General features: G+C 44.3%; 1 protein-coding gene across 3 annotated transcripts; it reads left to right on the top strand.

Moving 5' to 3' along the window:
* The first annotated feature begins 125,573 nt into the window (after positions 1-125,573).
* Positions 125,574-263,477, top strand: LOC131562501 (calcium-activated potassium channel subunit beta-2). 3 transcript variants are annotated; one of them, XM_058812275.1, is made up of 5 exons: positions 125,574-125,645; positions 245,914-246,024; positions 252,461-252,631; positions 255,148-255,343; positions 261,400-263,477. In XM_058812275.1, exons 1-5 carry the CDS (start codon positions 125,608-125,610, stop codon positions 261,682-261,684), a joined length of 801 nt encoding a protein of 266 aa, XP_058668258.1. In that variant the 5' UTR covers positions 125,574-125,607; the 3' UTR covers positions 261,685-263,477. The 3 variants fall into 3 exon arrangements, with proteins under 3 accessions (XP_058668258.1, XP_058668259.1, XP_058668260.1); XM_058812276.1 differs by lacking the exon at positions 125,574-125,645 and adding an exon at positions 169,708-170,039; XM_058812277.1 differs by lacking the exon at positions 125,574-125,645 and adding an exon at positions 214,340-214,504.
* Positions 263,478-288,358: the final 24,881 nt, after the last annotated feature.

Below are 288,358 nucleotides of genomic sequence, written 5' to 3'. Positions count from 1 at the left end.
TTTTTTCCTTCCTTTTTTTCCCTTCATTAGAGGTATCTCTGCATACAGGATCCCTGGAGCCTCCAGCAAGGACCACAGAACTGTATCCCCCTGTCAGTTTGTTTTTTTAATTTTTTGCAGAACTGACCATACTGTTAGCCCAGAGAAAGAAATTTATGCTGTTGAGCCATATGCTTTCCTGCTATGTTCTGCAGAGAATAAAGTGTGATTAGCTATTGCCACTTCAGTTTTAGCACATTGACACCTCTCAAATGCCAAGATATGCCCAAATAAGCCCACAACAAATGCTTGTGAATGGACAGGCAACTGCATAGCAGTCGTGGTGAAAGTCAAATAACAGCAGTGGGGTGGGGTCTGAGGTCTGTTCTGTCACTTCTCCTGGTGATGTGAATGCCTTTTGTGGGGATCTTTCACATGTAATTTGACTTGTACACCTTCCTTGCAGAGCACCCTGATGGAACAGCGGTCCAAGGGGCACAGGTTGGATCCTCTGTGTTTTATCCATTCAGGACAGCAGTGCAGGGTACAAAACACAGCCAGGAGAGGCATAATCTCCTCCTTCTCCTCCTGTCCCCACCCTATCTAACAGCACAGCAGCAGAAAGGACAGGCTTGTCTCTAAAGGGAATAATGGTATGGTAATGAGAGCCCTGCTCCCTGAAACTGCTGGTTCCTGTGCCTTGGCTCTGGCTGTGCTATTGGAGAACATGAAATTCCATATTTTACTGTGCAGGCTGCACAGATTCCCCTGCTGTGCCAATCCTCATGTGTGAACCACAGTTACCACCATCTCTTGCCTTCCAGGTATTGCATGTTTGTAGGGCTGAAACCAGAGCTGAGGAGCCTGTCCTCCTTTCCAAAGCCTGTGAATTCCATTAATGCCACCAAGGGTTTTGTGTCTGCCAGTACCAGATCCCCCCCAATTTATTCTGCCCTTGTTCCCTGCTTTTGTAACCCAGATATTTGCATAAAGCAGAGCAGCAATGCCAAGTGCTGGTGCCTCCTTTCCTGCTGCACAGGCTCCATATGCTGCCTATCTGTGTCAATTCAGGGAGCTCTGCCATTGCAGGAGGACAATTTTCAGGCTGAGTGTGTGTAAATTAGAGCTGACAGTCTGCAGCTTTAATTCATGGACTGAAGCTGATCTTTGCTCACACCCTACCCATCAGATAACCTTAGCACCATGATCAATACAGCCAGATAATTACAGCTAGCAGAAAAGCTAAGTGCAGGTTTCCAATAGTTTTTTTCATCAAAACAAAGTCCTAGGGATATGTTCCTGCCAAGGCTTCGACAATTCTCCTTTATTACACCAGGAGCTCACACAAGACTAATACTATATAATACTTTTTACGTGAACACCCTCAACTAGAAATTCTCTCTCATCTAAATCTAGCTCCTCTGTCTTGGTATGAGTCTCTAATTCTGCATGTGTAGGGGGAAACTGTCCCTCTGTTTCTCTGTTGATCCAGTGCCAAATCCACTGACGTCAACAGCCAGGAGGAGAATGACTGAGAAAAAGGAAAACCTGATCCATGAAACTTCAGAGATTTCTGAAGAAAAGCCTTTGGGCTGGTTGATATAATTTCCCACTTGCACCTGGCCACCCCAGAACTTGTTTTTCAAACACATGTTGTCCTTTCCCTCTTTATATATTTGCTTTTCCAGCTGTCATGTGAAGCTTGTCCTTTGCAGGCATGGACTCAGAGGAGATCCTGGCAAGCAGAAAGCAATTTCACACTGCCCTGGGAAACAGGAGCCAGCCTGGGATATCCTGATCTTTTGTGTCAGGTGGAGCACCAAGGAAGACACTGCTGCTGGCCACAAGCATTGACTGCCAAGCCTAAGGATGTGTCACTGTTCAATGCATGGTGCCAAGTGAAACCATGGGTGTTTTTCCTGATTTCACTTTACAATACACAGAATCAACAAGGTGCACAAGGCATGGATCAGGGTACCCCAGTCAGGACCCAAGGAACAGCTCAGTGATGGATAAAACCTCACCCCTGTGCACCAGGGCAATGCTGTAGGTGAACCCTCCTCATGGAGAATGCTGATGTCCAGCTCACTCCAAGGGCATCTGGAATTAAAGAGCAGTAGTTAGCCTGCAGCAGCAAGAAAGCAAAATCACTGCAATCATTAATTGCACAGCCATAAATTCTCTGGGATGAGAAACTTCCACACAGTTGTGAAGAAGCCATCATCAGCACGTGCTCTGGTACACATGCACACACACACAGCATATGTACACGCAGAGAGATCAATAGATTGCAAAAAGTACTGAAACTCTCGTTACATTTGGTGGTGGCTTTTCTTTGTGACTAAAAGAGCTTTCGACTTCACCAAAGAAAACAAAGAAAGGAAGAAAAGCCTTTTTTTTTCATGGGCATGTAATGATAGGACAAGGAGGGATGGCTTCAAACTTTAAAAGGGTAGGTTTAGATTGGGTATTTATAAAAAATGCATTACTGAGAGGGTGGTGAGACACTGGAACATGCTGTCCAGAGAAGCTCTGGATGCCCCATCCCTGGAAGGGTTCAAGGCCATGATGGACAGGGCTCTGAGCAGCCAGGTCTAGTGGAAGGTGTCCCTGCCCATGGCAGGGGGGATTGAAACTGGACGATCTTTGAAGCCCCTTCCAACCCAAACCATTCTATGATTCTATAAACAGAAGGAGTTTGGTGGATCGTTTTCCATATTTCCAGTAACTCTTCCCACTTCCAGAAAACAGTCACAAGAAGAAGAGCTACCAGGCTTGGATATATTTCAAAGTGCTGGCTGCAAATGTCACACTGGCCCTGCTCCTGCCAGTCTGCATGCCCTGGAAAATGCCAGCTCCCTCCAGGGCATCTCAGCTCCCTGACAGAGCCTTGCCTGGGAAGGGCTTTCACCTGTGGGGAGGGACCAGCAGAGATGTGTGGTTTGGATGCTGCTGGCTGTGGGTAAAAGCCTGGCAGCAGTGGAGAGCCTGGGGAAAACCCATTAGTTAAGAGCTGAGGCACCCGATGCTGTTATCACTAATGCCTTCAGCACAGGACAGGGTTGCAATCAATTTCATAATAAATCAACCCCATTTTCTAATATGAACCAATTTATCTGCCAGGCTGACTTGCCAAACACTATTAGAGGCTGAGGTCAAACTGAAAAAGACATATCATGTTTTCAGCTTCTCCTCCTAACTCCATATCTCCAAGGCACACTCTGCAGTCACTGGTTCACAGCTCTCCACCTCCCTGGAGACTTCTCCTTCAGGAGACTTTCATTTGGAGACGATGCAGACACAGCAGGAATTATGTATTTAATGCCAGCCACTAACACGATAACTAAGGCTGAAGCTATCACCTGTCTTTTGTCACCCCCATGCAGTATTTATGGAGATAGAATAAAAAGATTATTTGAAAGGCTTGATTTGCAGCAGAACCAAGAAAATCCTGGTTTACTACAACCAAGCCAATGTTATGATTTTTATCTGTATTCATTTAGACTATGGCTCTGGTGGAGACACTCATCTTAAAGAATTAGCTACAGTAAACAAGATAGGAGAGAGATTTGAGAATGTTATTTATAGAAGGAATCACACACAGAGATGGCCATAAAATGAGTAATACATAACAAACATGGATAAGAATACACAAAAGAAACAAAGGAATCTCTGCCTTGAATGGTCATTGCACAGCACAGGCTTGTGGAAAATTCACTTACAGGGGAGCTGGGAGCTGCTGGCAACCAGAAGCCTCGTGCTGCACCAGATGAGAACACAGGGGTGTTTAACTATTTATCTGACACTACAGAGTGGCCCAGCCAGCCACTGCCATTGCCAGAGCAGCATGGATTATCCCATCTGGAAGAGTTAAAGGGCTGCTGAAAGCTGGAGGAGCAATAATTGATCAGCAGTGCCCATCCTGGGCATGTGAGCAGGCACAGAAACAAAGGGGGAGAGGTGCCTTGCAGGGCAGGGCAGCTATGGATGGCAACAATGGGCTTAGTCTAAAGAAAAACTCGGATCAGGAAAACAAAACCAGAACTGAGGGACAAAAACGTTAACTTGCAGCCAGGCAGATTCAAATCAGGTACAAGTCAGGCATGAGGAATGAATTCTCCAATAACACAATTACCATGGCAGCAGCACAAATGCCACCAACACCCAGGCATGCCTGGCAGCAGCTTGGCTTTTTCCATCCTTGTCTCCTCGCAAATCCCTGCTTGCACCACTACTTCCATTAAACTAATGGAAATAAAATCCAGATTGCAGCATGTGTTTAAGGAAGAGCTTCACAATTCATGATGCTAACAAAACAGTCAGAATAACTTTGTTTCAATCAAAAAAGAGGAAAGGATTGCAAGGGCTATTGGGGCTCATACTTGTGAATAAGAAAGCCAAAGCACTTCAAATGCAAATCTGGGTGAAGCATCACTGCTCAGAAAGGGCAGTCAGCAGCAGTTTCAGTGACAAAGGCAGTGACAGGAGATGCCAAGGAAGATGCCTGGTTTGACTCTTCCCAGCAAGGGGAATTCCCTCTGGTGCATTTCTTGAAATCTTTGGATTTTCCACTTACAGCACTTACCTACTGGAAAATAACTCAAAACTCTTTTTTATTGCTGGCTAGACTCTTCTAACACATATCCTTTAATATTTTTCTCCTAATACCAATTTAAAAAAAAAAATACTCCAGGCAGAAAAGAACTGGTCAAATCTGCAGTAAACAAGATTACTTATGATGTGCTTTAAAATATTATGGATACAAAGGAAGGATGTACTCCCTTATTCTTTTCCTTCCAAAGAAGCTGACCCTTTTCTATCCCAGACTGTATTTAGCTGGTGCATATCTTCATATGCAATTATGATTTAATGTGAAGCCTGCTGGACTCACTAGAAGGATTTCTTCTGGCATTCATCAGCACTGAGCCAAGTCCATACTACTAATGAAATTTCTTAGATAGTAATAACAACATTATGAGGGGTGTCACCTTTGTTATAAATCCGGGGACAATAATATTCAATTTGACACGACCTTAGTTTTCCTGAAATTTTGGTCCAGAGGGCTCTCACAGCTCAGCCATGAAGTTGACTACAATGAGTAAAAAGCAGCAGGAAAGTGAACAAAATGGTGAACTTCTATTCCATTTGTTCTGAATGGAAACACAGTGAAAGGAGTAGGTTCCACAGAGCAACCACAAATTACTTCACCACAGCCTCACAGATTGTAAGTGGTTTGTGCTGCTGACTTGGATATCAACAGCCAAGAAAATGCAGTAATATAATTCAGAAATTTCAACCATGTGATTTTTGCAAAATGTTAAAATTGGAAAATTGAAGGGAAAATATTTTAGGTTGTCATGAAGTTGTTCCTTCTCTCCTTCCTTGCCCCCTACAAACCCCTCAAAACAAAACCCCAAAGGTCCAGAAGCAAATATTTGGTTGACTAAAGCCTGTCTCATCCCATCTTCAGCTTAAGCTTCTGAGGGAATTAAAAATAGAAACTTTTAAACTAATTAATTTAAAATACTGCATGAAATACTGCAAGAATGAAATTTTCATGTCTGGGTGCCAAAATGAATCGTTTAAACTTTAGAAGTTCATTTTCATACACAGCTTCTGTTCATTTAAATTGTGTTTTCCGAGGACTTTTTTCCCTTAACCAAACTGTAAGATGGGGAGTGGATTTAGGCACAGCAACACATCTGGGTGAGGGGCTCTGTGTCAGCTGGGCTGGGCAGGAGGCAGGGAAGGTGGCAATGAAGGAGGCTGGGGATGGAGGTTTGGGTGGGATGTCACCTGAGCTGTGTCCCTCAGCACAGGCTGGCTCCACCACTGGGGCAAAGAGAAGCCCTGCTGACCTTCAGGCTGCCCTTGCCCCATCCTGGCCTGGCAGAGGTCACAGTAACCCATTCCCCACCCACTCCCCCACGATGCTCATTTGGGAAATTTCCTCTTACAAATAAGCGCGGCAGGGAACTCTGCAATAACAGTAAAATACCTGCTCTGAAGCAAGTTGCAATTTCTTTCCCCGTATAAACCTATCTGTAGAAAATGATGCCACAGCCACTCATATTAAACTGTCAGTGAGCACATCCCTTAAAAGCTTTTTATTCTGTTTTTAATTTATGGCTCTTGACAAGGAGGAGAATTGAGTGTGCTGGTGCCGATCCCGGCGTGGCTCAGCCCGCTTGCTCTGGCCAAGTGTTGGGCCAAGTGCCCAACAGCCCCAGCTGTATATCCTGGTTTTTCATTAACAGAGATTGTCACTCCACCACCTCTGCACTCTGCTTTTATCTGGCTACTGAGCTCTGGAAACCATTATGTGTCTTCCTCCATTAGGCATTACAAACAGGTACACGTGTTCGAGCAAGAAGCTTTCTCTGGTTGCATGACACTTCCTCTCCTTTTTGCCTAAATGTTCTCATTTATCCCATAGTGTTTTAGACACTTTGGGATGGACAGTGCACCAGGAGTGCTGTGGTCCTGGTTGTGGCACCTGGGAAGGACACAGTCCCAGCAGAGACCACTCTCACACAGAGCAGCTCACAGCTTGTGACTCCTGGGGCTCCATCGACTGCTTTGGGGACATTTGGGAAAGACAGCTAAGAGAGAGATTCTGCTTTCAGCTGGCTTCAATTTACTGCAACTGTAGCTGCAGCTCCTCTGGAAACTGGTGTCTGCAATCAATAAAGCTCAGAATCACCTTTAAGCTTAAGGAGAAAGAGACCAGACCTTGGGATACTCCATAGGTGAGCCTGCAAGCAGCTGCTGACAAATCCTGACTTTTGCAGGGGAAAATAGGTGCACTTTTTAAAGAGCATGGACTCTGCTCCTGCTTGGTACTGTGCCAGTGTCTCCCAGACCTTCACCCCTCTGTGATCACCAGTGCATCAGATGCTTCAATGTCACAGTGTCAGCTCGTTAGTGCAGGGAAAGAGCTCCCCTTGATTAGCAGTGCTGCCTGATCAGGAGGTATTTAAGGAAGCAGACTCTGAGTGTTGCTTCCTGTAGTGTGCATTAGGACAGCCCAAGGTTTCTGCCCCTAGATACATGCCTGTGGTCAGACACAGATGGGTGTGGGAAAGGGAATCTTGCTTGTGACTCCTGAACTTGGCCCAGGAGCAAATTTCAGAAGAAAATACCCAGTCAAGCAATGTGAAAGACAAGCAAGAAAATCCTCCTGCTCTGGACAAACAGGGAATACATAGGAGATCACCTTGGCCTTCCTTCCTGCCCCTACACCCACCCCCATGGTCTGTTTGCTAAGGGAGCATTGTTGGAGATGAAAGCTCCAAACACCTCAGTGAGTGAGGCAGGATGTCAGGGCCTCTCCTTGCCTCTCCTCCCTCAGTGTCAGCAGAGATTCTGTCTGGGCTGGTTTTATTTATAAAACTGCAGTGTGAGTGTTGCAGTCAGTTCCCAGTGCTAAATATGGCCTTGGCAGATACTCTGGAGCTTCACTAAATCCCCTTCCTTGGGGAAGGAGAGCATCTCAGACTGTCTATCACCCTGGCTATGGCTAGCCTGGGCACGTGGCAGCGCCTGTTGTCCCCAGAGGCTTTTGGCAGGGCTTCATCTCAGGCAGCAAGGCTGCTAGGAAGGCAGGGAGAAGGTTAGAGGACTGCAAACAACCATGAGGTTAACCCCTGGTAAAGCCACCTGACTTTTATTCTATTTTTATTTACGCCCTGGGAGGGTCAGGCTGGTCCCTGATCAGTTTTGGGCACCCGAGGCAGCACTTGCTGGATTCCTGGGTTAAAAGCATGGCTTTTTCAGAAGGTGGTGGTCTCCAAAAATCAGATAGAGATGTTGGGAAATGCCAAGAGGAAACCTAAGAGAAGCAATATGGCTGGGCTTAGAGACCTGGAAAACCTGAGGCCTCACAGACAGCAGTGAAACCATTGCTCCTGTGGCACATATTTGAACTTCTGCCAGGGGAAATCTTCTGGGGTTCAACTAACAAATGGAGGCATTTTTCTGCCACAAAGAAGCTCTCTTTTGAGCCTGGGAAACCCAATCCACGTGCAGTGCTGATGGCTCATGGAGATGTTGGCAGAGGGAAGCGGAGCGAGGCGGGGCAGAGCGGCAGGGATGTGTTGGGGTGGAGGTGTCCCATCCAGCAAGTCGTGCCTCCGCCCCTCTGCAGCTCCTTTTGAGAGAGACACAAGTGTCTACCAGGGCAGATGTACCTCCTGGGATGATCACAGGGACTTTTCAGGAGCCTTATGGAATTTGTTTCAGAGTGCCAACACCCAGTGCACAAGAAATGGCATTTTCTACCAACAAGATTTCCTTAAGAGCTGGTACTGTCTCTGTATGACTCAGTTCCCTCTGCAGATCATGGACACATGTCTTATGTCTTGTATGTGTTATAAAAATAAACACATTAAAAATTTCAAGATACCCAGAAGCACTGTAAAAAGCACAGGTAAGATCAAGGGGAGTTTTCCCACCATTCCAATCTTCCCTGCGTACACATTAAATAACAATTTATTAAATTAAATAACAATGAAAATATATTAATTAAATAACAATGAAAATATATTAATTCTGTCATCAGTAGAAAAGAGACACTTGTCCTTCCCAATATTTATTGGCTTCCAAACAGCACTCTGACATTTCTATCTCTTTTACTCTTCTCTCTTGAAATACAGGGTTTTTTAGAACATTTTTCTAATGTAGGCAAAAAGCACTGAACTTCTTACAGACTAAAGTGTGTCCTCCAGGCTAAAGAGTCATCCTCCTTTGTCCTGAGCCTGAAATGAAGCCCAAGATGAAGCAGGATTCTCAGCTGGGACAGTGGGGCCACGGCAGAGCCTCTCTGGTTGCAGCAGCCCCACTGGGAAATGATTGATTAGTTTTGCCTTTGCCATCTGCTAATTAGCTAAAGGAATGGATTTGCAGATCCGGAGCGCTGCCTGAGGGGAGGAAAGCAGCCGGAGACGTTGGTACCCTCAGGTCAGCGCTGACAGCACTGGAAGCTCCCAGCAAGGAGCAGCTCAGGGGTCACGTTCCTCCAGCCAGGAGCTGCCCCTGCCCTGCTGCCCCATGGGGGGAAAGGAAGGAAGGAGGAGACCCTGCTCCAGTGACTTTAAAAGTCACAGTGACTTTAAAATGGGAGTGAATCCATAAACACCTACGTGTTTGCATGGTTATTGTCAGAGCAGAGAACTGCAGGATCACCCTGGGGCTGAAATGCAGCCCCCAGCTGTACTCAGGCCTTGATATCTGGGAGCAGCATGGGCAGGTGAAGGGCAGGGTTTGGTGCCAGGACTGGATATAATTTCATGTGTTATGTCCATTTGATTGCCCACTTAGAAATTATAAAAATGTACGGTATTTTAAAACTGCAGTCATAAGACAGCAGTTTCCATCTGAATGATAATGAAACACACTCCAAGGTTACACTGGGACTTGGCTGGTGCTATTAGAGATCAGCTCAAAGCTACAAAAGAAAAAATATATTGCACTAATAAGTGTTCCTCATGTACACGTTCCCCTACAGGAGTAATTAAATGTGACTTCTTTTTTTTTCTTTTAGATGGCTGATTTGTGGGATGGCTGTCATATTTTTGTCTGAGGCTCCAAAAAGAGAATTTGAAGGCTGAGATATTTTAAAGACAGTGACTACTCAACCTGGGGAGAATTCCCACCTGGCTATGACAGGAGCTGCTGCTTGGGAAATGTGTTGCCAGGTCCATGAGTGAGGCCACAAGGGTGAATTTCAATGTACCACAGAGAAACATTTTATGCATGGGCTTGACCCTGCTCCCTCTTTCCCATGGAAAACAGCTCAGGGTTGATGTCTGTACCTCCCATGGAAATGCTTCCAGAAATGGGAGGCTCAGTCTTTGAGGATCTTGGGAAGTCTCTGAACTGCTGGGAGGCATCACCCCACACTCTTCATGGCCATGCAGGTGAGTCCAGCTGTGCAGCCAAGGGAAGAGGCCAGGAATGGCCCTGGGGGTGCAGTGGGGATACCCAGGGTGCACCCAGGAATGCATCCCTGGCTTTAGACCTGAGCTGAACACACACACACCTTTTGTCAAGCACTGGAACTGGCTGCCCAGGAGAGAGGTGGAGTCACCATCCCTAGAAATGTTCAAAACTCTTGGTAAATGGCTGGATTTGATGAACCTAGAGGTCTTTTCCAACCTTTTTTACCTGGAATCCCACATAAACATTAATCATCACAGGTTTTTTGGAATGTGACAAATTGCAAAAGTACTGCACGAGACTCCCTATAATCACATGTCTGCGGCTCAACAAATCACCCCAGGCTTCTCCCAGTGCCCAGCAGCCATTCCCCAGCCATGAATCTGTGCTAGAGAGGGAAAACCCATCAGCAACCTGGGATTGTCACTGACTGCTCTGCCCAGGTCTGGAGGTGAACAGCTGCTGCTCCAGACACTGGAAACTCACCCAGTGCTGGAAACTGGGTGAGAGCTGGGAGAGCAGCCCAGGATGGCAGGGGGAACCTCTGGGTGTCCTCTGCAGAGGAACAGTGACAGATTTGGCTGCTGGTGGGGATAAGGGAGAGAGGGGGTGGCCAGACAGCCCTGCTGAGCATTTCATGCCACTGAGGCCAAGGGAATTAGCGTGGGGCTGGGAGGGAAAAGCTTGACTCAAGCTTTCACAGACATATCCATACAATTAAGGTCAGGGGCTTATGGCAGTCAGTTCTATTTCTATTTGTTTATTTATTTGTTTTCCTAATGGCTCGGTTTCAGTGCTGGATGGCTGCATTTGAGCCCTGCAAGCTGCTGATTTTGCAATCCTTTCTCTCTGGTGAAAGTGTTTTGTTTACATTACCAGGCATGTGTTATTTCAATTTTTGTTTATATCTCCTGTATCAATCAGTGAAACAGTCTCAAGAAACAAGGCCAGGCCAAGGAAAAACACGCAGGTTTTGTTTGGACTGAGATATAGCATTCCTGAAAATTGGCTGCACCTCAGAAAAACTCTGCAAATAATGGTATTTACTGCTCCCCTCCTTGCAAACAGAGCTGAAACCCAGGCTTTTCCAAGGAGTCACTTGATAGGGAAGGCAGAGCTGATTAACCCCTGGCTTCCCTCACTTTATTAGCTCTTTGGATGGTAACAAAAAACCTTTTCTGAGCAAGCCTCAGGATGGACTTGGCCACCCTGTTAGTCCCACTCATTCTCTGCAGGCAGAGAGGGGAGAGGAAAGGAGTGGGATCACTGCCACTGTGATCCCACAGACCCAAGCTGTATTTTCACTTTGGACTTGAGGTTTTTGCCTATTTGAATTAAAACAAGAGATTCTTCCAAAAAGCAAACATGGGGAGGGAGAAAAGACTGCCAGCCTAATAGGTCAAAGAAATGGGTTTCCTAACAGGAATGTGACAGCTCAAGGATTTACAGATGAAAGCTTGAGGACACGTGCATATATTTGTGCCTGAGATGAATGTAAAAGGACATAAATACCAGTTCAAATGTATTCCAAGAAAAAACCCAACACACTCTCTGTACTCCAATCGTTACAATTCAAACAAAGCAATTGTCAATTCCCTAGCAATTTACATTTAAATGCACAATATAATTCTCCTGCTAAATTGTCTATTTCCAGTGTAGGCCTTGCCCAGAGTGTGTGGGAGGGGGAGAGGAAGGCCATGGAGTTGTGTATGGCCACAGGTCAGGGGAGCTGTGCTGGGCAGCTGAGCTCACTGACCTATTTTTCTGCTTTCCCTCAGACAAACAGGGACACACTCACTTTTCAGCAGAGAAACCCAGCAACATTTTCACCTCCAAAGCAGAGGAGATGGGTAGATCTGGAAAAGCAGGGTCAAGATCAAAATGTTCAGGGGTAGCAGGGCCTTAAAATGACATTTTTAGACACAAGCAGGTCTGTCCTCAGACAGAGAGGTCTTGTCCTATTCCCTGCTCAAAACCAAGCCCTCTCCCAGAATTCTTCTTATTGCAACATATTTCTGCTAACAAGATAAGACTTGCTGTAACATCAGCCTGCCTACACGTCATCCACTGCCTGCTTCCCATCTGTTAGGCTTGATATTTCCTTAATCTCTTTCTCTCACACAGCTCCATGAATAGTTCCCCTCTGTAGCACAGGGAGGGAAATTGGAGAACGCAGAGCTGCTCTCTGGGAAAGGCATATATTGGTTTGAAATTAGAAGCTTAAAGGCCCAGGCAGGTTGGCTGTTCCCTGAGACAGCAGAGAGAAAAGCAATGAGAAAATGGAGGGAGAGCTGAATTTGAAAGTGTCTGTTCTTTAATTATAAATGTTCTTCCTCCAAACAGCTTTCTTAACAGCTGGTCATCAATTACGCAGAGTTACTGAGGTTTTCAGACAGGAGATCAATAAATGGGATTTTTTTTTTCTTGGCCAGGAGAAACCATTACATAATGGCTGTGTTTCTTCCCTCTGCCTGCCAAGCTTTCAGGAACTGGCAGGCATTCAAGACAGTGAGGCTATTCTTAGCTGAGGGGCACAGCATCCAGCTCAGCAGCAGCAGCAGCAGCGTGGTCTCCACTGCCTGCAGCCCAGAAGGGCATCAGGGAGGGTCAATGTGGGACAGGACACATCATCCCCCTCATCCTGGGGATTGCACAGAGCTGGATGTGGGTTTTGGAAGGTGTATTTTAATGAATCAACAGCCCGAGCACAGCAGCATGTCCAAGATGCTTTTAGAAATGGGCCAGATCTAAATAAAAACAGAGCAGAGAGCGACAGGGGAAGATGGACAGGCTTCCAGAGCTGTCTTCTGCTTCACAGAGGAACCTCAGGATGTGAGGCACAATAAATATACCTGTAGAGTGGCAGCTTGAGAAATGCACACCTTTCTTGTCTGGTTTGTATGTGTTATTTGCAGTGAAATCGAGGCTATCTGCACATAAAAAAAAAAAAAAAAAGAAAGAAAGAAAGGAGAGCTGCTTTTTCACAGCCTGCAACCTTTGCTGCGTGTTCCATATAAATCAGGCTGCTGCTGTTTGCTCTAAATGGAGGATCTCATCTGTGTCTTTGCAGATGACCTGTCTCACACAGACATGACACATAAGCATTTCCAGAGACATTTCTGTGACCTGCTATCATGCCATAAACCATCTGGCTACCTCTAGAGTAGCAGCGCTTAAAAACGAGGCCACTCCCTTTGCAATCTGTGGCTTACAAATAAAACAAAATTCTGTGGAGGGGTTGTGCTGCCACAACCTCGGGTTGTCACGTGCCAGCCTGGAGCTGCAGCAGCGTGTTCCACTCACAGCCAGCACTAAATAATGAATTTGTCAGCTCCTCATGGCACAAAGCTGCTCTATGGGGTGGTGCACACCTACCGGCCCTTCCTCAGGTGACAGCAAGCAGGGTAAAGCTCGCTAAGTTAGGCTTGGTAGAAACATAAAGCTAAGGAAAAGGAAATTTTCCCTGCCAGGGGCTGAGCAGGGGAAATGCACCTTTTCCACTCCTGGAGGTTGTCAGTATCAAGCAAGGAGGGCAGGAGCAGGGTGGGCTGAGAACCAGCCTGAAACCACTGGTGTGAGTGTCTCTCGTGTGAGCATCACCAGCGAGATCCCCACCAGGGTGGTCCTTGGAGATGTTCAGCAAAGCAATGCAAAACCAGAAAAAAAAACCCAAACCAAATATTTTCATGGCCCAAAAACTACGTGAGAGCATTCAAGCTGCCAGAAAGGCCTCGTGCTCTGGGGAGAAAGGAAAAGATGCATTTCAAAGCACAGCAATAAAAGCACATTACAGCACCTGAGCCAAAACGTGCTCTCAGTTCACCTTCCAGTGTAAGATCCAGAACAAGGCTTGGCTGACATCCACACTACAAAGGTTTGGTCTCAGAGAGAAGGACTTCCAAGGCTGTTCCCAGTACAACAAGCTGGGGCACAAAGGCATTTGTGGTGTTGGCTTTCCCCAAGCCCCAGGGGTCTCGCTGTGATAGTTCCAGGCGTTACAGAGCTGTAGATTTTCTTGTCTGACCCGTGAGCAAAGCAAGAATAATTCAGTCATCTTGTATCTGACAGCTCTTCTATCTACCTCTACAGATGACTCCCTTAAAATAAAAGTATGGCATCTACTGCCAGGTAGTCAGTGAATGCTGTTTGCAAGCAAGACAACTAACAACAAAACCCCTTGAAGAAAACTAGCCAAATGTTAAAAATAGCCCCTCAAGCAAAGGCTTCACAAAGCAAGTGCACATCACAAGAGCAGCAGTGGCCTCTGTGATATCATTTCCAAGATTAATTCATGCTTAATAAACAGCACAATAAAGCCAGTTGATAGCAATTCTTCTCTCCAGGCCAAGTAATGCTTATTGCCTTTATCCTATCTGATGCATATGCAGAAGGGAACGTGTGCCAGCCTTGCTATGAAAAGGCAAATTACCCTTTATAGGTGACACTGAAGGAACAGATAGAAGTGTTTGCACAGGGAAAAACAGTAACCTGAAGGGGTCCTGAGGGAAGACTTGGTTTTCAGGGGGGTTCAGGAAAATGCATTTTCGTAGAGGGGAAGAGGTAAATCCTGCCAGGTATAGAGGGCGTGGCATCCCTCTGTTACCCACGGGAGAGAATCAGCCTGCAGCAACTAATCCTGACCTGGAGGGGTCCTGGCAGCCCCTCAGACCCCTTTAGCACCAGCTCCCCACAGATCTGCACCCCTTTGTCCCAGCAGCACAAGCACACAACCTGCACTCATCCCACCCTCCCCAGGCTCCCTCCCAGCCGGCGAGCCGCTCGCGTTTTCCAGCCTGCTCTGGGTCACCCACATTTGCTTTTTCCCTGAAGAAGGGGAAAAATGAATTAATGAAACACCACAGCACGCAAGACGGCCTCCCCCTCACCGCCTGGCTTCTCCTGTGAGCACTGCCAGTGCTTCACCTCCCATTTGATGTAAATTCAGCACAAGACAGGGAGGCGCGGCAGTTTCTGTGGGCAGCAGAAATGAAAGGGAATGACAGAGGCAGAAAAAAATGAAAAAAAAGAAAAAAAAAAGGAGAAAGAAAGATCTTACAGCTCTTTGATTGTGCTGGCTCTTTGTTTGAGGTATACAAAAAAGAAAAGACCAACCTGCTGAAGGATTTGTCTCCCTGAGATAATAACCTGCTCAGGAGACCGGTCTCACCTTTCAGTGGAGTTCCTCAGAAGGGATCCCACATCCCAGACAGCCCCTGAACAACAGGGTTATTTTTGGCCAAGGCTGGGACGCTTTTCTGAGCCCTTTGCACCCCAGTTTTGCCCCAGGACCCCTGCTCAGCCATGGGAAGGCCGCCACCCTCCCTGAGCTGTGCGGGGAGGCATCAGCAGGGGCCCCCTTGGAGGGCAGGAGGGGCTGTCCCCACTGCCAAGCCAGGACACCAGCCTGCAGAGGGGACAGCAAGCAGATGGACATGTCACAGGCCAGGCCCTCGTGGGGTGCAGATCAGGGAATTGTCCCCAGATTGTACCCTTTAGAGCAGTGGATGTGTGCTGCCTGCAGGCTGCCAGGAAAGAGTTAAATTCCATGATTCAGCAGGCATCTGCTCAGCTCCCAGGAAAGCTTCTTTGCTCAGATTTATGTCAGTCTTGAAAGAAGGGAACCAGACCAAACTAAAGCAAATCAACGGCATTTTAGGGAAATATCCTTTTTTTCCTGAACTTCTGAGAATTTCCTCATTACATCTGCTGTATTAATTTTTTTTCCTTTTTGTGACACAGTACTGCAAACTTCTAGTTCTGGGAATAACTTCAAAACATTTAAATCATTCTCCATTCCTCAGCATTTGGATGTTAAAGTACTTTACAAGTATCTGTGGGTGTTGGCCAAGATTTTCAAAAGCAACTATTTATTCTATGTGCCTGCATTTTTGGATGCCTCCCTGCACTGTAAATTTCTGTAATGGGGCTTCATTTTCAGGGGTGCTGGCCTACAAGTCAGAGAAATAGAGATACTTATCTTTTTCGAAAACCTGATCTTTAATTTGGCAATACCTTTGTGAGAGAAGAATGGTCAGGAGTTGGGGGATATATCCAAGGTCACACAAGAAGGCTGGGACAAGCCAGGCATGAAACTTTGCTCAAAATCACCTTAATTGCAAGACCATTCTTGTGTTAGATCGAGCAGAAAAGAAGTGCCTTCTTTGAAGGAAAAGGTTATTATTTTCATGACCAAAAGAGCTCTTAAGGAGAAACAAATGCACTCTTGGCAACTAAAACTAAATCTAGTATTTGATTTTTTTTTTTTTGGTTTTGTGTAATTTTAGCTTTTTGGGAACATAACAGAGATACTGAGGCAAAAGATGAAAACAAATGTGAGATCAAGCAACATTTTGCCAGAAGGGCAAGCCCAGAGTCCTGGACAGTTTGCCAAATAAAGACAACTTGGCTGATAAGAGTGGCTCAGCAAATGAAGCATATGAAGAAAAATTGTAGTAATCAAAAGGGACCTCTACTCTCATTTATTTATTTATTTATTTATTAAACCTGTGACAATGACACAAAGGTAGAAAAAAGATATGACATTTAGGCTTTAAAACCATCCCCGCAGCCTTGGCAAGGGGCTGGCTGATGGATTGGGTTAATCACCCATCCATTGCTGGAGTGTCCAGCGCAGCAAACGCGGCCGGTGCCACACAGAGAGCTCTGGAGCAGGGACAGCAGCTCCTGCTCAAACAACTCCTGATGGAGGGCTGTGTTTGAACAGTGATGAGAGGCTTTTATGTGCCTTCAGCGCTGTGAAAGAGCTGGAAAGGTGAACTCCCAGCTCTCTGCTGGCCAGAGGAGATGAATGAAGGTTGTCATTGTTTGGGACGTCGTCGCCATCTGAGGAAATTTCAGACTCCGCCGGGAAGGGGAAGCAGTTTTTCATCTGAGAAGCCTTATCTGGTGTGTAGAGCTGTATTCACCGTACTGGACAGAGACAGTGCAGCTCATTCCTGCCCACTCGTGCTCTGTCTGGCTGCCACAGGTGTGCTCTGCAGGACACCTGAAGGACACGGTGACAATGGTGACAATGTCCCTGTGGCACGGGACCAGAGCCAGCCCTGGTGGTGCTGGCTGTCCCACTGGGCTGTGAGCTGCAGGGTGCTGCAGGGACAGGGCAAAGGCGCAGAGCCTGTGTGTGCAGGGCAATGGCAGCCCTGGGAAGCCTCCTGTGAGCTGCTAGAGCAGCTGCAAACACTGTGCTGACACATATCATGTGTCACTTCGGCCTTTCCATCAGCCAGAAGCTGGAAGGAGCAAAGTTATTATTGTAAAGTTACTGTTGTTGTTCCCTTCCGTGGCTGCAATTTCTGTACTACATTCCTTAGGGAATACAGCGTTTAATGGGATCCAAAGGCAGGATTTAGCTCATGGCAGTGCAGTGGTCAGGAGGAACAGGTTTGGGGGCTAGGAATGGTTCTTTGGTGCTCACCTCTTAGTGAGATGCTGATACAAAAAGAAATGTGATTTGTACACAGTTCTTGGGGGACTTCTGCAGTTCTGACTGCTCAAAAAAACATTATGCTGTTCATTTATGCTCATATTAATCATACCTTATGTCCCAGAGAGTGTGGTGGCCTGACATGGATCTCCATACCTCTGTATAAGCTAACATAGTTGTCCATCTTCCCTGATGAATTAAATTCCATGGGCAAGGGATACCAGCAATCACCAATTCCTCTTCTGAACAAATTGAGTGTAGCAAGACTTGACCACCGCTGCATTTTTAGCAGATTGAGGCCCATGATTTCAAACTGAGATATCTTTGCTTGTACAGTTCAGCTGCAGGCTCACGCTGAGGTATTTTTGTAGCCATTTCTCAGAAAGGGATTCCATATCCCCCTGAAAAAAAAAAACCAAACCCTAAACAGGATTAACACTGTCTATGTACAGAAAAGCAGTGGAATGAATGAAAGGGATTGCTAGGCTCTGAATTTCCCATCTGCTGGCTGCTAGGTTGTGACAGGAGGGTCCGAAAAGTGTTCCAAGAGAGGAGTACATAGCACAGAGCATTTCCAAGAATAAAGCTCTTTTTCCAGGAATTAATTCTAAATTTCAACCATTCAAATTAACCTGCCGTGAGGCCCCCACAGTGTGCACTCACAAACAGGAAGCTCTCCAGTCATGGGGAAAAAACACATTTCTGAATCCTGCATTTTACTTAAAGATGTGAAACCTGTAATTCTTCTGCTAATTTAGGAATGCATGGCAGCAGAGCAGCAGGCCAGCAGAAGCTGAGTAACCTTTTGCTGGCAGCAACAAGCCCAAAATTAACCAAAACAGTGCACACTTCTCAGAAAACCAAGCAATTATTCATGCAATGGAAAGGCGTTTTTTAGCGGATGAGCAAATAATTTTGCATAGCTGATGAACCCAAAAATTGCAAAGGAGAAAGCAAAAGAAACTTGTTTCTGAGGTTATAATTTGCTCAGTGCTGGTGCAAACCCTTGCAAAGTGCCTTGCTTTGGCCCCTCAAACCACAGATGCCCAAGGAGCAGAAGGGAAGGACACGAAGTGAAGTGTGAGATGTTCCTGGGACTGAAAACATTGGAGTTTATTGGTGCCCTCACTGACATAAATAGCCCCAGCAGGGCTCACTGCTCATCCCCACCCTATCCCTTCCTCACCTGGAGCTCTGAGGAGCATTTTCACACCTGTGAGATTTTCCCACCCAGTGCTCCAAGTCAGTCAACAAAACCACAGCAAAGGTGACACGTCAGGAACGGGGTGCAGGTTACACCAGCCCTGCACACAGCACTGTTCCAGGCACATCAGACAGGCCAGGGAGCACAGGAAAGAGGAGCAGCTGCTTTTCCAAGCCCTACTCCATCCCCCATGGTGGTGGAGCACAAATTTGCCTTGGTGGCACCTCAGCCCAATTCCTGTGTCCAGTTCCTGTGTCCAGCTGCACACACACAGCATCTCTGGAGATACACTGGATGAGGCCTCAATGTTTTTACAGAGGAGACTAAAGGTAATTGAACAAAATCTGTTTTCGATTAAAGAGATTATATCTCATAGAGTTTTTTCCTTTTTTTAAATTGCACTTAAATGGCTTTTATGTAGCTTGTTATTTTGCAATAAGATTAACACCAAGGTGGATTGAATTACCTGTTAATTCAACACATAATTTACTGGTACCTCCGTGTGCCATCCAGGATATATTTAAAGACGTCTTGACAACGGATCCATAGAGCACACAATAAGGACACCATTACTTAAGAAGATACATCCCCAAAGAGACACATGACATTAACCCCATCTGTAGATGAGTAATCAGAGCTAAATCAGGAACATTCCCATTTAATCTAAAAGAAATGGTGCCCTATAAATTCCACATACAAAAATCCTAGCAATTTACCACATGATTAAACCATAGTGATTTTTTTTAATGCACAGCAGTTTTGTTGAAATATTTTAACTTGGGATCCTAAAAAAAAAAAAAGATTTATAGCTCTGAATGCAGCACTCCTGCTTGGAATAATCAATACTGATTTTAATATACTTTTTAAAAGATTTATTTCCTTGTTGCGGAAAAGATTTAAATTGCAGGGTGCCAGCAACTGATGAATTATGATTTAGGGCCAAATCTGTTTCACTTGGAAGAATGGCGATTTTAAATTCAATGAAGTTTCTCTGATGAGTAGAACAAGGAAGTTTTGGCCCACATTTTTCTTGAAAACCCACCAATAAAGTAATTATCTTGTCACGCTGACAGCCCTGTGTATTTATGGCTGGGGAGCTTCACGCCCTGTAGACATGTGACAAACAGGCTCTTTCTCTGCAGCTCTCCCCCAGAGCTGCCTCTGCCATGGCACAGAGAGGGTGGGAGAAGCACCAGGAGCGTGGATGTGTGGTCACAACCAGAGCACACACAGCTCCACACCCTGAGGGTGTTTGCTTCACACACATGAGGAACACTCTGCAAGGTTTTGGGTTTAAATGATGTGCAACAGGGAGCGTGGTGGGATTTCCTCACCACTGCACACTGAGATGGGGCGAGAGCCCAGCCAGGGGCCACCAGCCTCTCACTCCAGGGCCCTGCTCTCACCCCAGCCATTAATGTTCCATATTTGCAGCACCAGAGTTGGATAAAAACCTGGTATTTAATCTTGTCCATCCCCAAGCAGTTCATGATTGCTCCCCAGAGTCTATTCATGAGCGCTTTGTTCATTCCAGTTTTAAATGACTCAAGAGCTGATAGGGACTCCACCACCTCCCGTAGGAGATAAATCAGTACACTTAAATAAAAGACAAGATGGTATCTAGCATGCTGTTCCTACAAGATTCACCATTAGTTCCTACCCCAAGGCAAGCATGAAATAAACATTCCCTGCTCCCAGGTTAAGTGCCTGCCTCTCCTTTGGTACAGTGTGGTACGGATTGTGCTATCACCAACGTAGGAAATTAACTTCTCCCCGCCGCTGACAGAGACACATTTAACATACAGAGTTTGGCACCACATCCAGCATTAATTTCCCAGCCCCAGACACGAGGAACGGAAAAGCTTTATTAGATCACTCAGTCCTGCTCACTGTTAGGCAAATGATTTGCTTCTTAGTGACAGCCCCTGGAGTTTTCCCCAGTCCAAATTGTAAAATCCTGCAGCACGAAGATCACCTCCCTGTGGACTGCACATTTGTCTTCGCATTTGTATTTACATCTGTGTTTTCTGCATCTTTCTTAAAATGGCCCTTATTTTTCTACATGCACTTGTAGGACACCCTTTCACTAATTCCTTCCCACTCCTTTTTTGGCCCTGCTGTAGGATTTTTCACAAGTTAACCATTCCATCTCCTCATAATAACTGAGGTTTTCAGATTTTACCTTTACTAGCTCATGTCTTTCTTATGCAGAGCCCTGAAGGATGGAAGTGGCATCTCCAGCAGGTTCCCCATGGCCACTGGGCAGGTGTGCCCCTGTGATAATACCTTTGCCATGTCCTTCCTCCACCAAGGCACATCCCGAAAGTATGCCAAGCTCCCCATTCCCACCAGCACCCTTGCTTCTTTCTGTGATGAGATGCATTATTTCTCTTCACATGGATTAGCTGCAATTTTCCCATTTTTAACATTAATGTTATTTTACTCTAACCACATTTTCCTTTCATATCTAGGCAATTACAAGACAATTCACTGCAAATTTTCATGGGGATAGTTCATTACGTACTAGAAAATGTACAATAATGAAGCGTGAAAAACATGGCAGCTTGCAGTGGCATTTCCTTTTCAGACTGTGAATAAAAGTGGAGAAATAGTGTTCTGTAGAGCCTAGAAAATCTTTGAATTAGGAGACAGTAAGATTTTTTAAAATTAAAAAATAGGGCAGAAACTTCCCAATCAAATGATGGTGTGACTAATAATGTATCGATCCTATTTTTAATTCCTCCTACAGCATTTCAATTGCCTTTTCATTTTCATGATTGTGCAGGTTAAAAAAAAAAAAACCAACAAAAAATTAAACAAAAAGAGATGTAACACATGGCTACATGGTTGGAAATCCACAGCTCCATGATATATGTACTGTAAATATTTGCCTAATGCAAAAAAAAAAAAAAAACCAAAAACAAAAAAACCAAAATTCAGAAAATTCAGTACCTCAAGGGTTAAACCAAACTCCTAAATATGGATTCTGCCATCTGAATAAGCACGTTTTGCCAAAATTGTCCTTCCTCGGAGTGGAAGATCAAACATTGTGGTGACAAATTGGTTTATCTCAGCCCAGGTGCTCAAGTCAAAGGATGCTTTCAAAAAGGACAAATCTCAGGGAGGAGAGAAATGGCTCTGATCACACTGGGCTCTCCTACATGAGCAAGCTCTCCAGCACACACAGACTGAGCAGGCACTGTTACAAGAAATTGTGCAGCAAGCTTGCCTCAAGCATTCCTCTCTCCCACAAGCTGTATAATAAATGCAAGAAATTATTCAAAAGGACCATTCTTGCTTCCCTCAGACATATTTTGCTAAACCATAGCAATAAAGATCAACTCCACCCGTTTCTTTTTCTCCTGCCTCATGTCTTTCTGCATCTCTCAACATTAGACTTCATCGAAAGAGTGGGTTTTGTATTTCACAGCTCCTTACAGTGAGGCAGGCAAGAGATGGATCTTACACCAGGCACAGGCATACTGGGGACTGGGGGGGAATGTGGGAAAAGGGTGTCCCAAAGGTTTTGGGGACTCTTGCACCTCACTGCTAGCACTTGATGCAGGCATGTGTATGCACCAAATGTAGTATTCCATCACATCAGGTCTGCATCTGCTCCTCCCTCCACAGGAAGGAATTCAAAATATTTTCTGGTTGCTGCCCTTTAGCTGTCAAAGCCAGCACTTGGAATAGGAACAAAATATGTAATGGTTTCAGGAAAACTCACTTCTCACAGATCCCTAAAAATGGAAATAGTTTTAGTAGCAGTCCCTGAAGATGGGGAGGACTGGGGATTTTATGGAAGAAGGGGGTGTTTGAGGAGCCTGCAGGCAGCTCACACTGCTCACTTTTAATGCCACAGCTCATCTCCTGAAGCCTGAGGAAAGCAAAGGACAGTTCTGGGAGCCAACATGTTAAATGCATCAGGCTTTCCAGTATGAAAACCAAGAGCTGCAAACAGGCAAAAGTGTTGCAGCAAGGACCTTGCTGCGGTGACGCAAGAGAGGTTCCTATTGCTGGGGCAGGTCTTTGCACATCTCTGGCTTCCCAGGAGGCAGTGACATTATTCCCTAGCAAAAGCTGTCCCCAGGTCTCAGCATTTCCCCTCTACCAGCTGATTCTTTCAGCTCTGCAGGAAATGATCCTGCACACCCCAGCCTCTGCTCTGCCCGTGAACAGAGGTTCCCTGAGGATCTGAGCCTGCAGTGCTGATCCTTGCTTTCCCTGGGAATCCTCTGGGCAGTAAAGCCATGGGAAATGCTGGATTTACCTCTGCACGCCATTGCCAGCTTGGACAGGAAGACAGCTCACTGTTCCAGTGGGCAAAGAGTTGTCAATTATAAAACTGAGAGAAGGGCTCCTATAAAGTGAAATTAAGCAAGAAAATACAGCTACGCATTGTGTTTAACCAGATTCCTTCTGAGCTGTTTCAGAGCCGCAGCTGAAGCAGTGGTTAAGCTCCAATCCAGGGCTGGCTGCTCTGGGGCTTTTCTCCCAGCCAAGGGTGCTCTGTCCCTCTGCTGGATAATCCTTCCAGCTTAAAAAAGGCTCTTGCTGCAAGGCTCTCACAAGCATCACCAAATCACTGATCTCAAGCAGCAGCCCCTGTGTGCATTTCTGTTTAAAGGAACAGCATTTGCTTTCAGTTCCTCATGAAAACCAAACCTGTGCTCTTCACAGGGAATAGATATTTGGCATTTTGGTGACTTCAATAACCTTGTTACCTTCCTCTTCTTCCCAAGCACAGAGTTAATGTTGATTTGGTGTGTCCTATGAAAAAAAGGCCATTTACAAATCATTATATTGAAATGACTGATGAAAACAAGAAGGATGTGGATTACTACAGAGAAAAGAGTTTGGTAAGCACTAGAGGAGAGTCCAACACACATTGTGTGGGTGAGGTGGGTTGAGGGGCTCCAGTAAAAGAAATAAAGAGGGGAGGACATCACACAGTGTGATTATCACAGTGTCCTGCATAGGGCCATGAGTTGGACTTGATGATCCTGATGGGGCCCTTTCAATTTAGCACATTTCTATGATTCTGTGACTGAAACATATGTAAGTTGCTATTTTACAGTATCATTTTAATTTATTCTTCATCAGCTGTATGCAGTGCTTGCATTTGACCCTAATAATTCACCATCCTGTATGCAACATCCTGGTGTTGAACCCTAGACCTTTTTGAGGTGAGACTGGCACAGAATGGGTGCATGGCAGTCATGCAAATGGATCTAAATTCCAAGTCTCCTGACATGACTTTGAAAAGCACAGGGAACTAGAGCTGTGCAGAGCCAAGAAGAGATGGAATGGTGAGGTGAAAGAGGAACTCAGGTGTCTCTAGCTCCATTTCCTCAGCTATCATCAGCAAATTCACTTCTCCTGCTTTCTCATTATCAGTGTTTTTTTTGGTCAGAGTTAGCATCTGATGGTCACTGCCCTGCTCAGGGGCCCTGCACAGCCCTGCCCACCCAGCCCGTGTCCCTGGATCACAGCTCAGCAAAAAGGGCTCCTGGTGTTCTGATTTCTCCTGGAATTGTGTGCCTGGGGGTGCCCAGGGAGTCTCACTTAGCAGAACAATGAAACACAGCCCCATTACTCTGCCTGTCAAGTTACTTACAAGCTTCTCCATCACTGCAGTACCTACTGTCTCTATATTGTCGTGGATGAAAGGAGTTTATCCCCCCAAGGTAAGGAAATGTTAGCCCTAGCCTATGAACCTTGAGCTAGAGGCTAAGACCACACAGGGAAGTTTGTGGGTCATTGGGGAAATTCACTGCTCTCTAAACCAACTTCCAAATCCTGCTTTCCTCATCAGCTCTTCTCCATTTCATTACAGCACATCCCTTGACATCAAATAAGGCTTTTGCATCTATTTTTCTTTCATGTTCCAAAGAGAAACTTCTGGCAGCCTTTCGTGAATTTAATATTTTCTTGAAAAACAATATTTTCACAATGATCTCTAATGAGATTCCACAGCCAACCCCAGAAATAGATCCTGTATTTCCAATTCTTGCATGAAGCAAGGAAGGGGAGTAAGAAACCACATCATTTATTTTTTTTAAGTGACAGAAAAATACAACTGAAACAATCTTCCTGAAACCTTGTGAGAGCACAGCTCCATTTGGTCATGACAAACACTCCTAGGCTGCATATTCTCCTTGAAATTTTAACTCTGTCTCCAAAACCACTGAAATGAATGATTTTCCATTGGGGTCTACAGGTAGGGAAATTCTCATGTACATCAGAGGGGCAAAACCAGGTCTGATGTGGTGCAAATACTCCTCTAACAAGCTTTAATGCCCAAGTGTGTTTATGTGGCAAAGTCCACAGACAGTGAGGAGCTTCCTCCTGTGGGAAAAATTGCTTATTTTCTTGTAATATGGTCCATGCCCAAAGCCAAACATTTCTTCTCAGAGATGTTCCTACTCCCTCCAGATAAATCATCCTGGCAGGAATGACTCAGCAGGGGATAAATTTCATCAGGGGCCAGGATATCACTTCATCCTTCCTTTCAATGTAATCGGAGGTTTTTAATCAGGGACTCCTTCTGATTACTCCCAAGTGCCATAAACAACCAGGATTTGCTATCATGCCTTTGGATTATTACCAAAATCTTAGTGATATAATACACACCATGCAAAAAAAAATTATTACCACTGCAAGTAGAGAAAATGCTGGCAATTAAAAAGCACTAACTTCCATGCTGGCTGCTTTAAACAACTCCTGCTATTATCATCTCTGATAATAATTAATCCTTATTGCTTACACGATCCAGAGGTCCTCTTGTAGATCTGAAGAAGGTGCATTTGGGTTTGTTTGTCTATTTACTTATTTATTTATTTATGTATTTTAAGGAGTGTTGTCATCAAGAAATCTGTGAGACCCAAGGAGTTGATTGATCAGAAGGTCCTATCAAATGTCAAAGCTGGCCCTCGCTGACCTCCCATCTATTCAGAACAGCTTTGATTTAATCTCCAAGCTGGCTGCCTCTCCTGCCTGTGAGTTCTGTCTGTAACCCATGTGTCAGTGTTTTGAGATATGACCTGTTTCACGCTTCATTCATCTCATCTGAAGGACGGAAATTAAACTGGAGGGTCAGCAAGGGGCACAGCTCAAAATACACACACATTAAACTGGAGTCTTTTGTTTGGGCCCATCAGAAGAGTTAGAGCAGCCATCAAAAATAATATTCAAGTGGAATTGATTTTCTTTTTCCCTATTGAAATTTGTAATACTAATAGATGTGGAAGGGTGGCAAGCCTTGTCGCAGGAGAAGGAAAAATAATCATGGTGCCTTCCTAAAATGCTTGTGACACTTTAAATCGTATCAGTTTATGAGTGTGTGAACACCTCCAGGTTCAGTAGTGTGCAAAAGGCAGTATTTCCATTGTACATCAAGCATCTCAAGCCTTTTTATGCTGATCATAATATTACAGCTTGAGCTGAAACACAGTGGAAAGTTCACGGCCTGGATCACAATGCTTTAAACCTCATCTGTCTTCCTTGGGTTTTGTTATAATTTGGAAAATGCTTAGCTCCAGTTCTCGCCCTGTGGAACACAGCCAGCAGCTCAGATGGATAATTCTCAGGGGCAGCCACAGCTTTAGAGAGCGATTTTCATTCTGACTTTTCCTTGGCCAGGGGAGTGAGCATGAAGGATGAAGCCTCCATGGCCATGCGAGCCTCCGTGCACTCCTACAGCTCTGTCATGAGCTGGAGACTCAGAGATACAGCCCTTGCCTGAGGTGCAGGGCAAGCCAAGACTCCTTCAGGCTGGCTGCAGGTGGACAGGGGATCTCAGCCCCACAGGTACCAGGATGCACCCTGAGATGCTCATGGAACAAACCTCATGCACCCCAGACACTCAGAGGGACACTGAGAGAGCAGATGTTTCTCCTTGCAATCCCTTCTTTCCCACAGGTATGTCAAAAATTCCCAGCCTGCAGACACAGTTCATGGAATCACAGAATATCCTGAGCTGGAAGGGACCCACAAAGATCATCACTCCAACCCCTGGCCCTGCACAGGACACCCCTGGAATCGCACCACGTTCCTCAGAGCATTTTCCAAACATTTCTTGAGCTCTGTCAGTGCTGACCACTTCCCTGGGAGCTGTTCAGTCCCCAGCCACCCTCTGGGTGAAGAACCTTTCCCTAATATCCAACCTAAACCTCCCCTGACACAGCTCCATGCCATCCCTTCAGGTCCTGTCACTGTCACCACAGACAAGGGATCAGCGCCTGCCCCTAACGACAAAGTTGATATCATGGTTGATAAAAGTTCATTGCACCAACCTCTTGGGCGTGTAGATTACTACTAAGTGATGGCATTTAAAGCATACTAAAGTAGCACAGTCCCCACTAAAAAAAAAATCAAATAAAGGGGCTCACACACAGCACTCCCTTGAGAACACCAGTGATTGTCACCATTTTTGTAAATCATCTCGTCAGTTCACTAATATAAAAAAGCCCAAATCCTTCTGTTTCATGTCTTTCTTCAACCTAGTATCTGTAAGAAATCAATTCAATTAAAAATCCTGACAATTTAAACTAAAAAGCTCAAGGAGACATTGTTTTGGAGGCTATGCTGCTGCTTGCAAATCTGCCTGCCAATCAACAACAGGAAAAAAAAATATAGCGATTTGTAAAGATGTTTCTTCATTGGAAGAAAAAAACCTGCATGATATTTATCAAAGGCACATTTGCCCTTGAGCCTGAAAAAAGAAAGCATGAAAATGTCTTCGAATTCTTTTTAGTTCTAAGGCATGTCTTTTTGTTCATGCTTAACTGCAGAAGAAAAATTAGGAACAAGTGTGTGCATATCAGTGCATGTGTTAGCATAGGCTTTAATTGGCTAGGAGTAAATTAATGGCTGCTTGCAATATTTCTGGCAATCTGTTATAAGCTATGTAAATTTTTAAAAGAGGTTTCTTGAAAAGGCTGGCTGAAATCCTGTAATTCATATTCTGCTGGGGGAATTGATTTGAGAAATAATAATGAAATGTTTTACCTCAGTGATGAATCTCAGTTTTGTAGCACTGCAATTTTTTAAATATTCTTGTAAATAATGCTATGAATGTTTCTAAGAATAATCTACTTGAAATAAATATATCTGACTCTGAATTAATAGCATTTTTTTCACTGCTCTTTTTTACCTCCTTTGTATGCCAGCATTCCAGGGATTCATTGCAAAGCCAGCATTAGCTTTGATATTATTATAATAAATTAAAATGCAACATTTGTTGCCACGTGACCTGCTCCAACAGATTTTATTATCAGTTTTGCTACTGAATTCAGTGGGAATTTAATCAAATCTTTAAGAGGAAGTTCCAGTTTTATAGAGAGGAGCTGGAAATGGCCCAACACGGCACTGACACTTCGAGGTGAGCCTGCCTGGGTCATTTTGGTGAGAGCCACTAAACACTGATTGGGACAGTGGAAAAACATCCAACTTGGCTGCCCAGGGCACTCATTAAGGCTGCAAGAGGAGAATTAAAGTCTCACGTGAGGCAGATGAAGGGCACAGAGCTGAACCTGCCGCAATCACTCAGGGGAAGGGAAAAGCTCCCGTGGCAAGGAACCAACTATGGAACAACCTCACTGCACTGATTGATCCAGCAGCTGCCCCTGAGCCACACAGACCCTATGGGCTCAGCGACCAGCTCTCATGGCCAAAACAGAGATCTTTCAAAGGTTCACAGTGCAGTACCCAGGGTTTCCCTCTGGTTTCCAGGGAAATCACAGCGATGGTGCTCGAGCTGAGCACACACCATGTGCCCAAGAAAGATTTAATTGCTGTTCACCTCAGGGATGCACAGGCAGGAAGAGGTGACTCCACTTTTCTGGGGAACAACCCCAGCAGCAGGAAATTCAGGCCAAAGAGTCCCACTCCTGAAACAACAAAGAAAATTGGAAAAGTTTTATTGCTTGTCTGAGGCAGGTAGTACTGAATGTCTTTGGAGGAAAGCCCCAAGACAGGAACTGGCTAAAAAGCAAATTACTGGTATAGCTTTTATTATGGCTGTAAGTATAGCTCCTGTAATGTCCCTGACTGCCTTAGCTCCACTTTTCTCTTATCTTGTATATCTGACATTTTCCTTTTTATTGCTTAGCAGCATGTAAGAAAGTATCTTGTACTGTCAATAGTGCTGTTATCCTTTAATAAAAAATTAGAAGCTACCAAAAAAGAAAAAAAAAAAAAAAAAAAAAAAAGAGTGAGGGAGGGAAAGAGAAGGCTATGAAAAAATATGGCTCGATGCCTAGAAAACTTCAATATGCTGTAAAGGGAAAAGACTGCTAATTAGGTCTTGCATAGCCTATTCTGGTCCCCTCTGTGCTGCAAGAAATTTAACCCAGCTCACTTGGCTGATGGCTGGAGAAGTGGGAATAGAGTGTGAGAGCTCTGGAATCAGATTATTGAGATGATCTATGAAGTAATGAGTCAGTGAAATGCAGCTGGATGCAGGGATTTCACCGCTGGGCTCAAAACACAGGGAAAAGGTTCTTAAATTAAACAGAGTGCTGGTCCACCCCACGGCTCATCATTACACTTGGCTGTACTGAAGCCTCCCACCAGACTGGCCCCACATTTGCCTGTGTGCTGAGTGATGCAAAGCAGGGGAAAAAGGCTTTGGAAAAGCTGAGTGCTACTCCAGATGCTCTCAGAGATCAGCCACACTGCTTTGGAAAAGAAGAAAATGGCGCAGGGAATATCCAAGACAGCTCTGCAGACCACAAGAAGACTTTGTAAATGCCCTCCTTGAGCTCCTAGCTTTTAACATCTCCACCCAAGCTCCATATTTCTCTGGGAAAACTAGGATGCAAACCCGTGTAGAGTGGAGAAGGTGACCTGGAGTTTGGGAAGGACAAACGGGATGGAAATGCACCTCTCAGAGCAGTCACCCTCAGAGGTCTCAGCTCTCCTCCTTGCACTTCCCGTGGCCCAGGTGGGCTTTCCAGGAGCCCCCAGCTGGATCTGGCCCCTGCTCATCCCAGGGAAACCAGGCAGGAAGGGGTTCTCATGCAGGACCTCCAGCACAGCTGCTCACATCATTCCTGCTGTTTGTCACTGACCTGCTGGTTTGGGAACAGCTGCTCCCAAGTCATTTTAGGTTTGATAGCATGGGGTTTTCCTGCCTGCACTTACTAACGACCTGCCTGCAGCTTTTGCTGCTGTTGTTATAATGACCAGGGTAAATCTGTCATCTTGCAAAGATTGTGATGACTTCAGCTCGGTAAATGGTGTCCTGATAATGATTTCATTTGAGAAAGATGATATTTTGAAATATAACTACATGAACTTAGCTGGAGATCAGCAGCTCAGTTATAAACATTTACAGGCAAGAAAATTTAGTTTGAAAAATATGAGAACTTTCAGTGTTTATATTATATATATATATAATATATATTCAATCTATCTTTGCCTCATCAGAGGCAGGTGAAATAACATGCACACCTTCCCTGCTACCATGGAGCAATAGAGATGAGCTCATAAACAAGCACAGCAGCTACCTGCTAGCCCAACCTGGCAGCTTGGAAAGATATATGTATACACAAAAAAACACATGGCTTAATTTGCATACTAATTAATCGGTAACACCTTATTTGCATATATATTAATCTGAAGGTGCTATATAAAATACTTACTTTTAGGGAGTGCTAGTGTGCACTTGACAGCCATGGTAATCTTTATTTTAGCTTAAGAAAGGAATTAAGAATGACTTTGGCTAATATTAAAATGCAAGTTCAAAATGACAAATGGAAAACATCAGCAGCCTTGGGTCATTGGGGTAAACTCCATGGTGGCTAAGGAATTTATTCAGCCTTTGCAGTTCAATGAGGTGACTCCAAGAGTCAGAGGGGTTCATCACAGCGCTGTCTCCCCCTGGGCAGGTCCCTTGTGCCATCAGCCACAGAAATATGGTAATTCATCCTGAATTTAATGCTGCCTCCCCTCCCAGAAACTGCAGCAGGCATCACAGCAGACAAGTGCTCAGGGAGATGTCTCAGCTCAGCCAAGGCAGGGAGTGGCACTGGGAAAAGCTGAGGTGGCTCTGCTCAGCTCAAAAGCCTGAGTGGGGCTGAGGTGGGCACTGGATCATTGTCCCAGCCTGGTTGTGTCTATGCACCAAAACAACACAAACCAGATACACTGCTTCATCCAAAATGCAGCATTTTGTGCAGTGATGGCATTTTCTTCAGGAAAACTTTGGGGACAAAAGGCTTCCAGGGCACTTTGGATTACATGTAAACCTGGACAGAAACTCCTGCCTTTCTGATCCATGTGCCTGGGCACATGGTATCATTGCCGGGAAGGGAATTTTCAACTAGATGAGTTAAAAAATGGTTTAGTGGCATTGGTCCACTAACTGTAGACAACTTGTGCTCACATTACTGTAGGGTGCAGGTGGGCTTCTGCAGCTTGCCCCAAGCAGCACACATGGATGAGGATCTCCTGGCTGGAGCAGTCATTGCCCTGCTTTCTGAGAGCCATTCCTGTCACAGGAGAGAGCACTGAATAGGAGCAGGATGATTTTAAGACAACTATTATTTACTGTGCAAGCTGCCATTGTAAACTGTGATTAAAGGTGCTCTTTTTGCTAAGACACAGCTCTTTTTTACTGCAAGCTCTGCCTTTAAATTCTGCTGATATTTTGAAAAGGACAGGCACAGAGGGAGTGCAGCGGGGGCTGGGAAGCATCTCCAGGCAGACCAGGCTGAAATGGCTGTAAGCACAGTGTGCTTTTCTCCCTGAGGTGAAGGAGATGACTGTGCTGACCAAGGGGATTGATGTGGCTGTTGATTTTGGGAAGAAGTAGTGTTTGCTTTCCACAGAAGGAAAAGCTCATGTACTGACTGATACATTCCTAGGGGGTGTTATAGATCCATTTAATCCAAAAAATATTTAACAAATCTATACTGAAATCAGTTCCTGGGTAGGCTCATATGTTACAGTGCCATGGCAAAAAAATCAACACTGTGTGATTCCTGTTTTTCTCAGTGGAGTGACTGAAGGGACTCAGGTTATGAGGGTTAGGCAGCTGGACATCACTTCTGGGCACCTTGGTTTGCACCATGCAGCAAGAGGAGAGAGAGAGGACACAAACATCAGCATGCTAGACACTCCTGCTCAGTGAGATCTTGCCCAGGGGGAAAACCTTGCAAATCCTGCAGCTTGCAGAGCCAAGGCAGCAGCTCAGGTGGAGGCAGCTGCCTTCTCCTCTGCCACGGCCACAGCTGTGCTGGAGGTTCAGCCGGGGCCAGGGGAATCCTCCACGCTCAGGGCTGCTCCCTCTGCTCTCTGCAGCTGGTCCCTCTGGCTGCCATCTGGAAATACCTTTCCTCCTGCTCTGGTGCCAAGGAACAGCTTGCTCACACCTTGCTGCTCCTGCACTGCCCTCCATAGCCCTCCTTCCTGCCAAATTCCTCCTGCAGTCCCCAGTGAACGCTCAACTCCCTCGGGACTGATTTGTTTTCACTGCCTGCCCACGAGCTTTCCAAAGAGTGCTTCAGCCTTAGGAAAACATCCTCACATCCTTCCCCTCAGCAATCTGGATGCTGTTTGCCTGGCAAAAGCCTTCAAGGGATACGGATTCTGGACCGTCACAATTTTAAAGAGGGCCTAGAGAGATCATAGTGCTAATTTTAAACAGATGGCCTTGACGAAGAGATACCTTGATTAAATTAAATCTGTGCTCAGCAAAGCTCTGGCATAGCTACAGTGCTCCTATTTATAGAAGATGCCATTGTGCTGGTATCTGTAACATGGACTCTGCTTGGGTTCAGTTTCTTATTGCCTGAAGGGAACAAACAGCACTGGGAAAACTGGCAAAATCTTCTTTTTTTAAAGTGAGTCAAGCAGCAGGTAAAGCTTTCTCTGCAAGGAAGGAACTACACCCACATAGCAAATGCCATGGGAACAGAGGAGCTCCCAGCACCCATTCCCAGCTGCTGCATGGGGAGGTCCCCAGGGAGGCCCGGCCACAGCGGGCCTGCACTCGGAAAGCGCCAGAGAACCCGGGAGAGCCGAGAGCCAACACGCAAAATATGCATTTAAACATTAAAAATTAATGCTGGCATTTATTTAGAAATGAGAGCTGGCAGCTCTCCAATGGTTCACCAAGTACATTAACTTAGTCAAACGCCCATTACTTCCTCCACTTCCCACTAACAGGAGTGTTTTGAAGAGGCGAGCTCTGCAAGCTCCACAGCACAGCACATACCCCTTCCTTTTTTTTTTTTTAATTTAAGCTGCTAAAAGCAAAGGCTATTTATAGACAGTGGATCAGAGACAGGCTTGGAGAAAATCTAGATGAGCGTGCTCTAAAATTTAGAAGCGAGGAAGGGTTGCCTCAGAGCCAAGATTCAAAGCACAGGAATGTGGGCTCAGAGCTCTCTGTGCATCCCAGCACCCAACAATCCCCCACTGCTCCCCCAGCCCTCCTGCAAGGCTGGGATGCCTTGGCACACTTCTGCACCCTGATCTTCACCAGCAGCTATGAGAATCACATTAACTTTAATAACAATCCAGGCAAGCTCATCCCCAGCTTTGTCCCTGCGTGTTTTCCTGACATGACACTGACCCCAGAATTTCCAGCCAGAGCTGTCCCTCCCTACACCAGCCACAGCTCCCAAACTGTTTTTGTTTTTTTTTTGTGAACAAACACCAAGCCCAAGGCTTTTGCAGCACCATCTGTGATATTTGGGGTGCAGCAGTTCCTTGAATACAAGCGTGCAGTAACGAGCACATTCTGCAGCTGTCTGTTGGACACGGGAGATGTAACTACAGAGCTGCTTGGGGAATTTCCAGTGCATCCACTGTTATGGTATCACAGCATTCAGACATATGAGCTGACAAATTTTGTGGCTGTAAACAGCAGAGGCTTGCTGAGAATCTGGACACTGGTGTACAAAATGGGAATTCTTTCCTAACGTGAAGACAAGTGAAATCTGCATGGTCTTTCCAGGAAGTCTCTCAGCCCGCTGGAAAGCCTGCAATTGCTATATGGGAATAGTGTAATTTCAATATTGCCAGGTCCCATAAGGACTTAGCAGTGAACAGTGCATTAAATACTAGTTTCAGAAGCCAGATTTGTAAGCCTATAGAAATAGGTTTTAGGCTATGCTGCTGGAATGAAATGAGAAAGGAATATCTTTATATAAATCTTTTATGATTACGGGTATGTCATCTATAGACCTCTGATTTTCAGACCTGCCCTAAGTAAAGAAGACAATTATTCTCCAGAAAGAGAATCCAGGGAGACAAAAATCACCACCAATGATGCATTTCCCAGTAGATAATAGGTCAGATTCTGTGCTCTTCTACTACTAAGGAAAGGTGGAATAACTGGAACCCTTGGCTTCAGTCACACACAGTTACCTCAGGGTCAAGCCAAAGCAACAGAGATTAGACTTTGATCCAATTTAAATTTTTAATTATTTTCCCCCTCAGCGTATGTTTTCTTCTGAAAAAGAGGACGTGTTTTTATTTTTGAGGAAGGTGTGCTGAAGTGAGTCAGGAGCTGAGTCCTGCTGTGCTGGGGATGAAGCTGTGGGGAGCCAGGAGGGATGAGGCTCTACATGGACCCAGCTCATCCCTGTTGCAAAGGCTGTGAATGCAAAATCCATCCATAATGTGAATTTCCACATTGTTATTCCATAGGTTATACTGATATTATTAAACAATTTATACCCAAGTGGGGAAAGCCCAACACCTTCCACTCCATACTGGGGACCAGGAGGAAATCTGGGGCTCTCCCATTGAGCAGCCACTCCTTCCCCCTGCACCAAGCTCAGCAGCAGCCTCAGAGCTGGTTTGAGATGAGATTCCTGCTTTGCTGACCCTGTGCACTCCTCCTACTCAGAGAACCCTTGCACTGCTTTGGAGAGAACGGGGTGGATTTTACCCAGATGGCAGAAAAATAACATTGCAGATTGCTGCCATTGAAAGCCTTGTTAGGCTCTTGCTGTGCAATCTCTGCCATATATTTTAGCAAAATACTCGCCCTACACTCCAAAATCTCATTAAAAAATCAAATTTAAAATGGAAACATTCACCTCTTCTATTTTATAAGCCTATTGCATGTGTTACATGTGGGTGGTGAGCATGTTAGGTACAATTTAGAACATAATTTCCAGAGAATTGAAATGTCACCAAGAATATGATTGTAAATAATGAAAGTTTGAAAGGAATCTGAGATCTTCGTAACAGATAATCACATTTTAATTCTGACTTATGGCTCATCCAATTGCCTACAGTTAGAGAAAAACAATTCTTTTTTCTTATTATATGGAAATCAGATGAATCAGATGAAAAGCCATCAACATCACAGCTTGGAAAACATATACCAATGTTCAGTGATGTGAGCAAAGCCCATGAAACTGCTTCAGTTTGTGACCCTTTTTATTGGTTCTCCTCAAATATTTATAAGAGGTCTGTGCTCATAAAAACGTTAGCTGAAAAGTTTTCTAGAGATACAACAGATCACAGAATTGTTGAGGTTGAAAAAGCAAGTTCATGGGAGGACTCCTGCTGAGCTGGGCTGCTAGGAAAAGCTGGAAATCTCTCTTCCTCTCTGTAGGCTTTTCAGAGAGTCAGCCAAGGACCAAAATTAGTATTAGATCACATGGTTTCCCAGTCACAGGGTTGGAAGGATGACTATTGAATGGTAAATAGGCAGAGTGAATAGTTTATCCATAGCCCCAACAGGCAGGAATATGCTGGCATAACGCTTCAGATCTGATTTGAATACAAAAAACAAAATGCAGAGACATCAAACACTCCTTTAGTACAATTAGTAAAAGTAAAATTGGACAAAATGCATCAAATAAATTATTGCAAATGCTTTGCCTAATGACTGTTACCACAAAGACAGGCTGCAGTGTCCAAGAACAACAAGGGCAGAGGATTTCAGTGCCTAGACATGTTCTGGTTTTGGTTTAAGCCTGTTTCTCTCCTGTTGCTCCCCAAAACCTTGAAGATTTGTATTAAGGAATTGCCTCTAACTGGGGCTTTTTGCAGCTGGGAGACCCACTCAATGAGAATTTCTGACATGAACCACCAACAAGCTAAAAAGGCAAGAGAAGCCATAAAGATAAGATTTTATCTTTATCGTTATCTTTATGAAGTCCATCTGCAAAGCAAAGCTGTATCCCAGAGTGTCCATCAGCCCATGGGCAGGGAAGGAGAGAAGACCTCAAGATTCATTTTCTCTCCTTCATAACTTTTTGCCATTTGCCAGAGCCCAGTGAATGTCCCAGTTCCCCTTGCCCAGGGCTGCTGGGTTATGCACACACAGATGCTCCTGCACGTACACACACCACTCAAAGGAGGGCAAAACAGCTGCAGAGCAACTTCCAAATAATCATTTCACTCATTGTGCGAGTATGTATCCATGTATCTTCCTCTTGGTCCTCTGCCATCCTGCTTTTTGCTAAACAAAATCAAGATCAGTCCTTTCTCTTCCTCTTCCTGAAAGAGCCTGTACCAAGCTATGGCAAACACCTTCAGTTATCAACCCAGGAGACTCCACAAACATGGATGGTGCTCCACGATCCCAGAGCAAGCCCTCCCTGCTCCCAAAGGAGCATCCCAGTTTCCACTGGCTTGCACCAGGGTCCCTTGCTCACCCCAGAGCTGTGCAAACCCTGCTGGGTGAGTGTGAGTGTCCTCAGGCAGCCAGGGAACATCCGAGACACACCACAGCCCCGCAAACAACCCTTTTTCCTGTTGAGTGTCTAACCCAAAAGTTAGGGAATAAAAATTTTTAAAAAGTCACTTTGCATTGATGCAAAGCAGCATTTTTCCATGTTTTCTTGGCAAGAGAGAATTATGGTAACAAGCCAAAAAAAAAAAGGGTATCTGTTTAAGATCTGACTAAATAGCCTATTTGCATTTGTTAACCCTTGGCCTGACTGAAGCTGGGCTGCTCTGTACATGAGAATACCATACTGAATACCTAAAAAAGGAGTCAGTTTCTTTCCCCCTTCCTTTGTTCTCCGCCAGACAAACTCCCAAACAGTTCCTAAGCACCCTTTGCATCTTCGTGACTCCCTTCCCACCTACGTTTTCCTTTTTCCAAGCCTTCCTTTCTGCTGAGATCCCCCTCCCTGGGGGGAGACGCTTTGCCATAAAGGCACGATTGTTTGAGATCCCAGTGTTGGCCTAGATCAGCATTTGATGTCATTCCTTCAATTACCAACACTGAATTGCCTTTGTATTAAACGGGACAAAAACAAGGAAATGAATGAAAAATCACATCTATGATGTGATACCAGACCCTGTCAGAAACCATCAGACATTCCATCTTCACTCATATCTCCCAGAAAAAAATAACCTTTCCACAAATTTACACCTCTGATGTCAACTACAGGCTGCCCCAGGTAAGCACAAGGAGACAGAGCAAAAAATGGGTTTGGGGCTTTCCTGGGACGCTTTGTGACAGCAAATGAGACCATTTTACTGCTAAAAAAAATGAGTTTTGTATGGATATAGAACGTTTCCAAACAAGAGACAAGGTGAATTTCTTACACACTGCAAAACTGAATGGTAAATTTTTTTAATAACTACATATGTTTTATTATCTTGGACTTTTTAATGCCTCACATCTCTAATTGTAGTAGTAATTATTAGCTCAGTTAATGAAAGCTTTGGAAACAAGATTGTGTGGGAGTATTTCAAGTAATGAGTTAAGTCTTTTAACTCAGTAATTGCCAAGGATTAATTCATTTTTCTGTTGAAGCACTGAAAAGCTGGAATATTATTTCCTTGAACTGTGTTTGTGCTTGGCAGTTCTGAGTTAATTACAACTCCGTGAATCCCTTTAAATCAAATTCAGAGGTTTCCAGGTGTACATACCATGAGGTCCTGGAAAATCTTTCAACATCTGCTTGGGAAAGGATTACTGAACGTGAGTGATGATGCTGTTCCTCTGAAGGTCTGCCTGTTATGTATCTGCAGCCATTAAAGGCACTACAAGTACAGTGGCAGTAAAAAGCTCAGGCTTGTGGAAGTTCTCACATAAATAATGATTATACTCATGAATGTCTGGTTTGGAAATCATCCCCCTTAACTCTTCTGGATGGAGACAAGGTCTTGGTCAAAGAAAGCCCTGCAAAAACACAAGTCAGTGCATAAATCACCAGTTCACCAGCCATGACTGGTGGGAGAAGCTGCACTTCCATGAGGAGCTGTAACAACCTCAGCTCCTCACTGAGCTAACCTGGCCTGGGATTTGGCCCATTTCTGTCATTTCTACTCCACACTGGGGTGGTTCCCTCACCTGAGCAGGGGGAATGAAAGAGAGCACCAAGAGAGGGAAATGGGGAGAGTGAGGAGGTGCAAGGGACACACTGAGCCTGAGGAGCTCTGTGTCCCTGAACACTTTGTGCCACACAGTCAGGGCTGGGGACAGCCCAGCACTCAGCAGCTCCTCTCCCTCTCCCTCTCCCTCTCCCTCTCCTTCTCCCTCTCCCTCTCCCTCTCCCTCTCCCTCTCCCTCTCCCTCTCCCTCTCCCTCTCCCTCTCCACCATATGGAGTCTCTTCCCTCTCAAACACAGAAGGGCTGAGAGCAGCAAAGAGACCAAAAGGGCATTTTTTTCTCCCCCAGTGGCAATGAATAATTTCTTCAAAGCACCGAGAGCATCTCCTGGGGGTGCTGATCCTCCTGCTGCCCATCACCACAGCTCCTCATCCATCCTTGCTGGTGATTTCCTCTCCCCTGGGGATGCTCCCAGGCACTGGCACAGCCCCAGGCTGCTTCCCGGCCCAGTTACCTTTGCTTTCCTGATTCAGGGCTTGGCACTGCTAACCCGGGGGACAGCAGGGTTTGCCAGCCCAGCACAGCTCTCTGCAGATGCCACGGTGGAGGAGGAGCCACATCACCACAGGGAGAGGAGCAGCGTGTCAGTAAAGGCACTGACATCTGTTCTGGGCCTCCAACAGCACATTTTACAATCCCTGCAATGCACTGAATCCCACTCCTGGGTCCTGATCCTTGCTTCTGGCACAATTTCTGTATTTTCTCCACTGAGACTCAAACATAAAAGACAAAATTTGGTCTAATTTCCTTTATTTATTTTCTTTATGTCAGTTTCTCACAATCCAGGTGGGCAAACCAGGATGCTGATCCAGCTGGAGAGAGGTGTCTGCTTGCAGCCCTGATGCAGATGCCTGCACAGACAATATTCAAAGCACAATCCCATTCTAGGTATATCCTGTGGCTCACTCACTCCAGGCTGGAGATGTTGCCTGGGTTTCCACTCCACGCTGTGCAGGAGAGAAGCCAACCAGCCCTGGGATGCTGATGGCACCCTGGGTCTTACCAAATGGCAGAAAGGGTGGCAGCTACCTTGAAAATGCCCAAATCACTGAGCACATCTGACCTTCCCCCTTGGGCTGAGCCTGGCAAGGAGATGAAAGACTTTCCAGACTGGAAATTGTTGGAGCAACCTGTTCAGAGACAAACCTGCTCAGCTAGAGTCTGGACTGGGGCCAAAACGAGCTCCTCCACTTTCAGCTCTCTCTCTCAAGTAGAACACTGTATTCCCATATTTGTTGTGGTCTATTACTCCTTATTGTTAATTCAAGGTTTATTAAAAATTAACATCTGTTAACCAGAGACACTAATCTCATCCAGACTTTTAAAATTCTTGAGTGCCAATTACCCTGGACTGCTAAACTAAAAAAGTGTAAGTCTACTAAATCTTGCTGGACATTTTCTTTAGTGGCTATTAATCTGAAAATTATTTCCTTTTCCTCATCTAGTGTGAGCACAGCTCTCTGCTGCTGTTTAAAAAGAGGACAGAAAATTTTAATCAAACTTATTTGGTTTTTCTCTGCATCATTACACTAAATTAAATCAATAACTTTCAGGTGGGAGGGAGAAATCCATGATTTTCTTGTTAGCTCTTTGTGCAATTATCTTTCTTCATTAGACATATCTGAGACCCACGCCAGACTATATATTAATATATAGTCCAACCTTTAAACTGCTTTCTTTATTATTCATGTTTTTTTTGAGTGCTGTTGCTTACTGTCACGTCACAGGTCTGGCAGGTTATAAGTGGGATCATTAAAAATAGCTCATTTTAGTAATAACACAGCACTATTCATATTTTATTTGGTATTTAACAGTCCACAGGAGACTCTCATGCTTTCTCATTTGCCAGATTGTCTCTTCTAAATGTCATTGTCAACCACTCACATCCAGTTCATCCTCCTGAGCAAAATGGCTTTCATAAAGCCTACCACAACCTAAGCAGCTAAACAGATGGCAGACTGCCTCCCTGCAATTTCCTCAGGCCTGAGTTCCATCCCTTTAAAATAATAGCTCCCCTTGAAGTAAGGATGTTCCTTTGTATTAAAACATGAAATATAATAATTACAGAGGCTATGGAGCAATTCACTCAGTCACTGAATGAGCCAGATAAATAAATGCAGGAGCAGGTGAGGAGCCTGCTGAGAGTCCTGCACCCACTGCCCCAAGGTGGTCTGGGCTGTATGCTGAGAACTAAACTCAAATTTAAGTTCCTGTGCTTAGACTCAGTGGAGCAATGCTTTTCTGGGGCCAATCAACTCCCTGTGTCAATTCCTGATGACACAGAGGTGAAAAGAGTGGATATTTCAGCATGAGAAATGGAAAGCAGCTGGTGCCAAGGAAAGGATGCGGCTCTGGGACAGCACTGCTGCCCTGGCTGAGGCTGATGCTTGGCCAGACATGTACAACTCACAGCAGGACTGCTGCTCTTCCCAAGGGGCAGCCAAGGGACTGAAAGCACTCTGTGCACCAGCCCCTGCCTGCTGCCTCTGCAGGAGCAGCGTTCTAGTGAGCTCTAACCCAGCTAACGTGCTGCCCCTGTTCTTGGAGCAGCCCCAGCCCTGAAATGCTGCCTGTGAGCATCCTGCAAACCAGCTCACCTGAAGCCTGCATTACAAAGGGGAGTAAAAAATGTTGGTCTGTGCAGCCATAGCTCCTGGTTAGGAATGTCTGGCTCTGTTTTCATCTTCCTGCCCATCTGATTTATTTAGATTATAAACTCTGACCCTCACTACACTGTTATACACTTCCTCGTGTAAGGAGATGCTAACCTCTATGTGGGTAACTGAGAGTAAATCAACATCACAAGAATATATCAGTTCAACTGTTTCATTCAAGGAGATTAAGAGAAGAAGATTATACTATTATTAAACTTTTCAAAGTTCAATAAATGCTGCCTACGTGCCTGTTCCTTTTTCCAGGAATATTATTTTGTTGCAGGTTTATGCAGTGTCCTTGCAATGAGCCTTAAAGCTCTTCCAAAGGATCTCCCTTCTCTGACACAGCCACCTCTGGGGCTGGCCCATAACAGCTGTTCAACATCACACTGGGGCACCAGTAATAATGGTACTCACAGCTCTGACAGAGCATTTTATACTTTCAAAGCACTTAAATTAATTAGTCACAGAGCTAAAGTATGGGTTGGGGCTGTGAAAAAGAGAAGCATATCCAGTGGAAACTACAGGGGGAATTTAGGGAAATGTAATGTAGTTACCCAGTTTGGAACCTGGCCAGAGCAAGGCTGCTCCAAATGCCACGGGACCTCTCTGAGCACACATGGTCAGGACCTCAGCTCCATGTCTGCTCCACAGCATGAGGACAGCCCTGGCAAAATGTGCTCAGTCACCAGCTACAGGAAAGGGATTGATATATGAGGTGTCTAGGTGCTCCCTAGACACCTCACAGGACCCATATCAACTCAGACCTCAGGAACTTCCAGATATTTTCAATTAAACAGTTCCAACTTTTGATAATATTTACAAATGATCCACCTCATAAGTCCATTAACTGGTCTTAATTGGGTTAAAACCCCCAAACAATTACTCAGCCACACACAGTGGTTTTTTACTCTGTCAGATGGCACCACACCAGAGATGCATCTTCTGCGGATGTTTTCATTTTTTGCAGTTTTTGTAGAAGGCTTCAGTGGCTGGATCTAAAGCACTCCTAAGAGCATGGGCACATTTCACATTTCCTTGTAACAGAGGCTTTAAAGTCAGCCTTTATGTTATGCAAATGGAATTAGGGCAGGGTGGTGGTACACTGACTGTATCAGACCCCAAAGTACTTCAGCAGGAGCTGTGCCATGGATAGAGCTCACCCTGGAGTGAGCAGGCTGAGAGAAAAGGCTGAGTGTGCACAGCCTGCCCTTGGGAGAGCCTGGGGCACCACCAGCCATCCCTAGTCCTGCTTCACCCCTTTCCTGGCTGCATATGGCAGCAAATAATCCCAGCATTAAAATATTACAGCTTACTCCCATGACATTCCACATTTCCTAGAGAAATGAGCCAGTTTCTGTGCTCGTCAGAGGTCGGGGGAAGCCAGGGGAAATCCAGAGGAGGTCTGACTTCCCAAAGCAGCAGACAGCAGTAGTGCACCTGGCTTTGTTTCAGTGCTGTTTTGTTGTGTCTCGGGTAACTCCGAAGCTCAGGCACCAAGCAGATTGTCACCGCCTGAGCTGTCACCCCCATTACCCTCAGCAGCACTGGGAATACCCTCAGCAGCACTGGGAATACCCTCAGCAGCACTGGGAACACTCTCAGCATCACTGGGAATACCCTCAGCACTGCATCCCTCTCTCCAGCCCACATCCCACTCCACTCTTCCACACCATTTTATTTCACATCAACCCATTTTACTCTGCTAGATAAGTTATCTTTAAGGGAAAGGAAGGGAATTGTGTTTCATCAACGAGCTTTTCAACAAGTTGTCATCACCTCAGTGATTTAGGGTGGGCAGGACACCTCATATTCCCTGCTGCCCTCGTGGCACTGCAAGCTGCCAGTCAGCGTGGAAGCAGAGCCCACCATAGCATCTGGAAAGGTCAGGGTTGAAATGTTTTCACAGAAAGATAATCAAACCATAAGATAAATGCCTCATCGGGAGGAAATGTCAGCTCCTGAATGAGGACAGTTATTATATAAGACATTTCTTTACCTAAAGGAAGGAGGTTAATATACCTCCAAATTACTATTTATCACACCATATAATGTTCAATTTCCAGTGTAATTTCCACCATGCTTTCCATTGCATGTGTGGAAATCAATTCAGAGATGAGTGAATCCTTTCTCCTGTGTGTTTACAGCAGCAAGTAAACTAATTAAGAAAAGCCACACCAAAGAAAAAGACCTCATAACAAAGAAAAATAATAACGTAAGAGATGGGCTTTTAAAAAAAATGCCAGCTCTATGCAAGTCCTTGTATGTTCAAATTTAGCATATCACTTCAGCACATCGTCTTTGGCAGCTCTAATGGGGAAGACTCAAGAGGGAGTGTGCTTGGGTTCCAGCAGGGAAGGCAGAGGGGCGCAGCGGAGAGGAGCTCAGAGCAAGGAGCTCGCAAGGAGCACAAAAGGCATTTTAAAAAAATGCCTCGAAGGACCCATCAGCAGCCGTGAGGGATAAAAGCCTGAGAGAGCTCACACGGGAGCCCTGGGAGGAGAGTCAGAGGCGGCTCCTTGTGAAGGAGGGCGACAACTGCGTGAGAATTGGAGAGGGCTGGAAAAAAACACAAAAGCCTGCGAGGAGAGAAGGCAGCGCTGCTCAGAAGAGCTGAAAAGTTAAAGCTAAGTGCCTTTAAGAGTGTCACACATTAGGAGAGTGATGGAGTGACAGTGGATTTGAGAGTCTCAGAATGAGGAGTAATTTCCTTTCAGGAAATATGCGACCTTTTAAAAAAATTCCATTGATGAACACTTTCCACTTTCCAGCGGGCTCTTAAAAAAAAAAAAAAAAAAAAAAAAAAAAAAAAAAAAAAAAAAGCAGCAACTCTTTTCAAGCTTTTAAATGACTTGCAAAGCAGCCTAGATTATTTTTACTGCAATGTCCTTCCTTTCCTGGGCTGAGAGTCCTCATGCCAGACCTGCTGCATGCCATTACAGGAGCCTGCTGAGGCCAATGCTTCTGAAAGGTGCCTGGGTACCTGCACAGCCTCTGTGGTACCTGGGAATAAACCCCACCAGCCTGACCACTGCTTCAGAAATTAAAGAAAAAATAAATAATTCTCAGATGTGCTGCTTAGAACCCCACAGGATTAACACTGTACTATTGCCAAGCTCTGGTCTGATTTCACTCTCATTTTTACAGCCCAGCAAGTTTACATTTCCAAAAGGTATTCTGTGAGCAGCTCCCAGGCATCTCACACCCGATCAGGAGATCCAAACCAGAAATATTTCCTCTTCAGCAACTCTCAAGTCATTCAAAAGATATATTTTATTTTTTTTTTTGCCTTGCTGACAAGATCTACTTTGGGCCTATGTTGTTTCTCACCCAGCACCTTGCTCTAATAACAGTAACATTCTACAATTTTCAAAAGCTGTCAACATCATCGATCTTCCAGACTGAATGCACTTGTCTTCTATTATATGTGTTGAATTGCTTGTGCCACAATTAAGTCTTTATTTGGCTTAAGGCGGTTTACCTGCATGGCAGCGTGTCATTTGCTCTCTAGCAGAGTAATAATTGTGTAGGGCTAAAAATACATATGTACATTAAGAGAAAAAAAAAAAAAGACTCCAGCAGGGTCTTGTAAGATGGACACTCTCTCTGCATGGTAAACTATCACTCTGGTGAGATAATTGGTTTGGTTTGATCAAAATTGTGTGCTCTTACAGAACAGAGTGTCTGGCAGTACTCACAGCTCAGCATTAAAAGAGAAGATTGCCTTTGTCAGATCTGTCATGAAAACTGGAAAAGGAGAGACTGGACTGCACTGAGCAAAAATGAAGGGATGTCCTCTAAATCCAAAAGACTGTGTGCCTTATTTATCCTGGTGCTGCACATTTAGTCTCTGCTGTAAGTTCTCTGTGATCTCTTTTGATGTGTTCGATTAAAGGGAAGGAAAGCTGCTAGCAAAGACATCCCACAGAAGGCCTATCCATTTCTTCCTGCCTCTTTAGAAGGGCCACAGTGACCTGAGCACTGCTAACTCATGCAGGCAATGAAAAATGAAATAATGCTGCCTGCTCTGTTAATTGGAAAATGCATATTGTTTTATTGCCACCTAGAAAAATTACTGTACAGGTCTACAGCTGTAGGTTTGCACATAGGAAAGGTGCCGGGAACATGGCAATTAGCTGCCCTGATGGCCTCATCTCCAGCTAGAGCACCTCCAAGCACTGGGTCCTGCTTGGGCTGCAACTCCTCTTCCATAAAAACACCCCACCTTGGTGGCAGTGCTAGGGACACACAGCTGGCACTGCCCAGGCCTGCTTTTCCTGAAGCCACCAGCAGCAAGTTCCTGGTTATTCATCCTATCTCTCAGACTATCTGCACCTGGATCCTTTGTGGTGACACTCTGACACTCCTGGCATTTAATCAGATCCACGTCCCACTTGACAGACACTTGTAAAAGATGCTGTGTTTTGATTTGCAGAACAAAAACAAATTTGGTCTAGAATCCTGCCATCTGGTGACTCCAAATAATTTTTTTGCATATGGTTACAAAGCCTTGTGTCTTTTACTTTGCTTTACCACTTGTCATTTATCTGTCCTTCCACAGCCCTTTACTCTGTGTATTGCAAAACCCTTTGAACAAAAAAGGTCTTTTCAGCTGAGCACAGCACTTTTGTCTTCATTTTACAAGCAAAGGTATGATGACGTATAAGGGCAAGAGTCTTGGCCAAAATCACTGAGCGTGTCAGAAAAAAAGGATGCAGTCCAACTCCCTGAATCCTCTGCTTTCACCTTCAAAAAACACTACCAAGCTCACTAACAGGCTTGTTTTTTTAATAAGGTAAACTCCTCTGCTAAAATAAAACCAGAAAGAGAAAAAAAATCAGATGATGTCTTCATGATATTAGACAGGAGATGCATCATTATCTTGACAATGTTGTTTTCGTGCCGTCGCTCAGTGTAGCAAAATAGAAATGGGCTTAGAAAAGAGCTGGCATCAACCCTGTGCCAGGTGCCCTCTCATTCCAAATTCTGAACTTTCTCTGTGAAGTCCAACAGCAGGAGCCTGCCTGTTGTCCCAGCCCACACAAAACCAGGACACCCCCTGATTCCAGGCCTGGAAAACCCAGCACAGGGGCTGAGTCGGTATCACTGAGGGATGCAAATAATCTTTGATTAAGATTCAGCTCACGTAATCCACGCACACGAGCTCCCCTACAGCAGGCACAGGAGCTCTGCAGCTCCTCCACTGCCCTCAGGGCAAACCAGAGCTTCACCCCAGAGCACACGTGGCAGGATGCTCTGTTTGCACAGCCCAGCCACAGTGATGGCATCAGGGGAGATGTCACACTGTGCCAGGCATTTCCACAAGTGGGGGAAAACACAACCCCAGAGAGTGACAGATGGTTTGGAACAGCCCGAATGGAAATGGAAGGAAGGAAGTGTCGGAAGGAAGTGTCGGAAGGAAGGAAGGAAGGAAGTGTCGGAAGGAAGTGTCGGAAGGAAGGAAGGAAGTGTCGGAAGGAAGTGTCGGAAGGAAGTGTCGGAAGGAAGTGTCGGAAGGAAGTGTCGGAAGGAAGGAAGGAAGGAAGGAAGGAAGGAAGGAAGGAAGGAAGGAAGTGTCGGAAGGAAGGAAGGAAGTGTCGGAAGGAAGTGTCGGAAGGAAGTGTCGGAAGGAAGGAAGGAAGGAAAGAAGGAAGGAAGGAAGGAAGGAAGGAAGGAAGGAAGGAAGGAAGGAAGGAAGGAAGGAAGGAAGGAAGGAAGTGTCGGAAGGAAGGAAGGAAGTGTCGGAAGTGTCGGAAGGAAGTGTCGGAAGGAAGTGTCGGAAGGAAGTGTCGGAAGGAAGTGTCGGAAGGAAGGAAGGAAGGAAGGAAGGAAGGAAGGAAGGAAGGAAGGAAGGAAGGAAGGAAGTGTCGGAAGGAAGTGTCGGAAGGAAGGAAGGAAGGAAGGAAGGAAGGAAGGAAGGAAGGAAGTGTCGGAAGGAAGGAAGTGTCGGAAGGAAGTGTCGGAAGGAAGTGTCGGAAGGAAGGAAGGAAGTGTCGGAAGGAAGGAAGGAAGGAAGGAAGGAAGGAAGGAAGGAAGGAAGGAAGGAAGGAAGGAAGGAAGTGTCGGAAGGAAGTGTCGGAAGGAAGGAAGGAAGTGTCGGAAGGAAGTGTCGGAAGGAAGTGTCGGAAGGAAGTGTCGGAAGGAAGGAAGTGTCGGAAGGAAGGAAGGAAGTGTCGGAAGGAAGGAAGGAAGTGTCGGAAGGAAGTGTCGGAAGGAAGTGTCGGAAGGAAGTGTCGGAAGGAAGGAAGTGTCGGAAGGAAGGAAGTGTCGGAAGGAAGGAAGTGTCGGAAGGAAGGAAGGAAGGAAGGAAGGAAGGAAGGAAGGAAGGAAGGAAGGAAGGAAGGAAGGAAGGAAGGTTGCACCTCGCTAGGACATGTGAAATTGGATGATCTTCTTTCCTTCTCCTCTCTCCCTTCTCAGAAGGGTCCTGAAGTATGACGTCCTCAGAGGTGCAAATATACACTGAGGATATCCAGCTTGATATCCTGCAAGGAAAGAATTGTTCTTAACAAAGAGGTGGTTAAACAACAAAACCATCTCTTGGAAGCCTTCTCTCACACTCAACTCATTTTGCTAATATTTTCATTCCTAGCAAAGGGCTTATGTGAGCAGAGGCTGGTGCTGATGGAAGAGGAGGAAAACTGAGCTAAACTGCACCTTCTGCTGCTGCTAAAGAGTCTAAAACCGAAAGCTGACTACCAAGAACAGACTAGCCTCAATGTACTACCACTGAGATCCTTGGATGGACAAAGAATTGTACTTATCCCCATTATTGCTTTTTCCATGTTTTCCTTAGGGGGCTGAAGCACAGGGCACCTGAATGCCACCAGCTGCCCTGAGGCCAGTGCCCCAAACCCTGAATTTCCAACAGAGCTTCACCCCAGGTCTCTCCCAGACCTTCACTGCCTGGATCCAGAGAAGAATAGGGCAGCACTGTGGGTCTCAGGCAAAGAGCCTGTGTGACCAAACCCTCCCTTCCATGATCAAACCTTCCCTTCAGACCATGTGGAGACAAGGCTGGAGAATGGCTAGGGAAGCCTAGCACCGACAAACACACACTTGACCATCCCAAAGGATGGAAAGTCTGAGGCTTTGTTTGGTCCCAGTCCCATACTGGGTGTAACTGTGAAAGCAAAACAATGTTCCCCAAAGTCAGCGTGATTAGGCTTTCTCCATAAACGTTATTTATAGAGGGCTGGGCCCTGGGAGTGAAAAGCTGGGGAGAATTTTCATTCTGCCTGAAGGACTCACAAAGATTAGCTGACAAAGTTTAGTGACTGGGAATTCTGCCCAGATTCAGCTTCAGGGAAGGAATTAGCAAACTGGTTTAATGGATCAATCTTTTCACTCAATTTCATGATGTGATGGTGGAGATGTGAAGCTTGAAGGAGGATGTGCACGTCCCACAGAGATTTTCCACAGATTCGTGTCTGACTTGCACACCCCCATGTGAAAGTGAGCTCCCCCCCTGCCCACGGCAGCCTGGCAGGATGTCAGAACAGACCAATCCAATTTGGGAAAAATAATTGATCCAGCTGCCTAAATCTCTGCCATTTTTTCACTCCAAGAAATATATTTTTGCAATTATCACACATGTTGAGCAGCAAACACAGATGAAAGTTCAGTTTTTTCTCAGCTCACTGCTTGACAGCTGTAACAATATATATATATTTAAACATATATCTATACATAAAACAGTGCTCCCAAATGATTTCTGCTGAGGAGGAAGGCAGTAGTTGCTGCATACTCTTTGCTTTATATGGATTTTTTCCCACTATTTGCAGAAAACAATAATAAGGAGCAGACAAAATAAAATTAAAAAATAATAAGTGGGAGAAAGCAGTGAGAAATAGCATTTGTTCTGAAGTGGAGAGAAGGAATGAAGGGAATGAAAGCAAATCATTGATCCAAAATGCTCTGCCATTTGATAGGCAAATAACTCAATAACTCCCTTCTGAGTGCTCTGAGGCCTCTCAGCACAGCCCTGACACCCCAGTGCTCTGGGTGATTACCCAAAGCTCATTGAAGCCTGTGGGAAGGAATCTGCCAACCCAACTGACTTTGGTTCATCCTTTAGCCATGCGGATGATAAAATTTGAAAAAAAAAATTCCACACAAAATAAAGGGTGTGCAAGGAATGTTTCCTGCATTAACACTTCTGAAAAAACATTTTCCTGCAGCTCCCACTAAAACCAGAGCAGCAAGAGCTGGTTTAGGGAATCCTCTCTTTGGGGTAGCACTGAAGCATGTTTGTTCACCTGTGACTGAACATGTCCTTAAACATGGCCATTAATTAGGGAGAAAATGCTTAAAGCAGTTTGGATCCTACAGTTGCCTGGGGTGTTGTGTTGAAGGGGAGTGAGAACTTCAGAAAACTCCATGTACAGCTGGGCTCAATCTTACATTGACTTTTTATCATAGAAAAACCTGGGAGAAAAGGTCAATAGGAACTGAGACAATTTGCCTTTGGTGCTCTGAGAGCTACCCACTACAGCCAGCTCTGTACACACCTGTTGGAGCAGCAAAAGGTGGTATCACCTACGTCACTTCAGGAAACCTGGAGACAGATTTGTATAACAAATGAATTTGTAACAACAAACAAAGTAAATTTGTAGTAACAAATTTATTGCCCCTCTGTGACCTCTACTCACGACACCAACTCTGTGGCTGACATTGCATAAATACAGGATACAAAAAGGAAGGCACCAAGATTGTCATTATGGACCTCACTCTACCAGCAGCAAACCCCCTAAGAAATTACTTTAAAAGTCACAAATGTGGCCATTAGATGCTGCCTGATGTCTTTGCTGAACACCTTGGCCATGGTGCTCCATCCTTGGACTCCAGGGATGCTGAAAGCCCCAATGACCTTGGATCCCACAGGTGCTGCTGAGCCTGCCCTGGCTCCCAGGGCACTGAGCATGTCACTGATTTACTTGTTTAAAAACATCAAACAAACAAATAAAAACCCAAACAAACAAACAAAAAGCCCAAAAAATCAGATTTTGAAAGCCCTGTGGTGGTGTACTTAATGCAGGAGTGATATCGAGTACCGACCACCTCGGAAACGCTGCGGAGGTAAAGGGAAACTTTAGCTCTTCCTTGAGGCAACTTTTTCTTGCATTTGGTTACCGTGGGAGTAGGGGAAGCTGAGAGGATGCTCTTGCCCTCCCCACACTCCCCCATCCCCGCTGTGATCCTGTTCCCATGGATACCCGAGGATTCTCTGCTGCAGGCAATGCGAGCAGAGCTGCGGGAGTGGCTGTGCTGATGGCACAAACACGGAGCGGATTCCCCTTCCCAACCCACGGATCCCATCCCTGTGTGTGGATAAGGGGATTTCTCCCCCAAACCGCCCCACCTTTCAGCTGGATGCTTGAGCACCAACAGTGCTCTGCTCACTCCTCCAGCTGCAGCCCCGATTTAAACCGGCGTGCAGGCAGAGAATGGAGAAAATATTTCCCTAAAAGAAACCCCTAAACTGCCCCCTAAAAAGCAGCCAGAGGTGATGCTATGGCTACAGTACATACTGGGGATAGACAATCTGATAATGTGGGGAATACAGGGGCAGGCATTCTGCTGAGCCACAAAGAGAGCTGGTCTATTGTGGAACAGGAGCAGGAATCCAGGGTGAGACTTGAGAAGGATGGTGGTGGTCCAGCTCACCATCAGCAGCAGCTAGAAGGAGGCAGGAATTCCAAGACCCAAGGGAAAGGTGAGGAGCACATAGCACTGCCCACCAGGGAACACCCAGTGAGGGAGCAAAGCAGCCGCTGCCATTCCTTACTGCTAAAGCCAGGATGTGCCCACATGGAATATACTCTGCACATTGAACTACTTAAGGAATTACTATTTCCTAATAAAAGACCCAAGAATAACATGTCTATTTTAAAATAATCTGAAATTTTCTTTTCCTGGCCATCTTTGGCAAGAATAATGGTAATAATCAGATATTGGGCTGGAAAGAAGGAATTACTTAGTACATCATTCTTCTCAAAGCAGACCCAATCCTATGTACATATTTCTTGTCAAACATCCCCACATGTGTTTAAAGGTCTCCAGTAGTGGATACACATGTTGGCCCAAAGAAAATCGACTCCATTCTATTTTTAAATTCAAGTTCATCTCGTTTGAAAGACTTCTTTCATTGGTCACCAGACCACAATTTCACACACGAGTTGTTCTCCTGCTCTGGAACACCAGAACCTTCTCCAATGTCATCTGGTGGCAGGCAGCGTGGGAAGCAGCCCATGCTCTCTGCATACTAAATCTCCTTCCTCAGCTTTGCTATTCCTGACAGGAATGCTCCTAAGAGCCTGCTCTGGGAATGATAATGAGTTTGCTGATTAATCATCAATGCTCAATGATACCGTGTCATTCCTGGTGGTTTTAGGTTTGGAGGGAGCCATGTCTCTGGGCAGGAGAAATTTGGGATGGTGAAACATCAGCCCAGCATCTGGAGAACAGCCCAAAGCAGGGGCAGCTCTGGAGTGAGAGCATCACCCACCCAGTCTGGCTCTCACCAAAACCAGGGCAGAAGCTCCAGCTCTCCCTGCAGACCTCACCTGGCTCTTCCCCCCTCTCCAGCACAGCACTTTTAACATTTCCATGGCAATCCTGGTGCTTTCCGCCCCCTCGCAAAGGCTGCCTTTGTTCGTGCAAGTTGTAAATTTGTTTCATTTTCTCCTGGAGCTCCCACACCATCAAGATCAAATTTAAGGTGTTAATTAAATGGAACGTGTAACACTTTACAGTCCAACAGGCAGCAATTTGGGCTAATGGCAGTGGCTGGAGGTGGGTTACAGCCGTGGGCAGGGCAGGCTCCCATTGCCCCCTGTTGGCTTCCTGATAACCAATATTCCTGTTTTCCTGTATATCCTCCCACTCCTTAGATGTCAATAATTATTTGACTACACCTTACTGACAGCACTTTTCAATTTAAAGGCTTTACTTGTCAGCTTATACGTGCATATCTGCAAAAATAATTGTCCGTGTTTACGGTTTTCAGCTCCTCAGCCTCCCAGGTGTCTTTAAGTTCAACTTTATTTTTTCTTCATCTTAATTCAACAGCTGCAGAGGAGCACACCGCAACTTCCAGGTTAACTGGTTGATGGGTTTTAGCCAAACATTGTAAAGAGTTCATGGTCGACCATAAACTCATTTGAGGCAACAAGCAGCACACCAGGACACAGTCTGTGCATGACAACAAGCTGCCTGCAGCAAAATCCAGCTGCAAACACCTCTCAGAAAAACCCCAGAGTGCCCCAAAAGTGCCCCTGCATTGCCTTGATCTGTGCACCCTGTGTGCCAATAGAAAAGATTGTTTTAAAATAAATTTTTGCTTAGAAACTCTTTTCTAATAGTGGTTAAGAGAGTTTTCCTGATCATCAGATGGCTTCTGTTTTCTGCAAGTTTATATGGAAGGCTGAGCTGATTGCTCAGACAGCGTGAGATCTCTTGTAGGTATGAACTGTCTAAAAACAGCATCAGATTTTCCAAACAGATTTACCATCAGTCTGAATACTTTTTGTGATAGTTGGAGCAGCTGATCAGGAATTTGGTATTTGATACTGGAAATGCAGCCTCTTTCTTGTTCAATTATTTGGACAAGATACACACAGATGGCTGTGTCTTATTTTGGCCACTCTCAGAGAAAAAGTTTGCAGTGTATTTATATGTAAAAGTTCAAAATGTCTTTTTATGCACATTCTTTGCCATCAACCTCTAATTCCCTGCTTATGCCAAAGTCTTTGCAAACAAACTGATCTGTTACAATCTCCTCAGAGCAAAATACAAGATGGGTACAAGCATCAGCAACACCAATCCAGGGTTTCATTTACTTATTCACAGATAACTTGGTGAGGGATTTTCCCTGCTTCAGTTAGCAGCTGCTCTGCTTTTTTTGCAGCAAAATCATCAGCTTCAGTTTGTGTCGTGGTGGAATGGCAAAGCCAGCAGTGAAATGGGGGATAAAGCCAAGTACATGCATTAAAATAGTGCATTAGGTTTGCTGCCTAAAGGTGTACATTTTTCTTGTTTCCTCATTCTTAGCTCAGTTTTTAAGCATAAACAGCTACATAGCTCTACTAAAATGAAATTATAAATGTTAAAAAAAATCATCAGAACCTTTTTATCCTGGAAATGCTTTACAATCTGTCACCACATCACCACACTCATGTGGTGACCAGCATCTCACATGGAACAGAACAGGTTAATTTTTCCAAGGCTGAATCATCACAGAATTCATCTATAATAGGGCATGCAGAATAAAAAGCTAGAGATGCATTTAAATACCCCCAAAGTAATTTAGTTAGTCAATGAACCACAGTATCTTCTCCCCACTCTCTGGTTCATTTGGCATCCATCACTTTTATTTTGTATCAGATACTCATTGTCTGGAGGGATAGCAGATATGTGATCCAAAGAAAGGAGTATCCCATTGAATTGCTGGCACAGAACAGAACACTGTCATTATGCAGCATTGTGGTGCAAGCCAAAATACCCGGGTTTAATGTGTTCCCTGCAAAGAAATTATGGCACCCACATCTCTGCTACATAATCTCACCATGTTATTAAAACCAGATTTGAGTTCATCCTGGGGGAGCTAACATGGGTTGGTCGTAGTTTTAAACTGCTATTTACACAGATAAAGATGATTTGGACACCTCTTCTTTTTTGTCTTTCTTTTTCTCCCCTCTTTTTCTTGCAGAATAACATTTTTTAAGTTGACATCAAGTTTTCAGATTTTCGCAGCACAGAAGCTGTGAGCACAGTGTTGCTCCTGAAAATGTATACTGTGAAGCTGGCAGCTTAGGAAGAGGTGAAAATTAGATAAATGACTAGCAAAGATGGCACGAATGCAACAGAACACCTTTCCACTTGCATCCTGGGCACCAAAAGTAGCCAGAAACTCAAGTTTCCCTTGCTGCCATGGCCTCTTTCCTGCATATCCATCTCAATTCCATTCCCTCCCATCTCCTTCCAACAGCTGCCTCACTTTTCTCCACTCATCCTCACCCCCAGCATCTTCTACAGATAGGGGTTTGGTGTGTTGCACAGCAGGAACACAGCACAGCATAATGGTTAAATATCTACACATATTTCTACCATATTTCTCTTAGCAAAAACTCACAGTCTGGCTGATGCTTCCTCCAAGGTACAGCGACCCTACCCCACCACTGTGCCCCAGCAGAGAGAAATCAGTTTTATTCCACATAAACCCCAGCAGCACAGATGCTCAGAGAGATCTTCAGCAATCTCGTCTCTCAGAAATAGCATCTGGCACCAAAACTTCATTCAGGAATTACCTGGCTCAGGAGAAAGGCTGAAGTCAGAGCTCACAGCCTACTTCACTCTCTCCACCCAGGAAACCCTTTAAATCCAGCATGGGTGTGCCAAGCCCATCACTGAGGGCTTAAATCCTGCTCACAGGTAGCTCCAGGCAGTTACTGCTGCTCTGCAGTCACAGGCCTGCTCCTCATTTTAAATATACATATACAGGATTTCTCCTTTAAATTTCTGTAACGTATTGATCACAGTGAAACCTGTGAAAGGTAAAAACACAGAGAGACCATGGTGGATCCCCAGATAGACCACCTCAGGAAGGGCAGGACCAGAGGCTGCAAGAGAAAATTTGGGGTTTTGGGGATTGGAACACAACAGGGAGGATTTCCAGGAGGAGACCAGTCCTGGTGGTGGAGGTCCTGTGGGGTGCATGGAAAGTGGCCAAATACCTTTGGTTCAGGACCTCTGGCACTTTCAGATGAAAGGGAAAAAATGTGCAATATCACAGCCTAATTCCACACTCTGTGCAGAACATAAGAAAACCAGAGGTGACTTAGCAAAAACTGCTCATGTAAATCATCAGTGGGGCTGCCCTGGGAGGCTGCAGCACCCTGGGCTCTCAGCAGGCACCTGAGTGCTGCAAACCTCTGAGCACAAACCCAGCCAGGGCTCCAGTGCAGCAGGAATCACAGCTGAGGCTCAGGGGTTTGGCTTTTGCTCAGACACCTCCAAACTGCTTTGATTCACTGACTCCGGGCTTACCAAAAAGGTAAAGTTTAAAGGTTAAGTGAAACAGCAACAGAACCAAAGCCAGGAAGGATTCTCACTGACTTTTGAACAGGGTGAGGGAGCACTGATTTGCACCAGCTCTCCAGAAAGGGAATAATTGTAAATAAACATCCTCCACACCTTCCTCCCACACACAGGCAGACACACTCTAAGCTGCTATCTCACTTCATTCAGCTCCAACAGCTCCCAGTTTCAAGACAATTAACCCTTTAATTATTAGTTCCAGTGTATGGCATGCTGGCCTTTTGCTTTTATATCCTGAATCTTCTAGCTCAGGTTAATTACCCTTGTAGGACGAGGAGGAAAGCCTGGAAGGAGATGTCTGAGCACAGAATTGCACTCAGGCAGTCTGTCCATCCATCCATCCATCCATCCATCCATCCATCCATCCATCCATCCATCCATCCATCCATCACACAGGAGCTCAGCTGGGGGAGCAGCACTGTCCCTTCACTGCCCACAGAACCAGCACCAGCACGGGCTGTCCTGCAGCCAAGAGACACTTGTGAGGAGCTGCCATGGACTCAGGCACCATCACATGTACCCCTTCAGAGCACTGAACACTTCTGTGCATGTAAGACCCCTTTGAACCCTAAAATCCCCACTCCTGGCAGCCTTATCTATTTAGGTTCCTTTAGCCCAAAATAAGCCCTGTGGCAATGAGCAGTTCTGGGGAACAAAGGAGGCAAATCTGCTCCCCACCTAAGCTCAGCAGAACCTGTCTGTGCATTTCACTTCTCTCTTCATCAGTTATTGTTCAGAGAGGTAGGGCATGCAGTCAGTGCAGATTTGGGAGATATTTTCCTTCCTACAGAAGACACTGCTGCACAGCCACTCCCTGGCCATCCAGGCTGGTTCTCCTGAGCAAACCTGACCCAGAAACAGCATCAGGGGCTGACAAGCTGCAGATTTCCCTGTGCCACAGAGCTGTCCTGCTGCAGCAAAGAATTTAAGTTTATTTCTCCTGTGGGCTGTTTTTCCCACTTGTACAGCCAGAGCGAGGGTGCTGGGCTTGGCTGCAGAGCTGAGGTGCCTGCGTGAGCACAGCTGGGAGCTGAGATGGGGACCAGAAAATGCTGAGCCAGGGCTTTCCTCCCTCTGTGCCATGTGCTGCTGGGACCCAGCCTCTCCACAGGGCAGGGAAAAGCTCAGCTGCTGTTATGAAACACATCTGAGAATGGGTTTGTTCCACAGCCCAATTATGACAGCCTTGACCTGCTGTGGAGGCATCCCAGCTCCCTGCCAAGCTGGTGAATCAAGGGATGCTGAGCTGCCAAGTCCACCAAACATCAAAGGAAATGAAGCTGTTCCCATGGAGCTCATTTTGCTCTCTGGCCACAGAAACATTTCTCCAGAGCTTCCCTTTGAAGAGGCAGGCAGTGAGGTGGAGCAGGATCCCCAGCAGCTCCTCACCTCCGCCAAGCAGGGCTTTATTCCTCTGCAGTACAAACCAAAATGTCTCAAAATTATTGTGAAAAGTCCTTTGCAAACACAATAGGAATAAATAAAAGGAGAGGCAAAAATGGCTATGAAAAGGAGAAAGGTAGTAAAAGGATTAAGGCCATTTGTGAATGGTTTGAATTTCCAAATAGATTCCTTGCTGGTTGCCAGCTGTCTGGGTCCTGAAACTTGGCATAACTACAACAGACACTGAACTTGATACAGACATTTGGTTCCCCATATTAATCACGCAGAGTAGAAATAGAATGCATCACTTTTGTGTTTGCCTCGTTAGCTAAGGCTTTATCCCCATTAGACTTAATGGAAACCCTCCCTTCCCTTTCCTTGTGGCCAGGATTTCAGGTCCAGAGCACTGCTGGGAGGAACAATCCCAGGCACCTGCATCCTGACAGAGGATTTCCAACAGTTCAGGCTTATCTCCTGCACAGTCAGGGCTAAAGTGGGCTGTGAAATCCCAAAATAACAAAGGAAAAGGACACCAGAATCAATGAGCTGTGTGATGGAGGGAGAGCAAGGAGGTGAAGGGAGAGCTGGGGAGCTGTAGGCTCACCCTGGGCAGTCAGGGAGCATTTTCTGGGCTGGGTTATGTCAAGTGAACCAAAAATGGTCCCACATGACCTTAAAATGTGTTAAAAGGTCAGTGCACATCTCTGTGGCACGGTGAGAAAAACCTTTTGGAGCGCTGCCAGCCTTGCCCATGGTGCAAAGCCAGGAGGGGAACAAGGAGTGACTCATTGCAGCATCTCTCCTTTCTCCTGCAAACACCAAACACGCACACAATTACCCTAAAACCAGAATGTGTCAGGGAGTTAGTATAAAAATACATGTCTCATGCCAGTATTGTTCTAGAAATGTCTTTTTTCTTTCTTTCAGCTACTCCCACAGGGCAGTAAGCACAATGCATGTGCATGCATCTGGTGGGCCACAGACATCACAAAATGAGTCAGGTCCTCAGCTGGTTTTATTCAACTTGGCTGTCCTGATGGTTTTAATTTTTTTTTTTTATTATTTCAATTCCTCCTTCCAAACATTCTCCCCTCTCATATTCTGTATGCAACAATAGGACCATAATATCTAATTTTATCATAAGCATCTCTGCAGTATCTCACAAAAGAAAAATAGATGTGTAGATGTTGCTGACAAAGCAGATGTTTCTGACTGGCATTTTGTTTAACAATTCCTGACACTGGATTCCAAATCCTACCTTCACTTTCCTATATAAAAAGAGTTTCTCCTTCAATTCTGGTTATCTAATACACTAATCCTGAAAGTGTACTGTTGAATACCTTCATGCTGGGAGTGGATTCTCAGGTTTTTCATGGCTGACACATGAGGACAAGTCCCTTCCTCTGTGCTCACAAGTCTGCACATCACATCATTCCCCTGCACCCCTCATCATTTTGTCCCATTAGAGTTACCAGGGTTTATTGTCTTGCTGAACAGAAACTCTTCTGATTTCCAGAATGTGAAGCTTCTCCTGGAAGTATTAATTCCATGTGTGTAAAAGGGGGCTTTTTGCTTAAAGTTTTTGTCATTTCTCTGGGTGGGAAAGCAGTTCTATTTAAAAGTTCCACTGATGACTTTGGTTTTGGTTTCATGTTGCATTCCCATACCTGGTGGAAGTCATCACCTCCTTTTTCTGACCTGGAGAATTGTGTTGCATCTGCCCATGCTGCTACCAAGGCCTCATATGTGTTCTGACTAAAAAAAACACTGGATTCTTGCAAAATGCTACATTTTGCTCCATTGCAGTGCACCCCAATACAACAACGGTCTTACCAACTCAGATGAAAGGTAATTCTAGCCCAAACCCAGTGCCTGCCTTACCGTGGCCTAGGAACAAACAAAATTACAGGAAAAACTTCTTTTCCTCACTAGACAGTGCTCCCTTCCAAACATCTGCCACCCCAGGACTTTCTGGATGTTACCTGTGAAGTCAACCAAAAAAAAGTCCTGAACAAGGAGTGCCACATTCCAACTGCATGGAAAGCATCAATTTCATTTGGTGCTCACCATCTTCATTCTGCTCCAGAGCTTCCCTGCAACCAGACCCTGCAAAGAGAGCCAGAAAGAGGGACTCTCATGGCCACAGGACTTCATGACTCAGTTTTATGGCAGCATCTCATGGCAGAGTTATGGTGACAACGTTCAGTGTGGCCATTTGTCACCCTCTAGAGGTAGCTCCTGCCACCCCTTGCTCCTGAGAAGGCCCTGGCACCTCCCAAGGACAGGAGTTGCTCATTCATAGCCAAAAATTCCAGGTTTGGTCTCCTGGTCCTGCACCCATGTCACTGCGGGGCTTTTTGTACACAAAGATCGGCCTTCCATGCTCCACACAGCAAATACTGAGACCCTTGAAACACACTGTTGAACCTCTTGTGATAGAAATCTGCTCTTATAACTACTCCTTTATTTAAAGGATTATCCAGAAAAAACACCATAGTGCATTTCTACCCTTTACCCCCATAAATGAGCTCCCATGGTAATCACAAAATAATCTGATGGTTTCCTGTTAATCTGGAGTGACAGATTTGATATCTGTATGCAAATACTGGATCTAGGGGAGAAAAAGCCAAATTACAAACTTTTCCCTATGTATCAATCTACCAGAAGTGTGACAAATAGAAAAAGAACTGAAAAACTCTCCATGTGGCTCATCTTACACATGAATGTATAAAAATAGACCAAAATCCGCAGGAGAAGGAAACAAAATCCATTATCATCCTTTTCTTATTTCAGACACCATTGCACTGTGGTTTCTGGAAGCACACTCCAATGTGTTGGGATCTCTGTGAGCACAGAAGGCAAGGACAAGTGTTGGTTTCCCATCACTGAGCTGGAGACTGTGACACCACATCTTGGGGACCAGCAGCAGCCTCCTGCTCCCCATTTGTACAACCCCAACGTGTTTCCCCCATTTATTGCACTTAATTTAAAGGGAGAATCTAACAAAGCCAAAGATTTTCCTCTCTTTGGCATCTCTAAGTCACAGTGCATCAAACCCCTGTGGCTCTGAGGAAATCCCCAGATGAAGGGCACAGACTCAGCATAGTCCCAGAGGATGTGGGGTGACATTCCATGGCCTGGATCTGCAAAGCCTACACTTCCAGCACCCAACTTACCAAGGAGAAAAGCTCCCACAAAAGCTTTTTCCTCTCTCAATACTTGTTGTTCAATGAAGCGTTCTCCATAATAAATCATTTCTTCCACAATAAAGCATTTCTTCCATAATAAAGCATTTCTTCCTCGCCTGTGACCATTCCCAGCCAGCGGGGGAAAGCACCAGAGGCCGGCTGGCAGCAGAGCCATTCTCTCTCTGCCCCACTTGGCTTTGTCCCATGGAAAACCCTCGTGTGTGGGAGGAAAACTGAGGATCAGCTCAGCAATGGGGCACCAGGAGCCACTGCAGGTGTGGCCAGAGCAGCTTGCACAAGGTGACCACTGCATTGTGCAAGCTGAACTGAAATACTGGACAGAGGCACATCTGTCAATCTCCTTGTCTTTCCCAGAGTTTCATCAGAAGCTTTCTGCTGCTGGAGAACCATCCAAAGTGTCAGGGCAGCCTTTGGAGTGCAGCAGAATTGCACAACTCCAGCTATCTCACAGGTGTCTGTGCCTGTTTACACAAGAGGGGAGTCTGGCCTTGTGGTTTCAAAAAAAGCAGCCAGCAACTGATTCTGAAAGATTGTTGTTTTATTCTCAGAATTCTGAGAAGTCAGGTAAAAAACCCCACAAACTCTGGAAATCAGGTGAATAAGTTCTCTGCAAAACCTGCAATTTCTGCAAGAAAAAAAAAATTGTAACACACAGCTCCAGATCTCACTTTCCCTGGACAAGCAAGCGATAGCACCTTCATTAAATTCAGCAGCACATTTCCACCTGGGAAGAACGTGAACCACTATTCCCATTTAAAGGGGCAGTAAAAGAAACATGCCTTTCCAATAAATCTTGCACCTCTATTCCCCTCTACCCCATTAAAAAACATAGAGCAAAAAGAAACTCTTAAAACTTTCACATATGAGATGTGAAGGTAGAATATTAAGAAGACACAAAGCTGGACTTTTTTCCTAATCATCTCCAAATTAGTGAGAGGATAACTCCTGAACACTGACTGTATTCCAGTGCACTTTCACCTAACCCATTTAAATCCTCAACCCTTCTGAAGTGGCAGGATCTGCATGCTCCTTTTAAAGAGTTGTTTTGGAGTGCTGAAGGGTGTTTGTTCCACTACATGAATAAACTTAATATTTCAGTTGCATATATTCCTTCCCCCATGACTTTGTTGTTTGGGATTTGCTTGGGAATCCCAAAACCAAGGAACATTATTTCAGTCAAACTCCTCTGGAAGGGTTTCCCCCATCCAATCTCTCTGTGCAAAGCCCATTTTGGCTTCAGCAGCTCTTTCAAAGGAAGCTCTTACAAAAACTGCATCTCTGCTGGGAGCAGCAGACTGGGCTGTGCCATGGAGCTAAATAGTTCCATCATTATGCTGTCTAATGCCTTAGACCAGGCTTGTCAAATATTTTTGACGTTATGTATTTCTCTCATACTGACAATGCTTTGGATCTCCTGAAGCCAGTCAAACAGCTGAGCTCAGCTTCAAAAGTGAGCTGTGAATGGAGGTGCTTATCCAGAGAGCCCTGCTGCCCTCTCAGGCCAGCTCTCACCTTTCTGCACCTTTCTGTTCCCTCCAGCTTTTCCTGCCATAGGTAACATGGTTGTGTGTTTTATGCACTTGAAAATATAAAAGCCACAATAAGAATCTCAGTTATTAACACGGTGAAAAAGTCAGATCAGAAAGAGAAGATACAGCAGAAATGGCACCTCTCCCAGACAGCTGTAGGACAAACAATCTCTGTTGAGTTGCAGTCCAAGATTTGTTTGGGATGATGAATAATACCTAATGACAGATGATTAGTATCTTAAGAGCAACTCCACTCCTCCTACTTGTTCCATGAGTCTAACAGAGCTGACTTTTTCATAATTCCTGGTAATTTTCACATTACATCCTCAAAACACAGCTAAAATGAGTGTGCTGAAGTGCAGAGTGGGATCAGAAGGGACACACCAAGCAGGGAAAAAGTGTGAGCAGAACGTGACAAATTACTAATCTACACCTTCAGAGACCAAGGTTCAAGTCCAATTGGAGATTTGAGTGATGTGTGTTTGATGGATTCAGCTGAGCTGTGACAGACACAATGGGCTGTAATCCACTTTATAACTGTCACACATTAGTTGATAATGCTTAGGAGAGGACTGGTGGGACAGAATGACAGATAACAGAATTACCTCCATCACCCACCTTGCATGAACTGTATATTGAACTCAGATCAGAACTGTGTTCAGGACTGTTCAGGACCTCATCACATCCTACTTTGTTCAGAAACCTCAGTTGCACAAATAACTTTTTTTTTTTTTTTCCCCCCAACCTGCCTGGCATTCAGAAAAGTTTGAAAATCAAAATTGTTTAGGGGTGAAAAAACATAGGATTCATTTCAAGATTTCTGGTAAAAGGCATGAATTTTAAACCCACAAATGTTCACTTCAAATAAAAAAATTCAAGACTTATAGTTTGACGAATATTGAAATGAAACGTCTCAGTCATTCTGTCTTTTATTTTTGATGAGAGGTTGCTTGGAGATTTTATTTCTTACTGAAGTATTATCTGAGGCTTATACTAATTTCAAAATATGTTGGTTAAAGCAATGTTTCCTTTTTCTTCCAAAATTGTCTTGAAATTACAACTGCATTTCATGGCTTTTTACTCCATAGGCATCCTATATTTCCAGGAGGCACATGGGATTAACAAAGTCGAATGTAGGCATTGATAGGCCAGAGACACAAATAACTTTCTATCAACTCCTGTAGCCCTCAGGTTTATGGGAAGGGTGCTGCAGGTCCTTTCCTCACATACTCAGAGTGCTCCTCACATGGGCAACTTCAGCTTGCAAATGGCATTGCCCATGTCCAACAAGGACAACTTGTCCTGCTTGAAAAGACACAAAGCTGTAGCTAAAATGGCTGTGGCAAGAACAACCAATTGATCAGGTCTGCTTCTTCCAGCTTTAGTTGCTGGGTCTCTTCCTTCCCCTCTGTCTTTGTGAGCATCTCCTCCTTCAGTCTCACTCTCTCCGCTTTCCTTGAGTTACCCTTCACCCATTGCTGGTGGAAATTGGACACAGGAAGAAGGATTGCTGGCAAAACACAAAATATCACAGGGCAGGGGTCTGCAAGAAGCAAAAAAAGGACTTTTCTGTAACTATGTGATGCTCCTCAACCACAGCATTAACCCCAGCCATGCAGCTCATTTCTTCCCCTCTGCTCTCTTGAACTGCTCCCATTTAGAGTGAGGGTTTGTCAAAGGATGGACTCTGTTCCTGATTTGGGAAATGTTAATGCAGAGCGGCCTTAATAAAATAGTGCCAAGGCAGTTCACCTCACATCCTCTGTGCACATCTATGAAGTGCCAAGAACCTTTTTTGGTGTTGTACAAAAATAATAAAGATAGATGTAGTTAATAAATAGGTAAGTTTGTTTTCAGCCCTCTGAGCTCCTCATTTTCTTTCAGCATAAGCCCATTTTTTACAGCTGACTGCTGTGATCTTCCAGGGGATGTGCTGATGTGGCTTGAACCAAGTTAATTTGCTTCCTTTTTCTTTTTTTTTTTTTCCAGGATTTGCAGATGTCATCAAAAATAAACAGTACAAAGAGGGGGGAGAAAGAATAGGCAACGCAGAAACGGATTCAGAAACTAATTAAAATAAAGCATAGTTCTCAAAACCTCTTTAAATTATTCAGATGTCACAATCCAAGGAAAAACTGCTCTTTTCTAAGCATTCTGCTTTTTTACCTTCCTCCTCCCTGCCGAAATAACTAATCTAATTAAATGTTGAAGCTATCTCCAAGTGAATTCAGGTTAACACAGACATGGTTTGGGAGGCATCCAAAGATCTCCAAGTTAGAGCAGTTTTGGAGAGTTAAGTGCATTTTTTTCTTTTTTGCTAAAAGTGATGAAACTCAGGAACTAAGGGGTGGGGGACCTGGTAGAGCTGCCAATAATCCCTGGCTTTGGTCAAAGTTCTAACAGCACTGTACAATGAAGGGAGCAGGTCCAGCACATCTGGAGCCTTGGGTTTACAGCTCAGGGATTTACAGTCCCTTTCTCTCTATTTGCCGTGGGCACAGAGGACAGAGAGGCAATGAACAGCTTCTGCTGCCCCTCTTGGTCCATTTGTGTACTCCAAAGAGGATCAGATAAACCCTCAACTCCCACTGCCATTGTCCTACAATGGAGGCACCAAGCAGAGGGAGGCTTGCTCAGCTCCCAGCCACGGCACTCAAACTGCTCTCCTGCCTCGTTCGCAGCAGGCAACACAAATTCCAAATAGACGAAACTGGAGTGGATTAGTGAGCTCTTCAGGGTGAATTCTTAATCCAAAGGGTGTTCCCACCAAGATGGCAACTTTCCAAAGCCTTCTCTTCATTTCACACCTCCCCAGCAGGGAATGCAGCACCCCTAAGAGCAGCAGGACAGGTCAGCATTTACCCACCATGGCAGGACCCCTTCTCCTGCCAGACCATGGGTACCTCTCAGCTCTGAGCTTTTATACCCTCAAAAGGCCTTCAATTTTGGGTGCTGAGAAGGGAAAAAAATCCTCTGCCTTGACTTTTTATATCTATATGAATATTTTTTAAGGAAACACCAAAGGAAATTGCTCTTTCAGGCTGGTTGTGGGGATATTTGTGCTGGCTGAACCTGCTGGCAATGCATTAAAAGACTGCAGCAGACCATAATTCTCACTTAACCTACTTTATATCTCCAGCAATTATCACTGCTGCTGGTGCACTCCTTCCCTAACTTACAGAAAACACCCAAATTCAGCTACTTTGATGCTGCACCTCCTTTCCAGCCATCCCAAGACACAACCTCCACTTCTCACATCCCTGAGTGCTTTGCTCAGTATTCTTCTCTGTCTTACCAACAAAAGTGTAAATCCTCCACCCATTTTTGCCCCCAAACCCAGCCCCTGCCCCAGAGCAGAGCTGGGAGCAGTGGTGTCTCCTGCAGCTGTGAATCTGTCATTAGTGTGCCGTAAGTCACCCAGATATACTGCAGCCATTACAGAACCTCAACAGAGTGGAAAAAAAAATCATTTGCTTTACTGTCAACATAAAAACTTTTTTATCTTCATTGACAGTTTTATTTAGAAAAATCTCAGCTATATTTTAATTTGGCTCTAATGATGTCTCTCAGAAAGCAGTGTCTGTATGTTAAACTTTACTGCAATGGCAGCTGCTAATTTTCCTTTTTCCAGTTTTTGGTTTTGTTTCACAGATATTTTTTAAGAAAGGGTGCTTCTGGGGTATTTTTGTTCCTGTGAAAAAGCACATATTTCTGACAACCTTGCAAACTGGCTAATTATCAATGGTTGCTAAAGATTCATCCATGTTACCATCAGCCCTGGAATTTAAAGGGACATGTTTAAATCTTTATCTAGGGGAACACCTACAAATTTATACTTCAGAGAGAGAATATTACACATTTTAATGGGATAGCATCCTGCCTTTGCTCTGTGAATATTTATCTCTCAATAACAACAAAACCAATGACTTGAAGTCAAAATGCAGGGGGCTAGGGAAGTACTTTTGTATCTGTAATTTCAGTGAGCAGCCTGGATGCTGAGAAAGGAGGCATCACTAATGGTATGAAATCCTGTTTTCTGAAAATAAGCCAAATAAATGAAGGCATCCATGCTTTTGAGCTCATTCTGTCTTTTCTTGTGGTGGGTTAGCCAGACTTTCCTGGTTCATGACCACAATGAATTCATTCATGCACAGGGAGAGTGCATAAAACAGCAGCCAAGGCTCTCTGTTTAGCCAAAACCTTTCTGCTTTTCCATAAAGCATTTCCTTTGGAAATATCAAAGCTTCTGCAGGGCTCAGCTCTGGGATTTTGTAAATCAAACTTAATAAAAGTCTATAGGCTGGTAGGAATCCTTGCTCATAGAAAATGCCTTGCAACAGGCCAGAGCTCCCTGCAGCCACACCAAACAGCTGCAGCAGCTCCCTGGAAAAGCAGGCTGGAGATGGGGACATGGAGGGAGGCAGCAGTTTTGGAGGCAGTTCCCACCACACCAAGGTCCATGTAAAACCCTAAAGTGCATGCAATTAACCCACTACCTAAAAAAAAGTTATATGTGGCACAGCATTCTTGGTAAAAAAATTGACCAAAAAAAACCCAAAACCAAAAAAACACAGGCTGTCAAGTAAATAGTGTTTGTAAAAGAAGTTCCAGAGGGATTGTGCTGTCTTTGACTAGACACGGACAGCAAGAATGGCAGATGGATTGGACTTCTTCAGAATCTGGTTTTGTTTGTTTTATTTTAAATGGTAACAATATGAAACTGATCTTCCAAAACACTTTCTTTTTTCTTTCTGAAAGATGAAACCCCAGAGCAAGAATATTTGTGCTGGAAAAGAAGTTTCTCAGATGAATAGCTTTGTAGAGATGAGGATAGAATTGCCTGAAATAGCTTTGTTTTGAAACAATACATTGTCTCACAGGAATTTTAGACATTCTTTACGAAGGCAGCACTTGGCATTATATTTCATGCCTTTCAAAGTATCTATTTTCATAGGAAATGAAGGAAGGGAAATATGTTTTTCACCAAACTGACTTCGTGGTTGTAAGGATCTCAAGCAGGAAGATGCTTAAGAATGGACAGAAGAAAAAATATTATATCCTATTCATCCCAAATGGCAATAGGAAAAATAAAGAAACACTCTATCCAGATTATATGCATGAAGAAAGATTTTCTTTGAAGAAACTCTCCTCTTTATTGCTGAAAATATGTTTCAGCTTGACTGATGAATGCTGGAGAACTACACAGGTGAATTCAGGAGACCACAGCTGAAAAATATCACACAAGGATATAACATTCCATCAGCTCAAATATAGTCTCTAGGTTTTCCTAGCAGCCCGTTTTCTGTGTCAGGCATGCTTGTTGAGCCCTTTTTTTTTTTTTTTTTTGAGAAAATATCATAGAGTATTGTTTGGATATGAGCCCTATTTACAATGCTTCCAAAATCTGAAGGGTCTGATCTGGAGGTCTGGTTCATATCCATCTGTCTCTAAGGTCCAAGGCACAAGCTCCAATAGCTTTCCCACTGCCCTGTGGATCCACTATTGTGGTCTGGATTCATCTTAGAATTCCTCCAGGACTCAGATTTCACCTCTTGAGCATCAAGTCAGTCACTCTCCTTGTGGTTCCATCAACTGCTGGAAAGCACCACAGAGAAAATTTGAGAAACCTATCAGGTACACAGAAAATTTCTCTTTCTGAGCTGGAAGCCACACAACTCCATCCTCACACAACACAGTGCTTTTTCACTTTGTGGTTTATTCCTGTTCACTACCATCTTGCCAGAGGGCTGGCTCACACCTCAGCCTCCCAGCTTCATTTTCAGCTGGTAGTTAAATCCACCATTCAAACGATTTTTCATTTGCATATTTCTTCTGAAGAAAGGTCCATTGTGGGCACATTATTACTCACTCTCTATTTCCAGTATAAATTTGAAGTCACCTCTTTGTCCCTTGTGCAGCCCACACACTGACGCAGCATCTTCTCACACTTCTCTCCCACACAGGCAGCTCATGAAATTACACTCCTGAGCCTGGAGGGGATGATGGATGGCTGGCATTTCTCAGCTTTATGCAGGCCTGGCTTACTCAGAGGCTGGGAAGAGAAGTTTTAGCTGGCCCAAGCACCGTGCAAGATGCGCTGGCTGCCTGTCGCAGACAGCCTTTATGGAAAATCCTTTCCTTGGGAATTTTTCCTCCTGAGAAGCTGAGAGGCCACAGGAAAAAAAATGTAAACATTGATTATCTGCTGCTGTGGAATGCAACAGGTGCATCTGTGATTGGCCCATGTTGGATGTTTGTAATTAATGGTCAATCACAGCCCAGCTGGCTCAGACAGAGAGTCCAAGCCACAAACCTTTGTTATCATTCCTTATTATTCTATTCTCAGCTAGCCTTCTGAGGAAATCCTTTCTTCTATTCTTTTAGTATAGTTTTAATGTAATATATATCATAAAATAATAAATCAAGCCTTCTGAGACATGGAGTCAGATCCTCATCTCTTCCCTCAACCTAAGACCCCTGTGAACACCGTCACAGCTTCCTACATACAGATCCTTAATTGCTTAAAGAGTTGACTTCACAAAAAATATTTCCTTGACAGACAGCTCTACAGGCCTTGGGCAAGAAAGAGGTCAAGGAAGAGAGGCAGCTGATTGCCATCTGGAGCTCAACACCAATTCCTCATCTGGGTGCTGGAGCTGCCCCAGAGGAGCATTGCCTGGAGGGGGTATGTGCCAAATGCTCAGTAGAAGGTTTCTAGAGGATACAGCTGCTGGAAGAATTCACAGAGAGGTGGAGGAGAGATTTCACCAGGGAACGGGAAAAGTAGAGCTGAATATGGTATTTGTGCCCTTGTCAGATAACACTAACACACAGGAGTGAAAAAATAGCAGTAGAAATCTGTTTTTCCACTTGTCCCTGCACATCAGTAATTATTTGCAGGAAATCATCCTACTCCAGACACGCTGGTAAAACACAGTCTCAGCCCATCTCACTTTCATGTTGGGTTTTTTCTTTTCCTTGCCAAGGTGTGGAACACGAGGCCAATAAATCTGCCTTGGAAAGGAAAAAAATATATCTCAAAGAAGCTGCTTCATCATCTTCCTTCTGCTTTTCTCTAACAGTCAGTGTGGCAATATCCGCTGAAGTTTAGAAAGCATTATTGTTACAGGATGTGTGGGAACCACAAATACCATCTGAGGCCAAGTTACAGTAAATCCTATTCTTAGTGTCATTAGTGGAAGTGCTTCCTTCTCGTCACAAGAGCAAACCAAAGGAGCTCCATTAATTTTTCACTGGTGGAGCAGTAAGGAGGCACTTTGGAGAGGGGGAGGAAGGACTCCAGTCAGGTCCCCAAGTGATCACAGACCTTGGCACGATGCTGAGCCCAGGGGCTGGACACCAATTCTGTCTGTGAGTGGTCCATACCAGAGTTCTGCTTGTTACTGTAAAATATCTTAAATATAAGCTCAATTTGAATCTGTAATTATGTTTGTGTGAGCATGATAATAATTATTAAGGCCAAGTGCTGCAATAAGGCAAATCATCACTTCTGCTGTTCCTGGCCACTGCCTGTATTACAGAAGAAACACATTTTTCTAATATTTTGGATATAATAAGACATAAGACACTAAATATTTAACTTGGTCTTAACGTTTACAATCCCTGGACTTGATATTCCCCTGATTTATGCCAAAGTGAAGCAGGTTCAAATCCATCAAAATCAATGGAGTTAAGCTAGGGTAAATCAAGCCCTCTATTACAAAAAATCAATTTTCCATTTGTTTTAATACCATTAATTTAAATGGACTCATTTGATATTCTCATACCTCTGATATGTGCACGCAATTTATGCCATTTAAATTTAATCCTGGGCAAACCCTGGTGCTTAGGGCTGCTCAACCCACTCAGATTTGAATGACTGTTTCTAATAAAAGTAGTAACAGGATTTATTTTCTGATCTTTTATACTGAAGCCAAGAGCAGGACATCCAGTTAAAACTTAAAAACAACCTAGCAGACCTCAGCCAATCAAGCATGTTATTGTTCCCCATCTCCTTTATCTTGGGGTATTGCATTTCCATTTTTAATTGCACATTTATTTGTAGCAGGGCTGTGAAGGCTGGAAGAATTGTCATTCAAAAGTCAGGGGCACAGACCCCACTTCTGAGCCTGCCTCCCTGTTTTGGGGGTTAAGCTCTGACTGCTCCCTTGGTCTTCCCTGCCAGCGTTCCTGCCTCAAGAAGTCACCAGAGCATCAGTTAACTGGATCCCATATGAGATTAAAGAGGGAAAAGGGCTAGATTTCATTTTCTAAAGTTCTTGCAAAATCCCACATCCCACTGACAGTGTCTGAGTTTGAAAATACACCTTGCTAATGCCACTGCAGACAGGAGACAAGAAAGCATTACAGGAAGAGACAGGGCTAAATAAAAAGCGGGAAGAACCCTCCAGAGAAAAAGATAATGTTCCAAGGAGAAATTTTTTTTTTTTGGGGGGGTTTTTTGTTTGGTTGTTTTTTTTGCTTTTAAACCAAGAGGTGCATGTGGGCTAAAAGAGTGATCAGCATGGCTTGCTGGGGACAGGGAGAGAAGGGCAGAAGGAAAGGTCATGTTTGCCTCGAGGTCCTGGGCTCAGCTGGGATGTGGGGTTGATTGTCATGAAGCCAAAAGCCCTCAGTCACCCTGCTTTTGACCCCTCTGGAAATGTGGAAATTTAGTCCCTAGGCTCATCTCTGATACCTGCTCCCTTGAGCATCAGACCTGAGGAAAGGATTGTGTGGGGAATGTTTCTCCTCCAGTGGCCCCAGGGAGTTTGTCCAGATGGGCTTGGTCCTGTGGCCACGGGATGTCTCATTCCAGGACATGTGTATGTGAAAAGGGACAAAATCTTACACCTAAATCCATCCACAGTACTCAAATGGGCTTCTTCAAAAAGATCACCCAGTGCTGCATGCAGGGCACTGACAGATACAAGAAGCATTGTCTTTAATAAATAGGAGATCTAGTCCCCAGAAAAGTCCATTTCTTGTTGCTTCACAATATTGTTGTGAAGATTGATAGTCACAATAAAACAAATCTTGGTGTGTCTGCGTTTTCTTACATACATTAGGTAGATTAGCAGGATACTTCCAGCAGAAGTGCCATAAACAGAAATAAATTATGGTTTATGTATCTTGTGAGCTGCTGGTATTAGAAGTTTAGATATTTGATCAGACAGATACATCTTGACATTTTTTCTCCTTGGCTGGAAAGGCAAACAGAGACTAGCCAACAAGAACTGAAATTAAAACAAAGACCCTTTTTGAGAGATAGCTACAGAGAAAGGGTGAGGCTCTGAAAGGCCATGCCAAGACCTGAAAAGTCCCTCTTAATGAACCACTATGAATTAAAATTCACATTGACTTTGTCAGGCACCATAAACAAGGGAACATGTTTTGGGGATGGACCCAGTTCTTTTGGCTGTGAGAGGAAACACCCTGAGCCTGCCTTGAAACGTGTCTTGGCTTTCTGCAGGAAATGTGCCCTGACAAGGTTTTGCGAGTGTTGGGACATGTCAGTGCATCACTGCAAGGACAAAGAACAGCAGAGGCAGCAAGGAGAGGAGAGGCAGGGAAATGAGTTGTGAGAGACGGGGGAAAGGGAACAATAAGGAAAGAAGAGCAAATTAAGGAGGAGGGGAATGAAAGCAAATACAGGAAAGCTGCTGAAAGGGGGCCAAGGAAATCATCCCCACACGACTGTGTGTTCATTTCCATCATTGTTCTGCTCTGAAATCTTGGTTTCCAGATTGTGCATCACTTCTGGCTGCCCAGAAACCCAGCCCCAGGAGAAACAATGCAGCTGCCTGGGCCAGTGGCCAGGATGCTGTCTGCCTAAGAACATTTTTATTGAACTTGAAGTTACAATTCTTTGTTTCTGAAAATGTAGCATTTGATATAAACCCAGCGTGCTGACCTATTCCTTTTGAAAACGTAGAAGTCATTTGAGTTTTAGATCCAGCTTTTGATTAAAAAGCTTTTAAGGGAAAACCTCAAAAAGATTCCCATGAAAATTCCCAGCCAAACCCATTTTCTGGCCTTTAATTTCCAATAACCAGGGAGGAAACAACAATAAAAGAAGGGAACAGAGACACTCTAAGTAACTTCCACAAGATTATTCATTTTCCTTGGTAAAGGTCTTTAACAACGTGACAATTCATGCAATAGATAAGCAGAAACAAATCAAGAAATTCTATAGAAAGAGGAAACAAATGGAAAACTAAAAAGAAAAATAATTTTATAAAGAACTTGGTGAAGGGTGAGGAAATGAACTGGTTCCTCACGTTACACTACTGCCGGGGGTTTTTCTGCCCTTTATGGGCCATTTCTTTTGACTGTGACTTTTTCTAGGACAGAGAAGGTCTTTGGGAGTTGGTGGAGCTCCCTCTTTTCCTCTGGGGATGGAGCTGGTACAATAAGGAGCGCAGACTCTTCCTGTGTCTCCTGCAAAGCCATAACTAGAGACCCCTCCATCACTCATCTGCCTGCTCTCTGTGAAGCAGAGGTCCTGGAAGGAGCTGGCAGAGGGATGCTGTGGGGAATCGGAGTAGGGAACATCTTCTGCTAAAAATATGCTACAGACATGGAAGAGATCGTAGCAAAAAATGTCTGTGTCTGGGGTTGGTTCTGTTGCACTTTTAAATTTGGATTGCAACTCTCCTTTGTGAAAGACCCCCAATATAGAGAAGAATATGTTTGGGGTTTTTTTTTGATTTTGTGGTTCTCCAATCTTGGCAGGTCGGCACAGCAGTAATTCTAGACCTGCAGCAAGGGATGGTGTGATTTGCACTCTTAGATCAAGTGCAAACAAATTGCTGTATTTCTAAATGCTATTTTCCTTGTATTCAACACCATTATTTTAGAATTCTAAAAAATATCAGAGCTAGGTGATGCACTCAAAATTAACAATGACTTAATTGAAGCACCACCTTTCTGCTGTCTTTCAATCTGAGAAAATGCTCCCACTCTTTCTTGCCCATCATTCCAGCAATTGCTGGGGCTTTGTTTTAATGCTGATAATCTGTTGCAGCTCAGACACAGAACTAACATTTTCCCCCAGACACCCAGTCATTTCTTTCCTTGTGTGTGTGCTTTATTTTTTATGGGGCCAGCTGCTTTGTGATCAGTGAAATGTCAGAAAAATCATCTTACCATAACAAAGCTGAAAATAAAATATTCAAGGAAGCAAACTCCCATGGAAATCTTTAAAGACCTAACAAGGGAGAATTCTCATCTCTGTGCACACGGGTGACTCACTGAAGTAAATGGGAATTACGTGTCTACATCAAAGATTTCAGTATGAAGAGCACAGATTTTCTCTCAGCTTTGGCCTTTTGGAATGAACTCACAAACAAGTTTTGATGAAGATTCTAGATAGAGATAGTCTTGCTCAGTGATACCAGCCCTGAACCAGAAGGATTTGAGGGAGGTACAGTATCATCCTGTCAGGATTAAGTGCGTGCTTAACATATTACCTCCTTAAATGCTTTTTATAAATCGAGTGCTCACATCCAACGGTCCAATTTAAAAATGGAATGAATGACACTTAAGGGTCAATACAGGTGTGTCTTTGCAAATATAGAGGTTAATTGGCATGAAGGTTGTTACAACATGGAATACAGAGAAAAAAATCTGTTTCTGTAAATATTGCAATTAAACAGAATGTTGTTTTTCTAATTGTTGGAGAAGAAAGCCCCAAATTACCAGGAGGAAAGAAATTAGAGCAAACAGATCTGCAGGAAAATAACCCTATGAAAAATTTACAAAGATGTACTCATGATGCACCAAATTATCCTCTCGGGTTTCATAATTCCGCGAGCGAGCGCAATTAGTTAACGGTGCTGCTGTTATAGAGCTGCACACTGTGGCTGCCTGGCTTTGAAACTGCTCCAGAAACCAGAGCCTGACGCTGAACAACCATTGTGTGTGGGTATTAGGCAACAGGAAATCTGCCTGATGATAACTGAGCTCTAGCAAGCCCTGCAGCAGCCACTCAGACAGTGTGTCCATTTAATCTGCAGATGGCAAGGCAGATACGCCATTCACAGCTGCATGCATGAGGATATGACATCTTTGTCTATATTAATCTCATGGCTGGCTTCACATGAATCATTCAACCTTTTCTTCTGTTACATGAAAGGGAAGTTAACAAGCAAGACCTCTGGTGATTTTTAAATAGGTCCAGCCCTGCTGTGATCTACATTTCAAGCAAGAGCTCTTCTCCCTGTTCCTCAAGCTCCCACTCCATACAGTTGTGCAACTCCACAAATCCCCTGTTTGTGCCATCAGCTCATTCCCAAAACAACCTCTGTAAAGCACACAGGCTGTGGTGCCAAGAATATGACAAGTGGGTCAAATGTACTAAACCCTGCACTGGGGGGAGACAACCACGGGCAGGCTTTGTTTTCCCAGTTATCAGCAGGGAGATAGAAGATTTCAATATATGAACAACCTTAATTTGAAAAAAAGAAAAATCTGCACTATCTCTGTTCCACAAAGATAAGCTGACAGCTAAGGCAAAACATGGTTATGCCCAGAGGCAGCAGGAGCAGTGTAACAGGCTTCCCTGCTCTCCTCATCCTCTGTGGCAAGATTAGGAAAAACACCATGGGTTTAGCTCCAAGTGGTTCACAGGGGAGCTCTGCTGCTCACAGTAGCTTGATTTTGAGATCTTGTGCTCTGCTTTTCAATCAATATTCAGAAAAATACGTCTTCAAAGTGGAATATCACTGGGGGGAAAATATCAAGCTTTTCATCATCCTTTCCTGCAGAAATGCAAACAACACTCTCAAGGTTTGAGGACATCCACACAATAGAACTATTTTCAGTTAGAGGAGCTCCTTCCAGCCTCAGAGGAGATTTTGTTTTGAAGAGCAAGAGACATTCCCCTCAGGACTCTCTCCTCAGAGAAATATCTCCTAGAATTAGGCAAGATACTGAAAGTGAGGTACAGAAGAGAAGCAGAGAAACTGTCATGGACATTTAAACTCCTCAAGGCAGGGGTTAGCTGAGGATAAAAATGATATAGGGAAAAAACAAAACAAAAAAATCTTTCTTATAGCATTTTCATGAGGAGAAATAAACATTTTCATGCTAAATTCCTATTTTGAAGTTCAGAGACCACATTTTTTCCATAATAACCTCATTCAGCCTTATGCAAATAAAAATAATTAAAACAAGTGAAATATTTTCCCCATAAATGCTCGTCTCATGTGGGCAGAAAGCTCCAGTTGCTTACAGAAAAGCAGAGAATCCAGGGTCCAGCCATAATGACTAAGTTTCCAAGATGTTCTTGTTTGCATCTCTCTGCTCCATTAACAGTGTGCTGCCTGCTGAAAGCTGAGGCAAGTAAACTCAGGGAACAAGTTATCTGTAAAAAATAATTTGTGGAGAGAACATCTGCTCCACAGAAGTGGAACCAGACTCTAATGAAATGTTTTAAACCTCCCAGATTAGTACAAAGAGCTGCAGGCTTCTGTAAAATATATATCATCTCCACTTTTTCTGCATGTAAAAAAACAAATAAATACTCAATAAACTTTAAAGTATTTGAAGATGTCCAGATCCTTTAGGAAGGTTAAATTAAGCTTTTCAGGGGCTTTTGGTGATCAATAGCTGGATCAGCTCTGTGATTGAAGCAGGCTCACTAGCTATGCTTGAGAAGACTTTTAACTTTAAAGATTGATGTGCTTAAGGGATAGTGAAAGAAATTATTTGTTAAAAAAAATAATCTAAGCATGACTAGTAAAACTTTGATGGACACCTGTGTTGATCTGGGAACTGAATGGCAGCAGCCACATTTGAAAGTTATCAGGTGTTTAAAACACAAGGGAGTAACTAACCTCTGGTAGAACCGGGAAACAGGAAACCAGTGGATCTCCTTGGACTTTGCCAAGTGCCTCTAAAGCTGTGCCAGATTTTGGTGGTGAAAAATGCAGAGCTTCCCAGCACAGCCCCCTTGTATGGAACATATATGTGTGTGTATATGTTAATGTTTTTCTATTTTCTTACAAAAGGAGAGCAGAGATGCTGTTGAGTATTCCTAAAAGTCCCCAGTGACAAGAGCCACAGTGCTGTCCCCTGTGCTCACAAACACCTTTACCTGTCCCAACCCCCAGAGCATTGAGTTAAGAGAGCAATTCCCTTTCCTCTAGCAGATCAATGCTTGTGGCACACAGATGAGCAGTGGTGCTTATTCCCTAAGCCAACTGTACTGTTACATTTTTATGTGCATCACATGGAAAATAAGGTGCTGATACCAGATTTGGAAATCATGAAAAGGCAAGGGGCTCAGAGGATGACAACAGAGACCATAGCAAGAAGAAATGACCTGGTTTGTGCTGCTGGTTCCTAGCAGGAAATACCACAATGTGGATACAGAGATGGGCACTCACATCTCTGCTAAGCAATCTGCAGGGGCAAAGGTATTTCAGCCAAACCTAGAATTTAATGTCCAGCATGGGGGTAGCCCTGGATTGAATTCACTGCTTGCAGCTCTGGCTAAAATGATTTGTCATCTTACCAGGAGATAAAACAGCAGAATTCCATGAGATAACCACGTGGTTACTGTTGTTTGCAAGAAGCTGCTGTGTTTTTACCTTCCATCCATTCAAAGTTACTGTGCAGTGTTTCTGAAGATTTACCCCAGTAAATAACGTGTGAAACCTGCAGCAAGCCACTCACCACACAAGTCACCATCCCTGCAGGGATTCCCAGCAAACAGGAGCTGATCCCTCAGCATATCACTGAAATCTTGTAATATTGCACTAAGAAGAGCAGAAATGCATTTGAGATTGCTTTTCATAATTTTACAGTGCTGCTCTTACCTCTTCACTCCACTGGTAGGAAATGGACATTGGCAGCCACTGTCAAACCTGACAGCAGAATTAACAGCTCTGGTAATTAGCAGGAAAAGCCCCTTGCCAGGCACAAAGCTCAGACTGAAAGGTGATCTAAAGAACTTCTTTCCCCCCTAGGGCCAGAGTAAGGGTAAAATCATAAAAATGGTGAATTGCTGAGGATATGAAAAGAGACAGCTGAGCTACAAATTTTAGCTCGGCAGATTGTAGTCAGATGTGCTATAAAGACATGGCTTAACCTGTGCCTCAAAGCTTGTTAAAAACAAAGCAAGCATCTCAGAAACCCAGCAAATTAGATATACTACAGACAGTTAACAGGAATAAAGGAGGTTAAATGGCCACTAGCCACACTTTCAAAACCAGAGGAGAATTTAGTACTCATCTGAGCCGCGTGTTTAAATTGGAAAACATTCCCCTTCAGATGAACAACAATTTTTTGGAATGCAGAAACTGAAAACTTTTCCAGGTGACCTGATAGTGATGATTTCTTTAAATTTTATATTTGCTGCTCTCACTATTAAGAATGCATAAATATCAAAGCAAAACAGGAATATGGAAACAGTATGGGAGTACTATTGAGGAATGATAGATCACCTATTGGCCTAGTCTGCAGCTATAACTGAAAGTTACAGTGAAACCCTCTTTCTGAATAGCTATTTTAAAAAAATTTAAAAATTTGCTTGAAAACCAGAAAGGTCTTGTCCGTTTGCAGGCTTGAGGGCTATACCATATTAGGAGCAGCCTAGAAAAACCCCTTGGAGAATAAGCATGGAAAACACAAGGATTAACACGGCATAGCAAAGCAGCACAGTGATACAAACATTGTGAAGGAAGAAGTCCCCTCATTTGTAACTAATTAGACTTTGGATAATACTGCAAATCAGTATTTGTTCAAATTTTAAACTATTTTTTCTTTGTATTTGAAAGCATTATTTTTCTGTATGTTAATGCTAAGCAAGAGAAGCAATTCTGTGTGTCAGCAGCTACTGTAGAAAATAATCAAGGAGCCGTTGTCCCTTTTGTGCTTCTAATCTAAATATACAGAGAAAGCACTGGGGAAAGGAAATGTTGTTATTCCCACCTTAGAGCTGGAGAATTGAGACAGATAAGAACTGAGCAATTTTCCATCCTTAGAAGGGAAGTCTGTGTCAGAAACTAGGACAGAATGCAAATTTCTACAGCTATTCTCAAAACAGGTTTGTTGGCATAATTGTTTTTCGTCTGCACATGTTGCCAAATTCTGAGAAACGTTTATGGAAAGCAAACCTTAAATATATATATTCAGCAAAGAGCCCTTTTGTGTTAAGGTAGTGGATGGAGAGAGAGATTCTGTGCAGCTGATTTCAGAAAATGATGAATAGTGACAAAAGAAAATGGAAGAGAACACACGATCCAAGCAAAGTGAAGCACAGTTGTGTCAGATCACATAAGCCCAAACTGCTGTGCCTGTGTGGAAGGTGATACCCAAACACAGCTGGGTGGTCTCTGGGCAAAATATCAACTCAAGTCACTGAACTCAGCAATGTTACTGAAAGCATTGTAATACACTGATTAACAAGGTGAGATCTAGATAGAGGGGGGGAAAATTACTTACAAATGTAAGTATTTTGTTGAGAAAGAAATCCTGTAAATTCTCAGTGTCATAAGCTGATAGAAGCCAAATATAACAAAGCCACACATACGTTGTTGGTACCCCACTGAAATAAATGGGTTTCCACCCTCTGGTAGAGATAAAATTTCAAGATTGGGTGTGACTAAATTCAAATGCATTGGGATTTCACCGAGGAAGACAAAATTACAGGGTGATTGTGCTGCAGACCACAGCCACAATACTGATGTGTTTGACCTTTTATTGAAACACTCTCTAGAAAAAAACACACTGTGCTTGATTCCAATGTTCAGATTTGGTACAAATAAAGCTATTTTGTTAGGACCAATTGGGTTAAGTATAGCACTTAAAGATATGTCTCGAAGGATTGCCTACTCACAGTTCTTTTCTGTTTATGGGATAATAATAGTGGGTGGATTTGCAATTAGGGTTGCGTTTTCCTAAGACGTTAAATAAAATACTAATATTAGTGTGCAACTGCTTCACTGCTCTTTAGAATCAGAATGGTTTGGGTTGGGAGGGACCTTAAAGATCAGCCAGTTCCAACTCCTCTGCTGTGGGCAGGGACACCTTCCACTAGACCAGGTTGCTCAGAGCCCCATCCAACCTGGCCTTAGACAATTCCAAGGACACGACAATCACAGCAAATGGGTCCAGTGCCTCACCACCCTTAGAGTAAAGAATTTCTTGTCGTGTATAATCTAATTCCACCATCCTTCAAGTTAAAGCTGTTCCCCCTTGTCCTATCACTTCATGCCCTTATGAAAACCCCCTTTCCAGTGTCCTTGCAAGCCCCCTTCAGGTGCTGGAAGGCTGCTGGAACATCTCCCCAGAGCCTTTTTAGCTGTGCCATTCCCTGAATGCTCATGATTTGTTATCCCATTAAACAAAAGGATGGAGACCGAGTGGAGCATTTGTGTGCCTGTTCCTGGCAGTGCCTGACTCAGATCCGAGGGTGATGGGTGGCTCTGCCCGCCCGCTGTGCCCTATCAGATCTCCCTCGTGATGACTTGGCCTGATAGACTCAGCAGAGTTCCTCCCAGGATTTATCAGCAGAAGCAATGTCAGAATGAGACCCTGTGCACTTCTGCTGCAGCCTGTGGCGAAAACATGATTTCCTATTTGGGAGTTCCTAATCTATCAGACGTTAATTAATGGTATAGACTGTAGATAGAGCACAGTTGAACAAACTCGGCAGAGAGGAATCTGAAGCCACTCCAATATCCTGAGGGCTTTTCATAGCTCTGCCCTCCTTACTCAGAAATGTCATTCTCTAAAGTAGGTCTTACATCTTTAGAAGATGAGCGTGGGGAAGAGCTCTCATCTGGGATACAGAGACAGTTTCAGGCAAAATAGCAGGAGTGGCTGCTCTAGTTTGATGAGGGTTTCCTCATTATATTCAGTGCATTTCAAATGTGAGAGTTTGGTTTTGTAATGATATTTCACATCATCTTTGAGCCTCCGGGGGCTGGATGTATGATTTCAGAAATAAATATATTAGCAGGAACAATTGCATGTTAGGGAAAAAAAAAAAAAAAAAAAAAAAGGAGGTTACAGCTTTCCTGATTGATAACTTCAATGTGCCACCTACAAAGGCTTGTGTGTCTCTGCTCTGGAGTTTCCCAGGCTCTGGGGTACTTCAATTAATTGTCATTTATATAACCAGTGCATCTCTTTCTCAGGGGCAATGAAAGCTCTGACTCAGGAGAAAGTCATGAGATCCCTTTCATCACTTGGGAGCAGGACCTGTGACTAAAAAGCATAATATTTCACTAGGGTTTAGTCTGAAGCACATTGTAACAGGCAGCACACTTTGCTGCCTAGTTTTTGCTTGCTGGCTTCAGGACTGTACTTCAAAAGCTCCCTGTCCTCCTAATAAAAGTACTGTGCCTATCTTTTATCATGTCCTTTGTTGTAAGGTTTAGCCCATATTCCCAACTGGAGGATGAAGAGTAGGAAAACTTATTCAGCAAGACAAAACAGTCATTGTGTTATTAAAAAAGTGTAGTGTGTATATAAGTAAAAATGTTAGAGGGAAAAACTCCTAATAGAGTGAGTATATATCTAGTGAGATATGTTTTTCTTCTAACAGTGCCCCATCCCTAAAACAGAGAAAAGATAAACAGAAGGGGCAGGCGAAAAGGAAAGGCCCATGCACATCCAGCTTTAAGGAATCCTGTTGAGCAGGGTTGGAGGTATGTGACAGGACATGTGCCTCATCTGCTTCTCATAAATCCTCTACCCTCAGCTCTATAAACCTCATGTACCAACAACTTTATTGGGGTCAAAGAAAGATGGCAGCTAAAATAATCTTTAAAGAAAAAAGGTTTTGGACAAAAAATTTTGTAATTGTAAGGTGCTTTATTAAAAATGCTTTTCTTTGGCTGATTCCTGCTCATCCAACTAGTTATTTTGAGGTGCAATAGTGATTTGTAGTTTTATCTTCAGGATACATTTTTGATTGAGTTTGAAAAGGTAAGATTTTAATAGAAAGGCTGTAATCTCAGGATTATTTATGTCTCGCTATGATTAAAAATTTTAGTATTTGTTTGTAACAAGCTCAGTCTAGTCTTAGTGCTCTTCCTGGTGAGAGTTACACAATACTCCTACTTACCTCCTAGCTCTGATTTCCTTAACAGCACTTTGGACTGGATTTGCATCAGCTAATTAGTCATTCCAGAACAGCACAGCAAGTACCTTTCAATCCTAATCTCTTTTTGTGCAATTTATGGTGGCATTTAGGTAGAGCAGAGCACGAATATCTTCCTGTGCTACTCTGAAGAGCTACTCATGCTTCACGTAGTTTTTGTCTCTCGGCTCTCATCTGCAAAGCCCTGGCAGGAGGGCACACAGCACCCCAAATTTCTTGAGAAAGAACAGTTATTGACTCACAGCTGTGTGCCAGATATGGGGAAAAAGATAAAAAATGGATAATTTCAGGAACATCGGTGGCATTGTTTGTCATAGCTCTCTATGAACCTGCTTTATCCTTTTTTCCCTTCCTTCACAGCTGGCAATTTAAACTGGCCTCTAGTCCCAAAAAATCCTCTTATTTCTAATCTGGTTGGCCTTAATCTACTAACTCAAGCTCACGCTGAATGATTTGTAAAATGTACAAAGCAATTTTTAGGCTCCCACAAGGAATCTGAGCCATTTTGTTCTAGTTTGTTAACTTGTCTGTGTCAGGAGCACAGATCTCTGTGGGTCTGAGCAGGTTACAGATCCCTGGCACTCACACCCCTTTGTTAACCTGAAGTGTCTCCAGCTTAAAGAAATTTATCTCTCTCACTTGCTCATTTTACTACTTGACTTCAATCAAAACTATCTTCACTGAAGTCATTCTAGAGATTTCATTTCTCTACTTAAACACACCATCTATCCTCACTTGTACCACCTCCCTCCTCCTACTCATTTAAATGGGCTGTTATAGCAGGGCAGATTAATGTCACCATCATCTCCCCTGATTTAAATGGTGTTTGATTAGATCTGTCAGGGAATACTTCTCTCTAAGTATGTGCTCTTGCCCGATGTGTTAATCTGATGGAGTAAATGGGCCTGGAGACATGGCCTAATCATTGCACAACATTAAATAGTTAAGGCAAGGTTCAGGCCTCCAGGTACAGACTTGCTGCACTGGCAGTGCCTGCAGGCAGAGGAAAAAGTGCCAGGTTTTGATGATATAATGGCCAAAGCACAAAGGAAAAGCAGCATTCTCCAAGCATGAGGTAGTCGGCAAATACCACATTTTCTACATTTTTAAATCCATCTCTTTTTTCTTTTTTCTTTTTTGAGTCAGTCTCAGAAAAAGCTGCTTTGTCTCCAGCAGAATTTTGAAGCTGGTACCTCAGCCATGAAAGCTGCTTTTCCTGGACCTAAGAAGGAAAATTAAATTTTCACCCTAGAAAAATTTAATTCCTGGGTGAGGAGAGACCGTGTCACCTCCTTCAGCAGAGAGGTGCAGGGTGAGGGGACAGAACAAGACCCTGGCCATGGGGAAAGCCCAGGGAAGCAAAGCAAAGTCTCCTGGTTTAGGCCAGACCTGGCTGAGGAGATCTGGGCTCTCCTCCAGAGCAGCAATGGTTTTTGTTGGACACAACATAAATGATGCAGTGCAGACTCCTTAAGGCCTTACCACTCTTCAACCATAGTTAGACACTGCTTTTATACCAACTTCATCAGCAAGGTTGTCCAGTCTAAGAGTACATTTCCTATGGGAGAATCTCTGAAAAGGTGGCAGAACTCCATTATTTCCTGAAAACTCCGTAAACTTGGGAGTTCATTTTAATTCCAAAATAGAAAGCAAAACTTCAATCAGCAGAGGAATAAAACTACAATATTTTTAAACTTTCTACATTAGTTTTTGCTTAAATAATAGTTGAAATAAGCTTTTGAGACAGATGCTTTCAGATGAGAAAACTCATTAATAAAATATTGAAACAGACTAATGACATTATTGAGGGGCTTTTTGACATGTTTATTTTATCTACCTATTTAATTAAAGTTAAACCAAAGGCATTCTAGTCTAGCTAAAAAATAATTTAAGTAGAGAAAGTTTAGAAAATTCACGCAGAAATTTTTCTGGGAACTTGAGTAGGAACTCAATGCCATTAAAAGATGCAAGTTTTAAAGAAAGCCCCAAAATAAAATTACAACCCCCACAGAACTTATTTTGGATTACATCTTTTGGGACAGGAGTAATATATTTTGTATCTCTTTCCCATGATACTCTCAGCCTCAAAGACACATCCCCTATCTCAGCTCTGCTGCACATTTCCATGGCTGTGCTGACCTCCAGGTTACTGCAGTCCTCACCTACACAAGAATTCATGGCATTACCTCATTTTCCACATCTCAGCTCAGGGCCAAATCCAAGGAAAAGCCCCCTACCCAAAACTGCTGCATCCCTGACAGACTGATGCTGTAAATAGGCAAAGAAGGGAATAACATGGAGAATAGGCTTCTTCCTTTAAAGGAATGCATCACATAAGGATGAAAATCTTCTCTGCCAGAAAAAATCTTTCCTCACATTTGTGATAGGTCACAAATGGGGAATCAAAGAAACACTGAGCAGAGATGATGACATGAAGTCTTCCTAACAACAGCAGATGCTCTAATTTTTTCCTTAGCTGCAATTTTATGACTAAGCATAATTTATGAGTGATGGTAGAAAGGAGACATAAAGCTATCAGCCTAATGTATGACTGTGGTCCAAAATGCTAAGAGATAAATGCACAGGGAGACAAGAAAGTGTAGTCTAGGCAGGAATTGCTCTAGAGCTCTCTGGTCAGGGACTTGTTAATCAGTTTTCTCCAGCTGACCCAGTATCAGGTGTACATCCTACAGAAGCAACCACCATAACTTCATGTTTCTCTAGCCCCTCCTTTCTAGCTGGATCATTATTTATATAGACTTGGCTGTGGGCTAGATGTCCCCTACAGGAATTTAGTTTCATTTTATTCATGACATTCTGTTACTGCAGTGAAAAGAGCCATTTATATCTAGAGACAGGCAAGCAGTAAGAGTAGCAAACAATGGGGGAAGCAATGAAAGAAAAAAGCAAAAAAACCCCAAGATCCCAGAGGTTTTATGTACTGAGAAGTTTGGGATGACTTTCTCTAGCTACAAGCTGTAGCCTGTGACCCCCTAACTGAGCCAGACCCTCAGCAGCCCATCTGTGACAAAAGTGCACAGATCCCACAACAAACTGCCTTCTCCACAATCCTTCATGAGATATACAGGGAAAGAGGAAGAAGTGACATTGCAAATATCACAGAGCATTGAAATTCCCAGCCCCTGACCTCTTGTTTTATGTTTCATTACCCACAATAGCAAGGCTTCCCAAAGCCACCTGCAACAGAGCAAGAGTAAAGTGCTTTCTCTGTCTCCTGAAATGAGTTTGTTTGATTTTTCTTTTTTTATAACCAAGGTTTATTGATGGTATAAATGTGAGGGAAAGTGCTACTCCTAATTACACCCTCATAAACAAAGGGAGTTTGGGGAAAGCAGGAAAAACACATGGGATTAGAAGGGCTAGAAAGAAAGCTTGAAAGGATCCTCCTTTCTACAAAGAGAAGCTTAGTGGCAACAGAAAAAAAATTGAGAGCAAAAATCTGTGGCAATAGGAGTATCAGTGATTCACCACTTCCAGAATTAGATCTGGCAGTGTTATGCAAAAGCCCACCCATACATTTACTCTTTTTCATTATCATCATCAGCTCATCCTGGTAAGGGGATAGTGGCATTTGCAAGGCTGATACACAGTGATGATTTCTGTTTAACCAATCAGGCTTAGCATCATTTACATTGCTACTCGTACAAATGCAAAGATATTTTATCATCCTGTATTATTTTGTGTGTGTCTTGTATCTACCCTTTACACCTTAGTCCTTTCACACACTGGCTGCATAACTAACCATGCAGGCCCCTGTGTAGCCAGTAATAATCTTTAATGCACACATGTAGTTGTGAGATGCATAATATTCCCCATGAACATGGCCCTTAGCTGTTTTGACAAAATCCACAAAGAAAAAAAAGATACTGTAGTTGTTACACAGAAGAAAAAAAAATGTTTTTCAACTACAATGAGACTGTGCCTTCAATCACAAGCCAAAATATTTTTTCCTGAACTATGTTCTAATGCTGTTCTTTACACAAACATTGATTGTGTATACAAGATAATAAATGTTGGGAGAAAGTTTTTAGAATTGTTCATCTAGAATGAAAGGTGGATGTTTCCTAATCAAAATAGCTGTGCATAGAGAAAGGAATGAAAGGAAAACAAACCCAGCCATTATCCACACTTGGCCTCACGAACAAAGTGTTGGGCTGAGCCAAGCACTGGTATCAATTTTCTTTGCCTAATGAAAAGGTTTTCCGAGATGTAGTCCTTTCTGCTTCACTGTGGATTGACAATGCATTCTGACCTAATGGAGGCTGATTACTGTTTCCATTATGCAAGGCTGACAGAAGCAATATTTCTTCAAACCACAACCTGTTGTTGAGCACAGAGTTATTGTAGTGTGACTCTGGGCTACAAAGGCCTTTTCATATCACATGTTCCTCATCTTCTTTGAAGCACCACACGTCCTCCCACGTGATGATGGGGAGACCTGTGGGGCTGTCCTGCTGCCACTGCTGGGATATCATTGCTCAGGATTAAAAATAGAACCATGTGGAACTTCTGGTTCAAAATGAAAACCACACGTGACCCACACTTCCATCCTCTAAAGACAAAAAAGCACTAAGCACCACAATTGAGAGATTAACCGGGTGGGAAGTCCTCAGCTCTTCCTGATCTCCCCAAGGCTTCACTGAGCACTACCAGAACTGGCACAAGAAACCACATCCTTCTTGCAAAGCAGCAAAGAAACATTTAAACTGCAGTACTTTGTATGTCTTGTCCCTGTCCAAGAGCTGTTTCTATTTGGAGGATTTGGGAATTTACCAAGCTGGGCTGCTCAAGCCAGGCCTGTGCTCAGAGTCATTACAGAACCCTGCCACTGCCTCCTCTCAAAGCCACTTGTGCCCTTGGTGTTTTGTTTGTATTTATGGATCACATGCATCAATGATCTTTTCACCATTCACATTTCAGAGCCTCACAGCTAAGGCAAATTCTGCCAGGCTCTGATGGCACTGGACACTCATTTTGCTGGGTGCACACCCCAAGGGGAGCTTCACATGTCCCTTCCCTGCACAACAAGTCAGCCTGGCCAAGGAAAACTCACAGCACTGTGTGAAGCACAAAGCCAGCAGGTTGGTGTGCTGGCACCAGCTGTGACACAGCAATGTGTCCTGGGCACCAGGGAAAGTGGGAACTCAGGAAGTGAATAGCCAGTGTTAAAGTGACAAGCTTGGAAAAAGATTTGAAGAAAAATTCAAGGTGGAAAGCTTGGTACCAGAGGCAGAAGAAAATGTATTCAAAAGGGCAAAGAATCCAGCATGCCCCAGGTCTGAGCTGTCACTCAGAGCTGCTCTGAGGCTGCTCAGTGTTTTACATCCCTCTTTCAGCATCAGTGTGCTGGGCAGGCATTTCAGGAGAGACCCTCCACAGTGCTCTGCTCTTGCCCATGTGATCAGTGTCACTGCAGCTTGTGGGAGCCCTCAGTGTCCTCTAAATTAGATGCATCCTTGCTAAACCAGCTGTGAAACACGCTTGTGCCTGCAGAGCCTCAGGAAAAAAGGGAAAAAAAACAACAACAAAAACTGCCATCAACATGAATAGAAGCCTTTTCCAAAGAATATTAAAGGAGAGCTAACATGGTTTTCACATGCTGGGTGGGGAGGCCTGAGTCAGCCTGAGGAAGTGGTTGTGTCTACACCACCTCAAACCACTCGGCCTCTGAGCGAGTCTTCTCTCAGAGAGAACAAAATAATGCTGGAATATATTCCTGGGGTTTTGGTGCATGCATTTGCTCCCTGTTTGGATTATATTCTCCCCAGTTATCTGCTATCAGAAAGACATCACAGCAAGTGTGAGAGCACAGCCAGTGCTGGAGGGCATTGCCTGGACCCTGCTCCTTTGTGCTGGGCACCAGAACCCATCAGGCACAGCTCTCTCCAGCATCTTCTGACCCTGAGAAGAACAAAACATCTGTGGTTGCTTGGAGGATTTCTCCCTGCACTTATGCTGTGGCCCGGGCTTCACCTGCCAAATGGTGTGTGGCTGGGTGCTGGGATTTTGTTAAGCCGCTCCCAGAGCAAAACCATTTGTTGCTTTTGAAATAATAACTAGAAGAGTGGGTGGTGGGGGGAAAAAAAAGCACAAACAAACCAACCAACCAACAAAAAAATCACAAAACAAACCAAAAATACCCCAAAACCTCCAACCAATAAAAAGAACCAAACAAAACAAAAGAAAACACATTGCTGCATGTGGTTATTCTGCAGAAACATAACTGCTGGCATGGTGCCACCAAAGGCACAGCAGCTGAAGGGCAGAGCCACATGAAAAGCCAGACATCAATTACCAGACAAGAGTCACTACTTGTGCACTTGTGGCTTTATTTTTCTGGGGACCAAAGTGGACATAGGGCTCTATAGCTCCATGAACTACAAGGCTGACATTGCAGGTAATGCCTCTCTGTTAATTAAAATACACTGCTGTCCTAAACTTACCCAACACAAGAAATTCCCACTCTTTACGGCTCTGCACAGCAAACAGCCACAGAGAGGACAGCACTTGGCTTGCTTGTCAGTCCAGTCTGATTTTAGGGGTTTCCCTAAACATTGCCATACCCATCCCCTGAGGAGTCTCTTAATGGCACCCATGAGCAGCACCACAATGTCCTGCCTGTGGAGGTTTCCTGCTTAAACTACAAAAAAGTAGCAAAGGAAAGAGATGAAGTGACCTCTTTAAAATCAAGTAGAACCACGAGTAAAAACCACAGCTCTCCCTAGCTCTGTGCCACAGATTTATTCCTGGAGCCACAGACCACAGCATGAAGTTGCTTGACTTCAAAAGCCTGTGTGGGTGAATAAGAACAGCAACTCTTTCTAGTTCCCTTTTGCCATGTAAGATAATCCTGGTATATCTCACACATCCTTGAAGCTTCCTGTCATTTGGCTGGCTTTCCTGTATGGGACACTCCTGCTTATCTGTTTACCACCTTTCCTGGTGCTCAGCAAAGATAGTTTGGGTTGTGAATTATTCAGAGTGCTGTGCACGGTGAATACGAATTTTGTTTGCTGTTCTTGAGCTACTGAGATCCCACATCAATGTGGTGTGGGAATCAGCTGTGGGCACATATGGATAACTGTGCCTTGCCATCACTCTCCTAAAACTGACTGAGTGTGGCCCTCATAATGTTTTTGCCAAGGAGAAATGTGCTCACAAAACAATTCCATAAGACACGCAGCCACACTGGCATTTGCACATTTGTATGCTTCATTTAAAAGGGTCTGCTGTGTGTTGTGGCTTATTTTCCAGGCAAGGCTAAGTCATATTTTCCTAACTCTTCAATTTGTAGCAATTTCACTCTCCTTCAATTCCCTCCAGTTTGAGCACTGCTGCTGCAATACGCTTCCATTTAGAGGAACAAATAAGTGGCACAGCCCCTTGGAAACTGTTAAACTGTTAGCACAGGTATTCAGGAAAGAGCTGGCAAAAGCCCTGCTGCAGCTCACAGCCCCCCTGGGGCAAGCACAAGATTGGCACAGTGCAAAGCCCAGCCAAAAAAAAAAATTCATAAATGCAGATGAAAAGAAAATTCAGCATAATCCTTTTCCAAAGCTGATCCTTTGTGGGGATGACAGGCTGAGCACTCTCCTGGCTTTCTGCTGACATTCTAATGGCTGATAAGGCTTTGGCACACCAGCAGCAGGGAATTAGCTGTGCCTGCAAGAGACCTCCAGTTGCATCTCACATAACCTCAGCAGGAAACTTCACTGAAAGCAGCACTGGAGCACCCTCAGAAACAGCTCTGCTGTACCAGGGCAGACCTTTGGGTCATGGAAACAAAAACACTCTGCAGAAACGTGCTGATGATGGCAACAAGGCAAGTCAGGGAAGGGTATAGCAGAAACACTCAGTGCCCACAACCCCTGCCAGGCTGACTGCCCACCAGCATGGGGGTCCTACCTGCTAAAATCCCATTTTCTTTCATCTCTTTGCAGATTAGGCTGTGGCTCCCTGGTGTTGGACACTGCCTGGTCTCTCTGGTTATGCAGAGGAGTTTCCTCAGCACTTTATAGCACACAGGTTTTTGATTTTTTTTCCTGCATCCTGGTTTCAAACTGGAGTTTCAGCTTCTAGCCAGGTTTATTTCTAACAGCCAGATCCTTGTTTACTATAGATGATTATCTCAACAGAAAATAAGGATAACACCTGATTGAAAGTTGTGCTACAGGGAGCAGTATGATCTGACAACCAACTCAGGTCTAATCAGGCCAAGATTTGGAGATCTTGGGGTAGAAATTATTCATTCACATTTCTGTCAATATGGTGCTTGACTTTTAACCATGGACTCCTGTGAAAATCCAAGCACTCTTAGACTGCATGATCTTTAATCACATATTGTCTTAAATACCTATTACTTGTCATTTCCTCTTTTGGATCTGTGTAGAAACAATTCTAAAGAAGCTGCCTAAAATCAAGTTAGTACAAACCTATGCAAACCTGTTAGCTTCTCACTGGCCACACTGACTTAAATGCAAAGACTCCAGCTGACTTCATGGGAAGCTGAATCAGGTCAGTAATGAAGGCTGTGAATTTAGGGTTGGTTCAGGCACACAGAAGTTCAAAGGCTTGTCTAGATCTGTTGAATAAATGAAATCACCAAGACTTCTGCACTTTGCAAAAGCAAATGCTACCATAAGAGTCTTGAAAATGAGGATACTGCAAGACTAACCCTTCTCACAGCACTGCTGCTACACTGAGAATTGAAACAAGAAAGGCAAGAAAGGAAGCATTTGGTATAGAGGTGAACACAATCTCAAAAAAAAGGATTTTTTTCCCCTTCCTGGATGGGGAAAAAAATCTTTATTTTGCTTCCTTTTTGGCATTGACTCTTTTCATCAGGAGAAACAGTATGCTCCTCTCTACTTTCTCCTGTGCTAGCCTTGCTCCAAATTACAGTCCTAACCACATATATTATTAGTTACATGTCCATGGCAATCAGCTCCTGTCCTCAACAAAAGGCTTCTGCTCCCCTATTAACAATATTTCATCGCTGCATAGATAGATACAGAATGACAAAGGCATATGGAATAATGAACAATTCAATGAAAGCCCCTTGGATTTTCCTATTCTGTCCATAGTACAGGACAAGAATGAGGAGACATTTCATGAAATTAGAAAGGCTGCAAAGGCTGATACAGATTAAAGGGAAGACTTTTCCTCTTTAAACATGGTTTATAACCAGTCTGTGAAATTAACTGCAGCCTACTCAGAGCAGGGGAAGAACAAGATCATATTTTCCATGTCCTTTTTTTTTTTTTTTTAATGTGGAATCTAGTGACATTCATATCATCAAAGCTCGTTTTGAAATAAAGCAGCAAGGAAATATTTTAGTTAAAAGAAAATATGAAACAGGAGGAATTGGTCTGCATAAGGCAGTTGAGGGAACTTTCAGTTTTCTGGCTGGATTAACAATGTCTTAATGTGTTAGTGCTATAAATCCCACTATAAAGTGCTAAACTTTTGATGTACCTCATGCTGCTCCTGACAGCACCTTCTTCCACCACAGGCACAAGCAACTCTCCTGGCTGGTCTCTCGGGACACAGGAACAATACAAACACTATGCTGGACTTCCCCACCAGCTCCTTTTTGTAAGATGGAAATCTCATGGTGTATTGCCCAAAGATTCAAAAGCTCATTGCGGTGGCTTAATATCCACTGGCAAAATTAAAAGTGATAAGGGATGTTAATCTTCATGCTCCAGGGTATAAACTAATTACCATCTGGAGTCACAGGAGGAAGCTTTCCTCTATATACTGATACAGCCTTTTACTGTTGCCTGGGAAAATGATGAGTTTGGAAGAGGTTGTTCCTCTCTCCGATGCATTGACCTTTGTCAAAGAGTGGATTCTCAGCTAGTGGATCAATGGCCTATTTTGGGATGACATTCCTGTGTTGATATATCACCTTCCATTCAAATTCATCCATTTGATTTAACATCCATTAACAAGGTAATGCCCCAGAGCCTTGTATTTGTCAAATTGTTTGTTTACCCTTTTTTTTTCCGGAGATTAGTGCAATCTTACATGCAAAGTGCAAGTGAACACATTCATGGCTCTGTGACTCTGCTCTGAAAGGTTCTCCCGGTGCCTTTTGGAGGCAGCAGCACTGGTGACACTGGTACAGACCTAAGCCTTTTATCAATGAGCACTGTGGCAGGTCTATTTGTTTGAGCCCTTGCTGACACCCACACTCTCTGTAATTCAGTCTGACAGATTGAGGCCATGTTCCAAATCTCACAAAAGAAGCAGAGGCGGGTATTGATTTTTCTGTTATTGTTGGCGATTTGCTGCCTCATTCCTTTAACAAATGTTAAAAAAAAATTAAGAAAAAAAATATATCTGCATGTAGTAAACAGGAAGGTCACAGCTGCTGGTTGCAGAACACACAGTGCTGTTACCCCTGTCCTTCTCCTCTGTGTCTCTGATTCAATGGGCATGTTCCACAGACCTTGAGCAACAACAGTGGATAAATATGAAAAAATGGCCATGGTGCTGCTTACAACCCAGAGGGACTCAGGAGCAGCATCTTTCACGTTGCGACTTTGAGTAACCCCAAATCAGAGTAACCTCTGCTTCTGCAGTTTTTCCTGCACTAACCCTGGTGTGGAGAGAGCCTTCGGGTTCAGATGGAAACCAGCCCCTCAGCACACTGTGTTAAGGCTTAATTCTAACTTACCCCAGGTACCATTTGTGATGCCCAGTGCAGATCCTACACAGATGTGCTGAGCACTGCTGGCCACATCCCCTCCCTGCTCCAGGCACCATGAGGACAGCTCTGACCAGGTGCATGCCCATCCTGGGCAGCTGCTGTGTTTGTTTGCCAAGCTGCACATCTTGTAGCACCTTAGACCTGATGTACAAAGATGCTGAGGTACCAAACTTCCACCAAAACCGACAGAACTCAAACACCTCAAGCCCTTCCCTAACCTGTTCTATTGATTCCTGTGCCTCCGGGAGCTTTCTAATCTCCAAGCTTGCTAGAGTAAACAAAAAGATAAATCTTTGTGGGTCTGTTGCTTCTATTATGCATCATCCTGAAACATTCAGGATTTCCCTTTTCACAGCTAATTTAGGACAGAAGTTGTGCAGATTCAGGTTTGAACTCCTGGACAGAGTGTGCTTCCAGGTGTGGAAATCAGCCATTTGTAGTAATTCTCAGTAATTTATTGTCAGCGTCTCCAGATTTCTCTTAGAAGATGCTGAATGCTGCTTTGTGTTTAAAAACCCAAACAAATAAAACAACAGACAGTTTTAGTTGCTCAAGTTTAAGTGGTTTTGTTTCTTGGGGAAGTGGGATGACGTGGAAAGGCTGGACTGCTCCCACATATCCTCAGTGGAGCAATGGATACCAAACACTGAACACTTTAATGGTATGTTGATGCCTCTAACATAATTACAAAATATATCAGAGATTTTTTTTAGCAGCCTTTCAGACTTTAGGAGAGAGCAGTAATATCTTGGTGCTGTGAGCAGAGCCATTTTCACTATCACAGGGCTTTGACAAGCAGCTTCCTACGCAGTTTGTCACGCTGAATGTCACTAATTCCATCTGAATACTGATACTGCTCACGACTTTTTGTTATGCTGCATGTAAAGATTTTTATGTATGCAATTCAGAAAAGGCATTGATAAATGGATATAAATCTTTGGAGAGGCTACTGAAAAAACCTCATTTAATATCACACTGATGTCTGTGCTGTGTTAGGCTTCAAAAATATTTTCTGCCCTTTTTATGAGCTCAGTGAGATTGCAGTGATTGTTCTTAAAGATGACGGGAAAACACAGCAAACTCCTGGGAACACTGACATAAATCTGGAGTAACTCTGTTGTTTCTGATGGAGCTACCTGTGCATTACTGGGAGTGTTATCCAGCCCAGGGATTGTGTCATGCCTGCACTTACCAGTAAGAAGAAATACAGCTACTTAGCTTATTGCATGTGTTTGCACTTTTCTCTTTGAAATCCTTGGCTTACTTGCCAAAACAAGTATTTTCCCTTCTCCATGGGAAGTGTTGTGCATGCCTTCTTCTGGCAGTGGCTCTCAAGGAGCATTTTCTGCTCTCCCAGAGGATGAGAAAGGAGCCAGCAAAGGGGAACCTGCTCCTTCATGGCTCACTGGCCAGACAGAGGGAAGCTGGACCACCAAAATCACCAGGAATCCTTATTTCTCTTGCTGGCTTGCACTTCTTCAGCCTTTCTCCCATCATCTGGCTCCATGGAGAGCAGGAGGGCAGGTCCCTCAATAGCCATTCTGCAGCATTGGCCTCAGGGCAGCCACAGGCTGGGCAAACATCTGATCCAGCCAGCAAACACTGAGCTACCAGCAGGTTTGCTTTCACCACTTACACCCAGACCTCTTCTACAGCCCTTTTAAAGCTTTGCATTATTATTTTTTACATTTAAAAATAAATGTGATGCTTTCAAGGAGATAAATCTCTGCTCCCAGGCAGGGCAGACTCCTCTTTGAAAGGCATGAGGTTTGCTTGCTACAGAGCCACTGCATTTCTGTTTAGGGCACCCAGGCCTGGAGGGGGTAACAGTGGTCAGGGCACTGCACTTTGCACCTGAGGATGCTGGCACATGGATGAATGCAGGTTATTATCACTCCTGCAGGCCCAGGAAAGGGAGGGTGTGACTCTGCACTGGCTCCATCAGGGCTGTGCCAAGAGGTCACTGCAGGGGCCGGAGGGAGCAGGACCACACCAGGCTGGAGGAACAAGCAGATGGCCCCAGCACCAACGCCTTCAGCAAATATCAAAGCAGAGAGAGATGGGGGTGAAAAGGAAGGCACAGAGAGGTGAAGTGATTGACCCAAGGTCAGAGCAAAGCTGTTTGCCAGAGCTGGAAGCACAGCTCTCTGGAGTCCACCCATGGAGCTCTGCTGGTACCCTGAGCATCTCTGCCATAAGTGAAGGAAATGCCTAATTTGACAGTATTATATTGTGTACAACTGTGATGGTGAACTTGTCATGGCAAATTTCTTGGTCTTATATGGGATATTACTTCTTCACAATGCTCATATTATCCAGTAGAAATGCCTTACAAATGCTATTCATGATACACCTCAGGAGCATGATAAATAAAACATAAATGCAACAAACACCCAGGAACTTTAATGGAGAAGGCTGTGGGACTTCAGCTACCCTAGGAACTTCTCCATTTTTCTCACAGAAATTGTTTCCACAGATATTTTGGTTTAAATTGGGCTGAAAGGGAGGAAGGAAAAAACTTTAATCAGAGGGTTGTCAACAAATTACTCAAGAGTGGTGGGCAGCGTCACTACTCACAGTTTCATACAATATGTGTCTTTCCTACAGATAAATTGTTCCAGGGCTATCTGAAGAAGGGGGAAGGGAGAATAAAAAAGACCACTAACAGGTACAATATTAATTTTTTCACTTTGTTTTGACAAAAAGAAGTTGCTAGGAATTTTTTCTTTGCTGGCATAATAAACCTTAAACTGATACAAACCAGGATCCAATGGAGCATTTACACCTAATTATCACACAATTTTCCTCATTGTTGGGAGCTTATTAGAAAAATGTTAGAAAAAGTTGTGCTAACTGAAAGAAGGAAAACCATGGAAACACTTTCTGCTGTAATAGATACAATTGCTGATAAAATAGACAGAATCACCTATCAATTAAGCAGTTGAAGAGCTGTCAGCTTTGCCTTTCGACTTCTCTATCCAAGATCTCATCTTTCAGCAAGAAGATCCAGCCAGGGATGAAAAAAAAATGAAATAAATTATTGTTCATTGTGGTGCAGTGCAAATTTGTCAACCTACAGAGAGTTTTCCTCTCCAGATTAATTCTTGTGAAGGCACGGGAAGGGGCGCAGGACGTCAGAGAGAGAAAGTTCTTTCTGCACACCTTTGCTTGCTCCCTCCCACACTGCCCTGACAACAGCATAATTTACAAAGGGAGATGAGCCAGGTGATGGCAGGGGCTTGGCAGATTGGTGAAAGGGATTTTAGGGTAAATTTTGGTAAACAAGTGATCTTCAACAGCATTCCTGCACTCAGGGTTGCATTGCTGACAAGCAGATGCCCCCAGGAACATGGAGGAGTTTGGAAGCAGAGGGTGGCAGAAAGATTAATGCCTGAAACAGGCATGGACTTCATTGTACTAAGATATAATGATGACTGCACAGGTTCTCTTAATAAAAAAATAAGGTTTGTTTGCTTTTTTAAATAAAACACCAATTCAAGTTTGATAGTAAATACCTGCAGTACCACAAGTGGCAGAAAAGAAGGAGAAAGCTGGCCCAGAATACAAAAAGCATTGTAACTAGAAGCAAATTAAGAAGTGCTTATAAATTGATAGTGTTAAAGTCTAGGGAACAGTAAATGAGGAACACTCCATTCAGTTATAGAAAGACTTAGATCATTTAGAAGCTAATAGCAAAGACAGTTCAAAGCTGACAAACACAGAATAATGAGGACTTTTAAATATCTAATACTCTCTGTGAATCTTAAAATGCACAGATTAAAAAGGTAGGGAGCTCCAAAGAGACAATCTAAGGGTTGTTTTGGGGTTTTTTTCTGTTCTGGAAATGAAGAACAAAATGCAAGGTCTTTCTTGGGAACAAGTACATTAAGTAAATGCCCTTACACTGGGGAGAAGTTTAGTCAAAACAGTTAAATTGTTTAGTAGGTAGCATAAAATCTAAGGAGAACAGCAAGAATAATTTAGAATAAAATTACTCAAAATCATCAGAAGCAGGCATCCTGGTTAGTTATGTATTCTTTAAAATTGTAATAAACATCTGAATTCCTTTGCGGATATGGCCCTCAAGCAATTAGAAGTCACATTTCATATAGAAGTCAACATATTAAGGAGTTCATTTGCTTAAATCATCCTCTACAGTGAGACCAAGGCTTCTGAGTTGCTTTAGTGTTTGGAAAACACCACTTTGTGCCCCAAACCCAGTCCATAAAAATCACACGCTCCAGTTCGTCCTGCCAGACCACATTTCAAATTTAAACACTCTCCATGTGAATGCTCAGAGAGCAACTTTCAAAGCCTACAAGATCCTATTGCTCATAACAGAAACAAGCAGATCTTGCATTACTTGGCAGGTGTTTAATTAGGTGTTCTAATGCTTTCCTTTTTTCCTAAAATCGTGTTTCTTCCCAAATGAGACAGCTGACACGTAACTCCCAGCAGATCTTGGCTCTTGCGTGGCTTTTCCAAAAACATAAAGATCAGAGTCTCTTTCTCCGCAGTGGAGCTATGTCAAAAAGGTACCATTTTCACAGGGTCTTCTGCTCTGTGAAATCATATTCTGGAGCTGACCCACCCCTCTCCAAGCTGACCAGCCTACCCCTGCATCACAGAGAGGAGTTCAGTGACATCTCTGAACAGCTCCAGTGCTTCACTAAAGCACCAAACTGGTCCCACACTCACAGCCCTCCTGAGCTGCACAAAAAACAGCAGCTCCATGCAAACAAAACAGCGGCTGGTTACCATATATTAAATTAAACTGATGAAAACTTCACTGAGCTCCTGCAGCACAACAAACTTGGCCAACAAACATCATTAAGCTTTGCTTAATAACCTTGTAGCATTTGGCAAATATACTGTTCAATAAGTGCCTTATAAATTTAATAATTTAATTTTAAGCCTTCCTTTGAGATACGCAGTTCTAAGGGCGAGCATGTGTTTTATTATAAGATATGAAAAAACCCAGTCAAACAGAGTAAGTGATTAAAAGACCTCAGAAGTTTTTAATAAAAAGGAGGGGGGGAAAAAAGAAAAAAAGAGAAAAAAAGTCAAGCAGACCTACCAAACATACTGGAAAATGGTGCTGAAATTTGCCTGGATATGGAGTTTTCAGCCATTTTGTAAGCTAGACAGTGTCAGGATGTTGTCTGTAGGTGTTTAAAGCCAGTATGTCTGTGTTGCTATGTAATAGATACAAGAGATGTATCAATATCAATACAATCAATCAATCAATAAGATATAGGGAAATTTTTGAAGGACTTCACACTCCTAGAAATAGTCTTGCAGGTACTGAAAGGACAATAATAAAAAACTGTGCTGAAGTTGTGAAGGGAACTATCTCCCATCAGCTGGTCAGCTTGTTTTCATTATGTAGATGAGAAAACCTGAACTGGAAGAAGGATAATTAAGTAAAGCATCTTGTATTTCAGGACAAATTGATGAAAAATAGATGCAGTAATAGATGTAAAGATTGGCTGACCAAGTCAGCATGGTAGATTAAAAACAAGAGGAAATGAACCTGTAATTATCAGAAGCACAAAATGTAATTCCTACAAAGTTTCAAAATTTACCAAAGGAATGAAATAAAGGCAGAGAGTAACATGTCCTTCCAATTCACAAGTGAGTCATTGGAAAACAGATTAAAAGTTAAAGCTAAGTATTGAAACTGAGAGAAAGAATAAGTAGATTTTTATAGCTGTGTTCAAGAAGGGAGAATTAAACTAAAAATACAAGATTAAATAGGCCAAGTATGTAACTGCTGCTGTAACATCACATTTAGAAACCCCAGTGAATTAAGTAGCTACAGTACAAGAGAGATCCCAGGCTGCAGGTGTGTTGTATCCCGTTCTCACCCTAACACCTCTCATTAATCTCTAATAAGCCATCTCTTCTCACCAAACACAAGGACATGGACAGCTCAGAGCATCCTAAATGCTTTGTCCATCTTTTTGCCATGCAGGCCCCTTCCCAGAAATTATGATGATGCAATGCAAGGATTGTGCTAGGATGGAGGAGCATGCCAGGAAATCAACATATTTTCCATAAGGAAAACTCAAGGATAAAAGTCTCATTCATATTTTTTAAATAAAAAAAGCTGGGTTTTTTTTTTTCTATCAGAAGACTGACGCTATTTTGAATTTTTTCAACATTTAGGTATTATCCAAAATCTTTTAAACCAGTTTTGCTCTAACAGACACAGAAATGAAAATTGAGACAAAGGTAACAACTGATAGCCCAGACTGCCCCAGTCAGCAGACCCCCTAACCCTGGATCTGCACCTCACCATGTAAAAAATATTATTTGTCAAGAAACATCCACACAAAGGGTTTTCACTTGCAATATCTTGTCCAGGTAACCCACCCCTGGCAGCCTTACAATACTTCAATTTATAAGGCTCAGAAAGCTGAAGGAATGCCTTTTGAATATCCCTGAACTGGTGTTGGTCTGTGTGAAATCAATAGGCAGCATTCATTTAGCTGGAGGTTGAATCCACGCCAATTGTGACTGAACTGGGAGGTCAAATAAACACAGATATTTCAAGATTAAGGTTTGGGAAAATTAATTGACCTTTCATACTCTTCTCTAAAATTACATCTTTAGTTCTGGGGCCAAATAAGGGGAGCTGGTGCTGCACGGTGACTAAATCACATTGCTGGCACGTGAAGTTAGTGCCCATAGCTTTAATTTAAAGAATGATGCCATCAGGGACTGAGCACAGACACAGACAGCCTCTGTGGTTTCCCCACAGTCATTCATGCTTTCCAGCCAGTCCAATGGGTTTTGGAGGAGAGAGAGGCAGGTGGCATGTCCTGTGTTGGACAAATAACTAAATAAGTGACTGTCATTGGCAAAGCTCTGGCTGCTGCTGCATTTCCATTTGGCATTGCTACATGCAGATGACAGAGGCAGCCCTTTCCCACAAGGTTTGGCCACCTAAATAACAAGGAATGGTGATGGAAATGGAAAAACATCTTGGCCCTCATGCTTGCCTTGGTCTAACATCCCCATGGAAGCCACACCTGGTCCACTGGTCTCAGATGTGCTCCTCCCTCTTGTCACAGAGAAGAAAAGGATGAGTTCTCTCTTCAAAGAGAAATCAGCCCCAATTACAATAACTCAAAATTCCTCAGTGAAGAGGAGCTTTCTGAAGCTGGGCCAGGCATGAAGGACAAAAGAAAAACTGTACACAGTAACTGTTTCACAACATTTCTTCAAAGTTTCTCCAAATGATCCAATTTTTCCGCTATTTATCTGTGCAAAAAGGAAAATACAGCTCACCTGAGCAGATTATAGTGTTGCTGCAGGATTAAGACTTTAGGCAAGTCTTGTCATCTTTTATTAGGCATAACCTAAGAACACACTGGTAAGGCATAAACTGCATCATTGCTAGGTAACGTGAGATTTTTCAATTATTATTATTCCAGTCATCATCGTGCTAGAACATGTAGAGATTTAAAAGGCAAATACCATAATTATACCCACAGGAGAAGCCTGTGGAGGGGTGTCCTTGCTGGGTTCATAAGCAGGCATTCTTGGCAGGTCTGGTTTCTATATGAAATAGTTTATTTAAAGAAAATATAGCAATATTCAGACTTCCATTACCACTTCCTTCTTGTAAGTATGCAAACAAATACATTAAGTATAGGTGGTCTTACCCTATCTCATTTATTTCAGAAATCCTAGCAAGGCTACAGTTTGATAGTAATCTTACTGACATTCAGGATCTGAGTGGTGAAGGGAGAAACTCACTTGTCCTACTATTAATCAAGTATCTCTTGCTGCAATTCAGTGGCTCTATTTGAATGAAATTCAGGTCAAGAAGCTGTGGGAAATAAATGAAGCTTTGTTTCAATGAATTCCTGAAATTTTGGATAAGGTTGCATTTGTGCAGAGTTTAGCCCAATGCTGCCAAAGGAACGGGTTGTGTCCAAGACACAAAAGCAGGTAAATAATTTCTCCTCATCTTCCATGACCAGCAATTCTGCCCAAAGCTTGGTCCCAACACTTAGATACTTCTAAAAAAGAGAAGTATACTTCTTCCAGTTTGTTGTGATGCCAGTCAAACAAATAGCAGTAGTTCTGGCCAAACCTACTGCTGCCCCTGCTTTTCCCTCCTGTTTGTATATAGTTTCAGTCAATATAACACATTTTCCCCCTTTAATCCATGTCTCTGTTGACCTCTGAGCAACCCCAAATTTAACCATTTAACATTACAAGCAGCACAACTGCCCAGACCAACTTCTACTGAAGAACCAAGTGGAAAGGTTTAAAGCACTCCAGCACTCAACACCTGGGAATATTAAAAAGATCCCTACAGTAGAAATCCTCCTCCTTGTCCGTGAACATTACATATATGACATGTTAATGAGAGCCCTAAAAAAAAAATAAATTAACTTGAATTTTGAAGGCCTTTGAGGTGGCCCTGCAGGCCAGCTCAGCACCCCCAGCACAGTTTGTTATCTGAGAGTGAACAAACAGCAGGAGCTGCACAGCCTAGGATGGTCACAGAGAGTCTGGAGCTGTTCTGCTACAACAGGAGGGGAATCAGGGATAATTACAGGCTGAATGAGTTGCATAATACAGTGTGCATCCTCAGCAGTACATTGTGTCCTGATTACCAGCACAGAAGCTAGAGCTGCACTGATATTATGGTTTTAAATTCAGCTGTCTTTTTTTTTTTCTTTTTTTTTTCTTTTTTTTTTTTTTCTAAGAGGCTGAATGCAAGAGGCAGGAACAACTAATTCCAGAGATGGAACAGAACAAAAACTGGTCAGGGGCTCAGAAAGAATAGTATTGTCTTCTGGCTGGCAGTCTGACAGCCACAGATTTCTGTGTAGTTCTGTGTCTAATAAATAGGTGGAAAGGCCTTTGAACAGGCTGGATGCCTCTCCTAAGCTGTTCATTAAAAGCTCTAAATTTCAGGACACCACACTCCTATAGTTTCCAAGGGGTCAGGAAACCTATTTTCAGTGACTGCTGCCCACGGGATAAATAATGCCAGGTCCTGGCAAAAAGAGAAAGGACGAAAAGAAAGAAACAGCTGCTCAGTCTGATGCTCAGAGGCTGCAAGGGGATGGATTTTAAAATTAATGTATAACCTGCCATGTGCTAAAATGTCTAAATAGGCTTTGGGTTCAGTTCCAGACCTTCAAAAGGAGTGTTTTCAATCATGTCTTCACAGGTGTTTGAAACTTCCTATCAGCCTACTCCCAAAATGGTCTTTCTATTCTCACCTTCTAGAAAGGCTTGTCCCTTGCTGAACATCCTCTCTTCTGGAGCTATCCCCACCATCTGGACGCTTTGTCACAGCCGTTTTCATTTGGTTTTCATGCAGCTTCTCACTGTATTGCACTGCAAATGGATTAAACTAATTTACCTCCTTCTTATGTTAACAAACAATTTTTAGTGAAGTCATGGCTTCTTCCTTCAAAGACAATTTTCTTTTTCATATCTTGCTGTATGTCAGATGCCCAAAGAGCCTCTTCCAGATTTCATTATTTAATCACTTCTGATGGGAAAATCAAAGGCATACAGGACTGATAAAGCTGAATTTTCCTCAGAAGCAAACATCAAAATGTCCCACCATAGGTTTGGCACAGACATGCAGGTATATCTGAGTATTCAGATCCAGGTGTGTGCATATATATAGATATACCCGCACTTGTGATCACCTTGAATTCTTCTGAATCTATGCGTTGTGTATGGTATTCAGGTTGATGTATACAGTGCAGAATTTTAATTTTCATTCTGAATTAATTAAGAATTAATGACTACTTAGAGTGCTAGTCATGTCTTAAAATGCTATTTTTCTCAAAGGAAGGCAGTGGCAGAATAACTCTGAATAGTACAATTAGATGCAGCTTCATGAAAAGCATGAAGAGTTCAGCACATTAAAGAATATTATTTTACTGAGCATGTTATATGCAGCGAATGAACCTTTTGTATGTCTGCAAACCATTTAAAATTAATTTATTTTTCATTCTGTCTTACATATTGTATTAGAACTTCAGCTAACCAAGTACCCTTCATTTCTTCAGCCATTAAAACTAATATATTACCATAGTCTGCAGTAGGGCTGGACCTAGAGTTAAAGCAGCTCCCAGCATTGCACAGCAGAAATGTTCTGAAGGGATGCAGAACCCTGTGGTCATCATTTCTCCAATGTACTACCAAGTGTTACACCATTCCCCCCTCTCCACGGGAGGCTAATCAGCAACGAGGAGGCAGCGAGGAATTTTAAAAGAAGCCTGGTTCAGCAACATTTCTGCTGTATGGGGCTCCCTGTGGGTGTGTTTCTTGGGCTGGCAGTTGGAGAGTGTGAAAAGAAACTTTCAGCTACAAGAGATATTTGCACCTGGGAAGGAGCCCCCGAGGCAATCCATCTTCCTTGGCTGGAGGTGAGGATGAGGATGAACCACAGTGGGATCCCAGGACCACGTTATTCCCCCTGCAATCTCCACTGAGGATTATTCAGCACTGGCAGTGTGCTTGTCACCCAGGGTTAAACGCATCTCACTGAGAGGAATTACACAGGCCCATATGCCACGTTGCCAGAGCCAAGCAAATATTTTTCAGGCAAATATTTTATCCACAAAAAAAAAAAAGGACTTATTTCTCCACCGAAATGATTTGCAAATGCAGATCAAATTCACTGAATTGCCTCAGTGGTTTAGTAAAAGAAGGGAAAACAAGCTTCTAAAAAATAAAAAGTGCATATTTTAGTCGGGTAGTTTAAACAAGTCTCATCTTTCTGTTTTGTACCAACATTATTTCTTTTGTATAAGATATTCCAAGATCTCCATAAGCAGAAGCCTTCCCTCCCTACATTTTGGGTCAAAGCTTAATTTCACACAAAATTATTTTCCAAGGTTTGTGGGTAAAGAAGTCATCTTTATTGAAAAAGGCAGTTGCTGTTATAGTTAGAATACCCCAATGTTTTGGGACCCGATCATAATTTAGGTAAGTGTAAAAAAATATTTGTTCCAGTGAAAACTGCAAGGCTAGGCCAGTTTTTACGAACTGTGAAACCAAGGTGCTAAAACATGAGCTGTGTGTCTTGGGCAGACAAGAACATGAGGAGAGAAGCAGAAAATGAAAGAACATCCACTGAGATCCTGCAAGAAACAATATCACTGCTTTGCAAAAAGCTTCCAAAATCCCCAAGCCAGCAAGGCAATTCCCATCTTAAAAATTAGGAATGTTCTTACCCGTATTGAGGCTTGAATTTGCTAAGGCTAGGGATGGGATTCGGGCTAATTTAATCTAAGACAATGGGAATACAGAAACTGTGCATAGAAAACAAGGGCAGCAAGAGACAATCATAATAACAGAGTTCAAAACCCTCCAGGAGATGAACAGATGATGCCAGTCATCAGTGGAACAAAGGAAAAAAAAGGAGATGAAATTTGAGGGGAAGAAGCATTTTTACAGCTCCAGCTAAATAAAATCTCTAACTCTCCTACAGCGTGTTAATGTTTATTGAGCAACAGAAATACAAAGAAAAATGAGACAGCGAGGTTACAGCCACCCACAGCTGTCCTCGGGTTGTGCTGGTAGGGATAAAAGATGAAGTGGTTTAATACCTTCTAATAAGATTGAGTCATTCCACCTCCTCTCATCTGTGGCCTTTGCATCAGCACAGTGGCAATGTCCTCACCTCAAGGATACCCACGCTGCCACAGCTTTCCATTGTGGGAGCAGAACACTCAGGAGGGGAATTAAATATTCCTGCATCCGACAGGCAGTGAGTCTGTGCTTCTGAAAAGGATTGTGTGGAATGGGAACCTGGAGAGCACAGGACCAAGCCTGGGAGAGGAGAGGAGAGGAGAGGAGAGGAGAGGAGAGGAGAGGAGAGGAGAGGAGAGGAGAGGAGAGGAGAGGAGAGGAGAGGAGAGGAGAGGAGAGGAGAGGAGAGGAGAGGAGAGGAGAGGAGAGGAGAGGAGAGGAGAGGAGAGGAGAGGAGAGGAGAGGAGAGGAGAGGAGAGGAGAGGAGAGGAGAGGAGAGGAGAGGAGAGGAGAGGAGAGGAGAGGAGAGGAGAGGAGAGGAGAGGAGAGGAGAGGAGAGGAGAGGAGAGGAGAGGAGAGGAGAGGAGAGGAGAGGAGAGGAGAGGAGAGGAGAGGAGCCCTCCCCACCTTACAAACCCACTCACACCCAGGACTGGGCCCTGGTTGGAGACACAGTCTGAAACACAGGCTTGGACACGAATGGGGATGCAGCCACTAGCAGGAGATAAAGGAGAATCTGCTACAAAAACAGAATTTATGATGGTCACCTCCTCTATTAAGCAGATCCCGAAAATCCACTAACACCTGTTTTACCACATCACTTCATCCATGTCAGTGCTGGGGCTTGAAGACAGCAAGAAAGGTACCTGCAGGTCCCATTTTACTTCATGCTCAGAAAGTCTAGAAACACCAAAGATATCACGTTTTTTTTCATTTATTTAATGTATGATGTTTTCATTCCATCCTGCTATGCATGGAAACATAAATTTTGTCCCTCTCTGATACATCCCCATTCCTCAAGAACGCCCAGTTATTAAGTTAAAAGGGGGGAAATCATTTGCAGGAAGAGCAATTAGTCAGTGCTTTTCTTAGGTATCCTCACTTGGAAAAACCTCTCAGCCTTTTCCCTCCCACCTCTCCTGAGGCTGAGCTCTGACAATAGCACTGCTTGTTTCCTTGTACTCTTAGCTAGAATATGGGACATCACACAGCACTTGCATGATTCATGAGGAATACAACACACATCTTCACTTTTATGAGCAGCAGTATATTGTTGTCATTTTACAGATGCAAAACTGAGATGCAAGGGGATTAAAAGGGAAAAAAAATTCCCTTTGTTCCTTGCATTTTTAGGATAATTACTTTCCACACACATGAAATTATGACAGGGCCTTAGCAATGGAGCTTTTTGGTGCCTGGTGGCAGGAGGCTCAGCAGCTGGATGGCTCCCATACCTCAGTGGGGCTGTGCCTGCATCAGGGAGAGCAGGCTCAACACCAGAGTCATGAGGGACCAACCTCCATGGGGCTTAGATGCACACAGGAGCACATTCTCTGGAGCATTCTCTGTTTGGACACTGGGAAAGCATCTCCAGGTGTTCCCCATGGCCTACACTCAGCATGAAGGATGGGTGTGAATGAGGGGTTTGGTGTTCCCAAAGCAGCCCCTCCTTCAATGGGGAAGACAGGTCAAGCTGTGGTGTCTTTGCACTCTGTCACTTTATTTGTCAGGAGCTGTTATCAACTACCAAGGCAGCAAACCCATGTTACAGGTGATAGCATTGGAGTGACTGGCTCCTAAATCTTTGCTGTTTGAAATCTTGAGTGAAACTCCTACTTTCAGCCCAAATGATTAAAACCTGGTGTGATTAGAAAGAATTAAAGCCATAAGCAGCTACAGTCAGCATCTCCCATGAAGGAAAGCCAGTAAATTTTTAAAGAGGCATGTTCCAGTTTGGGTCCTAAAACAAAGAACACCACAAGGTTTGTGATTTAAAAGGATCTATGTTTGTCTCTAAGCAGGCACCTTATTCAAATTCTCACTCCTCAGCCCTACTCAAGTGGCATTGGCAACTTCTCTGAAAATGCACCCAGAAAAAGACCTAGAAGCAAAAATATAAGCATGAAGATTTATTACCAGATTTTGACTTGAACTGGACTTGTCATTTTTGTCCATGACAGTCAGGATAATCTTCTGAGAATGGTGGCAGGAAACACAGATCTGAAGTAGGGAGGGATGCTTTGTAATATGTTTGCTTTTCCTTTTTCTCTCCTTCCTCTCCTCCACGATGACATGCACCCAGAGAAGACCACAGCTCTCCAGACCCAAAACCCTGGCATCAGAAGAACTCCTTTGTCTTCAGCACAGAGATTGTTAGCTGAAGTGTCTGAACTGAATGAACGTAAATACAATCTTTTACAGCACGTGAAGAAACAGTTTAGCAATACTAGCAACTGAGCAACTGTCTGATGGAACATCACTAAAAGCATCGGCATTCATCAGCATAAAATACATTTTTAAAAGGAATGAGAGAAGAAAATGAGACCAAATATTTATGAATTTTAAGTGTATCTGCATTCAATTCAATTGGTTTCAGTAACATGATTACCAACAAAAGTTCCAAGTGAAAAAAATCTCAATAAATATGTCCAGAAAAGGGTATAGTCCCTCTAGATTCACTCAACCTGGAAAGTAATACAATTCTTACTGGGACAGATGGCCAAGTGATGTCAGTTTTGGATTACTTTCTTTCCTGAAATAGAACCTTATCTATATATGCAAGTGTGTTTTCCCCCCACTTGGCCACCCTCCCCACTTTACAACAGGTTATACAGGATTAATGATTGAAAATTCTTTTGGAATCATATTACTCTGAGAAAACCTTGGTCTCCATATTTTCAGAAAGTAAATTTTAGTCATAAGGTGGGACACAAAAGCATGAGACCTCTAAGGGACTAAACCAACTGAGTCCAACTTCACTGAGGGCTTTCAATTTACAAAGCCCACAAGCCAACCCTTTGTTTTGTATTTTTCTCCCAGTCTTGATTTCCTGTGCACTGCCTTCATGTTTTCCATCAGGGAAAATAAAATGCATCCCCAGACTTCAGTTTTGATAGCACTCATCTAAAAAACCCAAGGTCAATGTCAATAATACCTCTATGTTTTAAGTGTAGTGGAAACAATTGTGGCAAAACATTCTCCAGCCAGGGCTGTGATCCAAACATGAACTGGGGCAAGGATAACTCCAAACAGATGACAGGAAATAGTGATATGTAAATAACAATAATGTGAACAGTGGTTTACGCTGTCTGTATTGAGAGAAATGTAAGCAAGCTGTCCATTGTACTTTCGGAATTTTCCAAGTTTCAACCTAATGTTTTACTATCAAAGAATATTAATCATCTGTGATGTGAAAATTTTAATCAACTAATGTCCCATTAAAAACTGTGGTTTTGATTATGACGCTTTTTAATAACTTTAGCTGATCAATATACAGATTAACACGACAATCCTTTATTGCTAAATATATTTATATTGATATCGATAGTATGGGACTTTGAGTTTCCCTTTTATATATCTATATTGCTTGATTGTCTAATTCTGTAAAACAACAAACGTGAAGGAAAGCTGTCGTTAATTTGGAAAGTAATCTGGAATCCAATTCTTTCAGACAAATTTATTCCCCAAAATAACTCTCACAGCTTCAAATATTTAAGAACTTCAGTGCTATTTAATTCCCTGAGTTCATTTGAAGTCTTTCTTTTCAAGCAATGTATATTGGCATTGACTGCTCTGAAATTAGTTTAAGTTAGATCAGAAATAGACCTATTGCCTATAAAAGTCTTATCTGCTATAGATCAGTGGTTAGCTCATGATTACTGGAAAATATTTTTCCCTCCCTCTTTAATCCTGCTCTAATTGGTTTTCTTACTCCTTCTTTAGAAAACAAACACAACATAGAAAAGTAAAAACAAGAAACAATTAAACTTCCCCACCCCTATAATTGTGCATCAGTGCAGATTTCAGATACTGTGACCCAATTCCCTCAGGCCTTAGATCCAGGAGTAAGACAATTCTTTCAACACAGGTCAAAGATCTATAAAACAATGTTCTGGAAGGGGCTATAGCAATGGACTGTTCAAAGCCATCCAAGCTCCAGTGAAAAGGAAACATTAGGAGCCAGATTTAGGAGTTTTTCCTGAATTTAAGGTAGATGAGAATCTGGCCCAGAATGAGCAACAAATCATCTGGTAATTTTTTTTCAAATAAGAATTGCAACATCTCATGGGTTAAATCTTTTTGAATATGATTCATTCTACTTTTGCTCAAAAGCTATTTTCCATCATCTTACTCCACATATTTCCAGTTCTGTGTGGGTCTCAGCAGATGATGAAAAATACAAACTGCCTTTTTCTTTCCTTGGACTGAAGCAGCTGAAGATGTCCTTGGCTCAGAGCAGCCAGCCCTAGATTACCTGTTACCAGCATGTGGCTGGGAGTCAAATTTCATCTCTCTGCCTGAGCAGAGATGATGTGGATACGTGCACTACTTTAACTGTCTTCTTAGTCATCTTGGTGATTATTTTTTCAGATACACAATACCTGGAAATATGCTGGGTTTTCCTGATAATACATTAAAATAAATTTGCCTGCAAAAGTAGTGCTGAAGTTTCCATTCCAAGCTGATAGCAATCATCTAGGCCAGAGTTTACATCTGGGGTAGACCAGCCGAGTGCTATTTAAATCTAAAAATGTATGACAATTTATATCAGTTGAGAATCAGACCAGCTGTTTTTAATGGGGTTTCATTTAAAGCAATTAGAAAATGTAAAGTTGGAAATCCTATCATCTCGTTAGTTTTCCAAGGGCTATTATCTAGTCTGCATCGCTTCTAGAGGAGTGGAGCTCTTCTCCAATTACTCATTCCTAATTCATATGCCAGGCTCTCCAAGCTTCTCCCACTTCCCAGGACACAAAGAGAAGCTGCTGCATCACCTAGTGGCTAAAGAAAAGCCTTCAGAGGAGCAGGGACACTCCTGAGAAAGGGTTTCTTCCCCCGGTGCTTCTGCCTCTCTCTCGCTTTTATAATGCACAGAATTAAGTGCATGCAATGTGCAGTTTTTGATTGTTTGGTTTGGGGGGTTTTTTTGGGATGCATTTTTTATTTAGAGTACTAATATTAATGAATACCTACACATATGAAAATAGCTCCTCAGTGGGAACTACATTCTGTTACAAGGCAGAAAGCAGAAGTTACCACACAGAAGAGGAGTCAGGCAGGTCCTTCCCAGTCAAAGGCTTCACCTCCTGACCCCAGGCATGGCTTAAGCCACCAGAGGAGATGACAAATGTCCCTCCTCTCAAGCCCAGCACAAGTGCTACTTGTGTCTCACAGGCTATTCACCTAGCCCACAAAACTGGGGTGATTTCACTGCATGTGAATTGCCCTCAAATAAATCTCAGTCTCTGAAAAAGAGGCTCTACAGAAAGAGTGTTCAGCGCTATTTCAAATACAGCTGAAGGACAGAGTTTTCCCACTATCACAGTGCATTTGAACAGATTGTTACAACACAGGTAGAAGGAGAACTTGCCACACCATAACTCTGAGTGCAACTATTAAAAAAGAAGCTGAATTCCATATTATTATTATTATTATTATTATTATTATTATTATTATTATTATTATTAGATATGACTGAGAGTTTTTTCCTCAAAGTTTGCAACAAGAAAGAAAAGTCAATTAAGCCAACCAAAAAAACCCAAGAAAAATCAGAATTTGCCTTGGGAAGTACTTGCTGGTATCTTCTCCCTGTTTAGTATTTTGTAGAAGCTGTTAGAGGGAGTGGAGCATGCATTAGACCACATTGCAAAAACATCTAATCTTGCACTTGGATAGAGGCAAAAGACACCTGAACTACATTTTCCATAATATTTTCCCATAACATTGCACTGGATCTAAACAAAAGGTTGAGTATTTCTATACTACAGCACTCTTCAGAACTCCCTGTTCATAAATTTCTTCAGTATTTATTTCAGTTCAAGACAGAAACATGGCAGAACATCAGAATTTGCTATGGGTAATGATTTCCAGTGTTGGCATAGCTCAAATAATATTTATATTTTACAGCACAGGTTTTCTCCCAGAATATTTTATGTTTCAGTACTCTCAGAAGGACAGGACAAGCATTAGAAATTAGCAGACAATTATGCTCTTTTGATATCTTAATTTTGATAGCAATCCAGAGCATTGCTACTAAATACAAAGTGAGGAACACTCCACCCATGTAAAAAGTTGCAAATTACCCAATACAGGTGCTTGGCTTGGTTTCTTGTCACTACTTTTCTCCCTCTAAGTGATAGGGAAAAGCAAAAAAAACTAGGAACTGTGCATCCTAGAGGAAAATTAAATGCTTCCATAGACAGGCCACAGCATAAAATCTTTTGAGTACCAAGAACACTGCCAAGGAAAGTTTTATATCCTCACATGCAGGTTTTTAATACCTGTGGTATTTTCAAGCCTGACACCTGGAGCTCCATGACACACATCAGACTCTCACAGCATCCCAGGAAAGCTGCCTGCACAGTGAAGTCTTTGTCAGACACTTCCTCTGATTCATGCTCTCCACGACATGTGCTTATATCACTGTTACTCTGGTTAATAACCTGACCCTGAAAACTGGGAATATACCACAAATCACCTCCATGGAAGAGCTTACATCTCAACTTCCTGACTGGATTCAAAGTTCAAATGATAAACTCATCAGTGGGTGTGCTGCTTTCTGTTACCAGTGGAGAGCCATTAATCTTCCAAAAAGAACTGCAATGACTTACTCCAGATGATAACTTTGTGATGGGGAAAGCAAGAAAAATTGTATGGCAATCACTGCTGACCCCTGCCATTAAAATGCCATTTAGCAACTCTGCAAACCAGGGCTTCAAACCCAGTGGGCAGCTGGCCAACAAGATCAAAGTCAGTGGGAACTCTGCCTGAGTGAGTTAAGTATTAATAAGTGCCCAAAATAAAGCACTTATCCAGAATGCAAATATTTCTTCCTTATTCAGCATGTGGAATTCCCATTGATGTAAATGAAAGTACCATGTGTGCAGACAATGCAAATGAAATCTACAGCGTGGATCAAGGGAAGGAATTTTGCCTGCAGTGTTACGAAATGTTAATCATTCATCCAGCTCAAGAACCCCAGGCTGCAGCAAAAAAAACCAAAAAAAAACAAAAACAAAAAAAAAAAAAAAAAGTTGCACATATTCTGTGTGAGAATCACACATCCACCATCTCCAAACCTTCTGAACTGGAATAGGGCTGTTTTTCAATCGCCAAGCTGAAGAAGTGAAGAAACTTGATAGGTTTTGCACAGTGACAGAGAATGAGGTTTATCAAATAGAATAAGCTATTCCTTATTTGTGAATAAAAGTGTCAAGGTATTTTTAAATGACCTTATCTTAGCTCTCTCCCTCAGAAATGCAGGGTTTCTAATGCTAATGTGCAGGCACACTGATTTTGGCACCACATTTATAACTCTTTGAACAAGAATACAGTACTCGCCTCTGTGGCAGTCCTAGAGGACAAAAATACATAATTTTGGTTCACTTCCCTGATATGGAAATAGAAAACTTGCTCCCCTGTGGCCGAGTTTCAGAATTAGGCTGTATTTACAAGTAAATCAAAGCAGGGTGGACTGAAAGACATATCATTCATAGACAATGATTTTGCTAGCAGACCTAATGGATCTGGACAAATGACAAACTGACTGAAATACATCTGTAACTAAATGGCCGAGATGTGAATCATTATCATTCATGGAGGTCAGCCTACCCAGGCTTCAGCACGGTTCTTCTGACTGTTAATAGTCTTGAAAATGTTTGCAAATGCCCCAAGTTGCATGTTGCTTTCTCGTTGTCATTCAACATTTGCTACTCCCTGTCAAAATGTTTCAGTCATTAAACCAGAGAGCAGAAAATATACCACATGCCCAATCACACATTGTGAATAATAAGAGTAGGCAATTTGTGAACAAACCCAGAATCAGAATAGAATTCATGAAAACAATTTAGCAGACATCTGAAAAACAGATCTCTTCCCAGACAACAGCAGTGATTTGCAGGTTTCTTCTTAATTAAAAAGAGAACAGTTAAATCCATCAAGCTTTGTGTTTTGAAAAGCGCTATTATTATAATCCTAATATTTCATCTATAGTTCTGCTTTCAAAGCGGCTTTCAGGAGACTTCTTCAATTTACCTTTTCCGTTTAGACAAAAATAACATTTATTAGGACTTCAAGTTGAAAATGCTTATCAAGAATATATGACAAAATACATTATAGGGGAATATTTACTATCTCAGAACTAAGAATTCTATATCCAGAAAATGCAAAGAAAAATGTTAAACATTACAAGAAATCCAAGTATGTAAAGATAACAAAGAATTTGATGGGATCAGCTTTAATTCTGCCCATCATAATTTTTAAAACACATCCTGAGAACTGACTGAAAAACTCACTGTTCAATATGCAAACTGGCTTGGAAGCTTGATCTCTCTCAGAGCCTCTTCTCTTCTTTTACTGAACCAGCATGAAACCATTTTGTACCAAAGGCAGATTTGACAGTCCAGTCTGATTGCTCCTGAAGTCACACAACAGAGCTAAAAAGAGCGATTTTTGCAAGCATTCCTTACACCAAGTCTGACTATTTGCAGAAAGCCCACCCAAAAATAAAGTGAATGCCTCTGAAGCACTGGTAGGTGGGATTGCTTTTGGGGTTATCAGCCACACAGCTCCTACACAAATGGAGTAAATCACCACAACTCCTGGGCTCTGCTCATTGCTAAGTTTTCCTGTTTGTTTAAGGATTGATATTCTCATGGCTTCTCTTTGGACTAACATCAGCACATCCTATGGCAAAACACAGCATTAGACCTTGATAATGTGCAAGCTACAGCATAAATCTGCATTGCCCACATCTGTCCTCAGTCCAGACACCCCTTCCCTGGCACAGGATTTTCACAGATGATCAAATTCCCCTTTCTGTGTTCGTGGTGCTCATCCTAGACAGAATTTGCTTCTCCACAGAAGATGAGCACAAGGCTATTTAAGCCACAATTAAGCCCTCAGAAATAGGCCTTAAGTGATGCATAGGCTGCTGTCAGCTCCCTAAGTTCCAGCCTATGTAATTTCTGCCATCACCCACTCGCATTATGTTATTGTCTATGGCTTCAGAAAATTGCTACTAGTGCATGCATAACTCCCATTCAACAAAGAGCCTCAATGATTGTTTTCTTAAACGCCCTCTGAGCTTCCCATATCGCCTCTCGTGCTCTCACAAAGACATTTCCCCAGTATGAAATCTCTCTCCCATCTTGTTTGGGAAGGAGCATGATTCAGAGTTCACCCCGGAACATCTCATCGGGGAGAAGGAATTGGCTATGCATCATTTCCATTCCTAACACTATACTGACCTCTAGAGTAAGAAGCGCTGCACACCTGACAAACCGGCTGGGCAGAGGGAGAGAAGAAGAAGGGAGCAAGATGAGGTCTCTCAGAAGGTGTCTGCCCTCAGAACAGGTCCCGGGACAGCACAGAGGCTGCAGCAGGTCTGGTTCAGCTGGCAAAATGGATTAAGGGTCTGGCCGTGCCTTATCCTTCATGAGCAGGACCAGGAGTCTCACAGCTCCCCATGCAGCATTTTACACTTTGATTCACATCCTGAGGATTAGAAAACTTCAGGCTCATGTAGACTGGCAATGGTTCACACAGCTTCAGCTCTTTACTCTCATTTTCACTTTTGAAACAATGGTATTTTAAGATCTGAGCTATATCTCCTCTAGGGAAAGCAGTAAAAAATATGTTCACAGTTTTCTCTAATGATATCAATTTCCTTTGCCTTCTCTTTTCCTTTTTCTAAGCACTCAACTGAAATATTGATTGCAATATTTTTCAAGTATGAGTGAGCTCTCTTCAGGAAAACTTTTCAAGGCTTCAAAAGCATATTCCAAACAGACTCAGCTTGAAAGTAGGCTTTACTTGTCTTCACCTGGATTTCTGCAGGAAACCCCTATGGATTCTTACTGGTAAAGTATTGAAATGTGAGCAGAAAACAGCTGGTTTACACCATATTGACTGGACTGTCTCTTAGGGATAGTCAAGAAATAGAAATGCCTTAGAGCACATTACTAAGGTTGAGAGAATCCATTAAGAGACACATGGCTCCCATTCAGGCTCTGGGCAGCCCACAGAGCAATGTGGACAACCGCTGCCAGTTTCAAGAGCTGCCCACAGGATTAGCTGGCTGAGTTACTGTCAGCCAAGTTCCTAAAAATTTCATTTTATATCTGAGTACAAAATTCTCTGGACTTTGAAGCTGCCTCACAATCAATTAGAGATATTTTGGTGAGATGGATTTCCACAGTGATCGCCTTCAACACTTTACAGTAGTTTCTCATATCCAGCAACAATTTTTTTTTTTCTTTTCCTTCCAGTGTAAGTCAGTTATTTCTGCTCTCTTGCTCCCTCAGGTGAAGTGAGACCAATCTGTTATAAACATATATAGTCGCAGGTAAGACCTCTGAACTTCAGCTGACTGGAAGGCAGAAAGCCACTTCCTTTGATCTTCTGCACTACTGCAGCAAAGCTCTGAGTAAATTTAAAAACAGCACTAGTAGAAGTTTTTCTATTAAAAAAAAGATTCTCTAAGAATTACCTTGATACTTTAAAAACCCTCCCAAGACATATGTGGCACTACAAAAAGCTTTCTTTATGATTTTTAAAAATAGCAACTTCCAATGAGACATTAAATGAAACGAAAGCCTCGTGCTTAAGATTTTAAAAGGTACACAACTTGTGCTGATTTTCTGCATTAATTCCCTTCAGGATCAAAAGCAGTGTGTACTTTCTCACAAAACCATGAAAAGCTCAATTGTCAGTAAATACAGGTCAGCATTGAAGTATTTCAAGCAGCCAGGAGCTGTGCATGAGCAGCAGGTGAAATGGCAGGGTCACCCTTTATTGCCTAGCTCTGCTCCCTGTGCTTTGGCACTCCTTGGTGTTAAAGCACAGGGAGCAGAGCTAGGCAATAGAGGGTAAAACAGGTTTCTGCAAAAAGGTTAATTTTTGGTTTTTTTCCAGACTATGGCAAGTAGTGGATGAAGCACCTGGCAGCCTCCAGCAGAAGGGGCTCAGTGGCTCATGCTGAGACCATTCTGCTCTGTGGGAACAGGCAAACACAGCACAGAAATGCACCCCAGGGCACAGGCTGCAGTCAGAACAAAGGCAAGCGCAGGTATTCACCCCTCTGCAGCACAGCTGGCACCTCAGCAGTCCCCAGGGGCAGAAGAAGAAGGCAATAAGGGGAATCAGATCCCTCAGGGATAGTCCCACTGACTAACACGTTGTTTTCTGAACGGGACCCATATCTGAAGCAATACACAGAGCTCTGCTCTGAGCCCATTTTTGGTCTAGCTCCCAGCACTGTGAGAGCCTCCAGCAGTCCCAGGGTGTCTCTGTACTCTGGGGCTGACATTTCCCAGTCCCAAGCCTTAGCACACACTAATGGACATTTGGCTGATTATGGCAGGTGGGGAGCAGCAGTCACCCTCAGCACCTGGGATCAAAGAAGACAAAGCAGCTTTGGGGGCTGGAGGTGTGTCCCTGCACCACTCTGGGACACACACACACACACACAAGGATGTGGTGCAAATTACACCTCCAGAGAAAGTTTAGATCGTGCTCAGTGTGGGGACATGGCTTGCACAGGCTGCTGAGCACTGCTGTGATGGGGTATCAGTGATGGAGCAGCTGCAACCTGAACTAGGAGAGAGCCACCAAAGCCTTTTATTTATGTTTTACATGTTACCTCCTAAAATATAAATCAACATGTGTCAGACTAGTGATGTTTAAATGGATAATTCCCTTTCTAGTGAACTGATGCTTCCCTTTGCCTGCTTGATAAACAGTTCTGGGAACACAAAATAGGAGAATACCTTGGAGAGAGGTGGTCAAGGGACTTAAGGTTACAGGAGGAGGAGGCAGAAAACCAAACTCACTGGCAAACCGCTCAAGGTCAAAAACCAATGTGCATTGTCAAAATGTGCTGCTTTGTTTTTAATCCCAGAGTTAAGAGAAATATAAGATCCCACCCATTGTGTGCATCCTCCAGAGCAGCACTGGAGGGGGACAAGTAGATAAGTAACAAACAGTCAGCAATCCAGAAGACAATGAGAAAAGCAAAAGGGAGAGTGAGAGGACAAGAGGGGGAGCCCAGATCTTCCAGCAGTTTCATCAGCAGCTGGAGGAAACACTCTACATGGAGCAAATACACAGGTCAAGGGTGGATCTTCATTCCTGCTGCCATGTGAGATGCAGTTCCCTGTTTCAAGAGCACCTTGGCTGATCAGCAGCCAAGAGGAAGCCTAAAGGCTGTTCAGTAATTGGCACTATGCTGGGCTTTCTTGGTTTTCCCTCTAACCCCCATGCTGTTTTTATCTTTTTTTATTTTGCATCTCTAAATGTGTTTCAGTCTACTGCTGACCCAGAAATGAGAAGAATTAACCCTGTTGCTGTTATTCATTATTGACTCTCTCATTTTTTAAGTGCTTTGCTCTTGAGTGGGGAGCAGAGGGCAGTGACTGGAGTCCTGTGGGCCGGAGTGGGGGAAACTGCCAGAAAGTTTTTATAAATATAGGTAGGAAATATAAATGTAGATGATGATGCATTGGATGCTGTGTTGTGTATTAGTTTGTAAGACCCTCAGAGTGTGCTGGGTTTGTATCTGTGCTCTGCTGTGCTGCTCCTTATTGAATAACTTGCATGTTAAAAAGCAGTGGTGTTCTTCTCCCTGGAGTGGCACACCTTGGCTGCCAACCTGTGTGATTAGATCAGGTTATGAATGTACAAGAAAATGTATCAAGTGACAGCCCTGGGGACACAGGAGTGGGGCAAGACAAAGCCATTTTGTGAACAGGAATATCCCAACTTGTACTGGACAATTTGACTGATTTTTTTTTCCCTGTTGATAAAATTAGGCCAACATTTCTACTGGGGACAGAGAACCAATGGCCAGTGTATTTATATGATACCTCACTCTCCATCCCCCCTGAAAATACACAAATTATGATGCCATGGTGGGGACTGCTGGTGCCACAGAGCTGCCAAGAGCACTCAGAGATCCTTTTACCCCTGCAGGGCAAAGCATCCAAATCTCAGAGAGGTTAAAACATGTTTGACATCCGGGGCAGTCACAAACTTGTTGTTTTGGCTACACAGCAGTTCCTCTTCAGGAATGGGTAACAGCCATTTTACAATGTCACTTCTCAATCAAATGAAATCAGTTTGCAAAGGCTGCCAGAAGAAAAAGTCAAATTCTCTTCCAAAAACTCCCTGTGCTGCCAGCTCCTTTCTGTACCAAAACAAGCATCTGTCTGGCCAAGATTTCCCTTTGTAGTGTCAGCTTTAACCTAGATCCCTTTCTTGGCCTCCTTCGCTGAAAAAGCAAGAAGGGGCTGTGGAGGATGAGGGACAAGAATGGGCAGGCAGCAGCACCAGCTCCAGGAATAGTGACAGCTTTTCATTACTTTATGTGATTGCACAGTTATGGCACAAGTTGCATGATACCATTCTTGGATGAACAGCTAAAACTTCCTAAATAAGGATTACAAGTGATAAATAATTAATGAAATAACAGATAATACATGACAGGCAGTTAATACCTTTTCTGGGAACAAATGTCAAATAATTCAATTCCACAGAAAGGCAGCAATTTGTTAAACATGTATGTGAGCAGGAGAAGCCTGGTGTGAACATCTGAGATGAATCAATAATGATCATGAGTGTGGTCAAGATGCACAGTCATTGAGGCCTGCACTAATGTCATTTGGACATGAGCAATGCTTTTGTGGCATTCAAAGAGTTCTCTGAAGGTTTTATGAAGTTCTAAAGCTTTGTAGTGTCAGGCTCCTTTCCAACTTTTGGGAGCCAAGAACCTTGGAAAGTTCAGGGGAAGAAAGGGGAGGCAAAGAAAGGAAGCAGTGAAGAAGAGAAAACATAAAACATCATGGAAGGGCCACTTCTTTTCAGCTCAAAAGAATCTGTTGGGTTAAAAATGGCAATTTTCTCATTGTACCCTGAGGCCTTGCTGCCAGAGGTGTGAGCTCTGAATCCAAGAGTAATCCTCTTTAAAACCACACAGAGGATAGTGTGTGCTCACAGTGACAGCCATGGGAAGAAATTTCCAGGAATACTTTGAAACATCCCTGTTTACTCCTCACTGTGTGAACAGAGAGCCTGTGAACTGAACTTCCACAGAGACATGCTTTGAAACGGGTTTGAAACTCAAGCTTTTTGTCCTCACCTAACTTCTACTAGAAGCTGAACTTTATTTGTAAGTGAAACTAGTTTGGGCCGGCTTCAAGGCCCACCAGATGAAAATTAATAAAGTCTCTTTCACTATATCAGCTCAGGGCAGATTTTCAAAAGGTTCCAGGGAAAATTTCAAGTGTTCACTATCCCTGGCTGTTACCAGCAATGCTCAACACCTGACCAGGGGACATCTGGACCCAGGCTCACACCAACCCTGGAGGCTGAGTTAGAATTTGGCCACTTACTTGGGTGCTTATATGGAAATGATCTTTTCTGCAAATCTTGCCTAGGGCAAGCAGTGCTCTGTACAGGCTCAGAGAACAGGATTTGCCAGCTTCCAGATTTGTCTGGGTTCCAAAGGCATTACTCATGCAAAATTCAAAGAAATGAAAAATAAACAGAAGGTAAAATAAAGTGAAGACACAACATTATCCCAACTATATTAAAACCTGACTCAAACTTTTAACAGCACCACCATATTTACTGATTGTCAAACAGCATCAAGTCAGTACACAGGCAGAATGGTTTGTGATGGAAATATAAAAGGGTATCCCAGACAACTGTAGCATTCCCTATGGCAACATCCTGTGAACTCTTCAGAAAATGTAAATAAAAACATGAAGTCATGTCACTGTGCACAAAAACCCTGCAGAGTGGATGCCCTACAGATATGAACTCTGTAATAATCTCTCCTCCTGGAAGCCTTGATGATTTTCTTCCCACAGCTTTTTGTGTGTGTGTCTGAAAGGAGTTCCCTTCATTGAAGGGCTCACATTCTGTTCTGGAGCTTGTTAGTGCAAAGGAGACAAGTCTAATTTTGCTAATCCATGCTGTGAAGAGAGTCAAACAGCATTTCCTACACTGCTGCCAGTGTGAAACAACATCACACTTCTATCAGGTTCCTGATACTATCTCACAAGATAAACTTCTGTTGCTAATAATATCTGACACTTCTATGTATGAACACACCAAAAATGCTTCAGAACAAATTGATCTCTGGTGTAACCGTATTGAATTCACTGGAATTAAACTAGAACTAGGCTGGCATGTTAGGGGGTCAAAGCAATCAGTCAGAGAGTCTCTTTTCCCTCAGGCTCACCTGACAGCCAAGGTTAATGGGGCCAAGCAGAGCTCCCAGCACTTCCCTACAGCCACCAGAGGCTTGAATCAGGGTTGCACAACACTGGGAGGGAGCAGTTTTCCTTTTCCTGCCTTCTCTTCCTTCTGCAGAAACCTGCGCAAGGAAGAAGAGCTCAAGTGAGTGTGGTTCTCTGATTCCTCATTCCAGGCTGGGGCATCTGAGTGAGAAAAATATATATTCATGACAGGTGTGCATCCTTTTCCTGCCTTGATAATTAATGCACAAACTCCTCCTGCCTCCAGTGGAGAGGATGAGAGACAGAAAACAGTCAGAAATGCTCCGAGGTTAGGAGGAATGTTCTGCAGATATAAAATTTGCTCATCTGATTACTGACCAAAGACATTTAAAAAAAATTAAATTTTCCCAGGCTTCATCTCCATGTCCTGCAACCTCTCTTGCCTGGCAGTAACAGCTCTTCGTGTGCCAATAAGAACAGAAAGACCACATCAATCTCCTGAGGTGTTCATCTGGCTGAGGCATCACTGGGTATTGGGGAATACTCTTGGTTTGCAATTTATGCATCACATCACATGGGTTCATGCAGCATTTCATCCTAATGGCTCCTCAAAGTAGACAAACCCAGGAACTGCTTCCTTCCTGGCAAGGTGTTTTACAGTGCAATGGGAGTTCAGCAGATTGGAAATTATAATAGCCTATAACCATGTTCAAGGCTGCTCTGACACACAAACAAAGGATGTATTTTATACATCTCCTAAGTGCCAGGACAGCAATTTACAGACAACAATTTACAGAACGTTCCTGCAGCTCCTGCAGACAGCACCATGACTTGAAGAAAATGTATTTACAGCACCTAAGGGAGAGGGACAGCCCCAGGGGTATGGAAATCATTGTTTTGGAACTCATAACACAGCAAAGGTGTGAGACATGTCCAGCAGACCCAGCCGGAGATCCCAAAGGGTTTGGCTACCTGGCAAGCAGCAGCAAGCAGCTGAGCCTGGCCTCCAGTGACCACAGTGTGAAACTGCCCCCTTGGAGGAATCCCAGCCTAAGCAGTGGTTTATGTGATTTTATCCTATAACAAAAATACCAGAGGTACACATTACAAGTAAATATATATTAAAAAGTAGGTGAACCAAGTTTTTTTTCCTGGGGCATTTCCCATGAAAATATTAACAAATTGACATCAGCATAAGAGAATCCCAATTTACTACAGGAATGGGTCATACACACCCCTGAAAGAAGAGAAAGGCACAGAGGAGGCTGCAGATGCTTGGTTGTTTCAGTCTATCTGCACTGATAACCTTCAGTGACTGTAGGTGCTCAGACAGGCACATTTGAGGCAATATTGCTCATTTATTGTTATATTTATTTGGCAATAAATGGCAGGAATATGACCATTATCAATGAATAATAATACTATAAAACAGCTCTCTACTAAAGCAATGACTCTGGAAGCAGATATTGTACTGCGTATAATAATTAGAAAATATCTGTTGTTGAAATAACCTTTTTAGAAGAACATTGCAGGCCCAGGTGTCCTCTTGATGTTAATTGTCACCCCAAAGAGAAAAGTGCAGTGAGAGAATGAGTGTTTGGATGAGTGCCCATGCCTTGGACATACCATATGGTAGCTATGTCTTCTTGATGCTTTGGTTGTATTAAAATGTTTGTGGCATTTGCATGAGCCACATGGAACCTCTCAGTGCCATTTTCAGCCCCACAAAAGGACAATTGGGAAGTTATCCAACATAAACCATGATGGCAGTTTGGGGCTCCATTCCCCAGTGGCCAAGGCTGCAGAAACCTGGGGCAGAACTGGATTAACCTGTCCCACTCCCATTAACTCCATGCCCACCTCTTACATGTGCACTGCTCAGATATTTCAGTCCACAGATGGAGGTTTTACAGGGAAAGCACCTCCTTGGAGCAAACAGGAAAAAACAGCGGAACAAGGCTTAGAGGCAGCAGGTTCACAGGAAATTATACCCAAATCTAAATATCAGAGATGGAAGATGCACTGGGACAGCAAAGTGAAGTTGAAAGCAGAACCAAAAAGCTTTAAACATTTAGAACAGCAATACTGCAAGGGAGAAAAGCACAAAGGCAGTATCAGATTTAAGATGAGGTCAGAAAAAATCAGCTTTAGGATAATAAGAAGATAGGAGACAGCACAGGGAAAAAAGCCAGGAAGAGAATACAAAGAATAATCCACTGCAGAGGATCTGACCAGCCCTTGGTGTGCTACAGGTCTCAGTTCCCAAGAGAGGGAGCCAAGAGAAGGCACATGCAATGGAAGTGCCTTGGTAGGAATGCCAAAGGCTGACAGCAGAGCCCTGCAAAAAAATTAACTCCTGGCAAGGGGCTAAGGACAAGAACATTTCCATGTGAATAAAGGACAGCCACGGAGGTCACGCTGAGCATAGAGGCCCAAGGAGGGAAACACATGGATTTTTCAAGGCATTAATAGGTCTTTTGTTTCCTTTCCAAACTCTTACACTGGCAGGAATCACATACCAAATTGCATCTATGCTAAAAACCTAAAAGAATTGGGCAATAACACACAGTTATCTCAAAGGGATTTTGTTAGGTGTGCTCAGGTTTTTGTATGCTAATAGCAAGAAAATAATCTTAAATTCTGTCCTGTTTCTCTCTAGGAAGGTAAATATCAAGTTTGTTTGTTTGTTCTCATATTGTAGCTGATGTTTCCTCTCATGTTTTCCCATGGTTTACTCATTCACATCACAGACAGCTTGAGTTACAGGATTCAGTTTCCTCCCTATTAAAATGCAGCCCTTGTAGGGTGGAAATTGCAAGGAGAGACCTTGTACAGCAGTGCTGATAAAAGTTTGCAAAACAAGGTGCAAAATTTACCTGGGTAGGCCTCCTGCAAGGTGGTTTTGCATAAAAGAGGTGAGTCTAATCCACCAGGACACTGGGTTTGGGTTTTTACCTGAGCAGCACACACAAACTCACTACCAGAGCTCACATTGCTAAAATTTTGGAAAACAGACACTACCCAGTACTGCTTCCCTCCCACTCTTACACTCACAGTGTTTCCTTCCTCTGTCCCCAAATAAAATCTAAATGCCACAAGCAATGAAAGCACAACAGATATTCCCAGGATTTCCCAAGGAGAGAGTAGTCCTGGCCAGGCTGTGCTGAGAGGCACATCCCAGGTATTGCCCATGGGAAAAGCTGGCAGATTTTGCCTCAGGCTAAGCTGGATATGATGGATAGATAGATAGATAGATAGATAGATAGATAGATAGATAGATAGATAGACAGATAGACAGACAGACAAGGATCAAGACAAGCAAGAATCCTAGTTAAGTTATCTGCTTTTGGGTATAAAATTCCAGGGTGAATTTGTATCACCAAAGGGAATTTTAGTGAAGTACTGAGTGGGTTTGGAAATGTGCCTTCCCCTTCCCAATGTAACCCAACAGTGTGTGAGTGTAAGAGTGTTTTTTATCCAGAGGAGGTGAGGCTACATCTTATGCCCACTAAACATTGCTCAAACCTCTCAGGAAATTTGGCTTCATGAGGAATCATCCAATATCTTAGAATAGCCTCTGGGTCAGGGTTACTTCTTTAATCTCAGCTGTTCTAAATATTTCCATGAAACACATAATTCCTTTTATGCACCTAATCCCTGGAAGTGTTTTCTTGGCTGCTTTTGCTGATCTTACATGAAACAATCTGTATTTTTAAAGTCCTGGTTCTGGGTCCTGCTTTTTATCAGAAATGCTCAGGAAATGTAGAAGAAACATGTTATTTATAAAATATAATGTCCATATGTAATGTTTATATGTAATTTATATATTTATTTATGGTCCCTTTCAAGGTTATGCAAAGGTAGCCTAGCCACTAGAGCCCAGATCCATGATTTTTGTTTTAATTGGTGGTTTTGATGACACATCATGTTCTCAAGCCCATTTCATTATAGGATTTTCAGCTAGGTCACATTTAAACTCCCAAGGATGGATGGCCTAGAAAGCCTCCAGAGAATTGTTCTGATAGCAGATTCTCCTGTTACGATTTTGCAGGTTCTTGCAAATCTCTGTTTGACTATCATCACTATGTATTTACATTCATTTTAGCACATTGAAGGTTTCCTTATTATTACATTTGTATTTTTTCTATAGCGTGTTTAAGACTAATCAAGCATCCCTTAAATTCTTAGAACTGAACAGATGGGGTTACCCTGGAAGTTATCCCTGCAGGTAAGGCTTTCCAAGGTGTTCAGTGTTTTCATGGCTCTTCCCTCCCACTTTTTCAGCATTTGGATTTATTGCCAGGAGGACTTGACACCAAAGGGGCTTGCAAGGGGATACACCCCTATTCTGCAGCATTCCCACCTGGAATTAGGGCATTACATCAGCCCTTTCCACTTCCCACACCCATGCTTTTAATACTGCTGTCTCTGCTAGAATCCCCTGCCGACAAACCACAAAATAGAAACGGAGAAGAGCAAGATCACTTATTAACATGCAGAAGTCATTAGTGAGGATACAGATCAAGTAAAATTTAGTGGAAGGGGAAAGTAAATTAAAACCGACACCAACAGATGTTTATGAACAATGGACAGAAAAGAGACTGTAAAGATTTACTGTGTCTCGCACAACATCAACAAGAGATGCACCAGTGAAATTAAATGGCAGCAACCAGAGGAAGGGATGATAGGGAATCTTTTTTTCCCAGAACACATAATTAATTTGTGATGCATCTGCTATGAATTACTATGAGGTCAAATTAGCAGGACTCAGAAACATTCAGCTGTTTCTATCAATAAGAATATCCAGTTACTTTGAACCATGAATAAAATGTAAGAGGGAATTTCTGTAAGTACTGAAACACAACTTCTATGCTTCTCTGAAAGCACAGATAATCAAGCATCACAAAACTATCATGTGAACGGGATTTTCTCAAAAAAAAAGTGGAGTGGAGGGTGTTTGGGGTCTGTCTTTGAAATAAGGAATAAAATATCCTGAGAACAGAGAGGGGAAGAAAAGCAAATGGTCATACTCAAAACATCAAAAGTCAAAGGCAATCCCCAGAGGCAATACAGTGATGCAAGGGAGGTGTACATACTGAAATGTAATTGTACAATTAATTTTAATTCATTACAAAAGTTAAATATATGTTCCGTTCAAATATTAATAAAATTTACATATAAAATTATACAGAGAGGGGACAGCAGGACGATTTCAGTATTTTAGGTAGTAACCAGCCCCTGGATTGACTATAAACTTAGTCCTTGTTGCACACAGAGCCAGGTTTGGTACCTAAGAATTTACCCATGCTTCTCTCAGTGCTGCTTTAATAATGATGAAGAAAATATTTTGCTTCAAAGGCCCTTTGAAAGCCAGTAGCTTAAATATAATTGTGCTGGAAGTACTCCTTTGATTTTCCTTCATAAGGTGACCAGCTCTGTGAATAGTGAGAAAGCACAAATCCATTGCTGGCAATTATTCCAAACAGCTGTACCAACCAATTTATATGCTGGGAGGCTTGTAAATTATGTTCTATCATTAACCTGGCTCAATTATTCAGAGTTGACATGTCAAGCTTTTAACCAGCTAGAAAGGCAGCAAGACCAGATGCTCTCTCTGAGAGAAAATTACAAAGGAGGGGAAAGTGTGCTGCCATGTCACGCCAGACCTAAAGGAACATTCTTAAAGGAATAATCCAAAAAGACTAAAGAAACAGGGTTCTCTGTTCTTCTAGAAGCCTGGATTTATACACAGGGACTTCAGTGGTTTAAGTCAATTGTCCTGTCCCTCCAAAATCAGTTCTCAGCTCTTGTACAGTGTTTTCAGGGCTCAGCCTTCTACCCTTGGCCAGGTGCTGCTCCTGGATTTGCACAATCACTGCACTGGAGGGGAAGGTGGAGGGTACCCCTGCCCAGGGAGCAGCTCCCAGCTGGGAGACAAGCAAGCCAGGCCTGGGGACACTCCTGTCATTCCAGAGCCTGTGTCCCAGGGCTGGGGACACTTCTGTCCCTCCTGGGTCTGTATGCCAGGGCTGGGGACACTTCTGTCCCTCCTGAGCCTGTCTCTAGGGCTGGGGACACTTCTGTCCCTCCTGGGTCTGTGTGCCAGGCCTGGGGACACTTCTGTCCCTCCTGAGCCTGTGTGCCAGGGCTGGGGACACTTCTGTCCCTCCTGGGTCTGTATGCCAGGGCTGGGGACATTTCTGTCCCTCCTGAGCCTGTGTGCCAGGGCTGGGGACACTTCTGTCCCTCCTGAGCCTGTGTCCCAGGGCTGGAGACACTTCTGTCCTTTGTGGGTCTGTGTCCCAGGGCTGGGGACACTTCTGTCCCTCCTAGGTCTGTATGCCAGGGCTGGTGACACTTCTGTCCCTCCTGAGCCTGTGTGCCAGGGCTGGGGACACTTCTGTCCCTTTCAGGCCTCTGTCTCAGGACCATGCCTTACCTTGGCACTGTGGATGGAAGGATTTCAGGTTTGCTCATGGCTGAGAGAGTCTTATATGGGAAAACTCCCTCAGAAAACAAGACATGGAGGAGATGCTGACTGCAGTTTTCAAGGAGCACCAAGGAAGGGCACAGGCAGACCCACTCCTTTGGGTCTGAGGAGATTTGGGAACCAAGTGGATCCAGATCTCTTAATATTCCAGATGGGAATCAGATGGCTCCTTTCTCCCATGATCTGCCTGATCATCTCATTACATGAGCTGTGTCTCCTCGTGTAACTCATAATTTTTTAAAATCCACCAGCCCATGGAGATGGAAAACAGCAAAGCAAGATGTCACAGGGGCATGGGGATGGGGCTTGATATTACATTTAATAGGAAAACTCCTGCAGCAGCTCCTTCACACCTGCTACTGCATACAGCATTTCCTGGCTCTGTGCTCAAGGCAGACTTCATTTACCCTGCTGAATGGAATCTTAATTTCTCTCAACCTCCCTGAAGTAGTTCCAGGTTTGTTCTGAGGCAAGGGAAGAACCTGATACTGGCTTTTGGAAAACAAATGAATTTGCTGCACCCTGGGAGTTTTCATACACGATACATCCATCAGCTTTCCTTTCTGACTAACATTTGGCAAGATGTACCTCTCGGATTTTTTTAATTCAAACCAAACTGTTTGTTATTTCTTCCAAGCCACACATCAACTGTCAGCACAGAAGTTTCCACACTGCCCCTGTGGGCTCACACACGTAGCTACCCTATGACCTACACCGAGGAGCAGCCCTGGCTCTTGGAGAAGCTCAAATCCACTGAGGCAAGAATGTGAAAACACAGCTGGGCCCAGCAGCTTCTGCTGCTGCAGCAATCCCTCTGCCCCTCCACACATCTCCCTACCCTGAAAGTCTTTAGAGGTGAAATCATGAGTTTTCCTTCTCACTGCAGTTCTGTTTTGGCACTTAAAAATCCTTCTTGAGGCAAGGACAGTTTGGCATATTTTCCTTGTCTGCCCATCAAGCTCTTAAAAAATTAAGTTATTAATCATCTGAACATTCACCTCTGCTGCACTTGCTAGCCAGAAACTCCCATAGGTGATTATTTCAAATATTACTCTGCTTCTGTTGAAGACTTTTGAATTTAAAAAAAAAACCCTGAAGCATGGACAAATGCACCTTGTCATAATTACTGCCCAGCAGTGTATTTTTAAAGCAGTCAGCTGAGCTTCTAGTTTATATTTCAATAATTTGCTTACTCGGTAAAAAAAACAAAAGCCCAAAAAAAACCCCTGACAAACCCCACATTCATCACTTAGTTTATCTGAGGTCTCCTCTATAGCAAAGCCTTGCTTGTAAGGAGGAAGAGAAGTTTGCAGCTAAATTGTTTTGTAACAGATGTATCGATGGAAAAAGTTACTAACTGGGAGTGTTCTCTCCTTGCGAGTCTCGTTGCTATTAGTGCTGCTCTGTAGGGTGTAGCTTTCCTCTTGGGCTTCTGTGTTTGCTTTACGTGTTGCTTTCCTCTTCCTTTTGCTCAGGAGCCTTTTTACGACCTGGCAAAATAACCCAGAGCAGCAGCACGGAATCTGCAGGACAAAAATGAGCCTTTGCCTTAAATATCCCCGAGACAAATGGAGGTGAGTAGACACGACTCTGGGCTGGGGAATTGCTCTTGGTTTGCTGTTTAGAAGTTATTAGCAACTAGTACTTTGGATTTGTCTGGGGGGTTTTCCCCCTGTTTGGCTGCAGTGTTGAGAATTTAAGTCAGGCATGGAAATATAGTGGAGTTGTAATTGCATCCAGGCCTTGGGTAGGGATTACAGAGTTGGTTGGGACAGAAACCCTTTGAGCAGGTTTTCCTGGGCCTTCAAACACATTTTCCCTCCTCCTTTTCCCTGGTCCTGAGAGTATCTGTGTGTTTCTATTTCCCTGTGCAAACTCCACCTGATGAGAGCATTTACCCTGCTCCCATCACCTCCCTGTACCTCATCTATAATGCAGAGGTTGTATTTGCTCAGCTGTATTGAATCCTGCTATAAAAGCAGGGTGCAGAGGGCAGCTTCTGGATGCACAGTGAATCTCTGTAACTAATAAAATATAGCACCTGCCCTGCTTGGAAGTGTCAGTGTGAAACCAGACTTGACAGGGTAAGTGATCTCAGTTCATAATCCCGTAATGCTGGTACAATTTGGTGGTACTGGCATAAATGTGGTACTGAGAGCTAAGCTGGACTTTGAGATAAATTTAAAATGGTGTCTTTAAAGGAAAATTACTCTGTATGGGATTTGATGACATGAGATCTTTTACTCATAGAATGTCATACCTGGCAGTTGAGTGGATGAAAATGATTCTCTGTTGTACAAACAAGACTCCACATGAGTCAAAAATAGGCAATTAAAGACTTAATATTCTTGACACTCCTTCTTTCTGTTTTCTAAGGTATCTTTTAAGAATCTTGAAATTTACTGAGATTTTTTTTATTTTCTGTACTGTTCAATGAGTATTTCTAATATCAAACTTTTCGGTTACGTTAGTTTTGCCTGCACACCTGTGGTATGTTGGTCTCCTGTTGTTTTTTCATGGAGTTTGCTGACTCTACTTCCAAAAAAGAAAACATTGTCATTTCCTGTTTACTGATAATTCAATTTTATATCTATTGAAAAGTTTTCTAGGAAAAAAATGATAGCAAACAACTGTAGGTCAGAGACACAGGACTAGTCTATATATGAAACAGAATGAACCTATTCCTAAAATATTTTATGTAATGTAGAATCAAAAAAACAACTATAATAATGTAAAGTCAACAGATTTTTAGATTATTTTCCTCTCCAGCTCACAGAGAGCAGACACTTCTCCCTCATGTAAAGTACCAGAAAGCAGAGTTGTGTTTTGGTGCATGAAGGAAATGTAACTTCTGGGGGGACCCTAACTCAGCAAGGGTGTTACAGAGGGACAACCTTGAAATGAGGATATAAAAATTATCTTTTGGTCATTCCTCTGCCTTCTCCCTCCTCTCCCACGTAGACCCAAGGTTCCTTCACCCTGCCGGGGTGTGAACTGGTTTTATTCATCCCTTTCCATAGCAAAGAGTTCACTGCAGCTGATGGGAGATTTCACATGTCTGTACCAGAGCTGACAGTATGACTGTTCTCTGGGCTCATGGAAACACTGAGTTTAGCTGCCTTCTTGTTGGCAAACCCAAGCCCAGACAGCTGAGTCACCCCACACAAAGCAGCAGCTTTGAACATTTGCTTTTCCAAAATACAACCTTCCTCTTTCACCAAGGCTTCCAGGACACTTCTTGCTGCAGAACTTTGCTTTTCGTATGCTACACTGGGACAAAAACACAGGCAGTCCCACACTGGTAACAAGGGAAGAGAGAGAAAGTCCTGTGTGTGCAACAAACCCAGAAGGGAGGCCGGGATTGTGTCTAAAACCATGAACCACAGACACAGAGAAAAGAATTAAAAATAACCCGAATAGTTATTTTCACAACCTGATTTTAAATAAGGGAGTATTTCTACTGGCTTTTCAGTTTCTCTTTTTGGACAGCCTGAAATGCTGCCCACAGCCTGTGTAAAATCTGAAGGGGCAGGTTTTGGGCACATGGAAATAACCCATTGCAGTCATCAAAGCCACATGAGGGTGATGTAGGACCAGTCACCCCTTCTCTTCTGAGCTCTCAGCTGGAGTACAGACCTTGGATTTCTGCTGTGAGCAGTTCATGCTCACAAGTCCTTCTGCTATTGAGTCATTCTAGCTGGCTATTATATTAGTTATTTTAGACTATTTTAATTACTATTCTACTAAAAAAAAAAAAAAAGGCAGAATCGTATGAATTGTAGAATCCAGAGACCAAGAAAAATAGCATCTGAGGAAGAGTACACAAAATATCCACCAGTAAAATAAAAACGTGCTGGGGAGTCAGTAGAGAGTGAAGAGAAAGAAACACCAGAGCAGCCAACTAGAAAAAAAAGGCCAGCATAAGGCTTGATAGTCACAGGAAGATCAAAAATAAAATGAAACTATTTTGAAACCTCTCAGCTGGAATACATTTCAGAAGAGCCACCTAGTCTCAAAGAAGGCTGTCAGAATGGCAAATTGAAGTCAGCAGGAAAATTTGAACAGGAGATGTCTTAAAAAACAGGCAAAAACAATTCCTATAAGTAATACCTGACATGTCAGAAAGTAAAATACTTCTATAAGAGAAACATTGGGAATGGGCAAAAACTAAATTTGAAAATCTTCCACCCAGTGTTTTACTACCTGCTGCTGGAGATCTGACAGCCATTTAAATTATTTCTCAAGCTTATTTAAGAAAGAAAAAAAGAAGCTTGCTTTGCCATCCCCTCAATTAGAGAAAAATCATCACATCATTTTATGTTGAGAGTTAGTTGATGAATGTCGTGTCATATATCACTACCTCTGCATCTGACAGGAATCAAAGCAGACACTTTGAAAGGCAAGTGTCTTTGAACTGCTAATTATGCTTAACAAAGAAAGTGTTTCACATGTTGCTTCTTAATGAAAATTCTGCTTTTACCTAAAAGGTTTTTCTCCCATCTTATTTCTGGACAGCATGAAATTATGTTGAAACTAACAGTAATCTATTTATTTCTGATTATACTGGGATGCTTTAAAAAGTGGGGGAAATATTCTGTGTTTCTTGCATAACCAAAAGCTTCTGGAGATTTGTTGAGAAATGGTGGCAAAGATAAGCCCCTGGTAGAAATGTTTTTCTTTTGGATACATGGTATTAAAGGCATCTGTGAATGTTCTGAATGTGAGAATAGTATTTTAGCTCAATTCCTCTACCCCCAGGAATTTCTTCTTCCTCAACTTTCTCTTATTCTCAGAGCAGTGCAAAATACCCCAACAAAAGCTACACCCAAACAAATCTCAAACAAGAGCGATTACCAAACAGGAGGATAATTTGTAGGGGGAAAAAGGTAACAAGGGTTGGGCCAGCAATTTGGCATTGTCTCTTAACTCCACCTCATTTAAGTGCTTTGCATAGGGTTCAAAAAAAGAAAAACAAATACATTTTAAAAAAATCAGCAAAACCCAAACAACAAACACCCAGATTTCAGTGCAACCTCTCAAAGCCTCAAATCTTTTGACTTATATCCTTTTCTAATCTTAAGGCTTCTGAAGTGATGCCAAAAAGTGAAACTCCTGGGCTAGGAAGCAAGGGGTGTGTGTGTGTCTGCTCTGCTTTGATCTGCCAGAGAAGAGATTGTTTTTCTGGTCAACATCAAGCCTTGTCTCTCAAATTAGGAATCTTCAGTCTAGGAAAATGCTGGAATATGAGGCTGTGGAGAAAGTCCCAGTAACATAGAGAGCTGCTGGCAAGTCAGGAATTGATGGTAAAACCTGCAATACCTGATATGCATAAATAAGTCTTGTACTGTTACTCTCCATCACTGGAATAATGGATTTTCCTGCTGTTAGCCAGACCAGAATTATTTTTTAAAGTATAATATTCTCTGTTTTATATTCCATGAAGTGAAGAAGGGAATGCAAGATGTGTGCTAGCTCCTCAAATTGTAAGAGACAATGTAAGCTCAAGAGTGTTGATTCTCATTTTCCTTAAAACTACTTTTGAAAATCTTTACATATACAGGTGGAATAAAAATGACAGTCAGGCCTGTTGACTACTTTAGAATTGCTCCTTTCCATTGCCAATTTGTCCCACACATTCCTGTGAGGTATGCAGTTTTGGGAAAATGCTTAAAACACATAAATAGTACAAATCAGTCAATTGCTGTTCATCAGTAAATAAGAGCATTCAGAGGCACTGGCACACAGCAGAGCCTGGGATTAGCTCTCAATTGCCTCTTCTGTGAAATCTCCCTGCTGTTTCCTCACATCCATTCACAAACATTCTTCCTTTCCACCCACTCACAGTCCCTACAAGAGTGTTTAGGAGCTCAGCTATTTTTCTGGGATTAAGATGTGGATATTAGATATTAAAAGCAACTTTTAAAATCCATAATGTGCTGGTGGTATCCTTAAATGCTTCTGTTGCCCTGGCACTGACTGGTGTGAGCTCTGTGATGGTGCCAGTGTGACAGCCCTGGTGGGATGCTGAGCTGCAGGAAGCAGATTTGGTGCAATTTCCAGGAGGTCCTGGGGAGAAGTCCCTGGATTTGAAGTGTGGAAGAGGCTCCCCATGGAACATGCATCAACCTTCTCCCAGTGATGGTGACACTGAGCCTGGGGGATTCCTTTTGTGGGGCCATGTTTATGCACACCATCAAAATGTGCTCAGGGATGAAAACCAAAAGGAAAAGAAGAGGATGAACCAAACAGAGAGTTAGTCCAATTTTACCTTATGCCCTGGGAAGGCAAAGAAAGAGGAGAGTAACCTCAGTGAGATCACTAATGAGCACTACCTGAGAGCTGCTCAGTAGGGGCCCAATCCCTTTTGTTCCAGTCGAGGTCTTAAAGCCAACTGCATAAATACTTCACACCAAAAACCCCATCCAGCTAAAATTCACCTATGCACATTACCAATAACAACCTCACAGGCAAATGTCAGCCTGTATCTTCCATTTCCCATTCCTGAGATCTGCATGACCCCAAAGGATCAGTGAGATTCCTCAAAGCATTAGGAAACCACACAGTGGATGTTGTACAGCACATTAACTCCCTAGACAGAAGCTGCTGGCTGAACAGCTCTATTTTTCATGAAGCACATATTTTACTTTATACTTAATGAAGTGGTGTGTGATTCAGGAATTCTGGAAATTATTTTGGAAAACAGGTTAGGCAAAACAGAGAAGTGGTGCAGGTAAAGCTGAACCTGCCATGGGGCAGTAGATGGACCAAGTGACCCCCTGAGGGGCCTCCCAGTCTTTCTTTTCCATGATTTCTCTACCTTAATGCTTCTGTCTCACTAACCAGACAGCTGGCCCTGTGTTAGTCCACAAACAAGACAAATGATGGAGGCTGGTTTAGATGAGGCCAGTTTGGACTGGTGTTTGGGCTGTTTTGTTTGCATTTATGAGCAGCCATGAGCTCTGGAGGAGAGCTAACAGGCTCCATGCATGGCCAGTTATTGTCTGTGTTTTCAGACAACTGAAGAGCTGAAATCTCTCCCCACAGCAGAAAGGTTGTGCATGCAAAAATTATCCATTTCACAGCCTCTGTAGAAAATACCCAGTTGCCTACCCTAGTCTGTGGTACTGCTTGTGTGGCACATATTCCTCATTGCATTAGAATTCCTGTCACAATATTAAGTGAGGGAGTGGACTTCATCTGTATGTTTGGAGGCAGAAATTCTAAAAACTACTATAAAAAATGTCAGTTCCTGACCTTATTCTCCAGCTGAGCCCTGAGAACTTTGGTCTCTTTTGAGAGGCTGCTATCAGCGTACTCAAACATGAGCCAGGTTAAGGCAGGTAACCCTGAATTCCTGGGGGTGTCCTGGCCTTGCCTGCCTGCAGGATAATGAGCTCACCGGTTCCAGGTGTTGAGGCTGCTTGGAAATGATGCAGCACTGGTCTGAGTGTTACTGGTAGCACTGGGAAATGGAGCAAAGGGAGAGGAAACCTCACCCATTCCACTCCCACCCACAATGAGTGCAATCCCTGGCAACAGCAGCTCCTGCTGTCTCCAGTGAGAGTTCCCCTGAATCTCAGTGCATTTACTGTGCTCAGGAGTTTTGTTAAGAGATTGAAAGCCCTGGATTTAGAGCAATCACAAAGCAAATAGACTTGAAAATAAGTATATTTGAGCAAGAAGTGCCAAGTCCTCATCTGGTGAGGAAACTTTCATCTCCTCACATCAGTCCTTCTCCAATTTTCAGTCTCAATTGTACACAGGGGAAACTTAAGATTTATCTGAGTCAGAATACACCTGAGTTTTAGTTCTTTCACTGCTGAGAAATATGTACAGTTGTTCCCATTATTTCTATTTCAGAAGGGTTGTTTTGTTGGTAGTTTTTTGACATCACCCCCCTGGTGTCTTTTTAATTTTCTTTTCTTTTGAAAGCTCTTATTTTTGGAGCTTAGGAGTCATAATGAATAAAAACCTGTGAGTGCAATTCTGTCCAGATCCACGTGTTGAGTCATGGGTTGCTCTTCTGTACGTGCAGGAGTCCAATCTTGTCCTTGTAAGGGGATTGGCAGTAGCTTTGGAAAGATCTGTTCTCTTTCCCAGTTTGCAATCATGAGCTGTACTTCCAGCTCACTTTTTATATAAAAGCAAATAAACATTTTATCTGCAGGCATCAGCTATTGTCTAGGTAACCATCCCTATATCTGTGAGCAGCTGCACAGGGTGGGAAAGGAGGCTCTGAATTTGTTATGTGGTCTGAGTGTATCTCACACTGTTCACATTCATGCTACTGTTAGGAGATCCTTTTCTTTCCCTCTCTCTCATCCTTTACTCCACCCAAACAAAGCCAAACAAGTGCTTCCCACATTTCTGCCATCCATCATGTACCTACTCTTTCATCATACCTGTGCAGCATTTTCAGAATCAATGCTTACATTTTGTCAGTTACTATTAAACAGTTTTTCAGTGCTCTAAATCCCTTGATCTGGAGAATGCCCAAGCTAATGAGGTGAACAGAACCAAACCATTTCAGGCACTGCTGGTTCAGTGAGACCCTCAGCTCTATCCCTGAGCTCTCCTCACTTTGAAAAAGAGCTCACTTTGCCTCTTGGAGTTTATTTCTGACCTTTGCCTCCTTTCACCTGTTTGAAATATGTTCTTGGCAACTGCTTGGGCAGTACTCCCTCACAGATCCAGCTAGGGACTTCTTAGTGCTGTCCTGGGGGTAAATGTCACCCTCACAGCCTTATCAGCACACCAGACAGACGCACACCTGCATTTCCACCCCATACTAATGAGTGAACATTATTACACATTTTGTTAAGCCATAAGTACAACAGCAGTCTTAGGCAGTACAACCCCGGCTTGACATTGATCCTACTCTAAAGGCAAAGCTCTGCTCAGGCAGGACAAGCTCTCAGGTTTTGATGGCTGCTTGTGTTTCCAGGTTTTGGTAAGGAAAAGGTGTTGAAAACACGCTTGAAACAATTTATAATCGACTTTTGTGGCTCCAGATAGGTTAGATAAACATGGGAGTGAATTTGTTGAGGAAAACAAGCTGCCATTCTGAACAGCTGGAGGTTCAGCCATCCCCAGAGCAAAGTCCATCAAACCCAGAGCTGTGGCAAACTGCCAGGCTGCTGCATGTGTGTCACTTTGATGGTCACACAGGAATGCCCTCTGGGCAGGAGGGGATTAATGATAACTCTCTGAAGCCCCAAGTGCCTCATTTTTGATCTTCCTGTGGCAGTATATTTCTTCCATTTTCACTTTGTTCTCAAAGCTTCACTCTTCATTTAAACCCTCTAAGGAAACTCCTTGCAAGATGGATGTACATTACCCTTTCAGGAGAAACAGAATCTCCGTCAGAAAAATAAATACTGAAATCTGTTTAGTAATGCCCCTCATGTAGACATCTCTCTCTCATCTTCTTTAAATATTAGTTCAGAAAACAGCTTTCATTGATAGAAATTTAATTGCCATAATCCAGATAGCATGGAATATTTCTATAGTGATGCTCTAATGCTAATTTGCAAGAATGGGAGAACATTTGCCATCCTAACAAATTCCTTTTCTCCTTGGATGAAAGAGACAGCAAAGACAGTGCCCCTGGCTAAGTGGAGACATGAGATACATATCCACAATGCTCTATATGTGAAGTCTAGTGTTGGAGATGTTAATAATTTTCAGTTTCACTCCTATGGAATTAAAACTAAAGCTTTATATTCATTTCCAAGAAGAAACCTGCTTGGAAATAGCCTGACTTGGTGCTTTGAAAGATATCAAAGATTACCTCTTCATAATGACCTTGAAGATCTGGATCCAAATAATGATATCTGGGTATTTATAAAAATGGTTCTTCTCAGAGCTGCCCATTAGAGATAATTTTGCCAAATACACATGAAGTTTATAAAACCAGAAACATCTCTTATTTAATCTGAAGCTGTCCATGAAAGTGGATGGAATGAGCCCTAAATCCCAGTCCAGCAGTCTGATGTAAGAATTAAGAGCCACCATGTGAGGTACAAGATTTGGTGGACACTGTTAGTAACTACAATTAAACTCAGTGTGCAAACCCATATGCTGATGATAATGATAATGATAACACCAACCAGCCTGGACAGTATTTCTATATCACCCTCCTCTTTTTCTAAAGTGGTGGTTTAGGGCTAAAACTGTGGGTGTAAAAAGATTTCATTTCATTCCTCAGGCTAGGTACAGGCACAGGGCACAGTCACCATGATTCACACTCCCTGCTTGTGGTTTATCCCTGCTCAATCCAGCCCTAACTTGTGTCTGTGAATCTGACAAAGACTGTCCCATCTCACACAGCCTGCAAGCACATTCCAGACCCACCAGGAACACACTGCCTTGCCCTAAAGCTAGAAGTGCTTGGGCAGAGCCGTATCACCCCTCCTTACCTGCCAGAAAGTAAAATTAGGAAAAAGACTCCTACAAAACAGTACAGAGCTCAAGAATTTAGTTTGTCTGCAGCCCATGGTGAGACAAGAGAGCCATTCAGCCAGCCTGCTCAGTGGGGACACTGGGGACCAGGGGCAGGAGACAGGACAGCTGCATCACTCTGCTCTGCCCAGGCTTGATGTGCACCTTGGCTTGTCAGGACCAAACAAATTCCCCTCTGCCTGTGAACTCCACAGCCCAGAGAGCAGATCTAGGCCAAAATGAGAAAGCAGAACCTGCCAGCATACTTGCAAGGACTGTTGTGAGTCCTGCACAAATATTATTTGTGGGGAGCAAAAAGAGATTAGCATGTAACCACTGGCTCTCAGTGGAGTCACCTTCAGAGCAGTCAGGCACAGTCCAACTTAATCTGCCTGCATTTCCAGAGCCCTGATCACTATGTATCTTTGCATCATGGCCATCCATCACAGCACCAGATTCTCATCTAAATACTGCCAGCAGCACTGTGAGCAGCAACGTTCCCTCCTTCTCCCTCTGCATCTTATTATTGAAGTTGCTGCTGGCAAAGGAAAGGAAAGTGGCTGTGTCCACAGTGACATTAGCAGAGCTGTCAGCTTAATCAATGCTGATCCTTTCCCCCTCATCCCTGCTTCTCTGCCTGTTCTCCTTTTTGAGGCAGCAGAAAATCCATATAAATTCACCCTTGTGCACAGCCATCCAGAAATCCTGCTGGTGTTCCATGAAACCTTCGGTACCCTGACTGTCTCCAACTCCTCCACATGCCATGTCCCCCTCAGCCACCAAGCCCCCCAAACAGAGCCATTGCCAGGGCTCCCAGGGGCCAGGCTTCTCCTGGACAGCAGGAGCATCCCTGGGAGCAGCCAGAGCAAGGAACCCATCTGCTCTCTGCAGGTTCCTCATCACAGAGGAAACAGGATTCCAGCAGCACCAAAGGCAGAGCAGGGCACACGAGAGGCTGGGTGCTTTGACAGGGACCATACTGCAACCAAATAAACTTGTAGCAAAGTTTCCCAAACCCTTGGAAGCTAGTTTTTAAATAGTCCCTAAGCAATTCCATTTAAACAAAATGTGGTTTTCCAGTTTGGAAAGGAGCAGGTAAACCTCCACTAGTGGTGCAACCCTATTCAGCTCACTCATCCCACTGGGCCATCATGGTGTGTAAAGGGTGTGTAATTTTTGTATTATAAAATTATAAAGTATTTCTGCAGACAACACTTCATAATGTGAACTGCAGAGGATTCATCAGAGGGGACCCTCCTGGGCTCCAGGTACCCCATTAACTCAGGCAGAACAAGCAGGCATGTGTGAGTAGAGAGCAGCTGTATTTGGTCATACAGTTGTAAAAGCATGAGATGCACAGGCATCTTGTTTGTAATTTTTGTTTGTGTAGGGTTTAATTTTTTTTAAAGACAGTTTTCAGAAATGGGGATTTATTTTCTTGCTCCTCAGTTCACCAGGCTGATACACAATCCATGGTGTGCCTTGTTTGATAGGTGTCAGTCAGCTGGAACTGGATTTCATGTAGCAAACCACTAACAATGTACTTGGAGAGGGAGCATCAGAGCAAAGACAGACATTCTTGGACAACTGGCATTTCAAAAGTTTCAGCATCCATAATCCTCCTTCTCTGCCTTATGTCTTGCACATTTAGGGTGTGGGTGTTTGCATACCCCTGTCTCTCCCTGCCAATTGTCAGCTCAGTGCAGTTCTCAGCCTGCTGTCAGTGTCACTCTGCCCTGTTGTCACCTGCCATTCCCTGCAGTCTGCAAAGGGAGTTCAGTCACCTGCCCCATGGTATTCAGCCACAGGGCCTGCAGAGCAAGCACAGCCAGGGGCTTTGCCCCCAGCTCTCTCCTCCATCCAGCCCACCTGAACCACAACCAAGGCACAGCCTGTGCCAGGGACAGGAGGGATCACACTCAGGGGCTCAGCAAACTCAAATATTGTCTTTCCTGCAATTTCTCCCATTGCAGAATAGTTATAGCCTGACGCTACAGATGTGTTCCTTATACTGTTAACAGTTATTCCCTATAAACTTTCTCTTCTCCACTGTGTGTCCATTGCTCCTCTGGCATTATTTTCTTTGCAAAGCAGTCAAGGAAAATGTAAGTAGTATGTTACTGCACCAGGTTTCCCTAAGATTTTGGGGTCAGAGAAGGAAAGGTTTGTTTCTTCCCCCCCATGACAGAAAAAGCCTCTCCAAGCTGCACTGCAGTATGGCAGCTAACTGCATTTCAGGAGCAGTAATTCCACCTGGTCGATATTCCCACCAGCCCAGCTGTGGAGAACTGGTTGTTTCACATCTCTAGATTGCACAGTGATATCAACCTAATCAACTCCTGTCTCAATTTTCAAATCTCATTGAAAACCATACCTTGTCTTCCTCAGCAGTACTGCTTCATTTTCCTCTTCCACTGAGCTGTTATTTAATTCACTGGCAGTAGCTGGAACACAGCTCACAGGGTTGACCTGGGATCACAGCCCGTGGCTGAGCAGTCCTACAAGCTTGGACAAAGCACTGTGACCCTGTTTCCTCATCTTTGACATAAGAGTAATGTTTCTGCTGCCAAGGGAGGCTGGAATAATTATGCTTCAGGAATATTCAATGCTAAACATTTCTAGCAGTCTATTTATCATGTTTATAGAGTAATGGCTTTCAGGAATAAGAGATTAGAGAATAGCCCTGTAGTTACAGAGCTGGGCTGGAGTACAGGAGAGCTGCCTCCTGAGTCTTAGGAAACAGAAGAGACCCTAGGCAAGGTTTGGGCTTAAACCTTTAGGATGGGAAATACAACCTTTTCCTCTATGGAGGCTAAGTAATTCCTATTTGTGAGTTTGGAAACACAACATTACTGTTAGCTTTTAAGTGAGTTGCCACTTGTACAGTTCCAGTATGGATTCAGTTTATAAGTAAAGGACAAGAAGGAATAACTGCAGTTAGGAGAGGATTTGCAGCAATTGGTCAATATATGTTCCATGTATTTAATGAAACCTTGCACACCTGAATTAATTCAATGAGGGAAATGTCTCTCACAGCCAGTGTTGACTTCAGTAGTCATTTATGACAATGAACAAGACAGCTACTACTTGTGTCCCTTTCACTGCAAATAAGGAGCACACCATCAGACCCAATACCTACTGAAAAACCAGCCAAGGCTGCTGACAGTCTGCAAAATCAAGGCACAGGCTCTGAGGGTTTCCCTGTTAGAGTGGGTTCCAGACCAGCCTCTCAGCCACCTTCCAAGAGTTAAACACACGCCACAGCTGATCTCCCACAGAAGTTCTGAAGAAGGAGGAGCCCAGCAGATTGGATTAACGCCAAGAGGTGTGAGCAGACAGAGCCCACCCTGCTGCTGGCTCTGCCCAGCCCAGCTGCTGCCCACCAGCTGCTCCAGCTGCCATGAAACCCCACTGCAAACGCTCCTGCTCCGCTTCTTTCTGTGTTTCTGAGCGAACCCTCGGTTCATCTGCTGCTTTTTAAGCAATTAATGAACCTCTTGAAGCATCTGGTGAGCAGGGGCTCTGCAGGGCCCTTCATTGGCAGCAGCTCCCCCCCTGTGGCACTCGTGTGTTCTGGCCTTATCGGCAGTGCCTGACCAGCAGTGCCAGCCAAGGGCTGTGGAGTGCACTGACACATTCCAGCTGGCCACTTGCCCTTATCAATTCCATAGGTTTGATAAAATACACACATTAATTTATTAGCATCAGGGAAGTTACTGCCAGAGCTGGCCTCTCTGCAGAGCAGTGTCTGGGCCTGCACAGGATATGCTTTGTTGGCAATTATGCAACTTCCTCTGTTGAGTGTATCTTCCTTTAGCCCTTTTCATTCATCTAGACAAATACTTTAGAGGTAGATTACAGAAAGCTTTTCCTTTTTTCCCAAAGGGTTAAGAAAAGCTGCAGCAGCAGAGATGCTCATTTGAGGATACCAGCTAGATGTTGGAAAGGAAAACTTTGGATAGCACGAAATGTGCCTTGTTGGACCAGGAGATGGGATTGAGCCATCTCTCTTCTCCTAGAAAGGAAAACCAAGTTACGGAGCTCAGATTTTTTAGTCTTAAAAGCTAATGACAGAGTGGGAATCAAACTTCTACTGGCTTTATTCCTTTGAAAGTCAGAAACAGAGATAAATCCTTCCCTTCATTATGCTGCTCCCAAAAGCAAGAAAGAGGTCTCTCAATGCTGCTGGTCAAGTAGGAGAGAAAGCAACAGCCTCAGGTACACCTGCACAGTCCTGATCTTTGCAAATCATTCTAGCTGCACAGAGTCTTGTTCATGAGTGTTAAAAATAAATTTGTTTGCTGACATGCTTTATTGACTTTACTAATCCTGCATGGCTCTATCCACCATTTGTTGCTGGAATTTCTGGTTTTGATTAAGAAATGAGGAATTTCCAGAGCTGCACGATGTTGCTGCTCATCACATGAGAGTGAGGTGCATTTCCCCTTCCCCTTCAGTAACCACAGAACTACCTCCACTCTGTCCTAGGGCTCTCAATAGCCCAAAGCAGCCAGGAGTGCTGGTTAGTGACTCAGCAGTGGCTGCAGGAGTGAGAAAGGGCCCCTGGTTATTTCAGGCTGGTGACCAGCACATTAGGAACCAGTAGGTGAAAACACAATGCCCATTACAGTCGCTGACACCTAAAGGCACTGCCTTCCAGTTTTCTGAGATTTAATGCTGCAGTCTCCTCTCAGAGCAGACCAGTTTTATGTGTGCTTTTCCAACCTTAGTGTTGATCTTATTTAAACTGAGATATAATCCTAGCAGAGGCAGAACAGCTCTAAGGTCAGGAATATCCCTTGGGGCAGGGCCTCAGTCCGTGCCACATCCTCCTGGTGCTTTCCTTGTCTGCTGATGGCCAGTGACACATGTAGGAAGGGCAGCTTTTGTTCATTTTCCCTTTGCACTATTTCTAGCATCCCTATTTTCTCCAGAATGCTTAAATACCAAAGCAAGTGCAGATCCACAGCATTGGCAAAAGGCTGCAAAGGATGAGCTGGTTTCTTGGTTTATGGAGCAGCTAATGTCAGAGAAGTGGCTTAATTGGAATACAAAACTAGTTTTGTGAGGAAAAGAAGAAAATATCAGATGTAAAGGACTGTTTTATCTTTTAGAAAAAGCTGGAAGAAACAGCCATGTAGAAGGCAGCTGTATCCCAGTGAGCAGCAAGGTGAACAAGGAACCTCTGGTTCAAGGAGAGAAGGAGGAGTCACTGAGTAAAAATTGGTTGCCCTTTCCCCTTCCCTACCTGCTGGGAAGGTGAGTGATCAGAAGACTCCCACAGAAATAATTTCTGGTGGTCTCTTTGGCCTCATAGATCTGGCAGGTCTGATGTACAAGGTATGAATGGTCCTGAGATCCAGGAAGGTTGGGTCCATTCTGCTTTAACCCAAGTCCTCTGGGACACTGGGGAAACTCTGGGACACTCTTGGCCACAGCCCTGCAGTGGTGTGGCTGCTCCCTGGGCCCGGCAGCGCCTCTCCTCAGCCCCCTGTGCCCCTCCGTGCGGAGCCCCCTGGGCAGGGCTGTCCCTGGCATCCACCTCTAGGTGCTGCTCTACTACCAGCTATGGATTCCCCGGCAGGAAAAACGGGACAGGGATGGCAGCAGCTTCTTCACGATGCAGGAGGAAACTACAGCAGCTCTGGATCACCAAAATGTGCCTTTTTAAAAGTGTGGTGTTAATTCTTGCATAAACAGCACACCGGGCACAGCTACCCCATCACATCTGCCTGAGCATCACCTTCTGCTTCATGTTTTGGCTGAAGGAGAGCCTTGGTTTAGCTTTTCACACAAAGGAAAAAGAGGTTAAACTGAACTAGTGGCATTGTCAGATAGGAGTTAACCCTGCCAGGTCAAGGGCGAGGACACAAGTGATTTTTCACAGACAGCAGTAATGCACCTGGGGCTGACTCTGGAGAGTGAGGGTTAAGGCTTCAGGCACTAGCAAATTAGCATTTTGCCTAATTAGATATTGATCACTATCACAAAGCATGTCATGACCACCCTAAGCTTGCCACAGTGTGATGGAAAATTAGAACATCTACCAGAAAACACATTAATCCCTTCTCCTCCAGGAACTTTACTCAGACATTTAGCCAACATGCAAGTCCTACCCTGCTGTTTCCTAAATGAGTGACAAATATTCCCTTGTTTCCCAAGGGCAGCCTCAGTTTTCCTCTTTACTGCCACACAGTGATTTTCACCTTGCATTCAGGTGAGGTGTTGCTGCTCCTTTCCTGATGCCCCAAGGGACACAAATTTAAGGTGCTCTATACCCAGCTGATCCCATGCCAGCTGTGACAATCGAGGAAGAGGATTTTGTCTCCCCACCATCCATATATTCTGCATTAAATCTTTTCCTGTGTGAATTCCATGCTGGGCAGGACTTAGCATGAGTTCTTTGTGGCCAGAGGAGCCCTCAACACCATCACACAAATATGTGCTGGCATTGTAACAGTGGCTGACAGACCTCCCTGTCCCTGGGTAATGAGAACTACCAAAGTTCACATTGCATCCCTGATAGCACATGTAGACTTACATAAGGGGTTTATTCCCATATGTGCTGCAGAGAGAGAAGCAAGAAGATTGTGCCTTTAATAAGTTTACCCTGGTTCAGCTGCTCTGCAGGATGTTTCTGAAAGTGCCCACAGGACACTGTGTTTCCTTTGAAACATTAATCTCAGCTTAGGGCAGGGATGGTGTGTGATCAGGCACAAACCTTGGAGAACAGCTTTTTAATTTTTCCATCTGAGAACTCTCAACAAGTGCTTTTAATGCCTATATGTGATCTCTGGTGGTCTTTGCACGCTGAAATGTGAGAGTTGTGTGATGCTGCTCACAGGATGGGAAGGTCCCAGGCATGCCATGAGAATTAGTTGGGTGGCAGAGAGCTGTGCTAGGGTGCAGTGAGGGGAGCAACCAGAAGGTGCTCTTGTAGAGCACAGTCCAACACAGGTGATCCTGAGACACAGCAGGCAAAACCTCAGGGGAGGAAAAGCCTTGTTAACCTTGGGATGTTTGGCTCTTGCCACTGCAGCATACAGAAAAGAGAGCCTGGCAGGAACTACAGCTCCATCCAGCTGCAGCAGTGTCCTGGCAATCCAGCAGGAACTGGCCAGATACACACAACAGCTCTGCATGGAGAGAAACCTACTAAAGAATGGCCCCTATCCACTGCTCTGCCATGTCAAACCATGTCCTGAATGAGAAATGGTGCTGGAGAAACAGCAGGGAGCAAGAGGAGCCTTACAGCCCCTTCCACCACAGGCTGTGCCACCTCCCTGACAAAGCTCTGGAGAGCCAAAGTCTCTATTTCTCCTTTCCCTGTAATGAAGGACAACATTTGCTCCGGGTCACTCAGGGGGTTGTGATGGAAGCTGAGCACTGGGTGGGGGTCCCTGAGCTCTCTCCTGGTGCCTCTGTGGATGTTTGGGAGCTGGCACTGCTACTCCCAGCCCCTGCTGGCTCCCACAACTGCCACGGCCGGCTGAGCCTTCAGTGCAGAGCAGCTCCCCCACAAAAGTGCATTTTGCAGCACTTTCCCTGCAGTCCAGAGCCCTGCTGTTACCCTGCCTTTGGCAGCCCCCTCATTGCTGTGCAGTTTCACACAGCCTGCAGGCAAAACTGTCAAAGCCAAGTGCAGCTTCCTGGTGCTAAGCAGGGAAAAGGCACCTGGGAATCCAGACCTGATGCCAAAGGTCTCAATGCCTGCAGAGACATCAATGCCCCCCACGATATTCTGCTGTCCCAAGATGGGCATTGCTGCCCTGACTGCCCCAGCTGTCACCTCTGCCCAGGTATGAAGCCATTCCTGATGAACAGATAGACAGGATTTCCAAATATTATGTTATACAGAATCAATCTTGACTTCTCACCTATCAGCCAAATCCTCACACCTCCCCCTGTGTGAACAGACATACCCCAGCTTCTCTGCATTCAGAACTGGAATGTTATTTCTAATTTTTATGGTATTTGTTGGTACTGCTGCAGGTGTTTGGGGGTTGAGTGAAGAGGAGAGAAAGCAATTTATGCTTTTCAATACTGGAGTAGGATGTGTCTGTGGGCATGTTCTGCATCTAAGCAGTGTTACTGATATCTGGGAGGTCTTTTTCTGGAAAAGAATGGGTACCAAACCCTGTCTTCTTAAGCACTACAGGCATAATCTCTTGCCCTGTCTTGCAGTACCTCCTGTAATTAGCTTTTACATTAGAACTCAGAGTCCATTTTCTGTGTCAGACAATGTCTCAGCAAATTTTGGCTAAAGATTGAGGATTGGTATCTGTGGGAATTGAGCCAGAATTTATAGCAGAAACACAGGTTCTATTTTTCACTGAATTATATCTTAGCAAATGTCAGCGGGTGTGATAATTACTTGCTGGATGAAATATATTTTTTTAATCATGTCATTTGTTCCAAAACACTGTTTCTGGTATTTTCTCCAGGGGTTGTTTATTAATGACACCTCACAAGCTGAGAATCTGGGACTTTTCCCTTCCAGCTTTTGAGAGGAATGAAAGGCTGTGTTTGGGGTTACAAACTGAGACTCACTGCAAGCTTCCCTAAAATACAGATACAATAATCTGCTTTTATTGCAGCAGATGCTCTTACAAGACCTCCTGTGACTCTGTGTTACTTCTGGCCAATGATTGCCATGAGCTACACGGTGCAATCAGAGGAAGGGCTGTTGAACAAGCCCAGGCTGCTGAACAAACCCAGCCTGTCCTCCTGGAGTGTTGGTGGCATCCCACCACCTCACACTGATGACCTGCTGGGGATCCAGCAAGGCAGAACCTGCTCATAGCCAAGTGCAGCTTCCCTGTGGCTGAAAACATTTCCAGTCAGAAGAACAATCACTGCTAAAAATGGATTCAGGTCAGCTTTGTCACTGCTTTCTCTCAAGCAGGACATTCAGTGATTTGTCCTAGGCTGGGAGCACTAGGGTGGACAGGCAGTTTCCTTTATCAGGAGTCCCCTCATGTCACACATGTCACAGCTGTCCTTCTGGCCCCTCTGTGTTCTGCATTCTTGTATCGACTTTACTTTTTATTGAGTTGATCCTTCAAATCCTCCTCAGCATAAAAATCTCACAGTTGCCACCATGACAGGGTGACATCTGTGTCCATCTCAGCCAGGGGCAGCTGAACCCTGCTTTAATTTCCTCCTACCCCATTCTCTCCTCTTTTCCCCTCTCTACCACTGAGTCTAGAGAAACAGAGGTTCAGTTCAGAAGAACTAAGGGAAAAAAAAATCAAATACACATCAGTCATTTCTACTCTAGATGAGGCATATATTCCTATGGCAAATCACTAATTTTCTGAGAACACAGACTATATTCAACATGGGGGGAAACCTTCCCTGTGGGCATGTAGGAGGCTGGGGTATCCAGCACAGATATTTCAGGCTCTCAGAGGCTGTTGGAGTCTGGCATTAACTGTGCTGTTGGCCCAGTCGGCGAACACTGATGTAAAACAGATGCTGTGCCACCTCTCAGTCACAGATATTTCCTGTCAAATGCCTGAGATCCAAACATATGTAATATGGGGTCTGGTTATGCTCCAGCATGTTTTCTAACAAATTATTTCTTAGAAATAAAGCACTAAACAAAGGGGAATTATAATGAAACAAGGCAACAGTGATAATGCCATTGTATGTATCTGGAGTAATGATGGGGCTAGATCAGATAATGAAGGTGTAAAGTGGATAAACATTGGCATCTCTAATACCCATAATAAATTCTAGGACATTGGAAAACTGCATGATATCAACAAATAAACAGTTCATAACACTAACAATAACAACCTCATAGAAAAAATTATGTTTGGAATGCTAGTCATTGAAGGAAAGTGCTCCAAAATGCAGGAACCACTACAGGACCACATAAAATGGCTATTTGCATCATGAAAAATAATCAGAGCAATTCTCTTGCTATTCCTCAGCTTCTTGGCTTACTCTGGTATCTCACAAAGCACCTTTTGCTCTTTTGGTTTCATCCTCACACGTGCACTGGGGGTGACAACTGCTAAAGATAAGAGTGACATTAATTCCCATGGCTTTGGTATTAGCAAACTCTCTGCAGATCCCTCTGCCTGACAGGCAGGAAACTTTGTTATAACAAAATGTGTAATGCCACTTAAAGGTCTGTGTTTATAATGATGGGGGGAAGGAGAGGATCTTCTGTGGGAGCATCACAGGGGAGGATGTGGAGCCCAGGGATGAGGATGGCATTTGTGCTGCTTTGCCCTCTTGGTTCTCTCTCACCCCACAGGTGATGGAAGCAGCAGAGGGGACAGGACAGCAAATGCAGCTTGGGCTGGCAGCCTTGCAGGGCTCTGGGAGCTGCAGCAGCATTCAGATCACACTTCCAGCCCCCTGGCTCACTGAGGAAGGGGATGGATAGATCTTCCTTAACCATCCAATCCTCACCTCAGAGTCTGCTGTTTGGCCAAAATTAAACCAACAAACCTGCTGAGGTCCAACAGCCCCAAATTTAGCAATATATTGTAATAAGCTGTGCCAGCTCTGCAGAGTCCCTCTGGATGTCACCGGGGATAAAGAGCAAAGGAGTGAAACCAGATATCAGTCAGCATTAGCAGACTAATAACAATGTCTCACAGAAGGCAGGGCTGGGACTTATCCCTCTCCTTCAGAGCTCCCTCATCATTTTGCAGCAAGGGAAGCGAGGCACAGCAGTGCTGTTGGTAACAGAGATTCCTCTGAGCATAAGCTCATCCTCCAGGAACAGCTGGCCCTGCGAGAGGGCAGCCCAGCCTAACACCCTGAAACCAGAGCCAGCCCCAGGCAGGATTCATCACCCCACTCCTCCTGAAAAGCAGTCAGAGCACTCCCTGCTGCCACCTTGGGCTCAGCTCCGCAGCAGATGTGCTGCCTTTGCAAGTGATAGCCATGCCTGTCATATCCTGAAATTAATTTCTCAGACAAAAATCTGCTTTATTGGGAATGAAAATGAGCAGCAGACCCATCAACACAAGCACAAGTGTGTGGCCAGCAGGACAGCAACAACATTTGTGATTAAGCAGCCTTTCCCACTGCTCCCTTCCTCCACATATGATAATTTAGTTATGGTGCCATTTTTCCAAGACAACTAAGTCAACATATTTTTCTCTTTTTAGCAGAGTGGCTACACTTGAGAAAATTAGTTTTTATCATTTTAATAATCTAATTTTCATAAACCTTTTAACGCAAAAACAAAAACTACTTAATGCACAGCAAGATAATTAATATTGAAAATAGACTCTGCAGGGGAACTGTAGTACCTGCTGCCTTGCATTAGGCTCCCAGAATAATGAATTAGCCAGGAACTTTAAGTAAGTTTGTAGGAACAACATAAACAGAACGAACACAAACACCACTTCCACCTGATTTAGACAGATCACATCAAGAGGCTGCTTAATATGTTGATAGCCTGACTTTGAGAATAACTTCACCAGTGTCCCTGCTGGAAATGTAGTGACTCTTAAAAAACAAAATCATTCATATTCAAATTCCCACTCTAGAGGTGACAGTAAAGAATGTAATTACTTACATGGCCTGAAGAAAAGAATTTGCCTTTTCCCTTATCCCACCAAGCCATGATGGAGTGAGGGGAGGGTTTGGAGCTGGAACAGAGTGGGACACACTGTCCTAGCTCTGCTCCCCATCCCCAGGACCCAACAATGTCCAGTTTGGACCAGGGACCCAGGATGGGGCTCTCTGCTGCCCTAAGGGAGTGGTAAGGGTGGATATTCCCTTTCCTAGCAAACAGTAAGTTTGTTTGGGTTTGGGTTCTTTTTTTGTTCTGTTTTATTTTCGTAGGGTGTGGGGAGAGATATCAACTAAGCAGTGTCACATAATTCATTAATGCTGAGAGCCAGGCACTGCCAGCAGACACAGAAAGGGCCCTTAAATGCCAAAAATAATGTGTGCACTTATAGAGCACTTAACACCTTCAAAATACTATACAAATATTAACTAATTACTTAAGTAAACAATTATTTAAGTAACTAATTACTGACAGCAAGAGGTTTTTTATGGGGATCGGGTGGATGCCAGGGATCCTTTGAAGGACCCTGATTAATTTTCTGGGACTGCAGCTTGCTCTAGGGGGGTTAATGGCTGATATTTGTCTGGCCCATGGGAGGATGCTCAGCTTATGAGGACCAGTGGCAGTGGTCCCTGTCCTGACCCAGGCCATAATTCACAAGTGGCCATTTCCAGAAATGACCCCTCTAATGTCTCTTGCAGGCAGGATGCACAATCTGCATGATTAATAAATGTGCAGGAAAAGTTTTTTATCTGCCACAGTTACAGTCACTTCACGAGGGACTGCTCAAAGATGTGAGGTTAAAACCCTGCGCTGGAATAGGAAATGGTGGGAGGGGAATCAAACAAGAATACAGATTCATTAAAGCTCATCAGGGAATGATAAGGATAGGAAAAAAAATCAGAGTGAATGAATGCTGTCAAAGGGTTTAAAGGGAATATGAAAGATTCTTATTATACGAGTATCGAGGGAAGACAAGCACAAATCCTGGACAGATGATGTCCATTAATTAGTAAACTGAAAATAATGATGGCTAGAACCTATCTTTAATGAGACAGATAAAAGAAATGTGAACAATTCAGAAATGAGGAAAAGCCAATAAAACACCTTTTCTTGGTAGCATATGAGGAAATACTTCAAGGAAAATGAGTTGATACCTAAATCAGCTGAAACAGATCAGCCTATGTTATTGGGGAAGTGATGAAAATGCCATGCTGCATGTGATTATTCCTCCTAATTAGCCACCAGAAGACTAAGAATCAGACTAATGAAAAGGCTATATAGACACTTAAAATGAGAAATAAATTATCCCAAACACCATTTTCTGAATTTCCACTGAATACCCTTTCTAAACTAATCACCATTACTCTGGAAGATGCTGAGGGTGAGGAATACAAAGGCAGGTGGCACAACTGGGGCATTAAATGCACTTTGCAGGGTGCCAGGAGTGGGAATGGCCAGGAGTGGGAATGGCCACTGCTGCCAGCAGCTCAGCAGGACAGGGAATAGGATAAGGAACAGGACAGGGAGCAGAATAGGGAACAGGACAGGGAAGAGGACAAGGAACAGGACAGGGAGCGGGACAGGGAACAGGACAGGTTGCAGGACAGGGAGCAGAATAGGGAACAGAATAGGGAACAGGACAGGGAATAGGACATGAACAGTACAGGGAGCAGGACAGGGAGCAGGATGCTCTGCAGGTGCTGCTGAGGCAGAAATGCCAGCACACAGCTCTCTCTGGGGTCTCTTGGGTGGCCTCACCACCACAAAAGGGTTTTTGCTTCCAACAGCTGGAAGGACCACAAGCCCTGGCTGCAGCCCTCCAGGAGGGAAGTTGCACCCCAGGTTGCTGTACAGGATCCCAGCATTTTGGGAAATCACAAGTCAGTATTTCCACCTGGGCTTGCATTGGTACAATAATGACAGAACTTCCAGTTAGCTGTGCCCCCAGTGCAGAATGAGCATAACAGTGCCCCCCAAACACCCATTTTTAGAGGGGTTGGCACATCCAGCTGCCTCAGACACAGCTCTGGTCATGGGGGTTTGGCACCTGAGAGCGGGGCCCAGCAGCACAGAGCCTCCAGCAGTGCCACTCTAGCAAGGATAAATCTCAGCAGATAAACCTGATTGCTTTTCTGATAGAAAATTAACGGATGAAGGGAATGCTGGAGCTGTAATATATTTGCATCTGAGCAGTGCATTTGATACTGTGCCTCATGAAATCTTTCTAGAAAAATTAATTTAAATCAGCTTGAAGATCAACACTGTCTTAATTGAAAACAGGCTGGAAAACCACAAAGAGAGGCTGACAGGGAGAGGCAAAGCATGGAGCTGAAGATGAGGAGGTTGTAGAAGAACCACAAAGCTTACTCTTAATTTATATTTAATATCTTCACCGTTCATCTAGAAATGGTGAAGGAAACAAGATTTTAATAAGATATGCAGATGAGATGAAACTAGGAGGAATTAAATCCTCCACAAAAGATGCAAACAGATCCAGAGAGAGAAGCAGCTGGGTCAGGACAGTATAAAAGGCATTCAGGATTAGTTACAGAACAGGAGACTGTGACCAGTTTTCCCATTTACTGGAACAAACAGATCATTAGTTTACATTGGTAGGAGGAAAGGAGGTTTGGGTTCATAAGTTTGTGTGTCTGCTTCTGTGGACGTGAGTCGTGTGAGCCTGAAAGCTTATGAAAACCCATTTCCACCCCAGCATGTTGTACAATTTGTATATTTTCTAAGTTAGTGACATAAGGCTGGATTTGACTTCCTCATGGGTGACATTTTCAGACTGCAGTCTTCAGGACAGATACACATACTCAATAATAGTTGCCAAAAAAAAAAAAAAAAATTAGAATTTGTCTGCTAAACACCTGAAAGAGAACAGGAGGTGAATTCCATCCACTCTCTTCAAACTTGTGGGCGCAAGTTAGAACCAGGCTGGAAATGAGCTATGGCAGCAGAAGGGCAGTGCAGTTTGGGGCAGGACAGGTTCACATCAACTTTGTGCTCTTCTGCTCTTTCTACACCTGGAACATTGTGTTCAGTTCTGGGAAGCTCATTAGCAAGGGGATATTGAAAAATTGTGGTGAGTTCAGAGAAGAGTAACAAAAATTATCTAGGGGATAGAGAGATTAATTTATAAAGGAAGATTAAAGGAACTAAATCAGTACTGGAAGAACTGAATCTGTAATACACCCAAAGAAAAATGGCTACAGAGAGATGTTACAATCCAGTGCTGAAAGGTACAAATACCAAAGACAGGGAAAATTAAGTGGTGGGGGGTAAAAGGAAGCATGATAATTAGAAATGAGAAAGGGAAACAGATTAAATATCCAGAAAGAATTCCTGACAAGGGAGGTCTCATCTGCTGCAACACTGGAAGTTAAAGTGAAGAAAAAGCCAGAAGATGCAATGGAGGGTGATCACCCATTCCCCAGAGAGCCAGGAGATCACGTTGCTGCCCTCCCTGGGATGGGCACAAATCCCCTCTGGGGTGACACCAGAGCAATGAGTGTATGAATATGTATGAGACTATTGTTCACTGTCAGCTGAGGTGACAGTACCATTTCCTTCATATATTTCTAATTTCCTCCAGTGAGCACTCATTCAGAATGGAAAATTTGGATTCTGGTCTCTGGGCAATTTTCCCCTTGATTATCTGAGAGATTTAATGCTTGGTGGTACCGTGGGACCAGACACACCCAGAGGTTTTCTTCTCTGTGTAAAATTTCCAGTTTAATCTCCCATAGCTACAGTCACTTGTCATCTCTCTACAGTAGTGCACCTTTATGCTCTCTGCCAACAGCAGAAATCCTTTATGCCCTGTCCATGCCAGAAGAGACCCTTCTGCAGGATTTCAGACAGGACTGCATGGCTGATGCAGCACAGCAGCTTGGCTTTCTCATCTATTTCGTTTTCCTTCATATGTGGTATTGCTTCCACCTCTCAAATATTGATTGAGTCAAGGCAAAGCCTTGTACTAATCAGTGCAGCACAGTTTGCATTGTTGTACACGTGAGCCCTGTGTAGCTGGCTGTGTAAAGCAGCACGTGAGCTATCTGTTTCCAGAGTGAGACAAGGGCTGCATGTTTTAGCTGAGATCAGCTCTTATGTGCTCTGTATCACCTACACTCTCTTCAGGAGTAATTTTATGCACATTAGAAAACGCAGTTTGGCCCTCCCCCACTCCTAATGATAGTTAATTAAACCAACTCATGTGAAGTAAAGCACCTTCCATGAATGACTGAGCAAAGAGAAGCCTTGGATGGCTGCATCAACCTTGGATATAAGCTGATAGAGCAGAAGAAAAAAAGTGGAAATCAATTAAATTAAGGCATCTTTGGGAGTATTGTTTGCCCCCACCAAAAAAGTAGCAGTCTAAAAGGAGACACTTTTAAAACAGAGAGCTGAATTCTTCTGTCTCTTGCACCAGGTGAAACTCCTAAAATGAGCAAAGCTTGTGGGGAGCTCATCTGGAGAGGAAGCGCAGACCTGCTCCGGGAACAGGGGCAGCCAGTGGGGTGAGCTGTGCCTGCCTGGCTCCCAGCAGCTGTCAAGTGTGAATTCCTGATCTTTGCAAAGAGCCAGAGATGGAGTCAAATGACTTTGTGTTGCTGTCATTTGTATTCTGCCTCTGGATGCTTTCATTCCTCTTGCTTTGAGTAATATTTTTTCAACCTTGTCTTCCCATTAAAATTTCCTCTTCATTAGAGAGCATTTCAATATAATTTCCTCCTGAACCGAGCTCAGGGTACAGCCCAACTAATAAGAATTGCATGATCTGCATTATTATGCACACATAATCCATTATAATTGAATCTTATTCCACTTTATTTGCACGTGTTTACAAACACTGCAACAGATTATGTATTTTAGTTGATTGTGCCATTAATGATTGAAAATTCAATGCTATTTTGTGTTAAACCCATTTTTGGCTTGCATAACTAGTGAAACAATATAAAAGTTCTGAAGAGTCACAAGATACATTTCTAACTTTCTCTGTTTTATTTTTGAGTGTTGAGAAGAGTTCTCCCCAAACTGAAGCCATGCATCTTTAAAATTGCAACGCTTTGTATCATCCAAATGATGCTCAGTCTTCCAGAGTTTGGCAGGATTTTAGTTAAACACTTGCTCTGGGTTGAATTTGGAAGGTAAAAGTACTTCAGTGACACAGACTTTGTTGTTTTCTGTGATTTACAGCAGCCCCTCCACCCACAAGCTGAGTGCTTCTGTATTTCCAGAGGAGAGCTTTGCACGCAGAGCTCACCCATTTCTGAGCAGGCTGAAATTCCTGAGCATTCCTGAGCAGGCCCCCACTGCCTGACTGGGGCTTTTGCTTTTGGGCAGTGAGATAAGGTCAGCAGATGCAGAATTATTTAGGAAATGGACCTCCTGAGACTTCAGATACTGAGGAGAATTGGAAAGTTTGGCAGCACACTGTGCTGTTTTGGTGCAAGGTCAGTTAGATAAGGTCAGTCAGGATGTTAAATCTAGCCACTGCCTAGTTTGTCATCACATTTTGTAACAGCAACAAGGAAGCCTGATAGACCAGAATCCCCAGAAGAAAAAATATGAAAACCAAGTCAATATTTTAACCAAGATTTATAGAAAATGTACTTCTTTTTATGTGCCTTTTCTCAGATACATTTACCCCATGTAGCTTTAACAGAGATACAGAAGTGCTTTGTCTGGGCTCTGTTCAGCTTTTCTCCACATGTTTACCCTGCTGCTCTTTAAGCCTCTGTGCAGGGCATTTCCTCACCCTAAAACCTGTCCTTCAGACATGAGTAACACCTTGCTGGAGATACTGGCAGGAACAACAATTTTAAGCATCTTGCAGAAAGTCCTCAAAACAAACAGTAAATTTATGTCACCAGTGCATCACAAATCCAGTGGCTTTCCCTTGAGCCTCCCCTGATCCAGAAGGTCAGTAATTGGGAACTGGCTTCATGGCCCCAAACATGCATATTGACTTGGTTAAATTACATTATAATGTAATAAAGTATTGCTATGCTAGTGCAGGAGAAAGGATTTGTCTGAGTGGAAGACAGGCTTTGGCAGAAATCAAAATGCAGGTGATGTGCTCGGCCACCTCAGGATGCGATTGTTTTTGTCTTTGACAATAAATAATACATCACAGGCACTGAAAAATGGAGCTTCACAAAAGTCTTGTGAAGTAAATCAGCAGCTGTTATCCAGGACAGAGAGGGAGATGGGGCACAAAAAGGTTAAGGAACTTGGCCAAGAGGAAACAGCAACCTGTGGCCAAGTGCAGCTGCTGGGGTGCCCTGGTCTGTGCTGGGAAGCACAAATCTTTTCCCTCCCAATTCCCCTTTAGCTAACAGCTGCAAAGAACTGGCCACTAATAATGCATTTGGATACGAACTTGTCAGGAGGATGTGAAACCAGGAGATAAATTAATGGTTTTTATGCTCTTTGATGGATTTACAGAGACTCTCAGAGGCTTTAATTTGGTCAGGCTGGGTTCTGCCATGCCTTATTATTTCATCTATTGGATTTTTGATAAATATAAAGCTCTCCAGTGGGACTGGGGATCTGAAGGGTTTTGAGGTGGAATTAAGAAATATGGTATAATTCTGTGTTTATACCAGGAAGGCTTTTGTTTTGTGCATTTAGGGATTTGGGCAGGAACAGTGCCCTTGCCATTAATTGTTGTCCATTAATGACTCAGAAGAAACTTACTGCATTGTTTAAACTATTTTCTAGGCATCACAAAATGTTTAGACATTTTGTCTGTGTTGAAATGTGAGATTCTGTCCACCTCTACACAGCTGTGTAAGATTCTAGATCAGAGGGTGTGCTGATAATCTACAAGAGGTGATCTTGTTTATGTTTACTAATATTTATGGCAGTTGGCTGTGATTTAAAAATACTTTGGGCTGAATCTGGTTAATCCACATAGCCTGGATGCAGTAAAGGCAGGATTTCTCTGCTCTAACTGCCTTGCCCTTTCTTCCTTCCTCCCCTCCATGGATGACATCCTGCTGCCTGCTTCTGTACTCCGCAGCTCAGTGCAAAGTGGCCACAACCACACTGGGCATTTCTGCTGAGGTTTGCACTCAAGCCAAGAAATTTTTTGTGCTTTTAGGGTGGAGGATGCCAGCAGGCCCCTCTGTAGTCAGGACCCAGTGCTGAGGAAATGCTTTAAGTGAAAAGCACCGCTATTTTTGCAGTCCTTTCAAAGGAGCCCCGGTGGGAGCTGACATTTGAAGGATTCCCTGCGTGTGGCGGGGTCTGGTGTCAGCCAGGGAAGCCAGGATCCATGCACAGCCTCACAGGTGCTTTGTGAGGAGCTAAAGCTTTTGTTTGTGGGGAGCAGAGCTCTGGAAGGAGCAGCTCTGAAGAAGAGCTGGTACAAGGTCAGAGCCTCTGGAAAGGGCACAGAGAAAACAAACCATGCATGCACTGCCTGTGTGCGTTTGCATGCATGTGCATATGCAAGTAGGTCCGTGGGTGCAATTAACTCCTGGTTCCTGGGTGCATTTGGAGAACAAAAGTGTCAAGTTGCAGAATACACTCTCCTCCTTGTGTAAGCACAACTACATTAACCTCAGAAGAGCAAAGAGGAGGGATTTAAAGCACTGCAAAAGGCTGTATTGAGGCTGAATCCCTTGCAAAATCCTCGTGCTAAATCAAACCTGCTTCAGTTAAATAAGCTCATCCACTCCTCCATCATACAAACTCTTAGTTCTTCACTCTCAATACTGAAAAAAAAAGCTCAGAGGTATCATCACTGGTTTTAACCTAGCAAAGGTATTTGCTGCTGTCCTGAGGTGTTTCTGCCAAGCTTCAGGACTGATGCAATTTTTATGCCTGAAGCTTGGTACACACAAACCTCTGGGGTAGGGGGTGGAAATAAACGAGTTATCTGACGGGTTGGCAGTCTTAACTAGTGTTGAGCAGCTGGAGAATCTGGAAAGCGCATCAGACTTAGAGTCTGTGGGGAAAAGAGGAAATTCTGCAATTTTCAGAGTCATTCCATAAAAGGAACAAATTAAGGGGAGAGGTGAGCAGGCAGAGCACTTCAAAGATGGGAAGTCTGCAGACAAGAAAGCGTGTTGATAAGATCATTAAAAGCCAGCTAGCAGAGTGATTAATGGAACAGAATTGCCTTTTGGTTCTTGGGATGAACAGACAATTGCATCCCAACGGGATCACCAGAGATCTGAGCACAGAAGCCAAGCCATCACTGAAAATCTGCATTTATTCTCCCTGCCCTCCCAAACAGCCCTCATTCCAGCAAGCACTGATAAGCTGAACTTCCCAGATCCACTGGGACTTTAATGGGCAAGGTTCTTGGAAGATAAAAAAACAGAGAAGTGGGGGAATAGGATTGGTGGCATGCAGAGCTTGAAGAAAATATCTCAGGAGTTCATTGAGCAGAAACCTGGATGTGAGGAGAGCTCAGGTCCCAGCCCCAGGAATTCCCTGAAGTCCTTGGGAATGCCTGCAATGCAAACCCCATGGCCAGGGTGGGAGGTCACATCTCAGCACAAAGGTTTTCTGTCCCTGCTGGGCTGTGGAGCAGCTTTAAGCTCATAGCCAGGAGCAAATGGAGGGGCTTTCAAGCACCAGAAATACCCAACGATTAACTCAGCAGTGACTGAAATAAAAGGAGCGTCATGCATGGAGGGATATTTGGCACGTTTCCAGCTCTTAGCAAATACAAAACCCCATCAGCCTAAAGAAGCATTAGGAGTTTATGATGTGGAAATTACTGGCTGGTGTGTGACGCATTTCCAGCTTATGGTGAGCCATCTATTAGAAGAAAATGTTTTAGACGTTCTGGGGCTGGACTCAACCTCCCTGCTACAGGCCAAATGCCATGGACATGAGGCAAGTGTTTCAGAAACAGAATATCCTGCCATGTGCAGAGAGGGAAGAGATCAGGGAACATTAGGCATAATTGCTTCTCAGCTGTTTAGTGCTCAGATGAGGTGATGGGGAAAAGTCTTCTGTAATAGCTGAGTTGGGGCAGCTCTGTCTGCTGTGGTGATACCTTTGCTGGCTTCCTCTCACTCTGAGGCACCCATTGCATGCACAGAAACCTTTTACAGTTTGACCATTTGACTTGAAGAAAGCTCTCAGAGTAAAAGGGGATCTGCAGAAATGGCAGGAGTGACTGAACTGTTCTCAGTGCATTTATTTTAGCAGTAAGAAAAAATAAAAAAGTGTGGCTTAGTCATGTGCAGCAATCAAGGTCGGCATAACCTTGGGTTTGGGTAGCAGCACTCCATCCTCTCCAGTGGAGTCAGGGAATGCAGAGCATTCCATGGACACCACCTGGTTTTACAAATACCTTCAGAATCAGGAAAAATACTTGCTTTATAAAGGAGCAAACCCAAATACAAGGAAATGCCCCAGAATCCAACAGCACATCCAGCAGTGACAGACCATGGTTGGTTGCCAGTCTGTCTGTGCAGCTGCATTCTCCTTGGGAGTTAGCTGGGAGAAAGTATCAGTATGTCACTGACAAAAGAGGCAATGAATCCTTCATCAGAGTAACTCCAAATGGTATTCACAAGCCCCACAGCAATTTCCTTAATGGGCACTTTCTGAAGTTCCTCTAGAGAAGTTCCTCACTGGAAGAAAATCTCAGGTAGGCAAGTCTCCTCCTTCCATAACCCTGGGGGTTCAGGAGCTACCCAAAATGTCTGCATCCCAGTGAACCTCTGAAATTCTGGCTTTCATATAGAGAATACAGAAAATGGGAGCCAAAATTCAACTCAGTCAAGCTGAAAAATGGGCCTGTATCTATTTTTTTTTCCTTCTTTTAAATACTAATTTTCTGTCCTCTGGGTCTTTTTAATTCTTCTCTCTGCTATTTTTGTCAAAGACAAGATTTGTCTTTTTTTATTTGACACATTCTTTTCAGTTCCTCTGGGAAAAAAAAAAAAAAAAAAAAAAGGAAAAAATGTTAAAAAAAAGGAGAAAAGAAAAGAGAAGCTGTGGATATATCAGCACCAGCCTACAAAGGACTACAGAGAAGATTTCTCTGCTGGAGAAACTCTGTTAGGTGTCACACAGCACCAAAGGAAGGGAGGTTTGGTCCAAACTCTTTACCTTTGGGCAGGCTTATTTTCCCATTTTAACCCTGTGACATTAAGAACCTTCCCAGAAGTAAATGTTCACTCTTCTCTCCTGAAGTACCAGGATTTCTCAAATGCATCCAGGATCTGGATGCTCACACTTGTTTCCATTTCAGACAATACCACCTGGTCACAGTGCACTTACTCTTCATGGCCTTTGTAAAAGAAAATGCCCAGACATTTGCAGGAACAGAGTTCCTTTTGCTTCCTAACTTGAGTATCATAGAAATGTATGGACTTTGCAAGTACCTTCATGCTCAGAAGGCAGAGTCTGGTGCAGGAGGAATTTTAATACCAAATCACAGAATATCTTAAGTTGGAGGGGACCCACAAGGATCATTGAGTCCAACTCCTGGCCCTGCACAGGACACCCCAAGAACCACACCCTGTGCTTGAGAGCCTTGTCCAAATGCCCTTGGAGGTCTGGAAGCCTCGGGGCTGTGAGCACTTTGGAGCCTGTTCAGTGCCTGACCACCCTCTGGGTGAAGAATGCTTTCCTGATGCTCAACCTGAGCCTGTCCTGACACAGCTCCAGCCATTCCCTTGGGTCCTACAGAGAAGGGATCAGTGCCTGCCCCTCCTCTTCCCTCAGGAAGGGGAAACTGAGGACATGTTTGCTCAGACAAGAACAACTCCTTGACTGGCAGCATTGCTGCTTTGCTGCTTCCATCACTCCTCTGAAAATGTGCCAAGAGGTAATTCAGTGGGCAGCATGATGTCTTAGCCATGCTTTACATGAACTAAAGAGACATCTGCTTTGTGCCAGCAGAAGGAGGACATTTCCCCATGAAAATGGTGTCATTCTGCTGAGAAGCATCACCGTGGCACGGAGCTATGGCATTTTCCAGCAGAAATGAGCAAGCCCAGCTAAAATACCAGGGCAGCCTCATGACCCGGCCCTCACATCCCTCCCTGTGCCTGGTTTGATCAGCAGGAGGCCAGGGCTGGGCTAGCACAGCCCGGCAGGGCCAGAGGAGCTGCTGGCTCTGCAGGAGCTGTGCCTGAGCCCTGTGAGCCCTGGGCTGTGAGCAGCGCTGCAGCAGAGCAGCCCTGCCCTGCCCTGCCTGCAGCAATCCCCTCTGCACCTGGGCATGCCAGGGATGTGCTGGGCTCAGTGCTGCTCCCCCAGCAAAGCAGCAAGAGCTGGGGTCACCTCCTGAGGGACTGAGGAGGGAACAGGGAGAGGAGCTGCCCATGCTGAGCTGATGCCTGCCTGCTCCTCCTGCTGCTGCTGCTGTTTCCTGGGAGCTGAGGATCAGAGCAGTTCTATTTTCAGGATTCAGATAAAAGTTTCAGTCACAGGTCATGACTCCCTCAGTTACAAGGGATTCTGACCATTTTTCCTGCGGGGTGGGAACAAGAGAGCAGCTGCTCTGCTGTGCCTGCCAAGCTCTGTCCTGCCTGGCTGGAGTGCCCAGCTCAGGGAAAGCTGCTTCCTTCATCCAGAGGCCATAAAGATGCTGACACCCACAAACCTGCACACCAGGGACATTCCTGCATGGTTTCCCAGAGCTGGCCTTCAGAACATGTTGTCTGTGCTCCTGGCTGGTGCAGAGTCTCCTCCCTGTGCCCTCCTCAGACACTGCCTTGCAAGGCACAGGATTTCACAGAATCACTGCAAAAGTGGAGATCTCCTGACAGGAGCAGAGAAACAGAGGAGGTTCTGCATCACTGAGCCCAATTGCCTGCAGTCACAATCATTCCACAGGATCCCCTTCATCCAGCAGGGAGGCTGTTATCATAAAACTGGTTTTACCCAGTTTACAGTTCGCTTTTTTACTTCCACCTCTTTGTCAAGAGGACTAATTTAATACCTCATTTTTCTGATGGCTGGAAATCTTCCCAAAATTTCCAGCTTTCTACCTATTTGTTCTTGTGTCAATGCTGTTCTCAAGCAGAAATAGCTCTTCCCACCCTCCAGTGTTAGCCCTCCTCCCAGCTGCATCTGTAGACATCTCTCAAAGCCACAGAAAGGAAAGGCTGCATTTGCTGCACTTATCTGCAGCTCTTTCTTGTTTTAATAGACCTTTTCTGAGTTCCTGTGCCAGGACTGACTGCCTGGTGCTCCAGGTAAGATCTCTTCAAGCCCTGGAGCAGGGGTGTTCACCCTGGATGTCTGACGCATCATCATAGACTCACAAAGTCTCTTGGGGCATGCCAGAACATCTCACTTCACTTTTTTCTCTATCATTTCAAAAGGATAAGCCCCATTTCACAGAAATAGTGCATGTCAGGATTCTCTCCATGCCCAGCCTTGCCCTTCAGATGATCACATCCTTCTTCACACTTCCATCTCTCCTGCTGTGGCCTTCAAGTCCATCCCATTTTTTAAACAGTTTTCTGAAATTCCACTCTTGCGCTTATCCACCCTAATTTCATCTCAGCCACAAATTTTGAAGCATGTCCTTTTGTGCCAGGAAAATTAGAATAATTAATGCAATCAATCTCCCCCATCAACCCTAAAGGGACACCAGAGTCACCACTACACCCCAAACTTTCCCAAAATCTACTCTCTGTAGTTCTCCAGACCTTTCCTGCACAATTCCACTAATCCCTGTTTTCTGCAGTTTGACTAATCTTGTCACCATGTCAAATACACTGTAGAAGTCCAGAGAGATTATATCTACTGCACTGCTTTGTTAGGAAAATCAACTATCCTATCAAATAAAATCATCAAATGCATCTGACACAACACTGCTCTGGTAAAGCTTTGCTGCATTTTTTCCTACAAAAAGAAATCCTTTTACCTCCTGAAGCTTTGTGTAACTTTGAGGTCAGACAAACCAGCTTTTAGTCACAGAGATCATATTTTTCCTTTAAAAAATATACTAAGTGAGGACTCCACAAAGGGGTGACAGGAACAGTGACAAAAGGGTGACAGGAACAGTGCCCCATCTGAAGCCAGATTCCACACAAATTGGCTCTGGCAAAGCCACAGCAGAACAGCACCTAACCTCTATTACTGGCCTTTCTACCTTCTTTTAAAAATGTTTGGGCATTTTTACATTCTTTAATTCAAAAGAGGTTTGAAATCATGCTTTTACAGTGTCAAAGTACAGACTGATGGGTTTAGGAGTCAAGCAGACCAAGTTCTAGAAAAATAATGTAAGATCTGGATTTTCACAAGACCTGTGGAAACAAAATGCTGAATCTTTTCCTATGGCAGTGAGAAAAATCTCCTCCCTAAAAGAGGCCAGAGAATTTGAAAGTGCACAGAAGCAGGTGATTAGAAATGAAAATAAAATTGTGAATATTACATGTGTTTTGTTTGGGTTTGATCCAAAGGCTTCTGGATGGTGCAGGTAATGGGCTATTAGGTGTTCACAGCCTTCTGGCTGGAGATCTAATTTTTAAGCATTTCTATATCCTTTGGTCACTCATGAAAAAGGACCTGGGTATGGGGACCTGGTGGACTTCTATGTGCTAAATTTATGTCACCAAGTTATCCATATTTTCTCTCCCTGTTTCCCCTCCTCCCTTCATCCTACCCACTGAGGATCTCCATGTTCTTGCCTCAGCCAGGGCAGCTTTTTCCCTTTTCTCCCTGAAACCTGATTTTTGTGATGTTCCTCCCCCTCAGGATGACCAGATGTGATTGCAGTGCCAGCCTTTCATAGCTCTGCTCTGTGAGAAGCCCTAAAGGGATCATCAGCCCCCAGATGTGCAGTTTGTGTGAAGATGGGTGTCGCAGACATCTTTTATGGAAAATCCTTTCCTTAGGATTTTTCCTCCTGAGAAGCTGAGAGGCCTCAGGAACAAAATTTAAACAATGGTTATCTGCTGCTGTGGAATGCAAGAGGTGCATCTGTGATTGGCCCATGTTGGATGTTTGTAATTAATGGTCAATCACACCCCAGCTGGCTCGGACAGAGAGTCTGAGACACAAACTTCTGTTATCATTCCTTATTATTCTATTCTTAGCTAGCCTTCTGATGAAATCCTTTCTTCTATTCTTTTAGTATAGTTTTGATGTAATATATATCATAAAATAATAAATCGAGCCTGCTGAAACATGGAGTCAGATCCGCATCTCTTCCCTCAGCCTGAGACCGCTGTGACCACCGTCACAGATGGGGGCAGAGGAGGGTTGAAGACATGAGCTGGAGGGGTTTCAGAGCCAGAAATGCCGTGGGTTCTGCAGGTCATATCACATCTTTGTGATCCTTTTTCATGTCCTCATGCCTGAGAAAGTGTCCATCATCCTTTGTTGCTCCTCCACTGCTCCTTTTGTCAGCACAGCCCTCAGCCAGGGCTCTGCATTCCCTCCTCCCCAGTCTCAGCATCCCCTGGGAGCTCTCCAAGCCATGTGCAGCCCTGCAGTAAGGTATTTATACTGTTTGTTCTACACACACACCATAAAGATGGTGACTCAATGAAAATTAAGAAAGATGAGGGCATTTCACTTGAGCTGTTCCAGGACCGTCTTAAACATCCTTGCATGGATAATTTACCTCATAGTGCTATTAGAAAAAAGTAAAATGGCCAGTGACTGGAATCAGAAAAGAAAGTAATGAAATTCAAACACGATTATTATCAAAGGCAGGCTCCAATAGGATACCAGAGCCCAGTTGAAAGTTCAGAAAAATTTGAACTTAATGGCAAAAAAAATCCCCGCTTAATTTTCTGTTTCACAAAACAGATTTATGAACCTAATAAGGAAATTTTAGCAAATCTGATTGTGCAAGGAAAAAACTCTTGTTATAAATAATCAAACTCAGAAATCAGATGCCAGCAAAGAGAAAATTTCCTTCTCATTTATATTCTTGTCAAATGACTGAAATCAGAAGAGCTTCAGGAAAATTTAAGTCTTCCTTTGTAAAGCTATATTGCTTGACAGTAACAGGGCTCACACATTTTGATGGTTCTCCCATCATACTCAAATATTATTGACTGTTATTATTTAATGGACAAAGGATCTCTGGAGAAAAATCCAGTATCAGGATTGAAGTTTTTCAAAACAAAATGCATTTGTATATCTGGAGATAGAAATTAGAGCAGACAGTACTACTTATACAGTAGAGGATATAACATAGATATCATACCAAGTACATAAATGTAGAATCTTGATCCTCTATGTCATTAGAAATAGCTATACTAAATATTAATGGCATGAAATTTCTTCACATCAGATATTCAAAGGAATATGCTAATAACTAAAATATTGAGAGTCACTGAAATGAAGCACATAAATAGCATCAGGCACACAATGTCTTTTGTTCAGTGGCTGTGCTGCTTTGACACAATAGAGCAGTCCCTGAAAAAGAACCCCGAAAGGACTGAGCTGGCCAAAGTAATTAACACGCACAGTTGTTTTCTCTGCAAAGGAGAGGACAGAAAAAGCACATCTGCTTTTTGTGTATGTGAATTCCTCACTATGGTGTGTGGGACAGGCATCACCTGCAATCACTCCAGTGCCACTGGGCTCCTGCTTGGCCCCACTCCAGTGCTCCTTCATGCCATCCTGCATTCAGCCACGCCAAACCCTGCCTGGCACTGGCACAGGTGGGAGCCTCTCCATCCTCTGCCCAGGAGCTGCTCTGTGTTTACACAGCAGGAGCTGAGAGATTAATCATGGCACCATCTCTTTGATAGGTATAATTTGGATTCCTCCTCTCTTGAAATCCTATCTTGACAAACACTGAAGTGTCTCTGACCTCAAATACAAATGCAGCCCCTGTTTTGGTACTGCCTTGAGCTTTCTAACAGGGACAAGAGGGCAGCAGTGATGATGGCACAAGATCCAGCTGGGACTACCAGGAGAGCAAGCAAGAGCCAGTGAGCATCAAAGCAAGAAGGATGGGGGAGCTGTTTTAGTCATCTGTGCAAAAATAATAGTGACTCTGAGGGGGGAAAATGCAGGTAAATAGACTTGGAGTGTGAGATAAAGGAGAGCCTGGGGATGTTTGTTCCTGCACGAGCAGATCCATCATGCCTCCCCCAAAGGGTATTGCATTCCCAGGGACCGGTTTTTTACTCATTTACTGCACTAAGAGGCATTTGAAATCTGAGCAGGGAAACCAAGTGAAGAAAAGCATCCTTCCTGCAGTGGCTGTGGGTGGGAGAGAGGGGATTAGAGGAGTGAGCCAAGGGTTAGAGATGCTGGGTGTGCCTGTGTGTGTGTGTGAGGCACATCAGAGTGCCTTTATCCTCAAACACAGGCAGCAAAAGCATCCCAGAGCCTGATCCTGCAACCTCCTGCTCACAGTGCAGCTGGGGCATTAATTAGAAGTACAAACTTAACTGGGATTGCTTTTCCAGGTCTCTTCTGTCCCCACCATTAAAACCTCTCTGGTTTCTGGGGTGTGAGGCTCCAGCTGGGAGCTGCTGCAACAGGGGTTTGGGTATTGTTGGAGGAATTCTCATGCAGTGAGGATGTGGCCCCTCATCCCAGTAGGGATGAACTCCATAGCTTGCAGTGCATCTCCTGTGCCTCTCTCTGAGGCCACACTTCGAGTCAAGGTTACTTCTAAGACTCCGAAAATAGAGCAAGTACAGACACAAAAACTTAAATAATCTCCTTAAAACTTCTCAGAGCAGAGAAAAGGTCAGATCACAGGTGTATCTGTGGAAAAGTTGTTCCTTTTTTTGTTGTTGTTGTTGTTTTTAAAACTCACAGAAGTGGAGAAATAATGAAACATTACTTCAATATCCATAATGAGCATAAAATCATTTCAAGCAGATGTAAACAAATACCATTAGTTAATTAAAACCAGAGATAACTGACTGGCTAAATTCCTCTGGAGTCCACTTCAGCTTTTGATGATACATTGATATTTTTGCATATGCAGAATTGAAAAATTTGTTGGAGAGGTGATAAAAAGAGATCAGTTTTATCAATGAAAAAATGTGTGTTTATGCCAGAGGAGCATCCCTGTAGCTTGTCTTGAAAGCAAAGATTTATCATTTTGCCTATTTCCTCTTGGAAAGCCTCTGCTTGGTTTCCAAATACCATTTTTCCCCACTAATTTATTCATAAGCACATCCTGTGTCCTCAGCTGCTGTGGTGATGGGGTGGAAGTGGCAGGTTTGTACAGGCACTGTAAGATTTTCTTTATGGGGAAGAAATAACTTTGTACAAAACCTATATATAATGTGAAGATGTATGTTTAGGACCAAATGTTGTCCTCAGTGATATAAATCTCAAACACTTCTGCTTCAGTAAGTGTAATCAAACCCCTCTGGTCACTCTGCAGGAAAACTGAGAAGAGATTTTGAGCTTTGGTGAATATCTGGTGTTCACAACCATAAATCCTGTCCTGGTAGATTTATGTGCCACTCTAGGCACCTGCTGCAGAATATAGATCAGGAAAATTAAAAAGTGGCATCTCGTGTGAGGTTTCTGCTGTCCCTACCAGCAGGCGTTTTCTCCAAACAGGCTGGGCTCTGAATCCAGCCCAGGCAATGTCCCTCCTGCTCCCTGGCTGCTGTGAAGCTGCCACTAAACCCCTCCTTGTCCCTCCTGCATCCCACAGCATCCCCCATGAGAGTCTATGGTGAGGAGAGCCCAAGGACATCAGGCATTGTGCCTTCATGGGTGGCTGTGTGTGATGTGGAGGCTTCTCAGGCAGTTTTAGGCCCTTGCTCTTCTGAGTTTAAAGTTCATCAGCAAGAGAGCAACAATACAAACTTAGCCACACTGAATTTCAGTCATCCTGTCTCAGTTCACAGGCTCACAAAGGAATTTACAAAGGCAGAGGATTATTCTTAGTTTACCAGTGGGGAAACTGAGTCAGAGTGCTACAAAAAGCCTCTCCTCTTCCTGCTCCTGGCCTGGACTTTTACCTGCCTGCCTCTGTTATTGCTTCACTGAAACTCCCTCCCTGGGGCACGGCAAAACCCCCTTCCCTCCCCCTTTGTACACTCTGCCCAACTGGATCCTTCCCACTTGATCTCCCAGTCCTGGAGTGCAGAGCTCAGTACACAGCCCCAGAGCATCAAAGAGACCCAAAGAGGCCTCTCACTGATGCAAAGGACCTTTCAAAAGGGAGAGCACAGAAATAGAAGCATGAGCTTCATCAGACAAGTGACTATTCCACCAAAGCAAGGCAGCTGAGTGAAGAATAAAAGGAGGAGCAGATTAAAGGAGATACTTGAATCCTGAAGAAAGGAGAGTTCTGCATAGCAGATGATTTGCAGGGGGTGGCAAAAAAGGCAAAGGAATTATCTAGCAATATATTGCTAAAACTGCTGGAGAAGTAATGTTAACACAGGAATAGGAAAGTGTGGACAGAAAAAGCAATCAAGAGCTGGAGAAACAGCCAGGCACTGTGTGTAAAATCAGAGAGCATCTAAGTGGCCAATTTGGTGTTTCTGTGGAAGGTGAGTGGCACAATGCTTTATCTGCCACAAAGCAGGGAAATCACAGCAGTGTCGATTGGAGCAGTGCTTCAGGAAATTATTGAACAAGAGAGAAACAAGCTCTGATCATGGCATTCCAGGAGAGGAGTAAATCCACAGAATTGCACTCGGGGCTTAGGCCAAAGTGGCCTGCAAATGTCTGAGCACTCATCCATTGTTTAACAAATGGGAAAGCAGCAGGCAGCGATTGCTGCTCAGCAGAACTGCTCAGAGCAGGGAACCATCCCTGCCCAAGAGTCTCACACAGCATCAGGCTGAGAAAGCTCTGCCACTGAGAACCAGGCTGAGGAGAGCAAAATTGCTGAAGTGTGAAATCCTGTTGGAATTACTCAACAATCACGCTGGAGACTGGCCCCAGCAGCTGGGTGTGCATCCTCAGATACATATTTTACCAGCCTTTAAGCAGGAAACATTCCCTGGGCCCAGCAAGCAGCATTGTGTGAGCACCCTGTTTTGTTGGATTCTGGTTTGTTGGATTCTGGTTTGTTGCTGCTCAAACTTACAGTCAATCTTCAGTGATTTGCTGAAGAGGATTGGGCACACTGGAAATCGTTTAATTTCATCATCTCTACCAAAGGAATTCAATAGTTTACACCACACATTGTTGTGAAATATGATCAGTGAGCCTGGATTTCCCCTGCAGGCAATCACAAAGGATGCCTGACCTGTATCTCTGTGGAAAGCACAACAAAGTCAGTGGTGTGGCCCCTGTTTGCACCAGCAGAAGCAGTCTAAAGAGGAAAAAAGGCTTATTCTGGTGTCTTTGCTGATAAACTGTCTATGTTCCAACTCTGCTGCTCCTCAATACCTCACAACTAGGCACTGCTGCAGCATGTGAAAGCTTTGATGTTTCTGAAAATTAGCTCTGCTTTAGGACATATTTGCTCTAGGTAACATCCCAACTGACGAGTATTAAATAATTGGCACATCTAGAAGTGCAGGAAAACTGTGAGCTCTCAAAGATGGAGTGGAAAATTAGGGAAGGAAGGGTTAACCAGCCTTTATTCTTGCCTCCAACTACAAGTGCTCTGCTCCCCATGTGCCCCCCTGAAGGATGAAATGCAGCAGATGTTTGATCCTGATCTATCAGCCTCCATATAAATGAAGGCTGAATTAGTGAAGAAGGAGGCAGAGAAATGTTTGCCAGAGAAGAGCAAGAAGATTTCCAACACCTGGGCAACTTAATGGTGGCAGATGGCAAAAGCTGAAGGCAAAGAGAGGCAGAGATGTGCACCAGCAGCTGGTGCACAAATGGGGAGTAGAGAGGCCTGCACTGAGACTGCACAGGAAGAATTTAACACCAGCAGTTCTGTAAGAATGATAGTGTGAATATACAAAGAGGAGCCTGTGTTTTAATTCAGACAACTATCGTTGAAAGCAGCCGATGGATTGTCAGCCGAGGAGATTTTCACAGCAAGAAGCCATCTATTTGCATCAAACACTGTCAGTCTGCAAAACAGCAGCTTCTGGGTCATTTAACCACACTCCAGATGTAGTTATTTTCTCTTAGGCAAGCAGCTCAAAAAGAGCTGTGCAGGAAAAAGGCAGAGCTGGATATAAAGGGGGACAATGAAGCAGCGTGTGGAAGTGATTAGGCAGTCATTGTGAGGTAACTCAGTTAAATAAGCACTTGGGTGTCCTGGGGTTCTCAGCACCACACTGCAATACTCTGGTCAAACACGGGGCTGCATTCACACAGGTGCTGCCTGCTCTGCCACAGGGAAAAGAAGGGAAACCAGGCAGAGCTGTAAATCTGGGGAGTGACATCAACAAGGTTTCTTGATATTTTTTCGATTAAACAGCAGAGGTGAGATTAATGCTTGTTGCTGAGATAATTGTTAGGAATTTATCTTCCCCCACATTGGACTCATCCTTTTTTTGTGAATAGCTGCCCTCTGCAAAACTCAGGTCTGAGCTCAGGCTCCACAACACCCAAGAGTATCTAGATGTGCATGGCAGAATTTGGCCCTTTCTGAGGATCCTTTTTCCTGCTAGAGGAATTTCAGTGGCACTGTGATTGCTCATCCTGAGCACAGCCTGGTACCTGTCGTGCACACCACACCTGCAGCCCTGCCAGGCTAATGCTGCTCTGAACACTGACACTCCACAGAGACACCCAGCGTGCAAGAGGCATCAGCAGATCATCCTGCAATTCCTTTAATACACAACTCACACCAAGAATTTATGGATTAGTGAGGCTGCCTGCTGCTGTTTCAAAAAGACTCAGCAAGTGGGTAGAAGGAATGCTGTCTGAGAGGTATGCAACTTCAAAATATACTCATCCTGTTCCTAGAGAATTTGTGAGCACAGGAGGAGAAAAGGCTGTTGTGTGTGCAACCTGAAGCTTTAATTGTATCACGTCCTTTCTTTTGTAAGTAGGAATGTGCATTTGTAACTGATAGTTACACTTTCTAATTACATATCTATAAAATTCCTGTTATAATGGGGATGACTCATAATGAAATGATGCATTAGTTGCTCTGTTCATTATATTATTTGGCATACTTCAACATGCAAACTTCCTGAATTCCTCCTGTCCTTCATCCTCCTTGGCCATTTCCTAAGTCCTGGTCAGAAACTGACCAGGCATTGTAAATTGTTGCACTCCTTGGCAAGCAAAGGGTTTTCTCAAATAGGATCCACTGCTCTACAGCTGAGCAGCAATTTCCTCTCCTACAGAACAGGATTTTCTGATGGAAGGCAGAGTGAAATCACATGTGAGCCCTCTGCTTCCCTGGACAATCCTACTTTACAACATTCATACAGGGCAGGAAGACAGAAAATTGGAATATCTGATCAGATCCCCACTCCACTGCTCCCTGTATCCTCTTTCCAGCAGGGAGCAGATTGGTGTGCCAGAAAAACACAACAGCAGAGGAGCCATGGTAGGGACAGGGAGTACAGCAGTCCCACACTGATGGAGCTGCTGTGGCTGCTCAGGGATCAGAAAAAGCCTGAGGAAAGGGGGAGTGTCATGGAATCTCTCCCTAAGGCTGACCATGTTAACAAATCAGCCCCAGAAGATGTTTCTGGTCATTCCCTGTCTACCCTGCACACCTTGAACAGTTTATTTCCCCCTTCAAATCCCACCCAAGGTAAGAACCTCTCCTCTCCATTCAGTAACACAGCTCTCACAGGCAGTGTCACCCCCTGACCCCCAAGTCTGAGTGGCTTTAACTTACTGGGAAGGACTGAGGCCTTTGGGATCTCCCTGGCAGAGAGGTCCATGAAGGAGGGAGAGCTGGGGGAGCTTTTAATTAATCTTCTCATTTTCAGCATACACAGCTGGGGAACTGTGAACATGGGTGGCAACCACCACCTGCTTTAACCTGGCATTGAACATTCCTGTGTCCAGTTCAGCACTGAAATCTCTCACAAGCTCATCAGCAAGGTCAGGACTCCTAGACTTGGGTATCTCCAACCAGACTCTTATGTCTCTGGAACTGCTGTGTCACCCCACTTACAAATCAATGGCACAGGGAGACCCTTACTGAAACAGAAATATATTTCCTGTGACAATGAGAACTTTTTTTCCCATTTCTTTTTCTGCCTTAAGGTGAATGAAGGGCACATGAAAGATGCAAGATAGGTGACACAAAAAAAATTCTTTGAATTATTCAGAAAGCAGCTATTGTTCAGTCAGCCCTGCTATCAGTCAGCGTGTAGTTGCCCACCTTGAGATTCCTGGCTACAAAATTCAAAGTCCCCTTTGCTGCCACCAGGTCTGGGAGTAGCTTGATGTGCTAATAATACCCCATTGAGGGTAAACTGAGAAACAAATCTGGAGCCTTGAGCCCTCCCCTCCAACCCACTGACTGTGTAAGGAGCAGTGGGGAAAGAGGAAAGGGAGGGTGTCCAAGAGCAGCAGCAAGTGCAGGCATGGGGAAGCACAGAGAGCAAAGGCAGCTCTGCCAGGAGCAGCATTGATTCAGAAGCAAATACCATGCCTGTGGTCCCTCCAGATGTCCCCATCCATGGCTGGCTTGCATCAGAAACAAGCTTGCTGTCACTCATGGTTTCAGGGAAAGCCAATGCACAAGGAGGAGAGACCAGTGGCCCATGCTATGCACAAACACTGATTTGCTGTTTGGTAAAGCAAATCTGCCATTAGTGCTGTCCTAACCCTTTCCTTCCCAGGTTCTGAGGCAGCCATAGCTGGGGTTTCACTGAGATCTGCTTTCCCCTTAATCTCTCCCAACAACATTCATTTCTGAGGTGTCTCCTGAATGGTGTTTCCATACAGAGAAAAGGGCTGTGAACCAGGTGGTACTAGAAAAACAGGCAGGAGGGGAACAAGCAATGAAAGAACTAATTCTCCACTTGCTCTGCCCCAGCCTGCCTTGGCTCCTGGGTGCCTTTCCAATTCTTCAGCCCATGTGTGCCATTGCTGCTGGCAGAGACACTTCTGTGCTGGTGGCTCTTACTTTTGTCCACAAGGGACCATATTGGGATCAGCAACACCAGTGGTAGCAGATGTTAACAAATCTTTCTGCATCTTGACCTGGACTGGTCATTAACTGACCACCAAGAAGAGGCTCCAAGATCTCTGCAGGACACAAATATCTCTGAGCTGGGATTTGGTGATTCGCACAGCTTTACTGAAAACAGTAAAACAGTACAGCAGTGTTCTGTAGCATCTCTCACCACCACTCTCCCAATGTTATGCTTTGGTCTCATTTCTCCTGCCCACCATTATCCCAGGTGCTGCTTACTTAGAAATCTAGACTGTGAATCCCCACCATCTCCAAACATTATTTTGCCTTTTGACAAGCTCAGTGCACGTCTGTGACTCTGCGCACACAAAGCACAGCACGGTCCCTGCACCCCCCTCGCTCTCTTTGTGCCACAGCTGCCTCAGAGAGTTTTCGGAACTTTCAGCCTCCAATCGCTCCTTCCAGCGAGTCCTGCGCCAGCCCAGCCTGCGGCGGGGGCGGATGCTGCCGGCTCCTCTCGCCGCTCGCCACAGCCACGGCACCTTCCGTGCCCGGCAGGGATTCTCTCTTTAGTTCCAAAACAATGTGTGAAAGCCTGCTCCGCAGAAACAGCGGCCTCAGTAAGTTTAAGGATGACTGAAGCCGTTTCCTCTCCCAGGGAGGTTTAGGAACTACGGAGGGATGAATGGAGTTGGAGCTATCGCTGCTGCGTTCCTAGCGGCCATCCTATTACAGCCCTGAACAAAAGCAGCAATGGCATGTCTAGCCTAGGTTCATAAACCCCACCGAGTGCATGCCTAAAAGCACTACGGAACAGCCTTAAGTCAGCCGGAGAAAACTAATTTCAAGCATAGCTGTCTAGTGTGCCTGTCATTCCTATTATCCCTCCAAACTATTTCAGACATTTTGAGCAGCGAGTGCTAAGCGATGAGTTAGCAGGGGTTGTGACATTAATGCTCCAGAAAGGTTCCAGCACCGGGAGGGAGCGATGACAGCGCTTCACGAGCGGTGGCAGTTCGGAGGGTTCCGCTGGATCTCTGTTTGTCAATAATCGGGAGGAAGATGTGACGGCTCTCGGAGGTAGGATTCGCTCGGGGGACAAAGGGAGCTGTTGCTGCTCGGTCGGGGCTCGGCTCCCCGCAGGTGCGGCGGCAGCGCTGGGCGCGGGTCGCTGCCATGGGGGGACAGCCGGGATGGAAATGCTGAGCATAGCCCTGTGTTTTATGGCAGAAATGCCCCGAGGATAAACTGGCTCAAGCCTCGCTGCCTGCTGAGTGTGCATTCCACGTTGCTCTTCCCGCGGAGTAAAATGCATAGAGGTCATGCAAGAAAACACTTTGCTCCTTTTCCTGCCAGCCAGCCCGGCTGGTTCTGAGATGGGGAAGCTGCCCTAAAATGAGAGGGGGAGAGGAAAGCGATGGAGCCTGTAAGAGGAGGGAGACGTGCTATTAACGTGTAAAATGTGTCTGGAGTGCCACCGATGTCATTTGAAAGGGGGAAAGCATTCGCGGGGGAAGGTGGTGGGAGGAATTTTCCGGGTGAGGGACTCCTTGGGTTATAACCTATTGCAAAAGCAGGCGTGATGTGCCCATCCATTTTGCATAATCAAAGCTTTCTCTGCGCCGTTGGCATTGTTTTGCTGGACGAGAAATGTAGTTTCAGGCAGAAAAAGGCACGATTTCCTCCCGTGTCACTGCCAGCCCCCTGACACCCTCCTCCCCCTGAGAAAGCAGCGTGGGGAAGGATGCACACAGCGTTCAGCTGGATGCTGAAAGGGCTGTGAGCAAGGGCTGAGGGGGAGAATCAACACTCACTGGGATAACAGGAAGGCTTGCCCTGGAAAAACCTTGTTTCTTCCCAGCCAGAAGTCCAAGACGTGATAGCAAAGTTAGAAGCCTCATGCACTTTTTTATGTTGTGCCAGTTTAGCATCACTAGACAAGAAAATGTCCAAAAATCAGAGTCAGGTCTGCATAGTCAGACAGGGCAGTGGGATCTGCATGGGGTCCTGGGCATGGCTGAGTTCCTGGTTTTGTGTGTGTGACCCTCACCAGGATGAGCAGCAGGAACATAATGAATGAAAATCATATTTCCATGCATATGCAGAGCCCTTATCATTCAGCATGCCTGATCTGAGTGTGATGTTCCCTGGGTTGATGAATTGTTTCTACTTGTTCATTAAAGTTTCATTCCCAAACAACAGAGGGACTTCAGAGTGAGTGGTATTTAGTAACAATAAAATGTTCTGCTTGTGGAAATGCTTCTCACAGGACCCATTAAAAATGCACGTAAAGAAGCTGAGAGTCATTTCTTGCAGCAAGAGGTATGGAGTCACTTGCTGTGCTAAATTTTCAAATTAAGGTTATGATACCATTTTAAATCTACTTTAATGTGGATGTCACTAAGGATACTTTACAATACTGTTGCCAAAAACTCACAGCTTCAAGAATTCTGTTAGACTGGTTGTTTTCATTAAATTTTCATCAGAAAAATAATTCCTACATAGCAGAGACTTACCAAGTAATTTGAATTTACTCATCCTAACTAATGTTCTCTTTAAGGAGAACTTCAGTATGTTATATTGCATAGTAAATAGGTTGGGATGTAATTCTTTTTAAAACAAAACACCAATGACAATTTAACAACAAAAGTGCTTTCAGTCTAAGTGAATACTGCTTGTGCCAAAAAGAAGCAATATTGGATCAGAAATTGGTAAGAATTCCTTTTAAGAAACATAAATATTCCCCATTTGATCCAAGCAAGAACTTTTCAGTTAACTGCATTACTTTGCATTGCAAATCTGGGGGGAAATAATTTCAACCTATATTATGTACTCTACTGAGTACATAAAGATAACACTGAAAACTTTCTTCCAAAGAAATTGTAGCAGTTTGCAATATGGATCAAAGAGTTATTACACAGAGATATGAGATCTGTGCCAGAAATGAGCAATGCATGTGGAAATCAGGTATATGGCTTTTCTTCTCCATCTCACTTTTGTCCAGAAGCTTAGACAATTTTAGTTATTTTTTTTTACTGCAGTGCCTCTCTGAGAGGAGGGTCTGAAGGGGTAAAACCACAAGGAGATGGGAGACTGTGTTAAACCTGTGCCCAGATTTCTCTGGAAGACTTGGGCAAACCCCTCAGCATCTCTGGGAAATGGGCAGTGCATCGAGGCTAAGGTGGTAATGATGCAATGGAAATACAGACAGGGGTGCTCAGGGAATGGGGCTGAGCACAGGGCTCCAGGCAGGGCAAAATGCAAAGCCAAACTGTGTAGCAGAAGGATGTCAATGTTTCAGGCATTTTCAAGTGTAAAATATGACACAAGGCAAATCCCATGATTCAAAACTAAATCTGCTCTCAAAACTATCCCAGACCAATTGGCCACTTAGAAAAACTTCTGCCAGGACCAAATACCCATTCATCTGAGAGCCTGACAGAAATGACTCCAAATCTCCCATCATTCCATCAATGGACAGCAGATAGTGGAGGAAACTACATCAGATTGATTCACTGTGCTGAGGAAGGATTTCCCTGCTTTCTTCAGAAGCTCAATGAGTTCTTTTTGCCATGAATCTCACTTGTCCTTTCTGTTATGAATTTCCTGTGGAGGTCATGCAATTTTCTAATTTATTTATTTGATATTATTTAGGGCTTTCTTCAGCAAACAACTTCTTGGCTTCCAGATCTTCTGGGAATGGCAAATGTTTGCAAATTCATACTGTGTTGCTTGGTTCAGTCCTGTGGTGTTCCTTGATTAGCTGACTTGTGCAGCTAACTGGCAGGAAAGGAATTGCAAATTTCACAACCAAGCGTTCTGTTTCATACTGGATTTCCATCACACTCAGTCAGGTTTAAAATTCATGTCTTGCAAGTATTCATACCAGCAACACATAAGCACTGAAGTGCTCCCACCAGACAGATGTGAGAGCCAGGTTAAACAGCTTTCAATTTCACATGAATATTCATGAAAAGTGTTTGGATTCCTGCAGCTCTGCTAAAATGAATAGTGGGCATCATTCATCGTGCACTGCATGGGCTGTTTTCTCCCAGCTCTTGCCGTGCCCCCATTGGCTCCCCAACTCTCCAGAGCAAGCCCACAGTGCCAGTGGAAACTGTTTGTGCAGCCAGTTTAGAAGGAAAAAATACCATAATGGAAATTTCTAAATTTTCCACATTATAACCTCTCCTGTTGTGCCTGTCTTGCACATTCTGTGACATGAGAACAGCCAACAGTGAGGCAGTGAGAGCAGGAGAAAACAATGAAAGAGGGAAAAGCAAGGGTGACTGCAGAAGGAGGGATCAGTGGCACATGGAGCAGATACAGAGGAGGTGGAAATGGGAACAGCAGGAACACCTAATATACAAATACAATTTTTAACAGTGAATCTAGTGGTTTTGGGTCATTAACCTCAAGGTCTATGGTCTTACCAGACTCAGCCCAGGGCAAGCCCTGATTTGTTGCTCCCAGTCCTTCCCTGTGCTCACTAAAATTGCCACCAAGCAAGGGGGGACAGAGTTTACTTTCTGTCATGCAGGGGACTGTTAACATGCCATGGAGATATGGAAGAGTTGTGAAAACGGCAGATGAGAAGAAAACTAACACCCGATAAATGGTTTAAAAACAGTCAAAACCACCTGGGTGAAGAATTTCTGTCAAACGTATTTCCTCAAAGACAGAAAAAAAATTCAGCTGTCAAAACACCAAGCTCTTTTACTCAGAAACAAATCAAGGGGAGAATGTTATAAACCATGAATATATTTGCCTTTTGAGATATTTCTGCACTGTTCTTATGTCATATAGGAGGAAACCTCACGTCTCCCACTGAGTGAGCTCTATTGTCCATGTACTTTATATAGAAAGTCTGGTGTGAGCTAAATCAACAGGGTTGCTAAGACTTCATAGAGGCAACCAGCAGTTACACCCCCATCAGATGGCCCCTTTTTACCTTTTCAGTGATTTTAAAGTCCAATGATCCTAGATATCCTTTTTTTATTCTAAAAATAGAAGTGGGCCTAAATTGCAAGTGCTGTGAGTCACACAGTGGAGTCACTACAGGCAACACATGTGTATTCATATTCTGCCAGGGCACACATAACACCAGACTGATATTGCCTGGGGAGAGCAGGAGGATGAGAAGAATTAGAGGAACTAAAATCTGAGCAAATACAGAGAATCTTTGCTAGGACAAAAATTGACTCAATGTAGTCTGGAATTAAATCCCAACTTGAAAATTCCCCCTAGATTCTGTTAAAACTCCTATTATGACTTCAGATGCTTTTTCTTTCTTAATACAAAGCTATCCTGCTACCCATAAATAATTTCCATCTCTGCTTGCGCCAAATGGGATGCCCCAGCCACTCACAGGTACCCAGCAATTGTGCCTGAATTCAGTGTTCCTCCCACTCTGTGCCACTGCCAGAAGGGTTTTGGAGAGCAGAGGAGCCCAAAGAGCATTTGTCCCACTTCCCCACTTCCCTTCCACAGGCTCAGAGCTCAGTTCCTGCTTCAGCCCAATGTGATTCATCTCTCCAAGGCTGCCATCCTGGTGGGATCCCTCCCTGTAGCCTTGTCCCTTTGTGCCTGTTTAGGTGTGATACCAAAGGAGGGACAAGACAATCACCTGCCTTAAAGAAGTGCTGCAGAAAACATCCCATATGCTTGGCTAGGTTTTATTTGTGGGCAAGCTATTTTCCACCTCAGGAGAGTGGTACTCCTCACTGACAGCCATTAGTTATTTGCAAATTTAGTTGGGCATTATAAATGTCAGGCTCCTGGGTGCATAAATAATGTTTCGGAGTAGTAACCTGAAATAAGTCAAACTAGGAAGGGTGAAAAGATCTGGAGTATGGTCCCTTTGGGACCTACTTCCACTTCTAATTAATATCTGGTACTTAAAGCATCACAGCCCATGGTTAAATCAAAGTCAGAGGGAATAAAGGAATATTAAGCCTTCCTGCAGACCTGTGTCCAGGTCCTGCTCAGTGCAGCTGCCAAACACACTGACTCCCTGGCCTCAGTCAGGAGTGTATTGGCTTTTGGGGGGACAGTTCAGGGAGCCCATCAGCCCCAGGGCTGGCATTGCCCCTTGTTCTCTTGTTGCCTTCCCATTCCCATCTAGCCACCCACTCCTGCACCTTCCAGGCTCTCCTGGCCCTCAGAGCTCATGGAACCTACTGAAAATTGTGCTTTGGTCTTGACTCACAAGGGAGTCTACAAAAAACTCCAGAGCTGGTGCAGGAGAAGCAGGAGAAGCAGGAGAAGCAGGAGAAGCAGGAGAAGCAGGAGAAGAGCAGAGTCCTGGCACAGCTGAGCACCCCTGAATTGCTCTGCCTCAAGGACCTGCAGAAAGAGGCTCCAGCCAGGCACAGGCTGACCACAGCAATGTGTGCACAGCCCAGGGCTGCCTGGCTGAAGGGCAGAGAAGGACAGCAGTGTGTCTGCACTCACTGCTCTTTGATCCTCAGGGCCCATCTGGTTATTGATGAGCCATTTGTAAGCTTATATGTGGAATTCCAGAGCTGCTGTTGTGCTGATAGGGAAAGAATTGATTCAGCTGTGAAAACCAGTCTTTGTGGAGATGTTGTTGTGGTTTGGCAAAGTTTAGTGCTCTGGAAAATAAGAGTTTTGGAAGGAAAGTCTGAGTGGAAAGCGTCACATTAACTAGGACATCTTTTTATCCTTTCAACAAAGAATATATAGTTCAAGGCTTAGGGAGCAATAACCCATGGAGGGAATAAAGGAAGTTCATTTGTAACCATAGCCTTTTATTAACTGGAGAATATGCAAATGAAAGGTCCCTTGACTCTTGAAAACCACTCTCAGTGCTGCCTCAGGGTATATAAAAAATTTCAGATAAATTCCCCCTTTTTGTTTGATTCCATATAGCAAGTTGATCTGGGTGTCTCTCTGCTCTTTAAAAGCTTTGCTGCTCTCCTAATTATTAATTGCATGAAACACAGATCCCCCCATCTTGCTAAAAGCATTATGGGACAAATTCTCTGGATATGAAATATCCCAAGAAGTCCAAAGCAAGATCTCATTTGGTTGAGTTTAATTAAGATGATCCAGTATTTTGTGTGCAGGTGATTTAGAAGGATTTTGTCACAGGTAAACAAGCTTGGGGGAAAAAATTGCTTTTATCTCTCCTTGCTTTCTGTTTTAGTCATATTTCAAGTGGATTAGTATAATCTTTCCTCGGCCAAACTCCACAGCCAGTCTATTCCATCATTGTTCTAATTTTATGAAAGGAAATGGCTGAAAGCAATTAATTATAAAACTCTTCAGAGATGCATATGTGGATGTGCTTTTTCACTAAAAACTCAAAAAAACCCTCTGCATTTTAAAACAATTTATCTGGTGCATTAAACATGATCAGGATGTCTTTGTTAGGTGCACCTACCTTTTGATATTTCCCCACATAACAATGCTTGTTGTGTAGAGATATCTGCAGTAACAGCTCAGTCAGAGAGGAGCCCCTGTTCAAGCAGGTTTGAGTTCCAGGTGGGTTTTAATTTTCTTTTTTCCTGTGTGATAAAGTTGATTGATTTCAAGTGAGGAGTCTTTCCCTGCTGGGACCTGAGCTGTCAAAAGTCATCACTGAACCTGCAAAATTCTGTCATAACACCAGAAGCCCAAACTCTGCTCCAGAACCACCAGAGTTCAGGGAAAATCCCCAGTAATTGACAAGTGAGGTGTTTTTAGCAGAGATGTTCTGCCAGAGCGAGCCATTATTTGTGCACACACAGGCACCCACCTGGGGGACAGAGCTAACACAAAGAGTAAACTCCATTGACATGAGTGAATTCATCATCACTGAGATGACACAAGAGGCTTCACACTAAAACCTTGGACTAGGCTATTCACAAACCCTTCAGATCCATCAAAAAGGGAAATTCCCACATTGCAAAGTGTATTTGATTTCTGTGGAATCAAATAAAACCTCTGCATTTCCTTGAATTCAGGGGGAGGGATAAGTCAGAGCCCTTGACCCCAAGGCTGTGCGTGCCCTTAGTGAAACCTCTGAGCAGTGAATGCAGAGGAGTGCTGGCATCCAGAGCCAGGTGCAGAGGTGCTCCTGGCAGGGCAGGGAGAAGTTTCCTCTGCAGAGATGCTCCTGCTCTCTGGTGAGTTCTCATCCACAGAGCCAATGCAGCAGCCCTGCTCATCTGCAGAACACTTCCCAAGCAGTTTAAATATTCCTAGGTAGGCTCCTCCCTGCTTCTTTCATTGTCAAAATTTGAAGAAAAGGTATTTTTCCACTCTTCTTTGCTTTTCAGTTCATTTATCCCCTTTTCAGCCTCCATGAAAAGATGCTGTTTGTCTACCCTTTCCACCCTCCATTTTCTTGTCTCTATTTAAAACCCTCACATACCCAAGCCTGCTGGTCACTAGCCAGGTATCCAGATGGTATTTCTGCACCACATTGATAGGTGCCTTAGAAATAGCAGGGAGAGAGGGGGGGAAAACATCACTGAAGACTTCAGATGCTCTTTTTGATAAATGGCAATTGTAGATCTAATTAGCCAGTCCCATCCTTTTGAGAAGCTGGTGAAGCAACAGCAGCTGCAGTCCCACAGAGCAAACACACCAGGACACGTCTCTCACTGTCAGGTTTCAGCTTTCCCCTCAGAGCAGTGTCAGACAATGTCCATCTGTCCATCCTTCTTCTGTGAGAGACACGAGGTTCTGTCAGGGCTCCCAGGTTTGTCTCAGAGCCCATCACCCTCAGCACCGCTGCACTGTGTCAACTGCTGTTATACAGACAACTGCTTTCCAGAATAAAGAGCAAACACTGCTCACCTTAATTGCATGAGCATCCCTCTGGCAGTAATCAGGCTAATTGCTTCAGTCAGGCCAGCAGGACTTGGCTCTAAATCAACCACCAAAATGATTATAGCATAAGTGCAGGAGTTCCTTTACAACTCCAAGGCCCACTTGTTAAACATTATTTACACCTCAGAAACACTGGTTCACTCTTTCATTTTATCAGGAGAAAGGCAGAAAGGTGCCAGAAGCACCTGTGGGAGTGGGGCTTGAGCCCACCCCAAATGCAATGACAGGGCAGACAGGTTTCCTTCCCCTTTGCTGTAATGCCATGAGAAGTGTGCTCAGGGGAGCTCCCAGTTTCATGTCTGGGAATCCCAACATTCCTCCCAGGAATGGCACAAAACTGCAGAGCAAACTGCCAAGAAGGGAACCATCATTGCCTGAATCTGCTGTAGCTGCATGTCTGACTTACACCTTAAAGCATGAGATAGCACATCCTTGATTTAGCTTGCCCAATAAAATGGATAGATGCTCTCTAGCTAGGAATTTCTAGGGGTTATCTAAAATCCTATTAAGCAATTGGTGTGCATCCTGTGGCAAATATTTTAGCACAACAGAGAAGTTCCAGCAGGTTCATTTTAGCAGTTTGTGCTGGAGGGGACGGGCAGTGAAAACCCCCAGAGCCAGCTGGTACACTGTGCTGGCCATTCCCAAACCAAGGGAGCTGGGAGAGGACCTGACTGGAGAGGCTGAAAATCCCATTTCCACCAAGAGGTACATGGGAGAGAACCAACTTTTGAGGGTGAGATCTTCAGCCTGTTTTAGAGAGTTGTGTCTTTTAAAATGGACATTTTGGCTGTTTCCATGTCTCAGGAAGAGCCCAGGCTGGGCTGTAATTTTTGGCCTGTCCCCAGTGCAGAGTGTGACCCACAGCTGGATCAGGAGCTGCCCTGAGCTCTGAGGCTCTGAATTAAAATCCCCATGGTTTATAGAGCTCAAGGGCCCTGAGGGTTGGGGTGCAGGTGAGCAGGGGGACAGGGGGACCACATTCAGCACTTACAACCTGCCTTGGTCCTGCTGAGCTGCTCAAATCTCCTAGGGCAGCTAAAGCTTTTTTCTAAGCAGTTCCAGGCTGCTGCCTCCCCTCTTACAAAAATCTTTACACGTCTCTAATCATTTTTACTGTCAATCTCTGCACTCTTTTTATAACCATTTAAGACTTTATGAGATAGGATGACCAGAAATGAAAAAAGATTCTGAGGATAGAGCATGCAATTGATTTATGTTAATGGCACTGTAATAATATTTTCAGTGTTTGATTTCTTTTTCATTCTGTACACAGCTAAAATGATGATTACTTTTCTATATATCTTTCATTTATTGAACCACCACTTATGTTGGGCTCCACAAATTTGTTCTCAGGTCTGTTTCCAAAGCATTTAAAATATAATTAATTTAAAATCTGCCAACACATAAGAAGTTGAGGCGATTCTCTGCAATCAATCTTACTCAGATTCATCAATGAATTTCACCAGCTGTCAGGCTTCTTGTGCATTTGTCTTTGTAAAGCTCCTCTGACTTCACCAGCTTTGACACACTTAACAACTGTTAATGCTAAAAAAAACTCCCACTCTGTAATTTCTATTGAACCACACCATCAGCCTTAGAAGTTCCCCAGATGAGCATGAATAAATATCATAGTCACCTGTGACAGCATCCAATGATTTTAACATTTTTTGCAGCGATATCTTTCATCTCTTATGCATAACTCAGAGATACGAAAGTGAAGTGTGCCAAGATATGTTGGAGTTTATAAAGGGAATCAGAGAATAAATGTTGTTGCTTAATTTTGCTTTCATAATAGATTCTGTCTTGAAATATTAGGTGTCAAATCACCTTACCCTAAAAGGATTAGAATATGAAAAGCACCTCTCAGTGACGGGGGAATAAACCCTGACTATTTTTGTGATGGAGTTTGATAACCCAGCAGAAGGGATTACACAGGACAGTGTCAACAATAGCCAGAGAGTGAGCACAAATAGGATTTTAATCTCGTTTGTCAGCTAAAGATGAACAAAAACCAGCCCAATTCCCATCTCAAAGTTGATACAAAATCCAACGCAAGTATTTCATCAGAGGCCTGACAAAGCCACTTGCCTTTCTTCTATTTATTACAAGGTGGTTGTGGCCCTGCCTTATTCTGACTGGTGGGAGACACAAATACAATATCACAAATTTGTGATCTGTTGGAAGCTGGAAACACCAACAATAAAAACATTTTATCTTCAAAAGGCTGTCAAAATTAAGGGCTACATTTTTCAAAGCAGCTTATCATCACGAGTGCCTTCAGACCTCCCTGGGAAACAGCTGAGAGCAGGGCACTGGTCTTTCATCCCCAGCCTACAAAGCAGCTAACAGCCTTCACACCTTCCCTGCAGGCTGAGATGTGGGCAGGGAATTTTATGTTCAGGGATTTCACAGTTGCAAATGGTGTGACACAAACCTGTTCTGTAAGTGTCACCTAATATCCCAAGTCTGTTTTTTGGGATGGAGCACTGGCATCCCTCACTGCTGCAAGCACATCCCCAGGCTGAGTGTGCTCAGCTGGAGAGGCTGTGCAGCAGCCCTGGCTTGCCTTCATGCATGATCCAGAGCACAGAGGAGTTTCTCAAACAGCAAGCACAATTTTAGCTAATTGCCATATTCATTATTAATGTGTGTGACACGGCAGCCAATTAAAGCCTCGTGTTGGGCCAGGTGGGAGACAAACATGGAGCCATAAAGATCAATTAAATGCATTTAGGAGGTTGCACATGAGTGCAACATGCAGCCCGAGGAGGTGCTGGGCCAGGAGCAGTGTGGTGTGTGAGCAGGGGGGCTGCACAGAGCCCAGCACCCCAACATCACACACACACATCATCACATCCTCTCTGCCTGCCTCAGGCTCCTGCAGGCACAATTCTGAGCTCTTTGGTGTGAGCAGCAGAGGGGAATGAAGGATTGGGACAGTAGCAGTGCAAATGAATTGCCCTAACACAGGCCCTGAGTGATGATTTTGCAGCTCTCCGAGGCTGGATGGGTGATAAGTGATGCCCTGGGGTGGAGAGAGGGAGAGCAAAGATGGGCCGGGAAAGTGAAAGGTAAGGGGATAATTAATTAGAGACCAGAACATTTTCTAGCTCCTTCTCTCTGGCAATTTTTTCTGGGTTGTGTGTTTACAGCATCACAGTAACAGGACCATCAGCTTTTCTTTCAAAGAGCTGGTTACCTGCCAGTGAATTGCACTGTATAATAGCACTAATACAGCAGAATGACATTTTCATTCATGAGATTTCATAGTAACTGCAGAAACAAACCTTCCCTCTCTGAAGCAGTGGCTGCCTTTCAGATTCTCAAGCTCTCATTTCCCAGGATAGCACTTTTCCCCTATTTCTGTGTTTTTTCATATGTTATATTTCTGACTTTCACGTGCACATGGTGAGGAAACATTGCTTATCCAAATGGAGTTCCTTTTCCTCTCTAACTCATCTTTTTAATCTATAACTTATTTTATTGCCAGACATGAAGAAACAGCTACAAGCTATATGACAACATCTCCCCAGCTCCTGAGATTTCAGATGTGTCTCATGCTTGTGGTATCTCTTTCACTAAATCTGTGTGAATAAGACAGAATATGTTGTAAAAGAAGCATTTTATCATAAATTAACCCTCATTTCTTCATTCAGATTCTAGAGATACTGTCAAATTACTTCACCTTCTGCTAACTCCTGGTTGTATTTACTCTCTATCCTCACAATTGAAAAATCAAACTAACAGGCTGTTATGTGTGAAAAGTAGTTTTTACTGTAAGAAAATGAAACATAAAAATAAATGCTGAAACCAATAAACTTCAGAAAAAGAAAAGCTACAGCTGTCATCCTTATCATCGAGAGTGGCAGCAGCATCACAGCTAAAACTGAAAATCCTCAAATTCAATGTTCCACGATGCCAGGTGCTGACTGCACCAGCCCACAGGAGGAACTGACCCCTCCTCAGTGAAGGGTGTGTGTTTCAGCTGAAAAGGTGTCAGAAGAGGGATTGTATTTTCTTATTTGAAGGCAGATAACAAAGGCACAAAAAAATTGCCTGTATTGTATCAAAACACAGAGGAAGCCTAAAACAAAGTTAGCAGTCAGTCTCCCAAACCCCAGTACAATGACAAACCCCAGCTGATGTCTCCTATATTCATGGAATTGTGCCCATTTTTGCTTTATTCTCCTGGGTCAGGGCACCTGGTGTAAGAGCTGCCACCCAAGTAAAACAAATGCTCTGCTAGATGCAATTCTGCCTTCTGAGGAAGCTACAGGAAATTCCTTAATTGGTAAACACAGGATAATCTATGCCAACAGTGGTCTTACCCTGACAGAGATTAACTTTAAGCCCTGAAGCATGAATTTCTATGGAGTTCCAAAATTTAATTTGTTAGTGCTAAATATTATTACCCAAAGCTCTCTCAGCTCACAGATGTGTTCATCCCATCTCGCAATTGCCCTCCCATGCTGAACCATTCTGTCACCTCTTTAATTAGCACAATTACCTGTGATGGACATTAGAGATCACGTGAAACCCAGAGGTTTGTTGGTTAATTAGTACCACAGGTTAATGAAGGAGGAGAACAGAGAGGAGCACACAGATTTTTGACTGGTTCCAGTATTCACAAGTGAGATTATAGAGGAAGGTAAATAACACTGAAATGCTGCCAGCCTCATTTCCCTGGATTTCTGAATTGCTTCCCCTTTGCTGTTTCCATGCCAAGCTTTGAATTGCTTTGTGCCCAACTTCATACAAACAAATTTGCAGAAAATTCCTTTCAAAGTCTGACTTGACACTAATACAAGCAACAACCAAATGTGAAAATAGTGTTTGAGCAGTTGGGCTATGGCTGCTCTTTCTGTGATCACTTAAATGTGGAAGAGAAACAATAAAGCCAGCTTTGCTTTTATCTCATCACAACTAATCCCTGGATTTTGCGTAAACAGATACCAAATGCACCTAAACCTCTTAATCAGCTGCCTTTTTTTTTTTTCCAAGCACACAAAACAAAACCTAGCTTTGGGGTAGGAAGAAAAGGAAAACTTTGTTGTGTCCTCACAGGAATATTTGAACTCTCTTTTCAAGGGTCATTTTCCCTATTACAGCTCCCAGAAAATACATAATGCTGCAGTGGAGATGAACTGCATCAGGCAGCTGAAGGAGATCTGTGACAACAAACCCACATGGAAAACCCACTATTTTCATATGCACATTTATAAAGTTTTTATCAAACTGCTGGGAACCAAAACATTTGTTTTCCCTCAAATAACTGAACTTGCAGGGATGCCCAAAGCAATTCAGTGCTGAGCAGGGGAGGTGTGCAGGTGGCCACAGGCAGCGGGAGCAGCTCCTGGAGCATCCCACCACAGCTGCTCCCACTGGGACCATCCCCTCCTGGGGAGAGGTGAGGCTGGCCAGAGTGCTGCAGGCAATTAGAGTAATTAACCCAGCTGGAAGGCCATTCCAGGCTGCTGTTAGTGAGAGAGGAAGGGGAAGGAAGGGGACCATGAGTCCAGAGTCTGTGTTTCTCCATCTTGAGTGACTTGACAGAAATATCAGTGGGAGCATCATTCCCTTTCCTGTGCTAAGGAAAAACCCCCCAGGGTGGAGTCACCCACCCTATTGCCCTTACCTCTGAGTGATGATTATCATTATTAATGAGTGCTCATTACCACTCCCTCTCCAGCTCCTTCAAAAATCCCAGGTGATCCTTTGACCCCTCTGCTGCCTCCCATGGTCTCACCAGGAGCTTTCCTGGCCCCCAAGCCTTGGCTGTGAGGGGTATTCACTGGACAAGAAGAAGGGTATGGCCAAGGCCACGAACATGTTTTCTCTTAGGTGCCTCATTAGTGACATACAGATGTAAAATAAAAGTAAAAATGAGGCAAGGATTGAGGCAGAACTGTGGTGGTTCAGGGATATCCTGTCCAAGGGGAGGCAGGGATGGTTCCCAGACATATTCCACAGATCTCAGAGAGTGCAGCATTTCCCAAACCTTGTTTTGTGCAAAGGGTGTGAAAAGGTAAAAGTTTGAACTTAGACCAAGTGGGTTCATTACAGGAAAGAAAATAATCCTTCAGATAGTCTCACTTGATCCGTGATGAAATAAGGAGCCAGTGAAAAAGGTTTTAACTGCTCCCCAGCCTGAAACAAAGCTGTGTGCCATTTACCCCAATGGCAGCTGCAACTTATTTGGGGACAGCCCAGTTTTTCAGATTTGCAGTTTCACTCATGGACATTTTGCTGTTCTGTAAACAGGTAACAAGTTCAGGTCAGGCCAGGGCAGCTTCCTTCTCTTAGTAAAACTCTCCTTGCTCTTGGTCTCAGCCTTGGCAGAGGAGCTCCAGAGGCAGTAACTCGGTTATCTCTGCCCTACAAGATACACAGAACTCCCCAAAATTTGTGGGTTTTTGTTCAGAAGAACAAATACAGCACAATTTTCTTCCTCTCAGGTAGTAATTGGACTGTGCTATACAGCTTTTAAAAAACAACAAACCATCCAAGCAAATCCCCAGAAGAGCCTTTTCCAGCTTCTCCTTCACTGTTAGATGTGTGAACATCACAACTCTGAGCTGAGCTCTGCCCTGCCCTGACTCTGGCTGGGATGGAGCCCAGCTGGGCAGCCAGGGGTGCCCTGCACTGGTCACTTGTCCCACCCCAGCTTTGCCACAGCCATTGCTCTGCACTCCAGCAGGTAATGGCTGTGGGTAGTGCAATCCATGCCCCAGCCAGCCAAGAGCTCCCAGCTCCTGCTCTGGCACTCTCTTCCAGAGACAAGGGTAAAAGCAGGAGAAACAAGAGTAAAAGCAGATCCCTCGGGTAGAATTACCCCTCTCTTCCTTCCACCCCCTTTTCCCCCCTTGTGTCCTTCCCCTGACCACAGTGAGTGATCTTTAGCAGCACATGCCCCATGGAGGTGGCTGGACATTTATAGTGCCACTCAAGTTAAGTTAATGCCTTTAATCTTTCAGAACAATTTGCCTCACCAGCTGTTCACTATCAGAGTTTGCTCCAGTTAAGATTCTGCAGCATCTAAATGTCTAAAAAATGCAGTGCACTTCAGACCTGATCTTTTGCTCTCATTAATCCCAGCTAGCAGTGGCATATACAACTATTTGCAGTCCCTCCAAAGTTTTAGAGAAGGTGATAAAGCACCTAGGTATAAAGCACCTTACCTACCAGAGGTAAGCCTACAGGGTAAGCCAAGTCTAAGGACCGAAGAATCCCAAAGGCCACTTTTAGGCAGTACCATGTCAATACATAGAACACAGATGCAGAGGATGGGGCTGGGCAGTCAAATATTTCCTGGTTTTTGGGCAGCAGCCTTTCCTGCCCAGCCAGCACCTTGAAGCTGACCAGCAAGGAGCACGAGTCCCTAGTGCTGAGGCTGTCCATACAAGAATAGCTGCAAATACAGAACAGCCAGAAAATGGAGTTGGAGGCATGAAAATGTCAGTTCAGAACTCAGAGGGGAAAAAAGAAAAAGTGTAAATCGCTCATTTTTAAGGACATGACTAGTCACACTAAGAAATACATTTAAAGTTAAATTATCTCGACTACAGCAGAGAAAGGTCAGTTAATCCTTTTACTTGGAGCACATAGCTATTCCCTAGGATGTATTTTTTTCTTGTTCCACGCAAGTTTTTGTGTCAGAGGGGTCCCAGTCTTCAACACAATTAAAAGTTATTGAATTTTCATTTGCACTGCTGCTTTGTTCTCATCTTGCTGGAGTAAATGCAGTTTTCAGCCCCTCTCCCCTACAGCATTAATTTTTCCATTGGCTTTATGGAAGCCATCAATTTACTGCCTGGCTTTTCTCATGATTTAAAAGCATCATCTCAGTAACATTGTTATCTACCAGCCATATTTCACAGATATTGGGAAAGTGGTTTATACTGATATCTTACTTAGCATCTGGCTGACAGGACAATTGCAGGGAAATATTGCCAGAGATATAAGGCCATTCTGTGATAAATAATGAGCTTTAAAGCTTAACAGGTTGTTTTCTTCAGAAGAAATCATAACAGCTCCCCTAAGCACAAAATAGCCACTTAGCATACAAAGGCTGAGATGGAAAGTGCTCCTTAATACATTGAATAAATCCTAGAGGGTGACCAAGGAACAGCTTTGCTCTGACCTGAAGGTTTTCATGGCTTCTTGAATTATCTAATTTGCCTGAAGTGAGTGACTGCTTCTGGGAGTATATGTTGGCTAATAATGCATTCCAGAGTTATTAAGGTTTATCATGTAAATCTTTATTTGAATGCTTTTAAAATGCATATTACTTTCTTGATAAACTATGATGGCTCCTTAGGAGCCATTAATACAAATTAGGGTGCATACCAGATGTAGTAGAAGGCTTTATGAAAAGTACTGATTCCACATGCAGAGTAATCAGCTTTTAAATTATATTAAATACTGCAGCTGTAATGTTTTTTCCCCAGTCTCAGGGATCAGATCACTTCTTAAAAAACATTTTTTAGTAAATTCATTTCCTCTGATAAAAGCTCAGTTTTCAGTTGTGCAGCTACGAGATGAGAAGTTAGAGACTGGCAAATTGTGGGGAGGGGAGGACAAGCTCCTTTCATTTGTACCACTTAGAATTCCCCAGACATTGTTCATAAATAATTTCCATAATCTAAAATATGTTTTGCTTTTGATCAGAAACCTCCAATATACAAGCAGAGCAGAGTTTCTTGGTTATTATTCTCACCTCCAGGTCCTTGTATTTGGACCCTTTTTACAGCACAGCAACCTCAGCCCTGCACAGCGAGTTCACTGTGATAACTTTATTTTCCATAGTCATGGTGGGCTTAGGTTCATTCCCCACACCACAGCACTGTTGCAAACATCATCCCCACATGGAAAACCCTTCCCTGATGCATGTTAAATGAGTGGGATGATAGGAAAAAAAGTTGCATTGACTTCAGCTGGAGCCAGGTCAGATCACAGCATCTCACCTTGGCCTCCTTCGAGCTCCTCCAAGGCAAAATGAGGTTTTGAGCCAGGCTCTGCAAGGCAAAACCAGGGGCTGTGGAAACAAGGGAGCTTCTGGGGGAGTGCTGCAAACACTAGCTCAGCTATAATCACTGATGGCTTGTCTAGGGGAGATGTTTGCCATGAAATAAGAAAGCGAAAAATCTGAGTAAAAGCCCCAGGGTCTTCTCCACGTGGATAAAGTGGCCTTGTAACCATTGTAAATGTCACAAAGGCCCCCATAAATGCTCAGTTTTCAGTTGTGCAGCAAGGAGATGAGAAGTTAGAGACTGACAAATTGTGGGGAGGGGAGGACCATCAGAGACTGGTTGGCACAGGTGGGAGGATGGGTTCATTTGTGTGTTGTGACAGACAGAAAAACTGGATAAAACTTGCCTTCATACAGGAAAAAGACCTGAGGATGGGTCCTGTTTTGCTTTTCTGATGGAAAGCTCCCCAGACCTCTCCATGGAGTGTTTGTGCAGCTCCATTCCTGCATCCTGTGCTCCCATGGCGGGAGGCAAGCATCTCTCCTTCCTGGGCATGGGGCAGTCACTTTGCAAACTTCCCCAAGGGCTTGTGAAATATTGCTGGGATCAAACTAGCCATCAGAAATGGTCAAGAGAGTAACACAAATAGCTTCTATAGGCACCTGGGGAGCCATAGGGTGCTGCAGCCCTCACCCATCCTACATGGCCAGCTAAATCAACCAGGGTACAAAGCCAGGGAGAAATCTCTTTCTGTTTGGCAAACACTGCTTCTGATCACCAGTTACAATTTTTGCAAGCTTCTGTAGTGTCAAAACTTGGTACCAATTATGCATTTGAAGACAACCCACTGGAAAAAAAAAAGCTGTTGGCATTCCCCGACATATTTCTGCTCATTAGGTTGCAACAGGTAGTAGGGGACTGTGGGAAGAGGGTTTGTTTATGTGTTAAATCTGCAGGTATCCATCTACAAAGTCCTTTATTCATCAGTGATACATCATGCTGCTGTTGAGCACATCCTGTACACACAGATATATCTTCTTGACAGACTAAGACAGGCAGGATTTGGAGAGAAATTCTGCATTTTAAAAACAACCTCAAGCAAACTGCTCATATCAGATTCAGATTCCCTTGTTTATGTTTTTGAGCCCCATCTCCATCATTATCACATTCCTACTGAAACCTTGTGGTTTCAGACTTTGGCAAGCTCTGTTGAAAGATAATTGAAGCGCATTAAAACCTTTTTCAGTGGCTCCTTATTTCATCATGGATCAAGTGAGACTATCTGAAGGATTATTTTCTTTCCTGTAATGAACCCACTTGGTCTAAGTTCAAAATTTTACCTTTTCACACCCTTTGCACAAAACAAGTTTGGTTTTACTATGGCAACCACACATCAAAGGTAGGATCTTTTCTCTGTCCCTAGAGAGAGAAGTCTCCAAACTTCTGCTTCTCTCTCCTTTAAGCAAAGACTGAAATATATGTGGCAGCAAGGCTTGTAAGACCCAGCTCCCACAGATGCTGGTGTGAGCTGTTTCTGCGTTTCTGAGGAGCAGAGGAGGCAGATGCAGTGTCAGATGAGCTCTGCTCATCCCCCAGGTGTGGGGTGGGTGGCTCTGGGTGTGCTCCAGGCACAGGGGCACCCAACAAATGCTGTCACAATAATGCTGCACTTTTATTCTGTGAGCAGCAGTGTGAGGCACCAGCTCCCTCTTTGCTCCTTGCACAGTAAGGAGCAGCACTATGAAGGATTATAGCACAACTGGGAAGTGTAGAGAAGGTGATAATTTATATTATAATATCCAGAAATAATATGTGTGCATTTGTTCCCATAAATGCTGAGACACCCTCAGAGTTTGTCACTTTCTGCACAACTGTGGTCACACAGGAAGGCTGTCAGCTGCCAGCACATGTTGACATTTCTGGGTTTTTTCTGTTAAACTGAGCAAGCATTTGATGAGTGCTCCATTAAGCCAGGCCTAGGAGGTGGCTCTGGCATAGGATGCTCCTGTGCTGCCATGTCCAGTGGCTCCAGTCACTGCTTGGTGCCTGTGCTCAGAGCAGGCAGGGGCTGTGTGAGGCAGGCAGGGTAGGCAAACACTGCAGGGCTGTAAAATTAACACCTGAGTGGTGGGGACAGCATGAGAGCTAAAAATACTCACTGCCAAATTTGGAGCTCATTTGGTGTCATTTCTTACCCCAGCTCCAGGCTATCTTAGGCAGATTTGGTGTCATTTCTTACCCCAGCTCCAGGCTATCTCCTCCCAGCACTGAGCCAGCCACACTCAGCCCCTGCCCTGACAGCCCAGGGATGGTCACTGATGCTCCTTATTGTGGTTCCTCAAAGGGAGCTGGCAGATGAGCAGCACCGCTCCAAACATCTTGGGAAGTGCAAGCAAGAGGGTGAGAGGCACTTTCCCACTTTGCTTTCCAGATCTCCCCAGGTAGAGCAGCAGCAGAGTGGGAGCACTCAAGTCCCACTTCCACATAACCCCAAGAGGGTGGGAGCACTGGAGAGAGCAGCAGAGGGAGAATTACCCAGCTACACATCTAAGATAATTGCCATTTAATAGATGCTATTCTGCTGGAGCCACTCAGAACTGTGTGCAATGGGATTTGCTCTCCCAAGAACGCTTTGAAATGGATTTTGTGACTTTGGATTTTCTGCCCTTTTGGGAGGGCAGAGAGGTACTCCCAGTGCATCACACTGGGTCTGCTCTCAACCACAGCAGAGAGCCAAGAAGGGTACAAATTCAAGTGTAAGCAGCAGGCAAAACCAAAGTTTCATACAGAGAAGAGGTGTGTTCGGAGAGCAATGTGTTAGGGAAGCATTTTGTTTCCTTTCTCTGCAGTGCTGCTGTGCCTGTCATTTAAAATTTTTGAGAGGTGGAGTTAAATTTACAAGCAGCAAGGACATGGGAAAAGTTGGTAATAGCCATGGGCTCAGTCTATAGGGGTTGAGCCAGTGATTGAGCTGCTTTCCATTAAAAGGCTGACAGCAATGCTGGGTGTTTGATTTACCCTTCCAATATCAGGATTTTTTACCCAAACCTCCTCTCTCCTCTCCAGGACTGTTAGAATATCTTTCCATTTTCATAGAATTTCTTTCCATACCACATTTTTTTCCTTGATTACTGTAGAAATCCATAACAACATTAGTGTATAGCCACACAATCATCAAGCAGATGCAAAAATTTCCTCAGCATTCAGTCACAGTGACCAGTGTCCTATGGGGACTTCTGATAGGACTATGAAGCCAAATAGGTTTCTTACACAGTTTTAGAGCTCCCAGAAATGATCTTAAGACATTAAAAAAAATTCTACAGACCTGCTAGTCACAGAGTGCCTGGCAGCCTGCATTGATTTTCCTGAGTGGGTGAACTTTATTTCCAGAAGTGCTCACAAAAAGTCAGGTTGCTGCAATGGTCCCTGAGGAGATGGGTCTTACAGGAGGGCAAAACGCTGTCAGTACATACAACACACAGCTCTCCTCAGCTCAGACCTCCCCAGGCTACATTCCCATCCCCAGAAAGTCTGGGCTTATCAACCCATCTGAGATATTTCAACTTCTCTGGCCTGATACCAGTCAATTCACTCATCAAGATGTTTACAGTTCACAAAATCATAGAATATCCTGAGTTGGAAGGGACCCCCAAGGATCACCCAGCTCTTAGATGACTGGCTTCCCCTCAAGCTATAAACCAAGAGTTGATCAACTATAAATTGTTTTAAACAAAACAACTTATGTTAAAGTTTCCCTGGACTTTCTCTGAATCTGTCACTGATCAGAGTCACATTTAGGTATCTCCAAAGCAGCACATCTTCCAGCAGCAGCTCAGCAGGTGCCACCCAGCTGTGCCACAGCCACATGAGCAGTGCTTGGGCTGGGAGAGGATCCCACACCAAGATCTGAGCTCAGAGCACACAGCTACCCCATGGTGTCACAGACATGTTTTATGGAAAATCCTTTCCTTAGGATTTTTCCTCCTGAAAAGCTGAGAGGCCTCAGGAACAAGATGTAAACAATGGTTATCTGCTGCTGTGGAATGCAACAGGTGCATCTGTGATTGGTCTCATGTGGTTGTTTCTAATTAATGGCCAATCACAGTCCAGCTGTCCCAACTGTCTCAGTCAGTCACAAGATTCTTTTATCATTCCATTCTTCTTGCTTGCTAGCCTTCTGATGAAATCCTTTCTTCTATTCTTTTCGTATAGTTTTCATGTAATATATATCATAAAATAATAAATCAAGCCTTCTGGAACATGGAGTCAGATCCTCATCTCTTCCCTCATCCTGGGACCTCTGTGAACCCCACCACCCCTGGTGCCAGGGGCTGCAGTGACTGCAGCACTGAGGGGAGGAAGGCAGCCTGGAATCTCTGACTCCTGTCCACAACACCTCCTGCACCTGGAGGTTTGCTGCATCTCCTCTCTGGCTGCAATCAGAGCAGGGAAATCATGGAAAACAGGGGGACAAGGAATGAGTGGAGCCCATGGAAAACGGGGAGCAGGTATCTCTCTGAGGAAACCAGCGCAGAGATTAGCGGTGGGCAGCTCCAGCCCCAGCAATCTCAGATGATCTATGACGGAAGCCTGGTGTGTGAGGCAGCCAGCCAGGAAGGGGAAATCATTTCAGCTCAGGGTTATTTCTATTTTTAACATTTCTGTGCTTATTTCTGCCTTCCAAACAAAATGCACTGCAGACAACTACCTGTGCACTGAATTGCAGAGGTAACTGGGGTGGTTTCAGATGCAGGTAAAGCTGCAGAAGGAGACACTTCTTAAGTGGGAAAAAACAGTGATAACCAAGGAGATTAAATCACTTTTATCTACCTGGTAAATCCTCCTCCAAACAGTTCTGGGACAAATTAGCAATAGGTTATAAACCCCAGAATTGTATTACGAAGCCTACATTCCATCTGATGATTTTCAGGTCAACTCTTAGAGATTCACATAAGGAAATGTTTTATTGGCCAAGTGTAAATATTTCTCCCTCCAATTTTTTAAAAATGTTACTCCTGACCAAGGAATAATCCCGGCAAATAAAGCAGCTACAAACCCCCTTATCCAGGGGAGAGAGTTCACCCCAGGCTCATTACTGCAGACATTGTAGGGAGTAGTTAGCAGTAATGAATAATTAATGAATAAATAATGTATTTGTGTCTCAATACCCCAAGGTCTTTGGGCACCTTCACAGAAAATAATTAAAACAATAGATTACAAATAAGATGACAAGTCCCCAGGCAAGTGGATGTACATAAAGCCACAGTAATGTAAAAACAGAGAGGACATGGAGGCAGGAGCTTGCAGGTTCTTGTGCTCTGTTCTGCAGAGCTCACAGCTCCTGGTGGTGCACTGTGCCCTGCCACTAGGAGAAACCAAAACCACAAGCAAATACCAGCCCTAGCAAGGAATATTCACAAGCCTTACACTCAAACCCATCCAAAAATGAAAGAATGATAGCCAGGAAGGAAAGCACAGGTTTCCAGGCTTCAGAGGTGCCTCAATCCATGAGTGCGACCAGTGTGAGATGCAGGCAGCTCCTGGCCATGTCTCCTGTGAGGGCCTCTTTTCTCTTTCCAGGAATTCAAATGGCTTGGTGGAGGCAAAGAGCAATTCCTGGGTATTTCCAGCTTTGTGCCTCCTACACAGACCAGTGCATGAATTACAACTGCTGGGCCAGACACCATCATTAGCACAAAGCAGCCCAGCAGCAGGTTATATACACAGGTATTTTTGATCTTTGGGGTAGTCAGAGCCACCCCAAGCACAGTCTGAATTGGGAATTCAAGTGAGCAGCCACTGCTCCCTGCTGTGCACAAACACACAGGCTGTTTTCAAACCCCCTTCACACCCATTTAAATAGCAGGATCTCTTTAGAAAACACAGCAGTCTAAAAGCAACTTTTTCAAAATGACCCAAAGAAAGGTTTCCAGCTACCATTTCACAAGCCACAAGCATAATATTTAAATAATTCACTGATCTGAATGGTTATGAGGAAAACGTGGAATGAGCCTGGCATGGCTAAGTCTTGGGAAGCAGAAGGGGAAAGTGGCTGTTTGCAATCTGGAGCACCTCTGTCCTGTCTGTGCAGATGCTCAAAGAAATCTCTTCCCAGATTTTTATTTCTCTCTTGATGGTGCAGTAGAAAGGTCACTGGAATTTAAAGCCTGGTATTATATACTTTCAGTTATTTGTGAGCATTGTGAACCCAGCATTTCCCCAGTGCAGAGCAAGAGCATATTTGTTGTGTGTGCCCATATATCCAACCTGCAGAATTACCCCTTTGCACATTGCACTCCCAATTGTACAGCAGCTGGGCAAGGCTGCCACTGCACTTCATCTTAGGTGTGAGCAGAAATCCCCCACTGATTTACACTCAGTAATCCACCTGAAAACCCCACAGCTCTAAGAGAGCTCAGCCTGCCCTGTGTGATGGTGTTGGTGAAGAAAGTGGCAAAGCCTGCAGAGCTAGCAGATGATGCAGCTTCCTTCAGCAGTGCCCACAGTTAGTTCAGCTTCAGTTAGTCAGGAAATTTCACCTTGGTTTTCATTGTTTACCTCATTCCATTCCCTATTACATTTGTAATTCTCTCAGTGAAGCTCATCATTACGTTCCTCCATTGTTCCTGAACTCCTCCCCAGGGCTCAATGCAGCGGTGGGGAAAGTGTGAACAGCCTCAGGAATTAACAGAGCTCTTGCCAGCATCAGTGCTCCCCCACCTCCCAGGCAATGACTTTTATACAGGGGACAGAGCTGAAAGCCTTGGGTGAACACATGAAAACCTCTGCAGAAAACCCAGGACCCAGATTCCCCCTGATCCCACAAAACCAGCCAAGTTTGTTCAGAGACATGGGGCTGGTGGGAATTGTATGTCCCAGTCCCTGCCTGGATTTGGGGTTAGAGCTCCCCTGTCCCTGAGCTGAAGGAGCCTCAGTGTGCAGGGGTCACTCCTTCCTCCCAGGGTCAGCTGGTGGCACAGGTGACAGATCCACCTTCAGCAAAGGAAAGTGACTGCTGGAGGTGACACTGCCTCCCTTCCTCCAGCAAAGCTCAAAGTAATGGGAGCAGTGACGTCCCCAGGCACTGCTAACTCCCAAAATTAATTTATTGAACATTTAGTGATGACCTGTGAGACCATCTCCAGCACCAGGAAAGTCATGGCATGGCAGGGAACACTTTGCCATCAGGTGGAGTTTCCAGCCAGCCCCAGCTCACCCACCTGGATGGAGGATGCTGAGTCCTGGCCACATCCCACTAGGTGCAAAGCTCAGTTCCAGAAAGGCTGCCATGTCCTTACACTTGCCAGAACACAAACTTGGGGTGCAATAAAGCACATGCTGATGGGTTTAGAGGTGCTCCTTGTTCATATTTGAATGCTTTAACTATTTTTAAATAACTGGTTTATGTCCATTGCCTGGAGAACTGGGGGTCAGTGCATGCTATAGCTCTGAAAGGCATAAATAATTACTGCTTCAGAGTTGTTTAATCCAGCTGCCTCCAATAAGGTTTTTGGTGAGTTTTTGTTGTTGTTTAATTGTTGTTGTGCTGTGCTTTGGTTGGGTTTTTTCAGTAGATTAAAGGGTTATTTCTGTTGGAAACAGACATCTTGGTAATACTGAAAATGAAATGTCCTAAATCAGAGCCTAGGAATGCATTATTTCACACACTAGCTACTGAATGATGAATTAATAACAGTATCTCAAATACATCTTCCATCAATATGCTTATTCAGATTCCATCAGCATTTAATTAACATAAATTATATGACATTAGGAGGATTCAGGCAGTCATCAAAAAGAACAGTTCCCTTGTAATCTACTGAAATTCTTGTGGTTTCTGCAAGACAGCAGTTTTTATTTTTATTTTCCTCTAGAAATTCATCACAAATCAAATGTTTTCACAGCAAATTTAGAGCTGACATTTTCCTGATTTTCTGAGGATGGGACATTAGATCTCTGGCTTTGTTTCAGGTGTTCTAAGTTTTATGCCAAGGACTAGCACTGGTACAAAGGAAGCATTGGCAGCATCTGACTGCAGCGGGACCTTCAGCAGTCCCTATAACTCTGCAGTGAGGTGGAGCATCAGTAAAACCACACAAGCCACTTTTCATTTAGGCATCTAAAGTCAAGAGGAAATAGTTATGAGTGTCCTAAAAAGACTGGGTTGGTTTTTTTAAATCTCATAACAATACGAAGGTCTTGCTGTTCTGCCTTCAGAGGTGTGCAAGGAAAAGCACAGAGAGCCCAGCAATGGGAAAGTTCAGGTGATGGAAGTGTCAGCCAAGTGACCAGAATGATGAGGAGGGAGAAAACAGCTGTAGTTCCCCATTGGGCTGAACAGCATCCAAATGCTCCTTTGCAAAAAGAAGGGAACCAAGCACAAAAGGCAAGAGTGAAAGCACAAGGACATGCAGGATGACAAAAATGGGGATATCAATTTTTCTGCGTGCCTTTCTGGGGCTAAGAGAAGGAGATGCCTGCTTTAACTTACCACAACGAACTAAAAGCTGGCAGAGTTAAACTAATAAAAAGCTATTTGAGTAAAGTGTCACTATAAAAGCTCATTTTGCTGTTGTTTTTGTGGCTTGTGCTTCTGTTTAATTGTATACTTTTGTCCTTAAATTTTATTCAGCGAAAAAAATTAGTCTGAAGAGACGTGACAAAGCAAAATATTTTATCCTGACAGATGTGGTTGTTCTTTAAACTAGAACAGGGGCTAGCCAAGAAGTGTCCAGCTCCCCAGGTATTACTCCAGGGAGGCAGGGAGTGCAGGGATGCTGCTCTGCAAGCTGGGATGGCAGAGCTGCATGTTCTGCTGGATGCAGAGTTTTCCAAAACTCTAAAAGTTTCCTAGGCATAGTAAAGAGAAGATCCTTGCCCCAGAAATCTTTGGGGAGTTTGTAACAGGGGGCTGACTCTCCTCTGCATCACAGGAAGGAGAAAGAGTGGCAGTATAAATAAATGGATTCAATGCATGCTGCAAGTGGTGGGGAAAGGATGAGCCCTGCATTCCATTACACTGTTCTAGTCCATAAAATCCACTCCAAATGGCTCAATATAAAGCTCAGTATCCAACAGCCCTCTCTGCTATTGTTAGGAGTTGCTGTAGAGTGACAGCACTAAGCACCCTCAGTCCTGCAGCTGCTCCCTCTCCAAGGCATCCACAAGGGACCAGATAGGCAAAGGGAAATAACAACAGCACAAAGTGTTCAGGATTAGGCAGCAAGTCAGTAACTGAAGCAGGAATAAAGCCCATCCCAGGTTCTTCCTGCCCTTGCTGTGTGCAGTGGGCTCCACACCTGCCCTTTGGTTCCACTTGATGCAAGATGCTGTGCTAGGACTCCAGTACCAATAACCACAGCTCCCACAGGCATCATGCAGGTCTGTACAGGCTGGCAAATAAACCAGCAAGCGTGGAATAGAGTCTTGGGCAAGACATTTCGTCCCTGAGATGGCAGAGGATGTGTGTGCCCAAGGAGAGATCAGAGAGGCAGCCCTGTTATGGGGGCCAGTTTTCAAAGGGTGCCACTCTCACTCAAAGCAGCCGTGGGTGTTTGTGAAGCCTCAAAACTCTGCCCACAGAATAAATCATATTTTGGTTTCCCCCACTGAAGAAAATCACTTGACATGTTTGAGCCTCAGAGCATGGAAAGGGGAACTGCAGGACCATCATTTTTATGTTGCCATTCACTTCCATCCCATCCTTTTTCATATCCACAATTTAAGGGCTCAAGAGGAATTCTTCAAAAGCTGTAATAGTGGCCCTTAATCATCCTCCCACCTTAAGATACTATTAAAAACAGGAAAGGTAAAACTGTCATCCTTCCTTCATCCCCGGGGCAACACGTACCAGCTGTGTGTTTGCAGGACCCACACATCTTTGGGTACACCACAAAACACTCCCAGGAGCAGAGGGAACAGCACAGGCAGGGGATTGGGCACCACCAAGGCTCTGGCAGTTTTACAATAATGACTGAGATTTTCAAAGGGGAACTGAACTCTCCAAATCTGATTCTAGCTCAGTGTGAATTGGACTCCCAACCTCCGGGGTCATTTTTTTAAAACATCCAGATCAGAATTAGCAACAAAAGCATTTGCCTTTTTTTTATGCGCCCTTTACTGCTGCATTTTCCATTACACAAGTAGGAAGCAATACTGTACTATAACAAGCAGCCAGAGCTAAGCTGAAACACCTCTCCTGCTATAATCCCTCTCTTTTAGTTGCTCATTTCCTTTTCTCATGGCATTCTCAAGAGGATTATTAATAATAACTGGGGACAGAGATCTTTTCTGTCTCTAACTTTGTAATGGGTAAGTTTTCCCTGGAACATATTACTGAAATTTTTTTTGCCAGACATGCCCCTGCCATGCCCCACTCCTCAGGAGCAGTGGTATTTCCAGAAATTAAGTTAGCTCCACTAACTGCATTATACCTTCAACTCTTGACAAACCACCCTCCATTGCCTTAATGTTCCCATTATGTTTGATACATTGCATCACTGTTCATTTATTATGGCATTTTAACTTAGGTTCAGATTATATATCACTGGTGGAGCACTCTGGGATAAAGGGCAATGAACGTTTTAATTGCCTGATAAATTATTAAGGACACTCCTTTAATTGGGTAACGTGGTGTTTACATCTTTGAAGCAAACACTTATGGAATCTGCATGGGTGCAGATTTGTCTAAACACACAGCCAGCAGCCTCTACCTCCCCTTGAGAATAATAGTTTTATCAGGCTATTAAAATAAACACCACACAGGATAGATTGTACCAGATGCCAGGGGAGATCAGCAGCTGGAACAAAGAGATGAGGCTCCATCAAAGTCAAAGGAGGTGCACTGACTTACATCAGCCAAGGGATCTCACTCAAAGCCAGGCAAAATAGCAAAAACCTACATTTTCCATTGCTTTAGCTAACCTAGTTCATCTGAACTGAAATGGGTCACAGTGTACCCACACAAGGAGTTCAGCAGCAAACCTGACTTCAGAGGGAGCCCAGGGAAAATGCAGCTGGGGAGACAAAGTGCATATTGTGCTAAACAGAGCCTGCCTGGCAAAACCTGAGCTTCTGGCTGCTTCTGCGTGCTGGTCAGAAGTGAAACATCCCCTGGAAGGACACAGCCTAGGCAGCCCCTTCCAGCCCACAGAGAAAAGATGGGACAGCACAGCTGGGAGGAAGCACAATCCTGCCTGAAACCTCTCTGTTCCCAGCTTTTTCTTCTGTCTGTTCATCCCTGTACTTTGAAACTGGGATTTCTTCAAGTTTTGCCACATCTCTTCTTTCCTGAGCTGTGTGAATGTGAAAGTATTTGTTGCGTTCTTTCCAGACAGATGCTATGCTTCTTGCTTATTAAAATAGAGAGAAGGGAGCAGATTGTCTAGGATGAAGCTTTATGCTTCTTAGAAGTGTTGAAGAAATGGGCTTTTTAGGATAAGTTAACATTTCAAAGGTGTCTCATATCTATTTGTTATCAGCTTTTGGTAACACAGAGCGCCTGAGCTCAGTCCCTGCATACAAAATAACCCTGTAATGAATTGTGCTTTATCTCACTCTGACTTGACCCCTGCAAGTCAAGCTCTGCACAGGTTCAAGGTAAAGAGGTTCCAAGCCTGCAGGGGACAAAGCCACTTTTCTTTCTGTGACTTTGCAGTGGCTCCACTTACAGCTGGCTCTGGAGCTGTCTCCCTGTGATTCAGGGCAGTCCATGCTGGGCCAAGTGGCAAACAGTGCACAGATCCCATGGGGAGGGTGAAGACAGAGGAAACAAACCCATAGCATTGCCTGTTTTAGCAGTTTGGGTACAGATATCCACTGCTTTCATTATAGGAGTTTGGCAGTGGCAGGCAGTCACAGCAAAGGGCGGCTGTGCTTGCAGCCATGTGAGATGAGCTGGAAGTCAGGTAGCAGCACCACCCTGCAGGTGTAATGGGGAGCCTCTGCTGGAGTCCTCTGGTGCAGTTTGGGACCTCCTTCTCTCCCCAAAAATGTTTTCACCAGAATTGCAGAGCACTGGGGCACCTGGCTTTCACCTTATCTAAGGCTTCACTCTCACTCCTCTACAGCCAGAGGACAACAAAGCAGTTTCATAAGAAAATACATGAACACAGATATACCTTTTCATGCACAATTTATGTACCTAGACAGAGTAGTTTTCCTAAGAAAATATGACACTTTAGTGTCTCTACCTGCCAAGAGCTCACCATATTTCCTTGGGGCAGGAATCCACCCTTATGCCCTGCCACATGACCCTGTCTCACAGCTGGGTTTGGCCCCCACTTCCCACAGCATTTGAGTAAAAACACAGTTCAGCCTTACAGATAAAACAGCCCTCTGCCCTTTCAAGGACTGCTGAGGAAAACGCAGTCACAAACCTACTGCTTTCTGTTGGTGAATCTCAAAAACAAAGCCACATTAAGTGAAATTCCAGTTGCTGCCTCCTTACAAAAGCTGAGGTTGAAGCAGTGCATCCATCTGATTCAATGCTCAGATCTTAGAAAAATCAATCCCTGTGAACATGCACCCAAACAAAAACAAGTGTAGATGGAGAAATTCCTCAGGTTAATGTTTCCAAACAGATCAATGCACAAATGCCTGTGGATTGATTTCCTGGAGCTTCCATCCCACATTAGCTCTTCAGGACAATCCTAATCAGCCATGGATCTATGAATACAGGACTGGGGCCATTACAATTTCTTCTCTCACCTTCTCCAATTTGTCTTTTCACTTCCTGCCAGACTCTGGCTGCTTGGGCACCTGCTCCAGAAAAACCCAGAACAGCCCTCCTTGCTCCCCCTCCATCCTGGAGGACATCAGGACAGCTCAGGGACCAGCCCTGCAATGTGCACCCAGAAATCTCTCTCTAAACAGCCCCAGACCCTTCAGGGGAGTCATTTGCAGGATCATATTTCAGCAGTAAAAATGAGAACAAGGTGGGGAACAACCTCAGACAGCCACACTGAGACTGCAGCAGCAGAGCACCCAGGCTCTGCTCCCTTGGCATGGAGGAAAAATTTAGTTGCAGTTGATCCAAAAAGGATGTTTTCCATGTAATTAATAATGTAAATATTATTAATTTATACATTTTATTAAATGTTATAAATCTATTAACTATATATATACAATAATTAGATATTATATCTATTATAAATATATACTTATACAACATTATTAGGTTATTATTTTATACATTTTATTAAATTTAATTAATAAAATCCACATTTCATTTCAAGTCTGCTTTAAATATTTTGAAATACAGTTGTTTCTTGTTTTTAACTAAGGGACATTTTAAAATTAGAAAACCATTTCAAAACAGAGTCCAAGAGTTTAATTTAAATTATTGAAACAGTATCTTGTGAGCTTTAAAACAGAGAGAGAAACAGTTTTGGAAGTTCTGAACTAAAAAATTCTGCAACCAAAAACATCACGCTGACCTAGGACATTATTTCAAAAGTCTGAGCAACACTGAAGCAAAAATTCCGCTGAAAAAATTCCACTTGGAGAGAGTTAGTGGCAGCTTCTGCAGCCTGTTGCCCATTCTTTCCCTCTCTGCATGTCTTTACAATGAAAACATATCTAGAAGGGTCAGAAGCAGAAGTGTGTCATCTACACTATCTGCAGGGATTAGAAAACTGGTATGAATTATCCCTTTCATTAATTACTTGATCCTACCTAATCCCCAGTAGATGATGTTGACCTCAATAGACCAAATCTAGGTTTCTTGGCCTACCCAACCCTTTTGCAGTGCTTCCAAGTCCCATTGCAGAGATACTTTCAGCTGTGTTAGCTCCTGGCTGGCTTTCACTCGCTCACAAGTTCCATGGCACATCCACAGTGAGTCCTGCCAGCTGCTCTGGGCAAAGCCCAGCCCTTGTGCAGCCCTCAGAGAGCTGAGTGCATGTGCCACACTGCCCCAAGACATCATAAATCCTCCAGAAAGGACAAGGAAATGTCTTAGATGTGTGCTACTCTGAAAATTCAGGGGGATTTACGTCCTGCTGTGTGTAAAATCCCAGAGAGCCTTGGGCTGTTGGACATCCCAGGCCAAACTGACACCAAAGAAGGGCCTAAAACTGCAGCGTGAAGGAGGCAGCACTGGCACGAAGCCATTTCTGAGGGATACCAGCTCTGTGACGTAGGCAAATTGATTTTTAAGCTTAGTGGCTACTTATCTCCAACAGCAAAATTACATTCAATTAGGCTTGCTAAATAATTCATGGCAATACTTTGCATGTGGCAGGAAGCTCCAGCAGTGAATCACCAGCGTTTCACATCCCTGTGCTGAGAGAAACTTGGATTGTTTCTCACACAAATACATCCTTCATTATTTCCACCATCCACATCCAGATTCTCTGGGGCTGGAAGCCTCACTGGCTCCTGCATTTGAAGGGATAAAAGCATCTGCAATCCTGAGGGGAAGGGCTTGGGGAGTGTGGATTGACAAGGAGCTCCACATGGCCTGGCAATGATTGTCCCCCTGTACTCTGCTCTCCTGACACCCACCTGCAGTGCTGCACCAGCTCTGGGCTCCTCAGCATGACCAGGACATGTTGGAGTGAGCCCAGAGGGATGCTCAGAGCACCTCTGCCATGGACACAGCTGAGAGAGCTGAGGTTGTTCTCCTCCTGGAGAAGATGAGGCTCTGGGGACACCTCAGAGCTCCTTCCAGGGCCTAAAGGGGCCTGCAAGGGAGTGCACAGGGACTCCTGGCAAGGGAATGGAGACATGTAACAGGGAGCAATGGTGTTAAAATGAAACAGAACAGTTTTAGAATGGATACTTGGGAGAAATTCTTGACCCTGAGGAAAGTGAGGCCCTGGCACAGGTTTCCCAGAGAAGCTGTGGCTGCCCCATCCCTGGAAGTGTCCAAGGCCAGGTTGGACAGGGCTTGGAGAAACCTGGGCTAGTGGAAGGGGGTTGGAACAAGATGATCTTTAAGGTTCCTTCCAACCCAAAGCATACTATTATTCTATGAAAAATAATTGTTCCTATTGTGATTTTTAGCTTAAAGCAATTTAACCATACACGGAAGCAGGATTTACTGCTGGATTCTTCTCCAACAAAGAAGCTCTGCAAATTTTTTGTAATGAAGTGGTGCAGAACCACTGTTTAGTCATGCAAATGAAACAACAATTAACTGTAAGGCATTCTGAGGACCATGAACTTTTTGCCAGAATTCATAGCAAAAGATTTTTATTGTCAATCAAAAGGAACAAACACTTCAAAACTGTCCTTTGTGTGTGTGCATTGTTGGGAGAAGGGCAAACAAGACAGAGTAAACATTTTCTGCAGTCTGCAGGATACACAGGGTATCAAATATTGCTGGAAGGATGAAAAGAGTTTTCTGAGAAACCTATGAACAGATACATAGAATTACTACTGCAAGCTGAGAGGGAAGAAAATTTTCCATTCATCACTGAGGCACCCCCACCTTTACCAAATCCATTCTTTTGCTATCTCCTTCACAACACCACGGCAGACTTTCAAAGAAAAATATTTCAGCAAGCAAGCTACAAAAATCCATTCTGTTCTGCTTTGCAGTCTGAATTATGTTTTCCCTTGTTGGTCAAACAAACTGTTTTTCTCCCAGGGCAAACCCACTATCACTCCACTGAAGCTTGGTGAGCAATCCCAGGCTTGGCCCAAGACAGCCAAACCTTAGCTGCCTCCTGGTCTCAGTAAATGTCTGCTCTGGCATTTGAAATCCTTCTCATTAATTGGGTTTTTAAATACTTGTATTAATACACAGGGAACCTAGAAACATGGGCTGGAGCATGTTGGATTAGAAACGAAGAGCCTGCAACTGTGCCTCCTGCTAGCTGGACGGTTTTGTTTATTTGTGCCATCATGTTTTACACCCTCCCCTGCATGGGAGTGTAATTAAAGTCACCTGGAAACATGAGGCACAGCCAAGCCACTGCTTCCAGTCCTGCATGCCAGTGTATTCCTCTGATTTGGGTTTTACATTGCCTCTCAAATGCAGCCTGGCTCCATGTCTGCTCCCAAAGAATGGGCAATTCCATAAATATGTGGTACCCCCTCCTCAGCTACACTTTTAATCTGGAAATCCCAGGTGCTGGGGCCAGCAGTGCCAGCCTGCAGCTCAGAGCACCCACAGCACTGTGGGTGCCAAGTCAGACTTTCATGGCACTCCACACACATTTAAAAGCCCAGCAGAGGCAGGGAGGGAGGGAGATCCACTCCACACTGCACATGCAGCACTCCCCTCTTTGAACTAAAGCATTTTGTAAACAGTTTAGCAGGCTGTATATAAAATTTGAGCTATTACCCTAATCTTAGAGATTACTACAGACTCCCACATTGCTGAGGGATCAAAGATGAAAAACCATTTTAACCTGTGCTTCCACAACGTGAGATATAATGACCAGGTACTCAGCTGTATAAACTGCTGCAACTTTATTTTCTCTGCCAGCAATAGCAGCCAGTTCACATCATCCAAGGACTTCTTGCGAGGTTAGTATTAGACAAAGCTGGTGCAGGTCTCACTAAACTCTCTAGCATTTATTCTTTTTTTTTTTTGGTTTTTGCTGAGATCTCCACTGATGCAAAACAACTCAGTAGGAGAATGTCTATGCTGCAAACACTTGAGTTTGTTGACACAGAAGATCAGCAATAGATACTTTAAAAGAAGAAATTTTAAAATGCTTCCACCACAATTTCCAGAGTGAAGTGGGTGGGACTAAGATCCAGTGGTCCTACACAGCACATGGCAAGGAAGGAGCACAAGCACCCGTCCCAGGCACAGGCTGTTCCCAAATTCCTGCTTGTCCCTGTTTGCAGGGTGTGCATCCTGCATGACACAGCCACAGCTTCAACCCAGCCAGGGAAACAAGGTCATTGTCATCCTGATAGCCAGCAAACACTGAAGCTGTGGACTGACAGCCTCAGACTGTGGCTGTCTCCACAAGACAACCTGTGATGCTCAAGAAATACCCAACTGGTTGGGGGTGGCTCCACAAGCAGCAGCATCCTCTATAATGAATGAACCAGTTGTACTCTGCACAAAAGCCCCACAGAATTTGGTTTATCTCTTGGTCACCAGTTCAGCCTAGAGCTATAACTGTCTGTGAAAGCCAGAGAGGAGGAATCCAGCTCAAAGTTTTGGAAGGGAAAGCTATGAAACAAGCCCCACAGGTGTTCTGAGAACCAAGTGTTACCTGGATCTCTGGAGATGGAGCCAGGTGTCTGCAGTGGGGTTCACACCCTGCAATCAGAGCAGGCAGCACACGTCATAAAACACTGAACATCAGAGGCTAAAAGACACATTGCAGGAGGAACATATGCATTATAAAAGAGTTGGTGAATTAGTCAGAGACTGGGAAAAGACCGGAAAGGCTGGAGAACACTTGAGCATGATGCCAAAAACCACCAGCCACTGAATGGCCCTGCTGGTTTGTGAGCTGATGGCTGCTCACACCATTAGGACCAAGAGTGACAGCACTAAGATTCATCACACGCATCTACTCTGGACTCAATGAAGAACTGCCCCAGTAAAAACCTGCCAGCTCTGCTGATGTATATTATTTTTATTAGAGCAGCCTCTCTGATAACCACATTCATTAGGAATTTTAGCAATTCATCCCTTTGTGAAAACTTCTGCCTGTGAATTCAGCACAGACAGATGTGAATGGGAGCTTTGGAAAGACAGCATTATCATGATTCAGAGCTATATTTGTCAGTGGGTGTAGCAAAGAGAAAGGTTTAAAGTAGTTATTTCTCTGCGAAGCACATTTGTGAGTGAAATGGTAAATTACTGACGAGCCTGTGCTACCACCCGAATTTGTATTTAGCCTCCCACTTAATCCTAAAGTCAGATGCAACATGGGGACACTGAGCCCATTACTTCAGGATGCAGTATCTTGTGCTCTTCACTTTTCTTGACCAAGATCTGCACATATTCCAAATTAGACACAAAACCAAAAGACAGGAACTTTCCTGATGGCAGCTCAGTGAAGCAGGATGGAGCAGGATCCAGCATCCCTCCCTCTGAGCTCTCCCACCAAAGCTGTGGGGTCAGGCGATGTCAGGCAACGAGTGCCATGTCCCTGCCAAGGCTTGGTGAGCAAGGGTGGGGAACTGCAATAATTGTCACCTGCCATTTCCTTTCCAATGTGACAGTGCAGAGGCACAAAAGGAGCAGTTTTCCGCCACTGCCCCGGTGAGACAAAGCAGCCAAACAGCCCCTGATACATCCCCTGTGCATGGAGACCTCAGAGTGCCTCCCCATTCCCATTCCACAGCCTATCCAGGACTTGGCTTTGTGATTCCTGCTTTGGACAAGCACTGGGTGAGCTCCAACTTGCATCAAAGCAGGGTTGGAAAAGAAGCAGCAAAAACCTGACCCTTGCTGGGGTGCAGGACTTCCCAGCTGTCCCAGTCAGCAAAGCTGTTTCTCCAGCTCAGAAACACAGGGTGCACAAAACAAGGTGTCAGAGATGACCATGGGGACAAGGTGACACATTTCTAATGACACCCTCCATACCACAGGCTGCTCCATCCCCAGGCTGCCCTCAGACAAGGGTGTTTCCAACCTGGGCCATGGCAGGAGCTTTTGGAAATGCCCCTCCAAGCATACAGAGTGAAGCAGCAGTTTCCACATCTGCTCATTCAGCAACCTAAAACCAACAAAAATTCAGAGTCCATGCACAATTTCAGTGTTATGCCCTGGTGCCACAAAATGAAGCTTTTAGCTTCAGCAAGGTCACACACAAATTCCCAAGTTTGCCAAGCAACATCATCCCATTCCCACAACAGCCTGACAGGGCTCTCAGAAAAGGAAGCAGCATCTCTTGTTTAACTCTGTGTGCATTTGTGAATTTCTCAGCTCTCTGTAAATGCTAAAGGTTGCATCATACTTTAAAGGGTCAGGAACAGGAAATGCAACAGCCTTTGACTTCTTTTCATCCTCACAGCAAAGACATTCGCTGTGGTGCTGAGGGCATAAAATCTGTCCAGTCCTGCTGCTAAACTAGGGATATCATTAAATATAGAGGGATAACACTCTGTTTGTAAGCCATTGAACCATCAGTCTGACTGCTCCCCAGTCTCTACCAAAAGCCACAGGTCAACACCCAGCCCCTCCTTTCCCCTGGACAGGGCTGAGGAGATGAACATGCATGAAACAGCAGCCAGGTATGCTGAAAAATCAACATTTCAGGCCAGAAAATCCATCCTCTTTAACCTGTGAAGAAATGGGTTTAACCTTGTGATGGTATTAACACAAATCTCACAGTATAGGCAAACAGCAACTTAATTTTAGTGACATATTTTTATCCCCGGATGGCCAGTCTTGCTAAGTGACATGTCTGATCCTCCAGAGGGGCAAAACCTGCAGTATGCTGTTATTGCAACAGACAGGTGAGGAAAATCACCACACAGACCCAGGAGCCCATCCCATGCAAGGGGACTCAAATGATGTCAGAGGTAGCAAATGCCACAGTGAGTTAACCCAAACTCTGCTGGAACAGCAGGAATAAGGGCTGACAGATGTGCTCCCCTAACATAAAGTTCATCATGGCCTCTGTGGAAATGAGGTGTCCTTCCCTGCTCCAGCTGGTAAATGTGCAGAGACAAGGGGAGCAGACAGACCAGAATTCTGATTACACTGTGCTGGGTTGGACAGGGGTGCTACATCCAACTTCACTCTAATACTTCAAAGTCCTTCAGAGGCATTTTAAACAAAAGGCTAAAATGCAAATCTCAGCTCTTGCCAGCTAGAGAAGAATTTTCCACAGCAGCCTCTGAAACACGAGGCACATTATTATTAACGCTGTGCGAGAAGTGGACATTAATTAATGCTGAATTGCAAAGAAATTCCAGTAGTATCACATATTTCACTCCTGCTGCTGCAGCAATGAGCTCATTATGAATAAAGAAATTAAAAACATATATCAGAAGGCACAATTAATGGCCTTCCTCTTATTATTAACTGTGAGCAACTTTGACCACCAGACTAGAATAAACGAGGAGGAACTATCTCAGCTTTTGTTACAGGATAAGATCACAGCCCAAGGCACATCCTTTGCTGAGAACAAAGTGTTTATCAAGTGACTTCAAAGATACTCACTGTGACCTTGAGCCAAACACTTAATATCTGCCAACCAGCAGGTTTTCCATCCACAAAACAGTAACAGCAGCTCTTACCTCCTGCAAATTCAAAGTTCAGGGTGCAAGGTCCTCTTTTCTTCTCTGTCCTTATGCAATGGATTCTATAATGGTTGTGAAGACCCTTGAGACTCTTTCAGCCACAGTAAGGGGGCAGTGAAATTACACCTGAAGGGCACCTGTGTGGTATTTAGGAGCAGCCCTGCTGGAGGAGGGGCTGGGGTAACCAGAAACATCTGGATTGGTGGCTGAGAAGCAGCACAGCAATGGGTGGTTACAGCAAACGAGGGGAAAACTGGGCTCAAAGGGTCAGAGGTGAGCCAAGACCAGCTGAAGTGGGTAAAGCAGATCAAGCAGGATAGGGTCAGTAGATCAAAACTGTGCTGCCAGGAGGAGAGTTGGCACTTTCCTTGTGAAGGTGAAGGATTGCACCATCATCCTCAGAGAAGAGCACCAAAGCCACAGCTCAGAAAGTCACTGATGCTCCAAGGACACCTGAGAGCAGCTCAGCTCCACCAGCAGACCTGGCCCAGGGACTCCAGCTCTGCTCCTCAGCATTTGCCTGTTCCCAGGACATCTGTCACCCTGCACATTAACCCAGGCTGACACTCAGCCAGGCACAGCTGCAGTGAACCTCTCTGCAAGTTCCCATGTCAGACACTTATTTCAGTACCTCTTGCTTTCACATCTCTACTATTTTTACTGTTTCCATCAGTCTTTTTGGCTAGCTTGCCTTCAAATTATTTCCTTCATTGCTGTGCCAATACATGTGTCAGTGACAGCAAAATTCCATGAAGCTTAACTAAATCCATGTTTTCTGGTAAATAATAGCAGTGTGTCCCCCTGTTCAAAGAAAATTATGAGAGATTTATTAATGTAGCATCAAATGAATTTTTGTTTTATGTAATTATGCATTGAATTTAAAAAGAGATGTCATGCAGGCAATCTTTAGAGTCATAATAGACAATCAGTAAGAAAGAACAAAGGAAAATAATGTTAATAAAACATTATGCCCTAAGCAAGAAATAGGCTTCATATATCAAACATGAGTAAAGATAGTTATTTGATGTAAAATGGAGGTGTGACCTTGCTGCAGAAGTGTTCATTACCTAACACTGCAACAAGCAAATTAATGGGTTTTGGAATGGTGCAAATAGCAGTAATAATAATAGTCATTTTGGTTTCTGGCATTTGCTTGCTGACAGCCAGATTTAGCAGCAAGTGGTTTGTGTAATATTTTTTTATGAAAGGGATTGCAAATAGAATCCCACATAACCTTAAAGACATTAGAGAAGCATGTGTTTAGTGCAGGGGTACTGATGAGTAATCAAGGCTTTACAAATGCTTATATGCCAAGCAGTGGAAGCCCAAAAACAAAAGGCTGGCTGCCAGAAGGGGATGTGCCTCACACAAGGACACAGGTACATGGGGTACTCTCAAGTATCCTGACATTCCATGGGAAGGTGATGATTGTAGTTACTATAGAAATTGCAATTTCACATGCATTTTGCACCTGATAAATGGTGATAAACAATTAGTGTGTTGGTGCTGCTTGAGAGAACAGCAGCACTGCTGGGAGGTGTAGAATTGTCAGGTTCAAACATCCTCCTCCCTGCAGAGAGTCCCTTGCTAAGTGATAAGGGTTGTCTGAATTACCTGCTCCAGTGGGTCCCAGCTCAGTTCTGGCCCTCCTGGACTGTCCAGAGCCCTGATAGCCAAAATGGCACCACCTCAAATTACCAGCCAGAAACTTCATCTTCAGCAGCTGCAGGGGAAGGTTTGCCCTTCCCACCCCCTCAGCCTGTCTGCAGAGCACCAGCAGCAGGCCACAAGAATAATGTGCTATTCCAGGTGAAAATTTACTGCAAGAGTGACTGCTGCTCCTGGAGGAGTTGGACAGATAGGGAAAAGCTGATGGCACTGCAGTGATAGAGAGAGCACTGAAGCATGCTGCCCCAGCTGAAGGATGTGCTGCCAAAATTTACCAAAGGGAGCAGAAAACACTGTACAGGGGGTTTTACCTCATTAAACCTCACAAAAACCTAAACTGGGCTTTAGGAGCCACTTGTGACAGAGCAAGTGTTCTGTGTGGACCTGGCAGGATTGCCTTTGTTTTTCAACAAAGATCACAAATAGATTTCTAAAGCACTTTGATGTGTTTAAAACAGTGAAGTTACTAGGCAAGTAGGTACAATAAAAGAAACATCACTGCAAATGGAAAACCCCCGAGCATATATGCCTTTCTAAATGCTATTGAAATTTAAAACTCTGATAATTGCTTTGTAATGTAAGCAATTGCATTATGAGCATGAGCGCCACAGCCCATGCATCACCACTTTCAGCTCTGCCTTCAGTCATTTTCCCAAAACACACTCTGATTGCAGTAGACTTAAATCTAACTCATGGCAAGCACTAAAGTAAGTTCATTCAATGGGCAAACCTTGTTTCTCTGTGGTTATCTGTTCAAGGATGGCACTGTGGGGCAAGGGAGCCTGTCCTGGCATGGCCAAAGAGCTCCAGCAGCATTTCCAGAGAGCACCAAACACTTTTAGGTTTGGTAAAATCACAGCTGTGATTTATTAGAGACCACCAGAACAAGGCAACTTTTCTCACACAGAAAATTTCCCTCCTCAAAGTGAAACAAATTAAAATGGAGAAGGTATAAACAAACCTGGCTGCACCTCTGCAAGCTGTTGTTTCTTTCAGACCTGCTCTGAATTTAGCAGCTTCACAGGCTGCATTTAAATTATATTTAGTCTGCCCTGGGTTCTATGGTTTCCTCCTCTTCCATCACTACCCAGGCTGATGCCCAGCAGCCAGGGCAGACACAAGGGTCTGCCTTCCTCCCCTCCACCTCTTCTGTGGACTAAATACACAGTAAATCACAAAAAACCCCAGCTGCATCCGAGAGAGAATGCACTGAGGAGGGAAATTGCCTGAAGGTGCAGGAAAGGCTGGATTTGGTGCATGGGATCAGCAGCTGCCCAAAGCTGGAGCAGGATCTCCATGGTGCTGGGATACAGGTGACCAACCTGCTGCTGGTGGGTCCTCCCATGAGTTTGCTGCTTATGCTATGTTTTTCATAGAATTCAGGCTGAATTTGTGTGGTGTGTGCCTGCTGCTGGGTTTGTGGAGTGAAAGTTTCACAAAATAGCATCACAGTTTGTGAGCAGTGGTCTGGAGAGGAGATGCTGTGTTTTCGCTGTGTTTTCTCTGTGTTAAGGTCTCTGAAGCATTCAACTGAAAATCTTTAGCAACCTTGTACTTAGGAAGAGTGGGAATTTGACAGTAGATTTTTGGTGTCAAATGTGTGCCTTTTGCTATTTCTGGGGAGGCAAAAAAAGGAAAGAAAAGCAAGCCAAAGTGGCCAAATGGTGATCTATCCTAATCCTCAGTAAAGACCTGCCCCAACTTAGGTGCCAAATTCTGCAGTCAGGCTTGCTCCCAAATGTTCTTATCCCCCAGATCCCAGGAAGGGAAACTTCCTTCCCAAATCCTCGGGTTTGGGGACAAAAGCAAAAACTCCTTTTCCCTTTGCCCTTCCAGAAGAGCCATCCCAAGTGCATCCCAGAGCTTTGAGCTTCCTGCTGGGTGCTCAGGACCGGGAATATCCCACCAGGTTCCAAGGGCTGCACTGTCCTCCCACAGACCCCAGCACAACCAGGGATCATGGATCATCCACACCTGGGACAGGAGTCTGTTTTAAGCACTCCTGTGCCCATGTCCCAGACCTTTTGGCCATGCTGCAGTCATTACCACTTCTGAGAGGGCTGCAATTTTCTGTACTTTCAGTTCCTCAATTACATTGATTATCACATTAAACATTCCTGGTACTACAGGAACAAACTAAAAATAATAAGCTTGTATCTTCCTAATACAAATGAAACCCATTTGTACTACTAAAAGTGTAGCAGGTTCATTGTTTCACACTAATGAAGCTTTCATCTCAAGAGATTCAATTCATAAAAAACTTGCCAAGGCTTTCCATGTTTTCTATTTTTTCAAACTGCCATTAACAGTCCTTTAAGTTCATATCTTATTCAGCATTAGGCCAACAATTGAAATAAAAAAGAGAAGAGACACAGAAAAGCAGAAAAAAAGCACTATCATCTCTGATGGCAGGGACCCCACATCAGGGTCAGTGCCCACCCAGGCTGGAGGCTTTGTGCACCTTGCCCTGCTATGAATAGCTGCAGACACCTTTGTTCCACTTCCCAAAATAGAGACACATTGCAAAGGAGATAGGAAGAGCAGAACACTGCACATGAACTCTGTTTTTATACCTATAAATATCCATTTGTAACCAAACCCAGGCAGGGTGGGCAATAGCCCAGCTGAGGAGATGCTCTGTGAGGGAAGCCAGGTGGGGGTGAGGAACCAGCAGGTTTTGATGCTTTTGCACTTCTCCCCATGACATGGTCCAAGTCACAACACTGTGATTAAACATATCACATAAAAATTGAGATCTGGCCACTCCAGAGGTTCAGCAAAGGTAAAGAGTTAGATCTGCTTCAGGTCTGCTCATTGTCAGCACAGGCTTTGAGGGAGCATCTCCTGCTCCAGAAGAGTTGTGGGGGGTTAGGCATTGCACCAGGCTCTGCTCTGAGGCTCCCCCAGGGGATATGAGCTCCTGCTACCCCTGGGTAAAACAAAAATGGTCCTGCTTTTCCCAGTCTGGTGGCTTCTGGTGACAGAATGGCACTGAGTGGCATTGCTGCTGGAGCTGACCTCTCTCCATCCTTCTCTCCATGAGGGGATCCTGGAGATGAAGCCAGCCAGGACATGCCTGCAGACATCCCTCCCATCAGGGGTTCCATCTGCTTCCTTCCCTCCAACAGGCACAGGCTCACAGATCTGGTAGCAGCAAAGGCTTCCAAGCTTCAGGAAGGGAATTTAAAGGCAGGAGAGAGGTGAAGGAGAGGCTTTCCCTGGTAATTTCCCTTCAAGCCTGAAACAGCAGCACCTGCTCATGCCAAGGTTCAGCACCCACAGTGGGAGCAGGAAAGGGGAGGAGGAGCATCAATCTCCCCTTTTCTTCATGACTGAGGTGGAAGTCAGGCCTTGCTTATCAGAGCTTTGATTATCTAAAAACTCATCCCTTAACCAGAATGAGGTCGTGTTCCTGACATGTTCAATTGCATCAAAAATCAGCTTGAATATATCAGCTCTCATTTATCAGAACCAGCTTATTGTCACTCATATTCCTTGATAAATGTAGGTCTGAGCACTTTTGGCTTTGCTGGGATGGGCAGCACATTTACACTCAAGCGTTTTCCTGCTAAAATTAAAGATCTGAAACCACAGGTCTGAATCTAAGTAGGGCTGGATCAGCCTCCCCAGGCAGAGCACGTGATGCTGGAACTCTCCTGCTCAGATATTAGAGGTGCCACACCACCTAATGGGAGCACAGATTTGGTCCCAAATTGGTGATATCGATGGAGCATGGTCTCCTTACTGTCAGAGCTGCCTGGAAGAGCCACACTCCAGCTGCTGGTGCTTCCCAGGGCTGGGCAAGCTTTCACAATGAGCTCCAAACCCTCCTGCAGGAATGGAAAAACATCTCACGGATTTGGTGCTTTGTTGCTGTTTGTTGTGATGATTCAGAGGAATTAGTGCCATGGAACATAAGGCAAGTGAGGAAATACAGAGGAGGATCTGGGTTGCCAGTGTGAACCTGCCTTGCTCTTCATCCTCTGCTCACTTCTGCCAAGGGCTGCTGGAAGGGCATTGCAAGAGAAGTCTAGGAGTGATATTAATTCCTGATTTATCTGGGAAAAAGAACTGGAAGCAGCTTGGTTCCACTCATTTGTAATTTGATGTCCCCTTCACTACATGGGTGGGCTCAGTATCACAGAAAGCCCCACCAGAGCAGGACAGTCCTGCTGGCACAGACTCAGCATGCACAGGGAGCTGGAGCTTTCTGGCTGCAGGTGCACCAGACATGCACAACACGAACAGTGATCTCCAGCCCAAAACCATTCCCTCATCCCTGAGGAACCCCAGGCAAATCTCACCACAGAGCTTTTTTTGCCTCTGGCATCCTTCACTTACACTGACTCTCTGAGCACAGTTACTCACTGTTTCAAACACACTCTTCTTAGCTTTACCTTGGATCAACTTTTCCAGCAATACTGATTCCTAGAAAAATAAATCTTCAGTGAGCACCTTCCCTGCAGCTTGAGCAAGCACCAGAGCACAGGCAGCACTTTGCTGTGTGTGAGGAGGGGGTCAGGCAGCAGGGGCTCCTTGCCAGAGCCAGAGGGCAAGCAGGCAGCATCAAACACACCAGGCACACCTCCTGCACAAAGTCACCCCATCTCTGAATCCTTGTGCTTGGCAATCAGTCCCACACAAGCAGAAATCTGGCTTATTAAAGCATGAGCTGCTGAGCCCCTCGTTAAATGCCAGCCTCATTTCTCCTGGGGGATTATTTACCCTGCAGATGGGGTGACTGACCCTGGAGCAGCAAAAAGGATTTCTAGCAGAGATGAGGCAATTGGGGCACATTTGCCATCCGTAGGGTAATACCATGCTGTCTCACAGAGAGGCTGCTTCCCACACATATCAGAAAATATCCAGTATAGCTGCGTGCACACAAGGCATATGTTTCTGTATAAGGTATCTGTATAGTGTAGCTCCTCTTCCTGCTTTCACTCTGTTTTATCTTTAAATTGGGAGAGCTTTTTAGTAGCAAATCATCAGAGAGGAACTGCTAGTTACCAAGGAGATTCTCTGATGAATCACAGACTGACTGGTATAAGACCTAGACAGGCTGTAGCTTCTTAATTTGCGAGACCTTACATCTCTAACGGGGGGAAAAAAGATCCTCTCACAACTAACTGTGGACCTGGCCAGCAAGAGCTGCTTTTCCTTCTGCCACAGCAGCAAACAGCAAGAGCTCAGCATGGGAAATCAGTGAGCAGCCGGGGACGAGCGGGAGCGCCTCTCCAGCACACTCTGGGCTCAGGAAAGCAAACAGCACCCAAGGACAAAGTGGTCCGATGGAGGTGACTGAGGAAAGGGCTGGGAAGCCCCTGATTTCCCACCAGCACAGGCAAGGGCACGCAGGGATGAGCGAGCACTGGAGAAGGAGCCGCACAGCTCCTGCACAGCCCTGACGCTCCGGAGGCAGAGGGGGCACGGCCAGCCAGGGCTCAGCACAGCACTGGCACTGCCCCAGCCCTGATCTCCTTTCTCTGCCTGACTCCTGCAGCTTCCTTCCAAGGAAAAATGAGAGAGATGAGCTTTGCCAAATGACAGAGAACGCACCGACTCCACACGGAGCGTCCTGCCCTGGTGGAAATGGCCATCATGCCCCAGAGGAGTCACGGCAGCCCAGGATGTGCAGGCAGAGTGGATTTCAAGAAGAGTTTTTATAAACGTGGGGAGAACAAGGAGCTTCGTGAAATAAAGTTTGGAGAGAGAAAGCTCAGCTTTTTTTGGGTTGACTTTATTCAGAGGGTCTTCACACCCACTTCCTACTGACAGCTTGTTTCTGTGTAGTTGCTGAATTCTGGTGCTTTGCCTCTATTTAAAAACCAAAAGTAATTAAAACTTCCTGGGAACTGTGAAAGCAGCAAGAAATACTTGGACACATTGAGAGACGAGGTACTTGGAAGCCTTCTGCTGGTAGCTAGGCTGTTTTCCCAAAGGTGGCAGCTACAGAAGTTCGTAGATGAGAGGGAAAATCTCCCTGTCGCATCCCATTGAAATCTCCATTTTAGGCACTGCTGCTCCACTGCTGCTCAGGTAAACCTGATCCTTATGGGGGGAAGCTGCTGGATGGGCCAAGCAATTTGGGATGGGGCTGGTGGAAGAACTTAGGGCAGTGCTGGGGAGTGGAGAGTAAGGCATGTATCAGAGCACACGCAGGTTTGACTGCTAGGTGCACACTGGAAAGGATTTCCTAGAGTGATTGCAGCTGGCAAGGGGCTGGCACCAGCCAGGCTTTAACCCAGGAGTCGAGTGAAGGGCATTTTATTAGTCAAACAGTTTCAAGTGCTGCTCTGAGTTATAAATTACACTTGCTCATCTGAGGAATGAATTCGCTGTTGGTAGCATTTGTGGGCTGGAGCTAGAGGCTTACAATGATGTCTAACTGATGCATATTGTAATGTTTCAACTTATTAGTGTACCCTGTGGACGTCATTTGGAAAGCAAAATATTCCAGAATGCTGCAATAGAGACTGAAAACAGCATATGGGGTAGGGAAGGGACACAAGAAACACTCCTTGACAGCAAGCTGCTCTCAGAACCACAAAGAAAAACTGTCAGGAAATTCCAGGCTGTGGCTCCCAGCCAGGGGGGAACTCACTGTCCATCCCCTCCAACTTCACACGCAGGAGTTCATACAGCATTCACTGGCAGTGCTCCCCAGCTGTGTCAGGCAAGCTAAAGGTGTAGGAGTAACAAATTAAAACAGGCTGCCAGCTTTAATGCACTAATTGGGGGTTATGATCTCCCTTTTTTTAGGATGGACTTGAAGTCATGTATATGTTTGAATTTAAAACAGAAAAATACTGAGGAAGCTGTAACTGCACACAAACTTCCCACTGACAGAACACAAACTTCCACACTCTCCCCAGCTTCCCCAGCACTCCGGCCCTGGGTTGATTTGGAATATCCATATTCCTCAGAATGCCTTCAGAATTCTTTTGTCCAAATGTGCACAAGCAGCAGGAGCTGCTGGAACAGGAGCTGTAATACACACAGTGATTTTAATCCAAGAATAGCAAACAGGCAGGTTAGGGATTTACAAACAGAAGAACTAAGGCAGCGAGCATTTAAATAATGTGGATAAAAACGTGAAGATGGATAGAGCAAGTGTCCAGATGGGAACTTAGATCTTCACTTGCACTTTGTAATAACAATCTGGAAAGCCTTGGATGTTGCTTGCTTGTGATTTTTGCTGCACAGTGCAGTTGGTCTGAGCACAGGGACAGTAGCAAAGCCCCTCATGGTGTGATCCCTGGGCTGGAGCAGAACCTGCATTCTGCCTTAGCTCGTGAATTCTGACTGCAGCAAATGAGTAGGAGATGGACAGAGGTCTGAAGAGTAGCTTTGGAATTGGGTTTGTCACCACAAACATTTGCCTGTTTAGGTGAATATATAAGGTCAAGGAAAGAGGTGGGAATTCACAAGGAATATAAACTACCAGGTGAAGGGTGAGTTCCACCAAGCAGTGGGGCTTAGCAACATATTTGGTCCCTCCTACTAACCTGGTGTGGGAATGGGGAGAGATCTTGTTAGATAACACTGAAATACAAAGAGACTGAGAGGCAGAGCTTGCTCCAGCCCTCCACACACCCTTCCATGGTGTTTCTGGGCAATCGCTTATTCTCAGCACACAGAGTGTCTGTTGCTGAGCACGGAGTCCAGGCACTGGGGAAACTTATGAAACAGCCATACAGATTAGCTCTCTGTCATAATCTCCTCAGTCCCACTGGAGGAAATCCTGTCTTTCCCTAGGAGGCCTTCACTGCCCCACTAGAAATCATTCTCCAGCAGCCCCTGGGCAGGCAGGGAGGTTTTGCCTCACAGGGATGCCCTGCACCAGCCTCAGTCACTGGGTCCTCACCACCCAAAAAAAGTGGGTAGATAGATGCCACAAGGTATGCTCCCTGTGTCCCCAGCATGGTGTCCCAGCATTGCCCAACCTCAGGCATCACCCCAGGAGCCCCAAGGCTGCAGTGGGTTGAATCAGGACTCAGCACCAGCCCAGCACCTCCCATGCCCTGGAAGGCAAAGCTGTGTCCTGGCACAGCAGGGAGGTGCAGGATCATTCCTGCCCACCTTCTCTGGATGACCCAGACTGCACCAAGGGGCTCTGCAGCCAGCGCTCCTCCGATGGGAGCGTGGGATTTACAGCATGGGGCTCAGGAGAGACAAGGAGCACAGCATGGTAAAGGAAAGCAAAAGGCCTCAGCATCCTTCCCACCTTCAAAGCTGGTAATTGTTTCTTATTTCCCTTTCTACTTTTGCTTTTAAAGGAGCTGGAGAAGTCACTTCTCTGTGCTGCTTTACATGCCAGGTGCAGACTGCTGGGAGATCCCAACACCAAGCACTGAACCTTGCAGATCCAGTGCCTTTCAGGCTATATCCAAAATGCCAGAGGCAACCCAGCAGACTGGAGCATTGCATGCATCCAGAATGACCAACATCTCTCCCCTTTACACTCCAGGATCAGCTGGTATGTCAGCGTGCCCTGAGCCAGATGCAGGATGTTGTGCCAACAGAGGGCAGGGATAGCAAAGAAGTCTCCTGGCTTTTTGCATGCTTGTTCAGAAGCTGCAAACACAGGAGTACTGATGCTTGCAGCACCCTGCAGGTCAAGGGCAGCAAAACTGAGTCAGTGGAGGGATCTGCATGAGCTTCCTGAAATAATGCTTGGGGGGGACATGCCAGGAGTTCCCAGTCCCACAAGAGTGTCCCTTTGGAGCTCTGCAGTGCCTGCTGGGCTGAACAACCCTTTTGGCTCACGGAATCTAGTTTAAATGCAACAAGCATCCTCCCCACGCAGGTGTGAGCCACAAGCACCATCATTCCAGACACACGAGCCACTCAGAGCCACACTGCCTCTCTCTTAATGGAAAAGAGGCATCACAGCAGCAGCTACACCATGGGCCATTAACTTACTGCCTGGCAGATTGATCCTGGACTTTAACATGCATTTAACTAGAGGTTTAGAGCAGAGGTATTGCAGTGCAGCTGTAGAAATGCACTTTTACAGGAGCAGTTTTAGTGCTGGTTGAACTCGGTGGCAAAGCTGCCTCTGGCTCCTGTGTGAGCAGGGACTCACTTCTGTGTGTCCAGGCAAACTGTACTGGGCTTGAGCTGAAGAGTAGCCCTCCACACTAGAAATACAGAAACTGGAAAAACTGTCCATTTTTTATTCTGCCTCAATTCTTAATTCTGTTGTTGATGTATAAAGGTTGGTGAGGGAAGCACAAGTGAAAAACCTCAGAAATGCTTTAAGCCCGTCCATGTCCCACCCACATGCTTAAGGTTGGGTTTATTCTGCTTGAAACTGAAGTCTGATCCCTGTTAACAGCACAGTTAATTATATCTGAGTAAGGAGCTGTGAGGTTTTGAGGAGCACTGGACCTTTCAGAGGCAGGGGAGCTTTTTGGGAAGCACTGCCAGATGACCTGATGGGTCTCAGCACTGCAGGCTCCCCTCCAGGGACCAGCAGGTCAGCTTTGGGAGGCAAAGGTCATTCCTGGGATTTCCTGTCAGCACAAGCTCTTAGTGAGGAAGGAAAAGAGCTTTCCCCCCTCACCTCATCTCCAGCCCTCTCTCTTCCCACTCAGCATATGTCCATCCTTCTGTGTCCCCCAGCTCTGCCATCCTCATTAGATTTCCCACCCAGGCCTTATTCTACCTGCCCAACTGTCCTCAGGCTAAGGCTCTACATCTGGCACTACAAATTGCCTTATTCTCACTCTCCTCCCATCCCTCTGCTCTCCATCCCATGGCCTCCTGCCCTCCTGCATTGCCCCCACACCACATTCTTATCTATGCCTTCTATGGGGTGCTTCCAGCACCTCAAAAAACCCCTCCAGCCAAATCATTGAAGCCATTTAATACCACATCTGACTTGTACAGGCATTGAACTACTTAAAATAATTGCATTTCTCACCAGTTACAGATAAAACAGACCCTTTTTAATCATGTTTTAATCATTAAGATACAGCCTGATGTGCATTACAAGATTATTAACAGCCCCATAAGTGAAATAACAGATACAAGACCAAAACCTAAATCATAAGTGTTCTCAGATGCCTGTAGATTAATAATTTTATATCTCCATAGGAGCATTCATCAAGGCTTTCCATTCTCACAGAGTCTTAAAGCCACAAGACAGCTCTGCTCCCAGTTGCAGCTCTGCCTTTCCTGCAGGAGCAGAAGAAGGGAAGTGAGGCACTTGTTTGCCTCCAAATAGAAGTTAATGAAAAATATGGAACAGGATATAAAATTTTGATTCCTCATTATTCTGTTTCACTCTGTGAAAAAACAGTGCCCTGCTGTGTCTATCCTCTACAGCAATTATAGAATTAAAACTGCTTTTAAAGTGTTTTTTTCTTCAGTGCCTTCTTGAAAGTACACATCCACTCCTGATCTCATGGGCTCAAACTGTACTGCTGGTATTTTTGAAATTGATTGCAGACTCCTGATCCATTAAAAATAAGCAACACCACGAGCAAAACAAGAGCACAGGTGCTGCTGAAAAGTGCAATCACTGCTCAGAATCTGAGCTTGTGGTTCCAGAGACAGAAACCCACAGCCTCCTTCCTGCAGCACAGGGGCCAATTTCCCTCCATTTGGTTTTAAAGAAATGCCCACACAGCAGTGCCTGAGCTCTTTGTGCCCCTATGGAGTGTTGTAAGTGCTCAAGGAGCAGCACAGCTTGGTTTTAATTGCATAAGCACACAGCTTGTTCAAACTGCACTCAGGCTCACACTCCAGGATCTGAAGAGTTCTTCAGAGCAGTCACGGCGCCGGATGCATCAGTCTCCTTTGCATGCACACAAGGTGCTTGAAGGCCCCCATCCCTGCTCCTGGGGTACAAATCACAGCATTTCCTTTTTGCTGGTGACTCAAAAAGACCAGCAAATTGCTGGTGTCACAGTGGTCAGGGAAAGCAAAACAAAAAGTTTGAGCAGAAAGGCTCTACCAGGATTTGGATGAGTTTAATCCATCTCCTCTTTATCTTTACAATGCAGAAGCATTTCATCAGGGCACCAGGAAGCCACAGCACTGCTCCCAGCTCAGTATTTGCAGGAGGGACTATTGTGTCACACACACAGACACCCATTCCAGACTGGGCATTTTTGTGTTTTTTTGTTTGCACCTGACACGAGCACCCAGCCACACTCAAAAGTCAGTCAAAGCATCTGCAGCTTCCACGGGCAAACCCACCATGTGAGACAAATGGTTCAATTGTTCTCACCATGATTAATGGCCATGAACCTGAAATTTCAGTTCATGCCAAGGAATACAATAATCATCAATAAATTCTGTCCACAAATAACCAGAGAAGTCTTGAGCTGTGCTACGGACCAAGGATGGGAAGAGGACTCGTTTATGCCTCAGTTGTTTGTGATCACTCCAACACTCCCAAAATTGGCTCCTTCAGAATTATATTTAATGAGTTATTGCTGTAGCCTAACCCAGGGCAGCTCAGTGGCATGTCATTAGATGTGCAGTCTGACACTACAGACAGCTGCTCCCACCCAAAATCACTTATTAGAGCTCATGCACTTGTTCAGGCCAAGAACAACCAGGTACCCAGGTCAGGCAATTAGAACCATCAATACCCTCTAGTCAGGCATGCCTAAGCTGTGAGGAAAGGTTGTTTGTTCAGCTGGGAGAAGGGAAAGCAAGTCCCTTGTCCCTCATCAGAAGCATCCCTTTTGTGGAGCTCCCTTTTGTGGGACCAGGGCCAAGCTATTGCTTCTTCAAGGCCCTGGCCAAACTCCAGCCCTTAAAGAGCTTTATCAATGGCATGTTGTTAGGTGTCCTCACGAAGAAGATATTACAGAAATATGGGCTATCATTCATTATTGCTGCCAGTTTTATAGGACAGATGTCAGCAGAGCACAGCCAAGGCCTCGTGTTTGTGGTGCCAGCAGGACCTCACAGCCCTGGAAAAGCAGGTCAGGCACCCCCATACTTGGCACCAGCTGGGGACAATGCCACCAGTGAGGGTGACCACAGACAAGAGCTCAAATGCTCTGCTATGGTTCAAATCTGTGTAATTTTATTTCTGTCCCAAAAGTGCTTTTTCTTCCTCCACCCTTAACTGAAGCCCTGACTGCTGTTCCCAGTGAGGTGACTTGGTGCCCACGTGCATCTCCTGGCTGCACCCTCATGCATTCCCCCAAGCTGCTTCCCCATCAGGGTGTCCACGGGAGCACTCAGGCTCAGCCTCATGCTGCAAACCATCTGGTACAGGCAGCATCAATCAGCTCCCCTCAGGCAAGGTCTGATTATTAACAGTGGAATTTTCCAAATATTGACTCATTTTAGCCTAAATAATCTCATTCTGTTGTTATTGCCTACAAAGCTGGCTCCGCTTCGCCTTCCACAATACTTCAAAAGTGACTGAGCTGCATCAAAGACATCTCCCGTGTAACAGCACCAGAACCAGGTCAGGTTTAGCACAGTCCATCAGCTAAATTGAAACTCCCAGACCCCCATCTGCTCCTATCAGGCAGTGACAGGCATAAATCAATACACTCATTCCTGCACTCTTTTTCCATGGCTGCATGCCTACAACAGGGAGGGAAGCACACACTTTGAGCCTTATTGAGCTTTAACATAGATTACTGTGAACACAAAAAGTGGCATCTTGTTCCAATATAATATACACATTTCACCCCAGAGGGGTGCAGTACAGGGACTAAAGATATTTTAAGAAACAATGTACATACATATAGGAAATACATCAGACTACAGTACACAGTACCTGGAAACACAAAGAACAATTTTCCACTTGCTTGCAGCTTTCCATTCTTTGGTCCAAAACCTCTTAAAAAAAACAAAAAACAACAAAAAACCCACAAAAAACACCTCAAAATTTCTTCAAAACATATCACAAAGAAACACCACAGAACAAAGCCCCAAGCCTCCCTCTCTCCTGGGTGAGCTATTCCCCTGCTCTTCATCAGCTTTGATCATGGGCACCTGGAACCCACAAGCACCGAGCTCATGCTGGGCTGATTGCTCTGAATTGCCATGGTTTCATTAACTTCAACAGATCCCTGATGATAATCAGTGTCAGCTGAGGATGCAGGAACTGTTTCTGCTATTTGTTTATGAGCCCAGGCAGTGTTTGGAGAGAGTAGATAAAATAAAACATTATTTTTCTTAAGCCTGAATTCGGGAGGGTGGTAGCTCCAGTTAACTTGCTTGCAAGCAGAGGGATTTGCTTTGTGATACATTGATTCTGACTCTGAAATTCAGAGGTTTAGCATCCATTTACTTAGAAGAACTTCAAGAAACAGCAAACAGGAGGTGGAAGAGGTTTTGGATATTTTCCTGTTGCTAAGGAAACTTCCTCTGTGGTGGCTCTGTGCTCGCCCCAGCTGGGTCACTTGGGCTTTGCTTCTCTGAGTAAGGGGTGAGTCATGGCTGGAGAGCAAATGCACAAACTTCCTGAGGGATGCCTTTATTGTGTGCTTCCACTCACAAGTGAAAATAACCATTGTTAGCAGTGGCTCATAATAAAAAGCTCTAGCAAATCTATATTAATACATTCAATAGTAGTCACATGCTGTATATTACCAATTGTATCTAACCCTTCAAACACACAGGGAAAATAAAACTATTTTTTCCACACATTTTTATGGGTCCTGTCAGTGTTCGAGTACATCATGCCAAAAATGTCTTGATGTCACAATACTTTGAATAACACTGTTTTCTAGTTCCCCTCACATGATACAACCAAAATCTGAGTTACTCAACACCAACATTCATTTCTGAAACTACCAGTAAGAGATTTTTGCATGTGAGGCCGTAATGGGAGGTTTGTTTGGTTTTACAGTAAAATAATTGCTGTGGCAATTTATCAGCCCCACAAACATAACATTGTTATGGCTTGGATAGCAAAGCTCACTGTAAACCTTTCCTAGGTGAGCTGTAGTACCCCCTCTTAGGGTTGGGGTGTTTGGCCTTAGGATTCCAAATTATGCTCCAAATTTTCAGACATTCCAAAGCTTGGAAGGTGAGATGAGTTAATGCCCAAACCTTCCTCTACTCTCGAGGCAGCACCTCCAAGTGAGACCTGATTCCATCTTGGCTTGGAGAAATGATAAATTTATCTGCTGCTGCCAGCTGTGAAACTGCAGAGAACTTGAGATGAGTATCCACAGCATTCAGCCCCACAGGCCAGGGTGTTGTTCTTTTTTTCTGGCGCTAGATAAAAGTCCATCAGCCTTCTGGGGAAGAAGAGGGTACAAGGGTTAATGACTCAACAGTGCCACAAGCTGTTCTGCCTGCCATGATGGGGCTCTTCTGGGAGCACTGCTTTTGTTTTTGTTATTTTGATATTTTTGTGATTTTCTTCAGTTTATCTGCAAGAAAAGGTCTAATCTCATGCGTTATCAGCCACACAGTCTCAGATGAGACCATGTGGAAATGGTTTATGCTACACCCATGCAACACCCAGAACACTTTGGGTGTGAAGATTCAATGACAATTCGAAGATTCAATGACAATTCCTCAAAGGCCCTTCCAAAGTGTAACCTAAAGCCCTCAAGTGAACATTTTACTTCCTATCCACTGATCCTATTTCTAATTATTTATGAAAAACAATGACTGATTTCTGAACCAAGACTTTCTGAAGATTTAACAGCTTGGCATTTGAGCATCAGTGACTTTGTTTCACTCAATTTTCCCATCCACTCCCTCAACTATTTGTCCCCTCCCAGCAGAGAGCTCCAGGGCCAGCCCTGTGTCATGAAGAGCCAACAGGCAGCATATGGTGACACTGGAAAAAGGCAGTAAATTTTCACATGTTGTTTGACCACTGACTGCAGTTGTACATGGCTCAGAGAGGAAATCTCAAAGCAAGCTCCTCTGCCTTCCTATCAATGCCTGAATCATGCAGCAGCTCATGGGTTGCATCCAGGGCAGCCAGAAAATTGAACCCAAAACCAACCTAAACTCCTTTGCAAACTTCATGCCTCTATTCTCCAAAATGTGACTTGCTCCTAAGATAATTCCATTTGCTTCCAGATTGCCCTAAAAAAGCCTTCACCTAGCTTTGACCTCAAATCCTTCTGTTCCAGTAAGGGCTGAGAGAAGATTGCTCTTTAGGACTCTAGCTCTTGTTAATACTCCTAAAGAGATTACTCAAATCTCCTAAACAAATATCAGAATAGATTCTGGATTAAGCTTGGGTGCTAAAATGACCTTGCTGATAAAATCAGCATCATCAAACCTCACAGATTGAAGAGGGAAGCCTTGGATGTAATTTTGACTCGGTAGCTATTATCATGGTAAGTTATCAGACTGCTCTGCATCTCTCTCCTCCTATCTCTAATTCTCTTGCACTATTCCTTGGGAATTGGTACGAGAAGTGTCAGTTCTTCCAGATTCTCGTGGGAAAAACAATATACTGAGACAGTCACTGGGGCTATGCACCACCCACTCTTTTCTCTCACTATCACTATTTGCTTTTCCCATTTTGGTTATTTGAGTTGTCTGGTTCATTTTGGCGTCAGCACAAGGCTGGTTTGTGGAGAATCCCAACTCCTTTGTATTGCTCAAAGTGCCTTTGGTCAGATGTGGATCCAGTTTTGTGCATTTGGCAGGGTGGTCATGTGTATTGGTGTACCCTGGGGTCCAGCATGGACCATCTCCTTTGGTCAGGAGGTCAGGAAATCACCCTGCCACCTCTGGGTGATTTCCCCTGTTTGCAGATAGCGCCCAGAGTTATTTACATCCTGTGTCTTTGTGCAGTTTCCTTTGTGTCTCACCTGGGTTTCAGAAATAGTAGCCCTGCAAAAACTGATGTGGCTTTTGGCCTTGTAACAGATATTTTCTCAAGGACCAGGAGTGAGTTGGTGAAGTTTGTGTTAAGTATTTTTGTCATTGTGTTGTGGTCAGGAATGAATCCCAGAAATTTTCTCAGGAATCTGTGATGAGCATTTCAGAAAAGAGAGGTCATTGCATCACTTTCAACCTACATCTCTTCCGTTGTTCTTTGACTGTTCTTCTATAACCCCCTCAGATTTCTGTGCAAAATCTCTAGTGTCTGTAATGGGAAAAAATTTAAATCCAATAAGAATTAGCAGGCTATTTTAAAAAAATATTCCTTAGAGGGCAAAGTCCATTACAACTGAAGCATTTGCATTTACTTCCAAATCTCTTTACCCAATTTTCAGTTTAATTTAGTCATTTGCTAATCCTAATTTTCCAGCACTGTGCTTACAATATCTAACCAAATATCATTCATGTGGAAACACATTAAAATTCTGCAACAGACTGGAACTTACAGCCTCTGAACTCTTGTCACTTTGCTACTCAACTGTCACCCTGTAATGGTGGCTCTGACTCCCTCTCCCCACAATCATTTAGACACCAGCCCCTTCCTGAGCACTCTGCTCCATTTGTCTGGCACTGTTGTCCATTATGGCAAAAGTCCCACCAAACTTCAAGGACACCTAATGAAGGAACACAACTTTTTTCCAAAATATCTCTTTATATGCTATTATTTGGGTTTTCTTTGGTCTTAAATAATTTAATGTGTTTCAATGTTGACAGTGTGGTGTGTCGTGCATAGAAATAGGAAATAAATGCACTGTGTCAAAAATACTGCGAATGGTGTGATAGTCAGAATAGTCAGAACTGAGAACTGTGTGCTGTATACCCTGACTCCCAAGTAAAAGGATCTGGTTTTGTTCCACTGAGCAGGGCTGAGTTTGAGCAGGCAGATCCAAAGGCTCTGATCCCATCACATCCCCCTGTTCACCCACTCCAGGTGGAGCTGGGCTGGACTCACTTCTGGCCAAGAACACCACGCAGGGGAGCATGGTGAACCTGCCCTCTGATCCCAGCTGGGCTCACAGGGATCAGAAGTGTCTGTGAGGACCCCAAGCTGAGGCTGAAAGTGCATCTCCAGATGAGGCAGCTGAGAGACACTTTGTACTCAGTGGTGCTGGCTCCCTTCCCTCCACAGCTGCCTCATTCTCTCTCTTCGGGGGGTTAGGTTTCTCTGAGCTAATTTAAGGAGAAAAGCCTTTTTAATCCGGTATCTTACAGACTCTGAGTATGTATATTTTTATATTGTGAATAAAATGTGAATATTAAGCTCTTTAGGCAGGGACTTTGTCTTCCAAGATCTCTTCAAAGCCCTTAGAGTGCTGCTGGTATTACAGGTGTAAATACTATAATAATATAATAGAGTTTGGATCCCAGAGATCATTGGGAATGGGCTCACAGAGTGTATCTCTGTGTTGGACAGAAAAGGCTCAGGAATGTGGAGGGCTTTCCCAGAAGTTAGTACTGAGCCTTGACCTGGAAGAGCTTGGGGTCAAGAGCCTGCTTTGATTTAGGTTCCCTCACAGTTCATGAGGCTCTTCTTGCTTTGGTTCCACCAGTTAGAAAGGGACAGCCTGCCCAAGGAACAAAAATACAGTTCAGCACTCCTTTGAGAAGTGGGCAAGAGCTGTTTAACCCTGCCAGATAACAGCATGTAGTAGCTCACGGCAGAAAGGGAGAATGAATTCCCTAACCAGATGAAGGTAAAGAGGGGGGAAAGGATTTAAGAAAGTAAAATCTTTGTAGAAAAGAATATATTATTAACTGAAAAAGTAATTTAACAGAATAGTAATGTTCTCATACACTGAGCAAATCTAATACCAACTCTGTAAATTTAATAAGATTGCTGCAAAGGCAGAGAAGTTCAAGCTGAAGTGCACTCTTCTGAGGCTGAGGCCAATGCTCATTAAGTACAATAGAAATACTTCATCAGCTTCAACACCAGCTGGATCAGGTGTCCACTGGATTTGGGTTGTCAGTGGCTGATATTGTCTCCACAGAGTAATCCACTCAAACTCGCCATGGCGATTAAAGGAACATCTCATTTCCACAACAATACAAGCAAGTTCTCAGTGAGGAATAATAACATTCTTTAGATTGGAAAAGACCTTTGGAATCATCAAGTTCAGCCACTAACCCAGCACTGCTGAGTCAACCACTAAACCATGTCCCTACACGACTCCTCTACATCTCTTTGAAACCCTTCCAAGGATGATTGATTATTCAACCACTTCCATGGGCAGCTTGTTCCAGGGCCTGACCATCCTTTTGATGAAGGAACTTTTAATATAGCCATTCTAAACCTCCTCTGGCACAATTTGTGGCCACTTCCTCTTGTCTTCTCACTTGCTACTTGGGAGAAGAGACCAACCCTCACCTTGCTAAAACCTCCTTTGAATGGATTTTAAAAAGTAACATCCTTCAGCCTCCTTTTCTTTTTGGCTAAATACCCCCAGCTCCCTCAGCTGCTCCTCACAGGACTCATGATCCAGGTCCTTTCCAAGCTCCCTTGCCCTTCTCTGACATGCTGTAGCCCCTCAATGTTTTTCTTGTAGTCTTGCAGGACCCAAAACTGGACACAGCTCTTACATGTGGCCTCACCAGTGCTGAGTGCAGGGGGACAATCCCTGCCCTGCTCCTGCTGGCCACACTGTGCACAAAGTGAGATGCCACTGGCTTTCTTGGCCACCTCTGACTCCTGTTTGGCCAGCTGTTGGCCTGTGTGCCCAGGTCCTTTTCTGCCAGGCATCTTTCCGTGCCATAATCCATGTGGAACCCAGCAGGCTGCAATGCACATGGAATACTCCGGCCACTCACTGATATTTTTCACTCAGCTATCTTGGTTTATCACCTTTTGCAGGTCTCAGCAATGTCTCTTGGTTGAGTGTTCCATTAACTTTTTCACCTCTTATGTCTTAAAAAAGACCAGAAGTAATCTTAATCCCCCTTATCTTGCTGCACTATTATCTTGCTGCATTCCTCGTGCCTTCCCACAGAGGCTTTGTGGAGCTGTGTTTTTCAACTTAGCCCAAAATTGGCTTGGAGGGAGAGAGTGCAAAGAGTTACTTGAACAAACTAGAAATAGAAATTAAAGTCTTAGTTTGTTCCTGATGTAAATTCAGATCAGATTTGAGTGGGGTTTGTTTTGCTGCATTTTAAGAAAAAGGAGCTTTTTTTTTTTTTTTTTTGAGGTAAGAGATTGATTCCTGAGAGATCCTCTCTATAGATTAGTCCCTTGGGTAATCCACACACTTGGGCCTGCTGGGACCAGCAATTAACCCAAACCTGTCAACTCTGGACAGGATGTCACCCTGACATCAGTGATGTTCTTTCGCCTGATGAACTCAGGGTGACTGAAATGAAAAAAAGGGGTTGTAAAACTGGCAATTGTTTAAATAAAAATGACCAGGAAGAACAGGTAGAAAATCTACCTCCTTTAGCGGGATTGAAGTAATTTTGTGGATCATACATCTGTAACAGCTTGCTGTATTAGTAAATGCAGTACAGAAGCTTTCAAGTTCAAAGCAAAACTCTCTGTTCATTGCTTCAGAAAGTGCAGCCCAAAAGCTACTGATCTATTTGGAGAGATAAGCACCCCACAGAGTTATCAGAATCAATGCAAACACTCAGGCAAAGATTCTATGCAAATAATAAATAAGTACAGACTTAGGAAATAGAAATGTAAGACTTAAAACTAATTGAACTGCTGACTCAAAGAATAGCTCTTTATGTGCATTTCTTCAAACTCAATTCCAAGAAAGGGAAAAAGAATCCAAAAGGTGGTAATTTCCAGGTGGTAGCCAAGAGAAGAGATAAGCAACATCCAGAGCAAAGGAGATGGACAAGGGCAAGGAAGTGGTGAAAGCAACACTGGATATTTCTTTTTCAATTATTTTAATATATGTGAACTTAAAATGACTTTGTACAAAACAAGGTCTAATTTTGGACCCATGTTCTTTTTTGAGTTCAAGAGAAGTTTTGACATGAAACCTGTTTCTGTTTTGCTGAAACATTTTAATCTGCTTTGATTGTCTCTGAATCTGCCAGGGAATGGGATGGGATGGGATGGGATGGGATGGGATGGGATGGGATGGGATGGGATGGGATGGGATGGGATGGGATGGGATGGGATGGGATGGGATGGGATGGGTGTCCTGGTTCAGGGCAAATCATCATCCAAGCAGTTGCCATTTCTACAGAGGGGACAGGGCATCACTCTGCTGGCAGAGGTGCTCTGATGGACACTGACCCTGGACAGTAACAGCCAAGAGAACAAATCCTGTGATAGGGAGACAGAACAGATTGGGGAGAGGCAGCAAGATCAGGGGTGACCTCAGGTTGTCACACAAAATATTTAAAAGAAACAGGGAAAATTGCACTCTCTTTGACAGAGAACATAATTAAATTGTGGAGCTTCCTGGCAAAAGACCCAGTGAAAGCAACAACAAGAGATGACTTGGGACAAAGACCAGCTCTGAAACCTGCCAAGCACAGATACCAGGAGGGTTTGAGAGGTCTCACAGGCTGCTCACAACTTGGTGCAGGTCCATCCACTCCTGCTGCTCCTCACACCCATCCCCAAGAACCCATCAGCAGGTGCTCAGCACTGAATGTGCTGGACCTGGGCTTTCACCCTGCTCCAGATGGAAGGGGCAGAGGGCAGGCCACAGGCTGGTGTAATCCAGCTCCACTAAAATCACACCAGACAGTCCCAGAGCATGGGAAACACCAAAGAGTCTCATACATGGTCCAAAGGGAAAGAAACACAGAGAAAGGGTCGAAATTCAGAAAACATTTTGATAAAAAAACAAGGCATTGTCAAAATATCAATCAGAAGCCAAGATTTGGCAAGATCTGCTCTTGTTTAACCTTCAGCATGAGATCAGGTCTCAATCTTTCTATTCTTGGTAACAGCTGATGAACACAGTGAAACAAGGTATTAATAAACATCTGCCCAGATCTTAGATTAATATGGAGAAGAATTAATGGAGGTCTTAGCACATTCATATTTTCTAATTATAGCAGATGAGTTTATTTATAGAAATAATAGAGAGGATGGAAATTGTCACTGACACCATATCAATATACGTAACCAAATCCAATCATTTAATTGCATTACATTTGCCCATGGAGTCACATCAATAAAGGGCCCTCCTTAGAGCAGCTCAGTGGTCACTAGGTACTTTATGTTAGAAAGCTATTAGGATTCATTCTATTTTCAATGAATCATGAGGAAAACAAGTCCTCTTGGCTGTACCTATTTCTGTGTGTCTTTGCTTTGGGGGCCCAGCAAGAAGGGAAGGCCACTTCCCTTTGTGCAGCTGTCTGATTTTCATGGTCATTTCTGGACACACTTTGCTTCCAGAGCATCCAAAATAAGGGAACAGCACCCAAATTCAGCCCTGTTTCAGGTGTCACTGGCCATGGATAAGTCAGGTCGTGCAGCAGCTCTGGTTCATGCAGTGCCCCCCTCTCTACTACGATAAAGAATCACCAGCGCTTCTGTGGGAACAATAACACACTACACCACTGAGATAAATAAAGCACAATGTTAAACCTTGATATGTTGACACCTCCTAGGAGAGGGGAGAGAGGCCTATAAAACTCCCACTAAAGGAGCCAGGGCTGTTCAGTTCATTTGCAGCTTGATAGGTAAACCCTGCAGCCTGTGTTTATTGGGACGTGCTGGCGCTGGTCTTAGAGAGCAGTTGGGGTTTAAGGTGGTTTTGGGCTGACTGTGGCTGTTTCTTGAGGGTTTAAAGTACATTTCATTATGTTCAATTTAGACAGGTAGCCAGGGGAGTTTGGATCTTTGGTCCCTGGAGCAGGGAAAAGTAAAACAGGGCTACAATTATGGTGCCAGATGGTTTGTCACACTCAAAGCATTGCTAGTAATTTTGCTCCTTACACATTGAAGGAGATCTGGAGGGATGCTGAAAAGCTGAGAAAGTCCTCTAGTTCTCTCCTGTTCTTCCAAAATGAGTTTCCTAATCTGGTCTGGTCTTCTGAAGCTATCAGTCTGAATTAATGAAAACAGAGCAAGGGAATGGTATAATTTCTATTAATTATAGAGGCAGGTTTGTGCAATAAACAGAATTCATATCCCTACAGTGCTGCTTAAGTACCTATAATTCAGCTGCCCTGCTCACAAGTGCAGCATCTTCTTCACGTTGTTTTACAAATTAGCAAACCTGGAGCCAGCAGCTGTGTACAGTGGGATGACATTTAGTTAAACTGCAGGGAATCTGAGCTGCTGGGATCCACGGGTGGTCTTCCAAGTGCTGCTTTTTGCTGGGATTGAGTTGCATCTCCCAGATTAATTGCTCCTAGATCAGCTTAATGTTTTCCATAGAAGTGGAAATGCAGACACTTAGGGAATAGTATCAGTTACCTTTTGAAACTGCTGATGCTCTTCCAAGCACTGCCATGGTAACTCTTGGGGGATGCCCTTTCAAAGATGGGCAGAAAGAGGGGTCAGGACACTGCTGGAGCCAGTCTGACCTTCCAGCTCAGCCATTGGTTTGTGTTTACAGCAGGGTGCATGGAATAGGAGCCCACACATGGATATCTTTGCTCAGTGACCCACACCCCACAGGAATTCATTCTGTGCATCCAAACCTGCAGAACAGAATGGGGTGTGCTGTCTCCCAGTCAGCCCTTGCTGTGCTGGGGTCCTCTGGAGGGACTGGCAGCAGCAATGGGCTGGATGAGCATCCTCTGCCACATCACATCAAACCTGGGACAGCAGAGCCTCAGGAGAACCCGGATGCTCAAACCACTGCTGCTCCAGCTGGGGTGAAGCACATGAGAGCTTTGGAAGTGGTGATAGACCAAAAAAAAGCAAAGTTCCTGGGGGCATAAAGGAAAGCTGGAAAGGTGCAGAGCAATCAAAGTTCCTGGGGGCATAAAGGAAAGCTGGGAAGGTGCAGAGCAATAGTCATCTTTGTTCCACTCCTGCTTCCTACTTCCCAGATTAAACAAACTTTGCTTCTCTCTGCTCTGAGTGAGAGGAAGCAAACTGCTGCTTCCCAGTCAGCAGATGTGTTTGACAGCACAACTCCTGCTGCAAGCCCAGAGCTTTGCACCAGCAAACTGGTCTGACTGGGGAGCGCTGAAACTCTCCAGCAGCAACATTTTCCAGCCCTTTTAATGTGCCAATGGCAGACCACTTTGGGTGAGAACGTGTTTTGATGGCAAATGACTCCACCAGGCTGCAGAAAAAAAAAACAACAAAAAGACACTTCTCTGAGCTATAGTGCAAAAGGTTGATTTTTTTTTTTTAATTGACTACTCACAGGGATGCTGGTCTTACATTTTAAGCATCTGACTCAGGCAGTCGAGTGGAAAGGTGATAAAATCCTTGACTTTGATTGAATTTCCATTGTGGCAAAATGTAAAAATAAATACAAACACTATGAAGAAATAAAAAAGCTACTATTGGACAAAATGTTCCACATAATTTTTTTAAATCTGTACAGATACTGAAAAAAAAAATCTCTTTTCTGCCTCACATGAAGGTCAAAAATCAGCTTTCCAGCATTCCCTCAACAGGCATTATGTTTAAATACTGAACTGCCTGCCTGTTTAAGGAGTGTATTTCTTCAATTACATCCAACATTAGTGCAGCTGTTAGGATTTCCCAAAGGACCACTGCAAACTGAAGAAAAGCCTTTGTTGTGGTGCTGACAGGCTCCGTGGCATTGCTCTGGCCCTTTGCTTCCTTCTGCATTCAGCTGCTGACCTCACGGGTGTAAATAAGAAGAAAATCAAGTACCCAGTCTCTTCTGAGTACATGTCAAAGAGAACTGAAATTATGGACTTCATTAAGCTTATACAGAATCTTAAAAAGAAGAATTTTTTAAAAGCAGCCCTAGTGTAAGGAAGAGGAGCAAGTATGGGTGAAAGTTAAAATGCAATAAAAAATGCAGTTCCTGACAATATTTACTCTTATTGAATTACCCCTATGAAATCAATAATGGATAAAAGCCCTCTGAACACATTTGGAGGAAGACTATCAGCTTTTATTTACTTACTACACTGTATTAGAGAGAAAGGCACACACTTTACAGCAGGAACAGCTCCAGGCATGAGCAGGGCATTAGCTGACACCTTCACAAGTTACCCTGCAGGTGTGTCTGCTTAAATGAGCCAAACAATTTGAAGAATTCAATCACCAGCTTTTAGGAGCAGGTAGTATCCTGAGACTATCTCCATGTAAAGAACATTTTTGGTTATATTTCCCTTAGCAGCCTCCTCAGTCACAAGCACTGCTGTAAAGCACCTTTATAATGGAAATGGTCTTCAGGATTTCAAGGTCAATGTGACCACACAGCTTTTCTGCATTTTGATTCAAATGTAATCCACATGATTACTGGGGCTCAGAGATTCTTAAAAGAGATGGAGGCAGGAAGAACATCCATAGAAATATCAATTTGGGTGAAAATTAACATGTAGTTGTTAAACTGTCCTAAAGAGCAGAGAATACAGACATAGCACATATGTTCTGAATTTTGGCATCTATTTCTTTGTTTCATTAATGACAGTATCAAATTATTAGTAAAAGCCTTTTGCTGTTTGGGAGAAGGTGGGTGGAGGCTGGCCAAGTGATGGACCCCTTAGAGACAAAAGCCAGGGAAGGTGACATGGTGCAGGCTGTACATGTGGCAATTATTGGAACACATCCCATCTGTGTGGTACTGGAGGATAGGGGCAAGCTCCTGCTTTCTGGGCAGGTCTCCTATGTGTGGTCAGTGCACATTTTAGCAGGCAGAATCTGGTTTTAATCTCCTTTGGTGTGTTAGGACAGTGATTTCTGCCTTGGTCCTGATGGTTCCTGCCATTCAGTGGCTGCTGAGTGCCAGTGGCTGCATCAGCAGCACAGCCTATGGCAAAGCCAGCAGAGTGGGGTCACTGATCCATCCCAGGGGGTGGCACAGGGCTCTCCAGCCTGGGAGTGTCCCCAGGACAGAGAGGGGATGTCCCTCTGGCTGTGACTCCATGATGGTGAGGAATGTTGGGGCTGCAGCACATGAACCACATCCCAGTTTGGGAGGTCCTTTGCACTCTGGTGCTGAACCCAACAGACAGACAAACTTCCCTGAGCCTGGGAAAGGGGCTGTGCTCAGAGCTGCTGGAGAAACAGGGGAGCTTTTCCTGAAGGAAAATACATGTGTGAACCTCATGTGGGTAGGAATAAATCCTCCTCTTCCTGAGCTGCCCATGCACAGCCTTGAGGTGCTCCCCAGCAGCAATGGGGATCAGGATGGTGCTGAAACAGTGGGATTTGGAGAGTTTGGAGACCTGAATGAGGCCCTTTCATGGATCTGCAGCCTGCCCTGGTCAGCACAGGCAGAAATGTTGTCAGGTGAACACACCTGTGGAGAAGAAGTTGTTCAGTGCCAAACCTCTCACTAATTCAAGTCAATTCTCTTTGGGTATCTTGCACTGGAATTCCAGTACAGAGATTAATTTCTTCCCAGGAGCTATTACAAAATAACGTCCCACAAATGGCCCAGCAACCCAAAATCTCTCCCTGACAATTTCAGCGTGTTGCCAGCTCACAGCTTTGCTGCCACCAATTCCTTCAGGCAGTTTTGCCCAGCGCTGTTGAAAAGGAAAACACTCACTGTGCCCCAGGGGAAATGAAGCATGGAAGTCCCGTTATCACTGACAGAAGTTTTGTCTCTAATTCCCCATCTGCTCTTCTGAATGCTAACCCACATTGCTGGCACATCAACTTCAATGATAAATAAGGATTCCAAGCAGGAAGCGACAAAATATTAGTCAGATAGGCTGGTGGTATCTGCAAAAATGTGGTGTGGATGTCTATGTTTCACAGAAGAGAAATTATAGGACAGAATAATGTTGTTATATTACACTGAACAAGGGAAAATGCTCTCACAAAATAGGACAAAGTAATGGTCAAAACCAGATTTATTTATTATTTTCCCTTTAATACATATAGGATTCTGCATAGTTCCTCCTCCCTGTTCTTATTGTTATTTGTGTTTAGCAGCTGAGTAAAATAGCACAAGAGGCAAGAAATCTGTGAGGAGAGTAATAATGTGATGCATAGTGTTAACTTGCTTGTTTTGGAAATATCCATTTGTCTTGGTTAAATAGAAGCTTGGCCCAAGTACTAAGCCGAGTAATCATGATTAGGGAGAGAAAAAGACATTCACCTCCTTGGAAACTCAATACTTTTAAACACTAACAGCACTGCAGTGACACCGTTTGAAGCTGGATGCTTGCAGTAATTAATATAGATTATTGTCATGTGAGAAATGGAAGCATCTGTGACTGCTCCTACCATTGCTTTCATTTCCAGACCAGTTATAAGACCAAAAATACCCGGGGTTTTGGTTTCATGGACATGGCCCTTTCACTGTTTACATGCTCCACTGCCCTCAGAGAGCAGCAGAGATTTTGTTCTCATTTTTGGTTCAAAACTGCATTGAAGTCATATGCACATTCTTCTGTCTTAGAGAGACTTTGCTTTTGCTCTTTCTCACTATCTTTTTTTCCTGACTCTAAAGAAAAAATTGTCTTAGGCTTAAAAATTATACTACAAGGCCACATCTGCAGAGATGCATAACTCCTGAGCTATTGTTTTCCAAAGAGGCTGAATCTGCATCTCCATCACCCAGCCCACCAGGCACTGAGCTCATCTGCAGAGCAGGAGCTTTAGATTCACTCTGAGTTTTGACCTCGTGGCTGGTGCAGCACTGGGCTAAGCCCAGCCATCAGCAGTCAGTCACCTCCTCACCTCACCAGATTCCCCATCCACCTCATCCCAACTGCCTTGGGGAATATTTCCTCACTGCCTTGCTGCAGTGTGCTGCTGCTCCTGCTCTCTCCTGTGCATCACTGCTCTCTTTCAGGTTGTGATCCCTCTCTTTCTAACCCTCTGCCTTTATGTGACCCACTCAGTTTCTAACTTTTTCCCTTGCTTTGCTCTTCAGGCGGGATTTGATTGTGTCCTAACCATTAATGTCTCCACTAGAAAGGTTTTCTTCTTCTTGCACTGGAATACTCACACTCCTCACATAGCTGCCCAGGAGGAATTAGGGTTCTGCATTGTTCTTCCAATCAACCAGTTGGCTTTTGTCCCTAATATGTGGCTTGGGCATCCTTACCATCACTCCACAGACTATCACAGAAGATATCTGGCCATATCTGAGCAGAGGTCCCCAGCTGGGACAGCATTAGCTGTGTTTAGAGGTCCTTAGAAATATGATTTTCACATTGCTCCCAAGAGCTGTTCTATTTTGCTATCAGTAGCAGAACTACTCAATGGAGAGAACTCCTTTCCATTCAATTATTATCTTAATATTGAGCTCACTGTTAAAACAAAGCTCCTCACCCCTAATCAGCAGAAAGCAATCAGGCAAAGCAAACAGGGATCTCCAGAGGACAAAGGTGTGAGTTCACAGGTCCACAGAGCTGTAGCCATGTTGCACAGGACTCAGACTCAAAAGCCAGCAGGCAGCTGCACCTACAGAATTGCATTTTAAAAAATAATGACATAAAAATTCTAAATTCTGTGAAAATTATGTGAAATGTGTGCAGGGAAAAAAAATTATGTCTGGAGCTTTTCTACAGCACTTGGGCACAAAATTTTGTTTTGTGAATCTGAGCAATTTATCATATTCAGCTAAGAGGGCTACAGATGGTGAAGTTTGTGTTCTGAAAGGATGACGAGCCACTGCAGAGTGCTTATGATGTCAATTTTACCCTTTTGTAATAAGACAAAGAGGAAAGATGCTCATGAGAGCCAAGCTGGGTGTTTGTTTTTACCAGAGAGTTGCTTATTTCACAGCTCCATGACTCAGTATCAGTCAGATTGGATATTCCAACTGCCTTTCTCCATCCAGCCCTTTCCTTGGCTTGAGGGGAGACAAGAACTTTCTACCCAGGGTCTGCCATACCCAGGTTTCTAATCTGATGTGTCAGGGCTATTCACAACCTCCCTTTAGACATTCTCCTGTGTTCAGAGGTCCCCCAGCAGCACCAAGAGACCACTTGTGATGGAGCACAACTTCCAGTCAGATGGAGACACACACTCCAGCTCCTTCTGTTCCTCCAGCCCAGCAGTCTCGGACATTTAGAGCTCAATTATCTGTTCCTTGCCTATGTCAGCAGATTTAATACAACATTTTGTCACTGACAGACAGAAAAATAAACCAGCAGCACAGAGCTAATCAACTTCCTTGAATCTCCAGGTCACAGTGGCAGGGCTGATCCAGCACTCCCAGACCTCTTCCCTGGTCACTTCTTTGAATCAGATCTTTTAGGAACTTGCCTACACGACACAATAGTGCAAAAGGTGTTGTTTGCAATGGTGAAGGAGCTTCACACCAATACCCAAAGCAGAGACTCAACCTGCTTGCTGGGTGAGGAGTGCAGGCTGGAGCTCCTGTCTGGACCAGGGATGATGCCAGGGAAGAACTTTTGCAAATCCTGTCCTTGCTCTGCTCTGAGTGTCTGTGTCACCCCTATACCTTTGCAGAGGTCTTTAGTAAGATGTGACAGGAGGAGCTGCAGCAGTGGCTTTGTGCTGGTGCTCACTGCCCATCCCTCAGCAGGGTCTGCTCACCTCTGCTCTGCTGGATGCTCATAAAAACTAACAAGAATAAGAGCAGACTGCTGTATTTTACCACAGAAAATAAAGTCAAACAACAGCTAAAACTGGGGAGGGGAGGAGGGAAAGGGGAACACAGAAGACAGACCAAAGGCAGCAGAAGAGTTGTATTTATTTTCTAATCCTATCTCTTTTAGTGTCTGTGATGAGCGCTGTAACTAAAGGAATCTAACTGAATTAGAATTTCAATATGTCCTGAGCAGATTGGAGCTGTTTCCATTCATGAGCAGCACGTCCCAGCTGTAATTGCCTGCTTGCTTATCCACACAGCTCTTTACAGCTAATCCAAATGCAGACTCAAAAATAAATAGTGCCAGAGTATTCACTTCCCGCTGGGCAGTGCTTGGAGCTCTCCTCTGCCTTTGCTTTGTTCTGGCTGCTGCTCTCCATGGCACAGGGGCTGCCTCAAAGGAGATAAAGGATGATTGACCTGCTCAAGGAATGAGGTGACAGAAAAGCCACTCCTGCCCTATCTGCCCTGCCTGTTCGTGCCTTTCCTCTGGGTGCTGCTTTCACCTGTTTATCTTTCCCTGCCCTCACCTCACCCCCCAGCCACATCACTCATGCAGGATGCTTCTCCTCTGTGGTTTCCCTAAAAGCTGCTGGTGTCCTCTGTGTCCCCAGCAGCCCATCACCCTTCCTCCCCTGTGCCCCTACCCTCAAACACACTGTCTGTATTTTAGTGCTGAAGTGAAGCTCTCTCCAGGGACATTTAAAAGCCATGTCCTTCTCTGATCAGCTTCCCTGGAGGGGTGTAAAGCTGAGGCACAGTTGCACAGAGCTGGAAGGGGTGTCCCCAAGGGTGGGAATTGGCACAACCACAAAGCAAGGCTCTGCCTTTGCTCTCTGGCAGGGGCATCTCTACGCGTCCTGGCTCTCCTCCCTCCTCACTGGTGGAAGGTGGTTGTCCACCATTTTTAGGCTGGTTTTTCAACTACAGACACCACGGACATCCTGGGAGCCTTTGGCCAGGTCTCAGCAGCCTCTGTGCCTCTGTTCATCACCTCTTAAACAGCACTGCCAACACTGTGTCGTTTCACACTTTGGGGTGTAAATCCCAGGTCCCTGAAATGGCAGCAGTGAAAGGACATAGGAGTCAGTCTGAGGCCAGGTCACTTCAGCATGGTCAGAGGCATTCAGCTCCCTCTGTGCAACAAACTACTCTTAAAAATATATTTATTAGTATCCAAAACAGCATCCTTTAAGATCTGGTGAAGTAGGAACTCACAAAAACTCAGATTTTTGTGGGGAGAAGGTCATTCCCTTCTGATGACCATCAAAGACACTGACCTAGTAATGGAGTGTGCCTCTGCTCCATCTCCCTTCTCTCACCCCATCTCCATTTCCCACTGGGTTTATCAGGGCACAGCCATGAGCCACAGAGCCTTCTCCCTGCCTCTCATCCAGCCAGCCTGGCCCAGCTCTCGTGGTGCAGTGCAGCACCCAAGGTGATCCATCCCTCTGCAGTTGCAGAGGGCTGTGTTCAGATTTAAAGGAGAGCATCCAGTGAGGCAGTGCAGCACTTTCACTGCCTTCCTCCTTCCCCCCAGGATCCTTCTCCATCAGTGCAACACTGCCTGGTCTTTGGCAGAGCAGATCTCACCGTAAAACTCTCTTGGCTCAGCTGGACAGAAGCAAATTGCAGGGAGGTGACCCTGCACTTGACACTGCTACCCCCCTTCCAGAGCCAGCCCCATCTGACAGGCAGATTGTGCCCTTCTCTGGAGCCAGGGAGCAGCTGAGATGATGAATATAGTGCTTGTCCAATGTGTCACTCGCTACGTAAATTCAAATTCAGCACGGAAAGCTAAAAATGTTTGCAGGATCCTGACAGGCAAAGTGGACAATTATGTTCAGCTGCTCCTCACAAACGTTGATCCTCACGACTGCAACGTGCCAAGAGAGGCAGTGCCTCGTGCTTGGATTGCAAACTCACCGGCACCAAAACATGAGGAAGGGAACAGGGGCTGGCCCTTCACCCCATGCTCTGCCACCTGGGGATGGTCTGAAGGTGCCAGGAACAGTGGTGGCACCTGCACCAAAACATGAGGATGGGAGCAAGGGCTGGCCCTTCACTCCATGCTCTGCTACCTGGGGATGGTCTGAAGGTGCCAGGTACAGTGGTGGCACCAGCACCTCTCTTGTACAGACAAAGAAACTGAGGCCATAATGCCAGACTGCTCAAGGCAACCAAAAAGCCACCAAAGTAGAGGAGTTGTGAGTCTCTTGCTTGCTCTAGCCCCTCCTTTGTAGCTGACCTGGGACACAGGAATTTCTTCAAATTTGGTGCTTCAATCAGCTAAATCAGAATAATTGAGACTAATAAAGTATGGCCAAAGTGAGTGAAATAAATTGTAATGTATAGGAAGAGGAACTTGAAAAACAAATAAGGAAAAAAAATTGGAGAAGGAAGTTAAAGGTAAAAAGATCACAAAGAATAAAGGCTATAAAGTCTGCAGGCATGCTGGTGGACTAGGAAGGCAGCTGTTGGGAAAGTGGAAGCCTAGGGATGAGGAGCATAATTAAATGGCAAGACTTAAAAGCTTTTCCAAAATAAAGATAGTCAGCATTGGAGAGAAAAACATGAGATGGAAACCTGGAAGGTTCAGAGGCTACAATGGAATATTTAATTTCGAAGTGTGGACATATTGTTATGTAGCAGGGAGATACAGATACCTCGCCCTTTCTGAATACTTCTTTTTCTCCTGTATATAATGGAAAGAGGGAATTAACTGTCAAGGGTGACTTTAAGTATAAAGAAAGATCAAAAACATAGCCAAATGTCAGTGTGTTCCACACACAGCTAATCTCCACCTCTGTGTGATGGCTTCAGCTGTCCCTGATGGCTGCCCCACTCTCCTCCTTTGGACATGGAATGTCCTAGACATGGCTGTGACATGGGAATCCAGCAGGACCACTCTGTGTCCAGGATGTCTCCCTCGTTAAACTCGAAACCTGGATGGAGAGCTCAGCTCTGAGTTCTGGGGAGATTTCAGAGCAGGTCAGAAATAGAAGTCAATCATTAATGAAGCATCATTAACCATCAGCCTTCCCGTACTCTGTCAGTGCATCAGCAGCAGCTGCCCAGGTTCCATTCCCCCTTGCCCAGGCTGAAGGTCACCTGCTGGCCGGATCAGGCTCTTGGTGCACTGGGGCTCCTGAGAGGCTGCAGCAAGAGCAGCAGTTTGTGTCACTCTGCCCTGCCCCTGCCCATCAGCAAAGCTCCCTCACAGAGGCACAAATTCACACCTTGTTGTTGCCTTTGCTGCTCCTCCATCCAGAGCTGCTGCTGCCAGAGCATTCAATGTTCCCTAAGTGGTGACTGCCTTCTGCTAATGCAGATGCATTTCTTTTGTGAGTTAGCTTCATTGTGTTCTTGGTGTGTGTTTTCTGTCATGTTTTGGATGCAAACAAGGGTCCTTGGTCCAGTTCTTTTATTCTTTTAAGACCAGGACTGGAAACCTGCCCTGGATCATCTCCTGAATCAGACAGGAGCATCTTAATACAGGAGTTACTTCCACCACTCTGCCTGGGAAACTATTCCATGCTCTGAAAGCCAGACTACTCTCCAGCCAGGCTACAATTTACATTAAAAATTCACCAGGCTGTTTTATTTATTCTCCCTTCCTTCATCACACACCACTTTTCCCTGTTTTCTGGCTCATCTAATCCATAAGAGAACATTCTATCACCAGACAGAAGCATGGGTAAGACCTGTTTGGACGCAAAGTCTAATTGCTGATATTCAGTAAATTCACCTCAAAGTGAACTCAACTGTCTTCTGGCAGGTTGTCTTTGATGCCTGGCTTCAGTCTCCTCCTTTTCTCATGGGACCACTCAAATAAAAGGGTTTATCCAGGCATGAGAGAGACCAAATATTTCCCACCACTCAACAGCCCCTGACCCATCTGCCCAAGATCTGGCACTGGTGCTGTGGGTGCCAAGGGGAGAGGGGTGGCAGGAAAACTTTGGGGTTTCCAGAGAGCTCCCTTGGGGTTTGAATGAATCTTCTGGCTGGGAAACACTGGGATAAAGCATCCAGCAGCTGTCAGCAGGGACAGTGGGGGATGTGGGTGTATTCACAGAGCTGGGGTGCTCAGTGATTGAATCTTTAGGTGAATGTTTAGCTTTTGTTGCCTTTTGATGAATCAGGGTTTCTTTTATGAGGCAAAATTAATACAAGTGCTTCTCTTTTTACGGTGGCCACACTGCCCAGGAAATGAAATGTCATAAGGGGAAAAAAGCTCATTAGTTTGGTGCTGTAAATGGTTCTCCAAGGTCTCAGAAACCCTGTGATTAACATAAGCATAGGCAGAGGCAATTACAAGCAAACACACATCTAAAACCCAGCTTTCCATTTAAAAACATGGTCTGCAACACCTCTCTTTGGCTGCTCAGAGATGTGGTGACCTAGAGGTAAGGGACTTTTCATACCAATGATGACTCAAACTGCAGACAGAGGAAGCAGGGCAGCCAACCCAGGGTGAAGTGAGGACAACAGAGTAATACAGGGTATGTAATATAGTCCCCAAGGTACCAGCTAAGGGATTTTGTGATTTACCCTCAGAATTACATCCTTTTCTATAGAAATCTGAAGCAAATGCTGCCCTGTTGTGTGACGGTGTTGACAGGGGTTTTTGGATTGGGGAAGAGATGAGGATTTGGCTCCATGTTTCAGAAGGCTTGATTTATTATTTTATTATATATGTTACATTAAAACTATAGTAAAAGAATAGAAGAAAGGATTTCATCAGAAGGTTAGCTAAGGATAGAATAGCAAAGAATGAATAGCAAGCCAAAAAGGCTTGTGGGTTGGGGCTCTGTGTTCAAGCCAGCTGGGCTGTGATTGGCCATTAATTAGAAACAACCACATGAGACCAATCACAGATCCACCTGTTGCATTCCACAGCAGCAGATAACCATTGTTTACATTTTGTTCCTGAGGCCTCTCAGCTTCTCAAGAGGAAAAAATCCTAAGGAAAGGATTTTTCATTAAAGATATCTGCCACACTGTTGTGTTTTCTTCACACTGAAATCCTCAATCAGGTGGTTGCATGTAGACATGCTGATAGTCCTTAGGACAAGGCAGAATGTTTCTAATTTTCTAAGAGCTGTCTCAAGTTCTCACCTTGCAATGGCTGAAAAAGTGGACATCTTCTCAGGTTTTCTAGTGAGTTCCATGAAATCCACCAGCAGGTAATGCTAAAGAAGAGGATGAGAACAAGAAGAGATGGGAGGAATGGAACAGCATCACAGATTCATGTTTGTACCAGACTGTGCACTCTTTACTCTGCATTTCTGCCCTTAGCCTTGAGCATTTACTCAGAATAAACCCAGATGTGAAGAATGAGGTGTGTTTTGTAAAAACCAAAGCTTTTCCCCCTTGCCTGTCACTGTGGCAACCGTGTCAAGAGACAACTGCATTGATGCCACAGTGTGTAAATAGTGAAGGAGACAGAGGTGTGCAGGCAGATCAGGCAGGAAGGCCAGAGTCCCACCCTGCACCTGATTAGCAAAAATCACCTCAACTACAGCAATGTTTGGATAACCTGCCCTATAGGAATAACCCCCACAGTCTAAAAAGCAGCTTGAAGCAGCTCTTCTCCACTGTTTTTAAGGTATTTTAGGTGCTCTGTCTGTTCAAGCAATAACACAATCCACTCTGAATGCAAGGCTGACGTCCTGCAGTAATGAGGTGCACAGGCTGATTACTTGTTGCATGATAAAAATAAGTTGTCAGCAGCTGACTCTGAGAAGCCATGGGGGATAAAAACCAAGAAAAAGTAGTGTTATTTGTTTTCCCAGAAAAGAGAGAGGGGGCAGCGAAGAAACATGGGTCACAGAGGCTTATCCAGCAGGGGAGAAAGGCATGAAGGTTTAACTGACCTGGGGGTGTCACAGACATGTTTTATGAAAAATCCTTTCCTTGGGATTTTTTCTCCTGAGAATCTGAGAGGCCTCAGGAACAAAATGTAAACAATGGTTATCTGCTGCTGTGGAATGCAACAGGTGCATCTGTGATTGGTCTATGTTAGTTCTTTTTAATTAATGGCCAATCACAATCCAGCTGTCTCAGACTCTCAGTCAGACACAAGCTTTTGTTATAATTTTTTTCTATTCTTAGCTAGCCTCTGAGGAAATCTTTTTTTCTATTTTTTTAGTATAGTTTTAATATTATATATATATATATATATATATATATATAATAAAATAATAAATCAAGCCTTCTGAAACACAGTCAGATCCTCATCTCTTCCCTCATCCTCAGACCCCTGTGAACACTGTCACATGGTGGGGCAGAGCATGCTCATGGAGAATGCAAATTTGGAGGTTATGAATCCTCCAAAGGCCTTCAAAGAAGGCTCCTGGGGAGTTTGTGTTGTTGCTGGTGCACAAAAGGTTTTTACTCAATGTCTAACCCCTGCCTAGGGCTTCGGTCACTCATTTGACCTCTGGAGCAGTGTTATGATGTCATCAATGTTACAATTTTACACAAAATTAGGTGTGCAATTGTGTGTTAAATAGTGGTGGTTAGCTTGGATTGCTCAACTAACGAAGCAGGCAGCATTAAAGCTGTCACATATGGACAGCTCCAGGGCACTGGCACTGCAAGGGAGTCTGAAATCACTCCCACTTCTCTGGGAAGAGAAGCATCCCTCTTCCTTCTCTGGCATCCCCTCAGTGGGACAGGCCCCCTCACCCAGCTCCCAGCCCAGCAATTTGCTCTGGAGCTTAAAAATTTGGTTCCCTGCCCAGGGAGTCCTGCCCAGGTGTCCATGTCAGCTCAGACAGGTGGCAGAAGCTGCTGATGACCTCTAATGTGTGCCCAAGCTTTGCTTAATTAAGAAAAGGCTCTCTAATAGCATTCACCACCATCTCCTGATGGCTCTGGGACCGCTCAGGCTGTGGCAGCACAACCAGGCTCTCCTGCAGTGCGTGACATCCTAACGAGTGCAATGGCATCATTTAAATAAAACAAAATTTTGTTTTCCATCATTAAGGGGCTCAGCCTGGGACAGGCTCAGTCCAGCATGCACTGTGGCCCTTGGGGAGTTGCTCTGACCCCTCCTGCATGGCCTGGAGCAGAAGCCCCAGCTAGGTGGTCACTGTGGTGCTGTCTGAGGTAATGTGGGTGAAATCTCATCCAGCAGTGTGAGGATTTGGCTCAGGGTGAGTGATTTCACAAGTGAAATTTCTGACCAATATCACTATCAAAACACTTAGCTGTTGGCTATATTAATTAGATCCCAGCAGATGCTACTTCACCTTCTAAACTATAGTTATTTCAGGGAGGTGGTGCCTCATCCTGTTGTTCATTCCCCAATATTTAACTACAGTGGTTGCATGGAAAGAACAGAATTGCTCTTGGCATTCAGATTGCACTGATCACCACAGAATCAGGGAAAGGGCTGGGGGACATTCCCCTCCTTCCTCCTCCCTTCCTCTGGACCCCCTTCTTGTCCAATTTGCTGTTCCCCAATGCAGCCAAAAGCTCCATCAAATATTGCCGCCTCTTATTGTAGGCAAGGTTCTTGTCTGCAAGTCCCAGTCCTGAGCCAGCATCTGAGCAGGGCAGGGGGATCCCAGAGGGGAGGGGGTGACAGGAACCCCAGTTTGGCAGGGCAGCAGGGTCCCAGCAGGGAGGGGGTGACAGGAACCCCAGTTTTCCCAGTTTGCCCATCCAGGGTGTGAATTGGGCCTGGGGCTGCGTCCTGGCCTCTGTGGTAGAGGCTCTGGGCTGGCTCCAGCTGGAATGCCCAGTCCCTCAGCACCCATCAGCCTGTCTGCACACTGATGGGTTTTGGCTCCTGTCCACGTCAGTCTTCCCCTGCAGCCACCTCTACAGTATTTAAGTATTCTCCTGGTTCCCCACTATGCAAATATTGAAATTAGCCCTTTGCATGATGATGGAGACAGTGGCATTACAGACTTTCTCAGATCATGTGCCTTCTCTGCTGACAGCATCAGCCATCAGGCTTACTTTTCAGAGAGATAAAGAATGGCCCCCAGTGTATGAAAACTTCACAATGAACTATTTGGTATCTGGAATATTTTTTCCCTTAAGCTTGTATCTGAATGCATTAAAAACACAAACTGTTGTGCTGTAAAAGAAGGCAAAATGCGGCCTTCATAGGAGTGGCCCAATTCTCAGAGACCAAGATTTTTAACTGAGCCTCACTAAAACCACAAGAAATTAAGAGGGGCTACAAGGGGAGCCATAGCCCCACTAGAAGGTCCAATATGGCCTGAGAGCCTGAGAGAAGGCAACGGATCTCACACCCTGAAGTGAAACAAGGAAGTCATTGGGCAGGGATCTAATTTGCCTTGAGATAGTAATTTCTCCATGGGAAAAGATATCTTTGTCATATCAGTTACACTTCCAGAAAATGCTGCATTTGTATCTCCTACTTCTGCCCCATTCAGAGACCTTCCCTGAGAGCCTCATCTTTCTGGGAGCTGCAAAACAACCAAAACCTGTAATGAGCGTGGATGTGCTTAAACAATAGCCATTTTGTCCCTAAAAAATATTGCCATAAGAACACTGCACACAGCTATTACCTGTTCTTGAACTACTGATGATTTCTTGCCCATGGTGAGTCCTTTGCAGCATGGAGCAGAGCTAAGCCTGATTATCCAGCCTCACCTTTTCCCAGTGGGGCTAAATGGGGTTTATTCTCCATTCCAACACACTGATCTCTCATCCCCATTATTTTATATCTCATCTCAAGTTAACAAATGTCCATCCTCAGAGCACAGGGGATCTGGCACGCTGGATATGGTGTGCTCTGCCATGTTGGGTGGGCAGTGACAAACATTATCCCTCTTCCCCCAGGTCCTTCCATCGTCCCGCTGCAGCGAGCAGAGCCAACCCTGGGCAGCCCTCTAAAATGTTTATTTGGACCAGTGGCCGGGGATCTACATCTTACAGACATGATGAGAAAAGGTAAAGGCACCTGTGCTGATTGTCTCCTATGGATTTGCATATCAGTGGTGGCACTGGGGATGCAGGAGGGATGCAGAGGGTGCCCTCCCTGTGCCCACAGCCCCAGCTCTGCTCCACCAGGCATGGGAGCAGCCCAGCAGTGCCAGGCTTACTGTGCCAAGCCAAAGCAGAGCCCAGGGGCAATGGTAGATGTTGGACCCCAGGAAATTCCTCTGGCTGCCCTGGAGGACTCGAGACCCTGCCAAGGGGCTCAGAGACCTTGGCACAGAGCCCAAGACCCCTGTGCCTTTGATCGTGTCCCATGGAAAAACAATCAACTTTTATATGAAGAATTACAAGTCAAAAGATTTTAAGTAAAATTATAGTGAATTTATTACAGGGTGAAAAATAGATTTTTGGGGTTTTTAGAATGGAAGTTCAGAAGGCAAGATGGAAGAATCTGGGTGTGTCCAGTCTTTCTCTTTCTTCTTCTTGGCCTCCATCTTCTGCTGTGGTGTTGGCACTTTAGATTGGTTTAGAGTAGAAGCTCACAGTCTAACGTAGGTGATAGGTATTGGGAAGTTATTGTAAATAAAGTACATGTAGATTTTAGTATGAAAAGACAACACACCTCTGAGGTGGGCAGTGTGCCTCTGACCGATCTGCCAGACAGACCTTGGCAGGTTGGAGAAAGAATATTATAGATAAGAAACAATAAACAACCTTGAGAACAAGAACAGAAGAATCCTGACTCCTTCTTCAGCTGCCAGCTTGAGAAAATGAACTTGTCCATATCTCAGAGTCACTGTGACCAGCAGAGATCCCAGAGCCAGAGCCATAACCAAAGCCCTCCTTTTTCTCAGACACCAGCAGCGCCCTGTGGCCATCTCTGTGTCAGGTTTGAAAGCACACTAATCCCAGCCACAGCTGTGCAGCCCCAACCCTGAGAAGCCTTCACGCTCTTTGCAGGTGCCCTGCCCCAGCCAGCAGCCACACTGTGCCCCAGGCAGGTCCCTGCCCCACACCTGAATGATGCCTCCAGCTGCCAGAGTTGATTTCTCATTGTGCAGGTGCACGTGTGAGGATGAGCCTGTGTGAGGATGAGCCTGTGTGCAACACCCTGCACAGGAGCTGGGGGTTGTTTTAGCATTGCACAGTAGCTGGGGGTTGTTTGGCTGCTTGGAAGAGAGCTGCTGCCTCACCAGCCCACTCGAGTGGTGTTGCTGGAGGGAACAGGCTGAAGGAGACAGGAATAAATGAGATACTGGATCTCCCAGGGGAGCAGGGAAATGTTCCAAAGAGAAGGGAAGGGAAGGAGAGATTTAAAGTCCACAGACAAAGGCAGTGCTCAGTTGGGAACAAAAGAAGTTAAATATCAATGATGAAATAATAATTGTCAGTAATGCTCAGACTCATCCTTCCAAAATCCCTCTCCTTTGTAGTAAGATTTGCTGGACAGCTTGTCTTGTCACAACAAGGACACATTTGCCTTTCTTGTCTTTCCTTTGCCCCTTTCCACCTCTCCTTCAGTTCCTCTTGCAGTCAGTATTAAATGTAATCACAAAAAATCACACTCCAGTGAAACAAAACCAGATCTCAATGTACCTACAGTGCCAATTAGCAAAACACACTCTTCAGTAATTCTAATGAGACATTACTGTTGACATCTGCTTGGGAATCTGCACTCCTGAATTCAGGCAGCAGAGCTGCCCTCAGGACCCTGAGGTTCTTTGGAGAATTGGCCAATTCTCTGAATGTTTCTGCTAAGGTTGCATAGGTGTTCAGCTCTTGGGTTATCTGATCCCAAACAGATATTTTCAAGACAAAAAGGTCAGCTTTGCAGCATGAACTTTCATTGGAGCTGGTTGACTAAATGCGTCCTGTACTTCTGCCAGTCTCTTCTTTAATTGAATTTTCCCCAGGCTAATGTCCTTCTGCATTGGAACATCGTCATGGCCCAGGGGTGAGGAGATATCTGCCCACGCTTTGGGCTGGCTGGAAGCTGCTGATTAGCACAGCCTTTGACTCTCACCATGCCTTGAAGCTGGGCTGATTAACTTGGGCTGAGGGCTCACCAGGGTCTGGTCAGCACAAATCCAGGCAGAGCTGATCCCTGCCTGCCTGCAGGAACAGGGAACGGGGAGCAGGATCTCTCTGCCTGCACACCGGCCATGGTAAATTCACATATCCTGACAAGCCTTTGGGTGGGTTTATTTCCCAAGAGAAGGACTTCTTTGTAGCTTGTGTGTGATTAATAAAATGCGGGAGGGAAAGGGAGGAAAAGAAGATGGAAATAAGAGAGTGCTGATGGCAGCCTGAGGACTGCAGAGGAGAGGTGTGAATGCAGAGCAAGCGCTGCTAGTGGGAGAAAATCATCCTCCAGTGTCTGGCAGTGATTTTAACACATGTAAGGTCACCAGTGCCATCATTATATCAAACAGGTGGTGCCTTTCAGAGAAATTACTCACCTTAAATGACCCTTTCCCAAGAATTTTGTTCTTTAAACTTCAGACAGGAAAATTGTTGTATGGATCAGCAAACTTGTCACCCAATATGTGCTACAGCCACAGAATTTTGAGGGGTGGCACCATAATATTAACTCTGCTGCAATGAGCCACTTGCTCTAAAGGAATCGAGTATCTCTGAGACATCTCTTTTTGCAGTATCAGCACCAGAATATCTGTGTTTCATTGCTGTTTTAGCCATTGATGTTTGCTCAGCTGCCATGTTTTATTCTTTGGAAAAGCAGTCGAGCCCTCATTCTTTCTCAGCTGTCAAAGAGGGTCTCCACAACATTACAACCATTGGAAAAACAAAACACTGGTTTGGTTGGTTTGGTTTGGTTCAGTTTTGTCCAGCCTGGTGAGGAAGAGGGAAAGAATTGAGTTAACAAATCTGTTAATATCTATTCTGAGGGCTCCAGCTGTTGCCGTAGGTCTACTAGCAAAAACTGGTGCAACCAAACATACCTGTAAATAAAAATGTAAAGAAGGTGGCTTCTGAGCAGAAAAATCCCTGAATATGGGGAATTCTGCAGGTAAGACAGAGGAGTAGTTTCTGACCACTGCATTCATGGATTTCTGATATCAGTAAACACCTCACCATGAGGTAATTTGAGTGACATCTGCATAACAACAGCTATATCAGAGAAGGGAATGTGAACTCAAAGTCATTGTGAATTATTCAGGCAGGCATCCCTGTCTGACAAGCCCCAGGACTGCGTGGTGCCAGAGGAGGCAATGCCTCCCTCAGTGTCACCCCATGGTCCCTCTGCAAGGGGAGGGCTTTGAAGGTAGGTAATCTGTGCTTATTTGAAATAAATAAAGTCATTGCAGCTGCCTGGTTATTCTAGCTTTCCCATGAGGACATTTAGCACTCTTCACTCATTCTGGAACAGGAGGTGCAGAAGGATCTGCTGGGCACATTGAAAGGGATCCCTGCACTGCTGCTGTGCAGGGACATGGAGAGGGAAATCTCTGCCTGTCCCCAGCAGGCACAGCCATGGCTGAGATCTCAGCCAGTTTTTATCCTCTGAGCAGCCTGGCAGAAAGGACAGGGAAATTTAGCAGGGGAGAACTTCACTTTGGAAATGATCAAGGGCACAAAGACCTTTTGTCCTTGGGGGATTGCTTCCTATTAAATGCCTCTGCAGAGGTCAGGAAGACCCTGTTCTGACAGCTGGGGCCTCTTTAAAAGCCAACAGCCCCCCTGGATGGCATATGGAGAGTTATCCCAGGGAAGCACTGGGAATAGATGGAGTGAGCAGGGCCTGGGGTGCAGTGACCTGTACTGAAACAGCCCAGCAGGCAGCTGGCTGTGGCTGTGCAGCTCTGGGATCCAAAAGCAGCCAGCTAAGCAGGGCATTATTGCAGCTGACCGAGCAGAGGGAGGCCCCTGAGCTGTGCCAGAAGTTCACAGGTAATGAACTCACTCACCCACCCTGACACAGCTGCACACTCATGTGCAGGGCACTGCTGCTGCCCCAGCGAGGGAGGTGCTGAGACTGCTCTGTGTCTGCCCAAATACTGGGCAAAACATATTGTGTTCCCCAAAACAGGGCTCTCAGGGGCAAAATTGTGAAGTTTTGTCGCAGCAGACATTCCCAGTATCACACAAAGAGAGTTGGCACCTCCCCGGTGCAGTCACAAGCGTGAGGAGGAGGAGGAAGGCTGCTCAGAGCTGTCTCCTGGGCTGTGGCAGGACTGCTGCCATGGGCTGGCATGTGCCACACCACCACCCACCCCAGCAGGGTCACCAGGCTGACTCCAGGCAGGGATTTGGGGGGAAAAGCCCTCAGTGAGGTGCACCAGGGTATCATTTTTCTGTTGTTCGGGGCTTTGAATAAAAAACATTTACAAAAGAGCAGTGGAAGCTGTGCTCCAAGCCTGACCTCTGAGGCAGAGCTTTCTTTAGTTTTATTTCCTGTGGTGGGTGAGCTTGGAGGATGCACCTGGCAGGTGCTCACCAGTCACCTTTGCCAGGCAGCTCATTTTCACTACACATCCTTCAGCCCTTCCTTTTTTTACCTCTGATGGTGTGTTCCTTGGCTAAGGGGCACATGGGAAGCACTTGTAACCAATCTCAATTAGTTATTTGTTTTCAGATTGTCCATTTGAATCCCTTTTATGTCCAATGGCATTAGTGAGTGATTGCACTGGGCCTGTTTTATGCCTCCACGTCGCCATAAGTTATGCTGTGTGATGGTTTAATGTGCTGGAACTGCATGACAATCTCTGCCTTCCTGCCTGCTTCCATTTGGGAGCAATGCAAATCTGAATGGCAGCAGTTAAATACAGTTTGATAAATAATAATAGAAAAGTAGCACTAGATTATTATTCTACATTACTTCTTTGAAGGCAATTGCATCTGCCAGTTTACAATATATTATTTTTTTTCCCGAACAGCGGAGGAAACCTTGACAGGCAGAATTATCATTTCATTTCCAAACAGGAAAATACTGACAAGCTCTAAAGAATGGTTTTGAAGAGAAACATGGACACCTAAAGATGTAAACTGCAGTTGGATAAAGAAACCTCAAGGGTTGTTAGGTACAGGAGACTATTGACTGCAGTACTGTCTAAGCAACATTCTTGCTATAAAACCCCACACCATATGTGCTTTTCCTGGCTGTGACTCATCATCTAAATACAAATTCAATTCCAGTCTCAGGGAGTCTATGATTAAACATATTTTTTGCTGTTGCATCTACTGTGTTTATGTGTGATTTCACATCTGTCTTATCTCTATTTCTTTATCCTCAATAGCTAATGTAAGTTCTCTGGTTGACCTGACAGCTATATTTTTTTTCCTACGGGTGAGTGTGCACCTTGGTGGCTTCAGCTGAAAGGAGTGGTGGGTTTGCTAGAGGCCAAAGTGACGTTGATGTTGCTCACCTGCCATTTTGCAGACAGTGGAAGAGGAACTCCTCCCACGTGTCCTACTGTGTCCATGTTATGGTGGTGCCAGGGCTCAGAGCTGTGCTTCGAGTGCTGCCTGGATGATTCAAAAGAACCATAGCAGAAAGCACAGGAGATTTTGACCGGCCTCAGGTCTGTAAGTACATTTTAAACCCACAAAGTTTGAGTGTGTTTGAAATGTACTCAAGTATTTCCTTCTCCACCATTGTGTCCTCATGACCCATTGAATCATCAAAGGCTCGGAGATGAAAGAAGGACTTATGGTTTGAAAATGCAAAGGACTCTCTGCTGAAGGGGGAATGGTTTGTTGTATCTTCTTTTTCTTTTTTTCTTCTTCTTAATTTTTGTTTTTTAATCCCAGAACAAATAGCTCTGGTGGATAATTCTCTGTGAGGGCTTTCACTGTAATGAGTAACTGGGCTTCCAAAAAGCTGTTTTATGAATAAAGTAAATAAGCTCCCAATCAAAAAAACAGAAATCAATTGCAAAATCCCCATAGTGTTTCATGAGCTTTGAGTCACACTCAGGGCGGAAAATTGTCCAAACCAATAGCCTGTAGTGAATCAAAAGAGAGCATGGTCCTTTCAGATAATATTAACAGTGACTTTCTTCAGGCTATTTCCTACATGTGGTAATGTAAGACCTGTTACCCTATTCAGCTGGAGAAAAGACACCTCATACACCTGGATATCTTGTGGTGGCCTGAGATGGCACTGTCAGGTCAAATGCACCTCTGGGATAATTCTGCTGAGCCAAAGAGGCTGTACCAAAGAAGCGTTTACTGAGCTGGCACAAGTGTTTAATATTTGTATTTGCTGTAAGGGGTTTTCACCTTTTCAGAAATGGCTGTAATTTATTTTGGAGATGAAAAAGTTTGCACCAGGTCAGAGTGAATCTGTTGGAAAAGGACACCAGAGGACCTTTAAGCCTTTCTCTCCCATGAGATGGGTATGGAGGTGGAACTGCCCACCCTTTCTTTAGAGGCTGCATTGATGATTAAACATGAACTTCACATAAAAATGTATTATTTTCAACCTCAGAAATATTTACCAAAAAATCAGGGATCACGACCTACTGGACAAAAGGAAAACAGTGACAGCCCTGAAGGCTGGAGAGGACCGAGCCATCCTGCTGGGGCTGGCCATGATGGTGTGCTCCATCATGATGTACTTTCTGCTGGGAATCACCCTGCTGCGCTCCTACATGCAAAGGTAACCCCAGGGCTCTCCCTGCCCTCACGTCCCCAGCTGCCTGCATGTGGCTTGCTCTTTTGGCTCTTTTTATTAAAGGTTTATAATTGTTCATTTGGTCAGACAAACTCTGCACTTCCTTGCCCCGGTATAAATCAGGCACAGCCTCAGTGAAAGCAATTTGGGTAATACTGGCATAAAGTGAGGGAAGAATTAGGTCCCTGCTTGACAAAATCTCAATCCACAGGCTTCAGACTTGGCACTGTTTAACACCAGTATAATATCCATATCAGCTGGCCTGCAGTCTGCTGAACCATGTCAGCTTCTCAGGGGCTGCTGCTGCCAAGCCCAGACTCAGGACAAAAGATCAAAAAACATTTTGCAGCCCTGAGAAACAGTACACTTCCAAATGAAAGATGGAGAATTAATTTGGGAAGGAAATCAAGCTCTTTGTAGCATGTAGTTTTCCATGTTGGTTATTACTTTCATTTTAACAAGTGAAATCCTCATGAAAGATAGCAATTTGCTGAAAGCAAAAGACCATCTTCCATCATTCCTGCACTGCACTTAATTTTTCTGGGGCTGTCTCTGGCTTCCTCCTCTGCCACCAAGCAGAGAGCTTGGCCTGTGATTCATTAACAACATTTGTAATCAGTTTTCAAGCATCAGCCCTATTTAAAATCCAGCACAGACTGCAGCAAGACTGTCAGTGATGGGTTTTTTCCTGCCCTGATTGGTGGAGTTAAGAGAATGAAAAATGTGTAACTGGGGATCCAAATATCAGTCTGCCATGCCCCAAACCACACGAAGGCAGGGGGCACATACTGGAATATTTGGGTTAAACACCACAGGCTTCTTCTTCAGGCACATGCAAGAAGTGCCTGCAGTAACTGGTGTGAGCATCCTCAGTTATACTGGCGCACCTGCATGAGAATATTCCCTCTTGACCCTGCAGTGATGAGGAATACAGATGAGGATGAGCTGTATGATTTGCAAGCATGTTATTCATGTGATAAAGTTATTTGTCCCTTTTTAAATCAAGGCAACAATTCAATTTTGAAAGCTGAGATCAAGGCCTGTTAAGTATCCAAGAGCATTTGCTATTCCAAATTGCTCTCCCATATCTTTCAGCAATATCAGGGTCAATTGCAGAGGCTGCTAAGGTCAAAATTGCTCACGTGCAAAGAGTTGATTTATATTATAAGATATGTGAAAAAAAATTGCCAGATGATATCAAAACACCTCCAAAGTATCAACTGTTCCATCTTCACAAGTCTGTGGTAGGTAGGTGTCACTTTATTACCCCCTGCATGAATAAAACAGCAGCCAGAAAGGTGAAAGTGAGGAGAAGACAACCCAGGAGCCTTTGCTGTCACTTTTTTCCACACAGGCAGATTTCCTCAGGGGTTATTCTCCTTTACAGCAGTACCCCTCCAACAAATACTGCCTGGGAGGGTGAGAAAAACCCTTTCATTCCATTTCCCCCCAGAAAACATAGCATAATTTAATATAAATGTAAAACTGAATATACAAGCAGAATTACTGCTTAAGTAAAGCAGCAATAGAGTTAGGCAGAAATCTTTGATATCACTTTCTATGAAAAGCCCCTCACAGGTTTTTTGAGGGGCAAGCAGGGATCTTGCCCTTCGTGGTAGGGCAAGACCTTGGGGGTGAGCTGAGGGGCTGAGCACCATTAAAGGGAGCCCTGGGTGAAACCTTCCCCCAGCCCACAAAGGGCTTTCTGCAGAGCCCTCAGTGTGCCCTTTCTCCAAGGAAAACACAGCTGCAGATTTTTAAATACATGCCAGTGAACATTGCTAGTGCACAGCCAGGCTCCATCGTTCCAGTTTTAGCCTCTGGTGAATTGGAGATGAGATGAAATCCTCCAGAAAAGTTACAGCCACTGACTTAGAGAAAACTGAGCAAGCTGCCCCTAGGAAAAGCTTTCCCACAGGTAGGTCCCACTTGAGAGTTCCTATGTCTTCATGTTTGAGAATCATACCCTGCTAATTCAAAATTGTCCTCTCAACCTTTAAATTGGCCTGGACTTTGAGTTAACCCTCAAATCAAAATTGTCCTCACTTTAAACTGACCTGGACTTTGAGTTTTATCACTTTGAGTGATATTTGAGTTAACTCTCAAGTCCCAGCTCAGGGTGTCTGTCGTGCAGCACAGTGTGTGTTGTGCTCTCCCCAGCACAGGCTGCTCATTTTCCTCTCTCTCTGCTGACACCCTTTCAAATTCACCTTCTCCAGCATCAAAGTTCCAGTTCAGTTTCCATTTATACACAGGCATAAGTGAATAGGGTAATTTTGTAATTGATTTTGGGTAATTCTGTGCCCAAAGGCTAAACTTTGAGTACTCAGAATAAAACTGTCTGTGTGGTGTGGCATGAGACAGCCCAGGCTTTGCTGCAACACGTGGCCTCTCCTGCAAGATGCCCCCAGTACATCTCTGATGGGAATCCTGAGATGGCTTTAGTGCTTATTTGCCTATTCTTGCCATGCTCTAATGTCTCTTTTTTTTTTCCTGCTTAGTGTCTGGACAGAAGAGACTCAGTGCTCACTCCTCAATGCATCCATCACAGAAACCTTTAACTGCTCATTTAACTGCGGCCCAGAGTGCTGGAAAATCTCTCAGTACCCCTGCCTGCAGGTGTATGTTAATCTCACCTCTTCTGGCCAGAAGCTTCTACTCTACCACACCGAGGAAACAATGAAAATTAATTCTGAGGTAGGAGCACAGAATAAAATTTGTTCCTAAATGGGTTTCTGGAGGGCTTCTCATCTCATTACATCCATTCCTCACTTTAAAGCAATATAAGGTTGTTTCACAGAGCAGAGAAAGCAGAAATCAGTGCACAAACATGTCTGGAGAGGGGCAATTTTCTGCCTCCATCCATTCCAGGGGTGCTGTGCCCTGAGGGCTGGAGCCTCCCTCATCATTTTCAAGAGCTTTACACAATCAGTGGATCACTGAGCACTTGACACCTTGATATTCTCATGGAGCTGTGGACAAGTCACTTCCCACCCAGGAATGGCTCCCCATGACAGTGAACAGCCCTAGAAATGTGCAGGGAGCATCCATGTGGCAGTGAGAGTGGAAATGGCACCATTTCTGCAGGGCAGGCAGAAATGGGGAGGGAGGAGAGCCCATCTCCATCCCTGGTGACAAACCCTGAGCCTGAGCAGCCCCCTGAGCTCAGCTGGGCTGGGCTCCATCACTGCACTCCCCCTGCAAAGATCCTGAGAGTTTGCTGAGTGGGGAGTGCCAAGGTAAAAGCAGCAGCATGAACATAAAGTGCCTGGCTTTGGGGTGTGAATAAAATAAAGAGTTGCCCCATCTTTACAGCACAACTGCTCTGATTCCAGATGTTGGAATAGTGGAATTATTTTGAGCAAGCCTGAAGAATTACTGTCTCTGCTTCTGCAAGTACAGGTTCCAGTGTAACCCCATGCATGTGGGATAGAGAGAGCTCCTGTCTGGAGGCTGAAGGGAGCAGCAGATGCAGGGAATGCAGCAGCAGCACAGCTGTGCACCTGATATGGGCTGAGCATCACTCCCCACCTTCCACAGGGAAAGGAGAGATGGGAACAGGGAAATCTCCCTGTCCCCACCTTCCTTTCTTCATATTAACAACTCCTGTGTCCCTGAGAGCACAAACTGGAGGGAGGTGGGACACAGTGGGATCATTAGACTCATAAGTGCCAGATTTCCTTTAACTGCTTGGTTATCCAAGGTCACTGAACCCCAAACTTGGCAAAGCAGAGCCCCAGATCAGGCTGCTGACAAAGTAACCTATTGTGTTTTCTATTTATGGCAGCTGTTCAGTAGAACAAATTAATCCTGCATATTAAGATGAAGTGATATTAAAATCAATCAAAGTACGGCATGGTTGCACTAGGCTGCTTATTCTGCCGGATAATTAACTCTCATGGCTGAGAGGTGGAGTCCTCTGGCTCTGAGGTGTGAGATGGTGAAGAGTTCCCCCTTTTTCCCCTCCACTCTGGCATCAGTGCAGCAAGAGGCACTCACTGTCTGTGAAGCCTGAGGCAGGACAGACAGACCTCACTTCCTGCAGGGGTAAAAGCAAAACCGTGATGTTCATGCCTCAATTTGATTAAAAGAGATCAGATAAATCTCTGTGCTCCACTGATTCAAATAAATTGAGAGATTCAGCATAAATCTCCACATTCTTTTATTGATCATTTTTGCTTGCTGAAATGGACTTTGAAATTCTCCCAGATGCCACCTCCTCTTAATTTAGTGTAGGCACAGTTAATACTTCTCCAGCCCAAGGTTGTTTTACAGGTTAAGCTCTGCTCTCAGAAGGATTCCTAGGTTTTCCTGACATGCTGCTGGCTATGTGACCTGAATACAAAAGCAGTTCTGAGTGGAAGTTTGCAATGTCTGTAAAATACCTGTCTTCTTGCTCATGGCTCGGATCAGCAGAGTTTCCAAGCTCAAATCAGCACAACCAGCCTCAGCATTCCAGATGCGATTCCCCTCTTCCCTGGCCAGGGAGCATCCCCATGCAGCAGGAAAGCAGTCCTGAATGGGCTGGGTGATGCTCCAGCTGGGTGCTAAGCTGTCCCTCTCCATCCATTTACTCACATTTGTGTTCCCTGTCTTTGCTAAATTAACAAAAATAACCCCGTGCCTGGCTCACTGAGCTGTGACATTACTGGGGACAACACAGAGCACAGTCCTGACACTCCAAGACCAACACCAGTGACTTTCAAAAGGTGCCACCCCTCCAGCAACCTTTCTGCTTTGCTGAGCACCCACACACAGGGACAGAGCAGCACCTGGAGCTGCCTCTCTCTGTTCCCCACCAGCCAGCACGGACAGAGCAAAATCCACTTTGAGTTTAAATAATGCTTTATCCAGGAGAATTGCTGTCTAACCTGGCTGTCATCTCAGGAGGTGGAGTAAAGGAGCAGGAACAATTTATACTGAGATCTACAGCATGCTGCTGCCAGTCTCTGGTGGGAATCAGTGGGGAGTCAGTGGATATCTGTCAAGCTGCTCAAGTCTTTCCAAGGAAAGCACATAAGGATTTTTTCTGCCTTTTCATTGCTCTTGCTGTGCCTACTTTATCTCCAGCCTTTAGGACAAGCCCAGCCCCTTGTCAATACCACAGGCAAAACAGTTTAAATGCCTCCATGGCCACACTTTGCTTCCTCAGCTGCCAAAGGCTCTAACATCCTCTGCAAGAGGTGAATCAGCCACAGAGCCAGGCTGTCACCATGAGAAAGGGCTGTGGTAGTTAAAGCAATTAGAGAAGCCCCATTTTGATCTCATATTATGTAATTTTGACTCTTTTCATGTCATTGGAGCTGCTGCTGATTTGTATCGGCTCTCCATTAGTGAGATAACAAGAAGGATTTAATCACCAAAATCAGCTGTAACTGCCTGGGACTCAGAAATGGTTCTGTGGATTCTCAGGGTTTCTCACTGAACACTCAGGTGTTTACAAGCCAGGAAGGATTTTGTCTGGTGCAGGGAGGGAAAGCAGAGGTGTTCAGCTGTGGATTCCAGTAGGGAACGGAAAAATTCCATCTGGAAGAATCAATTCAGGCCAGCTCAGGTACAGAACTCCTCTTTCAATCCTTCTCCAAACTTGTTGCACTTTCCAAAAGAGGTGTAAATTGACATCCTGACCCCTTTCTCAAAAAGATTGCCACAGCACATCCTGTCTAAGTTTCCAGGCTCAGCTTGGACAGCAATCCCAGCCACAGACATGTGATAAGAGTTGTGTATTTCAATATGATGAGAGTTGTGTATTTCAGTATGATGAGAGTTGTGTATTTCACTGCCCAGCCTGAACTGGGGATTTTCTGGCAATAGCCTTTTTAGTGTTTCTTCATTGATTTAAGGGAAACTGCCTCCAGCTCGCCTGGAGAAGTTGTGTGACCTCCATCCCTGGAGATATTCATAACCTGACTGGACAAGTCCCTGAGCAGCTCTGCACTGAGCAGGGCACTGGAATGGATGTATCCAGAGGAGTTCAGGCAGGATACCTACCCAATGCTTTATATTAGGAAAGTAGAGATGAAAACATTAATCACAACTTCTATTTGTAACTGTCTGATAGATCCTTCTTGTGCTCAGATTGCAAGGGACACAAGAACCACCTTTCTCATGCTGTATCACAGAATCTTCACCTGAGGTAGAGCACCAGACATTGTTAACTCACAGATTTCCAGTGTTTGATAATGCAGAAGTGCTAAAAACCAGCATAGATATAATTGTCTACATGCACAGGTAGAGCATAACAATTGTGGATATAAAATTCCTTTCCAAGCATTGCAGAAAACGATTGAAAATTTAAACTATGGAAAACAAAGAAAATATCTCTACATCCTGTTATTGAGTCTTCTTGTTGTTTGCCAAACACCTATGAAACACAGCCCTGGGATCTCACTGGGAAAGTTGAGGTGTTGAAGGAGGCCAGGAGCACCCCACAAACAAAGTTTAATGTCCTTGTGCTGAGGATCAAAGCTAAGATCAAGATGTTTCCAGGGTCTCAGGAGAACCAGAGTGAGGCAGGGACCTCACAAAGGGCACACACACCTTGGAGAGCACCTGGGAGACCAAAGCCTGGAGAGTGACACGGCTTCAGCACAAGGAGTCTGGATGAGAGGCACAATAAACCAACTTCCCTGGCACAGCTGCACTCCACAGTCTCATGCTCCCAGGCCCTCCACCATGGGCAGCCCAACGCAGCTGGTGGTGTAGGGAACAGCCCAAGTTCTGCTTCAGGTCCCCTCTGAAAACACTTGGACTCACTGCAGTCTTGAGATATTTCTGCAAACATAGAGCCCATGAATCTTTCATCCTTTAGGCTTCTACATATCTTCTGTTCTCTGTCAATGGGAAGTTGTATTTTGCAAAAGTGGCCAAGTTCTCATTTAATCACCTCATTCAGGATACTTCATGGGAATTCCAGAAACAGAAATGAATAGCAAAAATATGACAAGAAAAAAAACCCAAATTCCCCCTAAAAAAACATAACACAAATCCATTTGAACTGGAAATACTGCTGTTATGACAGTAATAATTTACTAAGGGAAAATGAGGAATGCTTCACTGAGAAATTTCCCCTTCTTAGTAGATTATGATCTATTAAAGACTCATGGGCACTGGAAGAGGGCTCGTGACTTTGGACATTTAAGACAAATTTGGTCAGAGTACAAGAGAATATCCTATAGGGAGCAGACACGCACCAGCAGCAAGATGGATGAGATATTAATGCTCTGATATTTTTCATCTCTAATTTCTGGAGCTCTATGAAATATTCATAACGGCACTGTGGCCACGCTCCACCATTAACGCTCCAGTCTGCTAACGCCAGGCAATCTCTCTGCCATGCTTCAAATCATATTCTGTGTTAATAACTTGCCAATGAATCAATCAAATCCTATTATGAGGTTAATCCTTTGATCATAATTAGGACTAGAGATTTGTTGCAGTATGTTAAAAAAAGAATTCACAGCACGTCACGAAAAAGAACGGAGGGACGTTTATAAAGGATGTACATTAAAAGAGTAATAATCAAAACCCATGGGTCACATTATTTTAATCAAAACCATCTTCTTTCCTTTGCAAAACTCACTTTCTCATTAAATTATCTGGGGCTACTTTAGGTTCTCACCAGGACAAGCAGCCTGCTGGGTCCCCCCCCTGCATGTCCAAGGAGAAGTCAAGCAGCAGATTTCCACAATTATTCAAAATCCTATGCAGGTGTAGAAAACTTTCAGATTTGGTGGGTTGTAAGTGCATAGAAGAGAGAAGGAAGTGAAAGGCCCTGGGCTGCTCCCATCAATCAACGCCCAGACCAGCAGGAGCAACAGAAAGTTGAGGGGTTTCTGCTCTAGGTCCAAAATTGTCCAGATGCGGCCTCAGTCCTTGTGTCTGCCAACCACCTCACCAGCCCACACCAGCTCTTGGCAGGGAGTGCTCAGCAGAGCCTAAGGCCACTGTCCTACCCTTCCCATGGAATATCTTCAGTGCATGGACTCCATAAAGCTGTTTTTAAAATAATTTGCCTTTAGTGTTCTCTGGAGATCTAGGTTGCAACTCTGCTAGATAGAGCCACCCCCAAATCTTATTTCCTTTAGGACTAAAACTGAAAATCCAAGATCATCTCCAGAGAAAAAGGAGCTTATGCTGGGGTCAAAAGCAAAAGCCTCACTAAGAGCCACCCTGGCAACCAGATTGATCTTCAGCTAGAGGCTGAATGAAAATCCTATGGGCTGTCAGCAGGAAAACCTAGACCACTTGTTTGTCTCTAGCTGAGGTATTACTCCCATGAGAACATTTGTGTGGAGGTCTCTCCTCATCCCTCCCCACTCTGAGTGAACTCCTGTGCCCACTGTGATCACTTTGATCCAAGCCAAGTGAGAGCTAAACTACCAGATTTGTATTTACAGAAAGTCAATTACCCATCTAACTGCGAGCATATGTGTGCCACTTAAGATGAAGAGGCACTTCATCAGTTCTATTTTTGCATGTGTAAATTAGCAATAATAATATATTCACCTATCTCACAAGGCACCGTGCAGATTAAAGCATTAATGTTTGAACAGCACTTGGAGGTTCTCCAATGGGAAATTCTGTAGATGTGCAAAATATTGAGTTTTGCTGCAATAAATTCATTATTAGCGTAATAGTATTCCACTCTTGTTGTGAAAAGCATAATCATCTGGAGATTTCCCCACTTGCCACCTGCAAACAGACACTGCAACAGGTCTGGAGACATTTTTCTCCCTCTGCTTTCTCCCCAGTGCTCATACATCCCCAAGTGTGGGAAGAACTACGAGGAGTCCATGTCGCTGGTGAATGTGGTGATGGAAAACTTCAGGAAGTACCAGCGCTTCTCCTGCTTCTACGACCCCGAGGGCGTGCAGAAGAACGTGATCCTCACCAAACTGTACAGCTCCAACGTGCTCTTCCACTCCCTGGTGTGGCCCACCTGCATGATGATCGGCGGGGTGGCCATCGTGGCCATGGTAAAGCTGACTCAGTACCTTTCCCTGCTCTGCGAGAGAATCCAGAGGATCAGCAGATAGGAAAGGAGACTCCTCTGAAATTTAATACTGTTTTTTCTCATTCTTCACCAAAGAACCTTAAGTTTGTAATGTGCAAGTCTGGTATAAGTTCCTTACTATATTCTTCTAAGTAGAGCAATAATGCAAAAGCTGTTCTATATGCAAACATGATGTTATTATTATGCAGACGACTGAAGAAGTTCCTGTTTTGTGTTGACCGTCTCTATGATCTTGGTTTTTTTGCTGGGATTAGTACTTTCTTTTCTACAGCCAAGATAGGGCTCAGTGTGACCATTGGCCAAGCTTTAGTCAGTTGATGTTTTTGGTGTAAAAGATTCTGGGCACATTCACTGCTGGACAAAGGGCAGCCGACCACCTGTGCATCATTGAGGTCTCACACCTGGCTCAGCCCATTGGATGGATTTGTGGCTTTGGCTTTTTTAATACTGACTGCAGAGTGAAAAAGCATTGATAAGGGTTTTTTTAATGGTAAGATGGCACAAAAACAGTGTATTTTGAGGTCGGGTTGGGATAAGCATACAGTATTTTCAGCCTCAGTAGGAATTGGTGATGCTTTGTGTTTGCTCCCTCAGTTCAGAAGTCAATTGTACCCTATGGTGTTTGTAAGGTCTTTTGGAAAACACTTTGGAGTTTTATTTTGTGTAGTGCTATAATTTTCTTCTGTCATATCAACATAAGTTTTGTCACTTGCAGAAGCTGTAGCCAAAAAAGCAAAAAACACCTTGTTCCATTTTGTATTCTAGTCTGAGCCCTATTGGAGGTGGGACCAGAACTCCTTCTGTAAAGGTTTATTATTCATTTGTCTTGTATTTGCTACCATATCACTGTAAAAAAAAAAAATAACACTATCAGCTATTTTTTCATTTTTTACTTCCAACTATTTTAGATTTTTTTACTTGATATATATACAGATATATATATATATATATAAAGAAAAAGCTATATTATATCTAGTTGTGTATTGAAACTTGTTTAGGGGGGTATTTTCCTTTGTTTTTACCCACTGGAAAATGAACAGTACAATTCATGTATTTGTAACCTTCATCCTTGGATAATATCATAACACAGAGAAGCAGCACTGCAGGATCTAATCCAATATTCATGATGTTGTTTCAGTCAAAGGTCTCTGTTGCTGTGACATGGGAAATGACAAAAATCTTATCCAATTCTATGGCTCTATTAACTGAATCGTTAGATAATCATCATAACACATTTGGAAATCTCTCCTGACCTTAACTCACCATGCAGTGCTGGCTGACATGAATTATGATTTACAAGACCCAGGTGCAATGATTTATTGGAAAAACCAAGAATCTGGCTAAGTTGTTGCCCTATCTGTCAAACATTTACCACAGTATACTTGCCAGTTTAATTTCATACACACTGGAGTCACAATTTCTGCATAATTTATTTTTATTCCCTTATAGAAAACATTCCTTCCTATGTTTTAAAGACACCTCTCTCAGTTCCTCATGTTGTACCCAGCCTGAAGGACAAACACAAGGCACATCCTGGGAGGAATCCTGTGAACTCATTATCCAATAGCTCAAATAAACTATATACAGGCCTACTCAAACCAAGAAAATAACATTTTTCCCTTCAAAAAGACTGCAAATCAAGTATTCTGCCTAGTTCATCTATATATATATATATAAAGTACCTTTCCTCATCATAGCATTAAAAATTTCAAGATGTTACAAAACAAGTCATGCAAGTGTAATGTGAGCTGTAAAAAAAAAAAAAGTTCTCAGCAGTGAAAATAAACCTGCAATCTTGTAATCAGTAGTATAATTTTCCTTAGGTAATTAAATTCCTGGAGGGTGGGGGGATAATGAAGGTTCCAAAAATATGTAATAAAAATATTCAATTAAATCTTCCAGATTTCAGTATCTGCTGCCTTCGGATCAGGCTTGTTTCATCAAACTGCTTTCTATAGCTTCCATTACCAAGAAAAGAGGATTGCTGGTGCACCAGGGAATTCAGAAATGTTCATTTCCAAAAACTGTGTTTTGATCAATATGTTGGAATTGCAGGAGCTGGCGCTGGGAGATCTGGGAACCTCAGCACCAGTGGGGCTGGACTGTGCTGCCAAGCACAATTCCCAAATCAGGAATGCTGCACAGCTTTTCCACACCACCAGCAGCCCTTGTGCTGGCCATTTGCACAATGGTTTAGGTGCCCTGTGACATTTTGGGTGCCTGTGTTTGTGTATTTTCCCTGGGTGGCAGGGAAGCTGATTGTTCCTGACATTTACACATCAAACACTGCTTTCAACTTCTCATGCCATAAAACATTTCACCAGAGCTCCTGTGGGTGAAACATCTTGCTGCTGTTGTGGGCTATAATCATTTTGTTGACATTAAGGGAGAGATCTGTGGGATAGCAAAACAACTTGAGTAATTGGATGGAGTGAGGTAAAACAATAATTTTGAAGGGAATTATCCATCTGATCCCTGGCACTGTTAACCCCCTACTGCAGTGTTTGCACTGGAAATGGGATTTTTTGACAACTCCTGCTGCCCCAAAGAGAGGTGGTGTTTCAGCAGGGATGTTAGTCTGTCCTATTTCTTTCCCTCCTCTATTTTAATATCATGTTTTTCCCTGCAAAAGGCGTTGATGTTCCTGTAAGCAGCTCAAATGCATGAGAAATACATGTCATGCAATTCAGCAGCCAGGCAAACCAACCCTTGCCTCTAACACTGGTTCTGTCTCTTCCCAGCACAAACAGTTCCACTCTTGATGTCCCAGCTGGGCATTTGGGACAGCAGGGTCAAACCTGTCCTGCAAAACCCTGGAAGGGAGAGGTGCAATATGAAAAAGGTTGTGCAGTATTTGCAGGCATCAGAAACCTATGACAAGCACCCTTGTGTGATTTAAAATGATTTAAAGCATTCATAAGTATTTCAGATACCAAATTCCCATGGCCTTTTAGTAGTTGTCATTTTCTTAATTAGATTGTATATGTCAAGCCTCATTCCTATTCTGGAAGATCTAAATCTGAAGCTGAAGTGTGAACATCCTTGCTGTAATACTTTGAAATCTGGCACCTTGCAGCAGATTTATAAATGTCACCAGCTAGGACAACAGGGAGTTTATTTTGATTTAGATTTCTTCATTGAGGAGATGTCAATTTATCTCACAGAATATACCCAGTGGAAGGATGCCCATCTCCAGGGTGAGCCTGGGTGAGGGCAGCAAGGAGAGAGTTCAGGAAACACAAGAAGAGGAAACACAAAGGCAGTGATTTCTCACCTGAAGGACAAATAGGGAATAAAGTCCCACCTTGTGACTTTTTTTTTTTTTAATTTTATATAGAGGATAGGAGTGAACTTGGGTAATTAAAATTTTCATTCTGTTTGAAAAATAGGGTTGGGATAAGGGTTTGGGTTTGAGTTAGGGCTAGGGTTTGGGTGAGGGTTAATGTCAGTTCAATGGAAGAAGTTGCTGAGAAAGAGCTGACTGGTGTTAGTTCCATGAGGATTCCTACTCTTATTTGACTGTCATACTTTGACCTTACAGCAGTACAAACTCTGTCATGAGTGGTGTTGTCCATTTAATACCACCTTTATAATTTTTCAGCTAATTTCCCTTCTCATACAGAAATGCTGGTATTAAATTAGCTCCAGGCTTTCAGGGGTGTTATCCAGTATCTCTGCAGCAACACAATCCTTCCATAGGCTCTGAGCATCTTCTCTCCATTAGCCCCTGTACTGCTCATCATCCATCAAAGACTTGGGAAAATCCCTCACTTTTCTGCTCCACTGAGCACTTGTCACCGCCCAGCACTCAGAGGAAAACCACACACAGTTTTTGGAGTTCCTAAACATTTCGCAACTGAATAGAAACTTTGCCAAATTGCTTTTTGTAGATTGAAAGGTAGGAGTAAACTTCAATTATTTGGTTTCAGTATTTTGAAAACAAAATGTTCCATTTTTCAGTTTGAACTGAATAAACACTTTAAAATCTAGGGATGAGGGGAACTTTTTATGTAGGAAAACTTTAAAAATTATAGTTAGAAACATAAAAGCTCCTCTGATGTAAAAGAAAAAAAAATTTTTAAAAACAGCAATTGATCAGTTCACTGAATATTTTGAGGTGGATTTTTTTTTTTTTTTTTGGTGAGGTTGACCAGCAAGGTTCTTTCATGTTTATCTCCCACCAGTGAAATGCAGGATCCATCACAAGGATTAAGCAGCAGCCCCAGCCAGGGTCCAGCCAGGCTCATCCCAGGGATCACCAGGATGGTAAAGCAAAGCACAGCACCCACCTCAGAGAGTGTAACAGCTGCTGAATGGGGATGTTTGTGTGGATGCACTCTGTGTTTAAAGTTAAATCCCAGTGAACCAGGAGGGGTTGATGCTGCCTGTGGCAATCTGCTGCTCCCCCAACAAGCCACTGTTTGTCCCTGACCTGCAGCTGCTAAATGTAAAACAAACTTCATTTGGCACAAAAAGCTCTTCATCCTTCAGATATTATTAAAAAAAAAAAAAAAATCAGCAATACTGCCTGGTGAATTCACACCAAGATTTTTTAAATAAATCAAATTTCTCCAAGCACCGAAAAAAAAGTGTTAATTTTAGCAGAGCCCTCCATACAGCCTGTCTGCTTTTTCTAGTTCTCCATTTTCGTAGAAGGAGCTGGTAGGAGAGTATTTATTTTTAACAGAACTACATTTATTTAGGTAAGAATTCAGTGTATTTCATTGCTTAGTGATTTTATTGTAATAGAGATGCTCATTCTAAAATGCTTTTCAAGCTCTATTGAAACATGGCTATTTCCAGGCAAAAGCTCAGCAAATGACTCAGAAAACATGGGCAGAGATGGAGGACCAGCTCACTGAACACAGAAAAGGTTTGTTTTGTTTGAAAGTTCAGGAAAATCAGGTGAGAGTTAGGAGCATCTCCAGAGGTCAGACAAGTCAGATTTAGGGAACCATATGAATTTCTGTTCATACCCTTCAATATAGCACAGAAGGATCACTGTTATAGGTTGGAAAAAATATTTAAAAAAAAATTAAAAAGCACAGCTCTTTTGTCCAGGAGTGCGCTCAATTTTCAATATGTTTCAGGAAAAAATTGCTGAAACACTGTGACATTCAGTGCTCACAAAAACTAGCTTCCTTTATAATGATACTGTTTCTACCATGTCTTTTTTTCCTTTTTTTTTTTTTGAAACTTGGAAAAAATTCAAAAGCAAAATCTGAACCCGGAGTGATCTCACCTAACTCTTTGAATTGACTCAGCTTGACTTTTTTTTTTAGTTTTCCAGTCTGCAGAATATTTTGAAGTTTTTCCTCCCCATTCACAGCGAAAAAAAATATTGTGGAATTGAAAAGGCACTTCCCACTCAGCTCGAGGTAAAATCTCTGCCCTTCCTGGGATAGGTATTCTAATATATCATAGGGAAGGTGTTCTTTTTGTGACAGGGGGTGGAATTAGATGATGGGTAAGGTCCCTTAGCTAAACTATTCTACGATTCCCCATGTAAAAATGTGTATGAGGAAGGTGGGAGGTTTCATCTGCTCTTCCTAAATTCCCCACCTTGGCAATTCTTTGGCATAACTGCAGGTGCTGTTGTGCATTCAGTTACCAAGCCCTTTTTAACACCCAGCCACCTGCACAGTACACTCCTGATCACAAGCAAAGGCTCTGCTGGGGCTGCTGAGCAGCTCAATCCCCAAAATCCAGGGGGCAGAAAGGAAGAGCACCTTGAAACCCTTCCCCACTTGTGATTTCAATCATGGCACACTTTAGGTCTCCGTTATATTCATCAAAAATTAAAGAGGAAGCACAGTCTGATGACTAAGCAGCAACACCTCAATCACTCCCCTCAGAAGCAGGAGTTCAAAGCCATTAATACAGCAAGACAGCTGAACAATGCAGGGAGATGCTGCAGAGCCCCACGCAGAGGGAGTCTGGCTGTCAGTGCTTGCCTCTTGCTCGGCACCACTTCCCCATGTGCTCAGAGACAGGGGGAGGGCAGGTTTGTACCAGCAGCAGCACATTTTCCATCTCTGGCAGCTCCCTTTGCTCCCCAGCACATGCTGGCTCCCAGCCCCACACTCCCAGGGGTTTCTGGACCTCAGCCTCCAAGAACGAGACAAGATCTCCCACCTGAGAGCACAACAGAGGCCAAGCAATCTGTCCCAGAACAGGTTTTTCCACAGCTTGTGAAGTGCCACTAATCCAAGGTTTCTATTAAACAGACACCAGGGAGGAGAGGGAAAGACAAACAGCAAACATGAGGAAATGAGATGCTCTGCTTTGCTCAGGAGAAATGAGGATTATCTGCTCACACACAGGGGTTTCCCAGGGCAGGGGATGTTCAGGGGCATCATTCTCTGTTGGCAGACACATCATGTTTGCATATAAGATCCAGGTTTTCATTTCATGGGCACAACACATGGCCCTTCACAAGTCCCTGCTTCCCAAGGAGTAGCAGCTTACTAGGCCCACTGAACCAGATGCTAAAAGTTTTGAGCATTGAGTGTCAAAACAGAATTATTTAAACACCCTCTGGACACAATCCTGAGTGAGCCTATGGGAGCCTGCTGCAGCAGGGGTTGGACATCCCAGCCCCTGGTAGGAAAGTGCCTGGAGTACAGGTCTTTTCATAGGAGCAGGAGTCGAGTCAGAAGCTGTGATGGACTTGGCTGTGAGTGGAGAAATTGGCTAACCTCATTTAAAAACCTGATTTTCTGCTAATACTCCATCACTCTCCATTTTTCACTCTTTTAACTCGAAGAAGCCAGTGAAAGACACAGGAGCAGAGCTGGCAGAGCTCTCCAGGAGGCTTTCCCCTGTTAAAGAGCACGAAAATTAGAGCTGGCATTGGAGGGAATCCAGACCCTCTGCTGTCAGAACCAGGAGATAACCTGATAACTTCAACCAGAAAGTTAATCCTGAGGCAGCAGCCAGGAGAGAAGGACTGCAACCCAAATCAGAGAAGGGCACAGGGGAGACCAGGCAGCTCCAAGAGTCCCTGTCCCACCAGCACATCATGCCTTGTCCTCAGCATCCAGGGCTCTGAGGACATGGTCTGTGCACAGGAATTTGGGAGGCACTCACTGTTTCTCCAGGGCTGTGCCACTCAGTAGTGACCTTAAGAAGAGAAATCATTCTGCAGTCCCAGATTTGCACTGCTGTCCCTGGCAGTCCTTCCTCCTGAGCCAATAACACTCTGGCTGCAGATAGCAAATTAATGATCTAGGAAATGGGCTGTTCCCTCGTACCCTTTCAGAGTCCTCTCCCACCCCTCCTGGCCTCTCTCCAGGTGAGATCTTGGCCATGCAGATCAACACATGCAGGAAAGCAGAAGCAAAGATGAAATTCCATCTACTTCCCACCATCAGAGCCATGTAAATAGCACTAACTCATGTTCAGATGCTTGGGCTTGGGGACTTTGGTGGCAGCAGCCCTTTGACTTTGGAGCTGGCCACCACACCAGCAGCTTTTTATGGACCCATCACCACAAATGACCCAAAGAGAACAGTGAGGAACGAGCATCCAGGGCCCTCTCATGCAGTTGCACTTCTGCTGAGCTGACTCACACCCCAGCTCCCAAACCCTGCTGCTCCATGCCTGAGATAAACTCAAACCTTCCACACTTCGCTCCAAGAGCAGGACAGGAGGTGGCAGTCACCTCTGGCCGTGCCACCATACCCAAATGTCACTCCTATCTTCTACATCTGTGGTGCAGATATTTTGGTGATGATCTTTACCCTTCAAGGTTCACAAGGCACCCTGCCCACTGCAGAGGCTCTGTGTGCAGACCCAGGGGTGGGCTTCTCCTCTCCTCCACTTTGTGACTGGGAAACGAGCAGCTCTGTCCTTCCCTCGAGCCGCTTGGCTGCTCAATACCAGCCTGACAATTACTTCCAGCCTTGGATAAAAATCTCCTGCCCTGATGCTGTTAAATTATGTAGAACAAGATTATAATTACATCCTAAAAAAAAAAAAAAAAAAAAAACTCCCAAACTCTATACTTAAAAGCACATTATTCAGGTTGCAAAAGCAGGCACTCCAAAGTTACACAATGCCAGAAATAGAGCTGCATGAACAGCTTCCTTGCTGCACCACTTGTACATATGCATGGTGGCACAGGCTCTAACTCCACAGGGATGTACCATTCTCCACAGGAGCCCTGACCCCGCCCTGGTGAGTGACCTTCAGGCAGGGTCACAGCAGTGGTACCATATGGGCAGAGCCAGAGTGGAACAGGGAGATATGTCCTTCAGAGGAGAGCACTGCTGAGATGTCAGTGAGGGTGGAGAGGATTAGGTTAAGGGAGGCTGATGGAGAGCCTTCTTTTCCCCAAAATCACAGAATCACAGAAATTCAAGGCTAGAAGAGACCTATAAGATCATCAAGTCCAACCCATGTTCTAACAATTCAACTAGATCATGGCAGCAAGTGCCACATCCAGTCTTTTTTTGAACTCTTCGAGGGATGATGACTCCACCACCTCACTGGGTAGATGATTCCAGTATCTGACCACTCTTTCTGTGAAATATTTCCTTCTTAATTCTAACTTGCATCTCCCTTGACGCAGCTTGAGACTGTGTCCTCTTGTTCTATCTGTTGTCCCCCAGAGAAAGAGGCCGACCCCCAGCTCACCACAGCCACCCTTCAGGAAGTTGTAGAGAGTGATGAGGTCGCCCCTGAGTCTCCTTTTCTCCAGGCTAAACAACCCCAGCTCCCTCAGTCATTCTTCATATGGCTTGTGCTCCAAGCCCCTCACCAGCCTCGTTGCCCTCCTCTGGACACGCTCAAGCATCTCAACGTCCCTCCTAAAGTGAGGGGCCCAGAACTGGATACAATACTCCAGGTGAGGCCTCACCAGTCTACTGTGGATCCCTTTCCTGCTGGAGCAGAGCAAACTCTGGGCTCTGTCCTGAGCAGGGCTCAGCTCAAGCAGATCATCTTCCTGCTGAAAACAACTTGAAGGAAATGTTCTGACAACTCCAAGCTGATAATCTTCAGACATTTTTGACCCATTGGAAGCAGGGCCAGTTTACTATTGGTTTTTGAACTCCTTCGTGTCAAAACTCCGGAAAATCTATTGACAAAGAGACTCTGTAGCCACCAAACCCCAGGTTCCTCCATTGCATGCTGGTGCCCCCATATGCCAGGCCAAAGGTCAGGGTGTCTGTGCACTCAATAAAGTTGAAACTGGGCAAAGCCAGCCATCAGCCCCAAAGACAGACCAAATCCTGCTCCTCTCACAATGGATCCTTCCCAGACAATACCCACAATGACCCCAAGCCACAAAGACCCCAAGCCATGAGGGTCCACCTGGATTTACCACCAGTTTCCAGCCAGCAGCAGCCCTGGTGCACATCACCATGTTCTGTGAAAATGTGGAGAAGCACAGTAAGGCAATGCAACAAGAAGAAATGAAGCAAAACTAATTGTCTTACCTGGGTTGTTTCAAAATTTTTTTGCCATGGTGACTACAGCATGACTGTGGAACAGACTTTCTCAATGGTTCTTGTTCTCTGTGACTTCATGTTTGGGTTTTTTCAACATTTGTTTTGAATCTGGAAAAGCTCCTGCTCAGTGATTCCAGAATATCTCCAGCACAGGAAATATTAAGAATTAATGTAAACTCAAAGCATAACACATTTGCACTGTGTAGCATCTCCAGTTTCTTGGGAAACCCATAAGTGTATGCAAGGTGTAAATACTTGAGCTATTTGAACTGGAAAAAAAAGGAAACTAATTACATCTACCTTCTCAATATTTCACAGTTCTGTGGAGGATGAGACAGTCTAGATGTGGGCTTTGTAGCAGCTCAAGACTTTCCTGTGTCTCTCCATAACTGTGGGATTCAGTCTGGGCCTTCCATTCCTGACTCCACTGGCCTTGGGGTGTCCCAGAAACACAAGCCCTGTTGCTGACTTTGTGCCACTGATGTAAAAAGGGAGGCAGAAGCCCAGAAAGAATAAATCCAGCAAAATGCTATGGGCTTCCAGGACCTTGCTTTCATAGAACAGTGACGCAGAAAACTGTCCCACAGCAAAATTTGTGTCTCTCCCATCTGGGCAGTACCAGTGCTTGCTCCCCATGCCCAGCGGTGTCCACCTGGATGTCCCATCATGGCCTATGAGCTCTTTGGACACAAAGACATCTGCTCTGGCTTTACAGAGCTGACACAGCTGAGCCTTGACACACACAGCTGAAACTGCCTTGGTTACCAGAGTAAGCACCAGCCCCAGTGGCAACTTAATGGCTGGTTTTCCATAAAAACAATATATATATTGTTTAAGCCTCTCTTCAGCCTGGAGCATGAGACTGGTGGGGTGTCTGAACAATTTTCCCCTGGGCTGAATCCCTGCAGGATGGGAACTGCAGAGGGTGAAACCAAAATGCTCCTGTGTGACCCACAAGGCACAAGGGAGAAAGTTCAACCCACCAGCCAATGGCACACCCAGGGGAAGGGGCTGTGTTGTCTTGCCAGGCCTGGCTGGGGTAACACAGAGAGAAAATGTAGATATTTGCTTGGGAAATTTTTCCTTCTCTTTTTATTTTCAGGGTTTACTTGCAATGCTGTTTGTCACATCTCTGCAATCTCTTTGTACAGCATTCATCTTCTCGCCAGTGATGAAAGGCAGAGCCCTTAAGGGCTTTTTTCTGGCCTTTTAATTGAGTTGTTTAAACTGATAAATTCAGCTGGGGAAAGCTATCTGAGAAGGAGTGATGATTTTATTAAATAAAGAGGGAGCGTGAGCATCTCTCAGGCCACAGCCAATGCAGGGGAGCAAATGCTGGGACACTGAAGCACTCTCCTCTCCAGCTGCATTTCTGCATGGCTAAAGATGGTGAGGAAAGGTAATGGAGGCACCAGCAATGCCTTGGATCAGCACCCTGAGAGATGGAGCACCACATCTGCATGTTCAGATGGTCTTTTATAAGATAGCCTGGCAAAAGAACAGCCTTTAAAAATTATATTACATTCATGCATAAATACAGCCTGTAAATATATATGATTGTGCTAGTGGGTGACAAATCTTTCCCCAAATTTGGAGACTCACTTTCATTGCTGGAGGATGACTCAAGTAGAAAAATGCTGCTCTGTCTTTCAGAAAGGGTTTACAGCCAATAAAGGTTCATTCCACAGGCTGTTACCTGGAAAAATTAGTAATGAGCAAATCCAAGCTTAGAACATCATGGTTGGGAACAAATTTTGCTTTTGAAACCTACTACAGCATCTGCCTGCTACCAGTGAGTGCACCCCAGGGCCAGGTCCTGCTGAGGGGTTCACAGGCATTACCCACTCCTTCAGACACTCTCTTTGGCAGTGAATTGCTGAAATTCAGCTTTTCCAGCCTGTTCTGGCAGCCAAACTTGCTCTGTTCACTTGGGACAGACACACCAACACTCTCCAACTCAGTCTGAGTTTTAAATAACCATGAGGGCAAGACCCACATTAGACCCAGGCTCACAGGCACAAGGCAGCCAGCCTCCTGGGATCCACCAAATCCCTCCTCAAATCCTTATTTTCCCTCTGGTACTTCAGTTCACTTGATGTTTACCCCTGTAGATTTTGATCCCTTGTCTTCCTTGCCCTGTATTTCCTCAAGTGCTATTAAGCATTCCAGCAGCCCAGATCAGGTTTGCAGGGCAGCACCAGCTCCTGCAGAGCAATTCTGCCTTGCTCTAGCAGAGAAAAAAAATCCCTCCTGCTCCAGCCAGACCTGACACTCTTAGCAGAGCAACGCTGAAATATTGAAGTACATGAATATCAATCAACCTGAAGCAAAAAAATGAATTCCCTGCAGGAGCAGTGCACTTCCTTCCTCAGAGAGCTGCTGATTAGCAAGGTTAATTGTGTACCTGCCAGCAGCAGCCAGCGTGGGCTGCAAGGGGCAGGAGCAGCATCCTTGCTGTCCTTGAGTGCCTGAGCACACACCAGCAGCTCCAAGCTCCAGCCCTGCCAGCCTGCACTGGGAATTTGACCCAGGCAAGCCAGAACCAGATGTGGCTTCCTGTAAAACCACTGAAAGTCTTCTCCTGTGACACATCTTTCTACAGGTATCAGGTATTTATCTCAGAAGCAGAAAAAACAATTTTTCAGCAAAATATTTTTCTGTCGGATAATGATATTTCTTATCCCAATATTTCCAAAGGTGGATTGTGATAGTATCAAAAGCTTTTTATCTTAAAAGATACAAAGAAGGCGTTTGATCTCTTCAGATGAAGATTTTCTCTTTGAAATTCAAAGTAACATATTTCTTACTTCCATTTACTCTCCATTGTAAACAAATCAAATGTCATTTTGGTATCGAAATGAGATATCACCCAACTGTGGTATTTGCACTAAACTGAGTCATCACATGGAGAGAAACCACAAACCAGGCTGTGGTGTAGAGAAACACATTCCAGGCTCCAGCTACAGCACCCAGAGCCGGTATTTCATGCTCTGAACACCCCAGAATACACAGATCTGTTGTTGGGCACAAGGGAAAAATTTGGAATTTTTTCAAATTACAGGGCAAAAGCACAGTGGAGACAAAGAGCAGGGATTGAGTGCTGTGTTTGGCCTGGGAGACCTGAAGGACTTGGCTTTGTCTGTTGGAATCCATAAAATTAGAGGGTTTTTGAGAAATGGTTAAAATGGTTAAAAAAGTATATAAGCCTCAGACTGAAGTTTTGTTAGCATTGCAGATACAGCAGAAAAAGTTTTCCAAGCAAGCAGAAAAGTTTCCCAAGCAGTAGAGCATACGTGACAAATAACAATAAGCCTATGTAGAATTACCTTTAAGATGGCAACAAAGTTATTAATGTATATCTTTAGAAAGTTAGCACGAATAGAGCTCTGTTCTTTGTCTCTTATGAACCAGTCTTTGTTTTAACTACCATTATGTGTGTTTTATAAGATTGAATAGAATGCTTGTCAATGTGTTGTTCTATGTATGATTAGCTGAAATCTAAACTGAGACAGTTTTATGTCATTTTGTATCACCCCACCTTCTCTGACATTCTGTGTAGATCAGCGAACTGTTAACATCCTATCTCCATTGTAATAATGTTCTGAGACTGATGTGCCAACAATAAAAAAAAGCTCTTCACTAGTCTAATTTGTCCAGTGTTGTCCATATTTAGACGTAACTGCCGCAGCAAGTAAGTTCCTTTTCTAAAACGTGAGTTCCTGACACAATTAGACCTCTATCTACCCTTCCCCCGCAATATTGTCAAGGGCAGTGGTTTTGGTGTGGAACAGAACCTGCAGCAGTAAGAGCTCAGCAGGGAAAGCTTGCCCAGATTCTGTGCAAGGGCTTGGGCTTGGAAACTGAATTGGGTTATTTTGTCTTCCTGGTTGTCCCTTGAGCAAGCCAGGGCTAGAGCTGGGTGCTGCAGGGGTGTGATGGGCAGAGCAGCACATCCCTGGGCCTGCCCAGGAGCCAGGCTGGCCTGAGGGACAGGGGAAACTGGGCCTTGCTGTGCTCGGGCATGGGAAATGGCTTTGTTTATCTTACAGAGGCACAGGATCAAACCCAGGTGCTCAGCTTGCACCCTTGGAGGCACAATTTGTCCACATCTGTCTGGAAATAAAACTTCTGTGAGTATTTCAAAACATGGGCTGCCCTGCCCAGCTCGTGCTGCAGTGAGGACTTGGGCAATGGGACATCTGTGGTCTGCTCTGAATTGCCTTAGAAATAGCAGATGCATGCAAAACTCCGACCTTTGAAGGCCCAGAAGAGCAGGGCTGTGTCACAGCAGCATTTTTAGAGGCTGCACTAAAGCCATTCTTCACTGAGGCCTGAGAGCCCTTCCAGAGCTCAGAGCCATTGGTGAGCAGCAGAGCTGGGCTGGGCTGGCTCCCCTCATCAGCAGCATCCCCTCAGCTCTGCATCCCAGCTGTGCTTCCATCTGCCACACTGCTGCCACAGAGCCCCTGAGCAAAGCAAAAGGGCTGGGAGAGACCTCTGAGGGAGATTTCCACCCAGCTCACCTGTCCAGCACAGCACAGAGACTGTGCAAGAGCTCATCCTCCAGATCTCATCAACAGCCAGTGCAAGGCAGCATCCAATACAGCTCCTGGAGGAAAAGAAAATTGTCCAAACATTATCTTCCAAAGGCAAAATAATAAATAGTAGGAAAAGGGCTGCTTGAAAATATCAATTCTTAAAGTATTCTTATAAATAACATTTTTATAACCATAGTTTCTTTTTTGTTTGTTTGTTTGTTTGTTTGAAAGATGGAGGCAAAAGTAGAAGTTGGGTAACTTTACCTAACCAGCTGGAATGTTGCACTGGATCAGTACTGCCATTCAAGATGAAAATCAGCAGCAAGCTCTCCCTTAAAGAAATAAGTAATCCCAGGGCAGAGATAAACTTGGATAATGAATGTCCCCTGTGACACTGATAAAGAGCAGGCTGGGACACAGCTGAGCTTCCTTAGTCCAAGTCAATCCCATTGCTTTTCTTCTCTGTTTGACATTGACATTTTCTGCAGGGGAGGTGTTGCAGCAGCATCCTTGAAGCAGGATTTCTACATGGGCTGGTTCCTGACATTGCTGCAGTGTGTCCCAGGCCCTGAGAGCTGCACATTAGCTCTGACATTGCTCATTGCTAGGAGCCCTTCACAGCAGAAACACCAGGAATTTAATATATACACCTCAGTCAACTTATCAAAAGCATTCAAGATGTTTAGGTCATTAAGCAGCAATAGAGAGTAAAATTTTAAAAAATAAAAAGCACATCATTACTGTTAACTGCTGTCTGCTGTGTAGCTCCAAGTTTCCAAACAAAATGCTGCACAGCAAAGCCAAGAGAAGTGTGAAAAGTGGAGAGAGGAAGGTCATGGAGGAGGGAAGAGCAGAGCCAGGGTTGGCAGATCAAAAGTAAACCATCCTTTAATAAAGAAAATTAAAACTCCCTTAAGATATGTTTCTTTCCTGTAAATTTTCAGTTACACTGAAAAATACCCTGTGATTCAGGAGAAATAGGGGTTTAAAAAAATTATTATCAATTCTTCCAAGGAAGCTTTAAAACTTTGCCCCAGCCAAGGTAGCTGCACTGTATTCATAGCATCACAAGGAAAAAAAGTGAAATATTATGAAAGCCTTTGAGCAAATAGTCTAGAGCTTCAGTTCAAAGCCTGGCTTTGGCACCACACACCCTGTACAAGTCAGTGCCCCTCTCCCCCATTTTACCCCACAGCAGGAGCCCTGTGGTCCCTGCTCAGCCCCCAAACTGCTGTGCAACCCCACAGCCCCAGGAGCTGAAGGGTTAATGTGAACATTTGGGTGTTTATTTTGAGTAGAGCATAAAACCCTGACAGGCCATAATTGCAGTGTTGATAAGCAGGGAGAGAATATTTGATGTTTCAAACATCACATGACTAATTGGTGCTGGAACAGATGTGTTTGTAATTTGGGGATGCTGCAGCAGGAGGAGGGGGCTCCAGGGACCTGTGCTCCTTGCCCAGCCATGCAACCCTGACAGCACCAGCAGGGGCTCTGACCTTCCCCTTGGTGCATTGTCAAGCTGAATGTATAGAAAAGTGAAGAAATAAACGCCCATTTCCACTCTTTGATTATCTTGCATTGGGCTTCTCCACAGAGCATTACGGACACCAAAAAAATGCTGATATTTTTCAGTCATTGGGCAAGAGAGCACTCAGAGAATCCTCAGAGGATGCCCTGGGCTGTGGAGAGCAAGGCATGAGGCAGGTTTCTATTGCAGTAAAACACACCCTCATCTTCACATTCAGCACACCAAATTTTCGTTTTTTGAGCTGAAGATAGAAGTCAGGGATGTTAATGGTCCCTATAGCAAAGAGCTCCCTATAGCAGAAACAGCACAAAGCCCAGAGGGTCAGACCCTGGTGGCACTGCCAGCCCTCCTGCACCCTTCACAGTGGGCTGGTTTGAGTCAGAGTCGAACTTCATTGCTCCTTTTGCCCTTCAGCACTTCTCCTCCCTCAGGATATCTTTGCACACCCATCCAGCTGGGATGTTAAGTGAGTTTAGGTATTTATTTAGAAAGGGGTGAGTATTTCATTGCTTTGAGTCTTCTTGCTCTCTTTTCTTTCTCTCTCTTTGTCTCTTCAGTTTCCCCCTCCAGCTCTCCTTGGGAAAGGTCTCTCCACCCAGCTTTCAGAAGGGATATGAATTTCACAGGCTGCTCTGTCATACACTGCTTTGGAATCACTTTTTCCTTCTGTAGTCCAGAGGGAATTACGAACTATATTTAAACCAAAACTTGTTGTGATAAGAGCTTTTAATTACTACATACAATGTGTGCACCAGGCTATGGAGTTTGACTCTCTTTAAGTCTCTTTAAGGAAGATTTACCATGTCTGTAAATGCTCATGAGCAAAAAACCCTGGCATTCACTGGTGGGAGTTATTTGCCACATAAAAAGCAAAGAGAGTGCAAAAAAGAGAGTGTAAGGGATGAGCATCTGACCCAGCCCAAGCTGGGATGGGGCCAGTGAGTTTCCATAAAATATCCAGTACTCATCACAGCATATTTGCTGATGGCAGAGCCTCCCAGTACTGATCTGAGAGCCCAGTTCTCAGAATTCAGGAGGAGTTTATCATTCTCCTCAATCTGCAAATGTGAGTCTGTTCACACCATCCTGACCCAGGTGCAGATGGAGTGAATGAGGCCAGCCCTGGGGCATACCCCCAGTGTCACAGACACTTTCTCTAGGACAATCCGTTTGCATTTCCATGCACCTGCAGCTCTATTCTTCACAAAAACCTTGGGTGTCACACAGGGACACAGCTCCTCCCTATTCCCAGAGCTGCCACCCAGCTCCCCCAGGACTACAACCTCCCCACAGCACCTGGATACAGCCAAAACCACCAAAAAAAAAAGGGCATTGACAGACAGGTTGTGACCCATCAATTAACAGGCAGATTTGGCATCACAAGAACCCTGGAGTGCCTGAGCACCCTCCAGGCTGGTTGGGACATCCTCATCTAGAGCCTTCAGCAGTGCTGATTGACACAAATCAAGAGCATATAGCTAATATATTATAAATTTATTTTTATTTTTATTTTTATTAAGAATTTATTTTTAAATTTATTGAGAAATTCATCTGCCCTGATGTGTTGTCAGAAGATCTTTCTCTCCAGCAGCCACAGCACAGCGTCACAGAGATCTTTTATGAAAAATCCTTTCCTTAGGATTTTTCCTCCTGAGAAGCTGAGAGACCTCAGGAACAAAATGTAAACAATGATTATCTGCTGCTGTGGAATGCAACAGGTGGATCTTTGACTGATCTCATAGAGTTGTTTCTAATTAATGGCCCATCACAGTCCAACTGGCTCAGGCTCTCTGTCTGAGACACAAGCCTTTGTTATCATTCCTTTCTATTCTTAGCTTAGCTAGCCTTCTGATGAAACCTTTTCTTCTATTCTTTTAGTATAGTTTCAAAGTAATATAAAATAATAAATCAAGCCTTCTGAAGCATGGAGTCAGATCCTCATCTCTTCCCTCATCCAAGAACCCCTGTGAGCACCATCACAGCACAGCACAAAGAGCTCCAGGTGAAGCTCACGCAGAACTCCAAACTCACCTCCCCCTGTCAGACACGTGGTGGGTACCTGAGGAGCATCCCTGGGAGCAGGAAACCAGGCACACATGCCTGCAAACATCTAAATGTGGGGGTCATGATTTCACCTCCTGCATTTTGCAAAGCTTTGGTGTTTGACTGTAATGATGTTTTGGCTACAAACTGCAGAAGAGGGAAATGATTACGGGTTTTGCTATCTCTTAGAATTCAGCACAAGAGCCACCGAGCAGCTGTGGCTGAAATGATGAAGTATTTATATTGCTGTTTTTCCATCACAGGTGTTTCCTGGCATAAAAAAAGATTCCCTTGCACTGCAGTAATGTGGAAGTGTACACTGGTCAGAGCTACTGGCACCTGATCTCACAGCCAAGGGGAAAAACAACTTGTAGGTCATTTTCTATCCATATTTTTATAAGCTCACAAGAGTTATGTATGATATCATTGTTGTATGTATACCTCATACAAACAGTAAGAGGGGTTTATTCCCCAAATAATGTTACATCATGATATTTTCACCAGTGACTTGCTGTGAGATAAATCTGGTAAATCTGGTAAACCTATGTCTCTACATAGATTTAGGGAAGAAGAAGGAATTTTTACTCTTTCCTTTTAGGGGGAATACATGGTGTGCTGTACTTTACACTTTTTTTTTTTTTTGCAAGGAAAAACAGTAAAGTTTTGTAGGAACCATTCTGGAGTAAATCCACTGTGACTGAAAGTGAGATAATTTAGCACTTAATTTAAAATCCACTAATATTGATTTCTGAAGGCTTTTCCTCCCCCAGGGCTGCAAGTCAGGTAAAACACTGTCAGGGCCAGGCAGCGCAGCCCTGCCTGTGGTCAGCTTCTCTTTTAGACCTCAGCCTGAACCCACCAGCCCTGGGGAGAGCCCCTCCACCCAGGATGGCTGATGTGGGCTGGGAGCTCTCCTGCACCTTCCAGCCAGGCTGTCAGACATTCCTGCAGGTAAGGGGACATGGACAAAGCAGCTGCTTGTTTGGTTCTGTCCATCCTGACCCATGGCTGCCATGGACTGGATCCACTCCACTCAAAGGACTGCTGTCAGCTGCTGGGGCTCAGCATGTCCTTCCAGCTGCTTTTTCCTGATTCCTCACCCACAAAATGAAGTGTGTGTCCTCAAAGCTTAAGCAGCAGCACCTCAGGTGCTGGAGTGGGTGACAGTGATGTCCCCAGCACTGTCTGCTGGTGTGGTTGTGGCCTGAGTTGTGCCTGTGAACTGCTGCAACCTTTGAGGACCTTGGGGTGCCCCAATCTTCCTGTGGTGTTACAGAACAGGAGCCTTGCTGGGCTGTGCCCTCACCAAGGGGCAGATCTGCCTAAAGCCAGAGATGGACATCCCTGGGAGCAGAGGCAGATCTACCCAAAACCAGGGATGGGCATCCCTGGGAGCAAGCCCAAGCTAAAGAGCTGCTGCTCTCTGGACATCAAAGCATCTCTGGAACTCTGAGCTCTCAGCTCCCCCATGCAGGGCTCTGGGGATGTGCCCTGGGCACTGCCCTGCTCCCTGCCCACCCCACTCAGGAGCTCACTGATCCATGTGAGGAGGAGGGAAGGAAAGAGCATCCTGTGGGAGGCTTTCCTCAGGATTAACCTGTGTCTGAGCAGGCTGGTATCAAAGTGAAGCCTGTGGGCAGTAGGGTAGCTAATATCCAAGACCTGTGCTGGTGGTGGAATAAACTCAGCAAGGAGGCACAGATGACTACTGGTGGTGAAAGATTTGGGATTGCTGCTCCTCTAGAAAGAATGCAATGGGAAAATGAGAGAGAAGTTCTCAAAACCCAAAAGCCACCCTGCGTCTTTGCAGAGTTCGTGTAGCTGTCCAGACAGGAAACCAAGAAGGCAACAGGATGTGAAAGCTATTGGTTTAAGAAGCATGATTGAATATCTAATAAGCACCCCCACTAAAAAAAGCAGAATTCTTCACAGGTTATATTCCTTACAGCCATGTTGGTGTTACCTGTTTACCAAGGGCTATTTCCCAGGAGCTGCCTTGGTTGTCCCACCATCTGCTGCCCCAGGTCACACGGTGGTTAGACTGAGCTAGCAACAAAGCTCATGCCTAGTCGTGACCTAATTCATTGAAATTTGTGCAAACTTAAGCTAAAAATTGAGCTCGTGATGGTTTAGAAAAAGCCTAGACTGGAAGTACAAAACAAGCATCTTGAAAGCAAAATGAGGTTTAACTACAGCTGATGATCCAACTTTCAAGCAGATAAATTACTTTGCAAAAAACTGGTACAGCCAAGCCCCTTTTCATTTACAGAAAGCTAACTCAATCAGTTCCTATTCTTTTTAGATAGATCTGCTGGGTGTAAATGAATGTGTATAATATGTGGACCATTTATTTCCAAGAACATTGCAGTGAAAGTTTCTTTATGGATTTGCTGCAAAACCCTAAGTAAAGAAAAAAAATCAATAGAAAGTATCCACCTTTCTTAAAAAGAAAAGCCATTTTTCACCCCAAAGTTCAATTCATTTTGCTCTGGCACTTACTGACTTTGATTAAGAACCTTTCAATGTTTGTGCAGGGGCTTTCCTCCAACCTCCCTGGAAGAAGTTTCAAGTCCTTAAGCCACAGGGGTGTCAGCAGAATTGGAGAGGCTTTGATGGGGTGTGGGGAGAAATCACGAAGCTGAAACCCCTCTCTGCAAGTGAAGGTGAGAGTTGTTTTATTGTTGTTAACTGGGGCTGGGGGTGTCCATGCTGCTGTCTGCAGTGCAGCACCAGCTCCAGAGGCTCCATCAGTCCCATTATGACCAGTGCACCTTTGGGATGACAGACTGAGGAAGGTGGACCAGCCCAGTCCAGCCTGTGGTCACCAGATCCCCCTGAGCTTGCCTGCAATGAATCATATTTGAGACATTGTCTGAGGCTTGGGGGCTTTGAGGGCCCAGCAGAACTCATACTTGAGGTGTTGGTGCAAGTCCTGAGTTCAACAAGGGTCCTGGGAGCAGAACAGTCCACTTGGTCCCACTTACTGAAATATTTTGCCTTCGTTTGGCAAAGGAAAGAGGCCCCAGAGGTTTTGGCAGCATCTTTCACATCAGCACTGGGCAGCATCTGCTGTTGGAGATGTGAGCGTGAGTCACTGGCACTCTGGAGGAGGGTGGGGACCAGCAGAAAGCAGGAGGCTCTGCCAGCTCCTTTTCCTCTCTCTCAAGGACCAGCTTGGCTCAAACACCATCATTAGCTGGCAGAGTGGAGGGCTTTCATCACCTGGCAGCTGTAGGGAGGTGTTTGTGCTCACTGGGAAATGAGATCAGACATGGGGTGAGTGGGATTGTGTTCCTGTGAGCTGCTCATTCCCTGTGCCTTCCAGCAGGAACAGCACAGCCCCTTGTACAGAGGGGCAGTGCTCTGTCTGGGGTGCTGGGGCATCTCTGCAAGACAAGGGAAGGCAAGAGTGAGAGTCCCAAACAGATTCTGTGCTTGTGGTGAGCCTGAGGTTATCCTATGTACAGAGGGAATGGGAAATGTCAGGCAAATGCAAAGGCGCCTCCGCCTTCACTCCATCCAATTTCCAGGGATGGCAGATGAAGTAGTGCCTACACATGCAACATGCTTTGTAGAAGCCTGTCTCTTCTAAAAATCCTTCAATTTTTCCCAAAGAAAGTCACAAATAACTGCAGGCTGAATAAATTTTTGGAAAAAAATATCTTGCTTAATTTCTTGACATTTCGTTGACTAGAAAAGAAATCCACGAACTCATTATTGAAAAGAATACACCTTACCTTGGATAAAAGACTTCTTCATTCTCTTTTGCTGGTGTTAAATAGGAGGCCAGAAGAGAAGCACAAAGGAGCAAATGATTTCCTGAGATAATTTTCAAACCCAAATATATGACTTGAGGCACTCTAGACATTGTCTATATGGAAGTCAGTTGTCCACAAATAATATCATATAACTAATTAAACATTGTTCCTCTGCTGTTGTAAATGAAGATATAATTGTGGTTTTTAGTAACGAGTGTCTGCTATCTGATAGTTTTACCTATCTCTGGGGTTGGGGAGGAGAGATGTCTCAGATTAATTATCAACCAGCTTGCAGAGTAATGTGGGAAAATGTCTACCCTGGCCTTAAAAATGTCTGACTACTTTACATTAATTGGCAGCCAATTAAATTGTGGTAAAAAGTGCCCAGAGTGGACACACTCAGAGGAAAAGAATTCACTGTGTGTGCTGTGTATGTTAATTTAAAATCACTGTAACAGCCATTTCAAAGCAAAGTCTCTCCCAGTGTGACCAAGGATTAATCTTCATTCGCATTTCAAGGGGGATAAGTGCTCTGCTGTTAAATAAAGCCATTTCTCACTTTCCCAAGCTGAAGCAAGAGCTACGACCTTTCTGTCAGAATATGGATCACGATTTGGGGTTTTTAAGTGACCAGGCTTTGAAGTTCTCCTCTGGAGACTCCCCATCAGACCTTGTGATGTAACTGGAAAACCCTACACAGGGTGTGGATTTCCCCTCATCCCCCTCCTTACCTTTAGCAAGGGGAGTTACTCAGGGTTAGGGAGGACTCTCACTTCTCTTTGATCTGAGTGCTCCTGTGAACTGAGCACCAAAAGTTCATTTTCCCCATCTTGCTTAGAAAATCAAAAAAGCCCAGCAAATAAAAAGTGTGAAATAAGAATTAGGAGCCAAACAAGGAACTGTATGTATTTTATTGCAAGGACTTTCATAGGGACATTAAGGGTTTTGCTTCATTGCAAATTGTTATTATGAACAATATATGAATTTCTTTTAGACCGTTTTCTTCTTTCTTTACCTTAAAAAAGAGAGGGATTAACAATGCTCTCAGCTATTAGGGAATCACTTTGTGCTGTCTGAAATTAATGTAAATTGAAATCAGAGCCTCAGGTGCTGAGGTGAAATTTGAAGTTTTCTGTGATGTGAAGAAAAGCAAGCTGAAAAATCTCAAGGATACTCATCAAAATGGGCCATTTTATCTGCATGGCTTTTTCTATTTTCAGGAGGCAGCAGAGGTGAGATTATCACAGCAGTTAAGAAGAAACAGAAGTTTCATTGAGCTGGCACATCTAGATAAATTAAATCTGGTTGTGAAATGTAAATGAATAAAGAAGACAGCAAAGATGAAAGTGGGGAAGTTGTTTCTCTGCTTCCTGCCCCTGAATCCCCATCTCCTGCTTTGACAGGCAGTCCAGGCTAAATGGCCACAAGAAGCACAGAATGGTGTGGGTTAGAAGGGACCTTAAAGATCATTTAGTTACAATCCCTCAACCATGGCTCCCACTAAATCAGGTTCCTCAGGGCCCTGTTCACCTGGCCCTGAACACTGGGGTGTCACTATAGGACACGAAAAAACACAAGCACACACCGCTGTTCTCAAGGTGAAGATAAAAGGAACTTTATTTTCTGACTCCAACATTTATAGTTTTCTAAAAGTGACAGCGGATTGGAGGGTGACAGTGCCACCTCTCCAATGACACTGGTCAAACTAACAGTCTATCGACTTTCTCCTCCTCCATAAAGGAATGCAAAACAATGAGTTATTTACAGAAAGTGTGTGAGAAAGTTCACTACAAGAATGTCAACATCAGAACGCTTAGAAAATCTTAAAAAACCAGGGTGACATCAGGGTGCCATGCTTGTGTTTTGTGGCAGCTCACAGCCTCCATCCTGCAGGGAAAGCCCTGGTTCTGTCCATATTTACTGCTGTGCTTACACCAGACTGTGCTGGAATGTCCAAAGCAAAAATAAATAAGATTGAGATGCCTCTCCTGATCAGCACAGGCTCCATCACACTTAGATACTTCTGTGTTTTAATTAATGCTCTTAGGTGAGTTCTGGTCTGGAGCAGCGTCCCTCACCTGCATGGAGCAGCTGCTTGAAAACCCTCTGGCAGAGCAGCACGAGCTGCACTCCTCCTTCCAGATGCTCACTGGATCCAAGGAAGCGAAAAATATAAATTAAAAGGTCACTTTTCCACATGGACAACTGCTGTCCTTGCCAAGGGGGTCTCCTATCAACTCAGATGAGGAAAACGGAGAGAGGAGGTGAAGTGTAGGGCTCCAAGGGGAAATACTCCTCACTTCCAAGGAGCAGGTTTCTGTCTGCCTCTCTTTCCCATGTGCAGAATTAATTCAAATGTACCACGTGGTTGTAAAGCACAATAGTATAAAAAACAGTCAGCAGTTTAAATAGTGCAAATGTAATATAAGCTTTGGGGACAGAGGAAAATATGTAGCAGTCTGAGTTTTCAGAGTAGAAAACAGACCTTTCCAGAGGATAATCTCTATTAGATTGAGGAGGGATGTCAGAGTAAATTGCCAGTGCTAAGCAATTTTCTGATCTAAGGCATAGGAGGTTTATAGCAGCCCCATGTGCTTTGGTTTAGATCATTTAGTCTGTTTTGCTAGCAAATATCACCATGTGCTGAGTAGCTAATTTTCAGCAAACCTTGGTAGAGCCATCAGGGAACCAGGTTTGTTCTTTGCTTTTAACTTCATCAAAACACTTTCATTCTTTCTTTTTTTTTTTTTTAATTTTTTTTTTACTGAAGCACTGCAAACACTCTGATCCCAATCTGAAGGAACAGTCTTGCACAGCAAACACAAGCTCCAGTCCCTGGGAGCTGCCTTGCCCTGTCCCAGGTCCCCCTTGGAAGGTGTTTTTGGAGGAATCACGACGACACATCAATCATTTCCAGCTCCCATGGTGCCTCCTCAACATCTACATCAGTTCCTTGATATGCAGAGCTTGGAGAAGAATAAACCCAGCATTATTATGCCCTGGCTTTCCAACCTGAAGCTTCACAGCCAGCTATCCTTTGCTCCTATGTGCTGTAATTAGCCTTGTGTTAATTCCTGGGCCCCAGCCCAGCTCCTGGGGAAAGTTCACTGCATGCCAAGGTCACTCCAGCCCTCAGCAGGGAGGAAAAAAGGAGGAAAGGCTCACTTTCTCACTTTTCTGTGGATGTAACCACATTTCTGACACATCCAAGTTATTCCTTTGATTGGAACAAGACAATCAGCCCAGCTGTGCTGTGTTGTTTCAGGAGAGCCTCCTCCTGCAATATTTCAGGGAGCCTGTGGCCATCGGTGGATGCATCCCAAATCCCTGGGCTCTGGCTCACAATCCCACCCAGCCCCTGTGAACCTGGCTCACTTGGGAGAATTCAAACCAACAACAGGCTATGGCTGGGCTGGGCCTAATTGATAGTAATGTTAAAAGACTGATTGTCATTTGAGTGCTAATTAAGGAAGATAGTTATTGATTTTAATGGGAGGCAGAGCAGGCTTTTGCCCATCTACCATGAGAAAGTGCTGGGGTTGCTGTCAGTGCTGGGGAAACAAGCACAATAATAATGTGCTGAGAAAAATGCAGCTTCCTCTTTATAAACCTTTAACAGCAGCAAGAATGGCACTAAAGAAGGATTTTCTGCTCCCAGCCCTGGGAAGTTAACTCATTTATTTCTGTATATTCTACCATAGCTATAACAGCACTAACAAATCCCAGTAAACACAAATATGGATGTTATGAGGCCACCCACTACTAAGATATACAGACAACTGGAGCTTTTAAGCTTCTTGTGTAAAATGTCATTCTGTCCCCACTGACAGCATTCAAAATTCTCAATTTTTAGTAGAAAATTTTGATTTCAAAATTCTTACTGTTAGTAGGTTTTGTGTGAGCTGAGGTCAGCAACATTGTGCATGATTTCAGGGAAATTTAGGGAGAACATTATTTTACAGTGACATTTGGAATTAAGTATTTGGTTTACAAATATCCTTCTCCAAAATTCAACACCATAAGATTTTTCCTGTCATTTTTACTTCTACCAGTTCATCTTTAATTTATTTAAGCTCCCTTTTTAATAGCAGTGGGGGCGAGGAATGGGATGTTCAAATTCCACTCCATCAAGGTCCTCACAATAAATAAGAGCTCAAAAATCCATAAAATTTGCCATTGTCTTTCAGCCACAAAATCCATGTCCCATGCCAAGAATTACCACAACAATAAAAACTTCTCCATCTTTATTGCCACAGAGCATATGATTCATTGCAAAGCTTCCCAGGAGTATTTGTATTTATGCACATGACCCCATGTTGACCAGAGAGGGTGGAAAAATCTCCAAGCCCCCTCTTTGGCCAAATTAGATTTCACAGCTGAATCATTGAGATTATATTTCGATTTTCAATGCTGGTGCTGGCATTTTTATGGCAGTGGCTCTGGCTTATTAACAGAGCATATTGAAACCAGCTTGGTGATTTTCCCCTCCTTCTTTTCACTCTGTTGTACCAAAGAACATTTATTACTTTTTGATAAAAGATGCACACCCCTCCCTCGGGAGAGGGGCACTGAAGCAGGATGAGATGGCTCCTGCCTTTGTCGCTGTCTCCAGAGTAACTGGGGAAGGGCAGGAACTGGAGTGTAATCATTCAATAGAGTGACAAAATGCAGGGCTGAAGGAAAAAAAGCTTAGATTAAATATTTCTTCGGTGTCCCTTATGTCTTCATCTATTTCTCAAAAGGCATTATGTGCAAAGCAGAAAATGGTATTACATTTTTGTGTTAATAGCAGAGATGAATCATCTAATGCCATTCAACAGTTGGAACTAATATCAAGTTCCAGGTTTCACAGCTGGCTGTAAGAGAGACTAGAAAAAGTTGCACAGATCAAAAGATGTTCATGTTTTGGGGAAGGTCCCTCTCCAGTCCCTCAGTCTGTGACTTCCTCTGATCTTGGAAATTGAAGCTCTCACTTTAAAGCCTTCCAATTTAATTCTTGTTCTCCTGAATGCTAAACATCCAGAGAGAGCATTTTCAGGACATGCAAGGAGGGCAGTTTGGGCTTGCTGCCATATAGCCAGTCTCCAAAACCCCACAAAACCTTTAGGAGGATGATGACAGGATCCTTCAGGGTGTCCAGAGCAGCTTGTCAGGCCAGCAGCAATCTCCTGGCATCACCATGAAATGAAAGCTTCAAAAAGCCAAAGGTGGTTGCTGAGGGTGGAGCCCACCTGCCCAGCTTGCCTAGAACTCGCTACCAGGGACCTGGCAGGGTTCCCTCACACCTCTGGGAGATTTGGAGAATGTCTGGGGTAAAAAGTGGCTTTGAAGCAAGGTATAAATAGGTCTACTGATAATGCCAGGTTGTTTCTAA

Source organism: Ammospiza caudacuta, chromosome 11, assembly GCF_027887145.1.
Source record: "Ammospiza caudacuta isolate bAmmCau1 chromosome 11, bAmmCau1.pri, whole genome shotgun sequence".
NCBI classification, from domain to species: domain Eukaryota; kingdom Metazoa; phylum Chordata; class Aves; order Passeriformes; family Passerellidae; genus Ammospiza; species Ammospiza caudacuta.
This window is presented reverse-complemented; position numbering and strand designations above follow the sequence as displayed.

Excerpts from the sequence above, each read along its gene's own strand:
- LOC131562501 (XM_058812275.1), top strand. The coding sequence starts at position 125,608 with ATGAGCCTTTGCCTTAAATATCCCCGAGACAAATGGAG. Across the intron at positions 125,646-245,913 it reads TATCCCCGAGACAAATGGAG|GTCCTTCCATCGTCCCGCTG; the intron begins GTGAGTAGACAC and ends CTCTTCCCCCAG. Across the intron at positions 255,344-261,399 it reads CAATGAAAATTAATTCTGAG|TGCTCATACATCCCCAAGTG; the intron begins GTAGGAGCACAG and ends CTTTCTCCCCAG.